The sequence below is a fragment of the Schistocerca gregaria genome, chromosome 2 (assembly GCF_023897955.1).
Source record: "Schistocerca gregaria isolate iqSchGreg1 chromosome 2, iqSchGreg1.2, whole genome shotgun sequence".
NCBI classification, from domain to species: Eukaryota; Metazoa; Arthropoda; class Insecta; order Orthoptera; family Acrididae; genus Schistocerca; species Schistocerca gregaria.
Window position 1 is genome coordinate 1,004,329,296 of NC_064921.1, and position 288,358 is coordinate 1,004,617,653.

The window sequence follows — 288,358 nt, forward strand, 5'->3', positions numbered from 1 at the left end:
GTGTGTGTGTGTGTGTGTGTGTGTGTGTGTGTGTGTGGCGCGCGTGTGTGTGGCGCGCCTCTTCATTAGTTACTCGTTTTCCCCACCTAATTTCAGCATTTTTCTGTAGCACCACTTCAAGCCCTTCTATTCCCATCTTGTTTGAACTGCTTCTCATCCTCATATCACTTCCACAGTAGACGAAATCTTTCAGAAAAGACTTCCTAATAATTACACTTACATTAGATTTGTGCATTAATATATTTCTCTTTCTTGAGAAAAGGCCTCTTGGTACTGCCAGTTTGCATTTTTATCCTCTATACCTTATTTTCCTCCCCAAATAGCTGAAAATTACGGTCTACCATTTTCAAGATTTCATTTCTGAACTAATTCCCTTGGCGTCAAGGGATTTAAATCCACTATTATTGTTATACCCACAAGCTACCGTACGTGCTTGACGAAGGCTACCTTGTACAATTGCTGGAAATTTCCTTTCGTGTTACACTCGCAAATCGACTAAGGGAAAATCGACTGTCTACATACTGCCGTACAAGCCCTGGTTTCTCTGTCTCGCATCCGCGTCTTTGAGCGAGATGTATGTGGGTGCAGTAGAGTCGTCCCGCAGTTTCTGTTGGAACTAGGATCTGAATACTAATAATGCAGTAATAAGGCAAGCTACTATATTTTAGCATTCATAATTACGTAGAACAGCGCGTTACAGTCCGCCGTCAAGGTAATGTCACAGAATATACTAAGCACAGCCATAGAGGTCTATTCCACTCCGTGCAGTACACTTTGCCGCACACACCTTCACCTTTAAACATATATTTCGCATGTGACTTTCACAAGTCGAACCATATTGTCTCACTATCTTCTGAAATTTCTCCTTTTCAAAGGTTTGGTTTGCAGAGGAGCCAACATCTCGTCTTTGCATAAATAGTCTACTTCAGTATTCCCTTGCTCTACGTGATCCCTTATAGAATGGTGCTTTCTATCGATAGGTTTCGTGCTGGCACTAGTAACATTATTTTTGGCTAAGTTTATTTCTCCCTTGTTGTTACAGACCATCTTGGTGGGCCCCATACTGACATTAGGCTCCATATCACTTATTAGTCCTGATAAACAATACTTTTTGAATCGTCTGCGGGAGAACGTCTTCCCTACTTAAGGATATTGTCTTCTGTCTTCTTATTTTTTAAAATCCTCGTACCCAAGTATTGTTTTACCTCTTCCAAGTCAAGCATGTTAAACTTAGTTTTTAATTGTCGTTTAAAATTGTTCATCTGTTCTTTCTCTTTAGCTAGAATTAAGAAATCATCCACCTATGTAGCCACTATTGTGACATCTTCTTTACTTTTATAATAGAGACCAGGATCTGCCTTAGATTGTTTCGTATCCATCCATAGCAAGGTTTCGTGCAGACATTTGTTTCAGCAAGGGACACTAAATACTTCGCTTCAATCGACGAAGCTTCCCTTTTTCTAGACGAGTTTTTTCTAACTGCTTCTGGTGGGATCACATGTATTTCTTCACCTAATTTCTTACTTAAGTAAGCTATAGACAAATGAATTTGGTGAATTAGTAAACTTTCTTTTATATCCAGGGCCAGGGGATATTAAGTGGTTCTTATTTAACCATCGATGAAAATGTCTCTTTGTAGTCTATCCCTTCTTTTTGTGAGCATCCCTTGACTAAAAGTAGTGCTTTCTGTTTGCTGTTGTATTCTCATGATTTTTTTTACATTAAACACACATCGTGATTGGAACGGTTATTGCCCTTCTGACATTTCAACCGATTCGAAAGTTTCATTTTGATAAAATGACTTTAATTCTCTTTCCATTGATTAGAATTCGATCCACTTGTAGCCTCTTCAGCCGTTGTAGGTTAAAGATTGGGCTACATACATATCGCGATCCCAGGGTATTATTCAGGTTTAGGTACACGAGAAGAATGTCTCAATATTTTCCTCTTCTTCTTCCTCTTCTTTTTCCTCTTCTTCTTCCTCTTCTTTTTCCTCTTCTTTTTCCTCTTCTTTTTCCTCTTCTTTTTCCTCTTCTTTTTCCTCTTCTTTTTCCTCTTCTTTTTCCTCTTCTTTTTCCTCTTCTTTTTCCTCTTCTTTTTCCTCTTCTTTTTCCTCTTCTTTTTCCTCTTCTTTTTCCTCTTCTTTTTCCTCTTCTTTTTCCTCTTCTTTTTCCTCTTCTTTTTCCTCTTCTTTTTCCTCTTCTTTTTCCTCTTCTTTTTCCTCTTCTTTTTCCTCTTCTTTTTCCTCTTCTTTTTCCTCTTCTTTTTCCTCTTCTTTTTCCTCTTCCTCTTCCTCTTCCTCTTCCTCTTCCTCTTCCTCTTCCTCCTCTTCCTCTTCTTCTTTTTCCACTTCTTCTTTTTCCACTTCTTCTTCTTCATTTCTGTTTCTTTTCCAGAATTATTATTTCTTGAATTTGATGACGTTAATGAAGTGGTTGTACTCTCTTGATGATGCTCTTTTATTTCGATTTTATTATGCCCAAGGAATACATAATCTCTAATGGTCAGTAACTTCCTAATCGTAGGATTGAGGAGTCGCTAACCCTTAGAGTGTTCAGTTACCTACAGGAACACACTCCTTAGACTTTGGGTGCCAATTTCACCTCAGCTGTTCAGAGATCTGTAGCTTAGCCTCGCACCCGAAAACTTTTAAGTTGCTTATACTTACTTAGCTTCTGCCTGTCCACGCTTCGTAGGTAGTTCTTTTACCACTTTGCTAGGCAGTCGGTGATCAGACACACAGCTCTCGACACAGTCTCTGTCAAAAATATTTAGGTAACGCAGCATCGGTTATCATCCTTCTTGTTTGTCAACTATAGTCATGTTTGCTTTCTGAGCGACTCCATTCTGGGCTGGACTGTATCTGATGTTTCTTGAATTTTTTTATTGGTATGTACTATCCCATTATCAGACCTTTCCCGCTCTTCTTTCTACTATACCATACGAGACCTTTTGCAGAGTACAAGGAATGGTTTACAACTTCACCTGTATCCTCAGCAGCATCTAACTTGAAAATTCCTCTTTCGTTTGTCGCCGTAGCTGTACTGCCCAGTATTGGTTAACTATTTCTGCTCCATATATGCCGAAGGTTACTCTTTCCCTTCTTGGCTATTTCACTTACAGATAAAGAGTTAATTGTAACTTAGTTTACATAGTAAACATCATGTGCCGTAATATTTTCTTGTTCTCCATTTACAGTTATCTTAAGATAAGCTTTCCAGCCGTCCGCAGTGGCCGAGCGGTTCTAGACGCTTCAGTCTAGAACCGCGCGACCGCTACGGTCGCAAGTTTAAATCCTGCCTCGGGAATGGATGTGTGAGATGACCTTAGGTTGGTTAGGTTTAAGTAGCTTTCCCAGCAAGCTCACACTGTAACTTGGAACCATCCATTTCGGATATAACCTTATACGTTTTATTATTAACATCATAAAGAGCTGTTTTGTCTCTTATAATATGCACTGATGCTCCTGACTCTAAAGCCATTCTCGTTCTCTATTACTCGTTGCTCCAAAAGAGTAAGAAACGGAGATTGCCTTACGTTGATCAGCAGTTCTCCTCCCTGGACTATTTGCATCATAGCATTTTTTCCTTTGTACGTGGCCTTTGGCACCATTTTCATTAGATTGACTCATCTTCTGGAAATTGTAGCGATTGCTGGTTTCCTCTTTTTTTCTTAAAGTGCTGTAGCTGCTTCCTTTTTCGAATTATGGTACAACGACGTACTTTTCACGTCATGCAGAATCTTTCTTTTTCAAGCAGTCTCCCTTAATCGGTATGCCTAAGCTTTCCAACCCCACAATCATTGTGGTCCATATTTTTCCCGCAGTCCTGCTAGCAACAATGTGCCTACCCTTTCCTCGGCAATCTCGAACCCAATATTCCTTTGTTGAATCGATTTGTATATTATCTTATGGACATATTCGTCCATGTTATTGCAGTTATCTAGTCTAATGGTTAAAAGTTCACGGAGTAATCCGACTTTTCTTGTAAGGCCTCCGTCTTCAAATGCGCTCCGTATCTGTGTGTACATAATTCACTGGATCAATCAATAATATCAGTTTTGATCTTGCCTTCCGGTCCTTACGTGCGTTAATTTTGCTCAGTGTGCTTCAGTGTACCATTCAGAGCTTCCCTTAAAGCGTCAAAGTGTAAGTAAGTATGCTTCCACGGCAAATGCCGATGTAGCGTAGTTCTCGCGAACTACACGTGTGTTTGAGGTATATGTGCGCCACTCATCTTCACAATTACTTTTACTGGTAGTAAAGGCGGTATTAAACTACACCACAATCGGCTCTTCCCGATAGCTTTCACTATACACTTACATGACTATTCAGATGGTATTTACTTCGATATGCCAGAATGCTTATTGCCAAGGTGTTCACTGGTGCCTGGGCCCATAACCTGTTCGAACCAGCTCAGCGAAATGAGTAATTCTAAATTAGAAAAAAGCAGGAATAATGCAAGCTATGTTTTAACATCCATAATTATATACACCCCTGGAAATTGAAATAAGAACACCGTGAATTCATTGTCCCAGGAAGGGGAAACTTAATTGACACATTCCTGGGGTCAGATACATCACATGATCACACTGACAGAACCACAGGCACATAGACACAGGCAACAGAGCATGCACAATGTCGGCACTAGTACAGTGTATATCCACCTTTCGCAGCAATGCAGGCTGTTATTCTCCCATGGAGACGATCGTAGAGATGCTGGATGTAGTCCTGTGGAACGGCTTGCAATGCCATTTCCACCTGGCGCCTCAGTTGGACCAGCGTCCGTGCTGGACGTGCAGACCGCGTGAGACGACGCTTCATCCAGTCCCAAACATGCTCAATGGGGGACAGATCCGGAGATCTTGCTGGCCAGGGTAGTTGACTTACACCTTCTAGAGCACGTTGGATGGCACGGGATACATGCGGACGTGCATTGTCCTGTTGGAACAGCAAGTTCCCTTGCCGGTCTAGGAATGGTAGAACGACGGGTTCCATGACGGTTTGGATGTACCGTGCACTATTCAGTGTCCCCTCGACGATCACCAGAGGTGTACGGCCAGTGTAGGAGATCGCTCCCCACACCATGATGCCGGGTGTTGGCCCTGTATGCCTCGGTCGTATGCAGTCCTGATTGTGGCGCTCACCTGCACGGCGCCAAACACGCAGACGACCATCATTGGCACCAAGGCAGAAGCGACTCTCATCGCTGAAGACGACAAGTCTCCATTCGTCCCTCCATTCACGCCTGTCGCGACACCACTGGAGGCGGGCTGCACGTTGTTGGGGCTTGAGCGGAAGACGGCCTAACGGTGTGCGGGACCGTAGCCCAGCTTCATGGAGACGGTTGCGAATAGTCCTCGCCGATACCCCAGGAGCAACAGTGTCCCTAATTTGCTGGGAAGTGGCGGTGCGGTCCCCTACGGCACTGCGTAGGATCCTACGGTCTTGGCGTGCATCCGTGCGTCGCTGCGGTCCGGTCCCAGGTCGACGGGCACGTGCACCTTCCGCCGACCACTGGCGACAACATCGATGTACTGTGGAGACCTCACGCCCCCACGTGTTGAGCAATTCGGCGGTACGTCCACCCGGCCTCCCGCGTGCCCACTATACGCCCTCGCTCAAAGTCCGTCAACTGCACATACGGTTCACGTCCACGCTGTCGCGGCATGCTACCAGTGTTAAAGACTGCGATGGAGCTCCGTATGCCAGGGCAAACTGGCTGACACTGACGGCGGCGGTGCACAAATGCTGCGAAGCTAGCGCCATTCGACGGCCAACACTGCGGTTCCTGGTGTGTCCGCTATGCCGTGCGTGTGATCATTGCTTGTACAGCCCTCTCGCAGTGTCCGGAGCAAGTATGGTGGGTCTGACACACCGGTGTCAATGTGTTCTTTTTTCCATTTCCAGGAGTGTAGATCAGCGCATTACAGTCCGTAGTTAATGCCACAGAGTACACAAAGCACAGTCCTAGATGTTGGTTACACTGTGCAGAACACTTTGCCGCAAACACATTCACATACGAAATATATTGTTAATATATCCCCAACAGTTTCTGTAAATTTACTCAGTAGTGTTTCGTGTAAAGAAAGTAGTGTTCCCTCCAGGGTTTCCCATTTGAGTTCACGGAGCAGTTCCTTAATACTCGTGTGTTGATAGAACCTATTCATAACAAATCTTGCAGCAAGTCTCAAAATTCCTTTGATGTCTTCCTTTAATCTGACATTGTCGGGACCCTATACACTCGAGCACTAATCAAGAATGGGTCGCACAAGTGTTCTGTAAGCGGTCTGCTTTGCAGATGAACCGCACTTCCCTGGAATTCTCCCATTTGCTTTGCCTACTACCGACCCGTTGTGCTCGTTCCAAATGGTTCAAATGGCTCTGAGCACTATGGAACTCAACTGCTGTGGTCATCAGTCCCCTAGAACTTAGAACTACTTAAACCTAACTAACCTAAGGACATCACATACATCCATGCCCAAGGCAGGATTCGAACCTACGACCGTAGCAGTCGCACGGTTCCGGACTGCGCGCCTAGAACCGCGAGACCACCGCGGCCGACATGTGCTCGTTCCATTTCACATCGTTTTGCAGTGTTGTGCCTAGATATTTGATCAACGGGACTTTGTCAAATAGCACTCTACTAATACTTTAAGAATTGTTTTCCCTACTCATCTGCATTAACTTAAATTTTTATACTTGTAAAGCTAGCTGCCATTCATTGCCCCGAACAGAAATCTGCCAAAGTCGTCCTGTATCCTTCTACAGTCACCCAACGACGTCACTTTCCCAGACACTACAGCGTCGTCAACAAACAGTTGCAGACTACCACCCCCCCCTCCCCCCTCCCCCTCCGCCTCCCAGTCAGTCAGATTGTTTTTGTATGTAGAGAACTGGAGGGGGCCTTGCACACTTTTCTGGCGCACTCATGGTGGTACCCTTCTCGAGCCACTCAGATGTCTGAGAACCTACATCGTATACTCGTCCATTCTTTAAGGGTAGGTCTGCTATATTTTGGTTCAAAAAAATCAATTTTTTAAATTGCATTTTTGGATCCATAAAAGTGTTTAGAATCCACCCCTGAAACGGTTTCTCCGAATACGGGACGTAAATATTTGTTATTCGCGGTTGAACAAAAACATGCACCTGCCTGAAATTGGCCTTTTTCAGTACCAGTTTTTTTCTTCCGGGGGACGAGTTATTGTACCGGTGCTTGGGAGGAAACACACAAAATTCGAATGAAAGTCTGAACATGTGTGTTTGGAAGTTAGCCCCCAAGCATTTGCATTCTGGTGCGAAGACTGTGGAGATTGTGACTTTCCTGGCAGTGAGCATCTTCAAAGAAGGGTATTCAGCAATTCTGAAAACCATGGAAATGATGGACGTCACCCTGGGACTCTATTCGACGCAGTTCGCCAAGCATTCGGACGACCACTGGTTCAAGCGGCCGAAAACCGCTTGTTACCGACCGTACGAGCGGCTCTGGAGCAGCACAGGATGGCCCAGATCGAGCAGAACGCCTTCTGTGGAGAAGAAGAAGAATGACTAGTTTATGGGCCCGGAATAGTAGATTGAACGTAAGTTGCGTAATATTCCATTTATATGTAGTCAAAACTTCAAACGGTTTTTTTCTCGAAATGACTTTTTTATCGCGCGGTATGGTAACATCAAATCTATAGAACCGATTGGCACGATTCTTTGTTTCCGACGAAGCTAACTAAATTGTCTAGGAGCTGTACCACTTTTATTCCTATCCATCAACTATAAATATTTTTACTTGGCCGACGAAATCGGGAAATTGATGAAGAAACTCTATTTTTTTCAAATGACCGCCATTTTGTTTCCTATGGTCCAAAGAACTTTAGCGAGGTACAACTCCTAAAGAATCTTACATACTTCGCTAAAATAAACTCAATTTTGATTTCAGACGAGCCGGCTGACCTGTGCCATACAGCGCGTGGAAGTCTACATCGAAATTTTGTTTCGATCCGACGGCATTTCCGCCTTTGCTCTTCGACATTTCCGGTCGAAAGAAATGCAGTTTGCTGAGGGAATATGAATATACATTTTGACCAAATTATACATTCATATCTATAACATATCCCGAGAAAAAATTGTCAAAAGACATCCTTTTTCGGGCCAACGATAGTAAACCTCCACTTTGGGGCATAGTGTAAAACTTACCGGAAATCTAGGAATGTGGACTCTGCCTCTTTTTGTTCTTCTGTGGTTCGCAAGATATTGTGCGATAAAAGACAAGTTGAGTTTTGCACTATCGATTCTTTCTAAATCCGTGCTAATTTGTGGACAGGAGCTTTTGTGTCTCAAGGAAATTTATTTCATATTCGTACTTATAAACTGCAGGCTGCGATGGCTTCGGTTACACAGCTTGAGGCTGTAGTGGATGAGCACCACTGTTGTGGGCCGGCCTTGGGAATCCAACGGACGTCCAGCACGTCCGAGTCCTCCGATCAGTCCTTACCGGTGGCCACCCCAGTTACTGCTCGCGCTGAGGTTGACCCGTCACCTGTAGTCGAGTGGGAGATCGCCCTTAGGCGGAGCGTAGCAGGTGGCGAAAGACTTCCCAGGCGGCCGCACGTGAGGCCTCCCTGGTTTGTCCGACAACAGGTTTCAGGTGCAGTCTGTGGCTCACACTGTCGCAGAGCCACATGCCGTCGCCTGCCCTGTTTGAGGAAACCTCTCAGCCTGCAAGATGCGGAAAATCACAGAGGGTGGGATTACTGATCAGAGCTTCAACTTTTGGCGCGTTATGGGGCCCCTTAGGAACATGGCTGCCAAGAAGGGAAAGAAAACTAATGTGGACTCCGTGTGCATACTTGGTGGAGTCATTCCAGATCTGTAACGGGTCCTCCTGGATGCCATGAAGAGCACAGGGTGCAGCCACCTGTACGTGGTTGCTCACGTCGGTACCAATGATGTGTGTCTCTTTGGATCAGAAGAGATTCTCTCTGGTTTCGAGCGGCTAACAGAAGTGGTAAAGGCTGCCAGTCTTGCTTGCAAGATGAAAGCAGAGCTGACCATTTGTAGCATAGTCGACAGGACCGTTTGCGGACCTCTGGTACAGAGCCGAGTGGAGGGTCTGAATCAGAGGCTCAGACGGTTCTGCGACCGTGTAGGCTGCAGATTTCTCGACTTGCGCCAAAGGTGGTTGGGTTTCGGGGACTGGGCGGTTTTTTACGTTAGAGGGTTTCGGGAAAACACAAGCAGGGATTCAGTCACAAAGGGTGCAGGCTGAACACAGGAAGAACGTAGATACAGGAACCATCGGTATAACAGTTGTAAAATGTTGTAGCTGTGTTGGGAAAGTATCAGAGGAGCTCCTAAGCGCTAATAGAAAGCACTGAAGCTCAAATCGTTATAGACTAAAGCCGGAGATAAGCTCAACCGAAATTTTTGCGAAAAACCTAACGGTGTTCCGAAAGGACAGGCGTGGCGTGTTTGTCACTGTTACAAGTAGTTTATCTTGTCGCGAAACTGAAGTAGATAGTTCGTGTCAGTTAGTATAGGCAGAGGTCGTTGTTGGCAACCGGAATAAAATATAATTGGATCCTTTTACCGACGTCCCAATTCAGATGATACAATTGCTGAAAGGTTCGAAGGAAACGTGAGTTTGATTTCAAACACGTACCCGACTCATATGATTATAGTTAGTGGTGACTTTAATTAATTTAATTTTTTTAATTTATTTTATTTATTTAATTTTTTTTGTATTTGGCGAAAATACATTTTTAATTCCGGAGGTACGCATAAAACATCCGAAATTGTGCTGAACGCAATCTCTGAAAATTATTTCCAGCAGTTAGTTCATGAGCCCACGCGAATAGTGAGTTGTGAAAACACACTTGACCTCTTAGCAACAAATAAACCTGAGGTAATAACGACCATCAAAAGGATACAGGGATTAGTGAACACAGGGTTGTCGTAGCGAGACTGAATATTATAACCCGCAAATCCTCCAAAAATAAACGAAAAATATACCTTTTCCTAAAAGCAGATAAAAATTCACTTGACGCCTACCTCAGAGACGATCTCCACTCCTTCCTAATTAATAATATGTGTAGACAAGATGTGGCTTGACTTTAAAGCAGTAGTATCGGCAGCAATTGTGAGATTTATATTAAATAAATTAACAAATGACGGAGCTGATCTTCCTTGGTACAAAAAACGGGCCAGAACACTGTTGAAGAAACAACGAAACAAACACGTCAAATTTAAACAGACACAAAATCCCCAAGATTGGCAATCTTTCACAGAAGCTCGAAATTTAGCGTGGACTTCAATGCGAGGTGGTTATTATAGTTTCCACAATGAAACTCTGTCTCAAAACCTGGGAGAAAATCCAAACAGATTGTGGTCGTATGTGAAGTATGTTAGCGGCAAGAAACAATCAATGCCTTCTCTGTGCGATAGAAATGGAGATACTATCGAAGACAGTGGTGCCAAAGCAGATTTACTAAACACAGCCTTCCGAAATGCCTTCACGAAAGAAGACGAAGTAAATATGTCAGAATTCGAATCAAGAACAGATGCCAACATGAGTAACGTAGAAGTAAATGTCCTCGGAATAGTGAATCAACTTAAATTACTTAATAAAAGCAAGTCTTCTGGTCCAGGCCGGGTACCATTTAGGTTCCTTTCAGAGTATTAGCTCCATACTTAACAATCATATACAACCGTTCGTTCGACGAAAGATCCATACCCAAAGACTGGAAAGTTGCACAGGTCACACCAGTTTACAAGAAAGGTAGTAGGAGTAATCCACTAAATTACAGGGCCATATCATTAACGTCGATATGCATCAGGATTCTGGAACATACATTATGTTTGAACATCATGAATTACCTCTAAGAAAATGATCTGTTGATACCCAGTCAAGATGGATTTAGAAAACACCGTTTTTGTGAAACACAACTAGCTCTTCAATCGCATGAAGTGTTGAGTGCTATTGACAAGGGATTTCAGATTGATTCCGTATTTATGGATTTCTGGAAGGCCTTTGACACTGTACCACACAAGCGGATTGTAGTGAAATTGCTTGCTTATGGAATATCGTCACAGGTATGTGACTGGATTTCTGATTCCCTGTCAGAGAGGTCACAGTTCGTAGTAATTGACGGAATGTCATCGAGTAAAACAGATGTAATTTCTGCGGCTCGCCAAGGTAGTGTTATAGGCCCCTTGCTGTTCCTTATCTATATAAACCATTTGGGAGATAATCTGAGCAGCCGTCTTCGGTTATTTGCAGATGACGCTGTCGTTTATCGACTAATAAAGTCCTCAGAGGATCAAAACAAACTGCAAAACGAGTTAGAAAATTTATCTGACTGTTACGAAAAGTGGCAGTTGACCCTAAATGACGAAAAGTGTGAAGTCCTCCACATGAGTGTTAAAAGGAATCCGTTAACCTTCGGTTACATGATAAATCAGTCAAACCTAAAGGCCCTAAATTTAACTAAATACCTAGTAATTACAATTACGAACAACTTAAATTGGAAGGAACGCATAGAAAATGTTGTGTGCAAGGCTAATCAAAGACTGCGTCTTATTGGCAGGACACTAAGAAAACGTAACAGGTCGACTAAGGAGACTGCCTACACTGCGCTTGTCCGTCCTCTTTTTACAGTACTGCTGCTCGGTGTGGGATCCTTACCAGATAGGATTGACTGTGTACGTCGAAAAAGTTCAAAGATGGGCAGCACATTTTTTATTATTGAGAAATCTGGGAGAGGATTTGGGCTGGACATCATTAAAAGAAAGATGTTTTCCGTTGCAACGGAATCTTCTCATAAAATTCCAATCACCAACTTTCTCCTCCGGATGAGAAGATATTTTGTTGAGATCGACCTACATATGGAGAAACGATCACCACGATAAAATAAGGGAAATCAGAGCCCTTACGGAAAGATATAGTTGTTCGTTGTTTCCGCGCGCTGTACGAGATTGGAATAAATAGAGAATTGTGAAGGTGATTCGATGAAACCTCTGTCAGGTATTTAAATGTGATTTGCAGTGTATCGATGTAGATGTTTGTATACAGACAGTTCATTCATTCCGGGAATCGATGATCTCGACGATTTTTGCTTGTTATCGAAATTGATACTGACAAGTTATCGGTCCCAGGGATCCCAAGTCTTTCGAGGTGTCTTGCTTTCAAGTTTGAAGTCGTATAGCAAAAGACAAAAGTAATGTTGTTTGGTGTGATGTCTTTACTAAAAAATTTCTGATCCCTTCTCCCCCCCTTCACTTCTACTGTGAAATCTTTCCTCTTGCCTGATTTGATGCTTCTAGACCAGCAGGAAGTACGATGTCGATTTTGATGAATAAAATTGTATCAAAATAGGTGACATAAACGGCCGTATCTTTTGATTGCGCTGACTTCGAAGCTTCGATTTGTACATCGCCAAGGGAACGTAGACTTCGATATGCGACATAAATTTCAACTTGATATGTCTCCCCGTTCCTTAGAAAAAGGGCTTTGAACAGAGGGACGGGCAAACAACAACAAAGTGATCCTAGTGTTCCCCTTTTACAGACAAAGATACGGAACCCCCAAAAAATAGCGTTCAGTATGGAAAATTCATCATTTTACCTTGTTCTGTACTTTTATTTCCGTCAGTTTATTTCCTGTTGAGCCCTGAACGGAAAGAGAAAATTTGTTGCTGGAACTATTCGTATTCAATGAAAATATCTCGGATTTCCAGCCTGGTGGCAATGTTTTATATTTACTAAAAAGGGTGTCTTAGTAGAGAAATGGAAACTTCAGAACGTTAAAAGTACATAAACGAATAAATTAATTTGAAAAAGTCCTTGCTGTCCATGAGCGTAGTGATAGCACCAGATAGCTGTAGGGCGTATTTCACTGGTACATCAATGGTGAGACTCTTAACTTTGTGTCGTGGGTCAGAGAGAGGCTAGCGGCCTTTGCTAACAACGTTTTGAAAGAGGAGCAGTACCAAGAAATGCCTACAAAGGTGTGACTGTTAATCAACGTTGTAACACGTCGCATTTGACTCGTCCGTCGCCCATCAATAGCAGTGTGTGTGGCACTTCAAATCGAGCAACATTTTCCACATTCCCGAAGGTCTCAAATCCGCTGTTGTGGAGATATACCGCCATATAAGACGGCCAATCAGCTGACGCGTACGGTACTGTGTACATTTAAACTAACTGCCTGCCTAATACCTTTTATGCCACAGAGCGCAGTCACTAATGAAATTAATGAAGATCGTGGTTTCAACTGAACAAAGCTAAGCGAATCTTCAATTCCTGTCCATACTGGTTAAGTTAGACACAGAATTTCCTTTGATTTTTACTAAGTACGCTGAAAGCACTTTGCTGAAAGCACCGAAATACATTAATTTAACATGATAATATATGCTGCAGAAACAACAGTAAGATACTCTGCATGTGGTACAGAAAGGCGCAGCGTTGTTAATAATGGATCCTCAAAGCCTCATGTTATAAGTTTTGCTAATATACAGAGAACATGAAGTTTTTTTATACTAACAAGTGCGGTAAATCACTAAAAGCGAATAAAGACAAGAGGGAAAAATAACACAGAAATTAAATTTTAAACACTCTTCGTTTCTCAAATCAAATTATTTACGATGAATGTTCGAAATTACTGCTTTCACCAGATCTACAAAATTAGCAAGTGCCTGGAAAACAGTCATCACAGCATAACACAGCAACAGATTAGCCTAACAAAATCACACCGCAAGACACAGCCAAACTCGTTCGCTTACTGGACAGACATGGGCGCTATGGTCGCTGTTTGGTTGTCGTACTGTGGCCGTAACTCCATATCGCTGCATTTGCGATCTGTGTGTAGCTGCTCGATCCGCCGTCCTCTACCCTGCTCTCATAGTATCAGATTCTTTTTCTTCACCTAATATATCAGCGAGATTGATTTTATTTGGCACCTTTAGAATACATGTGATGATTTACCACACTCCTGAATTGATTTTTTAGGAAGAGTTTAGAGTTTCATGATGTTTTAAACTAATACCTTCATTCACAGGGTTGTTAATTAATATGCTGAAAAGTTCTGGGGATTAGATGGAGGAATTAATGGAAGCAACCAAGTTCATGTATACATAGGTCTTTTTTTTATTTTCTTAGTTACAGAAACTTCTTTGATGTCACAAGGTTGCTCTGTTTCTCTTCTTTTGTTTTCAGATTTCCAGCTTGCTTCTACCGTTATTTTCGCTTCTCAAATGTAACCGGTTTTGAGATCACCTAAAACTAAATAAATTAAGTGATTAATTTTGTGAAATAAATTGTTGACGGTGTACAGCAACCAGCCACAAATTGGCTTTAGGTTAATTTATTCAAAAAGTACCGTTACCAGTTTAGATTTTATAAAATTCATCATCAGATTTCTTTCATGCTTTCGTCAAAACATATTATGACAACTGGTTTACTGGTAGGATCCCATGACTTGTCCATCTGGAGCATTTGGTTTTGCAGTTTTCATCCAACGAATTATATTTGCAAAAATGTATTTTCACATCACATGAGTCAGTTTGCGTTATAAAACACTTCAGTTTGTTAGTTCAGATTAGTAGCATGCCTCTCATGTTCTCACTCACAGCAGAAGTTGGAAACTCGTATTGTGACTGTAACAAAGTGTTTCATAATGCAAACATCTTTGTGAATATAATTCGTCAGAAGAAAACTGCGAAAACAACTGCCCCGGATGGATGTTTCACGGCAACGCACCAGTAAGCTAACGTATTACATATTTTGATAAAAGCATGAAAGCAATCAGATAATAAATTGTATAAATCCGAAACCGGTAAAAGTACTTTTTGAGCAAATTAACCGAAAACCAATTTTAGTCCGTTTGCTGTACACCATCAACAGTTTATTTCGCATAACAGACATAATCTCCAACCATGTCTCTATCTGACAAAAAGGCATGTCATAATTTTAGTGTTGAGAATGCAACTGGACTAGCGTATAGTTTGTACTGAACATTCTTCCCCCACCAGGAATAGAATGCATTAGCGACTTGAGCTGGAGCGTGGTGTGTCGTGGCTGCATTCCAGTCAAGGCGTTACCTGCTCGGCCGTATTCATATTGGACTTGTGTGTACTGTACAGTTATGGCTAAAATGTAGTCTGATTAGCAAATAGCAAACTGCAATGCATCTAAAGCCAGAAATATGTACCCTGAGAGATTCCCCAATACACATTTACCAAGGAATGAGACCGTTCAAAGAATATGTGAACGTCTTGCGGAGACAGGCTCTTTTGAGAAAAGGTGATTTCGTTGTGGATGACCAAATAGTGCTGGAACACCTGATTTAGAAGGTGGAGTACTTCATCGTATTGATGACAATAATGGCAGCAGTACCATAGAAACAGCAGAAAATGAGAATGTGTGTCATGTGACAGTGTTACAGAGAGTAACGCCTTTGAAAGTCCGGAGTGTTGTTGAAACACAGTCCAATCCAGGAGAGCTTTTTGTACTTTTTACTGCAGAGGTGTGTTCAGGACCAACACTTCTTACCAATTCACTGATGAAGCAAAATTTCTCAGGAACGTTGTGTAGAATTTTCACAATACTCTTCTAAACATTCATGGTGGTGTCTGTCTTATATCGTGTCTCCCTACCACTTTCACGCAACGACGCTCTGAGCGCGTTTTTTAGGGAATTGTCTAGTTTGAAGCTGGGACCTGTTGCTGGTAAGGAGACGCCAGACCACACATGACATGTAGAATTCAGAAGAGTTCATTGAGACTAGCGATGATATAACCAAATACTTAATGATTTCAGCGTCAGCTCCACTGCACTCCCTGTAAAAGAATCTTAATACTAACTAAATTCAGTGGAAGGGGTTCAAGGCTTTCCTATTTTTAGTTAGCTGGTAAAATAACGTCGAAAAAGCAGTAAAGTTTACCATTGGAAATTTTATTCCACTCACAAAAACATCGTTTATAAATTGCACTATTGATATAAGGAAGTGTTTTAATACAGGATGGTAAAACCAACTGCGTTCAACAAAAATGTGAACGAATATTTCCTGAATGGGTTTCCAAGTTCTACAATGGATCGAAGGATGACCTATGCCATATCACATCTATAATCTAGGTTTAATTTAAGTTTCACAAAAGAGAAAATGGTCTACAGAGACCCTCAATTATCTTTAATTACTTATTTAACTTGTCGTAAATTACAGTGGCTGATGTGGCTTTTCAATAACTATATAAATGAAAAATCATCGCGTTTCAGATTTTTACTTCAAGTGGCAAATGTGAACACCATGAGTTTTAATTAACGATCGACACTAGTATTACGCAAAAAGGGGGTGTAACAGATGAGACTTCTGCAGGTCTTAGCGGTAGGCTGGTGACGTGGGTGTCCAGCCCGCCCCTTATCGTAGGGCCTTCTAGCTTAACACGGTTCTGCTCTCGGCTTCTGTTCTCGTTTCTCCCCTCGGAACTGCGTCTGTCTCACGGTGGGAAGGTATGGCATGCATTTAGGCCTCCTTGTGTTAGTCTGTGGTATTCCATTTGCTCACTCGTTACTCGTATTACTTTGGTTAATTTAATGTCACGATTTATTTGGAGCTATGTGACATACTACTGGATTTGCTTATCATGTCAGGGTTTTCATGGAAGGTGTTGGATTTGCCTGACACCTTACACTCTTGTATGGGAGAATGAGTATGCTTTTGTAGCTTTGGGAACAGGACATTAACAGCAGTTTAGCATTAACATATGGGACAGCATTATTGGAGAAGGTTTAACTGGGTCTTTCACTTTCCATGGAAAACTGACTGGAGCATTTTGCTGAAAGACGGTCAACTAGACTTATTTGAGAAAATGTGGTTCATACGTTGTGGGACACCACCTCATTTGCTCTGTAAGCAAGAAGAGTTTTAAATCAGTGTTTCTCAAATAAATTGTTAGGCAGTAACATCTTGGTCTGCTCGATATCCTGATTTCAGTCCATACATAATGTATTCACGGTCTATTGCACATACTGACATTCTTTGCAAGCGTATTCAAGGAGGATTTTAGCAGACATCTTAACTATGGGAACGAATAACACGATCCATAATGCGGCGCTTAGAAGCTTATGTTAGAGCTAATGGTAGTGTTTTTTTAGCACTCCATTTAGCTATCAGTAGACAACATTTGAAAAAAAAACTGTAGAATCAACCTAAAAATTTGAAAACAAAAAGACAAAAACGAAGCAGTCAGCAAACAAAAAGTGTGTGTAACAAACAAAAGCCATATGAATGTCAGAACTTCTTTTCTTCTTTTTAAATCCTCTCTTGATTTCCTAGAAGCTTCCCACACATTAGTTAACACCCTGTACTACGCTTTCACGCACAAACAGATTTTAACAGTGGAATAGGCTATTTGTTAAATTATATTTGATGTACATGTCTTCTGAATCCGTCTTCATAATTCAGGCAAGTTGACACTCGCACACAGCAAATAAATTAACCCACAATACTAATTCTGATTGTCTGTCGTTGCTCTGTTTACATTGGACTTTGCTGGACTGATTCCATTAATAAAGGGGCGCCCAGTTCCTTCCCCCAGTACGCGTAGAACGGAACCATTTGCAACGTCGTCGTTGCAAGAAAACAAGGCAATGGGTATACGAACAAAAAAAAATTTAGCCAATAAAATGGTGAATTTGGTTTTTGCTTCCGAATTGCTTTTTTCTTGTCAACCAGCATAGGGTCCGATAGTCGCAATGTTAAACACAAGTTGAGCTCATTGACAGTGTGTCATTGGTCACAGCTATTCTTTCCTCTGCTTTACGAAAGCACTAAATTTAATAACAGGACGACGCCCATAAAGATGGATGTTTTCCTATGGATTGATTGCCGAGCCTATAATTGAACTGATAGTTTCATAAATGGCAGCACATTCTTCTGAACGTTGACATACTTACAGGAAGTTTAAAGTGTACCCAGGACCACTAGTTTGCATCTTCTGTTATAATGACTATGCAGCCTGCGTTAGTTATAAAACTTTAGTTCTGCTGCTCAAAGTACGTGTCTTCACAACAGTGTATCGCCTTTTCTTCCGCGTAAATGTACCACCCACAAAATAATGTTATACGCTATGACGGTTGAGTGATAAAATATGAAGACAATTACACATTTATACTCACCATTTTCACTACTGGCATACGCTATGCTGCTTATTTGCATTCTTCGAAAATAATATGATTTGGTAGTCCTCATTTGCAGTGTGCTTATCTTGTATGACGTCTGCATCAACATGGATACTCTGCAAATCATATTAAGTGCCTGCCAGAACCACCTTCACAATTCTTTATTATTCCGATCCCGTATAGCGCGCGGAAAGAATAAACACTTAAATCTTTACGTACTAGCTCTGATTTGCTTTATTTTATCATGGTGATCGTTCCTCCCTATGTAGGTCGGTGTCAACAAAATATTTTCGCATTCGGAGGAGAAAGTTGGTGATTGGAATTTCGTGAGAATATTCCGTCACAACGAAAAACTCCAATCTTTCTATGATTTCCAGCCCAAATCATGTATCATATCTGTGACACTCTCTCCCATAGCCGGCTGGGGTGGCCGAGCGGTTCTAGGCGCTACTGTCTGGAAACGCGTGACCGCTACGGCCGCATGTTCGAATCCTGATGATGACCTCAGAAGTCCCATAGTGCTCAGAGCCATTTGAACCATTTTTCTCTCTCCCATATTTCGCGATAATACAAAACGTGCTGCCTTTCTTTGAACTTTTTCGATGAACCTCGTCAGTCCTATGTGGTAAGGATGCCACATAGGCCATCTCCTTAGTAGGTCAGTTATATTTTCTAAATGTCGTGCCAATAAGGTGCGCTCTTTGGTTAGCCTTCCCCACAACATTTACTATGTTTTCCTTCCAATTTAAGTTGTTCGTAATTCTAATACCTAGGTATTTAGTTGAATTTACGGCTTATAGATAAGACCGATTTATCGTGTAACCGAAGTTTAACGGATTCCTTTCAGCACTCGCGTGGATGACCTCACACTTTTCGTTATTTACGGTCAACTGCCACTTTCCGCACCATTACGATATTTCTTCTAAATAGTTTTGCAGTTGTTTTGATCTTCTGATAACTGTATTAGTCGATAAACGACAGCATCATCTGCAAACAACCAAAGATGGCTGCTCAGATTGTCTCCCAAATCGTTTATATAGATAAGGAACAGCGAAGGGCCTATAACACTACCTTGCTGAACGCCAGAAATCACTTTTGTTTTACTCGATGGCTTTCCGTCAGTTACTACTAGATGACTAGATGAAACGCTAACCACACGGACAGGTAGCACGGACTGTCAAAGATTCATGAGGCCGACAACAGCACCACCAGAATTCTGAATAATATGAAGGGGGAGATACCTATTAAAGACAGAGTATCTAGCCAGTAATTAGTTAAAAGTTCTCATCTGTCCACCCGGCCGTTCACTCTCGTGTTCAGCGTTCCCCATCACATGAAGGGGAACTTTCAGGTATGCGAAACGAATCAAGAGAAACCCTTTTCAGTAACAATGCTTCTCTCAAATATAGTTGTCGTAGGTATCGTAAAGATAACAGAGGATTAGAGGCGTAGAGCAGTTATTCCTCCAAAGCTCTGTGCGTCAGTGTCATCTGGTCGTGTAGCACGATGTATTCATGTGCAAATGGATGTTGTTAGACGGAACACGTCCGTCACAGCGGCAAATGGAGTGTTGAGACAAATGACACGGATGTCATCCGTTCGTGGACTGGTCGCCGGGGTGATGCGCCGGCCGCAAGACGGGCAGTCTGAGAAATAGCGGCACACGTCTGACGGCGCAGCGGCCCGATAGCGGATACCTGACGCGTGAGGCACTCCGCCTTTGATGTCACGCCGTCACGGGAGTTCTCACGTACCACCTTGTAAAGAGTGTTCCGTGACTACCTCACATCGGCGAAAACTGCGGCCTCCAGAGCCGAATACTGTGGGCAACAGCATGACATGCTCGGCATAAACTATCGTTGTTGTAATCTACATCTACATCCATACTCCGCAAGCCACCCGGCGGTGTGTGGCGGAGGTAGATGGTCGAGTCATAGTGCAACTAATGTAGATCGGTGTCGTGGGATTTCCTACCGTGTGGTTTCCTACGAGCAGTGGCGCACTAAACCTGTCAGAGGCCTGGGCCGGCAAAACAAATCGAGGCTCCCCTTGCTGCCCCCTCCCACCCTCCTCACCACACAGCATTTCTCTGAGAGTTTCAAACGCAAACGGAAGGAAGTTCCACATTGCTTATCATCTTCATTTTGTGTCATGCTAATTTAAAGCTATAACGTTATTTTACGTAACGCTGAAAGTGACTGCTCTCGTAATCTCGTTACTATTATTTAATAGCTATGTTGTCCCATATATGACAGAAATCATTATACGATTTCTGTTGTTCGAATATATTATTTATGTTTCACAACTAAGTCGGCATAGAGCGAGCGGGGTGTATAAAAATGAATTCCTATTTCCCCAACCAAGAGGAAGGTCACTGTCTACGTAAAACTTCTTTTATTGCATGGTGGAGGTACTTTACTTACGGATTTCAGCAAAATCCGCAGTGTTGCTTCGATCTCGATCAAATTTTGTACATTTGATCTTCAAAACAAGGGGAACCTCACCGTCTACGTGAAATTTCATACGGTGTATGGCAGAGGGTGCCTTACAACAGAATTACACCCCATGTGACTGATCAGCTTGGGAGCTGACTCATGTATGTATGTTTTCGTGGTGAAGGCATTTATACAAGCCAACGTATGCTGGATGGCAGATGGTTGGCCTACCTTTAAATAAGTTCAACATCGTCTCGTCAATCAGCATTGAAGTTGGCAGATATACGTATTTTTTCATAGATGGGGAAAGAGGCGATGGCATGACGGAGGCGCATCTAGAGAAGTAAAAGAGAGGTAGCAGCAGGTAAACAGAGAAAGGGGGAAGGTGATGAATGACTAGTGGAACACTGTAATAAATACATAAATCAGGGGTGTTATTGTGAATTTGATGTACTATTAGAAAAACCGGAGGAGGAGGAGGAGGAGGAGGAGGTGGACAGAGACGGGAAGATCGGTGGAGAAGGAGAGGTGGATGGAAAGGAGGAGGAAGTGCTGTGAGAGGGGGGGGGCAGATGAAGGAGATGGAGAGACGGATGGGCGGAAGGAGGAGGTGGATAGAGAGACGGATGGGCGGAAGGAGGAGGTGGATAGAGAGACGGATGGGCGGAAGGAGGAGGTGGAGAGAGAGACGGATGGGCGGAAGGAGGAGGTGGAGAGAGAGACGGATGGGCGGAAGGAGGAGGTGGAGAGAGAGACGGATGGGCGGAAGGAGGAGGTGGATAGAGAGACGGATGGGCGGAAGGAGGAGGTGGATAGAGAGACGGATGGGCGGAAGGAGGAGGTGGATAGAGAGACGGATGGGCAGAAGGAGGAGGTGGATAGAGAGACGGATGGGCGGAAGGAGGAGGTGGATAGAGAGACGGATGGGCGGAAGGAGGAGGTGGATAGAGAGACGGATGGGCGGAAGGAGGAGGTGGATAGAGAGACGGATGGGCGGAAGGAGGAGGTGGATAGAGAGACGGATGGGCGGAAGGAGGAGGTGGATAGAGAGACGGATGGGCGGAAGGAGGAGGTGGATAGAGAGACGGATGGGCGGAAGGAGGAGGTGGATAGAGAGACGGATGGGCGGAAGGAGGAGGTGGATAGAGAGACGAAATAGCACTAAATGGACAAGAGAGATGAGGGAAGAGGGGATGAAATGACATAAAACTGGGATGAATAAATATCCGGGCAACGCCGGGTTTACAGTTATTAGATAAAGATTTACGCGACAATGGGCGTGTTCATCTGAAAGAAATTACAGAACATTTCCTAATGGTTAGATGCGGTGTATAAAGTTCGATAACTAGAGTGTTGTTCCTGATGTCTACAGATGATAAAATTCGTTGCTTCATATAGATGACTCCACCAAAGTTCATCTAGTTGAAATTTTATCTTTGTAAAATGAACTACATAATAATCAGTTGAAAAATGCTCCTCTTGGAGCACAATAATGGCAAATATGATCGTGTTTAAAAGTCTCTAACAGAAAAGTGGGCAACCAGCTGTCTGAGTCCTCATTCCACCTTCCTCACATAAATTCTGGAAGCTTCACAGGACGATTGACCTTGTTATGTAAGAAATTTACCAAGTAAATTTTCAGTTTTGTTGAGATAAAAATTCAGTAAATAGCAGATTGTGTATTGGAACTTTAGAAATACCGTTAAAAGCGTACTCTTGCGAATGAGGTCCGTGAAATACAAATAGTTAGTTTCGTATGACATATATGACGAAACTCCAGAATCGGCAAGTTAACACTGCGAAATTATTGATGCTGATCGACGACGACACTGTCTGAGAAACGGTGACAACAGCTGCGCTTAGGGTGAGGGACTGGGGTAGACAAGCAGTGGGGGAGGAGCAGTTCGCAAACACGTCCTTAGGGAACCGGTTCCTCTGGACAGCTTCGCTACCTGCTGCACCCTTGCAGGAAACCCCACGTAGCCTGTAGATCTACATCTTCATTAAGGCCAGGTTCCCATTTAAACAAGCAAAAAATAGGCAGAGTTTGGAATTTTCTGAGACAATTACAAGATATACAAAGGATCTGTTTGGGGATTATGATTTATCATGTTTTGAAACTTATTTCAGATTTTCAATTAAAAAAAGTGGCTCATGTAATTATGGTTTGATCAAGGGTCTGCGAGTTTGAAGTACGCAAACTGCATGCAGTGTAGCCCCTCAGGAATAACGTGAGATCAAAAGTGGATAATATTAGTCGACACTGCATTCAATATACGGGATTGTGTATCCAACCACAATGAAATAATCTTAAATGTAACAGTATGGTGTCAACTTGAACTTTTGTGTTCTTTTTTTTTTTTTTTTTTTTTTAGTCTTATGGCTTTACGAAACATAGTTTAATATTAACAAAATTTGATATACGCTGAAGTGCCAAAAAAACAGGTATGGCCATGCGTATTGAAATACAGATATACGTAAACAGGCAGAATACAGCACTGCGGTTGGCAACGCCAATATAAAATAACAAGCAGGTTATCAAGATTTAAGTGATTTTGGACGTTACGTTATAGGCGGCGCACGAGCGAAGGGGTACAGCATCTCCGATGCACCGATGAAGTGGGGGTTTTCCCGTACGACCGTTTCACGAGTGTACCGTGAATATCAGGAACAGTGTAAAACATGAAAACCCCGACGTCGCTGCGGCCGGAAAAAGATACTCCAAGAACGGAACCAAAGACGACCGAAGAGAATGGTTCATCGTAACAGAAGTGCAACCTTTCCGCAGCTTGCTGCAGATTTCAATGCTGGGTCTCTAACATTCATGGTGGTGTCTGTCTGTTCTATATCGTGTCCCCCTACCACTTTCGCGCAACGACGCTCTGAGCGTGTTTTTTAGGGAACTGACTAGTTTGAACCTGGGACCTGTTGCTGGTAAGGAGACGCCAGACTACACATGAAATGTAGAATTCAGAAGAGTTCAGTGAGACTAGCGATGATATAACCAAATACTTAATGATTTCAGCGTCAGCTCCACTGCACTCCCTGAAAAAGAATCTTAATACTAACTAAATTTAGTGGAAGGGGTTCAAGGCTTTCCTATTTTTAGTTAGCTGGTAAAATAACGTCGAAAAAGCAGTTAAGTTTACCATTGGAAATTTTATTCTACTCACAAAACATTGTTTATAAATTGCACTATTGATAAAAGGAAATGTATTAATACAGGATGGTAAAAACAAATTGCGTTCAACAAAAATGTGAACGAATATTCCCTGAATGGGTTTCCAAGTTCTACAATGGATCAGAGGATGACCTATGCCATATCACATCTATAATCTAGGTTTAAATTAAGTTTCACAAGAGAGAAAAACTATGAAAATGGTCTACAGTGACCCTCAATTATATTTAATTACTTATCTAACTTGTCGAAAATTACTGGCTGGCTGATGTGGCTTCTCAATAACTATATAACAGAAAAATCATCGCGTTTCAGATTTTCACTTCACGTAGCAAATGTGAACACCATGAGCTTTAATTTACGATCGATACTATTATTACGCATAAAGGGGGTGTAACAGATGAGACTTCTGCAGTTCTGAGTGAAGCCTTATGCGCTCAAAAATGCGGCATCGCGTGTGTTCATTACCTTGTCGCTGTTTAGCCAGCGTCAGGGCGGCAGCCATCCAGCTCGCCGTCTCGGAACTAACTCTCCTCACTTCTCCTTACTCCCATTTACCGAAGTTGGTTTAAAAAAAAAAAAATTATCTGACTGTGTTTTCATCTGACCAATCAGGGTCTCAATGTTAACCTTAAGCTCCGGCTGCAAAAATTCTGTCTATCCAATGAGAAACGTTATACTTTTCGTGGTGGAGCAATGTTTTTAAAGTTTGCAACGTAACAGAGACGCTAAAAAGTCTCACGCTAAAACGTGCGAGTGGTGTGGACTTAGCGGTAGGCTGGTGACGTGGGTGTCCAGTCCGTCCCTTATCGTAGGGCCTTCTAGCTTAACACGGTTCTGCTCTCGGCTTCTGTTCTCGTTTCTCCCCTCGGAACTGCGTCGGTCTGACGGTGGGAAGGTACGGCATGCATTTAGGTATTCTTGTGTTAGTCTGTGGTATTCCATTTGCTCACTCGTTACTCGTATTACTTTGGTTAATTTAATGTCACGATTTATTTGGATCTATGTGACATACTACTGGATTTGCTTAACACGTCAGAGTTTTCATGGAAGGTGTTGGATTTGCCCGACACCTTACAGGTCAGTAGAACGTGTCAGCGTCGAACCATTCAACGAAACATCAACGCTATGGACTTCCGCAGCCAAAGGCTCACTCGTGTGTACGACACAAAGCTTTACACATCGCCTGGGCGCGACAACGACGACATTGGATTGTTGATGAGTGGAGACATGTTGCTTCGTCGGACGAGTCTCGTTCCAAATTATATCGAGCGAATGGGCTTGTAAGGGTATGGAGACAACCTCATGAATCCATGGACCCCGCATGTCAGTAGCGGACTGTTCAAGCTAATGGAGGCTTTGTAATGGTGTGGGGCATGTGCAGTTGGAGTGATACGTCTAGATACGATTCTGACAGGTGACACGTAAGAATCCTGTCTGATCACCTGGATCCATCCATGTACATTGTGCATTGCAACGGACTTGGCCAATTACAGCAGGACAATGCGAACGCCATACGTTCAGAATTGCTACAAAGTTGCTTCAGGAACACTCTTCTGCGTTTAAACACTTCCGCTAGCCACCAAACTACTCAGACATGAAAATTGAGCCTATGAGGGATGCGTTGCAACGTGCTGTTTAGAAGAGGTCTCGACACCCCCATACTCCTACGGATTTATGGACAGCCCTGCAAGATTCATAGTGTCTGTTCCCTCCAGCACTACTTCCGACATCAGTCGAGTACATGCGACGTCGTGCTGCGGCACTTGTGTGTGTTCGTGGGGGCAGGTGTACCAGTTTCCTTGGCTCTTCAGTGTATTATAGGTATAAGTTTACTGTTCGGAGGTCAAAGGTAGAAGTTAATAAGTTGAATCCTTTTTTTATGCTGCACGCAGTTCCTCGAGGAAAAGCTGTTAAGGGTTTAGAGGAAACTTTTTGTATGTATTATTACCTCAATCTGCATAAAAAGTACTTGTTATTATATATTTTTGATGTTGCTGAACACAAATTCGGAGCTAGATTTTCAAACTTCAAAATGGATAAGCCAATTAGGCGGACCAAAAATTATGCTTTAATCAATTGTGACTAAAATTTGACAAAAAACTGTTTTCGTTACTTACGTTTAGTCTTTAATTCCAGTATCGTATGTCAACCCTTCCTCTAACTCGCATTGTTCCTGGAGAACAATTCCCTCGTTCTTCTAGGCGAGAAAAGCCGAACTGGCAAAGATGCTGCATTCGGCAGCCTGCACACGTTGTTCGTCAGCTTTGTCGGCGAATATGTTTGCGTGCACACTGCAATACAAATTATTTTGTGAACGTGCGCCCCGGCACGACGAGTTTTCAATCTAGTTGGGCGTCTCCGGGTGAGAACGTCCCACGGTGGCGCAGCACCGGTTCGAGCAATGGGCTGTAGCAACTTTTGGAAACGTACACATTAAAAAAACCTTTTCGTGCCAACATTCCACATACGTATCTTTCAAAAATGCTATAAAAATCGCATTCTCGACCATTTTGAGTGAGGACCGGCCTTAATACTCAGCAAGCCACCTTATGGTGTGTCGCAGAGGGTACTTTTTGCAGCACTGTCACTCTCACCCGCCTTTCTTGTTCCAGTCGCGAATGCTGCGCGCAAAGAACAACCGTTGCTGGGACCATGTCTCTCTACGCTCACTTCCATTGTCTCTTCGTATCGCATGACCGCCCCTTTTTTCCAGTTCTTAGGTTTGGTCTCACCTTTTACGTCGTTTACTTTGTGTGTTTAATGTTCCTTATTTTATGATCCGACTCCCCTGACTGGATCCGTCCACTTTTAGCGGACCCTCTTTCTTCTGTGACTAACTTCGGAATCGCGAGACTGATGAAATGGTTCAAATGGTTCTGAGCACTATGGGACTTAACATCTATGGTCATCAGTCCCCTAGAACCTAGAACTACTTAAACCTAACTAACCTAAGGATATCACACAACACCCAGCCATCACGAGGCAGAGAAAATCCCTGACCCCGCCGGGAATCGAACCCGGAAACCCGGGCGTGGGAAGCGAGAACGCTACCGCACGACCACGAGATGCAGGCACGAGACTGATGACCTCGCCGTTTGGTCCCATAACTCCTCTCAATCCATCAATCAATTGTCTGTTAGTAAAGTATAGGTGGGAGGAAGCAATATGTTGGCTGACTCTTCTGGGGACGTTCACCCTAAGAACTTTAACGGTAAGCCAAATTGTGATGGACAGTGCCTACATTTAGCAGTGGCGTACATCGTTCCAGTCTCTCACACACGGGAAGATTTTAAGGCGACTGAGAATAGGGTATCGTCGTCTGAATGTTCAGATGTGTGTGAATTCCTAAGGGACCAAACTGCTGAGGTCATCGGTCCCTAGACTTACACATTACTTAAACTAACTTGTGCTAAAACAATACTCACACCCATGCCCGAGGGAGCACTCGAACCTACGGCGGGAGGGGCCACGCCATCCGCGACAGGGCTCCTCGAACCCCCCCGGCCACAGTCGTCTGACACACAGGCATGCCGTCCATAGGGAGGACGCGCCAGTGTGCTGCGCTTGTGGCTCACCAGTCACTTCAGCCACATCTTATACATTTCGTTTTCTGAAAAGAGGACCGGTATTTTCTTCACAATGATTTCCCAGCTGTTTTAAATCCCAATGACATGGGTATGGGAGAGATTTTAATATCTTGAATGACATTTTCACTCTTCAGCGGAGTGTGTGCTGATATGAAACTTCCTGACCGATTAAAACTGTGTGCTGGACCGAGACTCGAACTCGGGACCTTTGCCTTTCGCGGGCAATTGCTCTACCAGCTGAGCTACCCAAGTACGACTCACGCCCCGACCTCACAGCTTTACTTCTACCAGTACTTCGTCTCCTACCTTCCAAACTTTACAGAAGCTCTCCAAGAGCGCCGGCCAGAGTGGCCGAGATGGTTCAAGGCGCTTCAGTCTGGAACCGCGCGACCGCTACGGTCGCAGGTTCGAACACTGCCTCGTGCATGGATGTATGTGGTGTCCTTAGGTTACTTAGATTTAAGTAGTTATAGGTTCTAGGGGACTGATGACCTCAGATGTTAAGGCCCATAGTCCTCAGAGCCTCTCCAAGAGCACTTGCCCGCAAAAGGCAAAGGTCCAGAGTTCGAGTCTCGGTCCAGCACACAGTTTTAATATGCCAGGAAGTTTTTAATATCTTGTCTGTTGCGAGGGATCCTGCCCAAATTATATGCTGGATGTACCCTCAAATGACGAGAGGGGGAACTTGTAACGCACTCACGAACATTGTTTAACATGGTAGTTTTGGTGGTCCTTGTGTTACAGTGCGGGGAGACGTAATGTTTCATGGGTGTAAATTTTTGAACGCCGTACATATGTCGGTCAAAGCTATTCTGACACTGTAATACTTCTGTAAAAGCGGTGGCGCATTCAGCCTTGACTTCATTTTTATGGATGACAGCGTGCGACCACATCGAACATCGCATGTGGATCAGCTCAGAGGATATTTGGCGAAAAGAGGAAGACTGACCCGTCCGTTCCCACATCGAGCATCAGTGGGGTGAGTTGGGGAGGCGCACTCCAACACGCGCGCATGCATCGATGACCACTCAGCGGCTGTCAGTTCCGATGGTGGAGGAACGGATAGCCCTACCACAACCACCCCTTACCTACCAGCCTTCTGCACAGCATGCAAGCACGTTGCAGATCATGTACTGCCGCCCATGGCGATCACATACCCCACTGAGAACATTATCCCACCTTCGGTAATGCCCACGGTAGCATAATGAATCGCGATGACTTCAGTGTCTTTGAATAAAAGTGTCATTTCTTTTCTTCTCATTGCGCATTTCTTTCAATTACCTTCTGCACTAGACCGTAGCGGTTCTTTCTGCGTGTGGTCCAAGTTTATCGAGCTATGACAGTTGGCCGTACAGAACTGTTGTTCAACATTTATTTGTTCTCGCAGTGGCTGGTACTTCCCTTTTTTCTAGTTTTTTTTTTTACCGTTCCTTGAGATGGTTGTGTTTTGTTTAGCATTTAAGTCACAAATTCAAATAACCGTCAGTAACAGATATGAACGTGATTTTACTATCCGTTTTAATATGTTGATAAGCATTTATGGTGTCTGGTCATTGACAGATACTCCTTCAAGTGCTTAATATACATATGACAATGAGTCTCACTTACAAGAATACTACTTATGAGGAAATATTTTATTTTCAGTAAGAATTTAATTTGTATTCTGGAAGAGCGCTTGCAGCCATGCTGTTGAGCGTCCTGAAACCAACGTCGTCGTCGTCGTCATCCTGCGTGGGTGGATTATACATACTTAGGGTTCTTCCAATAAATCGCACACTCAGTCTGCCATCTGCCTTGCCTACCACTACTTACTGCCTCCACTAGCTGTCCGACAGTCCTATAATGATACAATAGGTTTTTCCGGCTATTTATAAGAATTGCGTCACGTTTGTTTATCTTGAAGGTCAACTGCCAATCCCTACACGAAGAATCCACCTCCTAAAGGCCTGTCTTCATTTGGCTACCATTTTCTAGCGTTGTGACTTCTCTACATAGAACAGCATCATCCGCAAACACCGCCGTCTGTCTTCCGATATTACGCGCAAGATTATTTATGTATACCTATGTATGGTCCTATAAACATCCTTGGGGTACGTCCTAAGTTACTTCTGCATCTGAAGTTTTCACTCCGATAAGAATGACATGCTGTGTTCTGTTTGCAAGGAACTTGTCACTCCGGTCGCTCAACAATGAAGTAATGTTCAGTAATAACCAGTGAGGAACCATACCGTAGGTTAGCACATGGGCAGGAGTACAGTCATTGGCTATTTCGAGCATTGAAAATGTCACATCGACTGATGAATGAAAGTGCATAAGGTATACAGAATGAGATTTTCACTCTGCAGCGGAGTGTGCGCTGATATGAAACTTCCTGGCAGATTAAAACTGTGTGCCGGACCGAGACTCGAGCTCGGGACATTTGCCTTTCGCGGGAAAGTGCTCTACCAACTGAGCTACCCAAGCACGACTCACGCCCCCATCCTCACAGCTTTACTTCTGCCAGTACCTCGTCTCCTACCTTCCAATACCTTTTACATAAGGTATACTTTAGTACACGCCGATGATAAATGTATGATTTCATTAAAAACAACGTGAGGCAATACATCTCGATTGTTAATGAAACGAGCCGGTAGGGGCGTGAAGAAATGTTTTACTTGTGACATATGGGACGTCCTGATATGTATGGCATCGTTTCTCGCCGGGATACAGAAGCTGCATGTCTCATTCCCTGCATCCTTTTGTTCCCCGTAGCACTTGCAACTGGAAAAAGTGTATGCGGTTTTCGTTGATGGTGAATGTCACCAAGTGTTAGAGTAGCTTGTTGTAAAGTATCCTTATCCCTGATCGTGCCAAGCACTTATGAACTGTCTTTGCAAAAAAATGCCAACAGACTGAAAGTGTGAAGAAAGAAAAATGCCAATGAAAAGGAACCGTAACTGATGATAGAAATGCAACGAACATGCTAGCAGCGTTAACATACAATCCACAGATCACTAAAAAGCAGCTGAAACGTGCGTTTGGGGTCAGCCAAAGGAGTGCTCTGCGAATATTACATCCCAACACATTGCGTTCTTAACATGTTTCGATCCATCATCCGCTTTATGTCAGTACTACTCGCTAAAGAATGTGTTTCTATATGGACAGGCCACGTTTCTGGCACAACTAGAATTCGCAGATATCGCTGTGGGCTTCGACAAATTCAGGAAGTGGAATGAAATGATTAGAAGCTTGTACTTCTGACGATCCAGTAGAAAGACACCATCAGTTAATCGCAGTACTGATAAGAACCAAATTACTTCGGAAACTGATACGGAGCTTCTTCTAATCACAATGTTTCTCCTGCAAGTAAGCTGGCCAAGAAATAGAAACTTTCATAAAGTATTAATTACTGTACACAAGACTGTTAATTGTTGATATATCGAGTATGTCAGGCTGGTGAAAGCTACAGCTGTAAGCAAACATGCTGTTCCTGCATATTTTCTGTCGATGAAATACGGAACCTACAACATACGCGATTCAAACGAAGTCTAACACCTGAACGCAACGGAGAATACGGAAAACAAAACGTGCGCAACGCCAGAGTCTGATATTATCAGCTATCAGATAGCATTTTCGATACGTATTCGTTTACCTTAAAACGTGTTACTACGAAGCAAATACGGAAAGCCATAGCAGAATCTCTTCTGGGACGACAAGTCGTGATGCAGTATGGCTGTGATTAAGAACTTTGCCAAACTTATTATTTTGCGTCTTCCGGACAACTTTTCTCGCGTGAGCGGTAACGGAAACAAAGCGTAATTTGACCAGTACAGGAATGACAATCCAAAATCACCATTCCACTGCAGGCCGATCAGCACTCGTAGTATCTAAATCTTTGATTAAATTATTCATGAAAGGTTACGGTCCACTTCGCCTTCTAAACTTTACGATAAATAGCAACCAGGCTTTCGAAAACATGATAACATAGCAGCTGCAGAAATGATTTAGTAATGAAAATGTAACAGTTGAATTTCTCAAACAGTGCAATACTGTGGTTCGACAGACAGCTGAAAAAAAAGAAATAAATTAACTAGTCGTCCGTAGCTCAGAGAAGTCGTCCGGAAACTTGTTACTCAGAAGCTTCCATAGTTCATATCTTTTTTTTTTTTCTCCCTGCGCGTCAGTTACATTTTATCTCTGTTATTTTCTTGTAACTATCACTTATATGCCGTTGGATCCTACTGTATCCAAATACCAGCCCTATAAACGTTACTCCTGCCATAACAGGCGTCACTGATGATGATTTTCGTTCAGTATCAAGATGGGTACAAACCTAGTCTTTCAACTTAACTCCCAAGACGTCACAGGTGGTCCTCTTGCCGACAGTAACGTGATCAGCAAACATATTCATTGATAGGGCGCAGTTATCCTAACAGCAAAATATCTCGGCTTTACCATGCATAAAGATCCAAACTGGGAATAACTGTCAGAGCGTACAGAATACCTATCTTTTTTACATATATTTTTTTTAAAATCGTAAAACTCCACTTAAAATAAAACAACCATTAGTCCTTTGCTCTCTCTGACAGAATTAAAATGTCATCGACAAACCTCAAAGTTTTTATTTCTTCTCCCTGGACTTTAATTCCTACTCCAAATTTTTCTTTTCTTTCATTTACTGTTTGTTCATTGTACAGACTGATTAACGTCGGGGATAGGATGCAACCCTGTCTCGTTCCCTTCTAAACCACTGCTTCCCTTCATGCCCCTCGACTCTTATGACTGCCATCTGGTTTCACACAAATTGTCTAGCTGTTCTATCGTTCAAGAGGAGACAAAGAACAAAAGCTCCAGATGATTCCAGCTAGCCATTAATGCTTACATGAGTTGCACGTGTAACATTCGATTATTTGATCACCTCAGTCCTTTCAACACTTTCTTACGATGCATGGAACCGGATAGGTTAAGAGGTTTTCAAACACTATCGTCTATCCATCGGTTTCTCAATCGCACCTGTCCTTAATCCCTTTCCTCGCTAATCAAATACCAAATATAATTCCATAACGGCTATACAAGATATAATATACACAGCGTTTTTGATATACTTACGGGTAAAACTAATTTTTTTCCGTATCCTTCCTCGCTTCAGCCACCTCACTCTAGAATACATTATGTCGTAATTAGCGTCTGATACGAAACCACGATTAATTCAAGCGGAGATTACTAGTTTTCTTTCATCGTCTTCGTGGATTCTGTCTCAGCAAAGACTAGCGGTCTCCCTTTCTGTCCAGCATCGAACCATTATTTATGTCACCGTTTCCAGGATTTGGTTCATAACATTCCACTACTACGCATATCTGTTAATCTATTACTCCCTTACAGCTGGGAAGTTACGCTGAAAAACTTATTGAACACAGTGTTAATAAGAATGCTGTTATTTTATCACCAGCTGCGTTATTGTCACGAATAGAACAGTGATCCAGAAAATGAGAATAAATTTCTTAATTTCCGTCTACGATAACAAACTTGTTAGGTCCTCAACTACCGGTTTCGGCCCATTATGACCGTCTTCAGATGTGCAGCAAATCATGGGATGAACACAGATACAACTAGTGGATTGTTTACAGCTTAAAACGTTAAAATTGGCCATAATGAAAAGCATTACTGGTATACATGTGAAAATTATGCGCTTTAAATGTGGCGTGGCATATCTGTTTTAAAATAATATCCTAATCAGTGAAGCCATAGCGGTATCGTCAAAAGATTAACACAGAATCAGCTTAACATCGCCAAACACACATGAAGTGTGGTATACACTAGTCACCTTGTTAACAGCGCTAATGACAATGTCCTGTACAGCAGCCACAAAATGTTAAGTTCGCAAACTCGATAGACGTCGCTACTGTATGCGTACACACATTCTTCAATCAGATAATTTTACGGTATGGATAAAAAGATGAATACAATCGGTGAAACTTGTATTGGGCTTACTAGCCGTAAGACATCACAGTAATAAAATGCAACAACCAAAAAAACACTACCAAAGTATGATTGTAAGAATAGAAATAGTTAAGCGACAATGATTCTGATACGCTCTTTTGGCGAATTTTAGATAAAAATTTAATGACATACATAAGAACAGGCTTATGGAGTCCACAGAATAATATAAAATGAGAAAATAAATAGGAAAAGAAGCCAAATGAATAAAAGCCGACTGTGGTAAGTAATAAGCGCCTCTATTGACGTGGCCTCCAGAATGCCTCATATCCAAAAAGTGGTCAGCGTTAACAGCCAGAGGGCCCGGTACACCGTTCCCAGAAAATAATTATAAAAGACCGTACCCTTCGACTGGCAATATTATCTACCAAATGAGATATATGAACAGAGAAGGAACAAGGAAACGCGAGAGTAATACGCTCAGTGTGTGCTTATCTTTGTTGGTGCCACTACAGCTCCATTATCTTACATTTTTTTTAACGTATATGCCTCGCCATATTTGAAGCGGTTATTTTTGACGTTTATGTTGGTAATACTTTTCATTAAGGCGTATTTTATTGTTTTAAGCTGTAGACAATCCACTAGTTGGATTTGTTTCTCCCACGTTGTATTGCATGTCTGAAGACGATAGTTGCTGACAGAAACCGGTAGTCTGAGTACCTGAGTATGTGATCATAAACGGAAATAAAGAAATTTAATGCTGTATCACCTACGAAATGAAATGCTCGTGAGTCATTACTGGGCGGCAGATCCCATTTGGAGCGCCTGATGCGTTTCTCTTTGACGCCACTTCGGCGACTTGCGTGTCGTTGAAGAACAGATGAAACGACAACAGCAACACAGACATCCAGTCCGCGAGCGAAGAAAATCTCCCACCAGGTCGTGAATCGAATCCAGAACGTCGCGATATAGAGGCTGCGACGTTCATTATACAACGACCTACGGCTCTATTATTATTATTCTTTCCTGTCTCAGACGTTATTATTATTATTATTATTATTATTATTATTATTATTATTATTATGCTCGTTTCGACCATTTAGGATCACGGATGACTTGCTTAGTATGTCATCTTTCTTACCAATGAAAATTCTCTTACTACTTCTGGTTCTCTCTGCTTCCGTGACTTTAACTTTGATTCTGGTATCAGTCAATATATGACCTTCCACTTCACTCCTATTGCTGCACCTACGCTGCACTGCTACTTGCGGATTGTTTTCGCTTATTCTAATTGATTACCAATTCCCCCGACTTCTTTCATCCAGTTGGCCCCTGTGAAGCATGCTGCGTTCCATGTCAACTTCGTCAACGTCTTGTTCTCTATCCTCATGATGGGCCAGGCAAATTTCTGCCATGCTTGAAATTGGTTCATTATTTTTCATACAGTTCTTGCCTTGATATATGTATCCAGATTTCACCTTCTTTTTTCGCGCCCTCGATGTCTGTCAAACTCTTTCGTTCCTCCTGCACCAGCTGTATGCAGGCTCTCTTGCCGGAGGTGGTCGTCTGTGCTGCAGTCCTCTACATCTACACTGGTGTCCAGAATTAAAGCAACAATCGGAAATTTTGTAAGTTTACGCTTGTTTTGCCACAAAACAGTATAAGCATATGATAGTAAAGTAGAAACAATGAAAAGAATACAGAATTTAAGCAACTGCAACGTGCATAACTGTAGACAAAAACGTTCTTCGCTTTTCTCCAACTTAACGGATTTGTACACACATTCTGACAACCGGTTAATATGCTCAGTAAGATCTGTGACCGTCTCTGGTAGCAATACAAACTTGACAACGACGGGGCATATTGTGAATGATACCATCAATCTTATGTCGAGGCAATAATGGCCATTCTTCCTGCGGAGCTGCTCGCAAGTCTTGGAGAGTGGTTGGTGAATGGTGGCGTGATGAAAGCAGTCTCTCTAGTGTGTCCCAGACATGCTCTATGGGATTCTATGGGATTCCAACGCCATGCGTGCAACTTCTTCCGTTTCAAGACGTGCCCTTAGCGCTAGGATTTCACCCGGAACAAGTCCCGCCCATTCACGCACTCCATGCCTATCCATAATGTAATGCCCTCCCCTAAACATCCGCCAGTTCCGCAAACTGGAAGCTACATCAAAATTGTTATCCACCTTGTGACCTTGTCGACATTCATCATGACCAACTTTTTGCGAAAGCGCCAAACGGTAGCCGTGTTCTTCGATTTGGAGAAGGCTTATGATACCTGTTGGAGAGGAGGTATCCTCCGCACTACGCACAGGTGGGGTCTACGCGGTCGCCTGCCCCTTTTTATTGATTCCTTTTTAACAGATAGAAAGTTTAGGGTACATGTGGGTTCCGTATTGTCCGACGTCTTCCTCCAGGAGAACGGAGTGCCTTAGGGCTCCGTCTTGAGCGTAGCCCCTTTTCGCATAGCGATCAATCCAATTATGGATTGCATTCTACCTAATGTCTCAGGCTTTGTTTTTGTCGATGACTTCGCGATCTACTGCAGTGCCCAGAGAACATGCCTCCTGGAGCGCTGCCTTCAGCGTTCTCTTGACAGCCTATACTCATGGAGTGTGGCTAATGGCTTCCGGCTCTCTGAAGAGAAGACGGTTTGCATCAACTTTTGGTGATATAAAGCGTTCCTTCCGCCATCCTTACATCTCGGTCCCGTTGTTTTCCCATTCGTGGAAACAACTAAGTTTCTAGGGCTCACACTGGACAGGGAACTTTGTTGGTCTCCGCACGTCTCATATGTGGCTGCCCGTTGTACACGTTCCCTTAATGTCCTCAGAGTTCTTAGTGGTTCGTCTTGGGGAGCGGATCGCACCGTCCTGCTTCGCTTGTATCGGTCCATAGTCCGATCAAAGCTGGATTATGGGAGCCTCGTCTACTCGTCTGCTCGGCCATCCTTCTTACGCCATCTCAACTCCATCCACCATCGAGGGTTACGTCTTGCGACCGGAGCATTCTACACTAGTCCCGTCCGGAGTCTTTATGCTGAGGCTGCCGAATTACCATTGACCTACCGGCGCGGCGTACTGCTTTGTCGGTATGCCTGCCGGCGGTTGTCAATGCCCGACCACCCCTCTTATCAGTCCTTCTTCGCCGATTCTCTCGACCGTCAGTATGGGTTGTGCGTGTCTGCCCTGCTGTTCCCTGGAGTCCGCTTTCGTCGCCTGCTTCGACAATTGGATTTTTCCCTCCCTCCCTACCACCTTCAGAGAGGGTGAGAGCCCGACACCACCTTGGCTCCAGGCTCCGGTTCATATTCATCTCGACCTCAGCTCGCTCCCGAAGGAAGGTACTCCGGCTGCAGTGTATTGCTCACGGTTTGTCGAACTTCGTGCGCGGCTTGCCGGTCACACCTTTATTTACACTGATGGCTCCGAAACTGACGATGGTGTCGGCTGTGCCTTTGTCGTCGGGGCCGTCACTTTTAAATACCGCCTCCTCGACCAGTATTCCAGCTTTACGGCCGAGCTTTTTGTTCTCCATCAGGCCGTTCACTACGCCCGCCGCCACCGCCATTCATCGTATGTACTCTGCTCTGATTCACTCAGTGCTCTTCAGAGCCTTGGAGCTCCATATCCGGTCCATCCCTTGGTGCAACGGATCCAGCAGTCCCTCCATTCTTTTGGTGATGATGGCTCTCCTGTCAGCTTTCTGTGGGTTCCTGGCCATGTACGAGTGCCTGGGAATGAGGCTGCTGACGCTGCAGCCAAGGCTGCAGTCCTCCTGCCTCGGCCGGCCTCCCATTGTGTCCCGTCATCTGACATTAGTGGGGATGTTTGTAAGAGGCTTGTGTCATTGTGGTGGGATACTTGGTCATCACTTCAAGGAAACAAGCTCCGAGCCGTAAAACCGTTCCCAACTGCAAGGACGACCTCCTCCCGACCATCTCGGGGAGAGGAGGTCCTTCTGACCAGGTTGCGGATTGGGCATTGCCGGTTTAGCCACCGCTACCTGCTCTCCGGTGACCCAGCCCCGCAGTGCCCTTGTGGTCGTGCATTGACAGTGCGCCATGTTTTATTGTCGTGTCTCCGTTTTAGTCAATCTCGTGTTGTCCTGTCTCTACCATCTACTTTACAGGATATTTTAGCTGACGACGCTCGAGCAGCTGCTCGTGTTCTTCGTTTTATTACTTTGACTGGCTTGTCCAAAGACATCTAACTCTTTCACTTATTTTATCTGCATCCTTGTAAGAACTTTCTGATGCCCCCCCCCCCCCCACCCCCCTTGAGTTTCACTAGATTCTCTGTGCTCTTACAATTGTGACTGGGCGCTAATGATCTCAGTAGTGGAGCGCCCTTAAACCCTAAACAAAAAAAAAAAAAACCAATGTATCTGTCTGGCATGTGCTTTATTCGCGATTAGTTTTATGTGCTCGTTGTATTTCACGTCGCTCCGTACGCATACCCCTGGATATTTTATGGAAGTAACTGCGCCCAATAGCTTCTCTGCAGGTGTATGATCATACAATAAAGGGCTTTCCGTCTATGAAGTCGCAATACGTCATACCTGTTTAAGTTGCGGGTCAACTGCCACTCCCTGCATCAAAATTCGCTCATCTGCAGCTCTTCCTGCACCTCTAAAATCGTAGCGAAATTCAGAAAGACGTGCAGGGGACCGACGTTTAATGCAGCGAGTGACAGTTGACCATCAGCAAAAATACGTATCACGTATTGCCAATACATAAACAGAAAGACCCTTCATTGTATGATTAAGAAGCTGTTACTTTCATGAAATACCTTGGAGTCGGCGTACAGAGCGACTGAAATGGAACGCATACACAAAATTAATCAGACTACGACGCGATATTTCTGATTGTTATCATAAAGGGTGTTTCACAGTTCATATTACACACTTCTATTGGTTGTAGAGGGGACTTAGTAGAACAACTTTCACATAAAAACGCGTGTCCGGAAACGGCATCCAATGACCGCCAAAGTAACAGGCGCCGTTGCCTGTGGGAGTGTCTAATTGTTATTGTGGTCTTCAGTCCACAGACCGGGCACCTCTCCATGGTACTCTATCCCGTGGCAGCCTCTTAATCTCAGAGTACCTTCTGAATCTCCATACTGTATTCATCTCTTGGTCTCCCTCTACGATTTTACTCTGCCTCCCTCTCTCCCTCCCCTCACCCCCCCCCTCCCCACACACACACACACACACACACACACACACACACACACACACACACACACACACACACACACTCTCTCTCTCTCTCTCTCTCTCTCTCTCTCTCTCTCTCTCTCTCTCTCTCTCTCTCTCTCTTCTCTCCAGTGTCCCTTGACGCCTCAGAATGTGTCCTACCAACCGATCCCTTCTTCTAATCATGTTGCATCACAAATTCCTTTTCTCCCTAACTCTATTCAGTACCTTCTCTTTAGTTACGTTTTATTTATTTTATTTACACGTCTAGTTCCGTAGGCCCAAACTGAGGAGCGAATCTCCAAGGTCATGAAACGTGTCGGTACATCGAATTACAACATAAGTAATAACAGATAAAATAAAATGTTTATGAACCAAAAAAAGTTAAGCCATACGTTTTGGCAAACGCAATCAACATAAGAACCAGTTTAATTTTTCAAGGAACTTCTCAACAGAATAGGAGTGACCCATGAGGAAACTCTTTAGTTTCGATTTGAAAGCGCGTGGACTGCTCATATTTTTTTAAATTCTTGTGGTAGCTTACTGGAAACGGATGCATCAGTACACTGCACACCTTTCTGCATAAGAGTTAAGGAAGTACGATCCAAATGCAGGTTTGATTTCTGCCGAGTATTAACTGAGTGAAGCTGCTTATTCTTGGGAATAAGCTAACATTGTTAACAAGAAATGAAAGTAATATATACCCAGACTCGTGAACAGGGGTTGACAAGAGGTTCGTGAACTTACACCACTAACCGCCTGTTTGAGCCAAAAATATCCTTTTAGAATGGGAAACGTTACCCCAAAATATAATACCATACGACATAAGTCAATGAAAATAAGCAAAGTAGATTCATTTTCATGGCGAACGATCACTCACTTCAGATACCGTTCGAATAGTAAAAATGGGAGCATTAACTCTTAGAACAAGATCCTGAACGTGGGCTTTCCACAACAGTTTACTATCTACCGAAACACCTACAAATTTGCACGGTTCTGTTTCACTAATCATATGACCATACTGTGAAATTAAAAAGTCGGGTTTTCTTGAATTGTGGGTTAGAAACTGTAAAAACTGAGTCTTACTGTGATGTAATTTTCTACAAGCCATGAACTTAAGTCATGGGCTGCATTATTTGAAACCGAGCCAATGTTTCACACATCTTTTACTACCAAGCTAGTGTCATCAGCAAACAGTAACATTTTGGAATTACCTGTAAGACTAAAGGGCACATCATTTATAAAAATGACGAACAGGAGTAGCCCCAACACTGATCCCTGGGGCACCTACCATTTGACCTTACCCACTCAGACCCCACATCCCATCGATTCTCAACATTGTGAATAATGACCTTTTGCTGTCTGTTGATAATGTAAGATGTGAACCGATTGTGAGCTACTCCCCGTATTCCATAAGGGTCCAAATTCTGGAGCAGTATTTTGTGATCAACACAAACACCTTAGTTAAATAAAAAAAAAATGCCTAGCGTTCGAAAGCTTTTGTTGAATCCATCTAGTACCCTACAGAGAAAAGAGAATATAGCATTTTCAATTACTAAATGACTTCTAAAGCTGAGCCGTGTATTTGACAGTAAATTATGTGATATAAAATGATCAATTTTCCTTACATACATAGCGTTTTCAGTAACTTGAGCAAACACTGATGGGATGGAAATAGGTCTAAAATTGTTTACATTGTCACTTCCTCCCTTTTTATAAAGCGGCTTTACCACTGAGTACTTCAATCGTTCAGGAAACTGACCATTCCTAAAGAAAAAATTACAAATATGGCTAAATACAGGGCTAACATGTGCAGCACAGTACTTTAATATTCTGATAGGCATTCCATCATATCCATGAGAGTCCTTAGTCTTCAGTTATTTAATTATTGACTGAATCTCCCCCTTGTCTGTATCACAGAAAAGTGTTTCAGACATCAGTCTCGGAAAGGCATTTTCCAAGAGAAATATATGATTCCCTGAAGAAACTACGTTTTTATTTAATTCACCAGCAATGCTCAGAAAGTGATAGTTACAAACTGACTTATCAGTAACAGAAATATTTTTACTATGATCTGACTTTACATCGTAGACCTTGTGCTGCTGACCAGACACTTCCTTCATAACTGACCACATGGTTCTAATTTTATCCTGTGAATCAGCTATTCCATTTGCATACCACATGCTCTTTGCCTTCCTAATAATATTTTTGAGCATCTTATAATACTGTTTGTAATGGACAACGGCAGCTTGGTTGTGACTACTTCTAACATTTTGATATAATTCCCGCATTGTTTTACAAGATATCCTTATCCTACTAGTCACCCACCCAGGCTGCCTTTTACAGCTAGTATTCCGTTTAGAACTTTCTAATGGAAAGCAACTCTCAAAGAGCATGAGAAATGTGTCAAGGAAAGCATTATATTTTTCATCTACTCGTATTTTATCGGCACTATAAACATCCTGCTACTCTTGTTCCTTAATGAGGTTTACAAAACTCTCTAATGCTGTTGGATTAACTTTCCTACCTAGTTTGTAATTAAATGTGACATTTGTTTGAATACAAAAGCCTTTTAGCGTTAAAATTTGTGCATCATGGTCTGAAAGGCCATTCACCCTTTTACTAACCTAATGCCCATCTAGTAATGAAGAATGATTAAAAATATTGTCTATGGCTGTGCTATTGTTCTCCTGCACTCTAGTTGGAAAAAAACACTGTCTGCATCAGATCATATGAATTTAGGAGATCAACCAACATCTTTTTCCTTGCACAGTCATATATATAATTTATATTGAAGTCATCACATATAACTAACTATAATGTGAATCAAGAAACCTCTCTAGCTTGAGCAGAAATGCTCTGAAGTCGGAGTTAGGTGACCTGCAAACAACAACAATTAGAAGTTTAGTTTCACTAAATTCAACTGCCCCTGCACAACACTCAAGTACCTGTTCAGAGCAGTGCCGTGATACGTCTAAGGACTCAAATGGAATACTGTTTTTTTTTTACGTACGTAGCCACTACTCCACTCTGCAAAGAACGCGTTGAAAAACAGCCAGCTAATCTGTATCCTGGTAAAGGAAACTTCGGAATTGTCAAATTATTTTGTGGTGCTCTCATACACCAATAATTTCAGTTCACTAACTTTACCTCTAATACCTCTTATGTCTTGATGAAATATGCAAATTCCTTCTCAACTTGGATGCCTGACCTCCTTTGAAGGTAATTCCTTGGTTAGAGGGACTTTCTTCAGGCAGGAATACCTAGCAGCTGACTTTAGTTTAAAATAGGTGCATCTCTGACACCAACTACTGCAGGAATTTTTCCACGTGTGATCCCAACACCACCCACTACACTGTTACCTATAAGCTTTCCCCCCCCCCCCCCCCCCCCCCGCCCATTCCCTTCCCATACCTATAGAGGTGCAGGCCACGGCTGGCGAAGCCGCATTTATTGATAGGCTCAGCTGGCACCACTGAAATGTGATCCACGCCCTCTCCAGGCCCATGTTAATACACCTAACAGCCGCATTAAGGTGGGGCCGATCATGACACTGAAACAGTTGCACAAAATGCGCATTCATGCCACCGGTTTGAGTAGCTATCATTACCAGGTCACCACCTACGTCATATTCTCCGTCCCTATCAAGACTCTTCCCTGCTCCACCCGCAATCACTACCTGATCCTCTTTCGTAAAGTTCCTACTTAACTTCCCTATGCTGTCAGTCACCTGAGCGAACTCTGCAGTACGTTTCACAATGCTGATGACCTGGTACTCACTACCCAACACTTCTTGCAACTGCTCGCCCAAACCTCTGCTGTGCAAACTACCTAGCAGCAGAACCTTCTTCTTTCTGTTAAACTTTGCAAATGACCTAGACCTCCTAACTGCTGAGGACTGCTGCATGTTTTCTACACTTACAGCTACAACAGGCTCCTCTCAACTCGTATCTGACAGCTGGTCAAATCTATTGCATATACGCAAAGTAAAACTGTCTGGATACCACCTCCTCCTAGCTGCCTTGTTGCCAACTTCTAGTTTCCATTCCCCACCATCTTTCAGCCTCCTCAACCTATCTAGTTTCTCCTTTACGTATTGTAACTGCATCTCAAGGGCACAGATTTTACGTTTCTGCACATCTATCGAGTTACTTCTACTACAGATTCTGCATTCCCAGGAGAGGATCTCGCTAGAATGCTCATTGGCTTTCCCACAGCATTCCCCTCGGTGAAAATACGTTGAACAAGTCCCACACCGTAACCCAATACTCACAAACCAACGACGAAGCCCACACTTCTCACTCGTGGTAAAATTTTACGATTACTGAAAAAATCTAAACGTCTACATTATCTAAGTTCACTTACACCAGTAGAACTATTTATAGAACTGACAACAGTAGTCCCGAAATTCTGTCTCTACTAAGAATGCAACAACTTTTATTAATACTACTAAACCACAACTAATACCAATATCAACAAAACTTCACAAAATTTGTTAGTTGAAGTCAAAAATTCAAGCGGCACCTGGAACACTCAACGAATTTAAGAAAATTTTACCGAAATATTTCGTTAGAAACAATAAGAAACGTCAGCTGAAAACTACAACACGAAATTTACTAAACGACTTCAACGCACAGAAAACTAAAAAAAAAAAAAAAAAAAATAGTGACCAAACGTTTCTAAAAGTTGTTAAGCCGTTATTTCGTCACAAACAGCACGAGACAACGTTGAAAACTACTTAATTTAATAATTGTATAACAGTGCACAAACAACTTTGTCAGAACGTAAAAACTACTACAGCTGTAACTGCACGCCGCGAAATGTGAACACAGTGTTAATATTTGCATGAACGATTGAAAAGGACTAAATTTAATATTCGAATACAGTGCACAAACGATTTTGACAGTACTTAGCTTTATCACGGCTACAGCTGGAACCGCACGCTGCGACATGTAAACACAGTGCTGCCCATCCTTCGGCATTCTTCTGTATCACCACATATCAAATGCTTCTATTCTCTGCTTGTCTAAACTATTTATCGTCCATGTTTCACTTCCATACGTGACTACGCTCCTCTCAAATACTTTCAGAAAGGACTTCCTGACACTCAAATCCATACACGATGTTAAAAAGTTTCCCTTCTTCAGAAACGCTTTTCTTGCCGTTGCCAGACTGCATTTTATATCCTCCCTTCTTCGACCATCAGTTATTTTGCTTCCCAAATAGCAACACTCATCTACTACTTCAACTGTCTCATTTCCTAAATTTCCTCGGCATCACCTGATTTAACCTGACTACATCCCATTATCCTCGTTTTGCTTTTGTTGATGTTCATCTTATAGCCTCCCTTCCACACACTGTCCACTCCGTTCAACTGCTCTTCCAAGTCCTTTGCTCTCTGACAGAATTAAAATGTCATCGGCAAACCTCAAAGTTTTTATTTCTTCTCCCTGGACTTTAATTCCTACTCCAAATTTTTCTTTTGTTTCATTTACTGCTTGCTCATTGTACAGACAGAATAACGTCGGGGATAGGATGCAACCCTGTCTCGCTCCCTTCTAAACCACTGCTTCCCTTCATGCCCCTCGACTCTTATGACTGCCATCTGGTTTCATACAAATTGGAAGTAGCCTTTCGCTCCTTGTATTTTGCCTTTCCTTAATCTATCTTCTACGAGAAGTCGTAGGGTCAGTACAGCCTGGCGTCTTCCTATATTTCTCCGGAATCGAAACTGATCTTGACTGAGGACGGCTTCTAGCATGTTTTTCCATTCTTCTGTAAAGGAATCGTGTGAGTGTTTTGCATCCGTGACTTATTAAACTGATAGTTCGGTAATTTTCGGACCTGTCAGCGCCTGCTTTTCTTGGAATTGGTGTTGTTATTCTCTAAGTCAGGGTATTTTCCCTGTTTCATACGTCTTGCTCACCTGATGGAAGAGCTTTGTCATGGCTGGCTCTCCCAAGGCTATCCGTAGCTATAACGGAATGTTGTCTACTCCCGGTATACAGGGTGACTCCTTTATGATGCAAACATTCAAAGATGATGGAGAAGAATAAATGTATCAGTCTGAGATAAGGCTCCCTTTACCGGAAACGAACGAGACGAAAGTTGCAAACGAAAACGGTTCTGATACTTTCGGCGGTGGAGTATTTGTAACAGTGCTGTTATTGCTGATGATGTAGGGTATACAACTTTCAGAGTTGGTAGTGTGGACCAAGACAAGCAAAAGTGTCGAATAAACATGAGCATTAAAAGCACGCCTGAGGAACTGTGAGTACTTGTTCAACAGAGATGTGTTTCACACTAGCGAAGATGAGCAAGTACTCACAGCTGTTAAGGTATTCATTTTAGAGCACATGCTTACTGGATATTTTTTCTTGTTTTGGTCCATACTATCAGCTCTGAAAGTATCCTACCTACAGTCTTAGCAACAACAGTACCGGTACATGTATTCCACTGTCAAACGTTTACCCCAAACTGACACATTAATCCTTCTCCATCATCCCTGAATGTATCATCACCACCGTGTCGCTTTGTAAATACATACATTTACAGGTGCCGGCGCCTAGAACTTGGACGCTCGTTGTAAGCCGCTTGCGAACATCAGCATTTATATAAAACTTGATCTTCTAAGTACCCTCTACAACTTCTAGATATGTTAAAATCAATTGTGAAACACCCTGTGTAACGGTTCAATTTGGCATTCCTGGACTGGTTTTCCTTTCCTTATGTTGTCTTTCCGATATACCGTAGTTTCCGGGACCCGCCTCTTGTGCTCTTGTTGGTCTGTAACTTACCTGTTCCGTTTTTCCCAGGGAACGGAAACTGTACACATTCCCCACTACATGATCATCACATTCCAGTTGGCCTCTCCATTCAAAGCCTTCGTTCTAAAGCACACGCTGCTGCTGCTGCTGCTGCTGCTGCTACTACTACGGCCTCAGCTCCTGTAGACATTGCAGTGCTAACTCTCTAAGGAAGGTCCTGTAGGCACAGATCTTACCAGGTACAACAAATGAATAACATTCATCATTAGGTCTTCGTCTTGGTCTTTATCTCTCGTCTCGAAGTACCTTGGGCTATATACCAGCCATTAGAATGGCTGCAGGGACTGATGACATCAGATGTTAAGTCACAGAGTGCTCAGCCATTTGAACCATACAATGGCTGCATGTCCCATCCGCCTGCATTTTTTTCTCTGTCTCTACTAGTAATTTCCAAAGTGCGTCATTATTCATTACATTCAGTTGCCCTAAATGGAAAAACTCAGCTGGTTCTATGACTTCACTGATAATTTGCACTTTTTTTATATGCTTTAGTCTTCATTTAATTGGTTTTCACCCATACTCCCAAACTTTCTCTAGTACTTACTCAATTAGTCGCCCGAGAGGTCTTCGGCAAAATGTCGTAGCAAAACGAACGTAGCACAGTTAACAGACGAGTTATTTCTTCGTTTTTTCAGTTTCAGGATCTGAAATTTTCTACAGGATTGCTGAGGACTGTTTCCATTACCTATACAATAGGAACTTGAAATTATTGCATCACGAAGGCCTAGAAAACAAACCACCTAGTTTTACAATTGAGTGTACATTATGAATTCAAGAAATGCTTACCTGAAACAGATCCACTGATCAGTGACAAGAACCACTGTGCGCAAAATAAATGCAGACCTGGTCCCAGTTGTCCACCATGACATTCTGGCTTGCAAATGAAGTGTCAGTAAATAAAATATTGAAATGCAAAGTCAAAGCGTTCAGAGTACTCGATAATAATGTCTCACTCTTGATCAATCTGGTCAGCACTGTGTTGTGAGTGGCACTGTCAGAAAGCCATGGGTGACAATATTAAGAGGATAACACTTTCCCATGAATGGAGGATGCAGTATCACCGTTCTAAAATAATTATACGCATGGAGTGCATACACCCATCAATAGTAAGTAACCATATGCAGATGGCGAAACGTTGCCTGCAAATATAGGCTTAGCAGACATTTCTGTTGGAAAGTGGAGATTTAAATCAAGTGTTAGAGTATCCATCGATGTAAAAAGACGACAGACCCCAGAGTAGACAGTGAACCTTTGCATGATTTATCCGGAGGATTTATGATATAGGACACAACACGAAAAATACCTTAGCTATTACGTGATGCGCTACTTCAGTGTTCCTTTGTGCCTTTTTGTTTATGTATGTGAAGCAACAAATGAATAATGTGACATAGCCTGAACAGAGCTCACACTATAAATATCCATATACGGAACTATAACCTCTCCAATTTTGACTTCTGTTGGGCTCCCAAGTGTTTTCTGCCACTTAAGTTTAATAAGATTTACGAGAACGATGCTCTTCAATGATCTAGTCTGAAGGATACAATAAGAGAGAAGCCTGCATTAAAAAAGGGTACTCAACGCGATACGAACTATGTGAAGGCGTGATTAACATATATCTGCCCAAGGCATCACGTACATATTCTCTTTATTACAAGGGCTTGTCTTACTGGAGTTGGGAAAAACCGCTAAGCCATAGGCACTCAGTAACCTAAGCAACGACAAACTTAGGAAAGTGGTTGGTGATTCACTGGGTGTAATTTTTACTGTATTTTTGCACCATCCATTTGGCGGAATTTGGAAACGAATAATTCCGCTGTTTTTTTTTTTTTTAGTTCTTTTCCCGAGCGCCAAACCGTAACGACCCCATACTCCGGGATATTTAAAATACCAGACGAGATTATAATGGGAGAAAGGCAGTCCTATTAGAGGAAAAATTAGTTCATTTTTTTATGAGCTTCTTTCCGTAAGCAACATGCTTGGGTTTCTTACGCAATTTTGACACCATGGTATAAACATTCCACTTCCGTTGCAGCAGAAACTCTATCGAGATCGAAGTTCAACGATATAAATTACTTCGAGGGGTAAAACTATCTTCAAAATTTTTAATTAGAGCCTAAATATCTTTCCCAGCCGAGCTGTTTTTTTTTCTCTGTTAACCGGACCACGTGCGTAAATGAAAAAATTAACAAACTGGATTTAATTGACAGTACTATGAATAGCTTTAAAACAATAATTGATGCACAGTACGTGTCGACCCCACTACATGTAGTACAACAAATTTTAGATATTTATTAGTTTCATGAACTATCGGAATATCGTATTTTAATGAAACTATCCCTTTGTCTGATGATGAGATTTACCACTGTTGTACATATTATTGTAATTACGTAAAAAAACAAAACAACGCCTGGCTTACGGTCTTTTATCTGTACCAACTGTTCAACCTATTGAGTTCTAAAAATGAAATCCACTTTGTTTTTCTGAAAATCACTTGCTTTAAAATATTGCCTGATTTATAGAAACAACTGAAGAGTCTGGGTGTTTTTCCGACAAGAACACTTTTTACTGCGAAAAAAATCCTCGCCCATTGTTTCTTCTGGGATCAATACATCGAAAGAAAATATTTCAGTGATGCGACGTTTTTGAGTGCAGTCGAAAACAGGTTGGCTATTGTGAACAATGCTACAACAATACCAACATACAATTATAATCCCCCTCTGCGCTGCGCTTCTGCTCCTGCCGCGACTGCGCAGGCGCAGCGAGTTTTAGATGTAACCGTTGGCTACTTGCTGACATGGCGTCTTGAAGTGTAGTGTGGGATTTCGATCCTGGCAAGGATTTCATCCCTCTTCAATGCCAACGCTACTGAAATGCCCAGGTAGTGTTATTAGAATCTCGAACGTAGTTATTATCGTTCTGTGTACGTTCTGATGTGAGGATGTGAAATGTCATTGTGTACTTGTCGATTTTGTGAGAAATATCGGCGCAGTGAAAATACGCAGTAGGGTCGACGACATCGCTTTACCCTAAGCGAAATCAATATTATACACAATAATTTGGAGATAAATCATGGAAGTTATCGTTCTATAAAGTGACAGCGAAATTATGCATTGTGAAGTGTCTTGTAATGCAATTCAAATCCTTTTCTCGTATTGTGTGGAAAGAGTGGAGAAGGGTTGCGTAAAAGTTCTCCGTCGGGTGGAGGGGTGGGGTAAAGCGCTTATGATAAGAACAACATGGCGGCAGGGCTGGGTCCGCCGTGACGGAAAAGGGTTGGGTAATACTAAATGTCTTTATAAAATACTAGTTATTTACATTTGAACTCAAGTGTTTTGTTTTTTAATTTTGTTTGAAATATTTTAAAGTGAGTTGAGTATCTGTGTCGTTATTGTAAATGTGTAAAGCCACCTGTATGATTCGATGTTGTTTGTACTGTCTGTAGTGTGTACCATACAATTGTTACAATGGTTTTTTAATTGTATGTCCTTCAAATAATAGGTGTTCGGGTGATGTACGGAATTCCACCACCTGCTAGCAACCACCATCGGTAGCCATGACGTCAGCACTGCAATCGCAGCGATTCTGCCTTCGTTGGAACAACCACCAGTCAAATCTTCTCTCCGTGTTTGATCAACTATTACATGATGAATCGTTTGTGGATGTTACGCTCGCAGTCGAAGGGCGTTTACTTCGCGCCCACAAAATGGTGCTATCAGCTTGCAGCCCCTATTTTCAAGCCCTGTTTGTAGGACATCCTGACAAGCACCCCATAGTCATACTGAAAGATGTACCCTATTGTGACATGAGGAGTTTATTAGACTTTATGTATAGGGGTGAAGTTAGTGTTGATCAGGACCGCCTGACTGCATTTCTAAAAGTTGCTGAATCATTACGGATAAAGGGATTAACGGAAGTGAATGAAGAAAGATGTGATATACCCTCCATAACCTCTTCTCTGCTTTCATCTGTTCCCCCACCTGTTGTGACTACACATACACCACCACCGCCGCCACCACCACCGCCTCCTCCACCACCTCCACATCTTCACCGAATACATCCTCCAACACCAACAGCACAGAAGCGTTCTGCATCAGCAGCGACTGTAGCAAACCCGTTGTTAGGATCAGCTCTTACAGCCCCTAAGAGAAAACGTGGCCGTCCAAGAAAACTGTCTGGCAGTAGTGGTGGCACACCGGCAAATTTACCTGGTGACACTCCTCCTGTTGCTGTTAGAAATCAAAGCCAGCCATTGTTAGATGGTAATGGTGAATTGGACCCACCTATAAAGATAGCTCAAGCTCCAGATTCGATAGTGCAGGGATCTCCAGAACTGTTGGAAGTGAATTTTCAACATTCACCTGCAACAACATCTGCTTCATCAGTGCAAAGGCCAACCGAAGGAGAAAATGGGCATGGGCCTTCAAGTGCACCGTCTCCAGAGGATGAGAAATTATCATCAAAGGTGAGTAGTATATTTTGTCACCTAAGAGATAATAAGCTTGGTTTTGCTGACTGTGTTGTGACAAGATATTCTGTGTGTACAGCAACATTGTGCAGTTTGTTTTAAATATGTTGTCTAAGGACGTCATTTCAGTTACACTTTCAATTCCACACAATACTCATAATGTCTGAGTATTTTTACTACTGAATGTCTAAGAATGTAATTCTGAACTTAATTTATATTCAAATGTCATGCCAGTAGTAATCATTTTGAGTAAAAGTATTTCAAGAAAAGAGCTCACATATTTTGGTTTCTGGGGCTACATTAAATTTTTCAGTTTTTGCTTGTGTGATGTATGTGTGTTACAAATTAAACTCAATGTCTACTTGATAAAATTATTCCAAATTTACAAAATTATGGCCATGTAAAATGTATATCGGAGACAGATGGAGAAGATAAAAGGCTAGAGCAGTTGTGTTAGGTGTTATTGACTTAAGATGTTCAGCAGGTGCCTGGGTATCAATTTTTAGACACACTGTGACATCTTCTGAGGGATTAATTCTGTCATCAAATACCTTACACCACAAGCTGTTTACATGTAGCAATGACACGCAGCAGTAGAAATGCAAACTTGATTGCCTTTGAATAATTAGATTACCTGAACACTGAGCAATTGAAGGGAGCATATTTATTTGTGTTGTATTTTATGTAGCAGAATACTTTTCACTTGTGCAAATTATTTTATTTGAGTAGTTCTTAAGCAAAGATAAATGCTGAGTTCATTACATTAATCTACTGCTGCCATCCTCATCTTAAATTTGTTGCAGTATTGTAAAGTAATGTTTAACTGCTGTGCTTGAAATTTTAGGCCAAATGTAGTACTATTCACTTATTATAACTGCAAACATATGCAGGAAGACTGGGGGGGGGGGGGGGGGGGGGGAAGGGTGAATGTGAGGGACTGCATCTACTCCTCCACTCCCAACTTTCCCTTTGAGAAATGCTAAAATGTATGTGTTTTATCACCTGTCTAATCTGTCGTAAAGTAGTGCAGTCGGAAAACGTTAGCCAATGCACTTATGTATTGCTTTTATTGCGAATTACCAATGTAATGGCTTTGGTATGATTGTGACAAGGAATAGATTATGTATGTTTAGGCTGTAATTATCTTTGGGGTTAGACTGAGGCTGAAATATGAGCAACATATTGAGTGGGAGATAATGCCTGTCCCCTTAATGGGGTATATGCTCACCGAGCTTACAGTTTACATTATACAGGATATTGTCCTTGTTTTGTGTTGTTCACTGATCACATTGATGCAGAGGGCGTACTCAGAAATGGGTATTGGTTTCCCATCTACCTCAATATAATTTACACAGAACCAAACAACACGGTGAAAGTATAATTCTAACTACATAATTACAAAATATGCTGTTCAGGTATGTTATGAGTAGGTCACTGAAGGCTGCAGACAATGCTGTTTCTTCGTAGGAAATCATTCTCTTCTTTTCGAATTACCTTTATGTTACAGGGAAGATTCTCTTCCCTGTCAAGGAAATACTCAACAGTTAGAATTTCATTGTTAAGGGTACCCTCACAAATGTGAATATTTAGTCTTTCTCCACGAGTGGCAAGTTAGCAAGTCCATGTCACACATGCACTGTGGCCTGTATCCGTTACTATACTCCTATCTGTGATTACAGCTACTAGGTTATACTAATTAACTGGAAATAACTCGTTCCCTTTCACTGCCATAATAACACTTCGTCGCCAATATAAGAAATAAAAGCAGCTGCTTCTTTATTGAGAAAGGGGGGGGGGGGGGAAGTATTTGCATGAAGTGAAATTATCAACTAGTCCTCCAGTACCATGAAATGAACAACGCAGAACATTAGTTCACTGTCATATAAATATATCTGAGGGATCCTAGGCACAGCAAACACCAGTGAAGTAAAGCACTGGAACATTAAGTAGTCAGCAATAGAATAAATAATCATTTGCAAAAGAGACATCTAAAATATTGTGTTTGGTCGATTATCTATGTAGTCAGTAGCAGGCTAAAATGAATGGAAATGAGGTTTTTTTGCAAAGAACGTTTTTGCTTGGCACTTCAAATTATTAAATGTAAATTTGATGGACTACTACTCAAATTAATTAGATGTGTGACTACAGCTGTCTTGTGGCCCTGAAACATTACACAACTTGATTCTACTATTGGATGGGGAGTAGCCAGTTGAGTACATAAAAACAAAAAAAGAACTGACTTATACAGATGAATTTCTATTACGAAATACGTAGCTCGACCAAGAAATTTTTGTGCCTAGTGACAGAGAAATACTTCATAATCTTCATAAACACTAGTTATTATTATGTAGAAAACTAATTAAAACTGAGGCAAGAAGTATTACACATTAAGTCTGGTAACTTGTTTATTTGGAGAACACAAAATATAAGTAGAAAACTTGCACTTCCAGCAAGTTACAAAATTTATTACTATCCTTCCACTTGGTTGATCTCTTAAACATATAATTGGAGCTAGTTTGTGTTTATAGCCATGTATCACTGAGGGAGCTGGCACAGCAACAGCACGGCTTTTTCTTTGTTTGATCAGGGGTAAAAATTGTTGTGAGAGACTGAGGCTTGAATATAGTAAACAGGTTCAGACCGATGCAACCACCAGAGACACCTTTTCACTATTCCTCAAGATGGGTTATACCTACCAGGTATCCAGTCTTCAAAGTCAGTTTCTTAGAAGTTTTTGTGAGGTAAATCTCACTCTTTAACAGTATTGATAACCGAGCTCTGTTATTAAAATCCTAGTCCGCAAGGTCCCGTCGTTAGATTTGATAATAGCTATAACTGAAGTATAGCATAAGTAATGGTTGAGACAAATTCTTCTTGTAAAGGACTGTTGTGTAAGTGTGTCAAACAATGATTTCAAATGTGGTGATACTGATTGTATGTTGTTGGTTTTATTTCTCAAACATGAGATTACATTGATGCATGTATAATAAGGTGTTTCATTTTGCAAGACAAAAAATAAAATGTAAATTTTTTTTGCGTACTTGGCTTAAATTACGCCACGAGTCTCAGTGATGTAAAAGATATACATGTCAAATTTGAATAACATCTAGAGGTTGCACACTTGGATCATTTTTGTAAAGGTGGCAAAAAATACACTTTTTAATGTTAATTAGTGTCATTGAGAAAACTAGAAATAGCAAGCTTAATATTAAAAATAGAAACTAAGATTACTAGGCAGTACTAAAGGCAAAATGTTTTTCATTAATCAGATTTGAACGATCCTGCCCCTTCTTTTGTTCGCTTGGTGATGAGTTTTCTGTGATGGTCGACTACCCTGAACAGGAATTGTTTTTATTGTTTATCCCCGACCAATTCATTAAACTTTTTAATCAGAGCAATTCCTCTTTCTGTGGTACACTGACCTTAAGAGCATTCAATGACTTCATAGAGAATCATTGCAGATTCTGTCAAATCAGGGCTCCCAGAAAATTCCAAAAAGGCATTTTTATTACTAGTTATGATATGGTTGAGATCCATCCCTTCAAAAACTGGGTTTTTACCCTGTAATTCTTTCATTTCCTTTTTCTTTTCTGGTTTGGTTTCTAAATTTTTGGACAAATTTTCCTTAACAGCCTGAGTAAAAAGTTTGTCCATAAAACCCAATCTAACCTCTGTTTCGTACTGATACCACACCAGTGTCTCTTAGCAACTGTGAGAGCACTTCCTCGGTGTCTGCATCTGGGAAGTGCTCAGAAACTGTAGCATATCTAAATCAGCCTGTAGAGGCCATTGATATAAAATTTCCACATGCCAACAGCAGATGTATTTGAGGCTGATAAAATCTGCAACCTGTTTCATTCCTTTAAATCCTTGTTGATGAGTGTTCAACTATTTAGTGAAGAGGAAAATTTTTAGTGCATCCACCTTACATGATGCAGAGCCTCTGGGATCCTGAAACTTAAGTTGTTTTTAGACCAGTCTCATAGGCACAGGAGTGATTGCAGCAATAATTCTTTGTGGTTTTCTTTTGAGTGATTTCCATCTTTAAGGACATTTTGTATGTAGTTAACAGTTTTCACTCATTGCTCTTCATGGAAACCTTGAACAAGACTTCTTTCATCCAGCATTATCATATGTAACTTCTTATCAAGTGAAGCCCACATACAGTGTAAGTTCCAAAAAATCTGGCTGTCAAGGCCACTGAGTGTACGCCACAGCACTCCCTCAAACAGTCCTTGTCAATATTAGTTCATGGCTGTGATGATGCAAGCCACACACAACATTAGTCCAAACTCCCTTTCAGCTGCACCACATGGCACATGCCCCTTGGATCGGTCCTGTATTGGATTCTGTATTATCGAAACACATACTAGTGATGTTGTGACTACTTCAACTATCTGCTCACCAGTGCCATTTATTTCAAAGGTGGTATGCCAAGCAAGTACCCAAAATTTTTACCAGTCACTAGAACTGCATCTCTGTCTTCCAGGGCAATAATTCACTCTCCCTGTGAAAGATCAAATGAGGAGGATGTTCAAAGAGTGACTCCAAGTTTTCCTTTGGTATTTTACTTATATTAATTACCCAACCTTGGTTAGTGGTGGCTGTTTGAAACATCATGTTCAAGGCACTTTGCAGTAGTTATAAATAATAGAGAGCTGTTCTCGATCCCAAGCAGCCTTGTCCCTGATCAAAAGGTTTTAATCTAGGGCTTGAACATATTTTCATTGCTGGAAATGTACACTCTGCCTCTTTGTCACCATGTGCTGATGGCTTCCAGTATAACTATCTTATTGTTTGAGCGATAGTTTTGTAAGGTTTATTCTTATATGAACTTTTTTCCCTTCATCTGTAAACTAAGTTTTTTATTTTTGAGGCAAAAACCATGTCTACTACACGCATTGATTAACTCAGTATGATCTTCTCTATGTGCCTAAGAAATTCTTTATCTTCTTGAGATAAGCTAGTAATGTCCATCACATTTTGCCAAGAGATGTCAAAAAACTTGACAAGATCACCTTTCCAAATCTGGTGTTAAACATTTCCTTTGTCCTTATTTCTCGATTTATCTTCTCCCAGCTTTTGGTATTCTGCGTACAGTTTCTGTATTGTGGCACAGGTACTCTCCTGTCTCAATAGGGATAGTTGCTTTTCTCTACACATCCTGTTGTTTGGTACTTTTAGATTTAGCAGCAGCCAAAAGTGTATCTTGCATTTCCTTGTCATGGCAAAAGAAAACTAAAAATACTTGTTTCTTTTAAGGGAGCTGAGCTCCTAAAAACTTTCTACCAGGCAACTTTTCTTTTTTCCTGTTTCTGTTGAAGTCCTTATTAGAAATTTCACTAATTAGAGGTAAAAGTTATCAGTGTGTGAAACTCCCAACTATCATGTAATCTTCTTGAAATTTGCCATATATATCTCGTACATCACTGAGATGTAGTGCGTATGCACAAAATTGTATGAGAATTAAATCTTCGAAAGTTTTGGTTATTATGAAAGAAAAGACCGAAATTCCGAATAGTATCAAACTCGGATCACAATTGTGAATTATCTATCCTCCGTCACGGTATGATGCAAGGTACACGAACTGAATATCCCTACCTTCATAACAATTTCAGATCTTCCAAAATTGGCTCAGATTGTGCACCATACACCATTGATGATGAAAAGAGTAATACTGTTTCATGGGTTACATTCCACATTTTTCCAAGTAGTCAGAAATGTGAATGATGGATACTTCAAACTTTTGCCAATTTTCTAAAATGACGTGGTAAAAGTGAAGTGTGGTAGTGTGGTTATTTTTTTATTTTATTTTTGAAGTTTTTCATGCACATATATTCATAGCTGCTGCTGGTGTAATTTCTGTTGGTGGTGGTGGTGGTGGTGGTGGTGGTGGTGGTGGTGGTGGTGGTGGTGCTGGTGCTGATCATCATCGCGGTGCTTCAAAGACTGGTTGTTTGAAGCTCTTCATGGTAGTTTTTATCATATGGAAACCTCTTTGCGTAACAGCTGAAAACCAACTTCGTGTTGTCAAGCCTTGGTATTGCTCTTCAACTTTTACTGCCCATATTTCCCCTCTATTACCAAATTGGCTATTCCTTGATACTTCAGGATGTGTATTGATAACTGATAACTGCCTTTAGCCAAGTTGTACTGTAAATTTGTTTTCTTCCCAGTTTGATTTAGCTCATCGTTATCAGTCATCCAATTTACTCATGTGGTCTTCAGCATTCTACTGTAGCACCGCATTTCAAAAGCTTGTATTATTTTCTTCTTGTCTGAAATGTTAATCGTCTATTTTTCTCTTCAATACAAGGCTACACTCCAGATACTTCAGAATGCTTTCCTAGCAGTTACATTTATTTTTGGTGTTTTTCCACTTCTTTCTTCTTTCTTTTTTTCTGAAACACTTGTCTTGCTGTTCCTGCCTGTCTTTTATATCCTTCCTACGTCTGTTGTCAGTTGTTTTGCCACCCAAATAGAAACTCCTTTACTGCTTTTAGTGTCTAATTTCCTAATCTAATTTGATGCACATCATCTAATTTAATTCAGCTACACTCTTATTACCTTTGTTGTATTTTTGTTGATATTTGTCTCATAACTGTCTCTCGAGGCACTATACACCAATCTACTCTGTGTAGCTGCTCCTGAAAGCATTTTGTGGTCTCTGAGCTATGTATGGTGTTGTTGGTAAACATGAAAGTCTTTGTTTCTTTTCCCTGAACTTTAATTATCTTTCCACATTTCTCCTTGGTTTAATCTGTAGCTTGCCCAGCATACTGATTGAATAATGTCAGGCTTAGGCCACAACACTGTCTCACCCTCTTCTCAGCTACTGAGCTTCAACTTCTTGTTCGTTGTCTTTTATATTTACAGTCTGGTTTCTCCACAAGTTATATTTAATATTTCACTCCCAGCATTTTGTTACTGCTGTCTTCAGAATGTCAAAAGAGTATATTCCAATTAACACTGTGTAAAGCTTTACGCCTACTTAGACTCCAGTAAATGTTCGTAGTTTAAAGAAAAACTTCTATTCTTCTTCACTTGGAGTGGTGCCAAGACCAGGAAGTGTGCTCAGCTTGTAGAATGTTGTCACACTTTGTTCAGCAATGAATTGTAGTTCTCACTACCCCGAATGGCTAATGTCGGCAATTATGGTGGAGAGCAAGATGGAGTTCCCATTCTTCCAATGTTTTAGGCTCAGCATTGGACACTTAGTGTCATGCTGTGGGAAGCCATTGGGTATGGCCACACGTCACAGTTGCTGCTGAATGAGGGAACTGTGAAGGCACGACACAGTGGTATGTCACAGACATCTTGCGCCATCACGTGTTGCCTCTCGTGCGTTAGTATTGTGATGATGTTTTTCAACAGTCTAATGCTTGCCCACATGTGGCCCATGTCTTTATGAACTGTCTAGATGATGTTGAGGTACTCCTGTGGTCAGCTAGGTCCTTATATCTGTCCCCGACAGAACATTGTGAGGCCAGTTAGACATAAACTTTCTCCGTGCCAGTATCCAGCATATCAAGGACCACATTTGTGGGCCACCTTGCCTCAATAGAGGATGAAACTGTTTTATGACACACCTACCCATCAAATCAGTACATGCAGCAAGGCCTGAGGAAGTGCAGTGTCATACTGATAAGTGGGATCATACTACCATGTTCGCTGTAAATTCGACTCAGTTTTGTAAACACTGAAATAACATCACATACTCTAGCAACTCCATGAACTTTTCATTTTGTTTGCTCCTCTCCTCCTGGGTGTTTAACTTTTCTGTAAGGCATGATAGTATGCTCACGGCTCCAATAGAGAGACCAAATTTCGTTTTAGTATGAGAGGTGTTCAATAAGCAATTTTTTTTCGCAGCCAATTTCAGTTGAAAAAATGCAGAATTTGTTGTGGCACTTTTTGAAAACCCACTCCAGCCCCCTACACTTTGATGAAGTGGCAGTACTATACATAGCCTTCAGAATGACTTCTGTAACAGTGGTCCATTCCAAGCAGAGATGTGTTATCGAGTTCCTTTTGGCAGAAAACCAGACCATCACAGAAATTCATAGGCACTTACCAAAGGCATGTGGGAACCTGGCAGTGAACAAAAGCATTGTGCGTCATTGGGTGAGGCGTCTTTGTCATCATCACAAGTTCACACAAACCTCTCCAATCACCTGTGTGCCAGCCAACTGCACACAGCTGTGACTCGTGCAGTGTTAGAGAGTGCAGATGTAGACACACACTCGAGGTGATCAACATGTCACAAACAAACAGTTCGCTTCTCAGGTGGAGGTATCTGTTGGTAGTGTTGACACACCTGTCCACCAGTTGAGATACCCAGAGGTTTGTACACACTGGGATTCTCGCTGCCTAAAAGAAGATCATAAAGAGCAAAGGATCTTCTGTGTGGAATTTTTTGCCTCCCATCTGTTTGGCCCAATGAAGGATACAGTTCACAGGAAACAATATGTAGGTTATGGGCACATAATTGATGCATCAAGACATTGGCTCTAGCGTTGACCAGTAGTGTGGTACTGTACAGGCACACAGGCCCTCCCATTTAGGAGGCGTAAGGCTGTCGCATTGGACAAAGATTATATTGAAAAATAGAGTTTTCCAGCCAAAATAGTGGAGAAGAGCATGATGATGTATTGGAATCCTGAACAAAACCAACCTGCTTTTAGAAGAAGTCTTGCACTACTTAATGTATGTTGATACTAAAGTCTGTGCTAAATGAATTTATTATAAAACCTGTATTTTCCAATTTTTAGCCCAGTCATAAAAAAGAACCTTCAATAAAATATGGTATTGCAACTGAAATCAGAAATAATTTTGATCCAGACCTGTATTTCCTCTCGCCCAGGGGGCACATTAATCACTTCTCTTGAGGACTTTTGTTTGTTTATTATGCTACCCTATTCACTGTATTTCAGTATTGCGACACATTGTATTAAGTTATTGTGACACGTTGTATTAAGTATTGCTCTAGATTTTATTGGAAATTTACAGTTTATTTCTTAACAGAACTATTTCAGAAGTTGAAATTTGCCTGATGGTGTAACATGCCTACATTATGGAATATTTGTGAGGGTGACAAGATTTAAGATGATAAAGTTTAAAAAATTATTGTAATAACTGGACCCTTATTTTTTAACTGAAATATAGTGTGTCATCTGTTCTTTGTCTCTGGATGTTGAACTACTCCTCCCCCCCCCCCCCCTCCCCCCAAATGATTCCCAACTGAACTCTTTAAACAGGCCTATTTCAAATTACGCTTTTTGTTTACCTCGTCCCATACCCCACTTGATGATTTCTTGTAATAAATGAATATATCTTCTAGTTAAGCAAGAACTGCAGTTATTTTAGATGGAGTCTTATTTCAGAACTCCAGATACAATTAATAGGTCTTCACAAAGCTTGTGCTCATTTGGATCACAATGAAGGTTACCAAAAAACCCCAGTTCTTTAAAGACTCGAGCTCCCATGTTAAAACAGCTTCAAATGTCATAGTAATGTACAAATGAGGTAATTTGTTAAATGTTTGATGTTAACATGTAAGCAAGAAAAAGTTTTGAAAAAGGTTTGAAATATGGTGAAGTTCGTTGGAATTCACTAAGTGCTCTCATTTTCAAATAGCAGTTGAATAAAGTCTGGGTACTTGTGCATTGTTAGTTACAGTGCCTCAAAATGCACGTAGCTTCTAATTGTAATACTAGTCTTATTTTGTTAAACTTTTAACATGAGATTATAGCTCCTAATGGGTAGATTATGACAGCATTTTAAATTTGGTCGATGAGAACTATTGAAAATAAAGTTTTACTGTGCCTGGAAGCCATTAGATCAGCATCCTGCAAACGGGCTAGTGGGATAGTTGCTTCATAATGCATATATTTAATTAGGACAGGCAGTTTTTCTTAATTTCGTTTCATCTTCTCTGATATTAAGTGTCACTTAGGAGTTAAAATGCAAATTGTTTAGTCTCTCCTCACTACTTTCTTTTTTTTTATTTTTTAAAGTAGGCCTATTTATTTCAGTAAATATTGATAGAATTACAAATTTTCCATAGTTTTATCACCAACTATGAAATTTTTTAACTTAAGGCCCAGTTGCTTGGAATGAGCGTTCACAATTTTCTTGGGCCTTTTATTTTTCCATCCACTTTAGTCCCTATACCTCAGATAGCCACTTCAGGGCCATTTGCTATATTGTCCTCTATCCTGGGTTGAATGTAAGATTTTGAGAGGGGTCTGCTTGTCTTTCGGTTTTGGGAGTTTGTGTCCCACTCGCTCAATGATTATTGTCATTGTCTTCTCTTGTTTATTCTTGTGGTTCATCTCCTGGGCTGCATATGGTTTTAAATTTGTAATCCTGAAAGACTGGCACCTTGATGAAAGTTACAAACTTCTGAGTTAGTAGCAACCACGAGCTGCGGCAAAATTTGTGGACAATAATCCTGTACCATGGCACTATCACTGTCTATTTGATGTCTCGTTTGTCATCACAACACACACACAAAGTTAATGTTAAATACATCTTATTCAAATATCTTATTCAAATTCAAAATTGTCCCAAAGTTTGGTGAGGCAGTAATAGTTGGCCGCCACTCGAACATTTGTTTGAAATGATAAATTACTAAAACACACCAGCAGATAAGGACCTAGACAAGAATTTTTTATGTTAAATGCGACAGACTTCTCACCGCACAACAAATATTTGGCACCAGTAAAGCATGAACCCGGAGATCAATTCTTGAACAAATGTTATTTACCAGAAAAAATTTACATTCCAGGACATCATTACCTCTACATCTAATGATTTCAACTGAAAATCTTCCAGGTTGTTAATGTGATTCGTTGATTTGGCAGTGGCTGAATGGATTTCAGTTGAAATATCAAGTGATAAGATAGTGATGTTCACATTCAACCCTATTTACTTCTATCTACATCCATACTCCACAAGCCACCTGACGGTGTGTGGCGGAGGGTACCCTGAGTACCTCTAACGGTTCTCCCTTCTATTCCAGTCTCGTACTGTACGCGGAAAGGAGGATTGTCGGTATGCTTCTGTGTGGGCTCTAATCTCTCTGATTTTATCCTCATGGTCTCTTCGCGAGATATACGTAGGAGGGAGCAATATACTGCTTCACTTCTCGGTGAAGGTATGTTTTCGAAATTTCAACAAAAGCCCGTACCGAGCTACTGAGCGTCTCTCCTGCAGAGTCTTCCACTGGAGTTTATCTATCATCTCCGTAACGCTTTCGCAATTACTAAATGATCCTGTAACGAAGCGCGCTGCTCTCCGTTGGATCTTCTCTATCTCTTCTATCAACCCTACCTAGTGCGGACCCCACACTGCTGAGCAGTATTCAAGCATTGGGCGAACAAGCGTACTATAACCTACTTCCTTTGTTGTCGGATTGCATTTCCTTAGGATTCTTCCAATGAATCTCAGTCTGGCATCTGCTTTACCGACGATCAACTTTATATGATCATTCCATTTTAAATCACTCCTAATGAGTACTCCCAGATAATTTATGGAATTAACTGCTTCCAGTTGCTGACCTGCTATTTTGTAGCTAAATGATAAGGACCTATCTTTCTATGTATTCGCATCACATTACACTTTTCTACATTGAGATTCAATTGCCATTCTGTGCACCATGCGTCAATTCGCTGCAGATCCTCCTGCATTTCAGTACAATTTTCCATTGTTGCAACCTCTCGATACACCACAGCATCATCTGCAAAAAGCCTCAGTGAACTTCCGATGTCATCCACCAGGTCATTTATGTATATTGTGAACAGCAACGGTCCTATGACACTCCCCTGCGGCACACCTGAAATCACTCTTACTTCGGAAGACTTCTCTCCATTGAGAATGACATGCTGCGTTCTGTTATCTAGGAACTCCTCAATCCAATCACACAATTGATCTGGTAGTCCGTATGCTCTTACTTTGTTCATTAAACGACTATTGCTGGAAAAAGAGCTAGTGTTTGAAAGCTAATGCAAGTGCTGTTTTCTGTTGTGTGTTACTATGCTCCACTCATCAGTCCACTGTAGGTGAGGGGCTGCCTTTCCCCTTACTTAATGCTTTGCTCCATTCAGAAAATTCTGTGTTTATCAAAGATATTAATTCGTTGGTACATGACATCTGAGACTACTCACAGACAACACTACTATACACAGAGAGATCGTGTGGATAGAAAATTGTTTTAAAAGAATCGGGGTATATGCAAACTATCTGCAATTGGTGCAGCTATTCTCAGCACCAACAAATATAATGTAATGCAAGTGAATAGGCTGAAACATTGCTTTGTTGTACTACATGGTGTAGCTAGTAAATGGGTTGTCTTATCACATTAAGTTGTATTATTGAGATGTTAATGTCAGCAGCAATGTGGCAGCTTTATGAAGGAATAGTGACCTAAATCTGTCAGTCATTAAAGCAAATCCTAGGTAAGATTAATTAGGAAATTATCGAATTGTTAACTTCTGTACAATAGATGAGTTTAAGTATTGTTCCTATGTACAGAAATTGTACTAACTATAGTTGTGGGAAGTGCAAAGAAAACTACACAGTTATCAGGTTTGTTCAGTCGGTGCAAGTGTGTCATTATTGTGGTTTGCAACTGAGAGAGATGATGAAATAGTTGTTCTTGTTGCAGGTTTTTTAAGAGGAGTAAAATATTTCAGTCTCTATTACTCTATTATCTCGATTAGTTCAGGCTTGCATAAAAGTGCACATGCTTTCATCCTTGCATCCCCTCGCAAATAAAAGAGAGATTCCTGAAGCTGGAGCACTGTGTGCTGTTCATTGTGGCTTGAAGAGTATAAATTTAGATACAGGAAGTAGTCAGTCTGGCTCTTGAACTTCATTGGCCATTTAAATACTTACATCTACGTTTCCAGTATGGAGCTTGAGAAGAATGATTACTTAAATGCCTCTGTACATGCTTTAATTATTCTGAGCTTTTCCTCATGAACCTTCTGAGAGTGGTATGTTGGGTTTGGTAGTACACCCCTCAAGTCATTACTCAGAATCATTCCCTGAAATGGTGTGTCCATTCATGCTGCTCTTCTCAGTATACATTTGACAGCCCTGTAAATCCTATCTGGTATAGGTCCCTTTCATTCTTTAATTTCACAATTTTCCATTTCTGAATATTTCAAAGTAAGTTGCTTTTCTCTACACCACTTTAAAATTTTATCAAGATCTGACTGAATATTTGTGCTGTTTCTTTCAGATTGTGTTTCATTATAGATAGCAAAATCGTCTGCAAAAAAAGTCTGAAGTTACATTTAATATTGTCTGCTAGATCATTAATATATAATGTGAAGTAGAAGTGGATAGTTCCTGTGAATTATTATGGGTGGAGGTTACACTCAACAACATTTCACATAAATTTTCTCAGCATGTTGTAGTCTTAGGTGGAGATTTCAATTTACCAGATATAGACTGGGACACTCAGATGTTTAGGACGGATGGTAGGGACAGAGCATCGAGTGACATTATACTGAGTGCACTATCCGAAAATTATCTCGAGCAATTAAACAGAGAATCGACTTGTGGAGATAACATCTTGAACCTACTGATAACAAACGGACCTGAACTTTTAGACTCTGTAAGTGCAGAACAGGGAATCAGTGATCATAAGGCCATTGCAGCATCCCTGAATATGGAAGTTAATAGGAATATAAAAAAAGAAAGGAAGGTTTATCTGTTTAGCAAGAGTAATAGAAGGCAGATTTCAGACTACCTAACAGATCAAAACGAAAATTTCTATTATGGCACTGACAATGTTGAGTGTTCATAGAAAAAGTTTAAGGCAATTGTAAAATGCGTTTTAGACAGGTACGTGCTGAGTAAAACTGTGAGGGACAGGAAAAACCCACTGTGGTTCAACAACAAAGTTAGGAAACTACTGCGAAAGCAAAGAGAGCTTCACTCCAAGTGTAAACACAGCCAAAACCTCTGACAAACAGAAGCTAAAAGATGTCAAAGTTAGCGTAAGGAGGGCTAGGCGTGAAGCATTCAGTGAATTCGAAAGTAAAATTCTATATACCGACTTGACAGAAAATCCTAAGATGTTCTGATCTTACATCAGATCTGTAAGTGGCTCGAAACAGCATATCCAGACGCTCCGGGATGATGATGGCATTGAAAAAGAGGATGACACGCGTAAAGCTTTACAGACAAAGAATGCACTGCAGCTCCTTCTACAAATCCTCGCACAAATGAAAAAATGACTGACATCGAAATAAGTGTCCAAGGAATAGAAAAGCAACTGGAATCACTCAAGAGGGAAGTCCACTGGACCTGCCGGGATACCAATTCTATTCTACACAGAGTACGCGAAAGAACTCGCTCCCCTTCTAACAGCCGTGTACCGCAAGTCTCCAGAGGAACGGAAGGTTTCAAACGATTGGAAAAGAGCACAGATAGTCCCAGTCTTCAAGAAGGGTCGTCGAGCAGATGCGCAAAACTGTAGACCTATATCTGTGACGTCAATCTGTTGTAGAATTTTAGAACATGTTTTTTGCTCGCGTATCATGTCGTTTTTGGAAACCCAGAATCTACTCTGTAGGCATCAACATGGATTCCGGAAACTGCGATCGTGTGGGACCCAACTCGCTTTATTTGTTCATGAGACCCAGAAAATATTAGTTACAGGCTCCTAGGTAGATGCTGTTTTCCTTGACTTCCGGAAGGCGCTCGATACAGTTCCGCACTGTCGCCTGATAAACAAAGTAAGAGCCTACGGGATATCAGACCAGTGTGGCTGGATTGAAGAGTTTCTAGCAAACAGAACAAAGCATGTTTGGTATCAATGGAGAGACGTCTACAGACATTAAAGTAGCCTCTGGCGTGCCACAGGGGAGTGTTACGGGACCATTGCTTTTCACAATATATATAAATGACCTAGTAGATGGTGTCGGAAGTTCCATGCGGCTTTTCGCGGATGATGCTGTAGTATACAGAGAAGTTGCAGCATTAGAAAATTGTAGCAAAATGAAGGAAGATCTGCAGCGGATAGGCACTTGGTGCAGGGAGTTTCAACTGACCCTTAACATAGACAAATGTAATGTATTGCGAATACATAGAAAGAAGGATCCTTTATTGTATGATTATATGATAGCGGAACAAACACTGGTAGCAGTTACTTCTGTAAAATATCTGGGAGTATGCGTAAGGAATGATTTGAAGTGGAATGAACATATAAAATTAATTGTTGGTAAGGCGGGGTACCAGGTTGAGATACATTGGGAGAGTCCTTAGAAAATGTAGTCCATCAACAAAGGAGGAGGCTTACAAAACACCCGTTCGACTTACACTTGAGTATTGCTCATCAGTGTGGGATCCGTACCAGATCGAGTTGACGGAGGAGATAGAGAAGATCCAAAGAAGAGCGGCGCGTTTCGTCACAGGGTTATTTGGTAACCGTGATAGTGTTACGGAGATGTTTAGCAAACTCAAGTGGCAGACTCCGCTAGAGAGGCGCTCTGCATCGCGGTGTAGCTTGCTCGCCAGGTTTCGAGAGGGTGCATTTCTGGATGAGGCATCGAATATATTGCTTCCCCCTACTTATACCTCCCGAGGAGATCACAAATGTAAAATTAGAGAGATTCGAGCGCGCACGGAGGCTTTCAGACAGTTGTTCTTCCCGCAAACCATACGCGACTGGAACAGAAAAGGGAGGTAATGACAATGTCACGTAAAGTGCCCTCCGCCACACACCGTTGGGTGGCTTGCGAAGTATAAATGTAGATATAGATATGTAAATAGCAAGGAACTCAGTACACTTCCCAGGGGTACTCCTGATGTTATCTCTACAATCTTTGGATGAGTCTGCATCCAAAAGAACTTGCTGCATCCTCCCTAGCAAGAAACCCTTAATCCAGTAACAAATTTCATTTGAGGCTCCCTTCATCTCATCAGGTTGTGCCACAAATTTCTTTTCTCCCCAGTTCTGTTCACAACCTCCTCATTAGTTACCTGATCTACCCTCCTAATCTTCAGCAGCCTCCTGTAGCACCACATTTCAAAAACTTCTGTTCTGTTTTTGTCTAAACTGTTTATCATTGTTTTACTTCTGTACAGGGCTACACTCCGGACAAATATCTTCAGAGAAGATTACCAAACAATTAAATCTAAATTCAATCTTAACAATCTTCTCCTATTCGGAAACATTTTCCTTGCCTATGCCAGTCCTTATTTTATATCATCTCTATATTTTATATCTTCTCTACTTCAGCCATCATCAGTTACTCTGCTGACCAAAAAGCAAGCAGAGTAACCATGTAGATGTAGATGTACTTCAGGTGTCCCATTATCCTTGGTCTGTACATACTCCTCTCAAGACATTCTGTTCATCTGCTGTGCATAACTCCTTGCTGTCTCTGACAATTAAAATGTCATTGGTAAACCTCAAAGTTTTTATTTTTATCCTGAAACTTTAATTCTTACTGCATATCAATATCAATGTGCAGATTGAATAACATCGGCAGTAGGCTACAACCGTATCTCACTCCCTTCTTAACCACTGCTTCCCTCTCATGCTCCTCAACACTTCATAAGTGTCGTCTAGTTTCATTACAAATTGTAAATAGCCTTTCGCTCTCTGTACTTTACCCCTGCTACCTTCAGAAGAGTTGTAGAGTCAATATTGCCTCATGTGTTCCTACATTTCTTTGGAATCCAAACTAAACTTCCCTGACGATGGCTTCTACCAGTTTTTCCATTCTTCTTCTGTAAAGAATTCATGTTAGTATCTTGCAACCACGACTTATTAAACTAATAAATCAGTAACAATACGAGAGAAGAAAAGTTGCTACTCACCATATAGTGGACATGCTAAGCCGCAATAGGCACAATAAAAATATTCACACAATCATAGCTTTTGGCCATTAAGGCCTTTGTCATTAGCAGTACAAAAACACACACACACACACAGACAGACAGACAGACAGACACACAGACACGCGCGTGCAAGCGCAACTTGCACACACATCTGCAGTCTGAGAGAGTTGAAACAACACTGCGAGCAGCAGCACCAGTGAATGATCGGAGTGGCAACTGGGTGGGGGTGAGGAGGAGGCTGGTGCGGGGAGGGGAAGGGATAGTATGGTGGGAGTGGCAGACAGTGAAGTGTCGCAGTTTAGATGGAGGGCAGGAGAGAAGGTGCGGAGGGGGGAAGGGGGTAAGTAGCGGAAAGCAGAGAAATAAATAGAAATTAAAAGACTGGGTGTGACATTGGAATGATGGCTGTGCAGTGCTGGAATGGGAACAGGGAAGGGGCTGGATGGGTGAGGATAGTGACTAATGAAGGTTGAGGCCAGGAGGGTTATGGGAAAGTAGGATGTATTGCAGGGAAAGTTCCAACCTGCACAATTCAGAAAAGCTGGTGTTGGTGGGAAGGATCCATATGGCACAGGCTTTGAAGCAGTCATTGAGATGAGGTGTATCATATTCGGCAGCGTGTTCAGCTACAGGGTGGTCCACTTGTTTTTTGTCCACAGTTTGTCGGTTTCTGTTCATGTGGACAGACAGCTTATTGGTTGTCATGCCTACATGACATCTTTGCTATCTGGATTGAAGTGAGGACACCTTATTCACATTCCTCCAGAAAATCAATGTCTCCCCCATTTGCTTCACCTGATCCTACTCAACCCAGCACCACCTTCGTAGATGTTGACCTCCGCCTCAGAGATGGCTACATCAGTACCTCTGTCTATATCAAACCTACTAACCACCAGCAATACCTCCACTTCGACAGCTGCCACCTGTTTCGTACCAAGAAGTCCCTTCTGTACAGCCTAGCCAACTGTGGCCGTCACATCTGCAGTGACAAGCAGTACCTCTCTAAATATACCGAGGGCCTCACTGAAGCCTTCACTGACAATAATTTCCTCCCATCTTTGTACAAAAACAAATCTCCCGTGCCTTATCTTTCCAGTTTCCCACCACCTCGCAAATTCCCACAGTCCGGCCACAGAGGAGCATTCCCCCTCGTAACTTGGTACCATCTGGGACTGGAGCAACTGAATTACATTCTCCGCCAGGGTTTCGATTACGTCTCATCATGTCCTGAAATGAGAAATGCCCTACCCACTATCCTTCCCACTCTCCTACCGTGGTATTCTGCCATCCACCGAACCTACACAGTATATTTGTTAATTATTATACAACCCCTTTTCCCAGTCCCTTACCTCATGCCTCATACCCCTGATGCAAGACCTGTCCCACCCCCTACTCCAGTCCGGTCACTTACTTTACTTATCTCATCAAACCAGTCATGTGATCTACAAGCTAAGCTGCAACCACTGTGCTGCATTCTATGTAGGCATGACAACCAACAAGCTGTCTGTCACATGAACGGCCACCGACAAACTGGCCAAAAACCAAGTGGACCACCCTGTAGTTGAACACACTGCCTAACATGATACCCCTCATCCCAATGACTGCTTCACAGCCTGTGCCATACAGATCCTTCCCACCAGCACCAGCTTTTCTGAATTGCGCAGGTGGGAACTTTTCCTGCAATACATCCTACGTTCCCGTTGCCCTCTGGCCTCAACCTTCGTTAGTCACTGTCCTCACCCATCCAGCCCCTTCTCTGTTCCCATTCCAGCACCGTACAGCCGTCATTCCACTGCCACACCCAGTCTTTTAATTTCTATTTATTTCTCTCCTTTCCGCTACTTACCCCTTCCCCCCCTCCACACCTTCCCTCCTGCCCTCCATCTAAATTGCGACACTTCACTGTCCGCCACTCCCACCATACTATCCCTTCCCCTCCCTGCCCCAGCCTCCTCGTGTGTGTGTGTGTGTGTGTGTGTGTGTGTGTGTGTGTGTGTGTGTGTTTCTAATGGCTGAAAGCTATGATTGTGTGAATCTTTTTATTGTGCCTACCGCGGCTCAGCGTCTCCGCTATATGGTGAGTAGCAACTTTCCTTCTCTCGTATTGTTACATTCCATCCTGGATTTTTCATATTTTAATAATTCAGTATCATTCACACCTGTCAGCAACTGCTGTTTTTTGGAATTGGAATTATTACATTCTTTTTTAAGTCTGAGTGTGTTTTGCCTGTCTCATACATCGTACGCACCAGATGATAGAGTTTTGTCATGGCTGGCTCTCCCAAAGCTGTCAGTGGTTCTGATGGAATGTCGTCTACTCCGGGGGCCTTGTTTCAACTTAGGTCTTTTCAGTGCCCTGTCAAATTCTTCTGTCAGTATCGCACCTCTCATCTCATCTTCACCTGTGTCTGTGTCCTCTCCAGTTCTATAGTTAGTTCTGTGATATTGCCTTCAGGTTCACCTCCCTTGTGTAGACCATGTATATATCTCTTCCACCTTTCAGCTTTCCCATCTTTGCTTATGACTGGGTTTCCCATACGACCTCTTGATATAGATACAGCTGCTTTTCTTGGTCCAAAGGCCTCAACAGTTTTCCTGTATTCGGTATCTATTGTTCCACAAGTGAAATACGCTTGTAGGTGTGGTACCGAGTAAAATACTCTTCGGAAATAAAGGAATACTGTATCTACCTGACTGCCTGGATCCATGGCTTTAGAATAGTGCAAGTTGGTTTTCACATGATCGAAGTTTTTGAAATCCATGCTGCTGGGCTTGGAGGTCAGCCTGTGTAGAGATACTTCATAGTATTTGAGTTCTGAATATGTCCTAAGATTCTACAACAAATTGGTGTCAAAGATACTGGATGGGAGTTCTGTGAGTCACTTCAGCTATTCTTTTTACGTATGTAGGTGTAGTCTGTGCTTTTTTCCATCTGCTGGGCACACATTTTCTTTCATCGATCTGTGGTGGATTGTAGTTAACAGAGGGGGCTAACTCAGCTGCAAATAGGGGTATGGAATCTGATAGGAATTCTACTGGGTGTAAGGGCTTTATTCTGTTTTAATGATTTTAGCTGTTCCTCAATGCTAGTGACAGTAATACGTACTTCACTCATCTTTTCAATGGTATGAGGATTAAAATGGGCACCACTCCTGGATTGTTGATTGTAATCAAACATTTGAAAACAGAGTTAAGCATTTCGTAGTCCTATGCTTTGTTTAATGTCTATTATGCAGTACCCTCTGTTTCTTTAGAAGTTTCTTTGCAGTGATTGCATACTGTGGGGGATCCCTCTCATTGTGAACTGTTCTGCTGGGTACAAGTGCATCATCAACCATTCTTTTAAGCTTGAGCTCCTCTTGTGACCTAAAAATTTCTGGTTACTCATTGAGATATGTATGTTCGGTAAACTGAACACAGAAACAGGAGTCTCATATCTTTCGACGTATTTTAGTTGTTCTTGGTACTTAGGTATTCATTGTTGCTCTAACTGCCTCATGGTCACAGATCAAGTTTTGATATGCTTACCATAAAAGAGGTCAGGTCACAGGTCGTCTTGTGTGGAAGGATATTGAATGATGATTTAAAGGTTCATATTGCTCTTCACATTTCATTGCCTCAAGTTACATGGTCTCGGAACTTTGTTCTTGGTGAATATCAAAGCAAAAGATTCCCAACGGAAAGAATATGAATGGTCGTTATTGTAAGGAGCTCAGTTTAGGTAAACTCTCTGAGAATCAAAAAATCCTCATTTAATTTCTAATAGTAGTCTCCATTCAAGGCTACACATTTGCTCCAGTTACTTTTCATTCTTTTTGTTCTGTCAGGAAAATAAACTTTGCCAAGCCATGAAAAATATTCACTGGTGACAGTGATTATGTCCCCCCCTCCTCTCTCTCTCTCTCTCTCTCTCTCTCTCTCTCTCTCTCTCTCTCTCTCTCTCTCTCTCTCTCTCTTTTTCCCCCTCCCAGTGGAAGTAAAATTTTAATCTGAGAAATAGAAATGAGTCATTTACAGCTAAACAAGGTGAACAGAGTGCGTAAGGTACTAATTCAATAACCCATTAATGCACTTTCCACTTTTTCTGCTGTCTGCTGCATTGTGTGATTGCGCATTATCCTGGTGAAATGACTAAGTTTGTTAGCTGTTTGCATGCTGCCGTGGTTGAAGTATACCATGCATGGCAAAATGGCACCATTCAGAACTGGTGTCGCTCCCAAAGGAGGTTACCCCCGGTTCAGTATACCACTCCCGTTTTGTCGAACTTCGTTCGAATTTCGTTAATATGACCTTCATTTATACAGATGGCTCTAAGACCAATGACGGGGTCGGGTGTTATTTTATTGTCGGGGCACAAAGTTTCAAATACCGGCTACATGGCCATTGTTCGGTCTTCACAGCTGAGCTCTTTGCCCTCAACCAGGCTGTTCTTTACGTCTGCCGCCACCGACATTCTGCTTATGTCATCTGCTCCGATTCTCTGAGCGCCATCCAGAGCCTCAGTGATTCGTATCCGGTTCACCCTTTCGTGCACCGGATCCAACGCTCTCTTCAGCAGCTGGTGGACGACAGGTCTCCAGTTAGCTTTATGTGGGTTCCTGGCCATGTCAGTATCCCTGGGAACGAAGCTGCAGATGCCGCGGCCAAGGCTGCGGTCCTCCAGCCTCAGACGGCTTCTTGTTGTGTCCCTTCATCAGATTGTAGCACGGTCATTTGTCGGCGCATTTTATCGCTGTGGCATGTCGATTGGGCTGCGCTTAGGGACAACAAGCTTCGGGCCTTGAAACCTCTTCCTGCAGCTTGGACGTCCTTCTCGGCGGGAGGAGGTCGTTTTGGCCCGGCTACGAATTGGACGCTGCCAGTTCAGCCATCGCCATCTGCTGACGGCAGCGCCGGCGCCGTTCTGTCCATGTGGGCAATTGCTGACGGTCCGCCACATTTTAACGTCCTGTCCGGATTTTACTACGCTGCGTCTTGATCTTGGCCTGCCATGTACTCTGGATGCCATTTTAGCGGATGACCCAGGAGCTGCTGCTCACATTCTTCGTTTTATCAACTTGACACACCTGTCTAAGGATGTTTGATTATGCTGTAGTTTTTCAATCCTATGCCTGTTAATACGTCTTTTATAGTGTTGTCCCTGTTAGTTGCTGTTTTAACCTTGTGCCTCGTGGTACATTCCTAAATTAGTCAGGGCGCTAATGACCATTGTAGTTGTGCGCCCTAAAACCACAAAAAAAGGGCAAATTTGGTGCACAGTGGGCCATAGATGGCAGGGGTAAACGGATGGCTTTGGGGATGGCTGCTGGTGAATAGGTGTGCAACTGTTGAGAAACTGGCTGCCAAGATGAACCAACGGGCTACCAACAGCCTTCAGTGAATGTTGCAGTGTATGAGCTTCTGCAGCAGGAACCTGTATAATGTACCCTTGCTGACTGCTGTTCATCGGCAACAAAGGTTGGTTGGTTGGTCAGTCAGTCGCAGGCAAGGCAGGAATTTCTCATGCCAATACCACAACTGGATTCAGAGTTGTGCAGGTAGTCTTTTCGTATAAATCACATTGGACAAATGGCAGGTGGCATTTACAGTGGAATATGTCAGAAAGCAAACACCCTGCAACAATCAAGGGAGCGTTGTTGCCTGGAGAACGCTTTTGTGGCATTTCCTTCGTGATCCTGTCATTCTGGAAGGCACAGTGCAGCAACACAAGTATGCGTCTACATCTACATCCATACTCCGCAAGCACCTGGCGGTGTGTGGCGGAGGTTACCTAGAGTACCTCTATCGGTTCTCCCTTCTGTTCCAGTCTCGTATTGTTCTGGCAAAGGAGGATTGTTGGTATGCTTCTGTGTGGGCTCTAATCTCTCTGATTTTATCCTCACGGTCTCTTCGCGAGATATACGTAGGAGGGACCAATATACTGCTTGACACTTTGGTGAAGGTATGTTCACGAAACTTCAACAAAAGCCCGTACCGAGCTACTGAGCGTCTCTCCTGCAGAGTCTTCCACTGGAGTTTGTCTATCATCTCCGTAATGCTTTTGCGATTACTAAATGATCATGTAACGAAGCGCGCTGCTCTCCGTTGGATCTTCTCTATCTCCTGTATCAACCCTATCTGGTACGGATCCCACACTGCTGAGCAGTATTCAAGCAGTGGACGAACAAGCATACTGTAACCTACTTCCTTTGTTTTCGGATTGTATTTCCTTAGGATTCTTCCAATGAATCTCTGTCTGGCATCTGCTTTACCAACGATCAACTTCATATGATTATTCCATTTTAAATCACTCCTAATGCATACTCTCAGATAATTTATGGAATTAACTGCTTCCAGTTGCTGACCTGTTATTTTGTAGCTAAATGAGAAGGGATGTATCTTTGTATGCATTCACAGCACATTACACTTGTCTACATTGAGATTCAATTGCCATTCCCTGCATCAAGCGTCAATTCACTGCAGATCCTCCTGCATTTCAGCACGATTTTCCATTGTTACAACCTCTACCCTTGGGGACCACATAAATCCTACAAGCAGCTTGTTTTTCCTCGGCATGGTGGCATCTATCAACAAGAGAATGCTACAAGTGACACAGCTCGCAGTGTACATGCGTGGTTCAAGGAGCACAAGGATGAGTTTACCTTACTCCCCTGGCCAACAAACTCCCCCCCCCCCCCCCCCCAACCAAACCCCCTGAATTTAAACCCAATCGAGGATCTGTGGGACCATCCTGATCGGGCTGTCCATTCCGTGGATCCTCAAGCATAAAACCTAGCACAGCTGGCCACCAACTGTAGTCAGCATGGCTCTGCATCCCTGTCTGTATGTTCGAGAACCTCATTGACACTCTTCCTGCAAGTCCGCACTGAAAGAAGTGGCATTTGACTAGTGGTCACATTAATGTGACTGGATTGTATAATATGCCCAAAAAGTATGAGAATAACACTTCTGGGAATCCAAAACATTGGTCATCACTTTTTCAGCAGAATAAATGGCATTACCTTCTGTAGTAATCTTACATCAGTCTTTGTAAATTGATTTGACAGTTTCATCTCTGGTTGATGTTGATGAATCTGTTTCATCCATGATTACAACACACACATAATCTGTAGAGTGCAACTAAGCATTACCGAACACCGAGTGGAAACGTTCTTCTGGCAACATTTTCGGTCAACACTCAGCCGGTGCAACTCTTTATCACATGTGAAGATGTTTTAATTTCAGAATGTTTTGCGTAGGACATTGAGTACTCATTCAGTTTAAGTCCTTAAAATTTCAGCTATCTCATTCACTATCAATTAGTGGAATCCCATCAACAGTATCATGAATGTTTTCAGTGACTACTGTTGTCAGCTACTGACCAGCCAGAGAACTTTTCAAAATATTTTCTCTCTGCACAAAACTTGCTCATCCCCCACCCTCCCTCTCTCCCTTCCAGAGAGAGAGAGAGAGAGAGAGAGAGAGTTCTGCTGCTAACATCTCTTCGTCTGTTACATCTTATTCAAATATTATTTAAGCTCGTTGCTAGAATCACATTTGGCAACAATGATATAGTTTCATGAGTCTTCAGAAAATTACCAGGCTTCTCAAATAATCTCGTACTCCAAAAAATCCTTTGTCACAAATAATCATTGATATTGATCATCATGCTTTATGCAATACAGTGTAATATTGTGTGTGGTTTGACATTTGAAGAAGATTCCACATGAGTATTTAACATTTTGTAAACCAGTAAGAAAATAATGCAAACTTTACTGAGTTGAGGTTTGACATGTTGTTGAGAGAAATATAATGAAGTTTAGTACTGAATTCGTTTAACAAAGTAGAATTAGTATGCTCTTGACCTTACTTTAATACTAGTTGATTCATTTAGACAGTAATCTTACTACTATATGTTATTAAATGTCTCCTTTTGTCTCCAGGATGGTCCTGTCCAGCAAGTTAAAGAAGAGCCTGAACCAACTCCAGGACCTTCATCACAAGGTAATTTGTTGCGAACTACTGTGCAGATACTTTCACAGCATTTTTCAAATAATGCATCTGAACCTGCTTGTCCAACGAAGGCAGAACTGTTATATTTTACATATATTTCACTCATATTTGTACACACATTTCACTGTCTAGCGAATTCCACTTTGTTGTAAGTCGTCCCCGCCGCCACCACCACCACCACCACCACCACCACCACCGCGTGCGCGCACACACACACACACACACACACACACACACACACACACACACACACACACACACACACCTCTCAATGTTTATGATCTCGTATCTCTGGAACTGCATGTGATACTATGGTATAATTTTCCATTGGCATTTGTGGACACTGCCTGCAAAATGTGCTGCTAATAGAGTTAGTAGTAATAAATTGAAATGTCATGCACAATACAGCTTCACGCATCTCAGAATTTATGACGTCATATCCCCTGAACTGTGTGTTGTACGATTGTATGATCTTGCTAGTACATTCAGTGAATGCTGTCTGATAATGGAAATTGGAATTTGGAATATCCACAGTGCTACAAAAGGGTAAATTGCTACTCGGCATAAAGATGACATGACGAGTTGCAGACAAGCGCAGTGAAAATGCTACTACACATTTAGCTTTTGGCTAAAGCTTCTTCAGAAGGGAATCCAGCTGTCATGGTGAATGAAAGCAGCAGTCTGAAGTGGGGCGGGGAAATGGAAGGTTTGGCAGGGTAAGGGTGCTATCCTTCCCCCTTCCCTAGAACTCTCCAGATTGCTAGTTTCGTTCACCATGACAGTTCCATACTGGTCTGAGCTACTGGAGATGGTAGTCGTGTGTGTATGAAGTGTGTGTTTCCTTTACTGAAGAAGGCTTGGGCAAAAGCAAAATCTGTAATACTGTTTTTGCTTGTGCCAGTCTAAAGCTCAATGTGCCATCTTTACGGTGAGTAACAATCTATCTTTGTCCTAATATTGTTGAATATTACTTGAGAAATGTGTTATTAGTAAAGAAATAATAAGTAAAAAGTCATGCTTAAAGCAGCAGTTTTACTGCACGAACAACAAAAATTTTTTAAGTGATAAACATTTTTGTCTTCAACATTATGTGGAGGATTGTTAGTGAGGAATTTTCTTTGTAACAGTTTGAAATTATGTGTAAAGTTTGTTGCAAGTTACTAAGTCCCCTCATTCTTGCAGCATGACTAAAGTACAGCTATTCTTGCATCATGAGCTACACAGCTTTCTCACCCTCACCCCACCCCTTTGATAGGTAGGTGGTTCTTACTCCTACAGTGATGATTTCCAGACAGTAAGTGATACGTGTACCAAGTTCAGTTAAAAAAGGTCCTGTGGTTTAAGTGGTGGTGTGTTACATATGTACAGTCATGGACAAAACAAGCGATACCACTCACCTTTTCATTATGCTGATCCGCATAGCTTTAAAGTCTGCTACACAGCATAACAGGCAAAAGGCAACGAAGTGTTACTATGCAAAGCCATGAAATTGGAAAAACTGTCCTAATTTTGTCAGATTTTTTTTCAATCATCTGTAAGACTATATTAATGCTGATTAGTGTGTTAAAAACAACACGTAAATATAAAATACACTCCTGGAAATGGAAAAAAGAACACATTGACACCGGTGTGTCAGACCCACCATACTTGCTCTGGACACTGCGAGAGGGCTGTACAAGCAATGATCACACGCACGGCACAGCGGACACACCAGGAACCGCGGTGTTGGCCGTTGAATGGCGCTAGCTGCGCAGCATTTGTGCACCGCCGCCGTCAGTGTCAGCCAGTTTGCCGTGGCATACGGAGCTCCATCGCAGTCTTTAACACTGGTAGCATGCCGCGACAGCGTGGACATGAACCGTATGTGCAGTTGACGGACTTTGAGCGAGGGCGTATAGTGGGCATGCGGGAGGCCGGTTGGATGTACCGCCGAATTGCTCAACACGTGGGGCGTGAGGTCTCCACAGTACATCGATGTTGTCACCAGTGGTCGGCGGAAGGTGCACGGGCCCGTCTATCTGGGACCGGACCGCAGCGACGCACAGATGCACGCCAAGACCGTAGGATCCTACGCAGTGCTGTAGGGGACCGCACCGCCACTTCCCAGCAAATTAGGGACACTGTTGCTCCTGGGGTATCGGCGAGGACCATTCGCAACCGTCTCCATGAAGCTGGGCTACGGTCCCGCACACCATTAGGCCGTCTTCCGCTCACGCCCCAACATCGTGCAGCCCACCTCCAGGTGTGTTGCGACAGGCGTGAATGGAGGGACGAAAGGAGACGTGTCGTCTTCAGCGATGAGAGTCGCTTCTGCCTTGGTGCCAATGATGGTCGTATGCGTGTTTGGCGCCGTGCAGGTGAGCGCCACAATCAGGACTGCATACGACCGAGGCACACAGAGCCAACACCCGGCATCATGGTGTGGGGAGCGATGTCCTACACTGGCGGTAACACCTCTGGTGATCGTCGAGGGTACACTGAATAGTGCACAGTATATCCAAACCGTCATCGAACCCATCGTTCTACCATTCCTAGACCGGCAAGGGAACTTGCTGTTCCAACAGGACAATGCACGTCCGCATGTATCCCGTGCCACCCAACGTGCTCTAGAAGGTGTAAGTCAACTACCCTGGCCAGCAAGATCTCCGGATCTGTCCCCCATTGAGCATGTTTGGGACTGGATGAAGCGTCGTCTCACGCGGTCTGCACGTCCAGCACTAACGCTGGTCCAACTGAGGCGCCAGGTGGAAATGGCATGGCAAGCCGTTCCACAGGACTACATCCAGCATCTCTACGATCGTCTCCATGGGAGAAAGCAGCCTGCATTGCTGCGAAAGGTGGATATACACTGTACTAGTGCCACATTGTGCATGCTCTGTTGCCTGTGTCTATGTGCCTGTGGTTCTGTCAGTGTGATCATGTGATGTATCTGACCCCAGGAATGTGTCAATAAAGTTTCCCCTTCCTGGGACAATGAATTCACGGTGTTCTTATTTCAATTTCCAGGAGTGTATAAATGAAAGAAGAAATGCTAATTAGTATGAACTATACTAATACTAATGAATTTCACCTTATCGAGATAACATAACTGTTTTAGCAAAACAAAGTACACCAGATCGTTACGAATTAGCAAAATATTATGCGCAATCGGCAGCCAAATGGTCTGTGTCAATGTTCAGACCAGTCGTACTGGATTACCATTGCTGACCTACCATGAAAGTATGCAAATTTAGATATGCATGAAGATTCATAACGAAATTCAGTTAAAAATAATTTAGTGCCCACTTAAGTCAATTCAATTACTGACAAATGCGATAAAGTAGGCAGTAACAACTGTGAAATTCTACAAGAGTTTCATATTGGCATCCACAGGTCACTGGTACAGAATAAAGGTAGCAATAAAACATATTGGGGCACGAGAATTTCTTAAAATAGCTTTACTGATAGTCTGTATGCCTCCACCGTGATTAGAACCAAAAACAAACCAGACCTCCCTTGCAGTAGCAAGTCTCACTTTCTTGACCGTCTATCTGCCTACGCATCACTTAAAACCCATTTACCTCAAGTACGGATAGACATAATAAGCAGAAATACATCACACTTCCTGCGGTATACGGTCCCTTGGTGGTGTAAAAAAGTGAGCTTTATGTCAACGCAGTCTAAAGATATGGCCATTTATGTAAAGAAAATTTTCACAAAAGGTCAAAAATGACTCTTAAGAACTATGCGACAAAACTGCTTAGGTCATCAGTCCCCTAGACCTAGAACTACTTAAACCTACCTAACCTAACACACATCCATGCCCAGGGAAGGATTTGAACTGAAGGCACAAGCAGCTGCCATATCCGCGATATGACACCATTGAACGCATGGCCAACCCACGCCAGCAGGCTGTTCACTTCTGATGAATGATTTTCTGCGCAGATCATTTAAGATAGAATAACTAAAATATATTTGATGTTACAGAAGAGGAAGGACACTTAATTCATTTTCCCTTGTCTTTATTTATGATGTTAGATTCACAATCGGAGCATACGTACTATCCATAACAACACTTTAGTGCCAAGTCATAGCCACAGATATGCTAATACAACACATTGGCTTATACTTTAGGTATTTTGTTTCCCACAAAGTGGTGGCAGACGATGCTGTGACGTCTTCGAAGCGCATCTCAGCACACCAGCTGAGCAAACGTTTTCTTCCTGCTGCTAATGTTACGGACAATGGCAAGAATACATTTGACAACCATGTGACCGTCGATTTACGTTCTCGAGTGGTTCATAATTATGTTAGTAAATCCACTTGATATTTTTATGTCGTTTAAATTACATTTGCTACACGATTTGCACTGAAGACGTAGGAAATATATGTTATTTGGTCCAGGAAGCACATTCCAACAGAAATTGCTGCTAACATTGACATTTATGTTGCGAATTAGTCCTCTTATCCATCACATGGACATCGCAGATGCTCTGTTTTGCTGCAGTTATTTCATAGCTTAGTGGTATTGTGTGTTGGTGGTGTTGCCAGTTTACATACTGCGCATGTAACACACAATAAAAGAGTTGGATGCCTACAGTGATCAGTATACTTGAAAAACTCTTGTTGTCATCATAATTTATGTACCTTGCTCTTCGACTTCCAGTTCAATGATTTGTGGAAAAATGTTTTACCTTGCTAGTCCTAGTTTCAAACATTGTCTGACTGAGAAAACATAGGCACAAAGGAGTCTGTGAAAGCAATTATTCGCTATTATAGCAAACTTTTGAATCCACTGGACACTTGAATTCTCTATGTTGATTCTGAGAGTTTTCTTATTCCTCTTGTTATTTACTGTCTCAGTGTTATCTGTGAGAATAAAATTAAAGGCATTGGGATTATGTTCATGATCTATATTTCGAGCGAGGTGGCACAGTTGTTAGCACACTGGACTCGCATTCGGGAGGACGGCGGTTCAATCCCGTCTCCGGCCATCCTGATTTAGGTTTTCCGTGATTTCCCTAAATCGTTTCAGACAAATGCCGGGATGGTTCCTTTGAAAGGGTACGGCCGATTTCCTTCCCAATCCTTCCCTAACCCAAGCTTGCGCACCGTCTCTAATGACCTTGTTGTCGACGGGACGTTAAACACTAACCAACACCACCACTGATCTATATACTGTGTATTAATATTCCACGGTGCTACGTAAATTTTAAAGGTTACATTCTTTACGTAAAACAAAATATCGGTTTCAGTCCTAAGATCAGCTATAAACTTCAGAAATACAATTTCAGAATAGTGGCATATCGGTTACGGCTCCCCACTATCAACAACTGTTGTTACACATAATTTTGTATTTTCTATTTGACCATCGTCACCCTTTAGAGACCAACCTGATCTTTCCACAATGGCATTTTGGACTTGCTTCTTAATATGTCCTATAACTGCAGATTTGTTGAATGTATTGACTGTTAAATACGCTATTCCGCAAATTAAAAACTTCCAGTTATTCTTCATATTTTGAAACTTACTTGCCGTTCACTTTCAGTGAAGAAAAGATACATAATAATAAATTGAAATCATATATTAGAATCTCAAAGCATACTGTGAATGGTTAAAATGAAATGAAATAAAGATCATCTTCTTGTCTAAAACACGTTACTGTTCCAGAGAACTTCGGCAACTCTCAAAATTTTTTACGTCTCTGATGTTTAGCCACATGTGGGCAAATAGTGAGTCTCATGAAGTAGCACTGTTTAGCCATCACAAAATAAAGCCTCAAAAATTAGTAAATAAAAGTATTCTTCTACTGTTGCTCCAAATCGCATATGCCAACCTCCCTCTGCTGCGACGACGACTCAAAGTCTGTTGGGTATTTGATTTTTCTCTTTGTTTTCAGGCCCCCTTACCTTCTTTTCTAGCCAAACCTTCGCTCTCCAATTACGCCTTCATCGGCGAGCTTCTCCTCAATATTTTTCATTTGTGCTGAACTGCTTTTTACCCTTCTTACATGTTTGTCATTTATTTATTATTATTATTATTATTTTATTTTTTTATTTTTTATTATTATTATTATTATTATTTTTTTTTTTTTTTTGAGACTGCATTCTTGAATATGTAACATGAGTATTTCTTCTCTTACCAAATTAAATATTACGTATCTTGTTGTGCAGTAATTTGTTTGTCCAGATTCCACTTACTGCGTTTCCTTAAAATTATATAAAATATGCGTCTGGGGGGGAAAAAAAAACTGTTGAAGCCGATTGGTTATGGACCGGGGGGGGGGGGTAAGGGAACCACCTCTGCTGATGCTGCTTAGTATCACATATAGCCTCCTTCGGCTTCGACAATGGCTCGAATTCTGTTGGGCATTGAGCCCACAACTCTAGCCTCATAACTGGGAGATTCAAGTAGCTCATTCCAAGCCCATGAATCACATCAGAAAGCTGTGAGCGAGTCGATGGTGACTGTCCCTTTTCCAGTATTACTCTGACCATTTCTGCCCAAATATTCTCAGTGGGATTCATGCCAGCTCCTTTAGGTGGCCATTCCATTACAGTAATTCTACTATGGTCGTTGAACTACCTCTTAACCACACGTGCCATATGAATAGGCGAGTATCTTGTTGGAACACGATCTGATCATCGCCAAATCGTTCTGTCACAGAAGGCATCATCACATCCTCCAGAATTGATATGTAATTTACGTGCATCAAGTCTCCCTTCCACGTCCTACAGGAGCCTACACCCTTTGAACGATATCCATGCCTATACCATTACTGACTCCCTGCCACTCCTTAAGCAACTGTAAATATATTTTGGATTATACCTAGCACCTTTTGCCCGGTAGACAAGTACTTTTCCGGTTGATGCTGTAGAGAAAACCTTTTCGTCCATGAAAATCACTTCCCTCCAAAACTGGAGAGGTTAGTCAACATTTTCAGCAGCAAAAGAAAGGCATGCTTCTCTGTGGGAAACAGTCTCTTTCACAGCAGCGCTTCTTGCTCTCAGTCCACCTTCCCTTAGACAATGAGTGACGGTCTTACTGTTAACATTGAGACCCAAAGTCTGCTGAATTTGTCGTGCGTTGACAAATGGGTGATTCTCACTGAAACGGCGTACCTGCCGATCCTGAGCTGCTGCTGCTTTGCGGCAATGGTTGGGAAGACCCATAGTTCTTGCTATATAGCCATTCGAAAATCCCTCTGCATGGAGTGCTGTTATAGTGCCCTTGTCTGCCTCAGCCAGACAGGCCATTTAGCGTTGTCCCAGTTAATATCTGCTGCGAAAAAAACGGTAGTAGAAAGCAGACTGCCTCCTCCACGACTGCAGCCACAACACAGTGGCCAAGTATGTGTAATACAGAAATCTATGGCATAAACAATAGATCGCAAGCCCGTACTTGTGTCATTACATAGTGGAGCAACTTAGAACCTGTAATGTTTCTCAGAAGAGACTGGTCCGCTCTTGTCATGTCTTATCCTGATAAATATTACATGAAATGAAATGTTTACGTTTTGCATATATGGCAGGCCTAACGCAAGAAACATTTCTGAAATATCTGAGGCAACCTGAAGAATACTCTTGTGAATTTTAGCTGTAGAAGGTTGCCTTATACGAAAGAAAACGTGTTTATGCTCACTTGCCATGTTTCCAAGTGGCACGGTTTACTCTGAGGGATACATAGTTCTTGCCCGGCGTAAGAAGCGACTTGACTAACAAGAGGAACTCGCCAGGCTCCACATGCTGATCGTCTGGAAACTTTGCTCAGTGAAGGAGAGGAGAAAATAAGCAAACATGTGTTTCGGCTTATCTACAGACACTCAACCTTTTTGAAAAAGTGACGGTCGAAGTTATCAACATACCGTTGCTATATTGTAGATACCTTTTACGCCCGAGAATGCAATTGAAGCGGTGGCTCTTTGGCTACCGTCATTACTTTTTAACTTTGTTCCCGAGTTAAATACCATATTTGTTTTATTTTCCCCTCTCTATCAGAATTATCTACGAATTATTTATATTTTCCCCTCTCTATCAGAATTATCTACGAATTATTTATGTTTTTTTTTATTTTATTTATTATTATTTTTTTTCCTTTCCAATTTAAGTTGAAAAAATGTTGTCGTTATTTGTCAGTTAACTTTCTGTGTAATTAATGAATTTAAAAAAGGAAGAAACCTGCTAGGATATTCACAAATAATCCACATCATTTTCTCATTTGTTTAAAAAAAATAAACCTCTTTTATTACACAGTAAATGAATTGACAAATAATGACAACATTGTTTCAACATAAATTGGAATAAACATTCGTAGATAATTCAGAGGTGTGTGTAGTATTCTGTCGTGGGTTAAGCCTCTTCCGCTTTTGTCTGTTTATAGCCAGTCTTTTCATTTCTGAGTATTTGCCTCCTTTGATATTGTCCAGCATTCGATATCTTCTTTTCCCTCTTCCCCTCTTTCCCTCCACCATTCCTTCTATTACTGCCTTCAATAAACAGTCCCTCCTCAACCTTTGTTTAGTGGTCCACAAAGTAATTTCTGTTTCCTCTTGAATCCTTTTGCCATTACAATTCTTTTCCTAATTTTTGTTGAGCCATACATATCATCCATTATTACACTTCCCAAGTAATTGAAATTATTCACTTGCTTTATTTCCTCTTCCCCTATTTTCATACGGCATTTTCTCCCCTTTGCTCCAGTTACCATGCTTTTCATTTTCATCTTGTTAATCTTTATTCCATATTCTTCTAATTTTGTGTTTAGATCCATCTGACATTTCTTCCATCTTTCTTGCACTCTCTGCCATCACAAACATGTCGTCTGCAAATCTTACACATCCATTCTCCAACCCCCTATACAAACTCCTCTCCTTCCATCAAAACTTGTGAAGGGGACAAAAAAAAAAAAGGAACAACTGGGTTTTGAACTCGCAGCGCAATGTTCTGAAGTCGAGACGGTAGCCGCTGAGCCACAGCTTCAATTGTATCCTTACACGCTAAAAGGTATCTACACCATAGCAACGGCGCATTAAAAACTTTGACTGTTGTTTTCTCAGAAGCAATAGAGTGTATGCAGATAAGGCGAGACACGTGTTTGCTTATTTTGTCCCCTCTTTCACTGAGCGAAGTTTCAGCAAGATCGGGGTAGGACACTTGGTGGGTCCCCTCGTCATAAGTGGCGTGCATTGAGATTCAGTAGACAGAATGTGTCCGCTTTCCTCAACTACTCATTGACACGTTTGGAAACTTTTGTTCTTGTAGTGGCAGTTTGCATTATGAAGGCTGGTTTTCCTGATAATGATCTACTAATGGGACTTTTCTCTTAATTTACATTATTGTGTAGTAGACCTACTGCAATGACTTGAACCAGAAATGTTTGTTTATTTGGATAGTCCGCTTCTTAGGTGCCATATTTCGCTATAATACTTTCATTTGTTTCAAAATGGCAAGTTTAGATGACCACTGCAACTTGGTAACATCAGTAACAATTTAATACTTTGAAACAGTTATGTGTGGTGTACGAGGAGTGTACTCTCTTGAATGAGAAATACATTAAAGACAAAAGCCGCGTCCAGTAACAATAATTAAGTTTCAGCTTCATGACAAAACACAAGTTGAAATACTGTCAATTCATCTCGATACCCAGTAAAACTTAAACTGGAATGATTGCAAACATACTTTCGTGGGGAAGGCAAACGAAAGAGTGCATTTTATTGGCCGCACACTAAGAATACGCAACAGGGCTACTGGAAACACTGCCTACACTACATTTGCCTGGCCACTGCTATAGTATTTCTGCACAGTATGGGCCAAAAACGTCCAAGGATCAGTAGCATGATTTGTAATGTCACGAAATAGGGGAGAGTCCCAGATTTGATAAGCGAGTTGAGGGCAAAAACAAAAGCATTTTTCATTGCCGCGAGATCTTTTTACGAAATTTCAGTTTCCAACATCTGTTCTGAATGCCAAAACATTATTTCCTTGGGAATGTACACATGAAGAAATGACCATAGTAATAATGTAATTCAGGGCTCTTAAGAAAAGATTTAAGTGGTCCTTTTTTCCACACGCTGTTTAAGAGTGGGACAGTAGAGAAATAGTCTGAAAGTGTTTCGATGAACCTTCTGCCAGGCACGTAAGTCGGATTGCAAATAAATCCTGTAGGTGTAGTCATGTAGATGTAACAACGAAATTGTGTTGTAATTGCGACATGAGAGTTACATTTGATTTGAACATCGAAGTTACTTGCTGTTTGTTTATTTTTTATTCATTATTTTCAGCCATAGACAAACACTTAGATGTGTTAAATTGATACTGAAATAAAGTGTCATGCATGGACCAATAATAATAAATTCTTAAGTACTTGTTACCCCATTCCTCCGTTGCACCTGTCTCCCCCTCCTCTCTGCCGTCTGCCTCCCTACTCCTCTCTGCCGCCCGCCTCCCCACTCCTCTCTCCCGCCCATCTTTTACTGTCCCCTCCTCTTTTGTGCTCGTCTCCTCCTACACTCCCCCTCCTTTCTCACAGCCATCTCCTCCTCCCCTCGCGCCCATCTCCCCTTCCTTCTCTCTTGTGCAGCTCTCCCCCTCTTCTGCCCTCTCCCACCTCCTCCTCCTCCCCCTCCTCCTCCTCCTCCTCCTCCTCTCTCGTGCCCCTATTCTCCTCCTCAACCCTCTCACCCTCCCTCGTGCCTCTTGCCCTCCCCCACATGGATTGTTGCATGTTTGTGACTCTTCAAATGCTAAAAATGAATTGCTTCGCCACACTCCACTTTATCAGTTGAGCTGTGGCATTTTGCTATGCCTCCTCTAGTGGTGTGGGGATTACCTTATGAACCAGGACTGTTCCATTTACGAGATTTGGTTTTGACTGTATGCAAAGAGAAATGTCAAACAACAGTGCCAAGCCACATTTCATTGTTGTGAACACACAGTTTCATTTCACATCTACATACTTACTCTGCAAGAAACCACATGGTGCATGGAGGAGTGTACCTTGTGCCAGTACTAGTCACTTAGTCTCCTATTCCACTTACAACTAGTGCAAGGGGGAAAATGGCTGTCTATATGCCTCTGTACAGACACAATTTGTCTTAAATTCATGATCCTCATGTAAAATGTCCATATCCTACAGCAGAGCTGTTCTGCAGTCAACATGCCGGTTCTAAATAGTCTTTTTGTGTGAAGAATCTCTCCAGTAATTCCCACCTGAGTTAAAGAAGCAACTCTGTAATAATCATGTGTTGATCAAACATACCAGTAACAAACTTAGCAGCATGCCTTAAAATTACTTCTATATCTTTCTTTAATTTGGCGTAGTGGTGATTCTAAACACTACAGCAGTACTTCAGAATTGGTTATGCAATCACAAAGAGAACCTGTTCAGTGTTTTGAATTAAGTTTAAATATCTTAAAAAGTTATTGATTTGGATTAATTGCAATTAACAATTCTGTGCCTGATTAATTAAAGCGTAATAAATTATTTGCGCAAATGTAAGGAAACTGATAACTTGAAACTATAAGTTCACAGAATCAAAAACTTCCCGGCAAGATTTATTTCAGTGAAAGTGATAGGAAAAGTAACAGTATGACTGTAGCTTTAATACAGCAGGAGAGTTAGTAGATTTGATATTCTGCATGCTGGCCAATCTGGTGGAATTGCTTCCATTGAAGTGGCATATCTCAATGTCATTGAATTCAGAACCTTCATTCTTCTCACATTAGATCCACCAGAATCTGTTCTTGTGCAGAGATGATATCTTAATAAGAAATGGTTGATAGTCCTATACATTCAAGAAGAGAGAATAATTGGGCTCTTGTAATAGTCGTGAATGCAAGCAGCTCATCGACCAAATCAGTTCATATTCATTCCAAAGGACCTAAAAACATCATAATGCTGCCAGTGTGAATTGAGGAATCATTGAAAATCAATAAATAAATGTACCTAATTCTCTGGTCAATATTATGGCTTGAACTTTCCCAAGATGAGAATTTATATGTCTGCCTTTAACAGTATACTGCAATGCAAAGACTTAAGCTGTTGGAAAACTTGACAGTTTTGTACACCGGTTCAGTTACAAGCGAATGCTGATTAGCAGCTAAAGATTATCATAGGTAAAAAACAAAGAGTAATTATGAAGGTCTCACTGTGCTGAAGGTGCTCACTTGCAAATATTGGTGCTTGTTGCTTTAAGAATCTAATGATTTTCTGAATATTTTCGCACACAGCTCAGTGTAAATGATATAGTTTATAAGCCTTACTTTCTGTAAGTCCTTAGTTTCACTTTCATACTATGTTCACTTTTCGGTATAATCTTATTATACCAGTCAACTATTATTATGTAACTTGAAAATGACTGGAGTATCTCACAGTTCATGTAGAGTCACGAAAGACATTTAAGACACTTCAAATTACATGTTTAAAATGTCACCTCCACATTTGGTTATGGTGTAAGAGTTTCTCAGGAATTTTACTGCTGATTACCATTCAAGTGTCAAATCACATTACTTCAAGCAATGATTCTTATGAAGTTCATGCTTTGTTATTTATTTACATAATTATTTGTAGAATATTAGGATTAAAATACCTCCGAATCTTAATGAATTCGTGTCAATATTTCAATGAATTTGAGTGCTTTACACCAGTTGCCAATTAGTTTAGAACTTACAATTGATCCTGCCAAAAGGGCTGTTTATACTTACTGTGGAACGCATTTGATAACAACAAAGCCTATCCCACCTCTACTGGCTTGACAGGTAAGCTACTTCTTAAGATGGACATGTGAGTTACTGGCTGATCCCAGTATTTTGGTTTATTAATATACTTTTCAAGTATGGCTTAGGCTATAATTCTTGAATGAAAAGGGCACTGGATTAAAGGCTTGTTTTTGCTGTCTTTCCCATAGCGCATAGATCAATATTATGCTAGAAATGCTTTTTCAAATTCATCATACGTCAGACAGGAATCCATCACTCATTGACCCAGACTGATCTAGTTCCTTGTGTATATCCTGAGATATAACTTACTTTTTGTAAATCTGTCCAGGCCTTTGGCTAGATTCCACAACAATCTCTTATGAATACCAGTAGAATAATTGAATTTTTACCAGTCAAAAACAGTTGGAATTGCCTGTGTTCAAGGAGATTCTCCTCCATTAACATTGTGACATTGTGGCTTGTAAGTTGTTATGTAACAATAAACTGTGGGTGAACTCGGGATTGCCTTCACAATATGCACTGAGTGCTAGTTTATTGCCAAGGGCTGTCTGGTGCTCAAGGTCTGCAGTATATCTGTCCCACACAGTGTACTCGGCTGTCCATTATCACACCCCAGTCTTCCTCTATGTCATGTCTCGTCATCTTTATTCATCTCTGACAGAAAGCAGCACCTAGATGATTCTGTATGTCATAAATTTCTCACTGGACTAGTTCAGTGGAGAGTAATTATCTAATGATGTACTGTCTATAGCTTCATTCATTGCTTTATCTATGCAATGAATGACTTTTTAAAATTTATTTACACGTCAAGATCCATAGGACCAAATTGAGGAGCAAATCTCCAAGGTCATGGAACGTGTCAGTACATGAAATTGCAACATAAAAGTAATAACAGATAAAAATAAAAGGTTTATGAACACACAAAAGTCAATCCATAAGTTTTAAGTAAATGCAATCAACAATACAAGAAGAATCAGCTTAATTTTTCAAGAAAATCCTCGACAGGATAGAAGGAGTGACCCATGAGGAAACTCTTCAGTTTAGATTTGAAAGTGCGAAACTGAAGTGTTTCCTCACAAGTCATTCCTTGTATTTCTTTACTTTAAAGTCAGTACCACCATTAGACTGTTGTTTATTTACAGTGTTACATTACACTTACACAATCATGATATTTCGGCTTCAAAAATTTGTATTATTGAGAAAAAAGACATTGTTTCAGAAAGCGTCCAGCATCCAGTGCACATTAGTCTACCGATTACTCATACAATTTTGAACGCAACACTGTTGGTTTTTGAACATTTTTGATCAAAGTCTAAATTGATTCCTGAATGAATTGTAAGTTAAGTTTTGAATACGCGCATAGTGTACGAGATGTCTCTGCGAGCGGAATCCCCGTTGCATCTAGAAATAAACTTTCCTGCAGACAAAACGGGACGGAGCTATACGAGCTGAGCGAATAAAGCAGAACGTGTGAATGCCAATAAGCATTTAAGTAGTTGACTGGGTTTGCAAATGATCAGTGTTTTTATAATTACTAGTAAGTTCCACAGACTCGGACTACCTGAGTGGAAATAAATGACTAACAGGAATAATAGGCAACAAAGATTATGTATTGTCTTCTCCGTGTATCCAGAAAATAAAATTTTGACAGGTGATTTTTGACCACACCGCTACACTACTAAGGGCCAGTTATACAGTCCTCTGCTAGCAGCCGCGAAAATTTTGTTCTGGGACTCGTGCGGAAATCACGTTGTACAAACTCGTAGTAATGCCTAACCGGAGAATAAATACGGGATAACTAAACCGGTGATTGTGGCAGGGTTACTGAAGTTAACCAGAGAATAAGTTTTGACACTTTCAGGAATAGTTAGAGAATTAGTGATGACAAGATTGTTTGTTAGAATAAGGAAGGGGAAAAAATGGGGTCTCTCACGAATTACAGAAGAATGACGATTCCAAATTTATATAAAAATTTCATACTACTTCTTTCCGATCTCATGCTTCAGAAGCTAGAGAGTATGAATGATGTGTATTTCCTAACATAAAGCTTTTTGCTTTTAGTGGGCCTAATAGGCATTTGATATTGGTAATTCGTGAATTATATTCTGTTGTGTTGTAAAAATGACCATTTATGCCAAAACAGTCTCGTTTATTTGGTGTGTGTAACAATTGCTGCAATATTACCCCGGCCTATCTTGTTTTATCTAGCAGACAGTGACAAAATTCACGTAATCGGATCGAGAAACCACATCTGTTTTGGATGCTATTTGTATTAACAGATTATCTAGTATTAGACAACAATATTTCGTTTTTTCATGTAGCAAAATGTTGACGAACTTTGATGAGGCAATAGATTCTTTCCCAGATAGGAAAGTACTCCATATAAAGCTGTGACCAGATTAGATAGAAACATTTTCTGAAGAGCTCTTGTTCTACTGGTTACAAATAATCTCACCCAGTATTAAGTGCAAGATATTGTTAAAGAGGGGCAGGATCTCAAACCGTCCGACTGGGAGCAGGAGAGGCACCACATGACATTTTAATTTCCACTGGCCTGAATATAGTTTAATGGCACCCATTACAAAATATTACACGTTTGAATTCCACAGAGTGAAATACAGATAGTTGCGATGGAAGAATGCTGTGTGAAGAGGCGTGGCACTACACTTCGTCACGCTTAAGACCGAATAACATGTCTTATGTTCTGTTAAACATTTATGTTTTATGTATCAGACTCTTCAGAAAGATGTGCACTAAAAAAGGAAGATATCTTTGAAAAGTGTCCCCCCCCCCCCCTGTCCTACGTCAAACGCTTGAGGGGGTGGAAGGCCACTATCTAATATTGCCACGTTTCGGAAATACTGTAGATCCAGACCTGATGCACAGAGGTAGTCTCCACATGACCCTTGTTTACAGTAAGTGATTTTGCTGTTTCCTCTTCGTTTATTGCCCTCACATCAAAGGAAAACGAAACGGAATTCTGTGGCCGGGAGCTGTCAAGTGAATTAAAATGCATTCACATAATTACGGAAGGCTAAAATGTGTTGTTAGTTTCAGATTTTATTTTGTTTCCACCTTTCTGACAGTCAAGCGTTAATCGCCTTGCAGAACAATGAAGTTATTTTGTTGGGTAATTAAAGAAATTTGACTTTTGTTAATCTTTTCTGCTGAGACAGTCAATTTATTTGAAACGAAGTGTTACTTCAACACTATTGGCTAGTTTCAACTGTTCTCTGCATTTAAAGTTCGCGTTTTCATCTTCTAGCATGTATGGCGTTATGCCATAATAAAGAACCAAACATGAGATAATACAGTATTGGTACTCCAAGAAAATTTACATCTGACTCTGGACATACAAATGTGCACTTTAAGCCGAATTGTGCATTTTAGTATGGTTCACAAAATTCCCATGCTCTTGGAGTATCCTCTAATGTCTTGTTTCTTTTGTGACATAATATAAGATCTTTTAATGTTTTACACATACGGGCTTCCTGCATCATCGTAGCTGCACAAGCGCAGCGGCGCCTGTTATTTGGCGCTCTCTGGCAACTGCTGAAATGAATCTATTTCTAACAGGTCACGGGAAAATATTTCAAATGGTTTTTTAAAAAGCATTACTTTCAAAGCAAATTTCCTTTTTCGCAAGATGAACTGTGCACGAATGTCTGACGAATTTCTTAAATCACAGAGGGTTTGACTCATTCAAAAACCAAATATTTGAGGATGACCATTTAAAATATTTTCGAGCCCAGAAGACCAGACATTTATGTCTTCATTAAAAATTTTACGGACACATTTGTGTGATGTTACTTAAAGTGTAACATGCGCAAAAAACATCAACTTTATGTGTGACAACTTAGCTTTTCATGCACTTATTATCTTAGAGACCATTATTATATGTGAAAGCTTTTCTTTTCTTGTATCAACAGTATGTTTATTAATTTAAACCATTTCCTTTTTCTATTTGTGTGTTCACACTTCTTGAAAGTGATGTTGCTATTGGCTGACTACATCACGTGTCCTATGCTCTGAATATCCGCTGTTATCGGCTGGCAAGATGGCTTGACATGACCTACGAGAAGCTAACAAAAGCGCATCGCAATATAGATTTCAATCATTCAGAAAGTAACATGCAATGTTTGGTAGAATTCAAATTTATACTTTCCTAATACGAAAATATGCAGTGTACATGTTGCTGCACATCAGGCAACTTTCCAAAACGTGTTTTTTCCCCAGAGTTTTGTTTTCTAAAGTGCCGGGAAATTCTACCCCGGTGTATAAAACCACAACCATTGAAAGGATTGATATGTTTTACAGTTCCAAGGAAAAGTATACTGTTACTTAACATGGAAAATGTGTATTTTCATCCAGGAGAAAGTGTGTTTTTATCCGGGGGAAACCCGGGATTTTTTGTTTCCTCATCCACACGTACACCATGTTGACTGAATGAAAGTTGGCTAAGTGTCAGATTGTCTTGGTCAAAGAAATTCCTCTGTTACAAGCAGGTGACTCCCCCTCCCCCAGTGTCCGGTAGGATAGGGAAGGTTATGAGCAAGTTATTTTCTTTGGTAGTTGTAAATCTTTGCAGTACCTGTTTATCTTAGTATACAATGAAGTTGCCTGCTCATAAACATAAACAGTAACAAACCTGTGGATAATATTTGCTGCATCCTTCTATTCTCTTGAGGAGTTCCTTGAAAAATTTAGCTGATTCTTGTTGTATTTTCACAGTAGTCTCTGCATTTGCCAGTCTCTTACTAATATCTCAAATACCTTGCTCTGTCTGCTGAAATTGAGTGGGAAATAGTGCCTGTGCTTGCGAAAGTTGGGTAATCCCATCGGAGATCTCCAATTTGTAGTTGTTGTGGAGATTTTAATAGATATATCGGGCTGGGCTCTTGACATTTCGTTTGCTGAGATAAAACATTCTCTTGCTGAATTGCAGTATTCTCTGTACCTTATTAGATGTATTCTACTTCAGTAGTCATATTAGACTGCTCGGATGCTAAAAGTCTTAATTGTTTCAAAATTTCCAACAAGGGATCAACTACAACCTGGATTGAAACTGTTGCATCTTCCATTTTGGCCAACTCATTGATAGGTCGAATGTTAGCCTGTTATTAACCATAAAATAGAAAAATTCCAGAACTAATTAATGATATCCTCAACTTTGTCAGAATTCTTAACATGTACACACTTACACTTCACTTTCTACAAGTGTAATTCCTGGAAAAAACAAGTAAATAACAGTAGTGTCTTTAATCTACAACTGAAGATATTATTGAACTACTATTTGTATTTCACTGTAAGTGGCAGGAGTGTGTAAAGACACTAGTTGTGAGGTGTGCGTGCCTGTGGGAAGCTCTTGTTTGTTAGATTCATGTATGGTGTACTGTTATTTCAAAACTGCAGATGCCCAAACTCCATCAGATCAGAAAACAAACTTTTTAAATATTAATTAGTACAGTACATTAAAGGGTCCTGTGGATTATATAGTCAATTTTATACTGTCACAAAAAGAATCTGTTTAAGTTTCAAATTAGGTTTAAATCTCATCGCAAGTTATTGGGTTTAGTTAATTGCAATATAACTATTCTGTCTTTGAGTAATTAAAGCTTAATCTATTCTTTGTACAGGTATAAGAAAACTGGTAACTTGAATCAATTAGTTCGCAGAATTAAGAATGCCTTGTCAAGATTTATTTCAGTGGAAGTGGTAGTACGGCTAATGGCATGACTATAGTTCCAATAGAGTAGAAAATTTCGTAGATTCGATGTGCTGTGCACTGGGGAATCTGGTGGAGGCCTTTCCGTTGAAGCAGCAGATCTCAATGACACTGAAACATTAAATAGTATTGATTCTTCTTGCATTAGATCCACCAAAGTCTGTCTTTATGCAATGACGATCTATTAATGAGGAATGGGTAGACCTATAGGGTTCCGTAATTCAAGATGAGAGAATAACTGAGTAGACCAGGTGCAAACACAGCAAAGTTAATGTCAAAAGATTTTAAGGAAAAGAGGGAGATGTATGCATGCTCTCATGGCTGTGTTACAAAGATGGTTATTTTCTCAGTTAAAAGGAAAAACCCGTAAGACCTAATAATAAAAGTCTTTACAGTCCTACATTAACTGCTGAATCATTACTTTTATATCAAAATTTATTTTTAGCTCATTTGGCAACTCAGTGATAGAGTTAGCCACTTGTACAACCGCATCGGTTACCATGATGGAAATTCACTTGGTTGCAGAACGGTTCGCAAAAGTAATTTGGGTGCATGTTGGCTATGTCGGGAAATAGGGTAAACTGCAGTAGAATTTGAAAATAATGCGAAAGGGAGAAGCTAAAATGAACAAAATGCTGAAATGTCATTTATTTTAAATCATTAAAGAGGTTTAAATTTTTACACAGGAAAACGGAACTTGAACTATTACAAGGTGAAGTAATAGTCTGTCAGTCATAGTCTTATTTATTCAGTTCAGACTTAATAACACCTATCATGAAAATATTTCAAAGAAGGAATCACAAGGTAAAATGACTTAAATAACATTTGGAGGATCATCATCCAAAAGCTCAAAGTCAAACTCTTTAGCGTCGCCATTCTGATATTTGTCTCTGTCCAGGAGCTCATGCTGCTCAAGGACTTGGGTGACGGATTTTAACTTTTCCAGCTCTCTCCAGTGAAGTGCTAGGGCATGCTTGATGTCCATACTTTAGCTTTTTACAGTGGGATCCCATTTGGAATCTCCTTAGGAAGATGTTTTGCCATGAAATGTTTGTCTCTTTTAAAAAGAGACTTTGGCTTTTGGTTTTGAACACACACTAGGAATATGGAATCTGTCTGTCTACCCTTAATCCAGGGTTTACAGGATATCGTACGAGAAACAGGCAAGCTGAGGTTTGAACAAGTGATACTTTCTAAATTCATGTTGATTTTGGACCGAAGCTTTTCTGTCTTTAGGAAATTTATTGTATTCAAACTGAAAATATGCTCAAGAATCTGCAGCAAACTGATGTAAAGGATACTGGCCTGTAATTTTGCAAGTCTTTTCTCTGGCCACTTACATAAGACTCACCTGAGCTGCTTTCCAGTCCCTTGGAACTTTGCGCTGGGCCAGAAATTTGCAATAACCACTGGTTAAGTAAGAAACTGGGGCTGATGCCATAGAGTACTCCTTGTAAAACTTAACAAGTATTCCATTTGGACCTGGTGACTTATTTGCCTTCAACTCTTTCAGTAGCTTCTCCTCTCCAGGGATGCCTATTTCTGCCCTCCATATGGGAACCTGTCCGCCAATCAAATGACAGTATGTTCATACAATCCTCCTGCATGAATGAGTTTTTAAACATGGAATTCAAAACTTGAGCTTTCTTGTTGCTGTCCTCTACTGCCACACAAGACTGGTCAATGATTGAGTGGATAGAATCCTTCAACCCGTCTAGCAATTTTACATAGGTTCAGAATTTTCTGATTCTCGTCAAGACTTTTGTGCTACGGTGACAGTGGTAGTAGTTGTGCACTTCACACATCAATCTTTTTACAGGTCGACAAGTCTACTTGCTTTTGCCTATTGTTTTGAACTAAGAGTTCAAAAATCTTTGCTTCCCCGGCATTTTCTGGAGTCTGCTATTGTTCCATAGTTGGTCTTTTCCATTCTTAGTCCACTTATTCAGCACATACTTCTCCTGAGCACGATTTGAAATCTGTTTCAACTTTGCCAGTAATTCCTCACCTCCCATCATATTGGAACTAAATGTCCACACATTGTGTAAGTAGGATGCTAATAACTACTTAACTGTTTTTTTATAGCAAAATACTCTCCTAGCCTTCATGGTGGATTTATTAACTTCAGTAACCATCGTCACTACGCTGACATCATGATCACTAATTCCTTTCTGTATGTGGACACAATCGATTAGGTCAGCAGGGTGTATACTACCCGGGAAAAACCCGGGATTTGCTTAGAATTCCGGGAATTTTTCATTGTTTTATTTTTCAGTTAAATTTTTGTGATTTTGAATGGTAAGAACCAATAACAAAGGGTATTACTGTATTCCGCTACTGCAGAATAATATTGCAGCAACAAACGGGGAAAAAAATAATAATAAATAAAACTAAGTTGCAAAGGAAATGTGCCGTATACAAGAACAAAACACTGTGCTTATACAAGCATCTGCCATCAGCAAAGTGTGTCAATGGCTTTAGGAAGAGTATGCAATGCTTCATAATAACAAATTGCCTCCGATGAGCGTGATGTGACAACTGTTTAATTTAGATTTGTTGGAGCAGTTGCGGGTGGGCCCTTGTGCATGCGCAGTTGGGTCGCGTATGAGTAGTAACGTCTCCTGCTTCTGGTTACAGAAGTGTGGCTGGACGCCACTACCAAATATTGCCCCGGTTCGGAAATGTAGTATATCTGGGGCTGATGCACAGAACAGTCTTGACTTGTGGTGGGGAGGTGGGTCATCTTCAAGTGACCTGTGTTTACATTCAGTGATTTTGTTGTTTGCTCTTCGTTTATTGCTCTCAAGTTAAACGATAAGAAAACGGATTTTTGTGGCCAGGAGATACCAATGAATTAAAATACGTTTGCATAATTACGGAAGGTAAAATATGTTATTAGTTTCAGATTTTATTTCCACCTTCCTGGTAGTCAAGCATTAATATCCTTGCAGAACTATGAAGTTATTTTTGTCGGTTTGCTAAAGAGATTTGGCTTTTATTAATCTTTTCTGCTGAGGCAGTCAATTTATTTGAAACGAAGTGTTTAATTTCACACTATTGGCCAGTTTCAACTGTTTGCTGCATTTCAAATACATGTAGTGCATTGTGCCATAATAAGGAACCAAACATGAGATAATACCATACTGGTACTCCAAGAAAATTTGCATCCAAATCTGGACATACGAATGTGCACTTTAAGCTGAATTACACATTTTAGTATGGTTCACGAAATTCCGATGCTCTTGAAGTATCCTCTGATGTCTTGTTTCTTTTATTACATAATGTAAGATCTTTTAATGTTTTACACATACGAACTTATGGGCTTCCTGCATCATCGTAGCTGCGCAAGCACGGTAATGCCTGTTATCTGGCACTCACTTGCAACTGCTGAAACGAACCTATTTCTAACAGGCCACAGGAAAATATTGCGAATGGTGGTTTGAAAAGCGTTACATTCAAAGCAAATTTCTTTTAACGCAAAATGAACTATGTGCGAGAATGTATGATGAATTTCTTAAATCACAAAGCATTTGACTCTCATCTGAAAATCAACTCTTTGAGGACGACCATTTAGAAGAATTTTGAGCCCAGAAGGTCAGACATTTACGTCGTTATTAAAAATTTTGCCAGCACATTTGTGTGATGTATCTTAAAGTGTAACACATGCAAAAAAGATCAACATTATATGTGGAATCTCAGCTTGTCATCCAGCTTATTAATCTTAAGAGACCAAAATTATATGTGAATGCTATGTATACTAACTTAAACCATTAACTTTTCTTTTTTGTGTGTTCGCGCTACTTAAGGGTGATCTTCCTATTGACTGACTACATCATGTGTCCTAAGCTGTCATCAGCTGGCGATATCCCATGACATGAGCTATGACTGGCTTACAAAAGCGCATCGCAAACTCGATTTCAGTGCTTCGGAAAGTGACATGCGGTGTTCGGTGGAATTCAAGTTTATATCCTAGTAACACGAAAATATGCAGCGTACATGTTGTTGCACATCAAAAAACGTGTGTCCCCCTCCCCAAGTTTCGTTTTTTAAAGTGGCAGAAAATGCTGTGTCAGTACATAAAACTATAAACATTCAAAGGTTTGAAGAGTTTTACAGTGCCAAGAAAGAGCATACTGTCAATTAACACTGAAAAAGTGTATTTTCACACGAGAGAAAGTGCATTTTTAACCGTAAAATGTTTTTTCTTGTGCACGTATACAGGCTGGTTTGTAGCAACGAGATCTAAAGTACTTCATTGTACCCTTGTACTTGTTCCAAAGCTAAACGTGGTATTAAAGATCATAGCACAGTGTAGAGTAGTGTGTGTGTGTGTGTGTGTGTGTGTGTGTGTGTGTGTTTAGGGGGGGGGGGGGGCACGCCATGCAACTAAACAGGATGATTCTCAGTCGATAAGCACGTTATTTTTTTTTTATTATTATTATTATTTTTGTCATCAGTGTACTGACTGGTTTGATGCGGCCCGCTACGAATTCCTTTCCTGTGCTAAACTCTTCATCTCAGAGTAGCACTTGCAACCTACGTCCTCAATTATTTGCTTGACGTATTCCAATCTCTGTCTTCCTCTACAGTTTTTGCCCTCTACAGCTCCCTCTAGTACCATGGAAGTCATACCCTCATGTCTTAGCAGATGTCCTATCATCCTTCTCCTTATCAGTGTTTTCCACATATTCCTTTCCTCTCCGATTCTGCATAGAACCTCCTCATTCCTTACCTTATCAGTCCACCTAATTTTCAACATTTGTCCATAGCACCACATCTCAAATGCTTCGATTCTCTTCTGTTCCGGCATTCCCACAGTCCATGTTTCACTACCATACAAAACTGTACTCCAGACGTACACCCTCAGAAATTTCTTCCTCAAATTAAGGCCGGTATTTGATATTAGTAGACTTCTCTTGGCCAGAAATGCCTTTTTTGCCATAGCGAGTCTGCTTTTGATGTCCTCCTTGCTCCATCCGTCATTGGTTATTTTACTGCCTAGGTAGCAGAATTCCTTAACTTCACTGACTTGGTGACCATCAATCCTGATGTTAAGTTTCTCGCTGTTCTCATTTCTACTACTTCTCATTACCTTTGTCTTTCTCCAATTTACCCTTAAACCATATTGTGTACTCATTAGACTGTTCATTCCGTTCAGCAGATAATTTAATTCTTCTTCACTTTCAATCAGGATAGCAATGTCATCAGCGAATCGTATCGTTGATGTCCTTTCACCTTGTATTTTAATTCCACTCCTGAACCTTTCTTTTATTTCCATCATTGCTTCCTCGATGTACAGATTGAAGAGTAGGGGCGAAAGGCTACAGCCTTGTCTTACACCCTTCTTAATACGAGCACTTCGTTCTTGATCGTCCACTCTTATTATTCCCTCTTGGTTGTTGTACGTATTGTATATCACTCGTCTCTCCCTATAGCTTACCCCTACTTTTTTCACAATCTTGAACAGCTTGCACCATTTTTGTCGAACACTTTTTCCATGTCGACAAATCCTATGAACGTGTCTTGATTTTTCTTTAGCCTTGTTTCCATTATTAGCCGTAACGTAAGAATTGCCTCTCTCGTGCTTTTACTTTTCCTAAAGCCAAACTGATTGTCACCTATCACATTCTCAATTTTCTTTTCCATTTTTCTGTATATTATTCTTGTAAGCAGCTTTGATGCATGAGCTGTTAAGCTGATTGTGCGATAATTCTCGCACTTGTCAGCTCTTGCCGTCTTCGGAATTATGTAGATGATGCTTTTCCGAAAGTCAGATGGTATGTCGCCAGACTCATATATTCTACACACCAACGTGAATAGTCTATTTGTTGCCACTTCCCCTAATGATTTTAGAAATTCTGATGGAATGTTATCTATCCCTTCTGCCTTATTTGACCGTAAGTCCTCCAAAATTCCGATTCTAATACTGGATCCCCTATCTCTTCTAAATCGACTCCTGTTTCTTCTTCTATCACATCAGACTAATCTTCACCCTCATAGAGGCTTTCAATGTATTCTTTCCACCTATCTGCTCTCTCCTCTGCATTTAATAGTGGAATTCCCGTTGCACTCTTAATGTTACCACCATTGCTTTTAATGTCACCAAAGGTTGTTTTGACTTTCCTGTATGCTGAGTCTGTCCTTCCGACAATCATATCTTTTTCGATGTCTTCACATTTTTCCTGCAGCCATTTCGTCTTAGCTTCCCTGCACTTCCTATTTATTTCATTCCTCAGCGACTTGTATTTCTGTATTCCTGATTTTCCCGGAACATGTTTGTACTTCCTCCTTTCGTCAATCAACTGAAGTATTTCTCCTGTTATCCATGGTTTTTTCGCAGCTACTTTCTTTGTACCTATGTTTTCCTTCCCAACTTCTGTGGTGGCCCTTTTTAGAGACGTCCATTCCTCTTCAACTGTACTGCCTACTGCGCTATTCCTTATTGCTGTATCTATAGAGTTAGAGAACTTCAAACGTATCTCGTCATTCCTTAGAACTTCCGTATCCCACTTCTTAGCGTATTGATTCTTCCTGACTAATGTCTTGAACTTCAGCCTACTCTTCATCACTACTGTATTGTGATCTGAGTCTATATCTGCTCCTGGGTATGCCTTACAATCCAATATCTGATTTCGGAATCTCTGTCTGACCATGATGTAATCTAATTGAAATCTTCCCGTATCTCCCGGCCTTTTCCAAGTATACCTCCTTCTCTTGTGATTCTTGAGCAGGATATTCGCTATTACTAGCTGAAACTTGTTACAGAACTCAATTAGTCTTTCTCCTCTGTCATTCCTTGCCCCAAGCCCATATTCTTCTGTAACCTTTTCTTCTACTCCTTCCCCTACAACTGCTATCCAGTCGCCCATGACTATTAGATTTTCATCCCCCTTTACATACTGCATTACCCTTTCAATATCTTCATACACTTGCTCTATCTGTTCATCTTCAGCTTGCGACGTCGGCATGTATACCTGAACTATTGTTGCCGTTGTTGGTCTGCTGTTGATTCTGATTAGAACAACCCGGCCACTGAACTGTTCACAGTAACACACCCTCTGCCCTACCTTCCTATTCATAACTAATTCTACACCTGTAATACCATTTTCTGCTGCTGTTGATGTTACCCGATACTCATCTGACAAGAAATCCTTGTCTTCCTTCCACTTCACTTCACTGACCCCTACTATATCTAGATTGAGCCTTTGCATTTCCCTTTTCAGATTTTCTAGTTTCCCTACCACGTTCAAGCTTCTGACATTCCACGCCCCGACTCGTAGAACATTATCCTTTCGTTGATTATTCAATCTTTTTCTCATGGTAACCTCCCCCTTGGCCGTCCCCTCCCGGAGATCCGAATGGGGGACTATTCCGGAATCTTTTGCCAATGGAGAGATCATCATGACACTTCTTCAACTACAGGCCACATGTCCTGTGGATACATGTTACGTGTCTTTAATGCAGTGGTTTCCATTGCCTTCTGGATCCTCATGTCGTTGATCATTGCTGATTCTTCCGCCTTTAGGGGCAATTTCCCACCCCTAGGACAAGAGAGTGCCCTGAACCTCTACCCGCTCCTCCGCCCTCTTTGACAAGGCCGTTGGCAGAATGAGGCTGACTTCTTATGCCGGAAGACTTTGGCCGCCAATGCTGGTTATTTATCAAAATTTAGGCAGTGGCGGGGATCGAACCTGGGACCGAAGGCGTTTTGATTAACAATCAAAGAGGCTACCCCGAGACCACGGGTCTATCTTATTGTATACAGTGTGTATGAAGTTAATTTGTACACTATTTCCAACTCTTTTTTTCCCCCCCACAAACATTTGCTAATCTGTGTGTCATTTACCTTCTCCTCCAGCTTCAATGTTGTGTTGGCAATACAAGCATCCATTATGTTCAGTCTGTTTCGTTACATCCCAAAACGTTGATCTGCATATTGAATCCGGAAAGAGGCTCTTTTTGATTACTTCACACTGTTCAGTAAACAGTTAAACTGTTTTACTTCTTTTATAGTCTTCAGATATGCGATAGATGCTCTTGGAGCCCTGCAGAATTTTAAGGCTCACAAACATTGTAAGCTACACATGGATTTTTCCACATTGATTTTTCCGGAAGCATCTGTAGAATGAGTGTTTTGCGAATATCATTTTTATTCCTGAGTTCCTTGTGCATTTCTATGACAGTATCTTACTGATTGAATCAGTAATCTACAAATGTAGCAGTATGCTGTAATCTGAACTGATGAGTACCTTGGACAATCAAACTAAGGGATAATGCAAGAATAAGTTGCATAGGAGGCTTCTGAGCAACCTCCTATGCAGTTGGATTGCATTTTTCAGAATTTTCCAGTAATCTACTTTTTCCCATTTAATCTCTCTGATTTTTCGTGTGTTCACCTCACTTCTGTAATGTTATTTAATGTATGTAATTATGTAATGTATGTAATTATGTGTAATTGCATACCATTACACTGTACTCAAAACGTGCTGCTTTGTGTCTTCCATTCATGCACATCTTTTGCAATTTTTTTCTTTTTTTTCTTTTTTCCCACTCCTGAGGCATGTTGCTATTGATTGCCACAAATTAAACTCAGAATTTCCCTGCAATTGCTCAACAAAGATACTTTTCTGTGCACAACTGCACCGTGAGCATTCTTCATTGTGTTGCTCTAGGTGCCCTTTCAGATAGTACTTGGGCTTATGGAACTATACAGATTCCTAGGTTTTACAGAAGCAAGTAATCTGTACCTTACCATTTGGCAGCAGCTGCTGATAGTGAATTATTTATAGAGATCAGTTACTACCAGCCAGCATGGAGACATTGGAAGAATTGCTGTAAGCCACAGAGCTTGTTGGTGTCGAAGTGAATTAGCCCCTGAGGGTCTCTAATAAGTAGATGAAATGATACGTGGAAAAATAAAATGTGGGCTCTTTGTGGATGATCTTGAGTCTAATGTTAATTTTGGCTAACTCGGGCACAGCCCACACTCTCAACGTGGCTTTTATTTTATGTTAAATCGGCACAGGGAACCCCTTGTGGGTCTGGGGATTGGAATAGGCCCAAGCTTTCCTGCCTGTTGTAAGAGGCGACTAAAAGGAGTCTCATGCATTTCGGCCTTTATGTAGGGTTTGACTTCCATTTTTCAAAATTTTCCTGAAGAGCGAGCCAATTGGGGGAGTTCACCTTATATGGTGCATCATGTCCATCGTGCCTTGACATCTGAAGCCCACTTTCTCGTCACCACACTGCAGTCCAGCTCATTCTCGATCTCTTGGGCAAGGAAGCCTTCCTGAGTGCGTTTTCCACCATGCACTATGCAGTATCGCTTTTTGCGCTGACAAGGACCATGGACTACTTAGCACCTCATATCCAGCACGATAGCCAGTCTATTGTGGTGGGCCGCCATGTACCCTGTTGGTTGTAGCTCCCTGACTACACAGGGATTGCTCTGCTGATGCCTGCATTGTTAATTCCCCTTGTATGCCAAGGAGTAGATGCCCATCACCCTAGGGCATCTTGACTCCCAGCAATGGCCATCATGCCAGGTGGCCTTTCCTGCGGCTGCGTGGCGTCTGTGGGGAGGGCCCCTGGTCGGAGTGGGTGGCATCAGGGACATGGGATGAAGTGCACCACATCATGACTTGCTAGTGATCAAATACCAGCAGTCTCTAAGTGTTCCAAGTCTCAGTACAATGCGAGGAAGTATGGTCCTAAATTGTTCCCCTCTCTGGCCACACCATGGGAGGAGCACCAGACGAAGGATGCCAACGAACCTTATTCACCCCGGTACCTCGTATGTACGAGAACTGCTGGGGACTCCGTTGTTTTGATGAAGCCACAGTTTTTTTGTAGATCATTTAGAGGACAAGTTTGGGGGGTGGAGGGCCTGTCCAAAATGTGATCTGGGTCAGTCTTGATAAAAACCGCTTTCTCTGCCCAGTCACAGACTTTACTTGCTTGTAACAAGTTGGGAGATGCTTCCGTTACCATCAAGCCTTATAAGAGCTTAAATATGGTCCAGGGTATTATCTTCCACAGAGCTGAGGGATAATCAGGTTGCCACCGGTACCTTCATCTTGGCCTTCGAGGGTGACACATCACCTGAGAAGATCAAGGTGATGGTCTACCGCTGTGATGTCAAGCCATATATCCCTCCCCCAATGCGATGCTTAAGTGCTGGAAGTTCGGTCATATGTCTCCCCGCTGTACTTTCAGCGTCACTTGTCAAGGTTCTGTATGTCGATCACATCCCAATAATCCGTGTGCCCCACCTCCCATCTGTGTCAACTGCAGAGACCGTCATGCACCTTGCTCGCCAGACTGCAGGATTTTACAGAAAGAGAGGAAAATCATGGAATAAAAGACCCTGGACTGACAGACCTACACTGAGGCAAAGAGAAAATATGGGCATCTACATCCTGTGGCTATGACTTCTTCATACACTGCCACTACGAGAACAGTTGTAGCCCCATCAGTTCCGCGACTTGCAGTCTCCTCTCAGAGCCAGAAGGCTACACCTGCCCCCTTGATGGTGAGGGCACTCCCTCCCCTGGTGCTCTCGCACCACCTACCTTGGGAGCACTGCCCCCCCCCCCCCCCCCCCCCCCCCCCCCATCGGGGACATCAGTCCCCACTTCTCAACCGGAGAAGCGTAAGACTTCTTCGGCTCCTCTCACTAGGAAGGGGTCCCTTGGGCACTCCCTTTCCACGTTTGTGCTAATGGGAAAGATGATGCTCACCAGTGGCTGAAGTGCCCAAAAGCAGCTGCTCATAGTGCTTCACGATCATCCTCCATCCCAGTGAAACCCTCCCAGCCAGAGAAACGCAAGGAGCAGTGAGAAAAGTCCAAAAACAAAACTGCTAAGACAAGGAAATTTGGTGGCACCCACCCCACCGCTACCTACAAACTCTGTGTCTGGGGATAAGGTGGAGATTCTAGCATCCATTGAGGACCTAGATTTCGCCTTACCGTCAGACGTAATGGTTATAGACTGCTCAAGCAATAATTTTGTGGCAGCAGGTGACCCTGAGGTATAAACTGCTTCATTGAATGTTCCATGCCTTCCCAGTCTCATGACGTCATCTTCCAGTTTTTTTCCACCACCTGGCTGAGCTATGGCAACTGTTAAGCTTTACACCTGCTTTCTGCATTGCCCTACAGGAAACCTGGTTCTCGGCAATGGGGACCCCTAGCCCCCGTGGCTATAAGGGATATTACAGGAACCGTAGCGACTATATAATCAAGTGCAGGTGGAGTTTGCATTTATGTCCTAAACTCAGTCTGCAGTGAAACTGTGCTGCTTAAAACCCCTCTTGAATCTATGGCTGTCAGAATAAGGACATATAAATGTGATATATGTATCTTCCTCCAGATGGTGCAGTACCCCTGAATGTATTAGCTGCACTGATTGATCAACTCCCTAAACCTTTCCTACTTTTGGGAGATTTTAATGCCCATAACCCCTTGTGGGGTGGCACTCTGCTTACTGGCCAAGGCAGAGACGTTGAAATTTCACTGTCTCAGTTCGACCTCTGCCTCTAAAATACTGGGGCTCCCAGACATTTCAGTGTGGCTCATGATAGTTACTTGGCCATTGATTTATCCATTTGCAGCCCAGGACTTCACCATCTTCCTGTCACTGCCCCGACATCACGTCCACGGATGCTTTTCCACATGGGCTTTAAACGAGGCAGACTGGGGAAACTTTAACCTCTGCGTTCACCATTGACTCTTCTCCACACGGTAACATCAATGTGATGGTTGACCAGGTAACTACAACAATCATTACTGCGATAGAAAACACGATCCCTCGCTCTTTAGGGTGCCTCCAGCGAAAGGCGGTCCCTTGATGGTCACCAGAAGTCGCTGAGGCAATTAAGAAGTGTCAGTGAGCTCTATTGTGGCATAAGTGGCACTGTTCCCTGGAGCACCTCACAGCCTTTCAGCAGCTCCGTGCCTGCGTTCACCAGCTTATCAAAAGACAGAAGCAGGAGTGTCGGGAGAGATACGTCTCGACCATTGGGCGCTATACGTCACCTTCCCAAGCTTGGACGAAGATCAGACGTCATTTTTGGGTACCAGACACCAACAGGTGTCATCCAGCAGGTGTCCCTGGCATTAACATAAATGGCGTGTTATCTACCGATGCAAACGTGATTGCTGAGCACTATGCTCGAGCCTCTGTGTCGGAGAAGTACCCCCCAGCCTTTCACGCATTCAAATGGCGGATGGAAAGGAAAGTCCTCTTGTTCGCTACATGCCACAGTGAACCCCATTTACAGAGCGGGAGCTCCTCAGTGCCCTTGCACATTGCCCTGACACAGCTCCTGGGCCAGATCAGATCCACAGTCAGATGATTAAATATATCTCGTCTGACCACAAGCGATGTCTCCTCGTGATCTTCAGCCGGACCTGTCGCAAAGGTGTCTTTCCATCGCAGTTGGGAGAGCACCATCATTCTGGTGCTTAAACCCAGTACAGACCCGCTTGATGTGGATAGTTATCAGCCTAACCAACATTCTTTGTAGGCTGCTGGAATGTGTGGTGTGTCAGCAGTTGGGTTGGGTCCTGGAGTCACGTGGCCTACTGGTTCCGTGTCAGGGCAGCTTCCGCCAAGATCGCTCAACTGCTGGTAATCTTGTGTCCCTTGAGTCTGCCATCCGAACATCCTTTTCTAGACACCAACACCTGGTTGTCGTCTTCATTGATTTACAAAAAGCGTATGACAAGATTTGGTGACATCATATCCTTGCCACATTATATCAGTGAAGTCTCCGAGGCCCGCTCCCAATTTTTATCCATAATTTCCTGTCGCTTAGTACTTTCTATGTCGAAGTTGGAGCCTTCCATAGTTACCTCCGTATCCAGAAGAATGGGATCCTGCAGGGCTCTGTATTGACACTCTATTTTTAGTGGCCATTAATGGTCTAGTAGCAGTTGTAGGGCCGTCCATCTCACCTTCTCTGTATACAGATGACTTCTGCATTTCGCACTGCTCCACCAGTACTGGTGTTGCTGAGCGGCACCTACAGGGAGCCATCCGCAAGGCACAGTCATGGGCTCTAGCTCATGGTTTCCAGTTTTCGGCCATAGTTGTTTGTTATGCATTTCTGTTGGCATCGTACTGTTCATCTGGAACAAGAACTTTACCTTAATCACAATCCACTCACTTTAATGGAGACATATCGATTCTTACGACTGGTTTTCGACGCCTGATTGACATATTTTCCCCACCTCCGTCAGCTTAAGCGGAAGTGCTGGCAGCACCTCAATGCCCTCCGCTGCTTGAGCAACACCAACTGTGGTGCAGATCGCTCTCCGCTGCTGCAGCACTACAGAGCCCTTATTGAATCCTGCGTTTACTACGAGAGTGTGGTTTATGGTTCGGTGGCACCCTCAGTGTTGCGTTTACTCGTCCCATTGCACCACTGTGGCATTCGCCTAGCGACAGGAGCTTTTAGGACGAGTCTGGTGACCAGTGTCCTGGTGGAGGCCGGAGTCCCTCCATTGCAGGTTAGGCATGCACAGTTTATCTCCAGTTACATTGCACACATTCATAGTTCTCCTGCGCATCCTAATTACTGTCTCCTTTTCCCGTCCACGGCAGTTCATCTCCCTCATCGTCGGCCCAGGTCAGGGCTTACAATTGCAGTTTATTTGCGATCCCTTCTCTCCGAACTGGAGTCATTGCCTTTACCACCTATACTTAGGTTCATTCATGAACAGCTCCATGGTGTACACCTAGGTTGTGGCTTCGCCTGACCTTTTACATGCCCCTAAGGTCTCAGTTAACCCTGTGACTCTCCGCTGTCAATTCCTCTCGATTCTCGACATGTACTGGGGCCATGAAGTGGTTTACACTGATGGCTCGATGGCTGATGGTCACATTGGCTTTGCCTATGTACATGGAGGACATATAGAACAGCATTCCTTGCCAGATGCAGTGCTTTAACTGCAGAGCTGACAACTATATCTCATGCTCTTGAGCACGTCTGCTCATGCCCAGGCGAGTTATTTCTCCTGTGTACTGACTCCTAGAGCAGCATAGAAGCTATCTACCAGTGCTACCCTTGTCATCCTTTGGTAGCGACCATCCAAGAGTCCATCTAGGCCCTGGAATGGTCCAGTCGTTCAGTGGTGTTTGTCTGGACCCCAGGCCACATCTGAATCCCAGGCAATGAACTTGCCAACATGCCGCAAGATTTTGCGGCTTTGTGATACGGAATGGCAAAACATCAGTACGCACAACAAGCTGCGTGCCGTTAAGGAAATTACGAATGTGTTGAAGACCTCCATGTGCACCTCTCGCAGGCACTCTGTGGTTGTCCGTTGGCTCCGCATTGGCCAAATGTGGCTGATGCAGGGTTACCTCCTCCATCGCAAGGACTCACCTCCGTCTCGCTGTGGCTCACGAATGACGGTCGTCCATCTCTTGCTGGACCGCCCACTCTTAGCCGCTCCGTGGCGGACTTTTAAGTTTCCCAGCACCCTACTTTCGGTGTTGGGCAACAATACCTCAACCGCAACTTTAGTTTTATGTTTTATTTTTTAAGGTGAGTTTTATCATTTACTATAAGTTTTAGCACTTGGTCTTTGTCCCTGTGAGTCTTCCACCCTAGTGCTTTCAGGGTGGAGGTTTTAATGTGTTGCAGAGTGGCTGGCTTTTCCTTTTTTTCCTCTTGGTCAGCCAGCCATGCTTTCTTGTTTTAACCTCTTCTACCCGCTTCTTGCATCTTTGTGGTTTTTTTGTCCCCTTTTGTCCATTTAACAGTTTGTTGCCCTTCAGGCTTTGTTGTGGGTTTTCCTTTCATTCTGTTTTGTGTTGTAGGTCTCATTGTCTTATTCCCATCCTTGTGGCATTGTTTCCTTCGGAACAGTGGACTTATGACCTCGTAGTTTGGACCCTTCCCCCCTCTTTTAAACCAACCAACCAATCAGCACAGTGAAGTTTTAGCAGTGTTCACTGATGGGTCTAAGGAAACGGATTGCTTAAGTTGCTCTGTTGGTTCCAGTATGGAGTACGAAGAGCATACCTTCAAAGGAGATTGTGTTTGTATCTTTGAAGTAATACAGTAAATAATATGTGATCACTATGTAGTTCTGCGTCTGTCCTGGTTCCATGCACAACCCACAGGTTGTTCACAGTGAATATCCTGTGGAAAAACTTTTCCTAATCATATGGGACTCTCTGAGCTGCGCTAAAAGACTTGAAAGATAAATAAACAGATATGGGGAAACAAAGACAACTTGTGTAAAACATAATGTTCAACAGTGCACGATCTTCCCACCCCTGCCCCTGCAGTGACTTTGCTGTTGAGTACAGGATTTTGAGGAAATGAAAGAACAAGCACTTATGAATGACTGGTAATAAACTATGATTATAAAATGAATGCCATGGCTTGGAGCCATTAAGGTGAGACAAAGAACAGGTATCCATTTATCTCCTGTGGACAATTTAATATGATGGTTGAATGAAAAATAATGCCTCCAGCTTTGTAAGTCTTCATTAATTGGCAGCATTGCTATGCGCCAGGTATTGGCTTGTTCCGTAGCCGCTTCTCTACAGCTCCAGTTGGCGGGAAGCTTTAGCATTGAACAGTTATGTTGTTACAGTGTAAAGTATGGAACTCTGTGCAGACGGTTGGTCAATGCAATTTAAGCAGCGTGCAGTCACTGAATTCTTGACAGCAGAAGGTGTCACCCCATAGGAGATTCATCAGAGAATGAAAGCAGCTTACGGTGATTGTGTTGATGTGAGTACTGTGCATCGTTGGGCGAGTAAGTTTAAAGATGTTGAAGCGAGACTGACCTGAGTGACAAACAAAGAGTTAGAGGTACTGTGACAGCAACCACAGAGTTTCACAAGTGAAATGTTGACAGATTGATTCACCATACCACGTGAACTCTGTAGCAAAGAGATGTCTGTTGTGAATGTTGACAACAACGCCCCTCATAAGGGTAGTCCCGTTTTTGAGCACGGTGTTTGACAGAAATTGCAGCACTGTGGTGCCTTGTTGAATAAACCAGTGTCAAAATTGTCGCCGAGGGCACAAGTCTGTAGGTAATAAGGCCTGCACGTGTTGCAAGTGAAACGTAGAGTGACAGTTGTTGTGAGGAATGTTCCACACGGTCGTCTGGTATAGCCCATGCCGGTGGCCACTTCCCTCTTGCTGATACCGGGGTCAGTGTCAAAGATCTTTTACCTCCACCATCAAATTGCTGTACCTCCCTCGGAACGTATTCCCTGCAACATTTCCATATGACGTATATGCTACTTACCCTCTCAGGGGACGTTTTCTCCACTTTTTCCTGAATTAGCGAACTCATCCTGTACAGGGTGATTTTTTCCACAATGTACAAACTCTAGGGATTGATCGATGAGAGGATACCGAACAAAAAAAGGACTAATGAACTCGTGTCCGGGAACGCATAATTTCCATGCTAGAGACCATTTATTCAGTCGTACTTTGTTACAGAGACTACGGTCTAATACGCGCTGAACCATGCAGCCACAGTTATAGTATGCATGGTTTCCTCCTAGAGGGTGGTACTGTTCCTCATACGTCATGCCCTAGCGCCCTCTCCTGACTCACCGTGTAGTGGATGTAATACAGCGTTGTACACAATGGTTCCGTATTCGAATCGAGAGCTTGCCGACATGGTGTTTACTTATAGAAAGGCAAACGGCAACGGGCGGCGGGTAGTGATGTTTTATCAGGAGGCCCATCCCCGCCAACAACCACCACAGCATTCAGTGTTTGCAACAGTATTTCGCCGTTTGTCTCAGACGGGGTCGTTTCAGGAGGCAGAAAATCATGAAGGACGTACCCCAAATGTTCGGACACCAGACATGGAAGAAAATATGATTAACACTGTGGAAGGCGACCGCCGTGTCAGTACCAGGCAGTTGGCTCGCCAGTACATGGTAAGCCAGACCACCATGTGCAACATCCTCCATGACAATTGTTACTACCCTTATCACTTACAGCGTTTGCAGGGCTTACTAGCGACAGATTTTCCACATCGGGAGCAGTTTTGTCACTGGTTTCTTCATCAGGCAACTAAGATTCTGGGATTTGTGTCATCCATTTCCAAATGAGGCCACGTTTACGCGGAGTGGTATCTTCAACTTTCAAAACAGTCACCTGTGGGATAGTATACAGAACCCCCATGGTACGGTGACAGCGAACCATCAGCATCGGTGCAACCGGAACGTGTGGGCTGAGACCGTTGCCTAACAGGCCGGATCTATCGACGTTTCTTGCTTGTGACTTGGCTTCCCATGCTGGAATAAGTGCTATTGATGATTCAAAGGGTTATGTGGGTGCTACGTGATGGTGCACCAGCCCACTTCGCCGTTAACGTCCGGACGCTTTTCAATCGTCTCTTCCCTGATCAACGAATCGGGGTCCAATAGTATGGCCTGCTAATTTACCGGATCTCAACACGTGCATGCAGAGCTATTCCAGATGTGGAGACACTGGAGCAACGTATTGATGCTGCCTTTGTCACTGTTTGGATGCAGCCTGACCGATGTGAACGTGTGAGACAGAATATGCTACGGCGTGTACACGCATACACTGATGCAATTGGAAACCAGTTTCAACATTTACTGTAACTGTGGCTGCATGGTACAGTGCATATTAGACCGCAGCCTCTGTAACAATGCACGATTGAATAAATGATCTCTATCACTCGGAGAGAAACTGCAAGCACATTCGGCATTTCACAAGAACATGTAGGTCACATTATTGCTTTGCTTGGCTATCAGAAGATCTGTGCATGATGGGTACCCCAGGTGCTGCCTCCTGAAATGAAAGCTCACAGACTTGAAATTTGCCCTCCTCTCACGTTACGAAAATGAAAGTGATGCCTTTCTCCATTCAATTGTGACAGTAGACGAAACGTGGGTACACCATTACAATGTGGAGACAAAACGTCAGTCAATGGAATATCGACTCAAAGACTCGGCCTAGAAAAAGAAATTCAAGATGCAGCCCTCACCTGGAAAAATCATTGCAACAATGTTCTGGGACGTAGATGGTGTTGTCCATGTTGATTTCCTTGATCGTATAACAACAATAAATTCAGAGTGTTATATCACAACGCTGTGAACTCTGAAATGACCCCTAACAAGGGTCAAAAAGGAAAAGGGAAATGTGTTCCTGCAGCATGACAGTGCCAAAACATACACTTCATGTGCCACCACAGCAGAACTTCAGAGACTGAACCTCACCACTGTACGGCATCTCCAATACAGTCCAGTTTTAGCACTGTCTGACTTCCATCTGTTCCCGATAATGAAAGGCGATCTGGGGGACATCATTATGCTTCTGATGAAGACGTTGAGAGAACTGTGAGACTGTGGTTCTGGAAACAGTGTGTCGAGAGGTTGCAGCAATGAAAAATTGTACTGAAATGCAGGAGGATCTGCAGCGAATTCACTCATGGTGCAGGGAATGGCAATTGAATCTAAATGTAGACAAGTGTAATGTGCTGTGAATACATAGAAAGATAGATCCCTTATCATTTAGCTACAAAATAGCAGGTCAGCAACTGGAAGCAGTTAATTCCATAAATTATCTGGGAGTACGCATTAGGTGTGATTTAAAATGGGATGATCATATAAAGTTGATCATTGGTAAAGCAGATGTCAGACTGAGATTCATTGGAAGAATCCTAAGGAAATGCAATCTGAAAACAAAGGAAGTAGGTTACAGTACGCTTGTTCGCCCACTGCTTGAATACTGCTCAGCAGTGTGGGATCCGTACCTGATAGGGTTGGTAGAAGAGAGAGAGAAGATCCAACGGAGAGCAGCGCGCTTCGTTACAGGATCATTTAGTAATCGCGAAAGCGTTACGAAGATGATAAACTCCAGTGGAAGACTCTGCAGGAGAGACGCTCAGTAGCTCGGTACGAGCTTTTGTTAAATTTTCGAGAACATACCTTCACCGAAGAGTCAAGCAGTATATTGCTCCCTCCTACGTATATCTCGCAAATCGACCATGAGGATAAAATCAGAGAGATTAGAGCCCACACAGAAGCATACCGACAAACCTTCTTTCTACAAACAATACGAAATTGGAATAGAAGGGAGAACCGATAGAGGTACTCAGGGTACCCTCCGCCACACACCGTCAGGTGGCTTGCGGAGTATGGATGTAGATGTAGATGTAGACATCTTCTGTGACGGCTTCAGAAAACTTGTTCATCGTTGGCAGAAATGTATCCAATTAGCTGGTGATTATGTGGGAAAGTGAACATTGGTAATTAAAGAGCATGTTTTAAGAATTGTTTCTGCATTTGATTCCTTAAAATATTGCCAACCAAACCCAATTAAAGAAGGTGGAGGCATCACTTTTCATTCAATCCTCGTAGGCTACACTCAGCTGCGAATGTGTTTAAGTACACCATCATGACCTTCCATCCATTCACAAGTACTAGCCTGGTCCCAAAGAACTGTAGACTCATTCAGAGGCACTACTGCTCAGACACTTGTGTGTTGTTAATCAGTGACACATACAGCTAAAATTCTGCTCTTTTCGAATTTTGGGTCTCTTAAGCAAAATGCATTGCTATGTGCACAAGGTACACGAATTTTGAGAGTAGAAGTCAGTGCTCAGCCCAAACTTATTTGCTTCAGCCAAAAGATGAACAAATAATGAAGTGCTATTTGGCACATTACATCTTTTCCTGGTAAGAGAACCAACCTGGGTGCGACATTTTTCTCCTGCGTAGTTTGGTCTTCAAAGCACATTTTCATATACGTGCCTAGAGTACGTATTAGTCTGTATCCCATTTAAAATATGAATCCACTGTTTGTACTGTCAAAAGCATTCGTAAAGGAGCACTTACTTAAGTACAACTCTCCAGAATGGCCTAACCAGCTGTTGGCCAGTACAAAGACGGTGTGAGGTTACAGATATGCGTAGTTGCTTTAAGTGTAATGTGTTACCTATGCTCTACATGTCTTTTCTATCTAAACAGGTTCAGTCTAACCCTTTGTCAGTTTATGTCTAAGACCATCTATTTACTACACATTTTTTCTAACAAGAAAGGATTCTCTGGGATATTGTGAAGTAAATTAATAACATTTTAATTTGTTTACTTACTTTTGTTCTCAACTACTCTCTGATGTACACGATGCATAGAGTTTTCCATCTCTTCATATCTTTCTGTATGTAGCCACGGAAGTTGCATCGCTCACTGGCAGCACCTTCTTCTGCAGTGCCTCTTTTACTTCACCTTCCTTAGTCTTCCTGACCCATTCTACATCTACATCTACATACATACTACGCCACGCACCATATGGTGGATTGCGGAGGGTACCTCATACCACAGCTAGCATCTTCTCTCCCTGTTCCACTCCCAAACAGAACAAGGGAGAAATGACTGCCTATATGCCTCTGTGCGAGCCCTAATCTCTCTTATCTTATCTTTGTGGTTTTTCCGCGAAATGTAAGTTGGCGGCAGTAAAATTGTACTGCAGTCAGCCTCAAATGCTGGTTCTCTAAATTTCCTCAGTAGCGATTCACGAAAAGAACGCCTCCTTTCCTCTAGAGACTTCCACCCGAGTTCCTGAAGCATTTCCGTAACAATCGCGTGATGATCAAACCTACCAGTAACAAATCTAGCAGCCCGCCTCTGAATTGCTTCTATGTCCTCCCTCAATCCGACCTGATAGGGATACCAAATGCTCGAGCAGTACTCAAGAATAGGTCGTATTAGTGTTTTATAAGCGGTCTCCTTTACAGATGAACCACATCTTCCCAAAATTCTACCAACGAATCGAAGACGACTATCCGCCTTCCCCACAACTGCCATTACATGCTTGTCCCATTTCATATCGCTGTGCAATGTTACGCCCAAATATTTAATCGACGTGACTGTGACAAGCGCTACACTACTAATGGAGTATTCAAACATTACGGGATTCTTTTTCCTATTCATCTGCATTAATTTACATTTATCTATATTTAAAGTTAGTTGCTATTCTTTACACCAAATACAAATCCTGTCCAAGTCATCCTGTATCCTCCTACAGTCACTCAACGACGACACCTTCCCGTACACCACAGAATCAGCAAACAGCCGCACATTGCTTTCCACCCTATCCAAAAGACCATTTATGTAGATAGAAAACAGCAGCGGACCTACCACACTTCCCCGGGGCACTCCAGATGATACCCTCACCTTCGATGAACACTCATCATTGAGGACAATGTACTGGGTTCTATTACTTAAGAAGTCTTCGAGCCACTCACATACTTGGGAACCAACCCAATATGCTCATACCTTAGTTAGGAGTCTGCAGTGGGGCACAGAGTCAAATGCTTTCTGGAAGTCAAGGAATATGGCATCCGTTTGATACTCTTCATCCATGGTTCACAAGATATCATGTGAAAAAAGGGCGAGTTCGTTATGCAGGAGCAATGCTTTCTAAAGCCGTGCTGATGCATTGACAGCAACTTCTCTGTCTCAAGGAAATTCATTATATTAGAACTGAGAATATGTTCGAGAATCCTGCAACAAACCGATGTTAAGTACATCGGTCTGTAATTTTGAGGATCCGCCTTTCTACCCTTCTTATATACAGGCATCACCTGCGCTTTTTTCCAGTCGTTCGGGACTTTAGATTGGGCAAGAGATTTGCGATAAATGCAAACTTAAGTAAGGAGCCAGTGCAGTAGATTACTCTCTGTAAAACCAAATTGGAATCCCATCAGGACCTGGCGATTAATTTATTTTCAACCCATTCAGCTGCTTCACAGCCCCAGGGATGTCTATCTCTATGTCCTCCATACAGGAATCTGTACGAGACTCAAATGGCGGTATGTTTGTACGATCCTCCTATGTGAAAGATTTCTCAAATGCTAAATTTAAAATTTCAGCTTTTGTTTTGCTGTCTTCCATTGCCAGGCCAGACTGATAAGTGAGTGACTGGATGGAAGCCTTCGACCCACTTACCGATTTTACGTAAGACCAGAATTTCCTTGGGTTTTCAGCAAGATCTTTTGCTAAGGTATGACGGTGGTAGTGGTTGAATGCTTCACGCATCGCTCTTTTTAGAGCAGCACGAATCTCTACTAACTTTTTCCTGTCCTCATTCTCCCGATCTTTCTTCCACCACGAGTGCAACTGCCTTTGCTTCTCCGAATTGCGCTGTTAAACCATGGTGGGTCTTTTCCATTTGTAACCCAATTTTTCGGCACATACTTGTCCAATGCCCGATTTACTATGTGTTTAAAATTTGCCCATAATTTTTCCACGTCCATCGTACCGAAAGTAAATGAAGTTACTAAGTGGGATGCTAACAACTGCGTATCTGCTCTTTCTAGTAAGAATACTCTCCTAGTCTTCTTGACTGACTTTTTAACTTTCGTAACCATAGTCGTAATGACAACATCATGATCAGTAATACCTGCCTCAACACTGACATTGTCGATGAGGTCTGGTCTGTTCGTGGCTACCAGTTCTAAGATATTTCCACAATGCGTTGGCTGTCGATTTAGCTGCTCAAGACAGTTTTTGGATAATGTGTTCATACGTAATTCAGACGACGGCTTGTCTGTACCACCTGTAATGAATCCATAGACATCCCTGTCTATACTAGGTAGGTTGAAGTTGCCTCCGACTAAGATAGCATGATCCGGGTACTTCTGCGATACAGAATGTAGACTCCCTTTGAGTGATTCTATAATTGCAACGGTGGAACCTGGTGGCCAGTAATAACACCCCACAATTAACTTTATTTCCCCTAGCCCTGTTAAACGTGTCCAGATAACTTCACAATCACACTCTACTTCGACCTCAGTAGATACAGTATTTTTGTTAATTGCTATGAAGACACCACCTCCTATGGTGTCTTAATCTGTCTTTCCAATACATGTTCCAACCATCACTAAATATTTCAGAACTTCCTATCTCAGGGTTCAGCCAGGTCTCAGACACGAGAATAATTTACGCACCACACTCTTCCTGGAGGGCAGCAAATTCGAGAACTTTATTTCGAACACGCTGAAAATTTACTGCTAATATCTTGATAGCTGAAGTGTCTTTACACTGAGCGTGTTCTGATTTCCCTGCCTGCATGTCGACTGGTGAGTGTTCATCAGGACACCTCGCACTACTGCATAGCCTAAAAAAAAAAACCCCATGTACATGCCACAAGTTCTGTGCTACCCGAGTAGCCACTTCCTTTGTGTAGTGCACCCCTGACCTATCTAGTGGTGTCCTACAATTCCCCACCCAACAGCTGCAAGCCTAGAAATCTGCAGCCAAGACCGTCACAGAGTTGACGAAGCGTCTGGTTGAGACCCTCCACTCGGCTCCAAACCAAAGGACCCCCCATCCAATCTGGGAACGATGCTGCAAATAGAGAGCTCTGCTTGCACCCCGCGTGCGAGGCCAGCGGTCATCACAAAATCCGCCAGCCGCCTGTACGAACTGAGGATCGCCTCAGAACCCAAGCGACAGGCATCAGTAGTGCCGATGTGGGCAACTACTTGCAGACTACTGCACCCCGTACGCTTGATAGCCGCAGACAAGGTCGCTTCCACATCTTGGATGAGGCCCCCCCCCCCCCCCCCCCCCCCCGGCAGACAAACCGAATGCACGTTGGAATTCTTTCCAGCCCTGTACGCTATTTCCCTAAGGGGCTCCATCTCCCGCCTGATGTTGGAACTCCCAATAACCAGCAAGCCTTTCCCCCCCATGTGCCTGCTCGGGCCCTTTTGAAGGAGCGGCCACCTGCCCACTGACAGGATGAATGAGCGAGGCCAGCCTCCACATTGACCCTCTGCCTCGAGCAACGTGAACGCGTTGCAGTCCGCCACTCAGCCTGAGGTGAGGGCGGCCCCAACGCGCCGGGTACAGTATAATGTGCTTTGGCGGCTGAGTCAGCGGACGCAGCGACACCTGGGATGTCTCAAGCGACGCGCCAAACCCTCCGCCGTTGCTGCACCTAGAGGCAGCAGCCTGAAGGCGGCTGACCGTAGCCAACAGCACGCTCAGCTGCTCGCGAACCGCGGCCAGTTCCTCCTGCGCCCGCACACAGCAAGCACACACCCTATCTATTCTACTGCTAATATCTGATGACTCCACGAATTTATACTCTACGGCTATCAATAAGTAATATTACTCCTCTCAAATACGAGAATACGCTAGGGTTTTATGTAATTAAATATGCAAGCGTACGCAGTCTCTTTCATTTTTACCAACTATTTTTATCTCATTGATTTACATTGCCTTCATATCTTCAAACATTTTGTGGACATAACCAGACTACTTCAGTTCCCATTCTTGGTCACTCTCTCACAGCTGACTTTACAGTAAGTGTTGTCTGTATGTTAGTGGTTGACAACCCAGCACACACATGTCAACAGTGTTCCAAAAATCACTCGCACTGTTCGGGACTGATATGGTGCCTTTGGAGTGTTGTTGGTGAACCAATGGACACATGTTGAGTAGACAGAAAGTTACTGTGTCACCCATCAGTGAAAAACACAGCAGCCATATCATGGGACCCGTTTTATTCCTAGTGTATATAGTCTACACAAAAATACTTCTTTCACCTGTCTGGAAGACACAGCATTGCCAAGCAGGATGCCTAGTGCCAGGTGGTTTTTGACTTAAGTAGATGTGTCATGGAGATTTTTACGGACAGTGTACAAGTGAGCAGCTGTAGGTGTGTAGGGCATTGACTTCTATATCCCATAGATGTTGGTTATTGTTATTGGTAAAGCTGCCAAGCAGTTTATGTTCAGTGTTGATTTTGGAAATGGCTAGATGCTGTGTGACCTACCTATCTGCTGTTGCAATTCACTGTAATTGACAGGAATCCTTATTATCAGCGCAGTTGCCTGTGGCGGTCTGTTAGCCACAATGTTCACAGGTTAGATGTACTTGTACGTTTCATTGCATTAAATAGCTGGTATGCTACACTGAAACTTCATTTTCTCAACCCTTCTCCCATGCTTTCATTTGAACTGATGATGGGGTCTTAAGAATGTCAGTTTTGCTACTTGTTAAGTTTCGTCGTGTAAGAGTATTATAAATGTTAACTGATATATCCAGGTGCTAAACTTACACTGATGAGCCAAAACATTATGACTAAATATGCTACGATTGTGAACATCTATGGAAAGTGGTTGAAGGATGGTGACTCAATGAGTAGGTGACAGCTAGAAGGTGTTGAATGTCCTCACCTAATCACAAAACATGGAGATTAGAGGCTTGATTGCTCTGTACAGAAGAATAGGTGGCAGTCTGTGATAGACCTAATAATAAACAACAATGATGGTTCAGGCAATTGTTTTGGAGCTCACCATTCAGCAGACATTGTTGAACATGGTGCTCCACAGCAGACAATACCTACAATGTCAGTTATTGCAGTGGGCCTAAAATCATTGGGATTTAAGTGCCAATCAGTAAAAATGTTTCATCTGGTCATATGACTTACATCTATTTTTACACCAGGTGAGTGGTCATGTCCGGATATGCCAGCATCTCGGTGAACAGTGCTTGAAATACACCATGCCATGGGCACAGACCATTAAGGGTAGTATTAAGTTACTGGGGCATGCAGCTTCTCGTCCATGCTTCCTGAGGTAGTGATCAAAGGCCCCATGCAGTGATGGACCGTGTGAACATTATTGTGGGCCAACTACACCCTACTTCATGCTTAATGTCTTCCCCAATGGCAGTCGCATTTTCCAGCAGGATAAAAGGATCACTGTCTGTGTTAAGCGGCTAAAACCATGCTACATTGATTTGAGTACCATTAGTGCGAACTCGCGTTGATGTCTTAGCTGCTAGACTTGTCTAATCTAAACCTGACGGAACATGACTCTGTGCCCACAAACTACCGACCCGTAATGTGCAGGAATTACATGAGGGCAGGTAGGCTCCAGCTCTTGCCTGTTACCCACCAGCAGACCATCAAATTATGTGTGTGACTTTTTCTTGTTTTCTTCCTAGTTTAATTCTTAAATTCCATGCATGTTTTTCAATTAAAGAGGTGAATATTGCATATTTGTAGCTGTGAAATGCAGATTCGTGCAGCCTATAGCACAGTTGTCATTTCTTTAGAATGACCAGCTGCACAGTTCAGTAGGAGGTAGCCTTCTTTGATGACTTTTCAGGAGCATAGCAAGTTGCATACCTAGCTTTCTCTCACTGCTTTTATAGTTTACTTCTTCAGTTAGTCGTGCCAGGATGGGTAAGATCTGTGCAATACTGTGTGTTGATGCAGGAGAAGGCCAAAGTTCACAAACAGCTGAATGCACTTTCGGCCACGGTGAGCCATCTTCAGGCTATTGCCCCAGGGTATAGCAGTGGTGTAGAATCTGATGCATTGCAAGGGGTACCTCAGGTGTCACATGTTTTGGCCACTGGCTCTGCTGCTGAGGTATTTTCCATTGTACTTGATGTAGCGGATCCAACCCACCCACAATGTGAGTCGTGGATGATAATGTGTTCAGTGCCACTTGAGGTGGAGGGGGAGTGTGAAGACTATCTGCCTGGCATCGCTCTGTGAGTGGATGGGTACAGTTTCAAGGGTCTGCTATTTATCACGATCTCCGACGTTAGGCGAATTATGGAGAGTCTTATGAAAATGTCATTCAGGGTCAGAAAGGAAGCCAGTGTGCAAGACGTATGTCTGGTGCTGTGCCTCATCTGTGATGTGGAGGAAACCTTGCCTCCAGCTATCAAATGTGCTCGGTGCATCGTCTGCAAATTGTAGTTGACATTGGCGCCAGTGATTCGTTTCGCTTGGGTTCTGATGTCACCCTCAATCATAAGAGTTACCAGTAAATTGTCGAAGCATTTGTAGGGAAGTTATCGTATTTACTGCCCTGCACAAAATTAGTCAACCTCAAATTATCCTCAGGGCTGAGAGCTAGTTGAAACCCGAAGTAGAAAGCCCTGAAATATTTAGTAAGTCATGGTCACATGAGTCTACGGTAATATCAACAGCAGCAGAAAATGGTGTAATGGGAGTAGGAAAGACAGATTACACACCATGGGAGGGGGTGCATTCATTGCAGTCAACAAAAATATCTCTCTCTTGAGGCTGAATTTGACTATGACTGTGAAGCTATTTGGACTCTACGAGCTATATGTAAAATCAAGCTGATTGTTGGATGCTTCAATTGGCCACCCAATTCCATTGTGACAGTTCTAGAGTCATTGAAAGAAAGTCTACATTCAGTGGTGTGGAAATACCCAGATCATGCTTTATTAGCAGCGGTGACTTCAACCTTTCTAATATAGACTGAGACGACTATGGATACATTGCAGGGCAGTCTTGTGAAGTACTTTTGGACAGAGTTTCCCAAAACTGCCTTGAACAGATAATCGGACAACATGCACACAGTGGAATTATACCTTTAGCTACAAACAGGCCAGACCTTATCGACTGTGTCCGTAAAGAGATGGGGATTAGTGATGACGATGTCAGCATAGTGAGGATAGTTACTGAAGGTAATAAATCCACTATGAAGACTAGGAGTGTATTGTTGGTATAAAGAGCAGATAAGTAGTTCTTATCATCTCACTTAGACAAAGAGTGGACATCATTTAGTTCCAGTAAGGGCAAAGTTCAAATGGATTGTAAATCATGCTCAGGAGAAGTGTGTGCAGATTAAGTGTATCAAGGACTGGAAAATAACCATCGTGGTTTAATAACTGAGTTCAGTAAGTGTTGGGGAAGCAAAGACTGTTGCAATCTCGGTTCAAAACAATAGGCAAAAGTTAGTAGACATTGGTGGGTCTGTAAAAAGATTGAAGTGTGAAGCACACAACTACTGCAACCATCATACTGTGGTAAAAAATCTCCCAAGAATCTGAGAAAATGTTGATCCCACGTAAAATTGCTAAGTAGGTCGAAGGGTTCTTTCTAGTCACTCGTTGACCAGTCTGGTGTGGCAGTAGAAGACAGCAAAAAGAGTGCGAAAATTTTGAATTCCATGTTTAAAAACTAGTTCATGCAAGAGGGTCATACAAACATGTTGTCATTTGATGGGCGGACAGTCTCCCATAGGGAGGACAGAAATAAGCATCCCTGGAATAAAGAAGCAACTGAAAGAGTTGAAAACAAGTAAGTCACCAGGTGCACATGGAATATCAGTTCAGTTTTGACAGAGAATACTATACGGCATTAGTCCTTACTTAACTTGAATTTATCGCAAATTTTTGGCCCAGCGTGAAGGGATTTGCTCTTCCCAGCTGAGTTAGTCATCAGTATGTGTTACTAAGTCTGTGGCACACTTATTATTTACATTCGGGGCAGTCCTAATAAAAGCTTTCAGCTTTTGTCTGGCTTACAAAAACGTTTATTGGCTGCAAACCAGTGTAATGCAGTGTCAAGAGTTTCTTGTGTAGTCTATAAAGGGCTGACATGTCCTAAGGTGAAGGAAGGAAGGTTGTTCAATCAGCAAAGCAGATTACAGACTGTATTAAGCAATGGGGCAAGTCATTGATAAGTGCATTGAAAAGGAGGGGGCAAGGGCAGAACCCTATTGAACACTTGTACCAGTTTCTGATACAGGGGAATGTCTATTTATAGTTAAGATAAACTGTCTCCTGTTATTCAGATAAGAGGAAATTATTGCTAATGTAGATTTGTTGACACCATAATAATCTGCTTTTGTTAGCAATATTTTAAAAGGAATGCAATTGAATGCATTACTTAGATCACATAATACAATCTTATTATTTTCGAAAGCTTTTAAGTCAGATGAAAAGTTTCCAGAACAGCTGCAGTGTTACTTTTACTTGGCCAAAATCCACACTGATGGTTGTAAAGGAGATCATGCTGTTCAAAATAATTGCTTTATTGAATACACATGAGTGATTGAAATATTTTTGAGAATATTGGCACAGTAGATTTGGTTGGTAGTTCAGGGGCAATTGTTTATCACCCTTTTAGAATGTGGGGATAACTTTTGAGATTTTGGGTGAATCTTAAAAAACTCCTTAGTTTATTAAAAATAAAACTTATGGCTTACTTATCATATGAAGCAAATTCCTCGCAGGGCTTTAATTTTGTCTCGGAATTCTCTGATTGATGTGACAAAGTAGTCATTCAATTCTCCTGGATCAGGCAGAGTTTTAATATACTTGTCTGGAAGAATTCTCTTATCTAATAATTTCCCATGCAGCCTTACACTTATTTGGAGCATCTTGTATGCACCTTTCACATGCTGGGTCTTTTGGCTTGTAGGAGCTTAGCTTTGTAATACTCTTTACTTCTGAGGTAAACATTTCTAAACCAAACCCCCTGCTCAGCCCTTTCAGTTATCCTCATTTTTATGTATTCAACAAAGTATGATGATGCTTTCTCTAATTTCTGCCACTTCTTTTGTATACCAGTTAATTTTTGCATTTTTACATTTACTTGAGGAGCCAATTTTTATTAATGGAGAACACGAAAGCTACAAATCCACACATTTTTTAAAGTAATCAAAATTTATTTCAATTCCAGTTTTCTTCAGTTTGACACTCTACCATCTAGTGAGCCAGATGTATGAGACAGGCGAAATACCCTCAGACTTCAAGAAGAATATAATAATCCCAATCCCAAGTGAAGCAGGTGTTGACAGGTGTGAAAATTACCAAACTATCCGTTTAATAAGCCATGGCTGCAAAATACTAACACGAATTCTTTACAGACGAATGGAAAAACTGGTAGAAGCCCATCTCAGGGAAGATCAGTTTGGATTCCGTAGAAATCTTGGAACACGTGAGGCAATACTCACCTTATGACTTATCTTAGAAAATAGATTAAGGAAAGGCAAACCTACATTTCTAGCATTTGTAGACTTAGAGAAAGCTTTTGACAATATTGACTGGAATACTCTCTTTCAATTTCTGAAGGTGGCAGGGGTAAAATACAGGGAGCGAAAGGCTATTTACAATTTGTACAGAGAGCAGATGGCAGTTATAAGAGTCGAGGGACATGAAAGGGAAGCAGTGGTTGGGAAGGGAGTGAGACAGGTTTGTAGCCTATCCCCAGTGTTATCAAATCTGTATATTGAGCAAGCAGTAAAGGAAACAAAAGAAAAATTCGGAGTAGAAATTAAAATCCATGGAGAAGAAATAAAAACTTTGAGGTTCACCAATGACATTGTACAGCAAAGGACCTCGAAGAGCAGCTGAACGAAATGGACCGTGTCTTGTAAGAAGGATAAAAGATGAACATCAACAAAAGCAAAATGAGACTAATGGAATGTAGTCTAATTAAATCAGGCAATGCTGCGGGAATTAGATTAGGAAATGAGACACTTAAAGTAGTAAAAGAGTTTTGCTGCTGGGGAGCAAAATAACTGATGGTTGAAGTAGAGAGAATATAAAATGTAGAATGACAATGGCAAGGAAAGCGTTTCTGAAGAAGAGAAATTTGTTAACATCGAGTATAGATTTAAGTGTCAGGAAACGAGTGTAGCCTTGTATGGAAGTGAAACGTGGACGATAAATAGTTTGGACAAGAAGAGAATAGAAGCTTTCGATATGTGTTGCTACAGAAGAATGCTGAAGATTAGATGGGCAGATCACATAACTAATGAGGAGGTATTTAATAGAATTCGGGAGAAGAGGAGTTTGTGGCACAACTTGACTAGAAGAAGGGATCACCAATTTAGTATTGGAGGGCAGCTTGTACGGTAAAAATCGTAGAGGAAGACCAAGAGAGGAATACACTAAGCAGATTCAGAAGGATGTAGGTTGCAGTAGGTACTGGGAGGTGAAGAACCTTGCACAGGATACAGAAGCAGGGAGAGCTGATCCAAACGAGTCTCTGGACTGAAGACCACAAAAACAACAACAACAACAACTACTACTACTACTACTACTACTACTGCTGCTGCTGCTGCTGCTGCTGCTGCTGCTGCTACTACTACTACTCATATGCAGAGTTCCAATTTTTGTTCTTAAACTTGTCAATCAATAACATAATGTGCTCCTTTCTCTGACCTCTTACCTATAGTGCATGAAATTCATTTGAATAAGTTGGTTGCTTACAATAAATTGTTAAAAACAATGGAACATGATCTGCAACTTTTCCATCACCCACCATCTTTGTGAATTGTCTAGACCGGCATCATTGAGTAGGACACTTGGCATGCAGAGTAAGTTTAAAGACCTCAAAATGTTAAAAACGTTCTGGAGTCTTGTATTGAATCTCGTATTTTAGTATTAAAGTCTCCATGGATAACAACCTTTGCTTTAAACTTAAAAAGTATGTTAAGCAAAAAATACATTTATATCATCATGTGGAGACCAGTACAGGCTAACAATTGTATTTTCTTCAGTCAGTCTTGTATTACTAAATACAGCATTTATTTATGAATAGTGTGGTGTAATCTCTAATTATTTAAATTTTAGACCATGCTTGATTTAAATTCCTGGACATTATGTCTGCTGCAGCATATCCTTGTGGAAGAAAACTGTCAACTTGATTTTCTGTTAGCCAGTGTTCTAATACAAACATAATGTTTACATCTTTAATGCTAAAAGTGTGTTCCAATTCTGTTTTTCTTATACAACAGAAATTGAGTTGCACCAGAGCAAATATTTTATCACGGTTTTCATCCGCACACTCGACTGCATGTAGTATATCCAAGGTACACACACACTGTAATTGTTTAAGTTGGAACTGCTGGAATATTTACTGGCTAAAGAAAAGTGTTCTCGTCATCACTCTTCATCTGGCAGATACCACTCCTGACAGTGTTTCATCATGTCGCAAGCTAAATTCTATACACACATCACTTTTGCCTTTGAAAGGTATAACTTGCTTAATACCTCGCTAAATGTTTGATTTCATGTGATCTGTGTATGAGATCTTACGACTCTCTAAGGCCTTTCGCAATCTGTTGATGTGTAAACCATGAGTAGTGTCACTGCAAGGCACCACACTTGCTAGGTTGTAGGCTTCAAATTTGCCGCAGTCTGTCAGTACACATTGGACCTGCAAGTCACCACTGTCGACGCTAGCAGACCGAGTGCCGTCTCTTGGCTGGTCTTACGAGACAAGCTAGTGCACTGCCCAGTTTTACAGCCGACTTTAATAGGAATGGTTCACTTATTATAGCTTCAGAGATCTCATTTGCAGAGACGCTAGTTAGCACAGCCTTGAGTTAAGTCAGTAACTACGACCTAGCCAGGAGCTACATACAGTTTATGCATTGACAATTGAACTATATGTGTGAAGCAATCAGAATTGTAAAGAAGTATTTGCAGTTCAGTCTATAACTGCACTTGTAAATATTATTGTACAAAGTCAAGATCGACGTTCACCGCTGATGCTGAATTGAAGCTAAGTATTTAATTGTATACCTGGCTGCTAACTTTCTAATCACCTAACATGTTCCAGATACATCCCATCAAGAATAGTTCATTGATCCTCACGTCAGCCTACGTGATCAATGCGTCCAATTAATGGCCACACCTCGTGACCATACTAAGAGTCAAATTGCATGACTCAGCTGGGTAACCCTTTTTCCACGAGGCCCATAGTTCCGACTCGTACATAACACCATGTGCTATACGAAATCGTTTCCCTAGTTTGCTCACATCAATATAAGTTGCATTTTTACATTCCCAGAATACATTTTGCACAGCTCTGTTTGTTTTTTGTACTTCCTTATTCACACAGGACCAGTTATGTAGGTCTGATGATGGGGTACAGAAAATATGATCAGTCATATTTCTGAATTCATGCAGCCTCCATTTAAGAGAAAGCATGAAATTTTTTGAATTGTTCTTTCCTGCATCATTTGTCTCCACAGGAAAGCAGAAAAATAGCTGCTGTTTAGTCCTGAAAATTATATATCTTACTGACTGCAGTTGCTGCCTTGAAATGTGCTCCTGGCTTTACCATGCTGTTGATCTCCTGTCTATATGCTTCACAGTTCAGAAGGTGTTCCTCACCCTTGGCTATTGCTGTAAATGTCAATTTTACATGTACTTGTTGCGGGGAGACAATTGTTTTTGGTCTGTAATCATGACAGTTATCTGTGGTTTCTTGAATCACATTTCCCACACAATTACTGTTGTCTACAACAGATGATGATGCCTTCAGAAAATTTGTAACTGCTAGTAAATAAATACGGTTCAGTGACATTACATTGTTTGTGATTCTTGAGTTTCTCCCGGTGTATTTGATAATCAAAATATACACGGGTGTACTGCCGGTCTACAGTGTCCAATGGTCACAATATTTCGGCGATCATACATGTCGCCATCATCAGGTGAACTGATGGACTGAGCTCCTGTGAACGTGCCGGCACTGAGATCCGTACGCTATGGCTGCTCAGAGGGAACTGGGTTTGGCCGCGGTGGCTCAGTCCGTCAGTTCACCTGATGATGGCGACATGTATGATTGCCGAAATATTGTGCCCGTTGGACACTGTAGACCGGCAGTACAACCGTGGATATTTTGGTTACATTGGTTATTTTTCTGCGGAGAAAAATCTTTGTCATGTCTTGTTTGGGCTGTATTTGAGCTTGCCATGCAGTTCAGTTTTTGCACAGTCCATATTAGAAAGTATTTTAAAACCATATCATTCATTAAATTTTCGTGTATTACATGTTTTCACCATGAGCCACTTTTTGGGACAGTGTGCGTATTGCACATAGAATTAAAGCACAGTTAAAGAGCTTTAGAATGGCACCACAGCCAACTCAAGAGCATCAATAATTTTGGAATTATATTACGTTTATTTCTCAATATGTTAGTTTGGCATTTTTTATGTTTTTGAGTCCTAAAACAGAAAAAGCTAGTACAACAAAAAGCTGTTTAAAAAAGATGAGACATCTAGAATACTGGAGTCCACAAATTGACTAAATTTGGTCGATTTGATATGGACTTACTTGGAATCTCGGCTGGTGAATATCTCTCCATTACTAAGAAGAATCTATTTTACCAAATAGAGGGAGGTTGAGAAAAATATGTTGAATATATACATAATTACTAGCTTCAGTGAGATGCATAGGCCATAATTTCCATTAATATTGGCAGGAAATGTACTGAAATATAAAGCTTGTGATACTCTTAGATTATTATGTAAATACAGAAAAAGTTTAGAAGTATCTGTAATGAAACATCTACAATTTAACATTCATGCTTCTTGAGTGCATAAGACAGTCAATGGAAAGAACTGGTTCAAAAACAAGAACTGACATTAATCTTGTATAGCTATCATACACTGTGTGATCAAAAGTATCTGGCCACACCAAAAAACGTACATTTATCATTATTATGCATTGTGTGACTACCTACTGCTAGATATTCCATATAAGCGACCACAGTAGTCATTAGACATCGTGAGAGAGCAGAATGGAGTGCTCTGCGGAACTGACGGACTTCAAAAGTGGTCATGTGGTTGGGGTCACTTTTGTCATACGTCTGTACGCGAGATTTCCACACTCCTAAACATCCCTAGGTCCACTGTTTCCTATATGATAATGAAGTGGAAATGTGAAGGGACACGTACAGCATAAAAGTGTACAGGTCGATCTAGTCTGTTGACTGTGAGGGACTGCAGACAGTTGAAGAGGGTCGTAATGTGTAATTGGCAGACATCTATCCAGACCATCACATAGGAATTCCAGACTGCATCAGGATCCACTGCAAGTACTATTATAGTTAAGTGGGAGGTGAGAAAACTTGGATTTCGTGGTTGAGCAGCTGCTCATAAGCCACACGTCACGTCGGTAAATGCCAAACGATGCCTCGCTTGGTGTAAGGAGCGTAAACATTGGACGATTGAACAGTGGAAAAACGTTGTGTGGAGTGATGAATCACAGTACACAATGTGGCAGTCCGAAGCCAACTGTGCCAACAGTAAAATTTGAGGTGGTGATGTTATGGTGTGGTCATGTTTTTCATGGAGGGGGCTTGCACCCCCTTGTTATTTTTCACAGCACTGTCGCAGCAGAGGCCTACATTGAGGTTTTAAGCACATTCCTGCTTCCCACTGTTGAAGAGCAATTCAGGGATGGTGAATCCATCTTTCAACACTATCGAGCACCTGTTCATAATACGCGGCCTGTGGCAGAGTATTGAATTCCAGCATTACCGATGAAGGGCGCTACAAACTTAAGTTATTTTCAGCCAGGTGTCCGGGTACTTTAGATCACATAGTCTATGTGGTTTGAACTGAGGATCCCTGTGTACCTGAAAAACATTTCCTTGGGCTAAATTGTAGCTGTTTCTTTGGAAACCATAATCTTCTTCCAGAATCTTGTTCGTGGAAACAGTGGACACATATTTAGGTTACTAAATTACTTCGGTGTCACCGTTCCCCGTATTGTGCGGTGCAACTCATGATCAAAACTGATTTTGTCTCTCAGGAACAGTATTGCATTGTGAAGATTGGTGTGGTATGGGAAAGGTCTTGACTAGTACTAAATATAAATGCAATAAAAATATCATTAAAGCTTATTTCACAGCCCCTCAAACATCAGATTAGGCTGCCTTGATGAGATGTGAATTATTTTGCAATGTTTTGGGGGTATTGTACTAAATTCATGCAAGAAAGCACAGGATTTTAGTCATTTTTTTTCTCCTTCCAGATCCAGGCCAAGCATTTACGCAGTCCAGTGAGGGAACAAGAGATCCAACTGAAAGTTTTGCACTTGGTAAGTCACATGCTGTATTATTTACTTAAAAATAATGGTTGGTAGAGTCTGCAGTTTACCTGTCCTAATTTCATTTTATGTTACAATAAATCATCTCCTACACTGTTCATTGTGCAATATTCTGCATTTAAATCGGCTGTGTTGTACGATATTTCTTTCCTCAACAAAATTAACTCAAAACAACAGTGAAGATAGTGGCTTGAAATTTTCATTTCACTTTTATATTTTGGATTGTCATAATGCACTTATTTTGGGAGAAATATGTAGTAATGTAACCAACATAGAACACTTTCGAAAACAGAAGGTCTGACATTTTTGGCTTCATTTTGTATATAAGAATACTGCATCAGCTAATGTATCCCCTTTGAAGGAGAAATTGTTTTTATTAACTTACAGATGTAAAACTTAAAATACAGCCTTGTTGCTTTTGCTTTGTTTGTAATACTGGTTTATCAGTTTATTTTACAGCAGCAGCTCATCATTGTGATATTTTATTGCAACTGTTGTATTTCACTTATTGATATAGTTTTATAATTTATTTCTGTATTCGGTAATTTTGTGTTTACGAGTAGTGAAACCTCTGCTTAACGAATCTGTTAAAATGCTATGTACTGATATATATATATTATATTTTATCATCATAAAATGTCTACTGTTTGTCGTGAAAAATTACAAGATTTATATATTAAAACACTGGTGGCAGGTTGTGTGTGTTTTATGTTGCTGTGTCATAGCTAAGTGTGTTTTTATTTCATAACATTGTGTTATGATCAATAGACATTTGCCACAGTTTTATCTATTTTTGTTCTGTGGATGTCTGGGTTGAGAGCTGCTTGCCTCTATTTTGGGAATAAAAACGACTGTCTGCCTGGAATCTTCAGAATATCTTCTGCCAGGGAATAGATGTTGATGCTTTATTCTGTGAAACTTCTTTTAAAGTAGAGTTTATTCATCATAAGTGTATTTTGTGATTGTCTACTTGACAGATATGGTATTCTGTAGGATAATTTTATTTTTTATTCACTTATTTATTTCCATTTTTTGTATGTGTAGTGAAAAATATGTTGTTCTCCACATGTAAAATACATTAAATGAAATCGTGTCATTAATAACGTACCCTATTTCCCTCCACAGTCGAAGTAATCAGTTTTATACTTAACAGATCAAATGAAAAATTGAAGTACGTGTGATAAATAGATTTCATTTCTGCTAATTGCCACATGTCTAATTGCAGTATGTGTTTGAGCTATAATGTAGTGATTACTTTGCTGACACCAAGCTTACTGCCAGCTTATGTAGTGGTCCTCATGCCCTGTCAGCTGGTTTTAAAGATATCTTAATACCAGACTGATGAAGGTAAACCAATAATAATTAGATGTATAGAGTTGGGATAGGAAACCACATACATTAAATTGAACATATACATTATTAATTTGTATTTTCAGTGAAACAAGGAAATTAAACAACTGCAAAGTCCAAAGTCATCGTAATGTACTTGATCTGAGTGGAAGATTTCCTTTGTCAGTCAGTCATGCATGTCCCTGAATGCTGTTGTGAGATACATTAAAAATGCCCATCAGACGGTTGAGTGAAGTGTTGTTGCCTGCAATGAAAGGTGAAGTTTCCTGTTTGTAATACCAGTGGTGTTCATTGTCACTCAAAACTGCGAGGCTTTCTTGTCATTATCTTGGTGAGAAGCATGTCCGAAAAGTATGGCTGTACGTCAGTCATTAGTCATTGAACAACTACCAGTTAACAGTGATGCATGTGACAATCTTCGATAAATGCACAGATCCACAATGACAGACAGATCCACAATGACAGACAGAGACCAATAATATTCTTCTTTTACATGCAGCCTTGTTTTAATTTGGTCTCCTCTTTACTATACATAATGGGACATCAGCTTTTGTCAATTTTGTGCTTTAGTCAGTAATAATGTTTCCTACCAGTGAAGACAAACTTATACTGTTAGTTCAAACCTACAGCCAGTAAAATGTTGCCTGGGTGTTCACTGTACCTCACATCATCTGGTATCCTGATAACTGCTGACACTAAAAGCAGCTGTAAAAGGCTGAAGAGTGCAGCACATGGTGACTGCAAGTTAATCCAAAAGGTTGTTTGGTTCATCAGGTACCAAGGAAAGAGTGCTAGTGGGCAAGTGATGACTTTTAATCACTTTTTGATGGATTGATGAAGAGCGATTTAATGCCTGTCTTGCTGAAAGCAGACCTCACACGTCAAAGTGGACATCACAGTATCTGCTAATTATGTGTATTTGGAGCTCCTGTTGAATTTGTCTACAATATTGGTAACAGTTTTTTTTTTAATCTTTTAGTGGAAAAGTTTTATATTCCAAAAGGTGAGTTACTAGTACCTTTTAGCATGTCATCGCCTGTCTGTTGGAAAGAACAGATAACAGTAACTTACATGAATTAAACAATAGCATACTTCTCATTGAACATCTTTATTGGACTCAGCTCTTTTGATTTCAGCACAAAAAGTATTTTGCAACTTGTAGTACATCTCCCTTGATAGGAGAAATGAATTGCGTGCTTGGGATAATCTTAATGTGACACAAATTAACTGTACCGGAAACTTAATCTTAATTGTTTAAAATTTAGAAATGTAGTATTCTGTCCTTTGTGATGGTAGGCTGAAAGTGTTTATTTCAAAATGGTTAAAAAATACTACCTTTAACAAGTAGATTATTAATTTTAATCTGCGATTGATTTTCTGCATGTATATACAGAAAATAGCTTTTTTGTCTTTTCTATTTCATTTTTATATTTATGTCAAGACTATTTTACATGATACTTAGTCTTCAGTTCAAACAGTAAAGGAGAAAATATTCCAGGTTATTTTTAGCAAATTATAAATGAAGATAACTTTTGTTGATGTTGTCTGGCCACTTCAATAGTTAATTTCCACCTCTACCTCAAAATGGAGAGGTTAGGAGGTCGCTAGCTTTTTCACCCTGGTCATCATTTGGAATAGAGAAAGAATATAAATAGATTGTTACAACAGAAGTTAAAAGAGGAGGGAAGATTTTCACGGTTACGGACAGGGTGTTTCAGAAACTCACAAACTTCTTACACCAGAACAAGGAGAAAAAAAAAAAAAATCATATAAACATATGCCCAAACTCTTGGAAGAGGCAATGTTTGGAAGAAATGGAATAACAAATTTCCGTGCCCAACATAAATGGACTAATAGCAGTTTTCATGCTGCAGTACAGTTCTTCCTGCACATCTTACAGGTGCTGTTTACAAGGATTTTTTTTCCAGAACACTCTCCAAGGCATACTATGTAGAAAACGTGCTCCTGCAAATAAGTAGTAGTGTTGTTTACGCATGATTGAGTCCCAGTACATTTAAGTCTCAGTGTTAGATATGTACTGGCTGGTATTTACCATTGATGTATGGGTAAGTAGAGGAGGACCAGTTCCATGGCTTGCACATTTCCCCAGTCTAAGTATTTTGGATTATTACCTATGGGAGCACCTTAAAGTACCGTATTTACTCTAATCTAATCCACACTTTTTTTCTGGTTTTTGTAATCCAAAAAACCATGTGCAGCTTAGAATCGAGTGCAAAGTAAGCGTAAGTTTTGAAAAACGTTCGTAGGTGCTGCCACAACTAACTTCTGCCGTTGAATATATTGTAGCGCTACATAGGGATGCTTTGCAGCCACAAAGATAAATACTGGCAACAAAACCTACGCGTTAGCAAATGAATTAAAAGAGAAGGTAGAAGAATGTACACATTATGCCATGTATTCTTTCATGTTTGCTGCCATCGCATTTAAATCCTGTCTGCTTACTAAACTACGAAATTAGAGTGAGACAACAGCAAACGCGGAAGAATATACATATCATGTAATGTTTATATTGGTATTATTCTTATGCTGAATAGTGATATACTCAGAAATGAAGCACGGCAACTGACTAGATTTTTAAATCTAAAATGTCTCTTTAATTTCTGTGCAGATTGTAATGTACTAAAGAGGCGTCTGCAAAGATTTTGAAACGGAGGAAAATGTTCGCTAAACTCTCGTTCAGAACATCTTCTATCATACGCATTCTATCATTTGGTTCTTGTTGATCACTATCAAAGAAAGCAGCAGTGTAAGTAACAACAAATAGCAGTCTATTGCTTTTGTTTCGCTTATGAGAACATTCCTCTCTTTTTTTATTGTAAGCGGCGGTAGAGCGCACAAAAGTGAGCCATGCCGCGAGCGGCGACAGGTCGTAAATACGCATTATCAGAATGCGACAAACAATGACGTAAACACCTATAACAAAGAGAACGGCACTTATTAGATCAAAGCAAAATAAGCAATCGATTCAAACCAGATAAAGCACGCGAAAAAGGAAGGGTAACTGTATAAATACGGACGGAGTGCCTGACACATAGCAATGGCTACTTGGTAAATCTTAACTGTTAAGCTTAAGACTCGAACCAAACTACTGTAGCTGTATCTTCATCCTTTAGACCTAAATTCTGTCTCATGCTACAATGGACCAACTTTGCTTCGATTTCGAGGTGCAGTCTGCAACTTTTCCCTACCCTCGAATCTAGAGTCTCAAATTTCAGGTGTGGCTTAGATTCGGGAACCTTTTTTTTTTTTTTTTTTCCCTCCCCTCCCCTCCCTTGATTTCGGGTCTCATTTTTCAGGTGCAGCTTAGATTCGAGTGTGGCTTAGATTCGAGTAAAGACGGTATTGATCTATAAAGCAGACTAGACAAACGCAGAAAATCGTCATCAATGTGTTGTGGAAGCATGTGAAACCAGTTGAAACCGACAGGCCATTTTTGAAAGGGTGCGACAGTCCACGATTCAACAGGTTCATGCAAGTTTAGAAGCAAGAAGAGGACTTTTTGAGAATTTATTATGAGTTTCTGTTCATGAGCTCCAATCATTTCTATTGTAAACTTTATGACCTCCAGTCACCAGTATTGCAAACTTTTGTTAATTACTTGAAAATGAAGGATTTTCAGACATTTCTGTGTTGAACTTTTTCCTTGTTTTGATGTAGGGAGCCTGACCCCAAACTTTCAAATGGTATTTTTGAAATACCATGTATGTAAGGCATGTTGATGAAGATGTTTTCTGATAATTCTCTCAGAATGCTGTGGTGGAATTTACAGAGATCCAATATCTACATCCACATGGATACTCTGCCATGCACTTTAATGTGATTTGCAGAGGGGTCATCGAACCACCTTCACAATTCTGCATTATTCCAATCTCGTGTAGCTCGCGGAACGAGCTTTGATTTCCCTTATTTTATTGTGGTGATTGTTCCTCCCTATGTAGGTCGGTGTCCACAAAATATTTTCGCATTTGGAGGAGAAAGTTGGTGATTGGAATTTTGTGAGAAGATTCCGTTGCAATGAAAGCCTCCTTTATTTTCATGATTTCCAGACCAAATCCTGTATCATTTCTGTGACACTCTCCCATATTTCACGATAATACAAAACGTTCTTCCTTTCTTTGAATTTTTTCGATGTACTCCATCAGTCCTATCTGGTAAGGATCCCACACTGCGCAGCAGTATTCTATAAAAGGACAGTCATGCGTAGTGTAGGCAGCCTCCTTAGTAGGTCTGTTACCTTTCCTAAGTGTTTTGCCAATGAAACACAGTCTTTGGTTAGCCTTCCCCACAATATTTTCTGTGTGTTTCTTCCAATTTAAGTTGTTCATAATTGTAATACCTAGGCACTTAGTTGGATTTACGGCTTTCAGATTAGGCTGATTTATAGTGTAACCGAAGTTTGAGTTCCTTTTAGCATTCATGTGGATGACCTCACACTTTTCATTATTTAGGGTCAACTGCCACTTTTTGCACCATTCAGATAATTTTTTATATTGTTTTGCAATTTGTTTTTATCTTCTGATGACTTTAGTAGTCGATAAACGACAGCGTCGTGTGCAAACAGCCTAAGACGGCTGCTCAGACTTTCTCCAAAATCGTATATATAGATAAGGAACAGCAAAGAAATCGTTTCTGTTTTATTCGAAGACTTTTCGTCAATTACTACGAACTGTGACCTCTGACTGGAAATCACTAAAGTCACATAACTGAGACGATATTCCACAAGCACGCAATTTCACTACGGGCCACTTGTGTGGCACAGTATCAAAAGCCTTACAGAAATCCAGAATCGATTTGAAATCCCTTATCAATAGCACTCAGCACTTCATGTGAATAAAGAGGTAGTTGTGTTTCACAGGAACAATGTTTTCTAAACCCATGTTGACTGTGTCAATAGAACGTTCTTTTCGAGCTAATTCATAATTTTTGAAGACAATGTGTGTTCCAAAATCCTGCTGCATATCGATGTTAATGATATGGGCCAGTAATTTAGTGGATTACTCCTACTACCTTTCTTGAATATTGGTGTGATCTGTGCAACTTTCCAGTCCTTGGGTACGGATCTATCGACGAGCCAACGGTTGTATATGATTGTTAAGTATGGAGCTAAAGTGTCAGCATACTCCGAAAGGAACCTGATTGGTATACAGTCTGGACCAGAAGACTTGCTTTTACTAAGTGATTTGAGTTGCTTCACTACACCGAGAATATTTACTTCTACATTACTCATGTTGGCAGCTGTTCTCGATTCGAATTCTGGAATATTTACTTTGTCTTCTTTTGTGAAGGCATTTCGGAAGGCTGTGTTTAGTAACTCTGCTTTGGCAGCACTATCTTTGATAGTATCTCCATTGCTATCGTGCAGAGAAGGCATAGATTGTTTCTTGCCACTAACATACTTCACGTGCGACCAGAATCTCTTTGGATTTTCTGCTAGGTTTCGAGGCAAAGTTTCGTTGTGGAAACTGTTACAGGCATCTCGCATTGAAGTCTACTCTCAATTTCGAGCTTCTGTAAAAGATCGCCAATCTTGGGGATTTTGCGTCTGTTTAAATTCGGCATGTTTGTTTCATTGTTTAATTGTTTCCACCCCTCGCTCGCGGGGTGGAACCAGAGCTAACTATTTGTAGTATCGTTCCCAGATCCGATCGCGGTCCTCTGGTTTGGAGCAGAGTGGAAGGCTTAAACCAGAGGCTCAGACGATTCTGCGGAGAGCTGGGGTGCAAATTTCTTGACATCCGCTGTCGGATGGAGAAATGTAGGGTCCCCCGAATAGGTCAGGCGTGCACTACACGCCGGAAGCGGCTACAAGGGTATCGGAGTACGTCTGGAGTGCACATGGTTTTTTTTTTTTTTTTTTTTTTTTTTTTTTTTTTTTTTTTTTTTTTTTTTTTTTTAAAGGTTAGAGAATTCCCTTCCTAGGCCCAATAAGACGCCCCCTGAGACGCGGCAAAGCAGGAGTAGGCAAAATGCAACAGGGAATAACAATATTAATGTGCTAATAGTAAACTGCAGGAGCGTCTATATAAAGGTCCCAGAACTGCTCTCATTAATAAACGGTCACAACGCCCATATAGTACTAGGGACAGTAAGTTGGCTGAAACCACATGTAAACAGTAATGGAAATCCTAAACTCAGATTGGAATGTATACCGCAGAGACAGGCTGGACTGTGAAGGGGGAGGCGTGTTTATAGCGATAAGAAGTGCAATAGTATCGAAGGAAATTGACGGAGATTCGAATTGTGAAATGATTTGGGTGAAGGTCATGGTTAAAGCAGGCTCAGACATGGTAATTGGATGTCTCTATAGGCCCCCGGGCTCAGCAGCTGTTGTGGCTCAGCACCTGAAGAATAATTTGGAAAATATTTAGAGTAGATTTCCCCACCATGTTATAGTTCTGGGTGGAGATTTTAATTTGCCTGATACAGACTGGGAGACTCAAACGTTCATAACGGGTGGCAGCGACAAAGAATCCAGTGAAATATTTTTAAGTGCTTTATCTGAAAACTACCTTGAGCAGTTAAACAGAGAACCGACTCGTGGTGATAACATATTAGACCAGAACTATTTGAATCGGTTAATGCAGAACAGGGAATCAGCGATCATAAAGCGGCTACTGCATCGATAATTTCAGCCGTAAATAGAAATATTAAAAAAGTTAGGAAGATTTTTCTGTTTAGCAAAAGTGATAAAAAGCAGATTACAGAGTACCTGACGGCTCAACACAAAAGTTTTGTCTCAAGTACAGATAGTGTTGAGGATCAGTGGCCAAAGTTCAAAACCATCATACAATATGCGTTAGATGAGTATGTGCCAAGCAAGATCGTAAGAGATGGAAAAGAGCCACCGTGGTACAACAACCGAGTTAGAAAACTGCTGCGGAAGCAAAGGGAACTTCACAGCAAACATAAACATAGCCAAAGCCTTGCAGACAAACAAAGATTACAAGAAGCGAAATGTAGTGTGAGGAGGGCTATGCGAGAGGCTTTCAATGAATTCGAAAGTAAAGTTCTATGTACTGACTTGGCAGAAAATCCTAAGAAATTTTGGTCCTATGTCAAAGCGGTAGGTGGATCAAAACAAAATGTCCAGACACTCTGTGACCAAAATGGTACTGAAACAGAGGATGACAGACTGAAGGCCGAAATACTAAATGTCTTCTTCCAAAGCTGTTTCACAGAGGAAGACTGCACTGTGTCGTCTATTTCGATATCTACCATTTTGTCAACTGTTCGACAATCTAGAGAAGGAAGCAGAGGGATAGACAAACAATTAAAATCGCTCAAAAGAGGAAAGGCCGCTCGTCCTGATGGGATACCAGTTCGATTTTACACAGAGTACGCGAAGGAACTTGCCCCCCTTCTTGCAGTGGTGTACCGTAGGTCTCTAGAAGAGCGAAGTGTTCCAAAGGATTGGAAAAGGGCACAGGTCATCCCCGTTTTCAAGAAGGGACGTCGAACAGATGTGCAGAACTATATCTCGTAACATCGATCAGTTATAGAATTTTGGAACACGTATTATGTTCGAGTATAATGTCTTTTCTGGAGACTAGAAATCTACTCTGTAGGAATCAGCATGGGTTTCGAAAAAGATGGTCGTGTGAAACCCAGCTCGCGCTATTCGTCCACGAGACTCGGAGGGCCTTAGACACGGGTTCACAGGTAGATGCCATGTTTCTTGACTTCCGCAAGGCGTTTGACACGGTTCCCCACAGTCGTTTAATGAACAAAGTAAGAGCATACGGACTATCAGATCAATTGTGTGATTGGATTGAGGAGTTCCTAGATAACAGAACGCAGCATGTCATTCTCAATGGAGGGAAGTCTTCCGAAGTAAGAGTGATTTCAGGTGTGCCGCAGGGGAGTGTCATAGGACCGTTGCTATTCACAGTATACATAAATGACCTGGTGGATGACATCGGAAGTTCACTGAGGCTTTTTGCAGATGATGCTGTGGTGTATCGAGAGGTTGCAACAATGGAAAATTGTACTGAAATGCAGGAGGATCTGCAGCGAATTGACGCATGGTGCACGGAATGGCAATTGAATCTCAATGTAGACAAGTGTAATGTGATGCGAATACATAGAAAGGTAGGTCCCTTATCATTTATTTACAAAATAGCAGGTCAGCAACTGGAAGCAGTTAATTCCATAAATCCTCTGGGAGTACTCATTAGGAGTGATTTAAAATGGAATGATCACATAAAGTTGATCGTCGGTAAAGCAGATGCCAGACTGAGATTCATTGGAAGAATCCTAAGGAATTGCAATCCGACAACAAAGGAAGTAGGTTACAGTACGCTTGTTCGCCCACTGCTTGAATACTATTCTGCAGTATGGGATCCGCACCAGATAGGGTTGATAGAAGAGATAGAGAAGATCCAACGGAGAGCACCGCGCTTCGTTACAGAATGATTTAGTAATCGCGAAAGCATTGCGGAGACGATAGATAAACTCCAGTGGAAGACTCTGCAGGAGAGATGCTCAGTAGCTCGGTACGGGCTTTTGTTGAAGTTTCGAGAACATACCTTCACCGAAGAGTCAAGCAGTATATTGCTCCCTCCTATGTATATCTCGCGAAGAGACCATGAGGATAAAATCAGAGAGATTAGAGCCCACACAGAAGCATACCGACAATCCTTCTTTCCACGTTCAATACGAGACTGGAATAGAAGGGAGAACCGATAGAGGTACTCAGGATACCCTCCGCCACACACCGTCGGGTGGCTTGCGGAGTATGGATGTAGATGTAGATGTAGATGTAGATGTAGATGTAGAACAGTGTTCTAACCCGTTTTGTGTACCAAGGAGGATCAGCTCCGTTGTTTTATTAATTTATTTGGCATAAATCTCTCAATTGCTGCCAATACTATTTCTTTGAATTTAAGCCACTTCTGGTCTACACTTAATAATTTGGAATGAGTGGAGATTGTCTCTTAGGAAGGCGTCAAGTGAAATTTTATCTGCGTTTTTGAGTAGGTATATTTTTCGCTTAATTTTCGAGGATTTGGGGATTACAATATTAAATTTCGCTACGACAACCCTGTGTTCACTAATCCCTGTATCCTTTTGATGCTTGTTATTAACTCAGGTTTATTTGTTGCTAAGAGGTGAAGTGTGTTTTCACAACCGTATACTATTCGCATTTGCTCACGAACTAACTGCTCGAAATAATTTGCAGAGAATGCATTTAGCACAATTTCGGATGATATTTTATGTATACCTCCGGAGTTAAACATGTATTTTTGCCATCATATCGAGGGTAAATTAAAGTCGCCACCAACTATTATCGTACGAGTCGGGTACGTGTTTGAAATAAACCTCAAGTTCTCTTTGAACCTTTCAGCAACTGTATCATCCGAATTGGGAGGTCAGTAAAAGGATCCAATTATTATTTTATTCTGGTTGCCAACAGTGACCCCTGCCCATACTAACTCACAGGAAGTATCTACTCCAATTTCACGACAAGATAAACTACTTCTGACAGCAACAAACACGCCATTGCCAACCGTGTTTAGCCTATCCTTTTGGAACACTGTTAGGTTCTTCACAAAAATTTCAGCTGAGCTTATATCCAGCTTTAGCCAGCTTTCAGTGCCTATAACGATATGAGCATAATTTGACGAAAAAGTGAGCCTTCTGTCTAGAGCAAAAATGGCGTGGGCATATCCAGACATGACAGATGTACCCTAACATCAAGAATGTAATCAGGGAAGAAAATCATTGTACATTTGAGTCAAATCTTGTTGCCCTTGTGACCATCACATTAACCTACAGAATCCTTCGTTAAATGCACTGGTAAACGATCTTTTTTACTTCGTATAACTGAAGATGTAGAGTGCTGACATAAATTAATATATAGGTACCTGCAAATGTAAATGAGGCAGTAAGGGTAAATCAGCACCAGTTGCCATTGGTTGAAGGGACAAATGTGTTTCATCGTAGCAGACACTTAGTCCCTATCTAAAGGCTCCATGATATCTTCAGTTGAAAGAAAGGTTTAATCAGGGCAGTTTTGGGATGCCCTTCCAAAGATTGAATTTAGCCTGAGAGACCAAATTTTTTTCTCTCTCTTCTCTAACCACCATTGGAGAGAAAAGACAAACACACCATCACTGATGTAGCTAAAAACTTGTTTTTGCAATAAATATGAATTCTGCCGCAAAATGTAAAAATGTGAAATTATGTAATAGATGCTGTTTCATAGCACATTGTATCCATATGAAGTATTTTATCAGAGACCGTTTGAAATAGCTTTATTTTCTGCCTATAAATATTGAAAATGTAAGCAATTTTTTATTACTGGTATTCCATATCATCTCTCAAAGTCAATTTGCAAAGCTAATGTGCATAAGAATGCATTTGCAAAATAAAAAGTACATAATCACAACAATGTATCAATGCACTCATTGCTGTGGTGCCATGGTAATTGTGAGCAGTTGAATGGTCCGGTTTGTGTAACATTCCATGCAGAGCAACCTAAACAGGGTGACACAGAAAGACGGGAACATTTCCACAATCCAATAAAACTAGAAGTGATGAAGGAAAGAAATTGCATTCATAGTAATCGAAACCTTACAACTTTGGCGTTTATGAAACATTGATGGCATTTATCATTTTTTTTTAAATTATGTCCCTTAGATGGCATCCTCCTGTACGAATACATTCGTGAAATCTGCTGTTGAGATTCCTCATTGACCGCTGCAGTATCTCAGCTGGGATACTGTGAATTGCATCCCGAATTCTCTGTTTTATCACATCCAGAGTTCTTGGTCAAGTCGTGTAGACTTTGCTCTCGAAAAAATCACAAACGGATAAATCTGACGATCTAGGGCACCAGGGAATGTTACCGAATCTTGATATCACACGGTTGCCAAACAATTCTCGCACCTATACTATTGATTGCCATGCAGTGTGTGATGTCGCTCTGTCCTGTTGAATCCACGCTTCCCGAACGTTTGGAAAGTTGTTCAATGCAGGTGTAATGAAAGTTTGTAACATCTCCACATAACAATCGGCATTGACAGTTGTTGTGTTTCCCTGTTCATTTGCGAAAAAATATGGTCCGTGTGATGAAACACCATATCATACTGTCTCTTTACGATAGCGTGAAAAGGGCACTCGTGAACATCATTAGGATTTGTGTTTTCCCAGTTATGGTAGTTCTCTTTATTTACATAACCTGTGAGATGAAATGAAAATGTGCCTCATCTGACACCCGTAACTTGTTTAGAAATTCATCATTGTTTATTTTTGTTATCATTTGTTGACAGAATCCTGTTCGAGGGTGTCTGACCTGGAATAACCAGGAGATCTGGGAAAAAGCCGGGAATTTTTTCATCTGTGAGAAAACTGGGAAAAATGTGGGAATTTTTTTTTAATTCCGGGAATTTTTCATTGTTTTTGTTCTCAGTTGGTAAGAACCAATACTCTAACAAAGGATATTACTGTATCCTGCTACTGCAGAATAATACGGCAGCCATAAAACATGAACGAGAGAAAAGACTGAAATAAAACTTAAATTGCAAAGGAAATGGGACATAGACAGCAACAAAACGCAGTGCTCATACAAGTGTCTGCTAACAGCAAAATGTGTCAAAGGCTTTAGGAAGACTATACAATGCTTCATAACAACAAACTGCCTCCGATGGGCATGACGTCACAACTGTTAACATTAGATTTGTTTTAGCAGTTACGAGTGGGATCATGGACATGCGCAGTTGAGTAGTATCTTCTTCCGCTTCTGGCTACAGAAACGTGGCTGTTAGCTGTGTAAGCAGTTGCAGTAATAAAGGGGGGGGGGGGGGGCAAGGTGCCACCGGGAAAAATTTTAGTGGCGTGCCCAAGCTGCCAAATTGCGCAGCAGCCCTGGAACTAGGAGTGCGGGGGAAGGGGAGGGGGGGGGGGGCAGATTACTATAAAACTTGTTTCACAAAGCACCTAGCAGTTGGTCTATTGATTATTCGTATGGCTTTGAAACGTGTCCCCTGTCGGTTTTTGAACATTGTTGAACACATTCTAAGTTGATTTCTGAGTGTGTGCATAGTGTGCATGATGTCCCTGTCAGTGGAATCCTCATCATATCTAGAAATAGTGTTTCCTGCAGACAAAAGGGACTATATGAGCTGAGCAGAGTATAGCCGAACTAAAGGAAGCCAACCACTGTCTGATAATGTGGTTGTTAGGGTTTGCGAATGATGAGCGTTGTTACGATTACCAGGGTTCAGACTACCAGAGTGCGAATAAATGACTAACAGGAATAACAGGGAAAAAAGATTACGCATTATCTTCTCAGTGTATCCAAGAACATGAAATTTTGTCAGAAACTTTTTGGCCAGTTCGCTATAGTAGCAAGGGCCAGTTGCACAGTCTCCGGCCAGCAGCCGCTGTAAGGTCTGTTCTGGAAGTAGCGCGGAAAATGCATTGTACGAACACGTAACAATGCCTAACCAGAGAATAATCGCGGGATAACTAAACTGGTGATTCTGGCAGAGTTAGTGAAGTTAACAGGCGAATAAGTTTTGACATTGACAGGAATAGATACAGAATTAGTGATGACAAGATTGTTTGTTAGCACGAGGAAGGAGAAGAAAGGGACATCACACAAATTATGGAAGAATAAGACGATTCCAAATTTCTATAAAAATTACGCACTACTACTTTTCGATCCCATGCTTGAGAAACTGGAGCGTATGAATGAAGTGTAAAACTATTTCCTAACATAAAGCTTTTTGCTTGTAGTAGGCCTAATAAGCATTTGATATTGGTACTTTGTGAATTATTATCTGCCGTGTTACAGAAATGACCATTTCCGACAAAACAGTTGCGTTACAATTCTTGCAGTATTATAAAGGCCTATTTTGTTTTATCTCGCAGACAGTGACAAAATATAGGTAATCAGGTCGAGAAACCACAAGAGTCTTGGGCCTATTTGTAATTACAGATTTTTCATTATTAGACGACATTTCAATTTTTCATGTAGCAAAATGCCTGACGAACTGTCTTACAATTCCTCGGACACCTATGTTTTTTGTATCAGTCTTCAGAAAAATGTGCACTACAAAATGAACATATTTTAGAAAATTTGATTTTTTTCAAGTTTTTGACGTCCTATCTGAAACGCTCAAGGGACACCACTATCTACTATTGCCATGGTTCGGAAATATCGTAGATACAGGTCTGATGCGCAGAGCAGTCTGAGTTATAATAGGGAAGCAGATAGTCTCCATGTGACCCGTGTTAGTGAATTTGCTGTTTCATCTTTGTCTACTGCACTCACGTCAAATGAAAACAAATTTGATTTCTTTTGCCGGGAGCTATTACGTGAATTAAAATACATTCACATAATTACGGAAAGCTAAAATACGTTTTTAGTTTCAGATTTTATTTTATTTCCATCTTTCTGACAGTCAAGCATTAATTGCCATGTAGAACAATAACGTTATTTTTATCGGATTGCTGAAAAAATTTTCTTCTATTAATTTTTTCCTCTGAGGCAGTCAATACATTTGAAACAGAGGGTTTTGTTTCAAGCTTTTGGCTAGTTTCAACTGTTCGGAGCATTTCAAGGGTATGATTTCATCTTCTAGCATGTATGGCAGTATGCCATAACAAAGAACAAGACATGAGATAGTAAAGTATTGGTACCTAAGGAAATTTGCATCCCTAAATGACATAGAAAATCCTAATATCAGGTTGATGATTGCTTCACTAGGAATCTGGTACACATTTAAAAATCGCCTCTTTGATGACGAGCCACTTAGAAGAATTTATAGCCCAAAGGTCACACTTTTATGTCATTATTAAAAAATTTACTGGCACATTTGTGTGATATATCTTAAAATGTAATACGTGCATAAAAGACCAACATTGTATTTGAAAGCTTAGCCTCTCCTGCACTACTTAACAGTGATGTTGCTATTGGCTGACTACACCACGTGTCCGAAGCTCTGTGTATCCGCTGTCATTGGCTGGCGAGATCACGTGACATGAGCTATGACTGGCTTACAACTATGCATTGCAATCTCGATTTCAATGCTTCGCAAAGTAACATGTGGTGTTTGTTGGAATTCGAATTTATACTTCTGTAATACGAAAATATGCAGCGTACATGTTACTGCACTTCAAACATCTTTCCAAAAGGTGTTTCGTTTTCTAAACCGCCAGGAAATTCTACGCCCATGTATAAAACCATAACCATTCAAAGGATTGATAAGTTATACAGTTCCGAGAGAAAATATACTGTCAATTAGCAGGGAAAAACTATGTTTCCACCCTGGAGAAAGTGTACTTTTAACTGGGAAATCCGGGCATTTTTTTTTCCTTGTCCGCTTATACACCCTGTAATCGTAACCGGTAATCGTTTTCTGTCAGTTATTGCACCATCTGTAGTTTGTACAGATGAAATTTTAAATCAAGATGAATTCCGTGAACACTCTCCTGGGACGTTCCAACCACTGCTACTTGCTTAAGAATTGAACGCTGTGGATCCCATGAGACAGACTCGTGTACAACATCAATGTTCGCTGGAGAATGCACACTTCTTGGTCGTCCTTTTGGTTTCTTTGTGAGGGCAGATCCAGTCTCTTCAAAGTTATTAATCCAAAATTTAATCGCGTGTTTTGATGGAACGGCATCATGACATTCTAAATTATAAAAACTATGAATGTTTTAAAAAACATTTTTATGGCTATCACATGCTGTTGTCAGTTCCACTGATCCGGGATTACTGAAATGGCAGACTGTTTTCTTGCTAACTGTCACGAACTCGCAGTACTGCCACCTGCCCATGGCTACCACTAATCATTTCAAGCATTCTCGTTATTCTGTGTCACCCTGTGTTACTCAGCAATGGGAGCTAGCACCTTAGAGCCAAGAAACACAAACCTTACTCTCCTTGCTAAAGTTAAAAAGTTTGTTTATTGCGGACACATTTAACATGGCAGTTTATAAGTGGTGGGTGTTTAGAACTGTGGTTGTGTCTAATGCCGGTGAAGATCAGGCTATAACTACTTCATTTATAACACTGCTACCATCGACAAGCAGTTTCATGGTAGCCGTTACCCAATGATTTGTGTTGTGTGTTGCTTACGGTTTTCTTCCTGCTCCATCGTGGAGTTCAGTTGTGACCCTCAAAACACCGGAAAGGATCAGCAATCCCTGTGACAATGTCACTTGTGCTTTTGCAGAAATGCAGAAGGTTGTAGGCTGCTGACCTGCTAAAGCGTGCAGGGCCTATTTCCCCACACCAGTTCTCATCTCTGTTGGTTGTAGTCTCTGGGTGGTCATAGTCTCTTCACTATAGTGACCAGAAAATGAAACCTGTCAATGTATTTCGATGTCTGTGCACTGTTGCGGTCGGTAAATGAAACCTGTTTGTGTATTTCAACAGAGCAGACTTTCTTTCCCTAGCGTGCAAATAGAATTATTTTTGATTCTACTGCTGCGCCAAGTAGCTTTCCGGTTCTGTCTGGCACATTGTCAGGTACGGTCACATAACTATGAATCCCCACAGAATGTCGAAATTGATATTTTACAGGTTTTATAATTACCAGATTGGGTGGAAAAATGAAAATAATATTAGGAAACACCTTAAATCAGAGCAGCACTCCATACGTTGGCGGGAAAATGTTGCTTCTCAACAGAAACAGTCCTGTGTTGAAAGCTTACCTTTGCATTTTCCGTGTTTCTGGAACTTTTCCTCGATAACGGTAAACATTAAAGAAATTGGTAAGTCTTATCATTGAGTTGTATCTTGCCGTATTTTTATTAATTATGCATAAATATTTTTGTATCCATGGGACCTTTTTGTTCTTATATTCTTGAGGGAGACTTTTAGTTCTGACTTTGCCAGAGGGTCTACTCCCTCAGATTCCATAATAAACTCTTCCTCAACTTTGACCGATTCGTTAAATTAGTTTTATTTAAATGCAAAATATTATATGGAAGTGAATTTTGGACTGTGAGGAAACTGAAAAAGAATTGAATTGTTTGTGATGTGGTACTACAGAAAGATGTTGTATTGGATGAAAACTTTCTACAGAGATTTGAGAGTATTATGATCAAAATTCTGTACAGCATAGTGATGGCTTGTTAGTTCATCTGGTAAGGTGCCAGTTGTTGTTGTGGTCTTCAGTCCTGAGACTGGTTTGATGCAGCTCTCCATGCTACTCTATCCTGTGCAAGCTTCTTCATCTCCCAGTACCTACTGCAACCTACATCCCTCTGAATCTGCTTGGTGTAGTCATCTCTTGGTCTCCCTCTACGATTTTTACCCTCCACGCTGCCTTCCAATATGAAATTGGTGATCCCTTGATGCCTCAGAACACGTCCTGCCAACCGATCCCTTCTTTTGGTCAAGTTGTGCCACAAACTTCTCTTCTCCCCAATTCTATTCAATACTTCCTCATTACTTATGTGATCTACCCATCTAATCTTCAGCATTCTTCTGTAGCACCACATTTCGAAAGCTTCTATTCTCTTCTTGTCCAAACTATTTATCGTCCATGATTCACTTCCATACATGGCTACACTCCATTCAAATACTTTCAGAAATGACTTCCTGACACTTAAATCTATACCCGATGTTAACAAATTTCTCTTCTTCAGAAACGCTTTCCTTGCCATTGCCAGTCTACATTTTATATCCTCTCTACTTCGACCATCATCAGTTATTTTGCTCCTCAAATAGCAAAACTCCTTTACTACTTTAAGTGTCTCATTTCCTAATCTAATTCCCTCAGCAGCACCCGACTTAATTCGACTGCATTCCATTATCCTCGTTTTGCTTTTGTTGATGATCATCTTATACCCTCCTTTCAAGATACTATCCATTCCGTTCAACTGCTCTTCCAAGTCCTTTGCTGTCTCTGACAGAATTACAATGTCATCGGCGAACCTCAACGTTTTTACTTCTTCTCCATGAATTTTAATACCTACTCCAAATTTTTCTTTTGTTTCCTTCACTGCTTGCTTAATATACAGATTGAATAACATCGGGGAGAGGCTACAACCCTCTCTCACTCCCTTCCCAACCGCAGCTTCCCTTTCGTGCCCTTCGATTCTTATAACTACCATCTGGTTTCTGTACAAATTGTAAATAGCCTTTAGCTCCCTGTGTTTTACCCCTGCCACCTTCAGAATTTGAAAGAGTATTCCAGTCAACATTGTCAAAAGCTTTCTGTAAGTCTACAAATGCTAGAAACGTAGGTTTGCCTTTCCTTAATCTTCCTTCTAAGATAAGCTGTAAGTTCAGTATTGCCTCACGTGTTCCAGTATTTCTACGGAATCCAAACTGATCTTCCCCGAGGTCGGCTTCTACTAGTTTTTCCATTCGTCTATAAAGAATTCACGTTAGTATTTTGCAGCTGTGACTTATTAAACTGATAGTTTGGTAATTTTTACATTTGTCAACACCTGCTTTCTTTGGGATTGGAATTATTATATTCTTCTTGAGGTCTGAGGGTATTTCGCCTGTCTCATACATCTTGCTCACCAGATGGTAGAGTTTTGCCAGGACTGGCTCTCCCAAGGCTGTCAGTAGTTCCAATGGAATGTTGTCTACTCCGGGGGCCATGTTTCGACTCAATTCTTTCCGTGCTCTGTCAAACTCTTCACGCAGTATTGTATCTCCCATTTCATCTTCATCTACATCCTCTTTCATTTCCATAATATTGTCCTCAAGTACATCGCCTTTGTATAGACCCTCTATATACTCCTTCCACCTTTCTGCTTTCCCTTCTTTGCTTAGAACTGGGTTGCCATCTGAGCTCTTGATATGCATACAAGTGGCTCTCCTTTCTCCAATGGTCTCTTTAATTTTCCTGTAGGCAGTATCTATCTTTCCCCTAGTGAGATAAGCCTCTACATCCTTACATTTGTCCTCTAGCCATCCCTGCTTAGCCATGTAGCACTTCCTGCCGATCTCATTTTTGAAACGTTTGTATTCCTTTTGGCCTGCTTCATTTAGGGCATTTTTATATTTTCTCCTTTCATCAATTAAATTCAATATTTCTTCTGTTACCCAAGGATTTCTACTAGCCCTCGTCTTTTCACCTACTTGATCCTCTGCTGCCTTCACTACTTCATCCCTCAAAGCTACCCATTCATCTTCTATTGTATTTCTTTCCTCCATTCCTGTCAATTGCTCCCTTATGCTCTCCTTGAAACTCTGTACAACCTCTGGTTCTTTTAGTTTATCCAGGTCCCATCTCCTTAAATTCCCACCTTTTTGCAGTTTCTTCAGTTTTAATCTACAGTTCATAACCAATAGATTGCGGTCAGAGTCCACATCTGCCCCTGGAAATGTCTTACAATTTAAAACCTGGTTCCTAAATCTCTGTCGTACCATTATATAATCTATCTGAAACCTGTCAGTATCTCCAGGCTTCTTCCATGTATACAGCCTTCTTTTATGATTCTTGAACCAAGTGTTAGCTATGATTAAGTTATGCTCTGTGCAAAATTCTACCAGGCGGCTTCCTCTTTCATTTCTTTGCCCCAGTCCGTATTCACCTACTACATTTCCTTCTCTCCCTTTTCCTACTACCAAATTCCAGTCACCCATGACTATTAAATTTTCGTCACCCTTCACTATCTGAATAATTTCTTTTATTTGATCATACATTTCTTCGTCATCTGCAGAGCTAGTTGGCATATAAACTTGTACTACTGTAGTAGGTGTGGGCTTCGTATCTATCTTGGCCACAATAATGCGTTCACTATGTTGTTTGTAGTAGCTTACCCGCATTCCCATTTTCCTATTCATTATTAGACCTACTCCTGCATTACCCCTATTGGATTTTGTGTTTATAACCCTGTAGTCACCTGACCAGAAGTCTTGTTCCTCCTGCCACCGAACTTCACTAATTCCCACTATATCTAACTTTAACCTATGCATTTCCCTTTTCAAATTTTATAACCTACCTGCCCGATTAAGGGATCTGACATTCCACGCTCCGATCCGTAGAACACCAGTTTTCTTTCTCCTGATAACGAGATCCTCTTGAGTAGTCCCCGCCCGGAGATCCGAATGGGGGACTATTTTACCTCCGGAATATTTTACTCAAGAGGACGCCATCATCATTTAATCATACAGTAAAGCTACATGCCCTCGGGAAAAATTACGGCTGTAGTTTCCCCCTTGCTTTCAGCCATTCGCAGTACCAGCACAGCAAGGCTGTTTTGGTTATTGTTACAAGGCCAGATCAGTCAATCGTCCAGACTGTTGCTCCTGCAACTACTGGAAAGGCTGCTGCCCCTCTTCAGGAACCACACGTTTGTCTGGCCTCTCAACAGATACCCCTCCATTGTGGTTGCACCTACGGTATGGCTATCTGTATCGCTGAGGCATGCAAGCCTCCCCATCAACGGCAAGGTCCATGGTTCATTGGGGGGGGGGGGGGCGGGGGGGGGGGTGTAACAAACGAAAAAAGTTCAGGTTTGATGGCGTCAGTATGTTGGGTGTAAACAATAATTGTTTACAATTTAACACAGTAGTGAATGGAAGTAGAGAGGCCAGTTTGGTGTGGGACACTTTGGGTCCTTCAAGTCAGGAAACTACCACAAATGGACGTACAAAAAAGTTAGAGCACATGCATGGAGTATATGATTTTCAGTATTCTCCTACTATGTGCTTGCAAAAAAACTATTGGTTCTAGAGAAGAAATGAATAGAACCTTTTCTGTAGAAAATTTAATCTAATTTAATTTTTGTACTGGGATACGTTTTGGCTAGAGGCTGCAATTTTTGAGTTATTCCAGAAAAACTTACAAAAGTGGCCTACAAACACATTTCCACCTTCCTCTCTTAATCTCCCCCCTCCCCATTTATTTATTTATTTTTTCCCCGGCAGCTGACAGCCAAATTGTCAACCTTCCAATGTAACCTAAACCTTGTGCTACACTACAGATTAATCTGTCACCTCAACCAAGATTTGACGGGCGTTACAGTATCACACTTTACAAAACATTAATTATGTGTCATTTATATATGACGTTTCATCTGGATGGTCTTACATAAATGTGACTTGTTGTTTCCATCATTGTTGCTATGATATTCAATCTGAAGACTACTTACTGTATTCATCTCTTGGTCACCCTCTATAATTTTTACTACCTACACTTCCCTCCAGTACTTAATTGGCAATTCCTTGATGTCCCAGATGTGTCCTATGAACCGATCCTTTCTTCTAGTCAGGGTGTGCCACAAATTTCTTGGCTCCCCAATTCTATTCAGTACTTCCTGATTATTTACAAGATCTACCCATCTAATCTTCAGCATTGTTCTGTAGCACCATATTCCAAAAGCTTCGATTTTCTTTTCGTCAAACCGTTTATTTTCCATATTTCATTTTCATACCTGCCTGCAATCCACTATCTATATTCAATGTTAATAATTTCTCCTCTTCAGAAACTCTTTTCTTGCCATCACCAGTGTAAAATGCTACATAATGAACAAATGGGTATAGTAGATCATACTTTTAGTAGGTACTACTAAAAAATCCAAAATTGTGATTTCGATTTTTCATGAATTTTCCAATATGGTTTTCAAGTTCATAAACACAATGGAAAGCTTCAACTTGTACATCTACAGGAGAAATAACAATATTATGAGAAGGAAAGTTGCTACTCACCATGTAGCGGAGGTCGCAGATAGGCACAACAAAAAGACTTCCATAATTAAAGCTTTCGGCCATTGGCCTTTGTCAACTAGAGACTTCCGTGCATGCATTCGCATATATAAGTGTGTGTTGTTGACAAAGGCCGATGGCTGAAAGCTTTAATTGTGAAAGTCTGGGAACACTTTCAATTATTTATTGTACAAGAACTAAACATTGTACAGATGTCATACATATTGCATTTTGAAGAGAAACTCTGAAAGTGGTGGTTTATATAAACAAAGATGCTGTAACTTACCGAATGAGAAAGCACTGGTGCATGGCATTGTCGTCCGCAGCTTATGGTCGTGCGGTAGAATTCTCGCTTCCCGCGCCCGGGTTCGATTCCCGGCGGGGTCCGGGATTTTCTCTGCCTCGTGATGACTGGTTGTTGTGTGATGTCCTTAGGTTAGTTAGGTTTAAGTAGTTCTAAGTTCTAGGGGACTGATGACCATAGATGTTAAGTCCCATAGTGCTCAGAGCCATGGCATTGTCGACTGTGGCAGTTGATTTCCATATTTTCTGTGCTATGTCATGTGGTAGAGGTGGTACATACACCATGTGTCCCCACAGAAAAGTCGCACGGAGTAAGATCTGGTGTTTGGGGAGGCCATTTCATGAAACAGCTACCACCTTCTGTAGCATGGCCGATCCATTGATGCGGCAGTTCCGTGTTCAGGTACCCACGAACTTCACGATGAAAATGGGGTGGAGCCCCATCCTGCTGAAAGATGAACAGAGAGTCTGATTGCATTTGAGGCATCAGCCATTGTTTCAACATGTCCAAGTAGCAATATCCAGTGACAGTGCTCTCAGTGAAGTGCTCACACACCTGAACTCACCATGTTTGCAACTAGCACTCCTTGCTGTTTCTCTTCAAAATGATGTATGTATGATATCTGTACAGTATTTGGTTCTTGTGTAATAAATAATTGAAATTGTTCCCGGACTTTATGCCCACCCTGTCCATCCTGGATTTTCCATTGTTTGATACAATAGAAATAATTTTTTTATTGTCGTCACTGTCACTTCCTGTACTGTCACATTTTTCCTGTATGGATCAGTCAATCATATCTTCAACAGATAAATTTTCCTAAATTGACAACATTATTGTCAACATGTAGAAAATCTTGCGCTGGATGCTGCAGGTTTTCTCACACTGAAGCAAGTATAATTTCAGTGTCGTCATCATTACTCAGATCTGGTATATCATATTCATTTCCTTTGTCTGCTTGAATGAATTTCACTTTTCGAAAGCAGTTGGTGATGGTAGAGTTCTTAAACTCTGTCCATGCCTTGGCAGTGTACTGCGAAGCATCTAAACCAGTTCTTTAAAGGGGACTGTCTTTTTTCCAGCTTCCGTCAAACTTAATGCTTCATTTACAGTGATTTTTCTGTAAAAAGTGTTGAAGGCATGGGTAAGCCCCAAAGCCAAGTGCTGAAATTTGCTTGTGCAGTTTGGTGGAAGTAACACTTAACTACTCACTGTTCGAATTTTTTTTAAGTGCTGCGTAAAAGGAGTATTTTCCTTTCATAGGTTCCCGTTCTTGCATCAAGGCTATGGAGTTACTTCTTGGATCGCTTCTCACTTCATTATTACTACTGCAGTTCAATTTGTGGACAACATTTTTATATTTTTAAAGCTGTATACAGATATAATTTTATTTGCCAATCATGAATGGTTTGGTTTTTCTCAGAAATCAGCAGCATTTTTGCTTGGAAATATTGTAAAGCTATATTTACAGTGTTTTCTTTTCCTTCTGTGACAATTTTTGTGGTTTTTTTTTTTTTTTTTTTTTAAGGATGCTGGAAGAGAGATCAGTCATCCTTGTGGAAAATGTCCTTGGTTTATAATGCTTCATGAGTTTTTGTTATGTATCACTCTATCATTCACTAACAGTTTTTATTTTCACACAGTTTGCTTTAGCCACGAAAGTTTTGCACACCATATTATACCACTCCTTGAACCTATCAATCCACCCATTTTGCACTTTCCATAGTAGTCTTTGTTTTTGATGATGGTTTTCAGTATAGGCACAGGTGTTTCTAAACCCTCAGCTAATTCAGCACGTGTTCCATGGTGGATTTCAACTCTCCCAAAAATTTTTACTCTCTCTTCCATGGAAAAAGTTTTCTCATCTCTTCTTATAACACTTTCCATGGTAAAACTGACACAGAAAACACTAAACTTTTACTTGAAAGAAGCAGCTAACAAAACACAACACATAGTCCACTTATGCAAGGCTGCGAACAATGCTACATGGTACACTTAACTCTTAGCACAGTGGTTGGCGGGAGTCACCTTGTCCATTGAAATTAACTCACCTCAGTTGGTGATGATAACTTTGTCAGTGCAGACAACATAGTGAACCTTAGCTGGCAGGTGAGACTGTGTTCAATGTGTTCACTAACTAAACAAAACTGTATTATGAATTACAAATAGTGAGAACTGGATGTCACCTGCACGTGATCGTAGTGCGAGAGTGAAGTTAACACTGAAGTAATATGGTTACAATAATGTCCGCATACTAAGTTTTGTATGGCATACAGTGTTGAAAGTTAAGGTTAGTAATGACAAGAAACAATTGAATGTTTGTGTAAAGTCTCATCTTCTTCCGAATTCTACTGAAATAAAAGATTCGGAGAAGAGCTTCTGTAAGGTTTGGAAGGTATGAGACGAGGTACTGTCAGAATGGAAGCTGTGAGGACGGGTCATGAGTCATGCTTGGGTGGCTCAGTTGGTAGAGCACTTGCCCGCGAAAGGCAAAGGTCTCAAGTTCGAGTCTCGGTCTGGTACACAGTTTTAATCTGCCAGGAAGTTTCATATCAGCGCACACTCCGCTGCAACGTGAAAATCTCATTCTGGTTCTATTGAAATAGTTAATCTCATCAGCTTCCAAGCCAAGTAGATCTTGACCACAGCAAGAGAAAAAAAACCTACTGTCCTGAAGTGTTCCAGCTTTCACCGGTTCAGCTATGCTGAGTAGAGTACCCAGCCAATGCCATGCCAGCATCATGTCATATCAATTACAACATTTTTTTTATCACGAACTTTGCATAATAAAGTGTAAATTGCAATATAATTATATATATGTTGACACAATGTAGGAAATTTAACAGAAACAACAACAAAAAAAACATTGTAAATGGGGAAAATTTTAATTCTGGGAATGTAAACGTGGAGTTACACTGTAAAAGTGACTTGTAACATAACTTCATGAGACTTCCCAATACTGATGAAATATTCCGCAAAAATTTTCAGTAAATCCAGTTCAGTAATTATGACAGAAGGTTGCTACTTAAGAGGTATATCAAGAATGTTCAGTCATAATTGAGCATCTATGTTCGTAGTCTATGGAATGAAAATGTTGATGTCGGACTTAAGCAAATTAAAATTGAAACCAGGTGCAGACCACCCATTAGAACCTCCAACATACTGAACAAGTTTAAAATATTTTGATATCTCCATATGCGGATGAACTTGGGAATCCAGGTAACACATTTGGGGTTGTGGATAGTACTCCTCTTATCCACTCAGACGTTACCCGTATTTAGTTAAAACAGTGTAAAAGTGTATCGGATACTCATTTATCCATATATATTGTGTTGCAGTAGTGTAAGAAGTAGTGTTACAATAATTTTCCAAAAATGGTAAAGATAAATATTTTATGGTAATTATTTTTGTTGCAATATTTTACTAAACAAATTAGTTGTAACGCGTTTCTCAAACTTACTCCAAGATTATTTTCAATTATAAACACATTTTGGTTTTTAAAAATGAGTTAATTATGCATATATTCTTCTGGCACTGACACTTCTAATTTTAATTTTTATGTGATGGTAATGTATAGAGTATTTTAAGTAATGATTGATTTCATACAAGACTACACCAAACCAAATCGCAACTGGACAATTTTGCTGTGTAGGAAGAAATTTTGCCAATTTTTCTCTGGAATGGTACTTGATTTTAATCTCACTGTGTTTTGACTTGTTTGAATGGAGCACGTCTCATTCTCATCTGATACAGTACTATAAAGCCCAGACCTATAATTCATTGCATTAACATCTTAACTATTCAGGAGTTGGCAAGCAACTGGTAGTTGATGGCCGATTGTTGGAAGCATAGCTTTACGTAAATAGCTCTTTCAGAATTGACTAAATAATTTAGTTTCAAGACCATTTATACATGATGTCTATATAGTTAACGTAGGTTGAAGAGTGCTTAATGCAATAGAAATGTTTCCACATTTGCGATCACAGACTCATATTTCCACAAAGAAAAGAAAGAGAAGCTCAAGACACCAAGAAGATAATTTGTACTTGACTAGTTGGAAGTTCTTATCTAAAAAGAGAGAATGAAAAATCATTTCTAAAGGTAAGTGTCTGAACCTTTACAAACTTGTTAAGTGCTCAATATCATTGCTAGCACTGTCCTCACCTATTTAGTGTATTGCATATATAATGATGCATTTTGTAGATGTTACACACACCAATTATAGGGTAAGGTAATGAGTTTAACTATCAGATTTTTAACTTTTCACTGTTGTAATTTGTATGTTTTAGTTAAAATTAATGTGCCCTTCCTGTAATGCAATATCAGTATTTAAAAAAACCTCAGATTTGATGCATAAACGTACATTCTCTTTGAAATTGCAGATATTTTATTGCACGAAGAATACACTATAATGGAACAAAACATATTGATTATACATTCCATTCATCAGAATGACAGTGAAACACATCATGCCAACTTACATTCTGTTCCTGTTTTCACGTGCATCTGTATATTTATGCCTGCCCCCCCCCCCCCCCCCCCCCCCCACTCTCTCTCTCTCTCTCTCTCTCTCTCTCTCTCTCTCTCTCTCTCTCTCACACACACACACACACACACACACACACACACACACACACACACACACACACACACACAACCTTTTTCAGTACTGTTTCCAGTTATGGGGATAAAATTGTGCCATTCCTCCACCCCCTTTCAACTTAGCATTTCTTCATAATATACAAACAATTACGAAGAGTAAATTGCTACTAACCGCATAATTTACCATTTGCTGAAATATGATGCACAAATTATACTGGTTATAATAGTAAATTTGGTTTTCAATTTACTAAATCCACATAACTGAAGTTTTTGTAACCATTCCATCACAGCAACATATAGTGAACCAAGGGATAAATAGTTGTCCTTTGTGATTGTCGTGTGGTTTGTTCTTGAATGTGTAGACTAATTTGCTTTGTGCTTGTAGGGGGGACAGTGCTGCACTATTTGAGTTTTTGTGTTAAAAGTAATGCATAGAGTAAAACTTCTGCTGTGTTGTGTTTTTTGATTTTTATAGGACCTTGCTCCAGCCTGTGAGTCTTGTGTGCTATAAGAAAAAGTATAATTACATGCCTGCTACATACTTGCTGCATTAATTATGACATCACGTAAATTCATTAAGCAGAGGTTTTACTCTATCTTAGCTGTTTATTAATTGATGACAAGTATATTCATCCGAATTATTTTTCAGTTAAAATGGAGAACGATGCTGACAGACAGGAATATGAATCATCCCTTCCTGATGATGAAAATGACTTGATCACATTGTCTCCATCATCGAGTACAGCTGAAAACTGCTCACTATGAAGAAAATAATTCAGAAATTAACAGTAGAAACCCTAACTATGAGAATGGAATGTTACTTAGAGATGAAAATACAGATGAAGTGTTAGGAGCTGGTAGTAAATACCACCCATACTCTAAATTTCATTCAGTACCTATTTTTGCATTTGATAGCTATGATGTTTCAGGAACAGATAACATTGAGTTTTCAGGTAATGTTAGACGAAATGTACAAGACTCCTTGGAAGAGGATGGGGATAATTCAGGAATGGGCTCAACGCGGCAGTATTGTATACGGGAAGCAGAAAATGTGTACCGCTGCAAAATTTGTAATAAAACATATACACACATCAGCAACTTTTGTAGACACTACCTGACTACCCATAAAACAAACAAAAGCAGTATTTTGTATGTCCACTATGCAGTAAAGAATTCACTCGCAGAGATAACATGATGACACATCTTAAAGGTGTACATAGGCTTTCATGAAGGCTTGTAACGTCTCGCTCCTTAGCTCAATGGTGAAGGTTGTACATTTGGTAGTAATCTATGTTCTTGCCCACTTATAATGTTCTGTAATATGTTTCTAGTTGAATTATCTTTGCTCTAGTATTTTGTTGGAAGCAGTTCACTGTATCCTGTGTAACAATTTCTGTGCATAGTAAAGCAATGAAAGAGGGGATGTTTTGCTGGTGAGTCCTTCTGAGCTGTTATTTTTGTAAGGCTTAGCAAAGTTCTCAAAACGTACTCTCTCAGTGAGAGAGTTAGGGGGGGGGGGGGGGGGGGAGATCATTTTCTGAATTATTGTATGGGAGCAGCCATATCATTAGAATATCATTGTAATATATTAAAAACAAAGATTCCAAGTGGAAAAGCGCCGGTAGACAGGCACAATAAATACCAAAAACACACACAAACACAGAATTTCTAGCTTTCGCAAACCGATGGTTGCTTCTTCCCTCTTTCCTGAAGAAGCAACCTTCGGTTGTGAAAGCTAGAAATTCTGTGTGTGTGTTTTATTTATTGTGCCTGTCTACCGGCACTTTCCCGCTTGGTAAGTCTTGGAATCTTTGTTTTTAATATATTTTTCCCATGTGGAAGTTTTCTTTCTATTTTATTTACATCGAATATCATTGTAATGTTTATTGTGGTAGCATAAATTCCAGGATGGAAACAAAAAGCAGAAATGAGAAATGGCAAACCATTCACCTATAGCCGATTGATGGAAATCTATTGACCTGTCAGATACACGGTGTAAACTATATCCGTCTCAGATGTCTTCGGTTTCAACAGGTCATTAATCAGAAATATACTTCCTTTTGAAAATTTTACACAGAACAACAAAATTTAAAAATATTACAAGCTCGAATACGACTTTTAGAGATTTCATGCATGTATAGTATGTGTGTTATTTATGGAAAAGGTTTCAAAGAAGGAGAAAAATTTTGGAAAATCTGACATTCAATTAGTCATCAATCATGTCCAATGTTGAATTTAGACACTAATATCACTGCTGTCTGATCTAGTGTCATTATTATTATTATATTATTATTATTATTATTATTATTATTATTATTATTATTTCTACCTTCAGATTGTTAACATCACAGCTGATACCAGTCTCCAATGAGATTGCTTTGAATCACTCACTTGTTGCAGAAACTATCACAACTATCCTCAGTAGTCATTACCTGTTCAAATAAGATTTTCCCAATATGTTGCACAATCCCTACTACACAACAATTTATTCTTCACTTTCTTGTCTCTCATATTGACAACAATTACTAACTTCAGTAAGATAACTACTTTACTTGTCGTAATTCGCATTTTGGCATGATGCCTGAATTTACAGCTTCCTGTTGGTGTCCACCACCTGGCATAGTGACCAGATTTCTGGAATGTTAGTAACTTCCATATTAATCATGTGATAGCATTCCAGTCCACACAATTCTTCTTCTGCTCCTTGTTCTTGCCCATATTTTTGACTACATTTCAATCGGTCTTTATTCATAGTCCTTTTTTTAATAATTTGCAGCTTGCATTATTTCAGCACCTTATTTCCTCAGCCCAAACAAACAAAATGTAAATTACTGAGCTGTCAAGTGGGTACCTCATAATTTTTCTTCTTCTTCTTCCAAAGTCTATTTTTATGATTACTAGTTGCTTTGAGTAACTCCACAAAACAGCATTGAAGTAGGCTTCATTTTCTCTTTCCAGACATGATAATCAGCTTTTAAATTCATAGTAATACACCATGCAACAGTACATAACTGGGTGAAGTTTAAATTAAATGAACAAGTTGCAGTAGGACATAGTTCATACTCAACAAATGTTCATTTGGAAATTCACTCAAGTGACTTATAAGACGCTATCATGCAAGTTTACTTGAAACTTGATACTGATTGTATAACGTTTGTATTCTGTGTTACCTTGAAACAGTGATGATACTTCTATTTTATGTGGTGGAATTTTGTGTGTGCACTTTTCACCTCCAGCAGTTAGCAAAGCCCACAAAGAACTCTCTGGGAATTTAAAATTTGTGATAAAAATATTTCATAAACTACAGCAACATGTTATTTTAGTAAAAGTATACATTTTTGGAAACAGAATATCTGGACTATAAAGCAATATCACTGAATTTTTGAAAAGATTATATTTTAAGATTCAGACCACCTAAAATTCTTGCAATGACAATAATTTTGAATGGTTATAACTTTGTAATTACACTGTTTTCAGGAAAGACAAAACGCCTGTAAATGTAAATTTTAGAAGATTGCAAATTGAGTAAGTGTTTTGGAGATTTCATATATGCATAGTATGTATATTGAGGGTAGCAACTCACTTAATAGTAGAGGTGTCGAGTCATCAACAGGGATATAAAAGAGACTGAGAACTTTGCTAACTTTCAGACTCTTCTAGCTAGAGTATGTCACCTCCCCCCCCCCCCCCCCCCCCCCCACCCCCACCCTCACCTTTTACTGTATGATTATATTTTGTGACAGCTGGTTGTGTGTGTGTTGTGTTTTCATTTTCAGCTTTATTTATGCATTTGGTAACAATTAAACACCTCCACTGTTCGGTGAGTTGTTACATTCACTACAAATTATTTGCATTCTACCAGAATTTTCAGTTAGTATAAAAAATGTATTAAGCATGGAAAATAGGTCAGAAAAGCAAAAAGTAATAGCCACATTAGAAATGGTAATATAGCAAGTGGAGGTGTTCCATCTTACTATGTTTCTCGTGTGGTTAATAACACCTGCACCTTTCATGTGTATGCACCACACATCATCCAATCATAGGTTGAGGGATTAATTGCCTCATTTTTGTTTGTTATGTTCATTTTGGTTTCCAGTGTTGCAGTCTGCTAATATTGTATTAAGAGTATTTCCTCAACACGCGATCTAGTGTTTTGAGTTACGCCCAAATAAAAAAAAAAAGTAGCACTGCATAAGATGTGAGCTGATGACACTTCTTATAAGATGGATCAGTTTTTTTACCTGGTCTATTATAGTGAAAGTCTGTAGCTCATACATAATTCCAGATACACTGTTAGGTATTAGGTGCGTATCTGAAAATTAGCTTCAGTTTTATCCTTCGTTGTGGACGTGGATATGGCAGTAATGAAAAGTAATAAAAATTTCGAAGATTATTTTGATCTCATGTGATTAGCTATGGACAGGTTACACACATTCCCAATAATTTGTTTTGCTGTAACTTTTCATTGGGAGAAATTATCAATGAACATCATTTCAATGCTACCCTGTGCATTCTCTTCTTTTCTTCAAAATGTTCAGTATTCTTCTACTTGAATGGGTAGTAATTTGGACTATTTAAAAATACTACCAATTTTTGACAGTCAGTTGTGTAACTGTTAGACTTTCCTATTCAGCTATAAATTGAGTTGTTATTTAGTCCTTCCATGTTTTATATTCCTCCCCAGGCTTTCCATTACGATCTCTCTTTTTATTTTGCTTTGCTTTGCATTAGAAGTCCATATACTTCAAAAAATATAAATCATTGCAGTCCAAAGATTCAAATACCATATTTGTCTCACTTGAAACATGTAATTTACTCTAACCATGACATTTCGGCTTATAAAAAATGAAATATGTTACTTCTCTGCATATTCTTGGCACGCCATGACTAGAACAACAAAAAGAAACCCAGTAGCTGCATAATGACAAGGAAATATTATTTGTAATTTTTTTTATTTTTTAAATTGTGAAAAATGTTAGGTTGTGATATTAGAACCAAAGGTTATATATTAACAAACACTATGGCACCACATTATTTGTGTACTTAACTATTGATTGAAAGCTGACTGCAAATGCTATGCCAATCCAAACATTGTTTATTTTTTGTCTTCAATCTGTGACACTCAGTGAGTCATAATTTTTTGTCGTTTTTGAATATAATTCATTACTGTATTTGTTTAGGTTGTGAATGCTTTTATGTATTGTTTACTTTGTTTCACATGTTTGATTTGGGGCAATTTAAACATTTATTCGTGTCGCTTAATACATATCTTTTGTCTGTGATAGCTATATTCATTATTATTAGGAAGATGTTGGAATTTTATCTTTAGTTAGGTGGTTACATTTTTGGTTGTACTTGTTACATTTTTATTTATTTATTTATTTATTTATTGCTAATAGAACATGATTCTGCCAATATTAATTAGGCAGAAATGTGAGATGCACAATGACCTGTTCCATTATTGAAAGCACTGTATAATGTTATAATATTTCTACATTCATGTGTGTGATAAATAATTGTTATGAGCAGGTTAAAAGAATCTGCACATCATTTACAGTGCAGTACTCTTTTGAACAGAAGCCATATAAATTTCTAGTGGTCACTTATATCTGTGACATGTTTGTAAAACTTAGGGCTGTGAATTGTGATTGTTAGTCTTATTACCCTCTTTTCATGGGTAAATTAATGACAGCTTTATTGTAAGAGTTAGATGAATGTAAAAAATAGTTAGCAACTTTTTTGTTGTTGGCACTTATTTTTAAACTGATATTTTGCTCTCTACAAGGTTATAGAAATTCTCAAAGTGCCTTAATTATAATGAACATTAAAGTGTCATTTAAAAGCTGTAATTGAAATTATGTTTTAAGTTAGATACGGTCACTGTCTTTCATGTGCCACATATTAGAAATCAGTGATTTTTGAGATATTTTTCTTTGTTTTTGTAAATTTTAGTGAGTGGTGATAGATTACTTTTAAACACTTTAAAAGTATAAAATTATAATTTAAAACACACGTATTGTAATTTGTCATTTTGGGTGTATTATCCTTAAATCATACGGAATGTTCCTGTTTTGATTGTTATTGTTGATTTCAAATAATAACTGTGCCAAATATGTACCTGTCGGACTTTCATTTGGTTGAAAATAAAGAGTTTATGAATTTTACCAAGTTTTATTATTACTTTTATCATCAGTGACCATTGAAAATGTAGCAGAGAACTTTCAGAAATAGGTCACATATGCAGTGAATAATATGTTCATATAGGCAAGAACTTCATCTGTCTGTTGGCCAATAAAGTTGAATAAATGTTTTTATTCATTTGTTACTAGTGGGAAAGTGTAATGGTGGTGTTTAATCACATCACATCACAAGCACTAGTTCTTACACCCTTGCTTGCTCTCACGTGTGTGTGTGGGGGGGGGGGGGGGGGGTGTGCAACATTTTAATTTTAGGTAGTTTTATGCATATACATATTCAGTCCTCCTTTCACGTGTTACTGTGTGCTGTGTTTTGTGGTGATGTGTATAATCACTTTATTTTATTAAGATACAGAGCAGCAACCTGCACCTGATGTTATTCTCTTGTTTATTTTACTTGCGCTTTTTCTCTTGTGTAAAATATGTTTCATACTAAGGTGGGATTAAGGACTTCATGTTTGCGAATAAGAGAGAGATGATTAATGGTAGCTTTTAGTAAGTGAATTTTTGTTAACATGTTACCGGTTAGTTCATCAGGCTTAACTGTGTCTTACATTGTAATGACAGGGAACATTGTGTTAACTGATAGGGGGCATAGGCATAATGTTGAAGAGAGGGAACACACACCCACTATGTGATCAAAAGTATCCTGACACCTAGTTGAAAATCGGTAGTGCTAGAATTCAGTATGATGTCAGCCTTGATGACAGCTTTCACTCTCACAGGCATATGTTCAGTCAGTCATTCTTGATGGAGTGCTGCACTGAGGAGAGGTATCAATGTTGGTCAGTGAAGCCTGGCATGAAGTCGGTGTTCCAAAACATCCCAAAGGCGTTGTATAGGATTCAGGTCAGGACTCTGTGCAGGCCTCTCCATTACAGAGATGTCATTGTTTTGTAACCACTCCTCCACAGGCTGTGCATTATGAACGGGTGCTCAATCGTGTTGAAAGATGCTGTCGCCATCCACAATTTGCACTTAAATAGTGGGAAGCAAACACATTGTTTTTCCACTGTCCAATTGTCTAATGTGTACGTTCCTTACACCAAACGAGGCATCGTTTGGCATTTTCCAGCATGTTGTGTGGCATATGACCAGCCACTTGACCATGAAATAAAAGTTTTCTCACCTCCCACCTAACTGTAATAGTTCTTGCAGTGGATCGTGATGCACTCTGGAATTCCTGTGTGATGGTCTGGATAGATGTCTGCCTATTATGCGTTATGACTCTCTTCAACTGTTGGCCAACTCTGTCAGTCAACAGACAAGGTCAGCCTGTTCGATTTTGTGCTGTATGTGTCTTTTCACATTTGCACTTGAGTATCACATAGGAAACAGTGGACCTAGGGATGTTGAGGAGTGTGGAAATCTCGTGTACAGATGTATGACACAAATGACACCTAATCACCTGACCACTTTCGAAGTCCATGAGTTCCGCAGAGTGCCCCATTCTGCTCCCTCACGATGTCTGATGACTACTGAGGTCACTAATATGGAGTATCTGGCAGTAGGTAGCAGCACAATGCACCTAATATGAAAAATGTAAGTTTTTGGGGGTGTCCAGATACGTTTGATCACATAGTACAGTTCTTCAGTGATCATCCAAAGTTACTGTGACCTTCTGTTTGTCATGTATGCATATGTAGATCATCGCCCAGAATTCCTAGCCATAGTGAAATGATTGATTCCTCAATGAAGTGAACATAAAGTATCACTCAGTCAGTCTCCTGTGTCTGTAAACTGAATTGAAATACAACTGGGAGATAATCGATTCAGACTTCTCACTGGGAACAAGTATACAAAATCATTAAGTATAATACTCTCTAATTCTCCCTCTCTCTCTTTTCTACTCCCTACAACTCTCTTTTCTGTTTATCATTAATATTGTGCCACAATCTGAATAGTAGAGTGAGATCTACAAATACAGTTCAGGGCATTTCAAAATGAACATTCTGGTTTTAAGGCGTTGTAGCATTTATTATGTTCAACTTACAGTTGTAAATAATACTCCAAATGAAAGAGCAACTCAAACAGTTTTGTGTGTATACCTGGGTGCAATGGAGACCGTTTGGAATGACAAAGAGTGACTGAAAAACATGTTAAACGATTGCAAGTTTTTCGCTCTTAGCTCCAAGAAATACCCCCTCCGAAAGTTTATGGGCCTTTCTTTTTCAGTGAATCAACTGTAACTGATGTTTCTTATCTTGATGTGCTACAGCTATGGCCCATCCCTGAATGGGTAGAAGCTGAACAACATATCTTTATTTGGGAGCAAGATGGTGCGCTGCCTCACTGGCATAACTCAGTACACGACTGAATAAACGGCATTGTATCCGACCAGTGGATTGGGCACAAGCGGCCGGTTGACACAGCGTTTTGTGCGTGACCTCCATGTTCACACATAATCTGACGTGATCATGTGTATGAGCCTCCGATATCAGCTGATTTATCTGACTTTAGAAACTGTTATTAACACTGTTACTCTTGTCACATTGATCAAAGTTTCGGAACAACTCACCTATCGACCCGATGTGTGATCAGTGTTTACATTGAATAATTGTGAGAGAAACTGTTTGTGGTTCTCTTTCATTTGATGTGTTATTTATAGTAGTAAGGTAATGCAATATGTACTACAAAGCCTTAAAACCCCTATATTCATTTTGAAACACCCTATATTTGGACGAAAAGTGCTTTCATTGCCCTCTTCATAACATATGGGACAGCAGCAAGTGAATTACACTTCTGAAAACTCTTTGAGCAGACTAATACAGTCAAACAACTTTAATAGTTACTGCATCATTGATAATTTAATAGGCTGTAGTGATTGTGTGTAATTTAAAGACACACACAGCTGTAATAGTCAGTATATTAAGAGATCTTAACTGTGTATTATTCATTTGACTGGTTTTATTGAAGCCAATGCGGTTTCCTTAGCATAGTTTGTTGCTGTTGCTGTTATGGTCTCCAGCCCGAAGACAATTCTCCATGCTACTCTATCCTGTGCAGGCCCCTTCATCTCCAAGTAACTAGTGCAACCTACATCCTTCTGAAACAGCGTACTGTATTCATCTCTTGTTCTCCTGCTGTGATTTTTACCCCCCACACTCTTCTCTCCAGTACTAAATTGGTAGTCCCTTGACTCCCGAGTAATGTCCTGTCAACTAACCCCTTCTTGTAGTCAGGTTTTGCTACAAATTTCATGGCTCCCCAATTTTATTCAGTACTTCCTCGTTAATTACTTGATCTACCCATGTAATCTTCCACATTCTTCTGTAGCATCGCATTTCAAATGCTTCAGTTCAATTGTTTAAATTGTTTATCATCCATGTTTCATTTCCATACCTGGCTACACTCCATACAAATACTTTCAGAAAAGACTTCCTAGCACTTAAAACTATGCTGGATGTTAACAAATTTCAGTTCTTGGTATTGCCAGTATACATTTTATATCCTCTCTACTTCAGCCATCATCAATTATTTTGCTGCCCAAATATCAAAACTCATCCACTTCTTTTAGTGTCTCATTTCCTAATCTAATTCCTTCAGCATCACCTGACTTAATTCAACTATGTTGCATTATCTTTGTTTTGCTTTTGTTGATGTTCGTCTTATATCCACCTTTTAAGACCTTATCCATTATGTTCAACTGCTCTTCAAAGTCCTTTGCTGTCGTTGAAAGAAATACAGTGTCATCAACAAATCTCAGAGGTTTTATTTCTTCTCCCTGGACTTAAATAATTCTTACTCCAGATTTTTCTTTCGTTTTCCTTACTACTGCCCTTTCATGCCCCCCAACACTTTATTACTGCAGTCTGGTTACTGTACAAGTTGTAAGTAGCCTTTTGCTCCCTTACTTTACACTACTACCCTCAGAATTTCAAAGAGAGTATTCTGATCAACACTGTCAAAAATTTTCTGAATCTACAAGTGCTCTAAATGTAGGTTTGCCTTTTCTTAATCTGTCTTCTATGGAAAGTTGTAGGGTCAGTATTATCTCGTGTGTTCCTACAATTCTCTCGAATCCAAACTGATATTCCTTGAGGTCAGCGTTTTTCCATTCTTTTGTAAAGAATTCCTGTTCGTACTTTGCAACGATGACATATTAAACTAATAGTGCGGTAATGTTCATGCCTGTCAGCAGCATCTTTCTTTGGAATTATTTTATTATTATTGAAATCTGAGGGTATTTTGCCTGTTTCATACATGCTCACCAGTTGGAAGAGCTTTATTGATGCTGGGTCTCCCATTGCTATCATTAGCTCTAAGGGACTGTTGTCTACTCCCAGGGCCGTGTTTCGATGTAGGTGTTTATTAAGTGCTCTGTAAGATTCTTCTCACAGTATCATCTCCTTCTGCATCCTTTTCTATAATACTGCTCTCAAGTACATCTCCCTTTTATAGACCCTCTATATACTCCTTCCTCCTTTCAGTTTTCCCTTCTTTGCTTAGAACTGATTTTTCCATCTGAGCTCTTGATATTCATACAGCTGCTTCTCTTCCCCCAAAGACTTATTTAATTTTTCTGTAAGCTATATCTATCCTCCTCTGATGACATATGCTTCTCAATCCTTACATTGATCCTCTAGGCATTCGTGCTTAACGATTTTGCACTTCCTGTCATTCTCACTTTTTAAATGTTCATATTCCCTTTCACCTGCTTCATTTACAGCATTTCTATGTTTTCTCCTTTCATCTATTAAATTCAGTATCTCTTGTGTTACCCAACAATTTCTACTAGCCCTCGTCTTTTTACCTACTAGATCCTCTGCTGCCTTCACTATGTCATGTATCAAAGCTACCCATTTTTCCTCTAATGTATCCCTTTCCCCTATTCTTGTCAAACATTCCCTAATGCTAATTTTATCACACTTTTGTGGGGATACACTGCTGATAATCTTGGCACTAATGAGGCCCTCTTCATAAAAAGGTATTGGATATATTTGAAAACTCATTCTGTATGCTTGGGCATTTGTTAAGTCTTCAGTGGGACATTATGTTAAATGCTTTTTGAAAATGTAGAAATATGGAATCTGCCTGTAGCCCTTCATCAATAGTTCAAGGGGTATTGTGTAAGAAAAAAGCAAGCTGAGTTTTGCATGAGCAGTGTTTTCTAAATCTTGCTGTTTTGTGAGAAGAAGCTTTCCTGCCTGAAGGATATTTGTTATATTCAAACTTACAGTATGTTCAATAATTGTACAGCAAGACCACTCTTTTATCCCTGTTATATACAGGGATCACAGACCCCCTTTCTTTGCTCTTTCTCAGGACTTTGCATTGGGTGAAAGGTTTGTGATAAATGCTAGCTAAGTAAGTGGTCAATACTGAAGAGTACTCTTTGTAAAACAGTTGCTTTTCACTGCCAGCCACCATATTTTGATGGTCATTTCGATCAGTGATGACATAGACAGGGTGTTTGCATTCATCCGTTCCTTCTTTTATTAGTTAAGTTTTCTATATGCAATGTGTTCCTTCAGAAATGTTACAAATGTGTAAGGGACAGTGAAGGAGGAAAGGAGCATCTCTTGAGAGCTACACCTTTGTACTGTTACTGTTAAGCCATTGTTTTTAAAAAGACAACTGAAGTAGGCAAAGAATCTTTATTCATAAATACAACCATAATATGTCAGCATTGCAGTTCGTTAGTGTCATCTGCTCAAACGTATTTTGAATAAAACTGTGTGCTGGTCAGGGACTGGAACCAGGAATCTTGTTAGCCAGGTGATGATTCTATCCAAGCACGATTCACAGCCTCTGCTGACCAGTACCTCTGTGTTACATGCAAGATTCTGGGTAGGAGTCCCAGTCCAACACACTGTCTTTATATGCTGGGTGCTTCAAAACAGCGCACGTTTTGCTGCATAATGAGATATTTATTGTACGTAATTTAGCTGTGTACATTTCCCATTACTTTGATGTACACACACACACACACACACACACACACACACACACACACACACACACACACACACACACACACACGGAGAGAGAGGGGGGGGGGGGTAGTTTTTTAGTGCAGACCCTTAATTTATATACTCATGACCACCATTTGTAAAATGGGCTGAGAAATACTTTGAATCTCACATTCTAAACATGTAACAGTATAGGAGTTTGACACAAGAGAGTGAGAAAAGGGAAAATAAATATTTAGTATAGTAACACTTTAAATGGGAAGTGTACATTGCGAATGGTGTAGTTCTGGTCTCATAATAGGAGACATAAGATTCAAAAAGAATGAATGGACAACAAAACTTTTAAGTTAATCTCCTGGTAGTAAAATATTGTAATGTTGGCCTTTATTATGAAAAACCACTGTGAACTAGACCAACTTTGCTAAGGAAAAGAATGATTTAGGGACCTAATTGAAGAATTGTGATTAGATTAGATTAATACTTGTTCCATAGATCATGAATACGACACTTTGTAATGATGTGTGATGTGGAACGTGTCAGGTTAATAAAAGATGTCTGTACAAGAAATTACATTACACAAAATATTGCATGACACTAATGATTAAGTTTGAGTTTTTTTTTTTTTTTACTTAGTTTATATCTAAAAATTCAGCCAATGAGTAGAAGGAGTTGTCATCTAGAAATTCTTTTAATTTATTTTTAAATGTTAGTTGGCTATCTGTCAGGCTTTTGATGCTGTTTGGTAGGTGCCCAAAGACTTTTGTGGCAGCATAATTTACCCCTTTCTGTGCCAAAGTCAGATTTAACCCTGCATAGTGAAGATCATCCTTTCTCCTGGTGTTATAGGTATGCACACTGCTATTACTTTTGAATTGGGTTGGATTATTATCAACAAATTTCATAAGGGAATATATATACTGTGAGGATCCCTAGATCCTTAAATAGATGTCTGCAGGATGACCGTGGGTGGGCTCCAGCAATTATTCTGATTACACGTTTTTGTGCAATGAATACTTTTCTACTCAACGATGAATTACCCCAGAATATGATGCCATACGAAAGCAGTGAATGAAAGTAGGCATAGTAAGCTAATTTACTGAGATTCTTATCACCAAAATTTGCAATAACCCTAATAGCATACGTAGCTGAACTCAGACGTTTCAGCAGACCGTCAATGTGTTGCTTCCAGTTTAACCTCTCATCAATGGACACACCTAAAAATTTTGAAAATTCTACCTTAGCTACAGACTTCTGTTCAAATTCTATATTTATTACTGGAGCTGTGCCATTTACTGTACGGAACTGTATATACTGTGTTTTATCAAAATTTAAAGAGAGTCCGTTTGCTGAGAACCACTTAATAATTTTGTGAAAAACATCATTTACAATTACATCACTTAGTTCTTGGTTTTTGGATGTTATTACTATACTTGTATCATCAGCAAAAAGAACTAACTTTGCATCTTCATCAATGTGGAATGGTAAGTCATTAATGTGTATCAAGAACAGTAAAGGACCTAAGACCGAACCCTGTGGGACCCCGTGCTTGATAGCACCCCAGTTTGAGGAATCAGCTGTTGTTTTAACATTACACGAACCACTTATTTCAACTTTCTGCATTCTTCCAGTTAAGTATGAATTAAACCATTTGTGCACTGCCCCACTCAAACCATAATGATTTAGCCTATCTAAAAGAATTCCATGATTTACACAATCAAAGGCCTTTGAGAGATCACAAAAAATACCAATGGGTGATGTCCGGTTATTCAGAGCATTTAATATTTGATCAGTGAAAGCGTATATAGCATTTTCTGTTGAAAAGCCTTTCTGAAAACCAAACTGACATTTTGTTAGTACTTTATTTTTACAAATATGGGAGGCTACTCTTGAATACATTACTTTCTCAAAAATTTTTGATAGAGCTGTCAGAAGAGAGATTGGGCGGTAGTTGTTGACATCCGACGTATCCCCCTTTTTATGCAATGGCATATTTCAGTCTATCAGGGAAAACACCCTGCTCCAAAGAGCTATTACATACGTGGCTGAGAATCTAATCTAATCTAATCTGATAATGCACCATTACAGCAAAGCCGTATGTATGCAGTATTATACACTGTTTTGTTGCCCTCCATGAAAAGCCATTCTGAGCTTTCATTTCAGCAAGATAATGCCCACATGCACACAGTGAGAGTTTTTTACTGCTTGTCTTCGTGCTTGCCAAACCCTACCTTGGCCAGAAAGGTCACCGGGTCTGTCTCCAGCTGAGAAAGTTTGGAATGTTGTGGGCATGGCTGTCCAACTATCTCTGGATTTGACAAGCCAGCATACCAGTTGGGCAGAATTTGGCACGATATCCCTCTGAAGAAGATCCAACAACTCTTATGACTCAATGCCAAACTGAATAACTGCTTACACAAGGACCAAAGTGGAACCAACATGTTGTTGACTTCTCAATTTGTGAAACTCTTACTATTGAATAAGGCATCCAATTTCTCTGATATTGGAGTCATTTATTTGTCTGTACATTTACGTAACATTTACAAATTTCGGTTTCATTTGAATAATTCCTTCCTGGCACTTCTTTTGCATCTTAAAATCGGATATCTCCCTTATTTTCAAAAGTGTTATTTTCAAAATATTTGAACAAAGTCACAAGTGCAAACAATTCTTTCATAGTGCCAAAAAGTGCAACCAACTACGAAGATGGGTAACGTATGGGCAATCCCACAAAACAGTGGAATACACAAAGGCTCCAAATGTAGTGCCAGTCTATTCAAACTGTAAAGGCAGTCATACTATTAACTACAGAAAATTTCCACTTTTCCTAGAAGTACTCGGTGACTACAACAAGCAGAAAGTCAAGGTGAAAATAAAAAAAAACACTGGCGCAGGACAGATTACAAAAGCAAGCACCACCTTCCGATCTGTAACAGTTTTCAGCCCTGCGACCTAAAGGCGTAATGCGAGACATCCTACTTGTCCTTGGCATCGTCTCTAAAGTAAGTTTACCAAAACTTATTGGCACCATAGAAATCACAGCTCAGCAACTCTGGACAAACTACAGACACCTTCACTCAGCGAAGAATCACCTGCAATGTAGCTTTCAGTTTCTTCAGTGGAACAGTTAAATAAGGCAGGCAGTGTCATGAACTGGAATGCCAACAGCATTGCACCCCAACATCTTCAGCTTGAGGACTTCGTTGACACTAACCGCATCGCTAATGCACTTATCGAGGAAATCTCCTGTTTCAAAATTAGAAAGTATGTTGCACACAGATGTGATTGTATTGATCGTTCAGACGGAGGAGCATCATGAAATAACCTTACCCAACCTTAAAAGAACCTAAACAGCAGCAGTATAAACATGCATCAATGGATGACAAACAACCCATTTGCAGTACATCTTCCACTTAGGAGCAACCTTGAAGAATTAACTAACATAAGCCATAGCATCATCATAGGCAGAGATATCAATTCAAAACACGCTTCCTGGCATTGCAGGACCACCAAAAGGAATGGCAAAATCCATCATTCCTTCATCAAAAATTTAGAAACAGTACAGTTATAGTGCCAAACACCACAACATATTTTCCTCACAGTCACCTACTGGGGCCTGATGTTCTCGACTTTTTCATCTCTAAAAACATTCCTTGGCAATCTGAAGTGCAACAGTAATATCTGATCTCTATTCACATCATAACCCTGTTCCCCTTCATGAAAATTAAATGCATCCCCAATTGGATGGAGTTATTCGCACCTCCCACACAAATTGGAGGATTTTCAACACACTTTCTATCAAGAAAACTCCACAATCTGAACTCATAGTGCGAGGCAGCATAGAGTAAGTCATTCAGACTATCACTGATATCGTAATTGAGAGTAGCAACAAAGCAATATCTGTTATTGTCCACCATCTGCTAGTCATCTTCTGCCACAACATATACAAGATCTCATCTCTCAAAAGAAGTGAATCAGACATCAATGGCAAACATTTTGTGACCCTGAAGACAGATAATGCTTGGGTCGTCTAAGTCCACATATTTGTCATTTACTCCAACCACAGAGTCAATTGTAGGCTAAAACACTACATGAAGATGAACAGAAACAGGAAAAATTCTGAAGGATCATGAGATACAGAAAACAAACTCTAGTCAGCCAAGAAACATCTCCATATGTCTAATTGTTTTATCTACAACCCTTATGATAAAACTAAGGCAGTGGCAGATTCACTTGAACGTCAAGTCACCACACCCAATAGGAATGACAAGGAAACTGATGATCATGAAAAAATGATCAGTAGGGCTGTCAGAAGAAGTCTATGAGCAAACATTACTACTTTATTCCTTTAATTATTTCCGTTGTAGTGTGCATGCATATCAGTTCCCTTGGTAACAAAAAGGAACCAGGACCAGACACTGTAACTCTGCTTGTCTCAAACAATTTTACTTTCCCAATTCGTGGAAACTTGCAAAAGTCATAAATCTCCCAGATCCAAGTAAAGATCATCTTTTCCCATAAAATTATCAGCAATTTTGTTATTAAACTGTCTAGGAAAAATTTTGGAAAACATATTCCTCATTTACTTTGTACCTTTCTTGCAACAAGAAACATTATCGTCGAACAACAGAACATCCATCAGGCTAAAAGACTAGCTGAATACGCATGCTCAGCCACACATTACACACAGCACAGAAGTTGTGTTTTAAGATGTTTTGGCGTTGTGGGCTCATTTACAAGTTACTAGAGATTGGTTGTCCTTGGCAACTCAAATTCTTGGTTGTTCTTCACCACGCGAAAAACTAACAGTCAGCCAAGACGAATTGAAGCTGGGTTCCTCAGGGCTCCGTCATGTGATGAATCTTGTATTCAATCCACACCAGTGGCATCCCACAATGGCCTGGTGCTCAACTCTCCTTTACTTGCTGATGATACAACAATTTATAGCAACAGCTCAAACTTTAAATTCATCACTTGTAATCGATGTCTTTCTACCAGAAAGGCCACAGGTTGTGGCTAAGCCATGTCTCCACAATATCCTTTCTTCCACGACTGCAAGTTTATCAGTAGAGCTTCTGTGAGGTTTGGAAGGTAGGAGACATGAGATATTGGTGGAATCAAAGCTGTGAGGATGGTTCGTGAGTCATGCTTGGGTAGTTCAGTCGGTAGAGCACTTGCCCACAAAAGGCAAAGGTCCAGAGTTCAAGTCTTGGTTTGGCACACAGTTGTAATCTGCCAGAAAGTTTTGAACTCTTTCTACTTCCCACAGTCACTTATGACTCTGAAATCTGGTCCTTAGCAGCTAACACAAATTTCAAGAACATTCAAATTGTACAGAATAAATTTCTTCATATTGCAGTAGTTGCTCCCTGTTACTTACGAAATTCAGTCATTCACACTAACTTCCAAATTCCAAAAAGTCATACAGTCATTCAGCAAGAAGCACAAAAATGTTATGAAAAAGCTCAGATCTCTCCCCACCGTCATATTAGTTTGCTAGGTCACATTCCACTCAACCCCCCACAAAATCCCCAGGTTGATCATGCACCACCATTTGGACTTCTGACTCTCACTGATATTCAACCTCATACTTCATTCATTTCAACAAATATTCTGTGATTTCATAACAGGAGGGATATCAGCGAAGTGTGGTAAACAATGGCCTGCAGTGAAAACATTTCTTTCGTGTGTACACATTTGATGCATTCATTATTTCATTTCCATAATATTTTGATCTTTGCATTTTTGTGCTATCTTGTTTAGAGATATTGTAGAAGTAGGACATGGTCACATAATTTATTAGTTTTTCTGCTATAATCAAACTGTTTCCTTAGCAGTTGAGTCCCATAGGATTTCACATACATTTGAACTTTTTTCTTTTTTTTTTCTTTTTTTCCCTTCAATGAAAAAGTAATATTAAAACTACTACAGTAATGAACAATCAAATGCAATCAGTTAGAGTGGAGTGTCGAGTCTGATGAGGCAGTGGAAACTAGTAGCAGGCGAGCTGCAGTATGCTCACCCAGCCCCTGCCCCTCATTGTGGCAGCTCTATGCCTCTCATTCTGTAAACAAAGACTTAGACAAAATGAATGGAACCCTGCTATTCCGGCCTTCGGCACATTGGGTGTAGGACCTCTCACGTCACTATTGGTCAGTCGGACTTTCACCCTCTGAGTTAATTGTATCCAGTGATGTTTCGTTCATTTTCATATTTACAACACATTAAAATTTATTCATGGTTTTAGTAATGAGTACCACTGGGCTTGATATGACTTCAGAGTAAGTTTCATTTTGTTTCTTGAACGTAATATTTATGAAAATAGAACAATTACTATTATGTTGAACAACTGTAATGTATGTTTTTATGTTAGTTTGTTAAAATATTGCCAATATACTCAGTGTGTCTTACTTGGGGTATACATGACCCCAGTTGGGAGTGGTCAAATCCAACATATTGAAACCTACCCTGAAATTATTCATAGAGGAAGAATACACCGAACAAAATTCAGTGTCAAAATTTTTGCTGCACAAAGAAACACTGCTAATGGCATTTTATAGAACGTTTCCTGCCTAGCATGCGATCGATGAATAAAGCAGATGGAGCCATGATGAGAACATAATGCCAAGTAAAGCACAGTTCGAAGTGCACACGTGCAAATTTTAAGCATTTAATCTGTATTGTACAAAAGCATTAATTTTTTGATGAATTGTAGTTCATTGCAGCAGCTAAATTGCAGCAGATTTATTTCGTACACAATTCTCAGGGAATTCCACGAATTTCGTAAAATCTCGGGGAATTCTGTGTTTTTAACCTAGCATTGGAATTTAATTTTATTTAATTGTAAAGTATTTAATATTTCAAAGTGTGTTAATAATTTGAAGATTATTCCGTATAAAGTAGCAATGTTTAAATTGCTGTCAAACTACTGCTTATGGCCAGTGTACCTCAGCCGAGAGGAAACAAAAGTCATTATTGTGCATTGCACATCTGAAAGTGCACTCCATCTCTCGTGACCTTGTCACTGATTGGGCATTAACACTAGAATGGCAGAATTTCTGACATTCCTAAAATGGCCAAAGTGTGTCATTTTGACCCCCGCATAAAATACTCCCATGATCATTACAGCAATGGTATTTTTCATAAAATCTATTCAAAATGTTGCTAACATTAGCATACTAGATTCTGTCACAACTTTTATAATATACCCAGCATTTGCCAAGAATATCACAAGTGGCTAAAATCTTGCCAACTAATTTTATAGCTCTATCCTCTGGTAATCTCCTCTAATCCAGCACTGACGAATTGTTGCACTGAGATGGTCACAAGCTTCCCCATTGATAGGAGGTGGTGCCTTGTCATACTGGTTACACTTTCTCTCGTGGAAATCTAACAGTTGAGGTGAAACATATTGCAGAAATCCGTTCTTGAGGTATCTATCAAAGCAGTGGAGTACGAGATATGGTCCAATTAGATGGTCATTTACAATGCCAATCCAGACATTTACATGAAATTGTACTTATCAATGTGACATAACTGTGGCAGTAGGATTCTTTTTAATTTGGCTGACTGTTCTTTCTGTTCATAATACCATTGCGAGTGAAAGAGGCCTGTCTATAAACAGCACAAAGTGGAGGAAATCTTGTGAATCTTAAACTTATTGAAGTTATCACGGGCAGCACTAGACATGTGGAGTTAAGTATGCCCTGTCTCAAACCATTGACCTGTTATGGGTACTCAGGAATAGCTAGTACGTCATAAAACTTGGGTTTCAAGGTCCATCTTTACTTAGATACAATGAACCATTCTTTCTCAGTCATAGGTCTACAGATGTAAGCACTTGCACGGATAGGTAACGTCTGTTGGTAATGTCTTACTTATAATGCCTTTCAGCAACATGGGCATTGTTGGAACTTCTCTATAACCAAGATTAATGCCAGTGAGATCTGCAAAACTGTAACCGAAAGTTCTGTTATTTGATCAACAAAACAGAATGCAGTCTGGATGAAATGTCAACACAAAACATATCGGGAGGGATTGATAACATGTAAAGACAATTAAACAGCCAGTACTTGATGATCCTGAACTGTAGGCAATAAGCCACACATAAAGAAAGTAAGAAGGGTAGGTGGATCCAAAAATTTGAACAAAGCAACACCTGTGTGCTCTGTTGAGGAGAGCGATGTTTGCCAAAGCATCCCCTTTATCCCATTCATGTGTTCCATCTCTAATGATCTTGTCAAATAGAAATCAAACCCTTCCTTCTTTTCATACTGTTTAATTTTTGTACAGCTTACTAAATTGCCTATTTTATAAACATATTGATAACCAATTGATGGAAAGTATTCACACGTTGAATTTATTTTTAATTACTGCAAAGAGACCACATCCTACAGACTCACCTTTAGTACTCTGCAATTTAAGGCCATCTAAAATGATGATTTAAGAAACTAGCTTACCTTGGTGGTAGTGTGTATTTTTGTTTCCACATGTGAAATTTTCTCCTTTTTGAACTTGGAATATTTTTTTGTGCTGCGCTATTTACTTGCATCCACCAAGTAACATTCTTTCTCAAACTTCGGGCATACTATGTAATCAGTATGTTACTTATCCAGAGAAATCTACTTAATTATGTAGTTTTTAGCTATTCCCTACCTTCCGTACTATGGATTTTCTGCTTCTGTGTCCATAATTTATACTGCATCTGCAACTTACCTGTTAAATGATATCCAAATCACATGTGCATCTTATTCATTAGAGATATGGACTGAAATTTTATGCACAGAGAAAATAATTGGGTTACAATACATAAATCTACATCAAAACTAAGCAAGAAATATTGCATTGATATCTGAGCCTGTTTCTAGTGACCATTGATCCGGTCGATTAAAAGGTTAGTATCATACACAATGGTGATCCTACTATGGACTTGCTGTTTGTAAAGATAGTAAAGACTATAGTGCTGAATATGCAGTTTAGTAAAAATATGAATGCTGGTTAGTAAAGGATATCAATACACCCATAAAAAGATATTGTGTATGTAGTTATAGTAACAAGGATATCTTTTAATCACCAGTGATATAGAGAATACTAAAAAGATAACATGAGCCCAAAAAGAGATGTAATGAAAGTAAGTATAAAACCTTTCCAGGAAAAAAGAATTTGTAGTTTGATAACAAGACATGAGAACAACTATGATGATAGTCATATCTCTCTCTCTCTCTCTCTCTCTCTCTCTCTCTAGGAAAACATAGACTACTACTTACCATAAATATGACATGTTAAGTAGCAGACAAGCACAGTTAAAATTGTCATTTTTACTGTAAGTAGCAATCTATCTTTTCCTACATTGTTGATAATCCTACATGGAGTTTCCATTGTTTAATACTAAACATTCTTAGCAAAAGAGGTGAAAATGTTCATTGACTGTTATACATTTTAAATGTGTCCTTAAATAATACTCAATTGCACGAAGGACATCAGATCTTGTAACTAATTTCAAAAAGATTTGCATAACATTGCATCCTATAAGTATGATCAAAACATAAACAGATAAGCAAGTGGGAGGTAGTCTACAAACGGGTTGCGTGAGAAAGTATGATCATAGTGATTTCCTCTATAATAATTGAGAAAGATAATTATTCGAAAGAATGAGAAAGACATAAAAGCTATAAATATATTATTTTATCATACCATCATAGACTACACAACCTCTGGACATGTAGTTATTCATACAGCACAAAATTTATGCAAGGAGAAAAATAAACAATATTAATCTCCCAGTATACTCCTACAAAAATTAATGAAATTTGCTTCATCCTCAAGTTACATTATAATGCAAGTGGACAGATAAAAAAATCTACTCACCAAGCAGCGGCAGGGGTACACTCTTCTACCAGAAGAAGGAGCCACTGGTTTTGAAAGCTTGTAAACATTAAATCCTTCTGTGTGTGTGTTCCCCTGCCACCGCTTGGTGAGTAGATTTTTTATCTATCCATTTACATTATATGATCTGAGTATTATAAATTACTTTCCTCGTTTGTTGAATAACCAAGGCGTAAGTCTACTTGTCTGTTGTCTACATTACTGTCCCTCTTTTTATATACAATATTCCAAGTTGCTTTTCATGTTCAGTTTTTAATAAAAAGTTTTACATAGTAGTTAGAATTAGTATTCTTCTCTAGTGTACATTTTTATTACATTCCTTACCGTGCTAGATGAAGTGCTTTATGATGATACCATTTTCTTTTTACAAGTGTTGCAATGTCTGCCTCAGAATTGTGCCAGTAGTGAAAAACTTCATTGACTTGAATATGTCGATTTATACATTATTTTCATGAGATAATTAAATTGAATATACTTAGTTCTGGGGGCAAAGACAGGTGTGTTTAAATGTGCACATGCATACATACACTTTTATTTATTTATTTAAGAAATTGATGCAAAACTCTTTTCTTTCCAGTACAGACATCTGTGTTAGAATATGTAAAATTTCTGTAGGTCATAATAATAAACAGATATTATTTAGTTTGCAGGGAACTGTTTTTGCTTTGAAGTCAGATTGCAGTTGTGTCCTACACTGAATCTGTATTGCGTATTTTGAATTCAAGACGTGTTTAATCATAAAGAGTTTGACACTGATTCAATAAGTGCTTCACTTTTCTAAGTTTAACATTGTGAAATTACTGTTCTGGGAGTTTGAATGGAATTCTGTCTCACTGCAGAGTTCTAGCTTCCTTTTGTTGTTCTTACTAGAAACATTTGTATCACATACTAACAGCATTTTAACTTGCAATAAGCCCTTCCAATTACGCAGATATTGGAATGGAATTTGATCATGAAATTTTGTACTTCAATTCGAAGAATGTTAAAATGCTCAAGATCTCATAAGAGATAGACAGCACTTCGAAAACTGAAGATACCTCCGGATCCATTCAACCGAAGGTAATATCAATGAAACCATCTTTTAAATAGAAATGTATTGCATATTCTGTTCATACGTAGTTCAGCTTCTTTCATTTCGCTGGCAAATATTTTTTAAGTACATTGTGGCTAATTGTGGAATGAACTTATTTTGAGATGCATTAAAATGATAGCTACAGTCAAGTAATGGAGCAGTTTTCATAGTTTTTCTAGTTTGTGCATTTCAGCTGTTGTATGTAGATTAGTAATGTAGCGATTTAATTATCAGTTATTGTATGGATCTCGGTGAGTTTTTGCTTCACTATATTAAAAATTGCTTTCATTGACAGTGTTAAATTTGGTCCACTGCACAACTTTAATTATATTCAGATTATTGAATGAGGGCTTACAGTGCATTGTGAACCATCCTTCGTGGTTTCATTATACCAGTTTGAGATTTTTGAAATTGTTTTATGTTTGCATAATAGTTCTTAACAGTTGGAATGATTCATACTATCTTCTTTTTTTTCTAAAATTTTGAGTCATCCCATTGACAATAAATTACCAAAATAGGATAATGGTTGGTTTTTGAGTATCCAGTCCATTTTGTGCACATAATATTTTAATGACTGCTAATTTTGGCTTTCATGATGCTCTGAGCGGTGGTGTCACGTGTGCTTCCTGTCTGGTGTCCAACCATATTGTCAGACAATATTGTTAGTGTGACACCCCCATTTATGGCTTAGTTTGGCTTATGATAGCTACTACACTCGGAGGAAAGGGAAGCATCTCTATAAATATCAAGAGCTCATATGAAAAACCAGTGCTAAGCAAAGAATGGAAAGCAGAAAGGTAGAATGACTATACTGTCAGAAGGATTTGACAGAACACTGAAACACCTAAGTCGAAACAAGGCCCCATGGGAGTAGATTACATTTTGTCAGATCTACTGACAGCCTTTGGAGAGCCAGCTATGACAAAACTCTTCCATCTGGTGTGCAAGATGTATGAGAAAGGGAAGTACCCTAAGATTTCAAAAAGAATGTGATTATTCCAATTCCAAAGAAAGCTGTTGCTGACGGGTGTGAATGTTACCGAACTATCAGTTTTATAAGTCATGGTTGCAAGATTCTAAAGTGAATTCCTTACAGAAGAATGGGAAAACTGATAGAAGCCGACCTCTGGGAGATCAGTTTGAGTCTGGAGAAATGTAAGAATACACGAGATGGTACTGACCCTATGACTTCTCTTAAAAGATAGTTTAAGTACAGGCAAATCTATGTTTATAATGTTTGCAGACATAAAGAAAGATTTTAACAGTGTTGAGTGAAATTCTTTGGAATTCTGAAGATAGTAGGAATAAAGTACAGGAAGCAAAAGGCTATTTACAACTTTTAAGGGAACCAGATGGCACTTTTTGATTTGAGGGGCATGGGAGGGAAGCAGTGGTTGAGAAAGGAGTGAGACACGATTGTAGCCTATTGTCAATGTCGTCTGTACATTGAGCAAGCAGTAAAGGCAACAAAAGAAAAATTTGGAGTAGTGGTCAAAGTTCAGGGAGAGGAAATAAGAACTTTGAGGTTTGCTGGCGACATAGTAGTTCTTTCAGAGACAGCAAAGGACATGGAAGAGAAGTTAAATGAAATAGACAAAGTCTTGAAAGGAGGATATAAGATGAACATCAACAAAAGGTGAATGTAGTCAAATTAAATCAGGTGATGCTGAGGGAATTAGATTAGGAAATTAGGCCCTTAAATTAGTAGATGAGTTTTGCTATTCGGGCAGCAAAATAACTATTGATGGCCAAAATAGCGAGGATAAAAAGTGTAGACCGGCAATGGCAAGAAAATCATATCTGAAGAAGAGAAAATTGTTAACACATAGATTGAAGTGTTAGAAAGTCTTTTCTGCAAGTATTTGTATGGAGTTTAACCAGTTACGGAAGCGAAATATGGATAATAAACTGTTTGGGCAAGAAAACAATAGAAGCTTTTGAAATGTTGTTGTACTGAAGAGTGGTAAAGATTAGGTGGGTACATCACTTAACTAATGAGGAGGTACTAAATAGGATAGGGAAGAAAAGAAATTTGTGGCACAACCAGACTAGAAGAAGGGAATGGTTGATAGGACACATTCTGAGATATCAAGGGATCACCATTTGGTATTGGAGGGGAAGGGGAGGACAAAGATGGCAGAGGAAGGCCACAGATGAATACAGTAAGCATATCCAGAAGGATGTACATTGCAGTAATTATTTGGAGATCAAGAGGCTTGCACAGGATAGAGTAGCAAGGAGAGCTGCATCAAAGTGGTCTTCAGACTAAAGACAACAAAAACAACAGCCAGGATGCCCCATTACACACATTGCTGTTTCCCAACAGCCACATCCTTATTCTGTGAAATGTATGTTTCCTTGGTGTTATCTGACTCTGTTGTATGACACTGCCTGTGAGATCATAAGAGTGTCAGATCTGAAGTCTTACTCAAATTGCAACATTTATCCATGTATATAAAGCTCTCTTACATCCTTATTTTGATGTACTTAGTTATTATATTGCAAGCAGATTTCAATGACAGCTGATTCTCTTAGCTGTTTCAGTCAGATGTCTCACAGATGATTCTTTCATATAGTGGGCACAGGGAATCGAAATTGCTTTAAATAGGGATGTGGTGGCAACAGCACTTCTGTTAGGAGTACAGGCAGTGATTTCCAATAAGATTTTGCCAGTAGTACATCTTGCAGAATGTAGATGAAGACGAAATGGGAGATACAATACTGTGTGAAGAGTTTGACAGAGCACTGAAAGACCTGAGTCAAAACAAGGCCGCAGGAGTAGACAGCATTCTATTAGAACTACTGACAGCCTTGGGAGAGCCAGTCCTGACAAAACTCTATCATCTGGTGAGCAAGATGTATGAGACAGGCGAAATACCCTCAGACCTCAAGAAGAATATAATAATTCCAATCCCAAAGAAAGCAGCTGTTGACAGATGTGAAAATTACTGAACAATCAGTTTAATAAGCCACAGCTGCGAAATACTAACGTGAAGTTTTTACAGACGAATGGAAAAACTAGCAGAAGCCAACCTTGGGGAAGATCAGTTTGGATTCCGTAGAAATTTTGGAACACGTGAGGCAATTACTGACTTTATGACTTATCTTAGAAGAAAGATTAAGGAAAGGCAAACCTACGTTTCTAGAATTTGTAGACTTAGAGAAAGCTTTTGACAATGTTGACCGGAATACTCTCTTTCAAATTCTAAAGGTGGCAGGGGTAAAATACAGGGAGCGAAAGGCTATTTACAATTTGTACAGAAACCAGATGGCAGTTATAAGAGTCGAGGGACATGAAAGGGAAGCAGGGGTTGGGAAGGGAGTGAGACAGGGTTGTAGCCTCTCCCCGATGTTATTCAATCTGTATATTGAGCAAGCAGTAAAGGAAACAAAAGAAAAATTCGGAGTAGGTGTTAAAATCCATGAAGAAGAAATAAAAACTTTGAGGTTCGCCGATGACATTGTAATTCTGTCAGAGACAGCAAAGGACTTGGAAGAGCAGTTGAACGGAATGGACAGTGCCTTGAAAGGAGGATATAAGATGAAAAAAAGCAAAACTAGGATAATGGAATGTAGTCGAATTAAGTCGGGTGATGCTGAGGGAATTAGATTAGGAAATGAGACACTTAAAGTAGTAAAGGAGTTTTGTTATTTGGGGAGCAAAATAACTGATGATCTTCGAAGTAGAGAGGATATAAAATGTAGACTGGCAATGGCAAGAAAAGCGTTTCTGAAGAAGAGAAATTTGTTAACATCGAGTATAGATTTAAGTGTCAGGAAGTCGTTTCTGAAAATATTTGTATGGAGTGTAGCCATGTATGGAAGTGAAACATGGACGATAAATAGTTTGGACAAGAAGAGAATAGAAGCGTTCGAAATGTGGTGCTACAGAAGAATGCTGAAGATTAGATGGGTAGATGACATAACTAATGAGGAGGTATTGAATAGAATTGGGGAGAAGAGGAGTTTGTGGCACAACTTGACAATAAGGGACCGGTTGGTAGGACATGTTCTGAGGCATCAAGGGATCACAAATTTAGCATTGGAGGGCAGTGTGGAGGGTAAAAATCATAGAGGGAGACCAAGAGATAAATATACTAAGCAGATTCAGAAGGACGTATGTTGCAGTAAGTACTGGGAGATGAGGAAGCTTGCACAGGATAGAGTAGAATGGAGAGCTGCATCAAACCAGTCTCAGGACTAAAGACCACAACAACAACAGCATCTTGCACAACAACACAATAAGTGCAAGGATAGAATTCCTTTATCAGACGTGTGATATTATATTAGATGCCAGTGACTTTTTCAGAACAGGCAAATAAGGAAGCAAAAATTTCATTAAAAGCTACCCTTGAGAGGGTTGCAGGAACCACTAGCTATTCCTGTCACAAAATGAAGAAAATAAAGGAGGAAGAGCTATAGCTCTAAGTACAGTGTTCAAGAGAATTAAAGGAGCACTTTGTCAAAACCCCATAATTGTCTCCCATTCTAAAGTTTGAAATTTGGTTCAAAGGTGCCTACTACCTTCCACTGCAATGGTGAAAATCATGGCAACCTGCAGTGTCACCCTCAGGCTTGATGGCACTAAATTTAACCACAATTCTGCCCAACGCTACCCTGGACATGTCGTATGATGTGAAGATTGTCACAGGTCCTCATGCCTACATTTCATGATGGAGGTCAGAATTGCATCACGTAGAGCAGTTTTCTGCAGACACACTAGCACTCAGAACAGAAGTGAAAAGGCCTGAGGGTGGCATAAAATGCATCAATGACAGCACCCATTTCCTTGAGATGTTGATTCCCACACATAGTTGACAGTGGTGTGAGTACCAGGAAGATGTTCTTGATAACCTTTGTCACTGCTGACACCCCGTTTCAGCCATTTTCTATGGACATTGTGAGGTTGCATGCCTATTTGTCGTGATCATACCCCTTTGGAGTGAAGCACAACTTCAATTTTTGCTCTCGTGATCACTTTGGAACCACTTGGAACCATTCAAAACCATTTGATAAAATTTGAATGTGATCTGAAGCAGCGAACGGTCCTTACGCTTTCTCAGTGCAGTTTCGTGGCCTCTTACACATGGAGGGATGTGACATTGACACATGCAAGAATAAAACTTCAAAGGATTCCTGTAAGGCCCCATAATTCCATTAAACTCTCAGTTGCAGGTGCCCACGTTGGGTTGACTATTTTTAAAGTGTACCTTTACAGAGAGAACCAACAAATGGCACCCACAGGTAGGCAACCACCTCATACACCTTCAAAGCCAATTGCCTGCCTGCAAGCATCTAGGAGTATTTCCCAGGTCTTCGCATTAAAGCCACATTTTTAAAATACTCAGTAGTGGACACGTGCCACCAAGGGTTTAGCCATACTGGAGTGTCTTGGAGGGACATCTTCTCATTTTATTCACACTTGTGTCAATGGTCCATCACTCTGTGATTGCTCCACAAGAGGGCATGAAGCAGGAGCACCAAAAAAGTGTAAGGACCCTTTACTGCTTTGGATCGTGTTGAGATTTCGTCAAACAATTTTGAATAGTTCCTAGTAGTTCCACTCGGCACACACAGCTAAATTTGCTCTTGTTCTGCATTCCAAAGGGGTGAGATCATGTTCAATGGAACTGAAGCCCTGTTGTCTGTCAAGAAGGGCCAAATTGCCCAGGATGTGTCAACAGTACCTAAGTTTGTCAATAATGTTGTCCTTTTTGCTCTTCACTCTGAGAACTGTCGTTTTCAACTGCGAAATATGTGGAAATCAGCATCCCAAGGGTATGGGTGGTTTCATTGATGCATTTTATGCCACCCTCTGGTGCCTTTTCATTTTGATTGTGAGTGGCAGTTAGTTTGAAATATTTTCTTTGGCCATCCATAAGAAAACCACATCATTTCAGCACTGGGCATCACGGTTCTGACCTCCATCTCAGAGGCATCTAAACAAGGGGTGAAATATGAGTAAGAGAGGTTGTGACAGCGTTACCGTCAAGTTACATTTCCACGGTGGCATTGGGCAGAATAGTGTTGAAATTTGGTGCCAGTATGACATCATTAACCCGCTTTATACGTCACATCAAATTCTGAGCCATGGCTCTTTTTGCATGGGCTGACAATTTTTTGTTTGAAGTGTCATCGAACCTGAGGGTTAGATTGCATGCTTTTGCACCTTTGCAAAGGTACTTTTGAGCCAAATTTCAAACTCTTGCATTGAGACAATTATACCGTTTCGAAGAAGTGATCATTTAAGTCTGTTGCATAGTGTACTTCTAAAGGCTTAACTACTTCCAAAAGACATGGAAGAACAAGTAAATTTTAATTTTAGGTAATATTTCTGAAAGTGTCATAAGGGTAGTGACACACAATTTTCATATGACCCCTGTTCTTTATTTTACTCTGTCAGTATCGCAGAAAGCAACATTGTCTCCTATGCTACATTTTTTAACTTTCTTTGTTTATGACATTTCATTTTGACAGTTGATGTTCAGTCTTGTTACGCCTTGGTTAATCCTTTGTTTATGTGAGTTCTTTTTTTATTAATATAATGAGAAATTATTGACTTTGATTGCCTGTATTTGTCAAATCAGTGGATGTGCTAACTTGACCCGTTAACACAATAATATGCAGACATGCTAACTGTAGTGTACAAGGTACACAAGATAAGTGCTTGTGCATAGGCTTCAACTGTCGATCTGCACCTCCACCACTGTGTCGTGGTCGTTGATGCCACTTGCACCCCTCCCCTGTTATGACATGTGTGCAGAAGCATACTAACTTATTTTGTGTGCACTCTGCCAGGAGATGATAACTAAATCAGTCATTGAAATATTTTGTGCAAAAGTGGTATCTACAACTAGGCTGGAAACCCAAAAGCATCAACTGGTTACGTCAAACATACTTCAGAAATAACACCAAATAAATGTATAACAAAAATAAAACATTGATGTGGAACAGGAAAACCTTGCTACTATTTTTTTTATCCATTTGGCTTAGCAAAATGTTGGTCAGGGTACCAATTTTCATTTGTTTTGGTTAGAGAAAGGGAAGGATGCGGGTATAATTTTTGTTTATTTATGTATTTGTTTATATGATTTAAGGCAACACATAAATTGAAATAACTGTAGTGTTTGGTCTGTTTGTTCATATACTTGAACACACAAAACTTTCTAGAATGCATGTAATGTATTTGTGCTTAAAAATTTCATGTTAGCAGGAAGTTTTAGGTCAGTTATACCAAAAAGTGGAATCCTTCGTGTAATAACTTGTATTAATGAAAAATTAAATACTTCTGTGTCTGTGGACATATGAGAAGGGTGATCATGGCTAACATTGTCACCATTTGAAATATGTAATTAATTTACTGAGTACTGCTGGAAATACCTTCATTAAAGAATTGGTATGCAGATTTATCTAAGCTAAGCAATGTGAGAGTTTTTATTTTGTTCTGTTTTTGTTTTGGCTAGTGTGGCGCAAGTTAACAGTTGTTAAGCAGAGGTTTTGCATTTAATGCAGGTGCCGCGGAAAACTTTCTGTTTTTAGTTGTTGTTTGTTTTTTGTAGCTGTTATAATTTTATCATTTTTACATCATATTCAGCTTCACTTTATTTAAATTCTGCAAGATCTGCATGAATTATTTATATATGTTATGGTTAAAACTTCATTTATAATTTTTCTGATGATTATAAAAATAAACTACCTTTTATTATGAAGTGTTCCACTCTGCACGGCATTTATTTTGTTTTAAATTATTGTGTTTGTTAACTGTTACATTGTTATTATCTTGGGAAAAACTGCTAAATTGAGACAAGACTTATTAACTGTTACCATATTTGGAAAAGAATATTCTTGAAGAAACATTTAATTAACTCACTGTTTAATCTTATTTTGTTCATGAGAAAATTAATTTTTGCTTCATTGTTTTCAACTTTCCTTTGTTGGTAAAGTAATATCTAGTTCACTCTTGGAACAAATCAAAGTTGTCATCATTTGTTTGGACATGGAGGTCATATTTCAAAAAAGGGATTATTTCTATGCTCAAGTGTTTTGTGAGGCATGATAATGCAACAAGAATTCAACTGCCATTTCATTGATGCATAATGGTGTGACTTAGCTGTATATGATGGCATTTATAGTCAGTGAAGCAAGTGGGCTGCTTCACTACAGCACCTATCAGCTATTACTATTGACTATATGCCTACACAACCACAAAACTACAAGTGATGCAGCAGCTGTGAATTGTGCTGATAATGGTTCAATATAATGTTTTGTGTATGTATACATTGTATCATTTTCTGATTATATTTTATGCAGTTTTCTTTCATCAACAGAATACAAATTAGGATTAATAGTGCACACTGAGCCCTTATTCACTCCAAGTAACTCATTAATTAGACACAACAGACCACATGCTAGTGACAAACCCCTGAGTCATATTCTTTTTGTGTTGCTGTGGGATGTCCATTTGAAAGGACTTGTGACTAGCTCACCATTCTTCCATCTGTTAATGTCAGCTTTCCTACTGGAATTGATACTTACTCTTCAGGTTGAATGAGTGCCCCTCTTTCTAGTCTTCCTTACAAACCAGATCTCAACATGTAGCTGGATATCCTCCATGTGAGAGAGAGTTGGATGCACAAACAGCTCACTGACGGAGATAGAGATGACTTAATACGCTGCAAAAAATTTAATAACTTGCACACCATGTCATACATACTACATTGTATTTATTGTCTACAGGGTGTCTGGGCTTAGAGATTTTCACGAACAAACATTTACAATGAAAGAGCTCAGTATGTTATGTTGTTGAGTAAATAAGCAATCAATAGACACACTCTCCAAGGTTTAAAGAACAGTGCTGAGTTGTATGACACATGCACACAAATATTTATTCAGCACCAAGCATACATACTCCTGACAGTCAACATATGCATGCCACAGCAAAAGGTGCAGTATGTGCTATGGTTAGCAGAGTTAAAATCTGCAACATATGTTCAGTGGCGTGCAAGAAGAGAATGTAACATGGATCCTCCCATACAAGATCAATTTATTAGTGGGACATAACTCTTTGAGAAATTGGAAAATTGATTTCAAATGCTGGAAACATCCCAAAACCCACGCAGCTTACAAACTCCAACTTTTGCACATTAAGCCTGAGGATCTCCACAGATGATGTGATTTTGCTATTGACATGTTGTATCGTACAGGTGAAAACCATAACTGCCTCAGTGCAGTGCTGTTCAGTGATGAAGCTTTCCTTCCACATCATTGGCAAAGTTAACTGACATAACTGTCGAATATGGGGAAGTGAGACAATAGGAGAAGCGACTGAGTGTGAAAGGGACACACAAAAAGTTAAAGTGTGGTGGAGATTACAAAACATAGTGAGATGGTGGCTACAGTGGCAGAGCACACCTATGTCGACAAGTTGGTAAACTATGCAATTCCGCAGATGTCTCCTGAAGTCATTTTCTGTAGTATGAGGCCCCACCCCACTTTCATGGGGAAGTTAGTGAGAGAACAGATACATAAGAGGCTGTAAAACTTATGCATATGAACATGTGGCGAGAAGTGGAGTACTGTTCTGATATATGTCGAGCTACAAACGGTGCCCACATTGAACTATACCAACATGCATAAAAATGTTTGACCTCCTTTGTACAATCCTGGACAAATAAGTTATATGCCTTAATAAGTACTGAAATATAAACAAATGTTTTTTAAATCTATAGCCCAGACTCCCTGTATTAAGAATTTATTGGCGAGATTGTACATTCATGGGGAATGATTATGTATTTGAAAGTGACAGTGACATCAAAGGTGGTCATTATTAAATATAAATTTTTGTTCAGAAAAATAAAACCTTGCTAGAGAAATTTCATTCAATAAATCATGAGGCTGTGGGACTAAGCCCAAAGGAAGAAAACTTACTTAAAGAGCTTTAATATCAATAAAACTTTACTATGGAGTGCAGCAGAGAACAACTCTGTTACTCATGAGACGAGATTCTAATTTAAAATATGACAACCAATTACTCAGATTTGTCCAGTTACTGGACAAGATGGAAAATTGATAGACAAAGAAACTAAAATAACTCTTGTTTCTCACAAGTATGGAAAAGAGGGAGAACAGAACTGTGGTGTGTAGGTGCACTACATGTAATTGAAGCAGAGATAGCTCTTACAATTTTATCATGTTTGAATTAACTTCAGAAAGTACCCCCTCATAAGTAGCAATACCAAATTGAAAAATATTTTAGTTATGCTTCCTTTGCAGAATATCAATACTCATGCTGAAATTTACTTTTTTGAGTAGGCACTTTCAGATTTTTGACTAGTCATATTAGAACTCCTGTTACTGTTTTAACCATTTTTCCAAGTACAAATAGTTCCTGTTGATCCTTGCATCCATATATCTGAATACTTTTCTTGGGAGCCAATTAAATATTTGAGCTATCACCTTAATTTTGTGCATTTTTGTTGTAGATTTCCATCACTTTCTAACATATTTGTTCGTGTATTGTCTTAGTAACATGAGTGCTAATCAGAAAGTGGGGAAAGTTTTGGCATTAAAAAAAGGAAACTAAGTACAACAAATACATTTTATTATATACATCTGCAAGAGCGACTGACATATTACTTTTCCACAGTCACCAAACACATTGAGGCACTTATCATAGCGGTGGACAAGCTTTGAAAGTCCTTCATCGTAAAATTCTGCCACCTGAGACTTCAGCCAGTGAGTCACGCCCGCCTAGAGTTCCATATCGTCATCAAAGTGCCGCGATGCAAGCCAGTTCTTCATCTTGAGAAACAAATGGAAGTTGCTTAGTGCCAGGTCGGGGCTGTAGGGTGATGAAGGAAAATTTCCCATTTGAATGAATCAAGGAGTTCTTTAGTGTGGTTTGCTGTGTGAGGTCGGGCATTGTCGTGCAAAGGCAAAATTTATGCTAGCCTAGCTTTTGAGTGACAATTTCTAGCAACAAAGTCTGTGGAACTTGTGGAAAAGAAAACGAAAGCTCCGTTGTTGTGAAGCAACAGTTTCCACGAATTGTTTCATCAACTTTAGCGACAAGATCGTTAGCCACAATGCTCGGGCATCCACTCATCTCTTCATCATGAACGTTGGTTCGGCCATTTTTAAACTGAATACACCATTTCCAGCGGAACATTCACTCATTACGTTGTTTCCGTGCACTTTGCACAGTTCGCTTTAAATATCTATAGGTTTTAGGTTTTATGCCAACAAAAACTGAATCACAGACCGCACCTCACAACAGGCGCACATTTCAGATTTGAATATTGAAAAAACCAGAAACGCAGAGACATTCCCGCTGTCACAGGTGGGTGCCGACTGAACAGCTGTGCATGCTTATACCAAACAATATGCGATTGGCGCGCGCATAGCGGTGTCAGACGGAACTGTTCCCTACTTTCTGAACAGCCCTCATAGCTAATTAATACCTTAATGCAATAATGGATAATGCCCACGGGAAAAGTCAAATTAATGCTTGTATGTCACTACATATACTATGAAACAAAACAATGAAAAGAAAAAAAGTTGGGTAGGGATGGAGTCTCTGAAGAATATTAATTTGGTACTTATGAAACAGTTTCAATTTTTAAAATATACCAAGGCTTAGATTAATGTACATTTATTGCAGTTAATGATTGTCCTTCCTTATAACAGTTACTAAATTGTTCAGTACCTTTTACGTCATTTGTTTCAAATCGCTATTGAAACTGAAATTGCATATGAAAACATTTGAAATTTATGGCATTTGCAATTAATGATGATAGAAATAAGTCATTAGGTTTCAGACAATATAATTGCATCAAAGACATAAAACCACGTATGTGCTAAGCCATCTCAAATTTCAGTGAGATTTTTTTACATACTTTTGTGCAGAATTACTGCAGCAACATGCCACTACTTCAATTTACATTGACATGCAGTTGCTAGGAAGTTAAAGTTCAGCAGATCACTTTCCTGAAATTACTGTTGATAAAGAATTGGCAGATTTTTCTGCAACCTAACTGGAAAGATGACATGGGTAAAATAATGAATGTTCAGTTGGCAACATACCTGGGAGCTTGGAGAATGGGTGAATGGACGAGAAGCAATATAAAGTTTGCTAAGTGGGGTATGATATTGTGGGAGACACCTGTGTGGCTGCACCATTTTTGAAGTAGAGTTTGCACCTTTGATAACGTGCCTGGCAAAAGACATTGTGAGTCTGCTCCAAACAGGAAAGTCACTGATGTGCCTGTAAAACCAAGCGCTTACAGTAAGGGTGGAAAGAGAAGTAGGTGATGTTAAACAATTTTTTTGTGGTGATCAACACCACACAAGATGACTGAAGAAAAGAGATGTAAAGAATAAACTGGTACAGACAAAGAAAATGTTCAACAATCCTGCAGATGACCAATATGTATTTAAAATTGGAACTGAGCACAAATACGGAAAATGTAAATGAAAAGAGCTGTGCCATCTTGAGCTAATTAATTTGAGAATTGCAGGGAAAATCTGCGAAGAAAAGAAAAATATTGAAATATGTAAAAGAGGTTATTAAGTATATTTGATGTATGAAATATGGAGACTAGTAAAGGAACGGAAGAATGTGGGATGAAACCCACCAAAAGATTGATAACTGGAAAGTTTGTTGTTAATCTTCCTTGATGACCTGTATCGCAATTTATTTTTTCAGTCTAAAATAACTTGTAAAGAAAAGAACAATCCAAGTTATGTAGTAAAACTATGACAAAATAAAAGTTCATTCCACTTACCAGATGCTTGGAAAGGAACTATGTGAGATTTGATAGCTTTCATATATATATATATTTTGTTTTATTATGAAGGCAAATTGTAGTGTGTGCATCATCACTCTCTCATACTAATCAATCGTTTTACCTTTTCATGTTTTTTCTCTGGTACCCCCCTCCCCCCGCCCCTCACCCCACACTCTTCCCCTCCAAACACATATTTTGCAATTTTTTTTTCATCCTGCCCCCCCCCCCCCCCCCCCCGAGTCTGTTTTCATTCTTTCCCACTGTTCTGTCTTCTTCTCTGTTTTGTTCCCTGTTTTTCCTACCCTTACAATCAGAAGTCAGTCTGCCGTTTTCTCCTGCTCTGTCTTAAGATTTTTAAAAAAAACCTTGTGTAGTTAGGATTTTATTGTTGAATTCTTTCTTGTCCTGCCCTGTAGTTTCTCTTTTGACCTGATAGCTATTGTAACTTCACACTTTATCATTCAAAGCTCACTTTTCTTGCGAGCCTTTCTAATTTCTCTTTTCTTGTGAAGACTGCTACAGATCTGAAACAAGTAGATACATCAGCTTTTGTATGTATTTACCAATCTGCCAGTAGTTGAGTAGTTGGTGTGTGTGTGGGGAGGGGGGGGGGGGCAGATAAAAATACACAATTGCACACATTAATCTTAGTCACTCTTCCAGTAGTGTGCAGTGTGTTTAAAGTTAAATTTCACTTTGGCATCATCGTTCCCTAAGAAGCATGGAATTACATAATGTTTTGGCTAACAGTGTATGTGTGCAAGTATACACTAAGTGATCAAAAGTATCCGGACACGTGGCTGAAAATGATTTACAAGTTCGTGATGCCCTCCATCAGTAATGCTGGATTTCAGTGTGGTCTTTGCCCACCCTTAGTCATGATGACAACTTCCCCTCTCGCAGGCATACATTCAGTCAAATGCTGGAAGGTTTATTGGAAATGGCAGCCCATTCCTCTTGGAATCTTGCACTTAGGAGAGGTATTGATGTCAGTTGGTGAGGCCTGGTTCGAAATCGGCATTCCAAAACATCCAAAAGGTGTTCTACAGGATTCAGGTCAGGACTCTGTGCAGGCAAGTCCATTACAGGGATGTTATTGTCATGTAACCACTCCGCCACAGGCTGTGCATTGTAAACTGGTTCTCAGTCGTATTGAAAGATGCAGTCGCCATCCTTGAATTGCTCTTCAACAGTGGGAAGCAAGAAGGTGCTTAAAGCATCATTGTAGGCCTGTGCTGTGATAGTGCCACACAAAACAATAAGGGGTGCAAGCCCCCTCTATGAATACCATGACCACACCATAACACCACTGCCTCCGGATTTTACTGTTGCCTCTACACATGCTGGCAGATGATGTTCACAGGGCATTCACCATACCCACACCGTGCCATCGGATCACTACATTGTTTACCATGATTCATCACTCCACACAACGTTTTTCCACTGTTCAATTGTCCAATGTTTACACTCCTTACACCAAGCAAGGCGTCATTTGGCATCTACCGGCATGATGTGTGGCTTATGAGCAGCCGCTTGACAATGAAATCCAAGTTTTCTCACCTCTCACCTAACTGTCAGCAGCACTTGCAGTGGATCCTGATTCAGTTTGGAATTCCTGTGACGGTCTGGACAGATGAGGCCGACATGTACGCTTTTCTGCTGTACGTGTCCCTTCATGTTTCCACTTCACTATCACATCATAAACAGTGGACCTAGGGATGTTCAGGAGTGTGGAAATCTCGCATACTGATGTGTGACACAAATGACACTCAATCACCTGACCACGTTTGAAGTCTGTGAGTTTCATGTTACGCCTTACATTGCTCTCTCATGATGTCTAATGACTACTGAGGTTGCTGATATGGAGTATTTGGGAGTAGGTGGAAGCACAATGCACCTAATATGAAACACGTATGTTTTTGCGGGTGTTCGGATACTTTTGATCCCTTAGTGTACCTCAGAAGCACAATACCCTATTTACCCAACTGTAAGATAAGGTTTTTACCCAGATTTAGTTTTAAGAATTTGTAAACGTTGAGGTCTAATAGTTACACGAAAGTGGCCAAGCACTGGTATGAATGTGGGGAGGAAAGTGGTGAGCGGGCAGCGGATTTCATTGTGCTGCTAACCAAGGGAATACGGAGTGTGGATCTTGGCTTTTTATGAACATATACCACATTTGACTAACAGATCACCTTAATCCATTTTTATATAATAGAGGGAAACAATCCACGTGGGAAAAATATATCTAAAAACAAAGATGATGTGACTTATCAAACAGAAGCAATGGCATGTCGATAGACACACAAACATACACACAAAATTCAAGCTTTCACAACCAACGGTTGCTTCTTCAGGAAAGAGGGAAGGAGAGGGAAAGGCAAAAGGATGTGGATTTTAAGGGAGAGGGTAAGGAGTCATTCCAATCCCGGGAGTGGAAAGACTTATCTTAGGGGGGAAAAAGGGCACGAATACACTCGCACACACACACACACACACATATCCATCCGCACATACACAGACACAAGCAGACATTTTATGCTTGTCTGCTTGTGTGTCCGCTTATGTCTGTGTATGTGCGGATGGATATGTGTGTGTGTGCGAGTGTATTCGTGCCCTTTTTTCCCCCGAAGGTAAGTCTTTCCGCTCCCGGGGTTGGAATGCTTCCTTACCCTCTCCCTTAAAACCCACATCCTTTCGTCTTTCCCTCTCCTTCCCTCTTTCATGAAGAAGCAACTGTTGGTTGCAAAAGCTTGAATTTTGTGTGTATGCTTGTGTTTGTTTGTGTGTCTATCAACCTGCCAACACTTCTGTATGGTAAGTCACATCATCTTTGTTTTTAGATGTATTTATCCATTTTTAGTCAGAATTGAATTGACTTGACTTTAAAATTAAACAAATACTTAGCAGTAGTATACATTTCTATAAGAGGCAAGCTAATACTAACAAACACTTTGAACACGACACAGAATATGAAACATAAGTGTCAACAATGCTGGTAAAGCTGCTACTGTTCTGCAGCACTGTTGATTTCAAGGTTGGCAATAATGTTAATCTGAAATGGTAAGGTTTCTGCCGATTCAGCTGTAAGGGGTCAAGAAAAATTGTATTGTTTTTGGGCCATTGTATATTATTGTCATTCAGTTTTTAATATTGTCAGCACAGCATGAACTGTAAATTGCAGCAATCGACAATGGATACAAATTACAGCCATGTCTCTGTTAAGAAACATGGATCTAAGAGTTCATGGTTCACAATAGGTTCAGACAGACAATCGTGATTCTTGAAGTGGAGACCACAAATAACTGCAACAGGAAGAAAATTTGGTGTAGCAGAAGTTAATGTTCATAGGTGGTGTCAGATAAAAAATAAATTAAAGAACATTAGGTCTATACACCAGATATTCAGGGGACTAGAGCAGGAAATGTTTCTGAAAGTGGGACCAGCAAGTTGTTTTGTACGTCCAGGAGAAACACAGTGAAGGCTTCCTGATTACTTGAAATAGCCAAATGAAGGCACTCGAGGTAAAAAGAAACTTTCCAGCTGCGTGCATCATGGAATTCAAAACATACTGTGTAGTGTGTGAGGATATTGATGAGAGTGGGGCTTCTGTTAACAAGCAGAGCACCACTTTCTCAACCTCTTCCTGTAGTACTTGATGAAAAAAACTGGCATATCAGCATCATACCAGTAACCCACCAATTTTTTAAGGAATAGAACTCCCTTTTTTATGGTGTCATATCTATGAACTATGCATTATATAATGATATAATTTTTTAAATACATTCCGTGGTATATGTGGATACTGTCTGGAAAATGTAAAGACGTACATTAAAACATCATGTCTGATGCTGAATTCCTGCTACATTAACAGTGAAAATGTAGTAAGTGTTAAACTTTTTACCTTTTGTTATTTTATCGGTGGTATTAGTGAGAAAAAGTTTTGAAATGCTTGAAATTATGTGTAAACTTTGTTCGAAGTCACTAAGTGTTCTCATTCTCAAATACTGGATGAATATAGTCTGGTTATATAGCGCTGCTTCAGGACGTAACATTGTTTCTAACTTTAATATGTGCCTTATTAACCTTTAATGTGAGGTTACACCTCTTAAGAAGGAGATTGACAGTGCTTTAGATTTTTATATTCAGTCAGCAATTATATGAAATACTGAATATCAAATTTATGTTGTCGCTGGAAACTGTTGGTTAGGCAACCTGTATTTGGGTTTGGATAACAGTAGCTGTTTAGTAGTAAACATAATCAAAGGAAGTGCCGCAACTGTTTAGTAAGCCATTACAGCAACACTGATCCAGATGAATGTTTAGTTTGATATGTCATCAAATATTACTGTCAACATGAAGGGTGTTAAAGAGTCCCTATAAGAAATTCTAAATAACAGTAATGCTAAGTACGCTAGCAGATGTAAGGAAGCACCCCCTCCCCCCAATTTGCGTTTCTTCATTGGAAAACGATATCAAAAGAAAAACTGCCTCCAATACTTACCTTAAGATGCCAAGAAAAGTGATAGACAGGAGATTGGTTAAAAGTTGTTTGGGACAGAATACTATGCTCTTTGTTTGACAGAAAGAAAGATGTTGGTGCTGGATTCTTTCAGGGGCACCTCGTCGAGGTAGTTACGCCTTTGACTGTAGAGAACAGCACAGATCTGCGTATAATTCCTGGTGGCATAACCTCACAACTTTAAGTAATGAAAGTTAGTGTGAACAGACTTTTAAAGCAGGAAAGTTACAGAAACCCTCAGCATCCATGCTGGGCCAGTGGATACTTACTGCCTGAAGCAGAACGTCATGTGATTCTGTAAAAAGAGGGGTTGTCTTATAATTCAATAAATACTTTAGTCGTGAAGATGAATCTTCTTCTCTGCAGCAGTGTGTATACTGAAACTTCCTAATGAATTAAATCTATGTCAAATTGGAAAAGTAGGGTAGAGTATCTGTCAGATCGAAGCTGTTTACAGGGATAGTGAGGTTTCAGCTGGGTAGATCATTCAATAACAGCATAACCTGCAAGTCCCTGTACAGTACACATTTTTAATTCGTCATGTAGTTTCAGTGTTGACTTTCTCTCTCAAGTTCCTCATCTGTTAAATGATCATCCCCCAATGCTTCACATTTTTCACTGGCATGACCCTGACTTTGGTCAGGTTTGCTATTATACTTTGTTATCAGTGGTAGAAACAGTTTGAGTTTTACCCTTGATGTCTGCGGTACACCAAGCACTCTCTCCTCCTCCCTCTCTCCCAACCCCTCTCCCCGTAACTGCTCATCCTTTTCCTCCAAGTTAGCTACGAAACATTTTATTTTCCATGTGTTCCAAGAAAGACCGCAAGATGGTAACTAGTAGCCCTTCATGACAGTGAAGTAGTAGGTGGCACTATAAAGGTGATAATCTGCTGTAACTTTGCCTCCACAGTGGTCATGATTAAGTGAGACAGCAGACATATTTCAAGAAGTTTTTTGATTTTAATATTGCTTTGCCACAAGCTTCAAAATATTTTTTACACTTGACTTAGTAAGTGTGTAATGGGAAAGTTTCTGTACTAGACTGCATAGAAGCTCTAATTCTATACAGACACAAGTAATCTGAGCTCATAAAGACCTGTATTAAAGGAAAAATCCACTCAAGAAAACCATAACATTATGAAAAAGTATTGCTGCCCAGTACTGAAGCTCCAGGAGATGAAATATTTAGTTCTGCTGATAGGCAAATATAAAAGTACACATCACCATTAAAGCTTTTAGGCTTATTAGTTCCTACAATGGAAAAGAGAGAGGGATTGGTTGGAAAGGTAAGAAAGAGAGGGCTGCCTGTTTGTAAAAATGGTAGCAGAAGCAGAGATTGTAGAATAAAAAATAATTAAATAACAGGAGAAATTAGTGCATACTGATGTTCAAGGAAAAAGCAAGTACTTAGAGAGAGAATTCAAATTGCTCTGCAGTGAAGCAAGATTCATTATGCCTCTCATGTTTTTTTCTAGTGTTCGTTCTTCATGGCAGTGGAGTGGCTTCTTAAATGATTTTTGTCAATGTTCTTGGGCTCTATTGATTGCTAGTGTATTAATTTACCTATATGCTACAGGGTGTACATAAAGTCCGGGAACACTTTCAATTATTTATTGCATAAGAACTCAACATTGTACAGATGTCATACATATTGCATTTTGAAGAGAAAATCTGAAAGTTCTTTTACAAATATTCAATATGCGAACCATGAGTGACCTGGCAGACGTCAGTATGGTAATCAAATTCTTGCCATACCCGTCTCTGCATGGCATCATAGACTGTGGCAGTTGCTTCCCTTATTCTCTTCCGGAGCTCTGCTGCATCACATGGTAGAGGTGGTACATACAACAGGTCTTAAATGTGTCCCCACAGAAAAAAAGTCACATGGAGTGAGATCTGGTGATTGGGAAGGCTGTGTCATAAAGCAGCTGTCCCTTTCTGTAGCACAGCCGATCCATCGATGCTGCAGCTCCGTGTTCAGGTACCCACAGTGAAAATGGGGTGGAGCCCCATCCTGCTGAAAGATGAACAGAGAGTCTCATTGCATCTGAGACGTCAGTCATTGTTGCAACATGTCCAAGTAGGAATATCCAGTTCTCAGTGAAGAAGAATGGCCTGTACAGTTTTCGACATGAAAAGGCACAAAAAACATTTACCTTTGGGGAATCACGCTCAAATTCGGTGCATTTATGTAGATGCTTTGTTCCCCTGATTCGACAATTATGCCTGTTCACTTTCCCATTAGTGTGAAAAGTGGCTTCGTCACTAAAAATTAAGCGATCAACAATGCCATCTCCATCCTCATTCAATTGTTGCAACTGCAAACAAAACACACTTGTCTTTGCCGTCGTCATTGAGCATCTGCACTAGCTCCAATTTGAATGGTTTTATGGCGAGCTTCTGTCGCAGCATGTTCCACACTGTCATTGGAGCCATTTCAAGTTCATGGGATGCACAATGCACTAATTTCCTTAGACTCCTTATGAATGTCTCTCACACATGCTCCGTATTCACTTCACTCACACTGGGCCATCCGCTTCTCTTCGATGGGCACAAGCAACCCGTCGTAACAAATTTGTTGTACCAGTGGTAAATGATCTGTCTTGTTTGTGGCTTCTTTTCTGTACTTGGTGGCTTCTTATCGTACTTGGTTCTAAACATCTGTTGAACAGCTGTAGCACACTTGTTTTTGTTGAACTCCTACACAGCTCGCTCAGCACCTGCACTCACCATGTTTGTGACTAGCGCAGATTATCAGCAAATTACCAAACTACGCTGTGGCAGTACACATGAAGAAAAAGAAAAAGAAAAAAAAGACTTTCAGGGTTTCTCTTCATAATGACATATGTACGACATCTGTACAGTGTTTGGTTCTTGTGCAATAAATAATTGAAAGTGTTCCTGGACTTTATGTACACCCTGTACTTCTGTTCTTGGATTTGACACAATTCATTCCTGAGCATTTTTAAATGGTATCAGCAGTAATGCAATTAGAATATATGATACTGTAGTACTAATACAGGCAATGGCTGAACATAGGCGATCCCACAGGACCAAATAAGTACATGTTAGTATTGCTACGTAATCCTTTGTTTATTTCTCTAATAAATGGTGCAGCCGTTTTTCTCCAAGCCACAACAAAATTAAGGAACTATTGCCATTTTAACATTATGGTGTTTTTATACTTCAGTTTTCAGGCATGATTAAAGATCAGATATTTAAGAGAATTCTATTCTTTTGAACCCATGCTGTTATGAGTATTTCAAAGTCAACCATTCTTGTTGTAGCAAATTGTGTTATTTTTCAAAATTTAGAATTTTGCTGTGCACAACAGGTATTACATGCAGAATTTAGTGTTATTGAGCATCAGTTTGAGGGATTAATTCTTTGTGCATAGTGGTTACATTTTTTTGCAAAATTAATTACTTAAGAATAAAGCTGCATTGTAACATCACATTTGTATTTCATGTTAAGGATTTGAAGAGAACAGAATACTTGCATGAAACGTAACTAAATGTTACATTTTGTTTTACTGATGTGATTATGTATATAAATTGCTGGCATGCTGTTCAATATCATTTAATTTTCAGATGTATTATGCATTGTCTGTTGCTTAGAATATGCTACTCAGTGATGTAAAGAATGCATAATTAAGTAATACGTAGATTAAGCTTGAATATCATCTGCATGAAATTTATTTTCCTTTTTGTTTTGTCTCCAAACTTTTAGGCTTGCCAGAATATTTATTAACATGGTGTGTTGCTCACAGATCCACTGCTGACACCAAAGCTTGAGCGGCCACAGAGCAGGGAAGATGGATGGAGTGAGGGACCAGAAGACAGTGCAAGCTCTCCCTCTGTACCACCAGCACCTGCGTCTGCTCCACCAGCAGCTCGGCCTCCTGTCAAACGACGAGCGCGACGTCGAGCCACTTCTGCCAGCCAAGATCCTGCAGAACAGCTTACAGAGATGAGTGTGCGAGGACTTAATTTGTTTCGATATGCATCCATCTCAGAGGGTGTTTACCAGTGTACAGAATGTGCCAAGGCTGATGTCCAGAAAACATTCAAGAACAAATATAGCTTCCAGCGACATGCCTTCTTGTATCATGAAGGCCATCAGAGAAAAGTCTTTCCATGTCCAGTATGCTCAAAAGAGTTTTCAAGGCCAGACAAAATGAAAAATCACATGAAAACTGTACATGACTGTTTCATGCCTAAAGATTGTGTATTTCCACTCGGATTCTTCTTGCCACCATAACAGATAGCATTCATAATGAGCAGATGTTAATTGTTTATTAAGACTTCAAAGTTTTGTATGTGACAGATCTTTCTAGATGTTATTACACAGTAGTGTATGTTGATTTTTTATTTGGATGTGTCATGGTATTTGTGGGAACAATTGTTTTTTCATAAGAAATTGGCAGCCTGTGTGATACACAATTCAAGAACTCTCAGTACTCAGTGCCTTGATGAAAGTGATAATTCCCAAGCCCAAATTACACGTATGCTTGAGGTTAGGTAGGGCATTTAGTTCTGCAAACAAAAAATAGCTTTTTTTTCATTTCTTGTGGTTGGATGTGTCCTACATATAAACGACTTTTTAATCTGTTGTAGAGAGCATTTCATTTTCCTGCCTCGAATTTATAGTCTTCGAGGACTTTCTCTCTCTTTTCATTTTTAACTAGTAAGAGTCCCAGGTTTATACATGTTGCATTAGCTGAATCTTGTAAGTAATAACTGTCAGTTTCATACTTCAAGAAAGTACCACATGTACATCGCCTTTATCTCACAGCTTCTAACCTTCTGTACCGGTTTAAGAAAAATTTGATTGAAAACACCAAAACCTAAATAATAATAATAATTACTATTATTATTATTTCTTTTAAAAAAATGAATCCTTATGAACATTTGGTTGTTCAGCTACTGACAAATGTATTGACTTACAAGGCCTTTTTTCATCGTAACAGTTTCTTTCAGTCTGTCTTTCGTACTTGGAAACATTAATCATTATGTCTTTATTCAAATTTGTCAATAAAACTTTTTAGTACACTCAAAGTACTGTATATCTTCTGCTGCTCTTTTGTTTCTGTTTTGTTTGCTAATAGTACTTTGAATATGTGATTCACTGATCATGCTGGTGATTTTGTCTTTGGTAAATTTTCTGCAGTAGTCAGACACACTTGAAGTTACATGTGTGAAAAATGGGGAAATTGTCTTTATAAATTAGTATTATTCTTTCTCCTTTCCATACATTTGCCAAAGGACTTTCCAGTAGCTGTGAAGTAATCTAATGACAAGTACAAATTGTGATGTAAGAATAGTGTACTTAATAGCGTAATGAAATCACATATTACAAACTTTGATATTCATTTGTTCTACGCAGTCTGATCACCTGTATCTGAACTGTTTGAAAGTGTAAAGTCAGGCTCTCTCTCTCTCTCTGTCTTTTCTATTGTCTTGTCTGTTTATCTACATACCTATTCCCCACCCCCTGTTCCAAAATAAGTATTTTTGTACCAAATAACCATTTTTCACTTTGTATTGGGTGTGGCTGTTAAGATTGACAAATACCAAATTTGTCACTATTATTTGTGGCCAATTCTTCTCCTTTAACTGTTGTCTTTTCATGGTGCTTTTGCCTTTATCACTGCCTATAAATATTTATATACATTATATATATATATATATACACTTATATAAAATATAACTTTCATATAACATGATTTATCTACAAATTAGAGTTAAAAATTATTATTTGTTCGTACGCTGTATTTACAGTGTTGTGAAAATATAAAGAATATATTGTTGCATGTACATATCTCTAGAGATGGTTTGGAAACATAGTGGCTAAATGGTTGCAACTGCGTCATCTCTAATCTTTGGAGAGAAGTAGTTGCTGAATATCTGAAGACATTTCATAACTGACAATCTTGTAGAACAAATATTCAACTTTTATATTATGGATTAATGGGCAAATGATTCAGTGGTGCTGAACATATTTTGTTAGTCAGAATTATTATTGCACTCATTAGATATGCTAGTATAATTCAAAAGAACAGAAACTGAATTGAAACGTACATTTGAATATTGCTTGTGTTCTCTTTTTTAAAACTCTTTGAAATCATTTGTGCCCCATGAACTAATGCAGAGTTTGTCTTCAAACATCAGTTTGTCTTGCAATGGCAGATTTGTTGTAGTAAAAGTTTTTGCTGCTTTGTGATATGCTTTCAGTTTTTGTATCTCTGCTGTATGGTGACTGTTTCCATATTCATCATTTACTTCCCCATCATTGCTAAGAGGAGCACCTTTTCCCAGTAAGAATTTGTTAATGTATTTTTAAGTAACAATTTAAATTTTTATGTAGAATGTTGTAAGTTCAGGCGAAAAAATATTTGTTTTTAACACACATTAAATTTTACTAATGTGACAAAATCAGTTTGATATTAATGAAATCTAGACAACATAAATATATTCATTTCAAAAACTTATGTTTTGAATTTTGGATAGGAAGTGACATAAATCTTTCGCTTTTGAACTTGTCACTGCTTTTTTATCAATTGAGGAAGATGGTTTCTCACTATTGTGGATGGTTAAGTTTGTCATATTGTTGTTAGCACTGGGTGAGGAAATGGATGGAAAGTTGATAAGGAAGATTTCCTGTAAATAGAAAAGCATGATCTGTTTTCAGTGCAGGGAAAATGATTATTCAGACAGTCAAATGTTACACACGTTTTATTATCAAAGGTACTGTGATTCAAACTTGTGAGGAGCAATGAGAAATCCACAAACATTAACCACATTTATGAAAGTATGATGACAATTATGAGAGCAAAGGGTTTTAGTGAGAAATAATTTAAAAGTGAGCCATTTCTATTGAAAACACTGAAGTGCCTTTCTGAATAGACTAACTGTCAAGACTACATTTCCTGCTTTTTAGTTGTAAGAGCATTCAGAATTTCACGTTATTAAAATCTGTTGGAGACACATTTGTACTCGATAGATGTGTATTAATAATTACTGTAGACTTTCTTCCATTCAATTCAGCTTTACTATTACCCTTTGGAAGCTTTCTTCTGAATTTTATGAACTTAGTGTTTCAGTCTTCAGTCACTATTGAGTCATGCTTTCCATTTTATTGCTTTGCTACTCTAATTCATATTTCCTTTAATTTCATCACTATTATATGTGCTTTCTTACTTCATGTTTATACTTCCTATATTATTATATTCACATGCAAACTTCGCCCTCCGTATAACTTAGATTTTTTGTTGTTTTGAAGAAAGTATCATCATATAGTTTCAACAGCATTGAAAGTCTCTTTTTGTACTTCATTCACTAGTGGATATCCAAGTTTTAAAACCAAAAGAAACAATGATTCTGTTCAGGGAAGGGCTCACCCTTACCTCACTGTTCTTTCAAATCTTGTTGCTGTTCACTTTCGTCTCACTAGTTGTGTTGCAGAATAAAGCAGATAATCTCTATGAAGCAAAAAAATTATATCATATGTTGCCTATCCCTGTTTTTCTTAATCGTTTGACTAACTTCCTCACAAACTCGTTTTGTGCAATGTGATAAAGCTGACTTCATTTATTTTGTACAAGCACATCTGCTGCGGTATAGTTTATTAATTGTTGGTAGAAATGTCCAAGTGTGTTAAAAACAGATGCAAATTAATGTTGTTCAAAACTTCATCATGATTTACCAAGTGCATAAGGGGACAAAACACACACACACACACACACACACACACACACACACACACACACACACACACACACAGACACCCTTGAAGACGGTTGCCATTGAATCATGTTCATCGTATAGGAAATATTTGTAAAAATTCCGGTGAATATACAGCAGTTAATGACTTAATTTTAAAATAAGAGAGTTTTAAAGTAAGAATATATAAAAGTTTATCACAGTGAACTGTAATATTGTATACTTGTGAACATGTAGTTTTGTACATAGTATTGTCTCCTTCAGAAGGTGTTTAATATCTTTGTTATTTAATCAGTGTTAATTATTTCTGCATAGCAGAATTTTTCTAAATAGATATTCTATCACATTACAGCTGGGATTAATGTATGGATTTTTTTCTTTTCCCTACTTTCTTTGTTTTTGTTTCCCATGTTTTCAGTCTAAGGGAAGTTGTTTTATTTTTCAGAGGGAAAGTTTCGGTTTTATTTAGATCCCTTCAGAACACTTAATATTTTTATAGTGATATAATGTTGAAGTTTTTAGGAACTTGGAACTCTTCTTTGTTAGAAAAAATATTTATTGAAATTATCATTAAGCTTCAAGCATGCAGGAATGGAATGATGTTTCATTGGTGTTGGACTTCTGTTCTTGCTTTGTTTCAGTGTACTACTTGCATATTGTACACATGGTAGAGCTTTATTCAGATTTCTTTGTGATAATATTTCCTGAAGATGATTGGGCTGTCATTGGACAAATGAATATGTATGTATTCATACATGGCTGGCACAGATTTTGTAGTTCATGTTGAGTTTAGTGCATAGCACCTCAACAATTTATATGTTTAAAATAATGTTACCATAGAATTATTGTAAAAGATTTGAAACTACAATTGACACAGAGAACCATCACATTTGTATTTATGTGTTTACTTTATAGTTTAGTAGTTAGCATGCCTCTAAGTTTGCATGATGTAGCAGACAATTTCTATTACTATGTTATTGGAATGATCTAGGAACAGTGACCTGCAGTATCCTGTCAACATATTTTGAGTGTGGAAGCTGACAGGGTGGCATAGTGCCTATGACTTCTAAATAGCAAAATCTGTCATTGGTTGGAGTGACAGCAATTGTTTTTGTTTCTTTAGTTCCCATTCAGTACTCTACGCTAACACCAAAAAAATTAATTGTAACTTCATTCCAACACACTGTGGCCCACTGCAATCACCATTATTATTAGTTTTTAATATTTTGTACTGTATCAGTTCATTAGTTATTTGGTTGTTTCACATAGTTGCCCAAGAGTCATATGAAAGTCACAGTGAGGCTTTTGAAAGTTTAAATTAAAATTTTGAACAGTCTTATTATGCCCTAGTCATATTAGGTAATAGATGGAACATTCCTTGACAGTGATAAACTCAGTTCATGTCTTTAATTATACCAAAGTGAAACTTTGTTGTATGATATGGCATGAACAGCAATTAACCAGCTGTGCTTAAAGCAAAGTGTTATAAGATTTAAAATCTTGGATCTGTTAAAAGTATAAAAAAATTAAACACACATACTGTTGTGTGATTTTATTTCTAATTGTGATAGAGTATGTATATTGTTAAAAATCTGCAAGTTGTTTTTAGTGACTTCATTAAGTTTTGGGACAAGTTTTAGTAGCAAGTATTATGTTACTTGGGCATCATTAGATGATTATTTGTGATGTTTCTGTTAGGTGATGTGTATCATGTTCTAAAAGTGGTGCTTCCTTGCTTTACAGTATTTGTTTCTTTTATTGTTTTGGGTACTTTAATCTAGGAAATATTTTGGTAATTTTGGGAACCATGTTGCTCTAGCCCCTGAACTGTTACAGTTTCATCTGCTACAAGCTGTTGTCAGTTATATCATTCATTTTTCATCAGTGCCATCAGTCTTTTTAGCAAATTCTCTTTCAGTATCAAAATATTACAAAAATTTCTGGTTCTTGTAATTTGTATTTTTGATCAGAAATTGTTTTTCATAACTTTTACAAAATGTAAATCAAGTCAGCTTTTCACATACATATTTTCTGTGAAGTAACCGAGTTAGTTTCATCACTGATAGTAGGTCATAAAACAGGCCAGTTATGTGAAGATATTTTCCGCTATGAATTGCTGTTATTTGGCACCTTTTTTCTGTTTTGAATGTATATTTTTGCTTATACAGTTTGTTGTCTTTGTTTTCATTTAGAAACATATAATACTATGTGCAATCATTTATATTTTAGTGCTCATGAATAGGTAATAACTACTAACCGTAAGTTTTAAAGAGTTTGTATATTATATGTTGTATATAAAGTACATTATTATTATTATTATTATTATTGAAAGTGAATATTGTAATACTGGTGATCCGGAGTTTTCTTTTATTATATGAGAAAAAATTTATTGTAGTTACATTAAAAAACTTTGCAGTTATTTGAAAGAAAGAAATTGTTTATAATTGAAAATCTCTTTTGTAATAAATTTTCTGCAGATTTTATTGGAGGAGGACTAATTTTGATATAAAACTTTTTGTTGGGTGTGATTGTATATGTGTGATTTCATATGATCACATTTAGAAATTGTCATGATGTGCCTGAAGAAATCAGTAATAAACCTGTCTGACAAATTTTCTGAAAACATTGTACAAGTGGCATCATCTGTTACTGTAAAAACAAACTCTCCCCCCCCCCCCCTCTCTCTCTCTCTCTCTCTCTCTCTCTCTCTCTCTCTCTCTCTCTCTCTCCCCCTCTCCCTCTCCCTCCAAAAAAATATATATTCTCTAGTGTCAGGGTTTTCTTTAAATTACTTGCTAGTTCAGTTACATCATGAGAACCATTAATTGCACAATTCATAACACCTTGAACCATTTGCTTCACTTTGTTCATTACAATTATTACATCAGTTTATAAACTGTGTTGTAGGTACATATCTGTGTAGTGTTCCTCCAGTTAATTCACTTCTTCCACATATCACTTCTCTCTGTGCTTCATGGAACCCTAATTTTTTGAAATGCAGATAATTTTTACAGATTATTTGAATACTGCAATGTAATATTTTGTCTTCCCTTCCTACTTTATTTGTATCTTGAGTACTTATCGTTCTATGATATCTTGAATTAATCTAGTGGAATGTAAGAAGCTGTAACAACTTTTAAACGCATTTTTAATCAGTCTGTCAGGTAATGTTAGTGCAAAAAGCCTTGTAAATAAAACTTTTTAAAAATGGTTTTTAGACCGTGTAACATTTATTGGTCCTAACCAATATAAAGTGCCTGAGATCATCTTCTGTGATAGAAAGTGTAACTTTTGAGAGTCATCCCTCTTTTAAGGTTCTTGACACCGAGAAATATTTTGGTAATTACTGGAAGCAAACTCAGAACTGTTATGTGTGTTTACACTTACTGTTCTTTCATTGGTACATGTTTCAGTAGCAACAAATAAGTACCTGCGCGTTATGACAGAATCTTGCTTTATTGTGCACCACATAGAGAGGAAAGCATTAATTAGCTGTTCAGTACTGAAAGCAGCAACATGTTTCTATGCATATTGCTTTAAGCACTACGCAATCCACATCTAGATATAAGCTTAGCAAGCAAAAAAAATGTACATGTCTTAAGTGGAGGGCATTCGTGCCAGAATTAATCACTGCCTGTTCTATTCACTTCTTGATGATTGAAAAATGACTGCCTGTATGCTTCCATATGCTACCTAATCTGGTTACCTTACTCTCAAAATTCCTCCATGAATTATTTGAAGGCAGTAGAGTTGTTAAACACATTAATGCAAATATCAGTGTTGTAAATTTATCCAACAGTGTTGGGTTGGAACAGTATTGCATTTCTTAGTTCATTTCATGTAAATTACATTTAAATGTCAAGTGACTTCCTTACAAATTGCACACATGGATGAGAGATGCATTAAAGTTTTACCCTTCTTATTTACAGAATCCTCAACGCTTGTTTGAGTACTGATACTAATGAGAGAGAAGTCATTCCATGAATAATGATCAAAGCTGCTTTATAGATTTAAAGAACTGAATTACAGTCAGTTTGTGATATTACTTGCTGAAAGCTCCCCGAGCACAATGTGCTACATTTCCTCTCTAGCTCTGGTGGTACAGGATGAGTGATGGCATCATCTTCTTGCAGTTTATACCAGCATTACATGTATTTCCACTACACTCTTATATCCTGCTTGTCTATGCAGCATTTTATTTCACTGCACAGTGATTAAAATGATTTCTCAGGAGTGTCAGAGTCTTAAAACCAAACAAACTGGGAGTGACAGTGCTAGAGATCAGTTATCAAAACACAGTTAAACTTCAGTGCCTACAAATAAAAAAAAAATGTTTATACAGTTTTAACTGTTATTGAAATATGGTATTCATTAAGATTAATTTTAGCAGAGTTGTGTTCTTGTTATTACTGCTGTTGAGAAAATTTAATAAAACATTTCAGAATTTGTAATATTTTTGCTGCTTCATATAAATGTTTAACAGATTTGTTGTACTATGTAATTTTGTCTTTGTTACTCACTCATAGTGCTTTAGAAGTACAGCATGCAGTCCCATTTTGATTAGTGGATGACATTGTATTTATATATTTAGTGTATAAGAATCCACAGAAGCCATCTGATTTTGTAAATGGCTCAGAAGTAATGTGAATCATATTACAAAACAGTCAGTGCATATTGTTATTTACAACAATTACAATGGTTTTGTTAGAGAGTTTGCTTTATAATTATATTTGTAATACCAGAAACACTGTAATTTTTCAAATTAAAAATATTGAATAAATCTACCTCCAAGGACATAATATTTCATATTTACTTACTTACTTTTAAAAATTTGGTTACTCCATTTGTGACTCGTAACATAACTTCTTCCCTTTCCACATCCACCTATTTCCCACCCTTAAGAGAATTATTTCTGTATAGATGGCACTTAATAATCTTGTGTGGCTCATTTTTAAGTGGATATTGGATCTTCAGTGGTTGAGGCAACATCATTTAGCGATTATTGTTACTGGTGGGTTATTGATGGAGATGGGTACTGCTTAGTGTTGTGTGTTATTAATTTCTGTCTCTTATGTTTACTTCTTGAGTTGAAACTAATCGTGAGAAAAGTATGCCCTGTGCCTAAAACTCTCTCTCTCTCTCTCTCTCTCTCTCTCTCTCTCTCTCTCTCTCTCTCTCTGCTTATGGATGTGTGTGTGTGTGTGTGTGTGTGTGTGTGTGTGTGTGTGTGTGTGTGTGTGTGTGTGTGTACCTGTCCTTCTTTCCCCCTAAGGTAAGTCTTTCCGCTCCCGGGATTGGAATGACTCCCTAACCACTCCCTTAAAACCCACATCCTTTCATCTTTCCCTCTCCTTCCCTCTTTCCTGAAGAAGCAACCGTTGGTTGCAAAAGCTGGAAATTTTGTGTGTGTGTTTGTGTGTTATTTTATTGTGCCTGTCTACCAGCGCTTTCCCGCTTGGTAAGTCTTGGAATCTTTGTTTTTAATGTATTTTTCCCTTGTGGCAGTTTCTTTCTATTTTATCATTCCACATGGGAAAAATATATTAAAAACAAAGATTCCATGACTTACCAAGCAGGAAAACGGTGGTAGATAGGCACAATAAAAAAACACACACACAAAATTTCGAGTTTTCGCAACCCACGGTTGCTTCGTCAGGAAAGAGGGAAGGAGAGGGAGAGATGTAAGGATGTGGGTTTTAAGGGAGACGGTAAGGAGTCATTCCAATCCCGGGAGCAGAAAGACTTACCTTAGGGGGAAAAAAGGATACCCTCTCCCTTAAAACCCACATCCTTTCATCTTTCCCTCTCCTTCCCTCTTTCCTGACGAAGCAACCGTGGGTTGCGAAAGCTCGAAGTTTTGTGTGTGTGTGTTTGTGTGTTTTTTTATTGTGCCTATCTACCAGCTGTCTCCCGCTTGGTAAGTCATGGAATCTTTGTTTTTAATATATGTATATCTCGACATCTATTTCATAGATACTAAGCTCTGAATATCTGTGGATATCCATCAAGCATGATATGAGATATTAATCTTATATAATTCATTATCTGACAGGCTCACATATTTTTAAGAAAGAAAGCCACCTCCTTCAGTTTGGAATACAGGAAACATGCAAATGTAAATAACTAAAAATTTTTTTTACAAATTAAAATTTTGTGCCAGACTTGGAATTGAACCCTTGCCTCAAGTGGGAGTGTGTTGCCAGTAATGTGGTCATTCTGCAGTGTAGTGAGCACCGATATGAAACTTCTTGGCAGATTAAAACTGTGTGCTGGAACCAAGTTCGAACCCGGGTCCTTTGACTTTCACAGAAAATTGCTCTACCAATTGAGCTACCCAAGCATGACTCATAACTGGGCCTCACAGCTTTACTTCCATCAGTACCTCCTCTCTTAACTTCTAAACTCCACAGAAGTTTTATCTTGCCTGACTATCACTCATGGAGGAAAGAATATTGCTTGGGTAGCTCATTTGGTGTAGAACATTTGCCCTCGTAAGGCAAAGGTCTCAGGTTGGAGTCCTGGTCTGGCACACTGTTTTAATCTGCCAGGAAGCTTAACATTATCATTGCCTACCCACAGAATGGCCCATAGTTTTAATACATCACTTATTTCCTCCTACTCTTGCAAACAATGATGTTAGAACAGAGAATGAGATACCTGTAAAATAAAAAAATAAAGATTATAAGGGGTTAGATGCTTTGAATGAGATAATTCAGGTAGGTGATTTTTACTGCAGTAAGTCTAAAACAATGTCAGTTTAGTTAGCGTATACTAAATAAGGTTCACTATGTGACTTCTGAAATTTTCCCGGTGTATTTGTTCTTCTAATAATTTCCGGGTGTGCAGCCGGATCCCGTCGACATTCTGCCACGATATTTCGGCCCAGAGACGTCCGGCCATCATCAATTGAGTACACAACTACTGAAGAGCCCAGGTGCAGTCGCGGTATTTATGCCGATTCACCTGATGATGGCCGGACGTCTCTGGGCCGAAATATCGTGGCAGAATGTCGACGGGATCCGGCTGCATACCCGGAAATTATTAGAAGGTTCACTATTACTGGATTTTTTAAAATATTTCTAAAGTTCACACATTACATTGAATTTGCTAATTATGTTGAAGTAATGGTACAAGTTAGTTCATGGCAAGTATCTTTAACCTTAGTTCATTGCGATTTGAGTATCTTTAACCTTAGTTCATGGCAAGTGTCTTTAACCAGAGAGAAGATATGAATGTTGGACAGCAAGGAAGAGATTTCTTCTTGTTTTTAAGTTTTCGCAAAATTGTTGACTTGGTATAGTCAGGTCATGGACAATGTGTAGAAATTTGATTTGCTTGTACTTTACAAGTCTTATTTGTGATTGCAGTTGTGACAAGACTCGAGCTCTTGTGCACTGTTCATAATTTCCATATTATAGTATCTCTGTTGGATCCCATTGAATTTTATATAGCCATCAATAATATATTCTGCTTGACTATTTACAACAGTTCGCCAATAGTGCAGTAACTTTTCGATTTGGTGACTGCAGAAATCACATGTTTTTAAGGCAGAGAACTTGTTAAACCATGTTCAAAGTGCATTTTCATGTGGACAGGAAGCTCTTAGAAGATCATTTGATAGGGAGTGGGAGAGGTGAAAATCTGAGGGTGCAGGATCATGTGAAAAAGGTGGGTGCGGGATGATTTCCCAACCCAGCTACTCTGTAGTGTTTTTGTAAGTCAGGCAGAAGGTAGGCAGGTGTTATCCTGGAGTAGCATCACTTCATGCAGTCTTTATGGTCATTGTTCTTGTATGGTGTCAGCAAGACGTCTCAGTTGCTGACAGTGTTAGCAGTGATGATGCTCAGGGAAGCAGTTCATACTACACCACTGCTGTTCCATCAGTTGTGTTACGTTACCTTCTCTGGATGTGTGCAGGTCTTTGTACGGGGACTTGCTGCTCTGTTTGGACTTAGCCGTTCCTTTCTTTTCCTTATGTTGCCACAAAGACTTCATTTCTTGGCACCTGTGACAATACAGGATGGGAATGGTCGGTGTTGTTCACAACATACACCCAATTTTTGAGCTGTCCCCATTGTACACAAATTTTGCTCAATGTTGGAATGATCACAGTTCATCACATTTGTCAGTTCTTGAGTACACTGACATGTATCATTGTGGATTAATGCATTTAAATGATCTTCATCATGCCATTTAAGATCTTGAACATGGCACTAAAGTTGTCAAAATGATCCTACTTACAGTGAGAAAACCATTTTCTTGCACTGCTCTGTCCAGTGGCATTATCCCCATACACAGCACGAATGTTTCTGGCTGCCTCCACTGCCATCATCTCTCTGTTGACCTTAAACAGAAGAGTATGTCGGAAATATTCTGATTTCTCCACTTGACACTCCCATTTTGTATTGTCCATAGCTCCATTCACCATCTCCAGATAACAAATCGCAACACAGAACTACAAATAAAAATGATAATTGATTAATAAACTCATAGCAACTGGAATACCAACATGCAAAAAAAAAAAAAAAAAAAAAAAAAAAAAAAAAAAAAAAAAAAGAAGAAGAAGAAGAAGAAGAAGAAGAAGAAGAAGAAAAAGAGAGAGAGAGAGAAAGAAAAGAAACACTTATGCACCAACCTAACACAAATGTGCAATGTCATTATGGACAAGGTTATAGTAGGGGCAACTTACTGTTGCCACCTGCCAACCTTTTTCAGGCCCCTAACAGCATAATGTAAATGTTTATGTTAGTACAATCTGTACGTAGAGGAAAAGGGAACTGTGGTTGTTGTGGTAGGGGGGGCGGGGGGGGGGGGGGCGGGGGGGGGGGGGGGGGGGGTCAAAGTTGCACGTCTTTGATAGAGTACATGTATTTAGCTCACCTTGAAGCAATAAAAACTTTTTTGACGGTAGGATTTGGACAGTATAACAAATGGGGTGTTATTTTAAATTCATTCTTCACTAATACCAATTATCTTGTGTTGCTTACTGTTCACATCAGACACAAACTGTAGAGAATTCTGTAACCTACATTGTGGACCAGCTGCTAGTCATATTGATATATTTCTTTAATTGCATAATTATCTATAATTATATTAAAAACAAAGATTCCAAGACTTACCAAGCGGGAAAGCGCCGGCAGACAGGCACATGAACAAAACACACAAACACACACACAGAATTACGAGCTTTCGCAACTGGCAGTTGCTTCGTCAGGAAAGAGGGAAGGAGAGGGAAAAATGAAAGGATGTGGGTTTTAAGGGAGAGGGTAAGGAGTCATTCCAATCCTGGGAGCGGAAAGACTTCCCTTAGGGGAAAAAAAGGACAGGTGTACACTCGCACACACACACACACACATATCCATTCGCACATACACAGACATAAGCAGACATGTTTCTGGCTGCCTCCACTGCCATCATCTCTCTGTTGACCTTAAACAGAAGAGTATGTCGGAAATATTCTGATTTCTCCACTTGACACTCCCATTTTGTATTGTCAATAGCTCCATTCACCATCTCCAGATAACAATATGTAAACTCAAATCGCAACACAGAACTATGTCTGCTTGTGTCTGTGTATGTGCGAATGGATATGTGTGTGTGTGTGTGTGTGTGTGTGTGTGCGAGTGTACACCTGTCCTTTTTTTCCCCTAAGGGAAGTCTTTCCGCTCCCGGGATTGGAATGACTCCTTACCCTCTCCCTTAAAACCCACATCCTTTCATTTTTCCCTCTTTCCTGACGAAGCAACTGCCAGTTGCGAAAGCTCGTAATTCTGTGTGTGTGTTTGTGTGTTTTGTTCATGTGCCTGTCTGCCGGCGCTTTCCCGCTTGGTAAGTCTTGGAATCTTTGTTTTTAATATATTTTTCCCATGTGGAAGTTTCTTTCTATTTTATTTACATTATCTATAATTAGTTACTCAAAATTAAACTGAAAACACTTACATGGACAAAGAGCAATTTATTTTTTGTTTTGGCATTTGTGTCAGAAGAAACTAAATTTAATAGCATATTTGTGTTAGCATACACTTTAAACTGGTTTATATTGTCACATTCCACTCTGTCCAACGCTACCCAAATATATACCGAGCGAGGTGGCGCAGTGGTTAGCACACTGGACTCGCATTCGGGAGGACGACGGTCTCCAGCCATTCCTGATTTAGGTTTTCCGTGATTTCCCTAAATCGTTTCAGGCAAATGCTGGGATGGTTCCTTTGAAAGGGCACGGCCGATTTCCTTCCCAATCCTTCCCTAACCTGAGCTTGCGCTCCATCTCTAATGACCTCATTGTCAACGGGATGTTAAACACTAACAACCACCACCACCAGCTACCCAAATATTATACAGTAAACAATTTTTTTTGTTTTGTAGTGAGCAAGCTACTGTTCTACTGATTCAGCTGAAAAGTAGAAAACTGAGTTCATGGTCTAATGATTATAAGATTGTGCTTGTGGCCATGAGTAGGAAATTCAAATCATTCTCAAGTAGTCAGCCAGAGTTTTAGTGATTCTGTTCAAAAGAATGCTGAGATGGTTCTTACAGCAAGGTTTCTGCTGCTTTCGCATGTGATTGGTCCAACTGCTTTTATTTTTAATACTACTTTGTAATTGTTGGTTGATTTTCAGTTTTTATAGATATATATTGTTGTTTAAGTAATATCTGAAGTAAATACTGCACATGTCATGCTGTTGTTGTTGTTGTTGTTGTCTTCAGTCCTGAGACTGGTTTGATGTGGCTCTCCATGCTACTCTATCCTGTGCAAGCTTCTTCATCTCCCAGTACTTACTGCAACCTACATACTTCTGAATCTGCTTAGTGTATTCATCTCTTGGTCTCCCTCTATGATTTTTACCCTCCACGCTGCCCTCCAATGCTAAATTTGTGATCCCTTGATGCCTCAGAACATGTCCTATCAACCGGTACCTTCTTCTTGTCAAGTTGTGCCACAAACTCCTCCCCAATTGTATTCAATGCCTCCTCATTAGTTATGTGATCTACCCGTCTAATCTTCAGCATTCTTCTGTAGCACCACATTTCAAAAGCTTCTATTCTCTTCTTGTCCAAACTATTTATCGTCCATGTTTCCCTTGTTCACTTTCTTTGACAGTTGAGAGTACCATGATAAGAAATGAATAATCATGCTGTTAAACTTATCTGTTTAGCATTGTGTAAGAAAATTCCTACAAGAGATATTGTGCTAAAATAGTTTAACTAGAATGATTGGAAATCAGTTAATTTTTTATGAATTCTCCATACTTCAGGTTTGAAAAAATTCACCTCCAAGTTAATTTCCTATGTTTGTTTAACTACCTGTGTGCTACACGAATACATAAAATTTAATATTTCAATGGGAATAATCCCATTTTCGAAAATATAATATAACTGGATGGATAAAAAAACCTACTTGTCAAATGGCAGGAGGAGGACACACATATAAGGGTGTTAAAGTTTGCAAGCTTTCAGAACCAGTGGCTTCTTCTGGCAGAAGGGTTGAAGGGGAAGGAAGAGGGATGAAGAAAAAGGACTGGTGAGGTTTACAAAAAAGGGGTAGTTTTTGTAAAAGTTGTGCAGAATCTTACTGGGTGGGATGAGAAGGAAAGACTCGGAGAGTCTTTCCTTCTCACCCCATCCAGTAAGTCTTCTGTGACCCAGGGTTGTGGGCAACTAGCGAACTCTACCCTTTTACCTAGAACTCATCAGTCCTCTTCCTTCATCTCTCTTCCTTCTGCTTCAACCACCCTGTCAGAAAAAGGAGACACTAGAAGCTTGCGAACTTAAAGACCTTTATGGGTGTGTTTTCCTGCCGCCAGTTGGTAAGTAGATTTTTTATGTATCCAATTACATTAAAATTGAACACTTCAATAGTGGTCTGCCTTTGTTTAGTTCAAACTATTATTCTACTTAATCAGATGGACTGTTATATGCGAATATAATGTGTTGTATTTCAACTGAAAACATTATTCATGTTCTGCTATACACTATAGGATCAACTGTTTTGTGAGAATTTGTAGCTCGAGTCCTAATGTTAGCTGAGAATGTTTTAGAGGTTAATCCGCTTCACATTTAGGTGCATGATAATAACCAGTAATTTGGAAGTATTGTTTAACAGGACCATGAAAATGTATTAAATTGTCACATCACAGCGATTACAAAGACAAAGACTCATGAAATTTAAGAATTTGTTCTGTGATAAGATAGTTATCCTGCTTCGTAGGTTGAGTATTAGTCACTGTACATCGTAAAGCTCGAATCTTGTGTTTGATTTATACATTTCTATCCCAAAATTTATTTTATTGTTTGTATTAGTACCAGCAAAGGCTTCATCAGAATGTTTAATTCTTTAGTCTTGCTATTTAGCTATAAACTATTTTATATGATTGTGTAGGTACTGGGTCTATAATTTTTTGATTCACTTTTCATTACTGATAATTTATCTTTTAGATTCAGGAGTACAAATATTCAGGTATTGTCTTTGTTAATGCCCTTATTTCTTTCTTTTGTGCTAGATTCCAGCATTGGGAGCATTGATGAGCAGCCATCTGTTACCTTTGAACTCTGCAAAAATAATGCTGCCTTCCATCACAGTGGTGGTCATGTCTCAGTACGAGAAACCGAAGCCATATCCCAAGAATTACAAATAAGTTGTCTGGAAGATACATTACCTGAAGCAACAGCAGGAGTACATTTTCTGAGCAGTGAAGGTGCCGATGAAGAAAGCCAAGGATGTATTGTAGTTACAAGGTGTGACGAAACGGACACCGACGAACTGCTGTCCGAGGCAGCTGTTGCAGTAGCAGCTGGAGTGAGTTTTGGTATTGGTGCAGGAGGTGGAGCTATGCGTGGCAAACATGATCTGTTGGAGTATCAGCCACAAGATGATGGGACTGTTGTCTGCAAGTGGTGTGGAGAAGTTCTGCCTTCACGTACCCATTGGTATAGGCATAAGTATAAGATGCATGTCCCCACCACTGTCCCATCACCAGCGAATCTCTTGAAGTGCCACCGCTGCAATGTGTTCTTCAAGTCACGCAGGGGCTATGCAGGTCATTTGGCTGCTAGACATTCTGAAGAGGAGAATGCTTCAGGAGGAGGAACAGAAGGAGTTACAGAATGTAGTGATAGTGGTGATGGCAGTGGCAGTGGTGCTGGTGGCAGTGGCGGTGGCGGAGGCGGCGGCAGCGGCAGCACTGGCAATGCAGGGATGACAAGTCGCAGGAAAGGCAGTAAGTCTGAAATAGATGTGCCCTGGGCAGCTGACTACAAGAAACAAAGAGAACGTGAGGAGAAGCTGGTGGCTGATATCATAGATAGGGTGCGTAGGGAATGCGAAGCTCAGGGTGCAACTGTAACGAGGCGTGGTTATTCACGTCGCACTACTGTCATGAATTCCTGAGAAACAAGATTTGAGTTAATATTTGGTGAATAATTGCTATGTGATGAGCTGTAGATGACTCCCTTTCATTTTAGTTTTTTGTCGCTCCAGACATTGTATAATCCCCATTGAGCTGTACCAGTATAACATCTTTGACTTAACAAGTCAGTGGTTATAAAACTGAGCACTTACTTGTACTCCACATATTTTACTTGTTGGAACTTATGATAACTGTGAAGATTTGTTTTATTGTGTGTGTTTTTGTCATCTCGTGCAACTGTTTTTAATTTAAAGTTGTGTGAAGTTTATATAAAATGTGTTAATTACTACTTTTATGCAATGAAGAAGGAACTAGCTTTTCTTTGCTGCTGCATGGTGTCTATTCCATTGTTAATTTGTTTTATGTAGTGCAACAACTATTGCCTGTGGCAAAGAATGTTGTTTTTACATGTGTAGTTCAAAGTTTTTTGAATTTCAAGTACCTTTTTATGATTACTGAGTATATTGTAAGTTCTACCTACAAATATTTTTCTTGACTAAGGAACTTAAGTTATGTGTAGTGATATCATTGCTCATAACCATTCCCACAGTCACTTTCACCATCATCACCATGTTCATTATTTTATAGCTGTATAGTATGTCTGCATTAATAGTACCACCTAACGAAATATGCCTCAAGATACATATGTACTTTGTCAGAAATACTTCTCCTACCCCACTTACAAATTGTATGTGTGTACAGAGATTGCCCCTCCCTCCCTCCCTCCCTCTCCCTCCCTCCCTCCCTCCCCCTCCCCGAATTTTGTGTGTGTGTGTGTGTATGTGTGTGTGTGTGTGTGTGTGTGTGTGTGTGTGTGTGTCTGGACCGTGGGGGGCTGCCTATTACTGTTGTCCAAGGTCTACTACATGCTGTGTGGAAGGTAGTTGCTTTCCTGGTATTTCAAGAGCTGTTCTTTCATGAAGTGTTTGTTTTCTTGTCTCCCATTTTACTTTAGCACATATATAACAGAATGAGTGGTTCACTGTGCAACGAAGTGTGCAGAGGGTCTCAGTGTGTCAAATGATTTTAATAACTTGAGTTTTCCATAGTTTCATATCTCGCTGTGTGTGGAAAACAAAACTCGCAATCATTTTACAGCTGTTCCTTTAATCAGCTCAGTTTCATCTGTCAATCCCATCCAGACTGAAAAGCAGCAGTCCAGTTTAGATAAGATGAATATTTATTAAGCAGCCAGCTTCAAAAGTCAGTTACTCTCTTAAGAATTTGTCCCATTTTACTGCATTTCACCCATTCATTTTACTGCAGAGCATATTATTGATAGTGACAATCATGCACTTTAAGAATCCTTTTGAGGCCTGACAACTATCAGTATTCTTTCCCAGGTTTATGTGAACAAACCTAGTGGATTCCATTATGTTAACAGCAAATCGAAAAAAAAATTATTGGTATATCAACGGAAAAAATTATTGATATATCGACAGAAAAAAATATTGATTCACCGGCCAAAAAAAATATCTCATGCATATTGTAAATATACTCCCAGTTTTTGCTTATCCCCTTAGAGCAAGCACTGAAAGAAGAAGTGTGCATGTTCACGCTTCGCAATAACCATTTTGCTAACAATGGTAACTGCACACTAAAAGGTGTCTAATGGATCCATCATGCGATTTTGACACATATAGAATTAATCTAGAACACTTCACGTCAACTTCCCTGGTTTCTTTTTTGCTCCTTCTTCTTCATCTCCCCCCCCCCCCCCCCCCCCATTTCTGCAAATGCCAGTGACGTAGCAGTTGTAGCGTCAAAATTGTGTGTTCAAGTTAAATGTTGCAGTTTCTTTTGGTAGCACTGAATGCCAATTACATCCGCATTTCCCCTCACATGTCTCTGCAAACCACAAAGACCAATCTTGTTATTTAGATTTTTGTTCATCAGTTTCAGCAACTGTTTTTGAAGAATGCCAATGTGAAGAAATAGCACACTAGTTGCATTAAAAATTATTATTTTATTGCAGCTGGTGTGCTGTTTCTTCATATCAAATATCCTGTTATTCCATTCACACTAAAACCCAGTGCAATCAGACTACTACTTTGTGCCATGTATATGTGCTTCATGCATTCAAAGAGAGAGACTGAACACGATGAAAGGTAAAAAAGTAGTAAGACTCCTTCAGACAGTGAAAGTAAAATTATGTTCTACTACAATTGCAAAAAGTGCAAGATTCATGTTAGTACTGTAAATTCAATATGGAATAATATAATGCAACATTTGTGACTAGAGGTGTGAATTCAATCCTCCTTGTGTAAGTAGCATAACAAAGTGGATTGTGACATATAAGGACACACTCTGGATTAACATCAGTCAGTCTCTTTCAGGGGTTATCCAACCAGTCTTGCTGAAAAATTACTTCATTCTTCAATGAAAGACATGTTTACACTCACATCTGCAGCAGAAATGTGCTAAACTTGCTACAAATGTTGAGCACTGCCTTGCAAAAATCTTTCATGAACTGTACAAATTTTGAAAGGGATTCTAGTATTTCTGGGAGATAGGCTATTGTGGAGGGACTGATTTTCCTGTGACCACAGCAGAATCAATAAACAGAAATGACATATTTCTGGTGACTCTTAATTTTCAGTCAGTTCCACTGAATTCTGGTTTGTTTAGCAGTACAGGAGACAGGGCAGTAAGCATGAGGTTATTGAGTTATCTTCTATACCCATGTGACAGAACGCCATTGTATCTGTCTATCAAATTAAACACATTTCATAGCAACAGCAAAAGAATAATGTACATACATTGGCATGTTTAAGTTTTTTTTTTAACAAATTCAAAACTATATACTGTTTATGCAAGCTTAAACAGAGACTCATGAAGAAGCAATGAGGGAAATCTTCCATGTAGGCAGTAAATGTGAAATGATGGAAATAATTTTCGAAAATTATGCCAGAAAATACTGAAGAATGTAATGAAATAAAAGAACTTGTAAATTTCTCACAGAGAGCACATGCTTTTACCAGCATAAATGTTTCTCTGTGCTGTAAAAGTACAGTAAATAAGCAAGAGACAAAAAAGAATGTTGGTGACTATTTCATATGACAACATGTGGAGCTGAAACATGTCTACTCTTATCAGTAATTATTTCTATGGGCATGCCTGAGTGCAGGAAAAAAAGAACTAAACAAACGGAAATCTGACAAGAAATAAGAGGAAACTGTGGTAAAGACTATATTTTCACTATGAGTCTCCTCGTTTATACTCTAATAGTTTGAAGCTGTTGGCAGGGCTGTTGATAAAAGTTTCAGGCAGATTAAAACTGTTGACTCGGCTAGGACTCAAAGCCTAAGTGTTCAGTTATGCAGGTATCAATTATACTACCAACTGTGTGTACCAGGCACTACTTTTGATACACACTTACAGCTCGAATTTTGTTTTACCCCTATTCCACTTTCCAAACTTCACAGAAACTTAAGCATACATAACGGAGGTAGTATTCATGGAAAGAAGGATATTGCAGAGAAATAGCTTCGCTATATCGTAGAGGTCATTTTTACAATAATGCTTTCACTCCAAAGGGAAATGAAAGGCAAATTGTGTGAATAGTTCATTTGGGAAGAAAATTTCCCCTAAAAGACAAGAGTCAGGGTTAATGTCTGGGTTCAACATGATTTTAATCTTTTACAAAGTTTCAGTTTCCAGTTCAGTTGATGATAAGCTTGTTATGAAGCTTATGAGGTGACAAGTGTATTCTCAAGCTCAATACTGTTTTCCTTAAAAACACTTCCAATGAAATGAAATAATTGTATGACATTATTGGCCTGGATACCTCATCTAGTGTTGTTTGGCCACCTGGTACAAGTCCTTTGGTTTGATGCAACTTTGGTGGTTTACACATCTTTGTGATGAAGACAGAATGGAATGATTAGAACAACAACTACACCCAGCCCCATGTGACAAAAATCTCTGGACCTGCTGAGAATTGAATCTGGGATCCTGCGATGTATACACAGCAATGCTAACGCCTAAGCCATGAGCTTCAAACAGTACATCCAATATTGATAACCAATGGCATTTAGCTGGTACAGCTCGCATAGATTGATATTATTCTTGTGACAGAATTTTTCTATAGTACATTAATGACTACCATCAATAGGTTATTTCTACTCAATACAATTTGTTGTAGGTCAGATTATTGCATTTCAATTTAATGAACCTGTCAGCTGTATTGTTGTACTTGAGACTTCTGAACACATCTTTCCTAAGATTAGTGTTTTCCAGGGAGGTTAACCCATGGGGTAAAAGAAGGGATTGGTTGATACGGCATTTCCTGAGGCATTAAGAAATTATCAATTTGGTATTGGCAAGAAGTTTATGTGTGGGGGTGGGGGGACAGGGGTTTAAAAATTGTAGAGTGCCCAAGGCTTGACTTCAGTATGCAGCTTCAGGTGGATGTAGGGTGCAGTAGTTATGCAAAGATGAAGAGACTTGCCCAGAATAGACTAGTGTGGAGAGCTGCATAAACTAGTCTTCAGACCGACGACAACAACAACAACTTGTACCATGTCAAAAACTTTGTTTCTTAACTGGAGTCATCATTTCTTGTGATACTTGATCAGATTTTGCAGTTTTTGTTATTTTTGCAAAACTGATGTACTAAACATATCAGTTCTTTTACCTACTTTGTACAATAATTTTTACGTTTATGCCTGCTAATAATTTTTGTCAATGGGATTATAGTAGATAGTCATATACAATTAATGGAGTTTTTTTCTGAGAGATATTTACATGACAAAACTTGGGAAGTAGCTATTTATGATAAGAACTGTTTTGTTATAGGCAGAATGGAAGAGAGCTTCATGTAATCGTTACAGATACCTGAATGAGAAATAAAACATGTTCCGTAAAATATAGTGGTACTTGAATTTAAATGAACATGGGTTCGAATTAATGTTCAAACATCCAGACTTTTGTTCTGTTCTCTATCCGCTCGTCTCTTCCCCTCTTTTTTAATATACCTAAACCACTTAAAATGACTGGCGGCATGGTTTCTTTTGAGATCATTTGGTTGTTTTGACCTTTGTAAACCTTGAACAGGTGCTCCATCTCTATTGAGCATAGTGTTGATGACATTAAACACATCAAAGAAAGAAACAGTTAGAAAGAGAGGAGTAGAAGATAAAGAAGTGAATAAGGAAAAGATAAATGTAACAGGGGAGAAAATTTAAAGGGAAATGAGAAAATTGGAAACATCTATGAATCAGCTTATTTTAGTAATGAAAAAAATAGAATAATGGTAATTTTTGGCCCTTAATTTCCAATAGAACTATTACAGTATGAAGTTTGAAATCTTTAACCCTTCCTGCCCAATGGAACTTAAAAGCCCCTTCCTCTTTCTAGTCTCATAAAAATAGAACAAATTTGAATTCATACATCAGGAGATCTCTGTCCTTCTGGTGTAGCACAGGAAATTCTTTGGCTGTGATTGTTCAAGTCAGACTTTTGTACTCCTCCGTTATTCATTATGGCATGCACACACACACACACACACACACACACACACACACACAGAGAGAGAGAGAGAGAGAGAGAGAGAATTTATAAAAGAACTTAGGTCAGTAAATAACAGTTAACTAATGTTATTGTTGCAGCTTTTCATTTAGCAGCCGGATATTGTAGCTTACTGAAACTTATTTGCATGTAAATGTTCCATACATTATCATATGTACAGGTATTTGTAAATTTTTGATTGTTTATGAAGTACTGTTGTTATATATCAAAAATGGAAGGTAGTGCATAACGGGTAACTGTTGACACTAATTCTGTTTGCTAGAAAAATTATCACATACATTGATTTACCTTGGCTTTCAGGCAGATTTCCACACCTGTCACTGAGCAGTGTGGCACAGTGAACATACTGTAATCACATGTGGGAGAATGGTAGTTCAAATTCCCATGTATCCAGCTTTTAAGCTTTCTGTGGTTTCCGTAAATTTCTGAATGCAAGTCCTGGGATGGTTCTTTTGAATAGGACACAGCCGGCCTCCTTCCCCAATCTGAGCTCGTGCTCCATCTCTATTGACCTTGTTGCTGAATAGACGTTAAACCCAAATCTTCTTTCCATTCCCACATCCAAGGCGGCTACAAGCTGTTTACCAATTTCTGTATTAGGTACACAAGATGTAAACTGTTAAAATTTGGAACCACTAGGAACATAACGTGCAAAAGTTTCACAGATGTTAATTATGTCAAGTTTCCTGGATAGCTGACATAATATGTAGTTTGGCAGGAAAGGTCTTTCGCCACAGAAGAATCTGTCAAGCCCATACTCAGCAAATTCCTGTGTTACACAAACCCTCAGAACTGAGAACATTGGCAGAAAAGAGAGAATATGATTTTACTATCAGTTATTGTTTTTTTTTTTTTTTTCTATTTTTCTCCATATGTTTTGTGTAAATTAAGTGGTGCAGAGGGCAGCACATGAAGTGCAGAATTGTACAGTTCCTTAATGTAGAAGCTACTATTGATCACAACTCTGCCTTGCAGTAACCAAATATGATGAATCTGTTGACTTAAGAATATTCATCTTGGCTCTGTACTACTTGAACATTATGAAAATATAGGGCAAAAATCACCTTTTTAAAAAAAAAATCTTTTTCATCTCTCAAGAGATAATAATTTGTGGGAACAGTGACTGGTCATGCAGTAATTATGTAGCCACATAGTGCTCCTGCTTGAGGAAGACACAATAGGACCTAAAATTCTGAGTGAATTTCTGAATTACTTTATGACCAAGTCTTTTCCTACACCCGTTTGTCAGACAAAGGAATGATTGGTTCTGAAATAAAATAAATTTTTATCTATCTGTGTATGCATTGTAATGCTGCCCTTTTTATTGTTACATTTTGCAGATAATATTTCCTTTACATTGATCAGTGGTTTAACAAGTCATATTGAACTGCCTAACATGACCACCTTAACAGCAGCTGTTAATATATTTGAAGGGCCATATGAAAGTGAGTTGTAGTCCAAAATTTGCTAAAAGGAAATAAAGAATTATAGCAGATTGTGAAGGTTTCTGTCATGGAATCAGGAAGATGTCAAAGGCTGCGGCAAAGAGGGTGAGGAAATTGTTGTTACCAGTGTTGCAGTTACTTTTGTAAAATGTTACATTTTCCAAAACATTATTCTTAAAGTATTATATTTATCTCTGGAATGTAAGTAGTCATTTACAGCTCATTACAGAGAGATTCAGATTTTTAATGTGTTTGTTCATGTATTTGCTCACTTTTAAGAAATAGCTTACCAATTACTGTAATTTGTGAATGTCAATCTAATTACAATATGAAGTGACTTTCAAGTATGAGGTCCACAATTAGTAATTTAATTATGTATTTACAACTAAATTCTTGTGATAAATGTGAAACACTTTTTGAATATAATTATAATTTTTGAGCTTTCAAAAATAAGTGAAAAATATAAGAGTGAATAATTGAAATTCATTTTTCTGTGATTTTGAATTTCATATAATTTTGTGACTAAGAAATTTTTAAAATCTGAAACAACCTTTGTGTACATTTAACTTTAAATTATTTTCAGTGAATAGCTTCCAACTTTCTTGAGATATATATATATATATATATATGTGCCAATCAAAGGAATTTGCGGTTTAAAATAAAACATGTTTTGCAATGATTTAGGGGGAGGGGATAGTTTATTGTTTTGATCTGAGATATATCTTCCAAGAATTTATAGTTGAATAGATAGTTTGTCTACCTTCCATTCCAAAGGAAACAAGATAATTAAATTCATTTTGTGTTCTGAAATTGTTAATCAAAAGTGGAGCATGATTAGCTTTTGCTGCAAAAAGTCAATTTTCTTAGAATTTTACTAAAAACCCACACTTACATCAATGTAGAGGATAAATTACGTTTGAACTTAATTCGACTGCTACTTTCCTGCCATACAAAACATGTCACACCTATTGGTCATATTTTACTTATTTTTTTCTTGCTGCTTTATAAATATTTATTTAATCTTTCATTTGGATTTATGTTGTCTGGTGCTTGCTATGAAATTTTAAGTAGGCCGACTCACACACGCAGATCATTTGTGCTACTGTGATGCCCAAGTCATTTATAAACTATTTTAAGAATTTTTGATTATTTTAATGTTCAAGTAGTGCCTGAAAAGTGATATGACTTTTAGTAATTCAGCTGGAGAACAAAAGCATGGGCTATCAAGTAGAACAGCAAGAAAAGGGAAACATGAAAAAATCTTTCATCACATTTTAAAACATATTTACCTTTTCTTTGGTAACTAAAACACTTCTTATGAAGCTGACTTCATCTGTCCTTGCTTGCATACATTTGCATTGCTCACCATTTAACCAACTACATTTTGTGGATGTTTTTGTCACTAAACAGAAAGCAAAAATGAAATGTGTATGGAGATGGAAAGGAACTTAAGTTCTCCTTACACTGTCTATTTCCTTAAATAGTGTTGTTGATTACCACAGATGTTTTTCAACAAAGATGGCAGTTCAGCATATCTTTAAGGCAGTAAGTTATATCATGTTGCTTCTATTCTTGAGCTAACTCACTGTCTACTAGTAAACTGATTATCACTGCACATCGCTTTTGAACTGATAGTTATGTATTTTTTGTAACAATTTTTGTTAATGAACATTATAGTGTGTGTTTTCAGTAAATGAATTGTTTTAATTTTTTTCATAATTTATAAAATGTTAAGACTGATGCTGTGCTTTCATAAGTAATTCTGAAATCTGTATACTACAGTTCTGTTCATGTGGATTTGATTGTATCTTAGTCATAACCACTAAAAGTATTGCCAATCTGAGACTTACTTAATGATATGCATGGAATTTCAGGAATTATATAGAATTAGGATCATTATTACTAATGACAGTTATGGTCTCAGGAATAACAATTTACCATTCCAGAACATTACTAATTTTTCCAAGACGTCTGTTAGTTACAACATTGTTTTGTACTTTGTACGACTATATGGTTTATTGAGCCACAGAATTAGTTTGGTAAGGGATTTGGTAATTGATGTAGTAAGATTATTCTGTCTTTTTATAAATGAACTTTGCTTCAGATGTAATGTAAATGTTCTCTTTTCACACTGTAATGTTTCCTTCCAGAAATAAAATTATTTCATGTAAGTGCTGAATATATTGAGACATATAAAATTCTTATGTATGGTGAATATTGATATAAATGTTCTTTATTGCCTGAAATATGGTATTTTATGATTCCTAAAACTTATAAAGTATTAAATAAAAGAAAATATTGCCATTATAGTGGTATGTGTATTTCATTAAATGAATGCAATGCATAATTGACATTTCTACATACATGACTGTTAAATTTATTCCACTTACTATGTACAGTGTATTATAAGTCCTTTTACGTTTTGTCTGCCACTTGTACGGGTCAGAAGTGTGCTGGAATTGTTCCAGTGAATTATGAATTCACATCACTGACAGCATGAAAAAACCAGTGCATGTTATTTCAATGCATGTGCTATAAATAATAATAATAATTATTATTACTATTATTATTAAATACTACTATTATGACATATCTGTAAGATGATCTGTTATTAATAAAAATGTTATTGAGTATTAATATTTTAAGCATGCTTATTATTTTTCTCCTAATATTGAATGGTAAGGTTGTAAGAGAAAACACTGCCTGAGGCACTGAAATGTTGACAGTCAATGATTGAGTATAAATTATTTTGACTTTTTCATTATGACACTGGTGACTGTTTAACATGTATCTCAGCTTTTTCATACACGCAGATTGTTGCCAGAAATGAGACTCTCCGTAAGTGCAAAACAGACTGTGGACTGAGTATGCAGTCATTCATTGTCATTTATACACCATGTTTTGTAAGACAGCATAATGAAGGAAAATCTTTGGATGTGGAAAATTTAAACAACAAGTACTCAAGAGCTGCAGCCATGATGAAATACTTTTGTTGATTCCATTAATAACCATCTATCATGGAAAATAAATGAATTGTGAAATTTGTTTGCCTTATTCTACTGATAGACCAGTACTTACATCATTAGCAGAGAAACTTGTACTTAAAATAATCTGCTTCTCTAAATAAACTATTTTCTGCTGTTTGCATACTACAAACTAACTTAAAATTTATCTGCATATTCTGACTGATCTACCACATTAAAGAAAAAAATTGTGTTACGTAAAGGTAAAGAATTCATATAGTACCAATGAGCAGAATTTTACAAATAAAGATTTTATTTTAGCTGTAAAACAAGACAATGAAAGATATTTCTAAGTGCAAAACAGGCTTGCTGGATTTTTTTAATCAACTTATCAATGTGTTGACTCTGTTTTCACTTTAAGTCCTTGACTGCAAGGAATGTTTTGTATTAAGCTGCATCTAGTAAGTGGCATTGACATTCATGGAGTTACAACACCTACTCCATTCACAACTGCCTACCATCACAGTATGAGAGTCTGAGGATAGTCAAAATCAGACAAAAACCAATTACCATTAGAATAAATGTCTTGCAGTCGAGACTGTGTTTGCCCATTTTTAAAGTATTATTGTCCAGACCACAGTTTCTCCATGAGAAATGTTCTCAGAAATTACTTATTACAGCTACATTTTATCAAAAATCATGTTAATTGCATCAATGAAATATTATTGTTAGGCTATTTAAGAATTTTCTGACATAATAAATAATGCTGAGCCATGCACTTGTACCCTCCAGTCTAAGAATAATTTTCTGATGAAGGTGGAGAAAAATTTGTATTTACCTCCCCTAGATGTATTGACAATTATATTCAACTCAACTGGTCCATCTTTTCCAACTTGACTGCTTCAAGGGAAAACCACTTTGTCTGTCATAACCTAAGTTCTTTGTAATAAAAGTGGTTCTGATGTAACTTAAGATACATCTGGCCACAACACAAAATTGCTTGAAATTATCCACCTCTTTCCATATAGATGTTTTTACTTGTATTTACTTTATCAGATTTCTTCACTTTGTTGAAGTTTTTATATTTGTTTTCTCTTTGAGAAATTATCCCCAGCCTTACTATCACATTTTGCAAATCAGAACCCCTCTTATTTTCAGTGACATAGTAGATTTCATATGGGGTGGCTTCCATCAACTGGTCATGCATAACCTGATACTAGAACATTGCTTGTCGTACTTTCGTCACTTATTTAGAAAAGCATTTTGGAGCAGTTGAGGTACTACAGTTGAAGCTGGTGGTCAAAATACCTTGATCCACACAACTAGTTTAACTTTTGAAATGTGTTATTTTTTATTAGATGCTTAAGACATCAATAAAGATCTATCAGTAATTGTCATAATACTTTGCCTAAACAAAATCCAAATTCAGTTTGGTAATCTTCTGATCAAATGGAACCCTTTGATTTATACTGCAATGGTATTCTTTGATTTTTGTGTATTTCTGTTTTTTTTTTAGTAATTTTTGTTATTGTATGTTCTTAGTCCTTTCAGTCAGTTTATTATTAACACAGTTGACATGTCACCAGAACCAGGTAATCCCAGTGTCATTTGGATACAGTCAACTATCTTCATAATTAGCCGTCAATGTAACCTAGTTTACATGATACTTAACAATAAAGAAATTCTTAGAGGAAGCAGTACGCAAAATAAGGGAAAGGGAACCATTCACCTATAGCAGACTGATCTATGGAGCCCAGAAACAGTTAATGGAAAACAGCATCCACTCTAGTTTTCTAGCAGTACCTCTTTTTCTAGCAAAAGTACCCAAATTCACACAGACACCCAAACATTGGGCTATGACCATGGCTAGACTGATTATTGATACTCAGTTACTACAAGCAGGTACCTGAGATGATGGAGGCTGTAGGGAAGGGTGCATGGAGTGGGTAGCCGTAAACAGGCAGGTCTTTGGACAGATGGTTCTGCAGCTGTGCAACAAGACAAAAAGAGATGTAAGAAGAGAGAGGGATGGGGGGAGAGTATGGAAAAAGAAAGGAAGGTGGAGATGAAAATTGAGAAAGGAAGAGGTCGAAAAGGGGGGGTGGGGAGAAAGAGAGAGAGAGGAGGGGCACATGGTGTGAGGGGGGGGGGGGGGAGTAGTAAGAGTGGTAGGACAAGGCAGAGTGTGATCTGCACAGAGGAGAATTAGTGTGGACACAAGAGAGAAGGGAAAAGGCAAAGTGAGGCAGTGGGAACAGGTTAGCAGAGAGCCGGAGAGATTGTGAGAGCACAGGATACGCTGGAGAGAGGATTCCCCTCTGCCTATTTCAGAGAAAGTTGCACTGGAAAGCAGTATCCAAATGGCCGATGAAGTGAAGCATTTGTTTGAAGTCTTTGGTGTTGTGGTCTGCAGCATTTTCAGCAACCGGATGCTCAAGTTTGTGGTATGCCTCAGTTTGGCAGTGGCCATTTGCAAGTAGACAGTGGGTTACTTGTCAACACAGAATACTGCACAGTAATTACAGCATAGCTGATGCATAACATGGTTATTTTCACAGGTGGCAATGACATCTGATGGGTTGGATGTGCCTGTGACTGGATTGCAGCAGGAGGTAGGGGGTGCGACACACCTTGCACCTGGGTTGAACACAAGAATAACACATTGCAATGCAGAATTGGAAGTAGCATTGGACTAGGGGTAGACAATAATATTCTGTAGGTTCGGTGAGTGGTGGAATGCTACTCTGGGAGTAGGATATTCCTCATCTCAAGGCAAGTCCCGGTGGACGATGTGGTTGGGTTTTTCAAGGCTAGGATGGTGTATGTGATCAGAGGAGTACTGTATTTATTGGTGTCAGAGGAGATTTTTTGTGGGTGAGCTGGATGGGATATTGTTTCTCAGTAAAGTGTCCAGTAGGGTTATTGGTGTATTTTTAGAACTCCTTCATTCCACTGCAGATGTGGTGTACACGGATGGAAAGGCTGTATGGAACAGACTTTTTTATATGAAACAGGTGACAGCTATCAAAGTGGAGGTGCTGTTGGTGGTTGCTATTCCTGATGTGGATAGACATATTTATGGAGCCATCTGAGAAATGGAGATGGATATCTAAGAAGGTGGCTTAGAGAGCTGAGAATGACCAGGTGAAGCAGATGTTGACGTTATGGAGAATGCTTGCTGTGAGTCCAAATCATGAAAATGTCATTAGTAAATTTAAACAAGACAATAGGTTTCAAGTGTTGACTAAACTGAACGCATTACCATTCCTCTAATGACATGATTATTATGAATATCAGCCCACTACAGGTATGGATTTTAATATCATAGACCGATATGAGGAACTTTCTGAAATTTACGGAGCATCTGTTGATAAAAATATGTCAAAACAGTCTCATCATGAGTGATTTATAAAATAAAAACCATTTAAAGAGCAGTGTAGCTGGCTGAAATTCATAATAATCATGTCATTATAGGACATAGTTTACAATGTGGGTCCCAAAGAAAAATATTCAGGAGTAGCGTGTTTCACTGAATGTGGATAAAGTTTTTGGCTATATGGAAGACTGAGTAAGCCAGCAAGGCATGGTTAGGGAGCTATGAGGGGTTGACAGCGATATTATATCCGACTGGTGGGTTTTTTCATGGCTATAAATACTCCCTCATAGGCAGGAGACCAGGAATAGCTGGGAAAGCTGCCTCGGGTAGTGCTGGGAATGCTGTCCCAGCTGTTGTAGGGGAAGTGTTTCAATTGCAGTGGTGGCTTTCAGGAGGTTGGACTAACATAGTAAAAGGATTTTGCAAAAGGAATACAGGCTTTCAAGTATGATTTGAGCTCAGATTGTAGGATTATGAAGGACTAGATTGGTGAGGGTGAGGGACTGATGGAACTGTAAAAGGTGAGGGTTCTTTGTGGTAGGATGGATGATGGCCTGAGATGCCAAGCAAAGAAGTTTGATTTCAAATTGATAAGTCCAGCAGTAAGAAACACGTGCCATCATACAGTGAGATTGTAAATAATATGCATGTCAGCTAAAAGTCAAATTGAGCAGCATGAGCTGGGATAGGAGAGTATGTTAAATAACAACATTGGAATTAAATATTCTAAAAGATGGTGTCACCATGAAAGCAGGGAGTTGTAGCATGGCACTATTTATTGGGGTGGGCTGTTACAATGGTTGGTGTTCAAACTGTACACCAGAGGGTGGACAATGTGTGTTTTGAAGGCAAATACTGTAGGGGAGAAGGAAGTATAGGAATATTACAGAATAAAGAATGAAACGAGTTGTAAATGAGTACAGAGAGACAGTAACATAGGTGAAAGGGTAGGGGAAGGAAAATAGTGGAACAGGCAGCATATGACAGCAATGGATATTCCTGGATGGAGCAATCAGTAAAATAAGGGAAAGGCAACCACTCGCCAATCGTGGATCATTGCATGGAGCACGGAAACATGTAACAGAATACAGTATTCACGCCAGCTTTCAAGCACTGGCTCTTTCTCTAGCAAAAGTACACACAGTAATACACACATACACCCAAAGGCGCACTCACGTGGTAGCTGCAAGACTAATTATTGCTACTTAATTGTAGAACAGAAAGAGATGTGGGAAAACTGGGGGCGGGGGGCACTGTTGCACATGCATTTGGGTACCACTTTATGTTTCATTGTTCACTTTGGTGTGAGAATCGCTTTTAGTCCTTGAGGTTTTTCCCTTTTAAGATAGTTCTTCAAGTTCTCATTTACATATGACTCGATATACACAAAAATTCACATAAATATTTTTGACATAACAATGCATATTACAGTGGCTTACATCTATAACTGACATTCTACCCATTATTTGCATCAAACAGAAAATTCTTAAATACTAAAACATTACAATTTTCCTTCTTCAATTATCGTTACTGGTTAGTACAGTTTGTTAGTTAACCTAAATAAAATTCCTTTTTACATAAATACGAATTACTTATTTACATTTTATTAGACTCTGTTGCCACATACACATTTAATCAATCAATCTGTCAATCTCTCTTTATTCATCTCTTAACAATATACATTGTATAGATGTAGTCAATTACAATATAGTTTCTTATCTTTAATTTGTTTCAAAAATTTGGATAATAAATACAAATATTTTATATCAGTACATATAAATCATCATCATCATCATTTAAACTGATTACGTCTTTCAGTGTTCAGTCTGGAGGAAAGCCCCCTTATAAAATTCCTCCATGATCCCCTATTCAGTGCTAACACTGGTGCCTCTTCTCATGTTAAACCTATTACTTCAAAATCATTCTTAACCGAATCCAGGTACCTTCTCCTTGGTCTGCCCTGACTCCTCCTACCCTCTACTGCTGAACCCATGAGTCTTTTTTATTTATTTATTCATCCGTGGAACAATAAATATTATATGGATGGTGTCAGTTTACAACACATGAGCACACATTTACATTTACAATGAAACAGGTTTCTCATATTTTGTGTAGTTTTCATAACTAATCATACACACATTTATAATTACATAATATTTTGGTGATAATGTCATATGTTGCTAATAATCTACATCTATGTTAAATATTCTTTTACAGTATAACAATTTTTACTTACTAAAAAGGTTTTAAGCTTTTGTCTGAAAGTGAGGGGCTCATTTATTTCTTTAATTTCTTGTGGTAATTTGTTATACAGTTTTATCCCATTATAAAATATACTTTTTTGTGTATTTGCCTTGTTCTTTCTATCTAGATGGAGGTGGTGACAAGCTCTTGTTTCATGGTCATGTATTAGGCTGTTTGTGTTGTACATGTTGCGATTTTTCTTAATGAACATTATGTTCTGAAAGATATGCTCACAAGAAACAGTTAGAATGCCTAGCTTTCTAAATAATTCTAGACAGTGGACCCTGTTGTTGCTGTTTGTTGCTATCCTTATGGCTCTTTTTTGTACTTTGAACACAGTTTGTATGTTACTGGCACTTGTTCCCCAAAACATGATCCCACAGCTCAGGACTGAGTGTAGATATCCGTAATATGTTATTTTAAGACAAGTATTATTGCATACCAGTGCAAGGATTCTAAGAGCATAGCATGCTGTGGATAATTTCTTTGCCAAAATGTTGACATGGTTTGTCCTTTTCAGTTGGCTGTCTACATTCATCCCTAAGAATTTGGTACTTGTTACACATTTTAATTCATTATTATTAACTTTTATTCTAGTGGCATTATGTTTTTTGTTCAATTGGAAGTTAATATAATTAGTTTTCTTTACATTTAGGGTTACTTTATTTTTTTATGACCAGTTGTGGACATCATTGAGAGCCTCGTTTGCTCTTTCTGACAGTTGTGTTGGATTTTCACCTGTTATTACTATGTTGCTGTCATCAGCAAAAAGTATTTTTTCTCCATGTTTGATGCTTTGTGGGAAGTCGTTAATTTTTTTATTTATTTAATTATTTAAATGTCAAGTTCTGTAGGACCAAATAGAGGAGTAAATCTCCAAGGTCATGGAACGTGTCAGTACATGAACTTACAACATAAAAAGAAGTAAGAGATAAAAATAAATGTTCATGAACCTGAAATAAAATCAGTCCATAAGTTTAAGCAAACGCTATCAGCAATACAATGAGAATCATCTTAATTTTTCAAGGAACTCCTCGACAGAATAGAAGGAGTGACCCATGAGGAAACTCTTCAGTTTCAATTGGAAAGCACGTGGATTACTGCTAAGATTTTTGAATTCGAGTGGCGGCTTATTGAAAATGGATGCAGCAGTATACTGCACACCTTTTTGCACAAGAGTTAAGGAGGTCCGATCCAAATGGAGGTTTGATTTCTGCCGAGTATTAACCGAGTGAAAGTTGCTTAATGTTGGAAATAAACTAATATTGGTAACAAGAAATGACATTAAGGAATATACATATTGAGAGGCCAATGTCAAAATACCCAGACTCATGAAAAGAGGTCGACAAGAGGTTCGTGAACTCACATCACTTATTACCCGAACCGCCCGTTTCTGAGCCAAAAATATCCTTCTAGAATGGGAAGAGTTACCCCAAAACATAACACCATACGACATAAGTGAATGAAAATAAGCAAAGTGTCGAAATATCACTCACTTTCGATACCATTCGAATAGTGAAAATGGCAGTATTAAGTCTTTGAACAAGATCCTGAACGTGGGCTTTTCACAACAGCTTACTATCTATCTGAACACCTAGGAATTTGAACTGCTCAGTTTCACTAATCATATGCCCATTCTGTGAGATTAAAACGTCAGGTTTTGTTGAATGGTGGGTTAGGAACTGTAAAAACTTAGTCTTACTGTGATTTAACGTTAGTTTATTTTCTACAAGCCATGAACTGAGGTCATGTACTGCTCTACTTGAAACCGAGTCAAAGTTGCACACAACATCCTTTACTACCAAGCTAGTGTCATCAGCAAACAGAAATATTTTAGAGTTACCCATAATACTAGAGGGCATATCATTTATATAAATAAGGAACAGGAGCGGCCCCAACACTGATCCCTTGGGCACCCCCCACTTGACAGTACCTCACTCAGATCCCACATCACAGCCATTATCAACATTGTGAATAATGACCTTTTGCTGGCTGTTGCTAAAGTAAGAGATGAACCAATTGAGTGCTACTCCCCTTATTCCGTAATGGTCCAACTTCTGGAGCAATATTGTGTGATCAACACAGTCAAATGCCTTTGTTAAATCAAAAAAATACTCCAAGCATTCGAAACTTTTTGTTTGGCCCCTCCAGTACCTCATAGAGAAAAGAGAATATAGCGTTTTCAGTTGTCAAATGACTTCTAAAGTCGAACTGTACATTTGATAGCAAATCGTGTGATATAAAATGATCAATTAACCTTACATAAACAGCCTTTTCGATAACTTTTGCAAACACTGATGGCATAGAAGTAGGTCTAAAATTATCTGCATTATCCCTTTCTCCCTTTTTATAAAGCGGCTTTACTACTGAGTGCTTTAATCACTCAGGAAACTGACCATTCCTAAAGGAAAAATTACAAATATGGCTAAATACAGGGCTAACATGTGCAGCACAGTACTTTAATATTCTACTAGACACTCCATCATAACCATGAGAGTCCTTAGTCTTCAGTGATTTGATTATTGTCTCAATCTCCCTCTTGTCTGTATCACAGAGGAGTATTTGAGACGTCAATCTCAGAAAGGCATTTGCTAAGAAATTTATATGATTTGCTGTAGATACTAAATTTTTATTTAATTCACCAGCAATGCTCAGAAAATGGTTGTTAAATACTATACATACATCTGATTTATCAGTAACAGAAATATTATTACTGCAAACTGACTTTATATCATCAACCTTGTGCTGCTGACCAGACACTTCCTTCACAACTGACCATATGGCTTTAATTTTATCCTGTGAATTAGCTATTCTATTTGCATACCACATACTTTTTGCCTTGCTAATAACATTTTTAAGCACCTTACAATACTGTTTGTAATGGGCTACTGTAGCTTGATTGTGACTACTTCTAACATTTTGATATAATTCCCGCTTTGTTCTACATGATCCCACTAGTCAGCCAACCGGGCTGTCCATTACTGCTAGTACTCCGTTTAGAATGTCCTAATGGAAAGCAACTCTCAAAGAGCATGAGAAATGTGTTATGGAAAGCATTGTATTTATCATCTATATTATCGGCACTATAAACATCTTGCCACTCTTGTTCCTTGACAAGCTTTGAAAAACTCTCTATTGCTGTTGGATTAACTTTCCTACGTAGTTTGTAATTAAATACGTCATTGGTTTGAGTGCAAAAAGCTTTTAGTGTTAAAATTTGTGCATCATGGTCTGAAAGGCCATTCACCCTTTTACTAACAGAATGCCCATCTAGTAATGAAGAATGAATAAAAATATTGTCTATGACTGTGCTACTGTTCTCCTGCATCCTAGTTGTAAAAAACACAGTTTGCATCAGATCACATGAATTTAGGAGATCTACTAACATCCTCTTTCTTGCACAATCATGTACAAAATTAATATTGAAGTCACCACATAGAACTACTTTCTGGTACTTCCTACAAAGTGAATCAAGAACCCTCTCTAACTTAAGCAAAAATGCACTGAAGTCGGAGCGGAGTTAGGGGACCTATAAACAACAGCAATTAGAAGTTTAGTTTCACTAAATTCAACTAATGCTGCACAACTTTCAAATATCTGTTCAGTGCAGTTTCGTGATATGTCTATGGACTCAAATGAAATACTGTTTTTTACGTACAGAGCCACTCCCCCACCACACAAGGAACTCCTTGAGAAACAGCCAGCTAATCTGTAGCCTGGTAAAGGAAGCCTCTGCATTATCAAATTATTTAAGTGGTGCTCTGATATACCAATAATTTCAGAGTTAACATCTATTAGCAGTCACTAACTTTATCTCTAATACCTCTTATATTTTGATGAAATATGCTAATTCCTTCTCTACTTGGAAACATTACATCCTCTGGAGGTGAGCCCTTAGTTAGAGGCACTTCCTTTATGCAGGTATACCTATCAGCTGACTTCAGTCTAAAAAAAGGTGCAGCTCTAACACCCACTACTATAGGAATTTTTCCATGAGTGATACCACTACCACCACCACCCACTACACTGTCACCTATAAGATTAGCCAGCCTCCCCTTTATAACATTTCAACTCCTCAACACCAAATTATAACATTCCACTTCAATTTGTTTGCACTTATAGCGATCCCAGCTTCCTCAACCAAATTAAAACGTTGCATTAGGAGGTGTCTGCTTCGTGCAAAAGGTCTTGAGTTCATATTGACGACAACAAGTAATTCTTCATTACAGACGTTTATTTACAAACAGAACTGACAGACTTCACAGACTCAACAACTGACTCTCAGAGCTAACTGCACTGCATATCCCAACTGGCAACTGACAACTTCTAGGTGTATTAATATCTTTCCAAACAATGAGAGTCTTTGACAATGTTTTGTTTACAATACGATAGCAATTCACGACTTAAAACTAAATTAGACATTACAGAATTTTAGTACAGATTAAAGTAAGTAAAAGGATCAGTACATATAAATTCTTACAAGCATAATTTCCAAATAGATTTTATAACATTTTTCTACCAGCTTCTGGATAACCTTCACCAGATTTGCACCGATGTTTCCAGAAACATCTTGACATTTGATTCTGGATATTTCTTGAGTGATTCAGAACAACTACTTATATGTAAAATGATTTAAATCGTGTTTCAAAATGCAAATAAATCCCTCTAGCAATACTCCTTGATACAAATCGTCCCTCGAAATTAGGTTATGAAACAGTTTTCACAAGTTTTCGCATTTTTGCGATCATAATATAGAATTTCTCCACAGAAAGCTCCAGAAGTGCGCATCAAACATTCATTTACAGACTTTCTCTTTAGCTGGTGAGTTTTTAAAAGTATCTTGTCCATATTATATGAAATAATTTAGCTCAAAACTGATAATTTATACAATTAATCAGGGCTACAGCAAACAGTGAGTCTTTCTTTTACAAAATGAAATATAATTACAAAATTGAATGAAAATAGGTTACTAACACTAATATATATTTACATTAATTCTATTTTTGTTCTTTCTGTGCAAAATGTCCTAATATTGACACAGTACAATATTTAAACATCACCAAAGTTTCCCTTTACATTTTGCATATCTGTATCGACATCCCCTAAAAGTCTACAGTATCGAATACTTCAATATGTCCCAATATGTCCTGTAATGTTATACCTTCCAATACCTATTGAGGTGCAGGCCATGCCTAGTGAAACCCCATCTACTGATAGACCCAACTGGCACCACTGAGATGTGATCCATGCCCTCCGCCATCAGTGCCCTCCCCAGCCCCACATTAACGTGCCTAACAGCCGTATTAAGGTGAGGCCGATCATGACGCTGAAACAGCTGCACGAAATGCACATTAGTACCACCAGTTTGAGTAGCTATCTTAACCAAGTCACCACTGACATCATATTCCCCGTCCCTATCGAGACTGTTCCCTGCTCCACCCACTATCACTACCTGATCCTCTTTCGTAAAATTCTTACATAACTCCCCTATGCTTTCAGTCACCTGAGCCAACCCTGCACTAGGCTTCACAATGCTGGTGACCTGGTACTCACTCCCCAACACTTCCTGCAACTGCTGGCCCACACCTCTACTGTGCGAACTACCTAGCAGCAGAACTTTCTTTCTGCTAGACTTTGCAACTAACCTAGGCCTCCTAATTGCTGAGGACTGCTGGAAGTTACCTACATCTACGGCTACACGAGGCTCCTCTCCACTCAACTCTGACAGTTGGTCGTATCTATTGCATGTATGCAAAGTAAAACTGTCTGAGTACCTCCTCTTCCTAGCTACCTTCTTGCCAACTGCCAGTTCCCATTCCCCACCACCCTTCACCCTCCTCAACCTATCTAGTTCCTCCTTTGCGCATTGTAACTCCACCTGGAGGGCACAGATCTTATGCTCCTGCTCCTCTATTAACTTGTTACTACTACAGATTCTATATTCCCAAGAGAGGATCTCCCTAAAATGACCACTGGCTTCCCCACTGCATTCCCCCCAATGAAAATACTTTGAACAAATTCCACGCCATAATCCACTACTCACAAACCTACGGCAGAGCCCACACTTTTCACTCATGGTAAATGTTAGAGTTACTGAAAAAAAAAAAGCTATATGTCTACGTTATCAAAGTTCAGTTACACCAGTAGAACTATTTAAGAACTAACAATAATGGTCTCGAAATTCTCTGCCCACTAAGAAAGCAGCTACTTGTATTAATACTACTACAACACAGCCGATACCAATACCAGCAAAACTTCACAAAATTATTAGCTACAACCAAAAAATTAAAACTACCACTGTAACACTAAGCGAAGTTAAAACACTATATGAAAATTTTACTGAAATATTTCACTAGAAAGAATAATAAATGTCAGTTGAAAACTAAAGCACAAAAAATACTAACGACTTCAACACACTGAAAACTCTCTAAAACACAGCAAGCAAACGATTACAAAAGTTTATTAAGTCGTTATTTTGCCACAACGGCATGCAACACTGCTGAAAACTATTAAATTTAATAACTGTATTACAGAGCACAAATAAGTTTGTCAGTACTTAGCTTATAACCACTACAATCTGCAGTGCACGCCGCAAAATGTAAACACACTACTGAGGTGCGAGGCTTAGACGAGTGACGAAAGCAGACTCACAAATAACATACCACTCGAGTCAATAACACAGGAAGCAAGACGGAGATTAATGAAAATCCACTAATAAGTTACTTTAATGGCAAATATTAAAACAAATAAACTTTTAATGTATAAGAAACAATATTGGGCCTAATACGCTTCCCTGTGGGACGCCTATATTCACATTTTCTGGGTCAGACAGGTGTTTTATAAGGGAAGTGTTTGAAACTTGTGATATCTCAACTTGTTGAACTCTGTTTTCCAAGTATGATTTGAACCACTTCTTTGTCACACCTCTTATTCCTATTTGCCCTAATTTATGAAGTAAGATTTTGTGGTCAACTGTATCAAAGGCCTTGGACAAGTCTAAAAAGATACCACTTACATTTTCACCTTCGTCCAGTGCTTCTAAAATTACTTTAGTGAACTGTGCTATAGCAGATTGTGTGCCTTTTCCAGGCCTAAAACCAAATTGGTCATTGGAAAGAAAATTATATTTATTCAGGTAATTTAGCAGTCTCTTTTTGACTAGTATTTCTATTATTTTAGAAATGATAGACAGTATAGAGATCGGCATGTAGTTCTCTACATTTTCCACATCTCCGTTTTTTAAGGATAGGTATAACTTTTGCTTGTTTCAGGTACTCCAGAAAGTATCTAGATTCGAAAGATTCATTAATTATGTCTGTTAATGGGCCCTTTACGGAGTCTATACATTCTTTAATTATGCAGACTGGGATTTCATGAAGTCCTACTGAAGTTTTATTTTTTAGTTGGTGTACTACTACTGTCACTTCCCTTTCTGTAGTTGGCAACAGCACCATCGAGTTTGTTGGCTCGTTCTGAATAGGTAAGTCATACGTATGTGGAAATTTCTGCTGTAACTTTTTTGCAATGCTACTGAAATATGAGTTTACAAAATCAGCTAATTTTTTAGGGTTACCTACTGGTACATCTTTGTTTTTAATATGTGAATTGAGGTCCTTATTAGCAGAGTTAGATGTTTCCTGTTTGACGATGTTCCAGGCTGGTTTGCTCTTGTTTTCAGCTTCAAGTAATATTTTGTTGTTTGAAAGTTTTTTTGTGGCTAGCAACGCCTTTCTGTATATTTTCCTGTACTTTTTGTAGAATTGCAGAACTTCTGGGTTAGATTGATTATTTTTTATTGAGATAAGATATCTAAGAGTTTCTGAGGGTTTTTTGATACCTGTAGTCACCCATTGATTTCTCTTTGCAGTTTTAATTTGATAGAGAGTTTTGGGAAACATCTCTTCAAATCTGAGTTTAAAAATTGACATGAACTTGATAAATTTCTGATTTGCATTGGTTTCTGCATAGACTTCCCTCCAATCTTCATATTCTAGCTGGGATTTAAACTGATACTGAGCTGATTTGGAAAACATTCTTTTGTATGTACAAAGTTTAGGAGGGGTTTCTACATGAATGTTAGTTTTTAAGATCTGGCAGAGGTGGTCTGATAGGCCCAGGTTTTGGACAACAATATGACATTTTTTACTATCAATATCTGTAGCTACATGATCTATAGATGTGGAGGATTCTTTCGTTATTCTAGTTGGACAATTAACAAGGGAGGATATTCCATAACAGCTTAGAATATTCACATATATGTTGCTAGCCTTATCAGGCTTCATCATATTAATGTTTAAGTCACCACAGATAATTACATTTGCTTTTGGTCCAGAAACCTTGTCTAAGTTTTGATTCAGTTTTGAGAAGAATATATCAATGTCTCCACTGGGAGAGCGGTACACACAAAATATGACTAATTTTTTTGCTATGCCAGGTCCTATTATTTCAACAGCAGACAATTCGAAATGTTTGTCCTCACCTAGATCTAAAAGATCATATCTAACTTTAAATGACATACCTTTTTTTTTAGATAGATACAGATTCATTGAGATTCTGCTATAGTAACATGCAAGGTCAAATGCAGATAATGCAATGTGTTCAATTTCCTTCCCTTTGCACCAGTGTTCAGTGATGCTTTGTTCTTTATGGCTGGAATGTTTTGGTGAAACACTGTTAGGCATTTGTTTTCACTTACCTTGGTGGCACCTTTCCCTTTAGACCTGATGCTAAAAAATCCTTTAGATGAGCTGGTGGCATGGTTATTCTTCTGTTGATGACAGTAGAGGCGAGTCTGTTGCCACTTAGACTTGGAAGTTGGCGTATCTGAAGGTATCTGCCTTATGTTAGTCTTGTAACTGAGGCCGTGTACCAAAAATCCTTGTTGTAGATTCCTCTGCTTGCAAGCATTTATCTCTTTCCCTGTTATGTGCTGTTGTTCACTGCTTTGCCTCAGCAAAAATCCTGGCTTCTCAAGGGTGGCTGCCTTCTTCTGGTGTGATGACTGCTCCTATTACCACTGCTGCTGCTGTGTGCTGTTGCAGTGAAAGCCAGTGATTCTGGTTGCTTGGTTATTGATGTTGGAACTACTGCTTCTGATGTTGCTGTGACTGCTAATGATTCTAGTTGGTTGGTTTTTGATGCTGTAACTATTGCTTCTGTTGTTAGTTCTGCTGCTGCTAATGTTGGTTCAGTAGTAGGTTCCTCTGTTGCTACTGTTTTTTGGATGGTCCATTTGCGTGCTGCTCCTGTTTTTGCTGGTGTTTCTGCTATTGGAGATTTATACCATCCCAGTTCAGTGGCTGTCACTTTGTAATTGCATTTAATTGCTTCCCTTATTAAGTTTCCTAACCTGGCCTTCCCATTTCTGTTAAGGTGAAGCCCATGTTTCGTAAAACATTATCTGTCAAGTGTGCTTGAGTCAATTAATTTCACATTGCTGAATAGCCTACAACTACTTTTAAGTTTCGCATTAATTCTGTGAATTTCCTTATTCATACATGACCATTCAGGTAAATCATGCCTGTGGGTAAAGTTCACCAGTAAAATGTTTGTATCTGACAGTACTAGCAAGACTCAAGAGCTGTTTATACATTTTCATAGCATTGTTTTCGTAAATGTCTTTAGCTCCTGGGCAGATTACAACACTGTCCTGCTTGTCATAGTTACATTTTATGATGTTTTTTGTCACATCTATTCGACAGAACACTGTACCTGTTTTTATCTGCAATTATAATTTCATTTTCTGCCTCTGATGCCTGGCTATCGCTTCCTTTCCGCTTCTCGTAACTCACCAGGTTCCCGTTTTGTGGCTTTATTGTTTTATCATTTAGAATATGGCGCAACTTCTTCAGCTCACAGTTTTCATTAGTTATATGCGAAAGCTCACGTATTAGAACATCTACAACTTTTTGTAAACTTCAAATTCGTTCATTTAGTTTTTCGATTTCACTTTTACAGTTTTCACAGGATTCCTTTTTTACGACAGAACAGTAACTTTTATTCACTCGTTCACTATGCATCACTACACTCGTCTCATGGGTAACCTTGCTTCTCCTATGCGTGTAACATGACCCCACCATCTAACCCTGTTCGCCCTGACTGCTACATCTATAGAGTTCATTCCCAGTGTTTCTTTGATTTCCTCATTGTGGACACCCTCCTGCCATTGTTCCCATCTACTAGTACCTGCAATCATCCTAGCTACTTTCATATCCGTAACCTCAACCTTGTTGATAAGGTAACCTGAATCAACCCAGCGTTCGCTCCCATACAACAAAGTTGGTTGAAAGATTGAGCGGTGCACAGATAACTTAGTCTTGATACTGACTTCCTTCTTGCAGAAGAGAGTAGATCATAGCTGAGCACTCACTGCATTAGCTTTGCTAAACCTTGCTTCCAGTTCTTTCACTATGTTGCCATCCTGTGAGAATATGCATCCTAAGTACTTGAAACCTTCCACCTGTTATAACTTTGTTCCTCCTATTTGGCACTCAATCCATTTATATCTCTTTCCCACTGACATTACTTTCGTTTTGGAGATGCTAATCTTCATACCATAGTCCTTACATTTCTGATCCAGCTCTGAAATATTACTTTGCAAACTTTCAATCGAATCTGCCATCACAACTAAGTCATCCGCATATGCAAGACTGCTTATTTTGTGTTCAAATATCTTAATCTCACTCAGCCAGTCTATTGTTTTCAACATATGATCCATAAATAATATGAACAACAGTGGAGACAGGTTGCAGCCTTGTCTTACTCCTGAAACTACTCTGAACCACGAACTCAATTTACTGTCAACTCTAACTGCTGCCTGACTATCCATGTAAAGACCTTTAATTGCTTGCAAAAGTTTGCTTCCTATTCCATAATCTCGTAGAACAGACCATAACTTCCTCCTAGGAACCCGATCATATGCCTTTTCTGGATCTATAAAGCATAGATACAATTCCCTGTTCCACTCATAACACTTCTCCATTATTTGCCGTAAGCTAAATATCTGGTCCTGACAACCTCTAAGAGGCCTAAACCCACAATAATTTTATCCAATTGGTCCTCAACTAATACTCGCACTTTCCTTTCAACAATACCTGAGAAGATTTTACCCACAACGCTGATTAAAGAGATACCTCTGTAGTTGTTACAATCTTTTCTGTTTCTATGTTTAAAATTTGGTGTGTTTACTGCTTTTGTCCAGTCTGATGGAACCTGTCCTGACTCCCAGGCCATTTCAATTATCCTGTGTAGCCATTTAAGACCTGACATTCCACTGTATTTGATGAGCTCCGACTTAATTTCATCCACCCCAGCTGCTTTATTGCACTGCAATCTATTGACCATTTTCTCCACTTCCTCAAATGTGATCCTATTTCCATCATCATTCCTATCCCATTCTACCTCAAAATCTGAAACATTACTGATCGTATTTTCACCTACTTTGAGCAACTCTTCGAAATATTCCCTCCATCTGCCCAAGGCATCCACAGGATTCACCAGCAGTTTTCCTGAACTGTCCACAATACTTGTCATTTCCTTCTTACCTCCCTTTCGAAGACTGCTAATTACACACCAGAATGGTTTTCCAGCAGCTCGACCCATAGTCTCCAACCTGTTTCCAAAATCTTCCCAAGATTTCTTCTTGGATGCTGCAATTATCTGTTTGACTTTGCTTCTTTCTTCAACATAACTTTCTCTGTCTACCTGAGTTCTAGTTTGTAACCAGTATATATAAATAATATTACGTTTTCATATTCAGATATTCTTCAATGTTATAAATCTATGTGTTAGTAAAAATTGTTTAATGTATCCACATTTTATTTTCCTGTCATGCATACATCAGTCATGAGAGTTTAATATTTTCCTGGGGAAGAAACATGGAAAAGCATTTACATCATGATTCTACATTACGCGTCACCTTCTGTATTGGAGAAAGAATAAGGAATTCTACTCTACTGGTTTATGGATTACTAAGGAAGAAACTCCTGTTTCATGGAAATTAAATGCATTAACACCCCAGGTAATAGAAAGAAACTTCCACATATCCATCCATACATACACAGACACAGGCAGACATATTTAAAGGCATACTCTTTGCCTTTAAATATGTCTGCTTGTGTCTGTGTATGTGTGGATGGATATGCGTGTGTGTGTGTGTGTGTGTGTGTGTGTGCCCCCTAAGGTAAGTCTTTCCACTCCCGGGATTGGAATGACTCCTTACCCTCTCCCTTAAAACCCACATCCTTTCATCTTTCCTTTTCCTTCCCTCTTTCCTGACGAAGCAGCTGCCGGTTGTGAAAACTCAAATTCTGTGTGTGTGTTTGTGTTTTATTCATTGTGCCTATCTACTGGCGCTTTCCCGCTTGGTAAGTCTTGGAATCTTTGTTTTTAATATATTTTTCCCATGTGGAAGTTTCTTTCTATTCAAGAGGGAAAGCGCGGGTAGACAGGCACAATAAATAAAACACACACAGAATTTCTAGCTTTCGCAACCGACGGTTGCTTCTTCAGGAAAGAGGGAAGGAGAGGAAAAGACGAAAGGATGTGGGTTTTAAGGGAGAGGGTAAGGAGTCATTCCAATCCCAGGAGCGGAACGACTTACCTTAGGGGGAAAAAGGACAGGTGTACACTTGCACACACACACATATCCATCCGCACATACACAGACACAAGCAGACATTTGTAAAGGCAAAGAGTTCAGGCAGATATGTCAGTCGAGGCTGAAGTACAGAGGAAAAGAAGTTGTTGAAAGACAGGTGAGGTATGAGCGGCGGCAACTTGAAATTAGCGGAGGTTGAGGGCTGGCGGATATCGAGAAGAGAGGATATACTGAAGGGCAAGTTCCCATCTCTGGAGTTCGGATAGGTTGGTGTTGGTGGGAAGTATCCAGATAACCCAGATGGTGTAACACTGTGCCAAGATGTGCTGGCCATACACCAAGGCATGTTTAGCCACAGGGTGATCCTCATTACCAACAAACACTGTCTGCCTGTGTCCATTCATGCGAATGGACAGTTTGTTGCTGGTCATTACCACATAGAAAGCGTCACAGTGTAGGCAGGTCAGTTGGTAAATCACGTGGGTGCTTTCACACGTGGCTCTGCCTTTGATCGTGTACACCTTCCAGGTTACAGGACTGGAGTAGGTGGTGGTGGGAGGGTGCATAGGACAGGTTTTACACTGGGGGCGGTTACAAGGGTAGGATCCAGAGGATAGGGAAGGTGGTTTGGGGATTTCATAGGGATGAACCAAGAGATTACGAAGGTTAGGTGGACGGCGGAAAGACACTCTTGGTGGAGTGGGGAGGATTTCATGAAAGATGGATCTCATTTTGGGGCAGGATTTTAGGAAGTCGTATCCCTGCTGGAGTGCCACATTCAGAGTCTGATCCAGTCCCGGGAAGTATCCTGTCACAAGTGGGGCACTTTTAGGGTTCTTCTGTGAGAGGTTCTGGGTTTGAGGGGATGAGGAAGTGGCTCTGGTTATTTGCTTCTGTACCAGGTCGGGAGGATAGTTGGGGGATGCGAAAGCTGTTTTCAGGTTGTTGGTGTAATGGTCCAGGGATTCAGGACTGGAGCAGATTCGTTTGCCACGAAGGCCTAGACTGTAGGGAAGGGATCGTTTGATATGGATTAGGTGGCAGCTGTCATAATGGAGGTACTGTTTCTTGTTGGTGGGTTTGATGTGGATGGATGTGTGAAGCTGGCTATTGGACAGATGGAGGTCAACGTATATTTTTCCCATCACATGGGAAAAAATATATTAAAAACAAAGATTCCAAGACTTACCAAGCGGGAAAGTGCCGGTAGATAGGCACAATAAATAAAACACACAAACAGGCACACAGAATTTCTAGCTTTCGCAACCGACTGTTGCTTCTTCAGGAAAGAGGGAAGGAGAGGGAAAGACGAAAGGATGTGGGTTTGTGTGTTTTAAACTTCCACATGGGAAAAATATGTCTGCTTGTGTCTGTGTATGTATGGATGGATATGTGTGTGTGTGTGTGTGTGTGTGTGTGTGTGTGTGTGTGTGTGTGTGTGTGCGCGCGAGTATATACCTATCCTTTTTTCCCGCTAAGGTAAGTCTTCCTGCTCCCGGGATTGGAATGACTCCTTACCCTCTCCCTTAAAACCCACATCCTTTCATCTTTCCTTTTCCTTCCCTCTTTCCTGACGAAGCAACCGCCTGTTGCGAAAGCTCATAATTTTGTGTGTGTGTTTATGTGTTATTTTATTGTGCCTGTCTATCGGCGCTTTCCAGATTGGTAAGTCTTGGAATCTTTGTTTTTAATATATTTTTCCCATGTGGAAGTTTCTTTCTATTTTATATATATATATAGCTTTGAGTTTGTAATGGAAGTTTTTGCTTCACTTCATACTTATCTCTTACAATTATGGGGAAATGCTGTTGTTTATGTCCATATTTGATGCAATAACAGTTGATTACTTTTATCTGAGTTCATATGCCTCCGTGTTTACATGCGTTTTGTTGTCAGTATATACAGGAAAAATGTTTCGTGGTTGTACTGCAATGATGTATATTCTTTTCTTCATTTGCTCGATGACCAAAATACACACATAGACATAACTAAACCATTTCCGGGAGGTGCGGCCCGTTTTTTCATTTGGTACCTATAATACCCATCGTAAATGTCTTCTTTTCCACCCTGTCAATGCACTGGTCGCTGTCATATAAAAAACTTAAAACTAACTTAAAAACTAATTGTGTTTCGTAGGTCATAGGCTACTCATATACTGGGTCATCACATTCGTTCCCAGACGATTTTCATATTTCATATTTCATTCTTATGTGTTTATATATTTATTTACTTGCATTTGTATTCCTTTTATTCATTTACCCTGCAAAGAAAGTTACTTTGACGTCTCCTACGGTACTTATCCTTTTATTAACTAACACGTCCTGTATGTTTCGTCGTAATGATTTCTTTTACTATTACTTATACGGTATATATTTTAGTGTTGATGTAACTTTGCATATTGATATAACATTATATTCTTTCGTTCCCTGATAGTAAAATATGGTTGTTAGGTGTTAATATTTATTTTGAAATTGAGTTTGACACTTGTGTAGCTTCGTGTTCCTGGATGGTTGCGCCGCATGTCAGCCTGTTGCGCTTGTGCAAGGTCAATGTCTCTTCCCCACTATTGACGTAAACATTCATTGTTGAGCACGCACAGCTGATTTGTACCACAGTCTAATGTTAGACTGTGATTCGTACACAGCTTCCGTTTGCATTTCGCTTCACATGAAGTTGTGTTTTTACACTTCCCTCTTGTCCAATGTTTGTTTTTGCTTATAAAACAAGAAAATTGCATGAGTCTATACACATTTCATTCAAAATATACATATTAAATAAGACTATTTTATACATGTCTCTACAGGATGGAAAACTTCAAATGGCAAGGAAAACTCTCAATATTATAACAAAGGGTAAATGCGGCACAGAATGTCAGAGAGTGGTCCAGAGGGATCTGTAGAAGTTCGCTATTAAAATCACTATAAAAATCTCAAATACCAGAACCAGAACCAGAACCGGAACCAGATCGCAAACACGAAAATTAAAAGAAAAAAGTCGTTCTTGCCTGATAAAGTAACTGGATGGAAGAACATCAGAGGAACCACCCTGAGAGGATGAAAATTTTTTGTGAAGCAAAGAAGAAAAAACTCCCGGAAATGAAATTGTGAATTCAAGTTCAATCCCAATAAAATAGGGATAATCGTTATAATAATAATGAATACTATGACATTACTTCTACATAATTTTTCTCTGACAACAAAACTGCTGTGATAAGGTGTCAGTACTCATGAAAAGCATTTAAATCTTTGTGAGAGTTGAGACTTTTGTCTCACTCCGTTCTTACATATACCAACCTATAAATTCCAGGATAGGTATTTTTGTAATAATATAGGGTCCTGAGTATAGTAATTGCCATTTTTGTTTAACTTACCAATCTTTGTCGGTTTGGGATGTGTTCTCAAGATGACTCGTTGCCCTTCAAAAATATTTGTAACTCATTTTAGCTTTTTGTTGTATATTCTCTTTCTGTATTCTGCTCTATTCTCTAGTGTTATTACTGCTTGTTTGATTTTATCCTGCAAAGTTAACTTTATAGTAAGTAATTTTGGTACGGACAATTCCCATGCGCAATTTTGCTTTGTGTTAAACATAAGTTTATTAGGAGTGAAACCTGTGGAAGTGTGGGAGAGATTGTTTACTATTTGCATAAATGGAGTCACGTACTCAATCCATCGTGGATGCTTATTATGGGCGTATGTCCTTATAAATCTATTGAATTTCTTAAACATTCTTTCCGCGGGAGTTGCTTCTGGGTGGAAAAAACTCAACACGATGTGTTTAATGCCCTGTGTGTTCCTGAATTGTTTCCATTTTCTTCCCACAAAATAGGCTGTGTTGTCTGTTAATATGACTTTGGGTTCCCCTACTCTTCTTAAATAATCCTCTCCAATTCCCCTTATTATGCTACTGGCTGTAGCGGTTTTGATAGCACAAAGTTTGATGTATTTTGTGAAAATATCATAAAGAGCTACTATGTATTTGACACCACCTTTTGCTCTGGGATATGGTCCAATGATATCTAGAGAAACCATTTCCAATGGAGCTTTGGTTAGGATGGGGTGTAGTTCTGTAGACTTTGACATATTGGATGCTTTTGTTCTTTGGCAAATAGCACACTTTCTTAATATTTGTGAAACACATCGTTGTGAATTAGGAAAATAACAAGTTTGGAAATCTTACAAGTACACATTGTTACCTCGTAGTGTCCCCAAACTTTGTGTGTATGTTTGATAAATTCTTCGATATATTCCTCTGGAAGGCATACACACCAACTGTTAGAACTTTCCTGCTCCCGGTGAATCAAAATGCCTTTGTATAACTGTCAACATTTGCTTACCATGTGGTTAGCATTTTGGTTAATATTTAGTATTACCTTTTTCCACCTATTGTCTCGGTGTTGTATCATTTCCATCTGTTTACAAATTTTTTTGTAGTCTGATATTTATGTACTACTTTGCATCAATAATGTTCGGATTTATGAATTGTGTTCACACAGTTCACTGAATTCGTCTAGTCCCTGCGGCAACTTGGATAGTGCAACTGTGATAATATTCTTACCACCCTTTATTATTTAAAAATTAAATTCCTGCAGGCACAAACACCATCTCACTAGTCTTCGGTGTAACAGCTTACATGTTAGGAGAAAATATAATAATTGGTGACCACAATAGACTTCAGTGTTTGTACCCCAAAGAAAATACTCGAATTTCTTAAACGCCCAAATTACGGTACTGCTAAACTTTCCAGTTCTGATAAGGAATATGGTCTTTCTGCCTCTGATAAAGTTCTGCTGGCAAAGCTGATGACTTTGGGTACTGTTTTTCCTTCTAACTCTTGCATCTGGAACAAACATGCCTCTAGCCCCAGAGACAAAGCGTCTATGCTTAAACAGAAGTCCTTAGACATGTAAGGATAATTCAAAATATTTGCTGATATTAATGTATTTTTAATTTTGGTAAAGTCCTTCTGGCATCTTTCATCCCATATCCAAGGCTTATTCTCTCTCAACAGCTTCAGTAGGGCATTGCTGTTCATAAACTGCTGTGGTATAAATTTTCGGAAAAAGGAAGTTAGTCATAGATATGTTTTCAATTGTTTTCTGTTCCTTGGGGGTGGACAATTACGAATGTCATCTAGTTTCTTTGGGTCAGGTAATATACCTTGTTCAGATATGATATATCCTAAAAATTTTACTTGTTCTTTGTCAAAGGCAGATTTATTTAGATTTGCTGTTACTTTGTACTCTGTAAATCTCTTAAATACCTTTTCCATTATACTGATGTATTCCGCCCAAGTTGATGTGGCTATTAACATTTCGTCAACATAAATGGTAACTTTATTGAGCAATTCTGGTTCTAATACCCTGTCCAAAGATGATATAAATATGCCTGCACCAATGTTTAAGCCAGAGGGTGGAACTTGAAATTCATAACTCCTGCCATTGCAGACAAATGCTGTGTATTTTCTGCTCTCTTCATGTAACTTTCCCCCTCATGAACCATGATTAGATTAGTTTTTCGTTCCATAGATCCATGCTGAGGAGATCCTCATGGATGTGGCACATGTCAACTTTTTTTTTCTTTAGCTGAAATAACAATACTAATAGTATGAATATATACGATACATTATTTGTTTCTATTAAAAAATGCGTCTATGGAGTAGAAGGAGTTGGCCACTAGTAAGTCTTTCAGGCTCCTTTTAAATTGATCTTTATTTGTAACAAAATTTTTTGTTTGCTGGCAAATTATTGAAGATGAGTGTTCCTGAGTAGCGGACCCCTTTTTGAACTAAAGTAAGTGCTTTTAAGTCTTTGTGCAGATCATTTTTGGTCCTGGTATTGTATGTATGAACTGAGCTGTTTGTTGGAAAAAGAGATATATTATTTAGGACAAATTTCATTAAGGAGTAAATATACTGAGAGGCAGTGGTTAGTGTAACCAGTTCTTTGAAGAGGTTTCTGCATGACATCCGTGAGGGGGATTGAAGAATAAAATTGATGTGCTTCTGCTTTGTTTAGAAGATATAGAAACTGAGAATGTAATAGATCTACTATGCCTGTCTGAGCATCACATTGTCACTGATATGCAAAAGGTTAGCATCAATGGGTACAAATTAGCTGCACATGCAAGTAGAGATAATATAATGAGAGGAGGAGTTGCCATATATGTCAAAAGCTTCCACAGCGCAAAAAATTTAGAAACTAAAAAATTTTGTGTAGAGCAACATGTGGAAGCATGTGCCACTGAACTAAAACTAAATGATGGCACTTTCATAATTGTAACAGTGTATAGGTCCTCCTCAGGGAATTTCCAGCTATTTCTAGAAAACTTGGAAGCTTGGTTGTGCTATCTGTCAGAGAGGGGGAAGCAAATTATCATTTGTGGGGATTTCAATGTTGATTCCCTGAAAGAGTGTAATGGGAAGAATGACCTTGTAGTATTACTCAGTTCTTTCAATTTGAGCTCCGTCATTGATTTTCCTACTCGGATAACAAAGAACAGCAGGACATTGATAGATAACTTTTTTATAGACCAAGATAAGTTTAAGGACATAAAAGCTTATCCTGTTGAGAATGGTCTTTCAGATCATGGTGCACAGCTAGTTACAGTACATGACATAGCTCCATGCAGTATATCAAGTCAGAATTTCAAAACAGTGTGTTCAATTAACAATATAAATACTGCAAACTTTAGGGAAAGCCTAAAGCAGCTAGACTGGGATGAAGTGAATATGGAACCCGATGCAAACTTGAAATATAACTTATTTCACAATACATTTTTAAGGGTATTTGAAAATTGTTTTCCCAAGAAAATAGTTAAACATAATTCCAAGAAAACATATAAAAAAACCTTGGCTAACTAAAGGAATAAGAATATCTTGCAACCATGAAAGAGAACTGTATCTAACAGCAAGAGGGAGTACTGACCCCGAAATTGTTCAATACTATAAAAACTATTGTGCGGTACTAAGAAAAGTTGTTAAAAAGTCCAGAAGCATGTGTATCATGTCGGAGATCAATAACTCTGATAATAAAATTAAAGCAATTTGGAATATTATTGAAAGGGAAATAGGGCAACCAAGAGCACAGGAAGACATTAGTGCCATAAAACTGAATGACAAGTGTACTAACAAACAATCAGAAATTGGAAATATTTTCAATAATCATTTTTTAAATGTTGTGGAGAAAATAGGATCTAGATCTTCACTAGAAGAGGTAAGGCTTCTAATAGAAGAGGCCATACCTGTGCAGTTTGAAACAACTGTATTTCCACCAAACTCTCCCTGTGAAATCAGTAAAATAATAAACTCACTGAAAAGTAAAAGCTCCTTCGCAATTGATGGCATTTCCAGCAAGATACTTAAAGCTTGTTCCCCACAGATAAGTAGGATTCTCAACCACGTATGCAATAGCTCTTTGGAGCAGGGTGTTTTCTCCGATAGACTGAAATATGCCATTGTAAAACCATTGCATAAAAAGAGGGATACGTCGGATGTCAACAACTATCGCCCAATCTCTGTTCTGACAGCTCTATCAAAATTTTTTGAGAAAGTAATGTATTCAAGAGTAGCCTCCCATATTTGTAGAAATAAAGTACTAACAAAATGTCAGTTTGGTTTTCAGAAAGGCTTTTCAACAGAAAATGCTATATACGCTTTCACTGATCAAATATTAAATGCTCTGAATAACCGGACATATCCGATTGGTATTTTTTGTGATCTCTCAAAGGTCTTTGATTGTGTAAATCATGGAATTCTTTTAGATAAGCTAAATCATTATGGTTTGAGGGGGGCAATGCACAAATGGTTTAATTCATACTTAACTGGAAGAATGCAGAAAGTTGAAATAAGTGGTTCATGTAATGTTAAAACAGCAGCTGATTCCTCAAACTGGGGGCCTATCAAGTACGGGGTCCCACAGGGTTCGGTCTTAGGTCCTTTACTGTTCTTGTTATACATTAATGACTTACCATTCCATATTGATGAAGATGCAAAGTTAGTTCTTTTTTCTGATGAGACAAGTATAGTAATAACATCCAAAAACCAAGAACTAAGTGATGTAATTGTAAATGATGTTTTTCACAAAATTATTAAGTGGTTCTCAGCAAACGGACTCTCTTTAAATTTTGATAAAACACAGTATATACAGTTCTGTACAGTAAATGGCACAACTCCAGTAATAAATATAGACTTTGAACAGAAGTCAGAAGCTAAGGTAGAATTTTCAAAATTTTTAGGTGTGTCCATTGATGAGAGGTTAAACTGGAAGCAACACATTGATGGTCTGCTGAAACGTCTGAGTTCAGCTACATATGCTATTACGGTTATTGCAAATTTTGGTGATAAGGATCTCAGTGAATTAGCTTACTATGCCTACTTTCATTCACTGCTTTCGTATGGTATCATATTCTGGGGTAATTCATTGTTGAGTAGAAAAGTATTCATTGCTCAAGAACGTGTAATCAGAATAATTGCTGGAGCCCACCCACGGTCATCTTGCAGACGTCTATTTAAGGATCTAGGGATCCTCACAGTAACCTCACAGTATATATATTCACTTATGAAATTTGTTGATAATAATCTTACCCAGTTCAAAAGTAATAGCAGTGTGCATAGCTATAACACCAGGAGAAAGGATGATCTTCACCATGCAGGGTTAAATCTGACTTTGGCACAGAAAGGGGTAAATTATGCTGCCACAAAAGTCTTTGGTCACCTACCAAACAGCATCAAAAGCTTGACAGATAGTCAACCAACATTTAAAAATGAATTAAAAGAATTTCTAGATGACAACTCTTTCTACTCATTGGCTGAATTTTTTGATATAAATTAAGGGAGGGAAAAAAACTAACTTAAACATTAGTGTCATGCAATATTTTGTGTAATGTAATATCTTGTACAGACATCTTTCATTAACCTGACACGTTCCACATCATTACGAAGTGTCGTATTCATGATCTATGGAACAAGTATTAATCTAATCTACTCTAATCTAAAGAGACCTTTGGAGAAAAGAGAACAACTTGTATGAATATCAAGAGCTCAGATGGAAACCCAGTTCTAAGCAAAGAAGGGAAAGCAGAAAGGTGGAAGGAGTATATAGAGGGTCTATACAAGGGTGATGTACTTGAGGACAATATTATGGAAATGGAAGAAAATGTAGATGAAGTGGAAATGGGAAATATGATACTGCATAAAGAGTTAGACAGAACACTGAAAGACCTAAGTCATAATAAGGCCCTGGGAGTAGACAACATTACATTAGAACCATTGACAGCCTTGGGAAAGCCAGTCCTGACAAAGCTCTACCATCTGGTGAGACAGGCGAAATACCCTCGGACTTCAAGAAGAATATAATAATACCAATCCCAATGAAAGCAGGTGTTGAAATATGTGAAAATTACCGAACTAATGGTTTAATAAGTCACAGCTGCAAAATAATAATGCAAATTCTTTACAGACGAAGCGAAAAACTGGTAGAATCCGACCTCGGGGAAGATCAGTTTGGATTCCGCAGAAATGTTGGAACACGTGCGGCACTCCTGACCCTACGAAGTATCTTAAAAAATAGATTAAGGTAAGGCAAATCTACATCTTTAGAATTTGTAGACTTAGAGAAAACTTTTGACAGTGTTGACTGGAATACTCTCTTTCAAATTCTGAAGGTGGGAGGGGTTAAAATACAGTTAGCGAAAGGCTATTTACAATTTCTACAGAAAGCAGATGGCAGTTATAAGAGTCGAGGTGCATGAAAGGGAAGCAGAGGTTGGGAAGGGAGTGAGACAGGGTTGTAGCCTCTCGCCGATGTTATTCAATCTGTACATTGAGCAAGCAGTCAAGAAAATAAAAGAAAATTCGGAGTAGGTATTAAAATCCATGGAGAAGAAATAAAAACGTTGAGGTTCGCCGATGACATTGTAATTCTGTCAGAGACCACAAAGGACTTGGAAGAGCAGTTGAACGGAATGGACAGTGCCTTGAAAGGAGGGTATAAGCTGAACATCAACAAAAGCAAAACAGGGATAATGGAATGTAGTTGAATTAAGTCGGGTGATGCCGAGGGAATTAGATTAGGAAATGAGACACTTAAAGTGGTAAAGGAGTTTTGGTATTTGGGGAGCAAAATAACTGATGATGGACAAAGTAGAGAGGATATAAAATGTAGCCTCTCAATGGCAAGGAAAGCGTTTCTGAAGAAGAGAAATTTGTTAACATCGAGTATAGATTTAAGTGTCAGGAATTTGTTTCTGAAAGTATTGGTATGGAGTGTAGCCATGTATGGAAGTGAAACGCGGATGATAAATAGTTTAGACAAGATGAGAGTAGAAGCTTTCGAAATGTGGTGCTACAGAAGAATGCTGAAGATTAAATGGTAGATCACATAACTAATGAGGAGGTATTGAACAGAATTAGGGAGAAGAGGACTTTGTGGCACAACTTGACAAGAAGAAGGGACCGGTTGGTAGGATATGTTCTGAGGCATCAAGGAATCACAAATTTAGCATTGGAGGGCAGTGTGGAGGGTAAAAATCGCTGAGGGAGACCAAGAGATGAATATACTAAGCAGATTCAGAAGGATGTAGGTTGCAGTAGGTACTGGGAGATGAAGAAACTTGCACAGGACAGAGTAGCATGGAAAGCTGCATTAAAACCAGTCTCAGGACTGAAAACAACAACAACAACAATAACATGTTGAAAATGATGGGTGTATGATCCCTTATTTGCACATTCTATTGATTTCCTGCTTAATTGCATCACATTTTGTCCGCGGTATAGGGTAAGACATAACACAAAATGTCTTGTGAGGATAGACATTAAGTTTATGTTCATAATCTGTGATTACTCCTGGATTCTTTTTAAAACATTTGGGTATTTAAAAAGTAAGCCAGAAAACTCTTGTCGTAGTGTAGCATCTAGAATATTTGATTCATTCAATTTTTGTGCTACTAATTCCTTGTTAACTTCAGTGTCGGCCTCATGTTCGTTATCAGACTTGTTCAACAAATAGACAGTGGGATATGAATACTGTAGAGTAACATGGGATTCTGGGTTTACTTTGTCATACCTCTCCGATGTAGTAATCAGGCTGATAGAAAATCTTGGTCCTTCACCAAGAAATGGCACTTACCTATGTCTATTTGAGTTTTATAGTTTCTACATGTGTCCATACCTATCAAGCATTTGACTATAAGTTTGTATACCATTAAAAAATTGCACTGCACAGAAAATTGTTCAATGTGCACAGTGATAAGAGCTTGGTGTTTTACTAACTTGGTTTTGCCGCCGTTAGCGGTTTGTACTTTGCAGTTTTGTACTGGCAGAACAGGAAATTTATTCCGTCTTTTTAATTCAGTGAAAAATGCTTCAGACATTAAATTAGCCGTGGACACTGTATCAAGTACTAACTGCATGTCTGTACCAAAAATTTTCCCTCTGATTACTGCTTGCACTTGTTCTTCCAGTGTATTTTTCACCGATTTTAGTTCATGTTGGTATAGATCGTCCTTTATGTCCCCTTGTACATTGAATCGTACAAAACATGTTTGAAAATTTTATTTGCCCCTATCGGTTACAAGGTCTATAGTACGGGACTCAACTACGACCTTTTCGGGTTTTCCTGCAGTGTAGTGTGATCTACTTCGGTACACGGGACAATTTCTCTCAGTTGTACTGTGTGATTGTTTCTGCAGTGTGTATCATTTCCAATTTGCAACATGCTTTCTCGTGTGTTCATATGGCTGTTGCGAAATGCTGCCGTATTGCGATTTTGCTGCGCAGAGGTTGGCTGCGGTACAAAATAGGAAACAATGCACTGCAATCAGACACACTATTGGGGGGGGGGGGGGGGGGGAATATAACAAACTACAGATCAGAATTGCAAACAGTTAAACAAGGTGTGTCGCAAGGGTCGGTGCTTGGGCCAATACTATTTACACTCTATGTAAATGACTTCCCTAGCTATATAAATCAGAAAATTATAATGTATGCCGGTGACACAACAATAATTTGCACAGCAGACACAAAGGAAGAGCTTGAGAAGGAAGCACTCCTGAATATCAAAAATGCATAAAAAGATTTTACACAAAACAACCTGTTTATGAATCATTTTAAAACAATGAATGTAGTATTTCATACCAAGCATTGTGAAAATTATAATATAAATGTTATAAATGGAAAGACTATTAAAGAAGTAACCAGCACAAACTTTCTAGGAACTATAATAAACAAACATTTGGCATGGGGGAAGCACATAGATGCACTGTGTAAAACGATAAGCAAACAGATCTTCATCATGGATAAAACAGCTAAGACTGTGGATGATAAAGTCCTCAGATCAATGTATTATGGACCTGCCATCCCATATTTGTCTTATTCAGTTTATATTTGGGGAAGTGCACAAGTTGGCTACTTAAAAAGAATATTCACAATTCAGAAAAGGGTAGTGAGATGCATTGCAAAAATACCACCAAGGCAAGCTTTTGTACATTATAATATTATGACAGTATATTCACTGTACATATACCAAAGCGTAATGGCAGTAAGGTCAAGCAATAAACACCTCCTAAATAAAGATGTACACGAACACGGTACAAGAGGAAATGAAAATTACTACATGCTAAACAAAATCTAAAACTGTCTATGACTGCCCCTGAAGAAGCAGGCAAAAGGTTTTTTAATAAACTCCGCAAAATCATTAAAAAAGTAACAGACCTAACATGCTTTAAAAATCATTTGAAACTATATCTCAGAGATAAATTTGTATATAGTTTGAGTGATTATAGATGGTGTTTAAATATAGTATATCATTACTGATATGTACCTTTAAAAATTATCATTTCTGTATGTTGTTTGGATTTGTATGTATATATAATGTGAATAACTTTGTATGCTTATAGACTATTTCTGTTAAATTATTTGTTTCATTTATATATAACAAAATCATGTTTGATGTTAATAGCCTATTGCATGACACATCCAATACTCTTAGCTGGATTTTCAGCTGGAGTCCATGAGCAAAGAATAAATAAATAAAATATATAAAAAATTATCCAGATGTTCTTTTCTGTAATTGTACTCCATCTTGGCTCATTGCGTTTTCTCTATTGTTAACAATAACGGAAACTACTTTTTGTGCCATATTTGATTGAATATTAAAATTAAAATTTCTGGAAAACAGAAAATTGAAATATATTATTTTGTGAATTTAAACATATGATTTATGTGTCGTCAAGCGTTATTTGTCAACTTTAATAACGCACAAAATGTTGTATCACAAAAAATTTCAAACATTTCTCTCTTTACTCATTACCTAAAATTTCTGAAAAAATTCATTACAATGCATTTAAGCAGGGAAATTAAGGAAAGGTATATCTAATTATTACGCAACAGGCGCTACCAAGCATACATAGCTAAGAAAGCAGTTCTACCTTTACTGCGATGAAGCAAACAGCCTATTTCCAAACTTTTTCGCAAATTCCGGTTTCTTTTTGCTTTCTTTTTGAATTGGTTTTCTCCACAAGAATTTTTGGTTCTGGTTATTTTGCTCCAAAATGTTTTACATGAAAATTTAAAAAATTACTTGTACATGCAAAAAATTTTTCATACAATGTCGTAAATAATGTTGCATAATTTACACAACTGGTTTCATGGCCTTTTCAATGTGATGTCACCAGGTTGCCAGTTATGCAATTTTTTTAGTAATAATAAAAATACTTAAATAACAAAGTTAATTTTTTTTTAAACCTAAAGTCGATTATTTTGTTTTACAATTAATGGACAAATTCTGTAACTTTATACATTCTGCCGTTTGAGTCCGTATTAAGTTTAACTTAACTTCCACGTTGTCGAGATCTACACACTTCTTTTAGGTTCTTCTTCTCCCGACGCAGCAGAACTTCTTATTCTTGACCGTGTAGGTAATGTAATTTTCATTTATGGGGCTTCTTTCTCATATACAGGCAGCAGATGTGACATGACCTCTCCGTGGTGGGCGGTAGAAAATAAAAAGGCCTTATATTTTTGCACTGAGAGAAATTATTATTCAGATACCGTGAAAGCTACTACACCATCTCATATCTAAACAGGTCCTCTCCCCACGAGAACTCAAGACGTAAGGTGACAAAAAATTGAATGAGGTCTTTGTCATTTGTTCTCACCTTCTGGCATAGCAAAATACATCTTTCGCGTGCGCTTACAGCGGTTATCCTTGGATTTTCCTACGTAACAACACAACATTTACTAATCATTATATTACTCAGAACCTACATATTAAGCGGCAGTACATATTTAGTTTACTGTTCAAGAGATCAGGCCTTCATTCAACTTTCTTGCTCACAGTTCCATACGAAATATAGATATTACTGAAATAGCGAAGCTGCTGAGTCACAGATAGGCACAAGAAAAAGAGACAAAATAAGCTTTCAGTGAACAAGTCTATTGTCAAAAATATACTACAGAATAGACAGGCGACAGATAGTGTGGCTTCAGCTGCCACTGACTGTATGTTCCATGCTGGATTTTCCGTTGTTTGATATTACTCAGATGTTGTCTCAAATCATACATATTGCAAGAGCAGAACAGATTTGTCAGTACATAGATGTATTTTATCATAGTGTTCGGTCTGTTTACTAATTTAAATGTTCCTTTACAACAATGTTCACTATAGGAATGCATACACAAAATAAACTAGTGCCAAAGACAGCGTCCGTAACCATAACTGCATGTTCCTTGTAATACAGGGTGTTCCATATAAAACTGTTACGCCTCACGCCCAAGATTCAAGTGACAATGAACTAACTAAAATAGTGTAGATAGTGGTAACATTAAAAAACATTTAGTTACCTGTTTATAAGAGATGCTGGTAGTGGTGGCTATGACTTCGTGTGATGATGTTACCAGCCAAATGCTGTAATTCTGTAGGCAGGATGTTGTTAACTAAACCCAGTAATGTTCAGTTTAAGATTGTCCATTGTACAAGGATTGTCAGTATACACTTTCTTTTTAGTGTGCCCCATAAATAGAAGCCATACAATCTTAAATTCCAGGACCTTGGGGGTCAGAGGCATCTACAGACAAATCTGTCTTCAGGGAACACTTTGGTGATGTGGGCCATACTTAGGTTGGATGTGTGAGCAGTTGCTCCACATTGTTGGAATACTGCACACAGCTTCTCTGTAGTGTTAATTATACATAAAGAGCCAAAGATCTCTAGATATCTGGCACTGTTTAAGGTGTAATTGAAAAATGTGGGGCCAATAATGTGTATGCCAGAAGGCACACACCAAGCAACTATCTTCTGAGTGAAGAGGTTCTTCAGAATATGTGGATTGTCCTGTGACCAATATCTGAAATTCTGGGAACTATGTAAGCTGAGAAATGAAACAAGGCCTCATCTCATGTGAGTCCAAATAACCACTAGCAATTGATGTTAACAGAAAATTACGACAATGAACTGTTTTTTCCTGATCCTCAAATTTCAACTCTTGCCATAAACTCACATGATAGTCTTGTAATTTCATATATTTTAATATACGATGAGACAATATGTGAGATACACCATCCTGCTGTGGTAACTTCCTTACTAACTTACAGGGACTTTTTGTAACATCCTTGTAAATTCGGTGTATTATTTTCAGTTGCCTATGCCTCTGTACATTCTGAACAGATTCTACCTTCCATTTCTAGTACAGATCTAGAATAGTGATGGTCCTGAAGAGTTTCCTACTAGGATACTTGGCTTTACATTCTGTATATTCCTTGATGGAGCCTGTCTTTATGTAACACGCCATAGTATCAATTCCCTGTTCTAATACGAGCTGCCCCCTTTCTGTATGACTCAACAATACAAGCTTGTCATAACAGCTGACACACAAACACACAGCTGCACTCAAGTTTCTGATAAAATACAATGTAACCAACTTTTGAGACAGTTTGACTAGAGATGATTAACAGGCATGGAAGGTATGCCAGTTTTGTGTGGAATATCCTGTGTTTTGTCATACCATTTCATTATGCTTTGTCACTTCATTCATCATTTCAGTATTACCTCATTAATCCCCATCATTGATGTATCATATTCATTATTAAACATGAGTCTCCCTGCTTTGCTTCTTTTACAACAAAAAACTGTACTCCATGTAACACCACAGCAACAAACAAGCATAAAACTTCATCTTACTTACATATTATAGGCAAAACATTAATTCAATTCAAGCATAATCTTCATGGGAAGTTTAAGTTTCAGATGAGAATATTATTCTACTTGTAAACAATGTACTTGCTCTTGAGGTGTATGCTCGGGTGAGATACACCAAACAACATCTTATAATCAGGAATTCATTTATTCACCTCTTCACACAAATAAGGCTTACACAGAACTGGATGGCGGAACTACACAAAGATAATCTTTTGCTCAGTTCATAGTTGATGCTCAGATCGATACTGGTGTCGATCTCATCAGCGCCATATAGACCCCCCCCCCCAACCCCTCCCCCCCCCCCTGCAGTACAGAGTACTCCAGAGACGCCGGGGCACGGGGGGGGGGGGGGTGACTATGGTGTCGGCAGACAGGGGTGGTCTGCGGGAGCCAGCCACGGTCAGCTTGACAGTGTCGTCGGGGAGCTGTGTGGGTAGATGTCGTGAAGGTAGATCTGGCCACCAAACCTGGAAGTTGTTGAAGCACGCCGGGTGTCGTACTGGGCATGCTGGTCGTGCGGCGACAGGTATGCCAGCGGTTTGTGAGAGGAACAGAGCGATGACGATGATGTCTCCGGTGGGCGTGGCGAACACACGAAGCATGTACAGGTTGATGTCGGGCGAGAGGGGAACACATTTCACCAGGTGGCAGGGAATGGCGGAGGTTGTGTCATGAGCACTGGATGAAGGGAAACACACAACGAACAGTGTGTCATCGCGTAGTATTATAGAGATGTCGTGGATGTCCGGGGGGACAGGCACAAACACCTCGAGCGAGGGCACGTTCTAGATGGGGCGGCATGAGAAACCTCAACAGGGCGAGGCAGGCAACGGGGTAGATGTCGAAGGGACCGGAGAACGGCCCGGCAGCAAGGGTGTGATCGTAGGTAAGATTGACGTGGGGAGCATGTGATCACTCGACAGAGTGCGTGAGACCGGAGTAGAGGGTGAGGTCTGAGAAGAGCTTGACGATTGAAGCTGCAAGTCACTCGACTGAGTGAGTAAGTCCGATGTGGAGGGAGTGGTTGGAGCGTCGTGAGCCACGACAGTGAGTGGCGGGGGCGGGGCCTGAAGGGGGGTAGAAGCGGGCTCGGCATGAGCAGGCTTAACTCTGTTGAGAGAGACTGTAACAGCTGAATCTTTTATCTGGATGTCATAGGTGTTGGCTGAGCACCGGAGAACTCGGTATGGGCTAGTATATGGGGGTTGGAGGGGAGCACAGACAGTGTCATCTCGGAGCATGACGTACTCACAATTGTTTAGAGATTTCAGGACTTGAACCTTAGGAGGGGAGTGGCTGGCGGGCGGAGGGATGCTGAGGCTGATGAAATGGCGTCTGACGCTGTCCACGAAGGAAGGTAAGTCAGACTGAGGGAGAGAAGCGGAAGGGCTCACAAGTTCACCAGGGAGAACAATGTTCTGGCTGTATAAGAACTCGGCTATTGTACCTTTGAAGTCTTCCTTATAGATCGCATGAATACCGAGTAGCACAAGAGGAAGGGCCTCCATCCATAGAGAGTAGCGGCATCGAGCCACCTTGAAAGTGTGGTTTCAGAGCTCAACTAGCCTGTTACTTTGCGGGTGATATGCTGTTGTATGGATGTGCCGGATGCTTCAAATGTTACAAATCTCGTTGAACAGGGCCGACTCAAATTGTCTGCTCTGGTCAGTCGTGATGATAGCTGGACATCCGAAACGCAATACCCATGACTCGACGAAAGCTCGAGCAACAGTTTCTGCTGTCATATTGGGGACGGGGACAGCCTCGACCCAGCCAGTTGTTCGGTCGATAGACGAGAGAACATAACGAAAGCCGGTAGAGGGGGAGAGAGGGCCGACAATGTCAATGTGAATATGCTGGAAACGCCCAGGAGGGATCGAAAAGGCGTTGAGGGGGAGGGGGGGGTGTGAAGTGTGTTTGTGTACTTTGCAGCGTTGGCACGTGACGCAGGAGCATGCCCATTACTGGCAGTCTTTGTTGACATTTCTCCACACAAAGCACTCTGCTACGAGGTTGGGAGGAGGGGGTTTAATGTGCCCGTACTGTCGTCGCACCAGATCTCACCAGAAATGCCACGAAGGTGGTGCGGACGAAGTGTAGTGAAGAGGTAGAGTCTGAAATCAGGTTTTGTGTGTCGTCATCAGCGGGTTGGAGGTTAGGCAGTTCAGAGAGGTCTAACAGGGAATGAACGGTGTCGACTCTTGAAAGGAAACCAGCAACTATATTGTCAGCACCGTTTATGTGTCTGACATCGGTGGTGAAGTCCATGTATCTGAAATGTCGAGGTGGCGGGTCACTGAAATGTCGAGGAGGCGGGTCAGCTGGCGGACTTGAAATGGCCGCAGCCAGGGGTTTGTGATCTGTTAAAACATAGAAAGGGCGACCCTCAACGTCGGCCTTAAAATGCTTTATCGCTTCATAGACTGTGAGCAACTCCCTGTCAAACATGGGATATTTCCGTTGTGCATTGGAGAGCTTGCGTGAGAAGAACTGCAGAGGCGATGTTTGGCCACCGACTGTCTGGCTAAGGACAGCGCCGATGGCAGCATCGCTTGCGTCTGTGGTGATGAAAAGCTGCACATTGGGATGAGGATGCGCGATGATGCAGGCCTCGGTAAGAAGATTTTCGAGGGCAGTGAAAGAGTCAGTCATATCAGGGGTCCATGGAAAGGACCGAGATCCAGAAATGTTGGTGCGTGCCAAGGGATCCGTCAGTGGAGCCTGAATCTCCGCAGCCCGAGGTAGATGACAGCGATAATAATAATTAACTGTCCGCAGAAAGCGTCGGAGCTGTTCGAATGATGAAGGTCTGGGTAGGTTTAGTATTGTTTGTACTTTCTCATGCGGTGGTGAAATGTCGTCGGCAGAGACTCGAAAACCAAGAAAAGTGACAGTGGGTTGATGTAGCTGCAATTTATCCTGGTTGGTCTCGATGCCTGCTGCTGCGAAAGTGTCCATAACAGTTAAGACATGTCGAATGTTTTCCTCGACGGAGGAGCTGAACACAAGAATGTCATCAAGATATGCAAAGCAGAATTTTAGTCCGAATAGCACTTCGTTGATGAAGTGTTGCCAGGTCTGAGTTGCGTTTCTTAGACCAAAGGGCATGAATCGAAACTGAAATAACCCAACTGGGGTGGTGATTGCTGTCTTCTCGATGTCTTCAGGAGCCATGGGGATCTGGTGGTAGGCCCGTTTGCAATCAATGACAGAGAACGTGGTCGCATCTGCGAGAGAACTGGTAAAGTAGCCATGTTGGGTATTGGGTAGGTGTCCATAATTGTTCATGCGTTTAGTCGACGGTAATCTCTGCACATGCGCCTGGACCCGTCTTTCTTCGGCGTAGACCAGCTGCTGGCAGAGGGTTCGATGATGCCGGAGCTTAGAAATTCACAAATTTGCTTTTTAAGGTCGGAGTGGCGCTCAGGGCAAAGTCGACCTGGGGGACCTGGAGTGAGGCCAAGCTTGTGAACCATGCCATTGGTGATGATGGAAATGTTGCTGGCAGCACGGGATGCGGTTTGTTTACAATGTGAGGCTGGCGGGGCAGGTGAGGCGAGGTTGTGGTGCTCGGAGCCACTCGGCGGATCCAACGGGAGCCGAGGCGGTGAAGTGTCCCAGGAGTCAACGTGACAAGATGGCCACAGGCCCGAAGCAGTGGCACCGTGGTTGGCTGAGCTCGGTAGAGCTCATGAAGTGTTAGTGAATCCATTGTCCGAGGGCACGGCCTGTGGCAGCATGGTCACGGGCGAAACGCTAGGCATGACTGCACTGTTTGTGTTGTCAGTGGCGGTCGCACGGCGGTGCGCAGGAGCTGAAGTTGCATAGTTTGAGGTGCTGTCCACGAGGGGAGGAGTAGGAGCTGTCAGTTCGGGATCAAGTGACGCTCGTTGCGCATGCGCACTCGTGTCCAGCCGAGTGTCAAATGCTGCCATGTTAGAGGGGTGTGGTCCTGTGGAACTGTCAGTACACGTTATGATAGACTTGCTAGCACAGTTCCAAGGGTAGTGGGAGGTAAGCACACGGAGGCTCGGTTGCTGGGACTGCAAGCAGATTCAGCACACTTACTGACATTGCTTTGTCCTTGCTGCAGTGTCTGTAATTCCTTTGCTGCATTAGAGAGCTGGAGCTGAGTTTCGTGGAGCCGGAGGGAGAGCTCGAAGTTTTCCTTGCATAGGCGAGCAACGTTTTCGAGCTCTACAAGGCACTTATGCATGGTTTCTTGTAACGTCGTCGCAGGAGACGAGCACGTACGGATGAGATGAGAACGGATTAATTTATCACGGGTGGGTTTGCTTGACAGAGCACAGGGGAAGTAAGTTTTGGATGGGTGATGAAACTTGGTGTTTCACATTAGGTCTGGTGAAAGTTCGTGGTGTCGCAAGAAGTCAAAGCCGAGTATAGGTTCGTCAATTTCGCACACTAAAAGAGTCTACTCGAGTTTGCAGTTTGTGGAGAGTGAGACGACGTGTGAAGTTGAACCCGAGCATTGAAGTTTAGTTGAATTCACGGCTTACAGTGAAGTATGATGAGGGAGGATTTTCGACAACGCCAAGGACGTGGGCAGCAGTGAAACATTGGTGCCTGTGACCACTAGGAAAAGGTATCCCGACGAAATGTCTTTAATGTCGTACACAATTATCCGGTCATTCCCGGACAGAATGTAGCACTGGGGGGTACCTGTCATGTTGTGCGCAAAAGGCATTTGGGAAGTGTCAGGGTGGTCTGTGGTTCCGTGCCGCCTCACCAAATCATGTGTGGAAGTAACAGTATGGGTGGTGCGGTTGCATTTCCTGCGGAACATTCGTTGCCAGTGGTGGTGGGCGACGTTCGGTGGTCGCAGCAGGCTCAGTTGCAGGAGGGGGCGTGATCGTGGGCGGAACCAGTGACGTCCCAGTAGCTTGTTTACTGCTTTCTGGAGTGAGCAGAACGGTCGGCAGAGTGCAGCCCAGGCCACGTCCGAACACAGGACAATGAGCCTGAACCTGAGGCTTCTCAGGTAGGCAGTGGGTAGCGAAATAGAGCAGTGATGCATCGTGTAGCTTGTCAGCAATTGTCACTGTTTGCTCGACATGTTCGGGAGGCCTCTGAGCCAGAGGAAAGCGGATGTAAGGAGATAGTTTATCTGACCAGATGGCGAGAAGAGCTGTGTCAGAGAGTAAATCGGCGCTGATCAGTGCACGTAGTCATCTCCAGAGTTGTGAAGGTTTGTCATTGCCTAGTTGCTCGACATGGAGCACTTGCCATATTGCTGCCTCAGTTGAGCGTGCAAGCCGACGTAGAACCGTCTCTTTGGTTAGAGTGTACTGGGTAGATGAGTCCGAGGTGTCGACCATGTCAGCAATCAAGTCCTCCTGGTCGTTCAGGTAGGTGATGAGGCACAGAAACCTGGCTGACTGGTCGAGTTTTTAATGGTTGAACACTACGTCCACAATTCTGAACCAGGTTGTTGCCCTGTCGGGATTAAACAGCAGCTGCGTCGGAAAGCGTTGTAGAATGTTCGGAAGAACAGGTTGAGTTGAATTCGTCGGGGTACTGCCTGAAACAAGCTGTTGTTACTGTAGTGTTCCAGGAGAGTGTGCCTCCCAGGGATGTGGTGACAATGGCTGGTCGGGTGGCAGCGTGAAGGTGACACATTGTGGTTGACCGCGATCAGTCGCGACGCGGAAGGCCGACGCAGGTGAGACACCGTAATGTGTCAATTGCAGATGTGGAAGCTCAACACGTTGCAGTTGTGTTCAGATTGACTTGTCACGGAAGACAGGCACAGATGAGGCACTGGGATGTGCGGAGAATGGTAGCAGAAGCTCGACTGGTGCCGGCTGTCCAGAAGCACAGTGTGGAAAGTGATGTCGAACATCGGACGGAATGTGTGAATGTTCACTGTTGGTTGTCACTCCACTCAAAACAGTGTGCAGATCAGGTGAACATCATGGCACAAAACACTGAGGCGTAGCAGTGGGACGGAGGTGGAGATCAGGCACAAAGAACAATTTATTGTTCCTGTTGTAGACCAAGGTATTGAAGCAGGAAGGCATGTGCTGATGGTTAACTGAGGCAGGCATGGGCATGGTCGTATGCTGAGGAGGTTGACCTGTGAACAAAGCAGTTCCGGCCACGTGGCAGGAATCCGCATGGTGCTTCACGGATTGCCGCATGGCAAATCATCCTGATGGTGGTAGGTTGTCCGACAAAGCATTTGCAGAAATCGGCTGTGGTCCCGCACTGCACAGAGATCCGTATGAGGTAACAGCACCGTCGATGAGGGAGGGCACATGTGGTGGGAACAAAGGCGTCAGATAGCTGGAGTCATGCACACTCCTAACCTCACTTTTGGACTTTATGTTGCAGGCTCAAAAACGTCCGGCGAAATCGATGTAATCGTCGAGTGAGAGGGTGAGAGGCATCGTGCTGCAGCCCCGACAGGTGTACATCGCCCACAACATGATGCATGTCGATCACAAAATCCGGCATTAGCTGTTGGGCCAAAGTCATTGTTTGAATGTTGTATCAAAGTAATACACGCAAACATAACTGACGTGGAGGTCTCAGACACAGTAAAATGGCGAAAACGGAAGACGTTACAACTCGGGGTCACCAGTGAGGTGGATGCTCGGGTGAGATACACCGAACAACACCTTATAATCAGGAGTTCATTTATTCACCTCTTCACACAAGTAAGGCTTACACAGAACTGGATGGTGGAACTACCCAAAGATAATGTTTTGCTCAGTTCAAAGATGATGCTCAGATCGATACTGATGTCGATCTCATCCATGCCACACTCTCAAATCTTTCCTGAAGATCCATTCAACAACAAACACTTATCTCTGTTTGACTACAGGTAACTGATTTTACTTCAGTTTCCTTCATGGTGTCCTGAAGGGCTATAACATGGCACACTTATCTACAAAACACACTTTATGATTATAAATTGATTTTTGTTGTGTTCAAACAAGTGAGTTTAAATTTATTTCTACTGCTGCTAATTAATAGCTTATGCATTCTTAGCTTCATACATTAAGTTAAAATAGGTTCTGCAGTTATTTCTACAAATGTCATTGCTGTTAAACTCAAACACACTGTGTGTGTGTCTATATTACTTTATAATCTGGCAGCTTACTAATTATACCATAACTTCTGCCCATCTTTAAAACCCTTATGGATGCAATTTACCTCTTCACAGGTGAGTAGTGACCTAAGTCACTACAATATGGTTATCAGTATCATGTTTTGTTATTTGCTAATTAAATATATTTTCTGTTTTTACATTTTTCTGTCTTTTTGCTTATCTATCTGTAAATGTCCAAGAATATTTGTGCAACAAGAAAGTATATTCTTTCTCTTACAACAGCTAAATAGTGGATGAAACTTCTTTAAATTTGGTATGTTTAAAAGCTTTTGAAGCAGAAAACCAAAACTATTATATATTTCTGTATATAAGGAAAAAAGTATATCAATTACTGAAAACTGGAATAATTTTGAATTTCTGTGTATTGCTGTGTGATTTTGTATTTTGAAAATTTCTGTTTGTTATAAAGTGAAAATGATGACCAGTGGAAGTTCCAATAGTACGTGTGTTTGTAATATTTTAACAGCAAAATAACTGATATTTATTTAATTTGTCTGCCGTATGTAAAAATGATTTGTATCTACTTACCTGCCCTTGAATTATCCAGTCAGCTATATCTCAATACCTGCCTATATAATTCACTTGATAGGGTAGTTGGAAGGGGGGGAGGGAGGTGATGTAACATAGCAAGTTGGAACTATTCCACCTGGATTATTGCACTTTTTCTTTTCTCATTTTCACTGTCTGTCCAAGTATCTGTGCAAGGTATGTGTAGTATGTACCTGAATCTATCAACATATTAATCAGACTTTGCCTTACTTATATTTTCAATGTGCTGGTCCTATTAGCACATCTAGTATTACTGGAACCCAGGTGAACACAACAGTATTATGAATTGAACTTATTACTGCAGTGCACAATAGCAGATTTCATGTGAGCTAAATAGTGTTTTGATATACTGACACCACTTATTAAAAAGCCTGGTATCCAAACTTAATAGTCACTTATTTTGATTTTCCTGATATTAATTAACTTACCAGATCATTCATATCAAAGTCTGGAAACACTTAGATCCATTACAGATTTTGCCATTGTACTTGTTATATTCCAGATTTTGCCAATGTAGTTTTGAGCCCCAGTTTTTATAAACTGAATGAGGCCCTGCTCAACATACTTAAACCATTGATTATGAAACTCCACAATTCTTCGTCAATTTTAAGATGGTAGCTGTACTTTTAAAGGGGTTATTCCCAATGCAAACATACAAAATAGTTCCCTGAACTTTTACATTTTATTGTCTGACAATATACTTTGTATACAAAATTACAGTCATCACACAAAGCTCATCCAGATTAGTAGAAGCTAACCTATTGATTTTAGAAACCATTATGTCTTTTCAGAAACCACGATATGATCATAAACAAATCTTTATGTATCATCCACCACTCCAAAACTCTTCACTCTGCAGTTAGCTGTTACCATACACATATCTCCATAAGTGTTGATGCCAGATTAGCACAGGAATAAGAACTACATGAAATGTAGGGAGACCATCACTATTCTCTATCCGATAAAAACTGGTTCGGAGTCTACTCCCAATCGGTAAACACATAATACCATGTAGAGAAGTCTGTTGCTGTCACTCATACTCTCAGCATCCATGACACTCAATTAAAATGTGAACTGTCACCAGTGACTTATGGTATCTATTATATACTTCTCTTTCAAGTCTCTCTGTGAATCACTGCAACTTCAGGCATTTCCTATGTCTGTGCAATGAATATCTATTATTTGAGTCATTACATCAAGGACCGTAACATATGCATTGTTTTTCATAAAGTTAAGTCACTCTTGTGACATAAGTTTAGAGCTGTGGAGAGAGAATACACTGCAGTTTTGTTTTATATATCAATCTGGTGAAAAAGATGATGGAAGAACCTATTTGCAGGGCATATTTCTTGTAGGAATTGGAATTTGGCATTCCAGTTTTGACAGAGACAATAAATCTGGAAAAGTAACGGTTAAGAAAAGAGTGTGTAATGTACATTGTTATAGCAATTGCTGAAACCAGTTTGTAACAATCTGATGAACTTTCTTCAAGGAGACACCATTTGAAGTTTGAACACTGGACGTCCATCGATGTGGTGCCTTTCCAAAGGACGTCTTCCTGTTTTGGCATGGCAAAAAGAGCACATTCATTTAAGAACAGTTATATAGGCAGAACTTGTGGACAGTTATGTTTAGGTTAAAAGTGACTTAGAATGTAGGGACTATGAATTAAAAACAGCATGTCAGTGAACAGTGTACAAAGAAGAATTCAGATGATGTTATAATGCCAAAAAGTTTTAGAATAGTACACAAGATAATAATGGCAAAGACAAAATGAATCACACTAGTTCCAGACAGCATAGAAAGGTGCCATTTTGGGAACTGACCGACAGAAAATTTGGAGACTGCTGTCATTTTGAAGGTTGTGCCAGCTGTAAAAGATTAAGAGCAGATCAGCCACACTTCATACACAACAGTCAATCAGTATGAAGCCCAACAGTAATCAAGGGTGCAGATGGATGTGGGAATAAGGCAGGAGTAGCAAGCAGATGAAACTAGGTGAGACAGCAACAGCAACTGGGATTTATTTATTTGTTTTATTTATTTCAGAGAAAATTAAGGAGACAGAAATTAAATGAGAAAGAATACTGATTAAAAGTGGACCTTGTGAAGACAGTATAGTTTAAAGATAGGGGGCAAGAACTATGAGTAGATTGTGAGAATTTATGATGATAGCAGGGTAAAATTAGAAGAAGCAGCCTTTTGTAATAACAGAACTGTTAGTCAGATTATTGACAAAATCTCTAGGGCATCAACTATGGAACTTTGGAGTACCAAATATGATTAAAGTGATGTTAAAGTAAGGGATCAGGGTAGTGACATGAGGATGGTGAAAATTATGGAGGAAAGTATTAAGTTCAAGCTATCAAGTGAAAATGTAACTGAAAATGGAAGTAAAAAGGAGATGAAAGTAATTTTTGCTGATCCTTGTCAGACTGAATTAATAGAAGTAAGTCAAACATGTAATGATAGTAGGAAAGTAGTTCCTAATGCAAAGCAGAAAGATAATATTGATAGTCATGATCTGTGTGTAGTTCAGGAAAAGTGTTGGTGTAAATATTGACACCCTTAATGATGATAGAGTTTCTACTGGTAGTAAATGATATGTCCGATAAAGTTAATGATCTTATTGAAGGGAAGCGCAAAGGTTGTGTTTACTAGCAGTAAGGTAAATAAAATACATCCAGTAAAGGTTAATGCAAGCAAAGTTCTGATGAAGTGTGTTCATGTAAGGAAAATAAATGTTGGAAAAGGGTTACATTGTGTTAACAATGTAAATCATACTGATGATAAATGCTCAGTATTGAATGGGAACAAAAATTTTGAATTTGGCAGGCAGTATATATTATGCAACAATTAGTCATTAATATAAATGTGCACAGGGTAATTGTTACTTTGAATATGGTATTTATTAAAATACCTATTATTACAAAATTGTGGCATTTTCAAAGATTTTGTTGTGCATTACATTAGACTGGCTAATGGTCTGGAAAATAAATGTAAGATTTCAACAAGTATCACAAAATTAAATGGAGGAACAGGGGATCAGTGTCGCTGTTTATCCACGAATAGGTAGGGTGTTAACTGCACTTTCTTGGTGCCTTCCCCAGCCAAATGAATTTATATTTCCTTTCTTGATGCCCCTATTACTCTATTCTATCCATAGTTTGTAAGAGAAAAAAGTAATATCTCCTACTATATTCAAGTCAAGTGTATATAAATATGTGGCATATCAATAGTTGAAATTTACTATGTATCAATCAAATGGTTCAAATAGCTCTGAGCACTATGGGACTTAACTTCTGAGGTCATCAGTCCCCTATAACTTAGAACTACTTAAACCTAACTAACCTAAGTACATCACACTCATCCATGCCTGAGGCAGGATTCGAACCTGCGACCATATGTAAAGCATATTGGTAGAATACAAGAGGGTGGAATCATATACCTAAATGATAGACCAGATGCAATGTGATGAAAAATATTTTGTCTGTGTTTGAATTTAACAGCAATGACATTTGTAGAAATAACTGCAGAACCTATTTTAACTTAATGTATGAAGCTAAGAATGCATAAGCTATTAATAAGCAGCAGTAGAAATAAATTTAAACGCACTTGTTTAAAAACAACAAAAATCACTTTATAATCATAAAGTGTGTTTTGTAGATAAGTGTGCCATGTTATAGCCCTTCAGGACACCATGAAGGAAACTAAAGTAAAATCGATCTGAGCATCATCTTTGATCTGAGCGAAACATTATCTTTCTGTAGTTCCGCCATCCAGTTCTGTGTAAGTCTTACTTGTGTGAAGAGGTGAATAAATGAACTCCTGATTATAAGGTGTTGTTTGGTGTATCTCACCCGAGCATCCATCTCACTGGTGACCCCGAGTTGCAATGTCTTCCGTTTTCACAGTTTTACTGTGTCTGCGACCTCCGCGTCAGTTATGTTCGCGTGTGTTACTTCGACACAACATTCAAACAATGATTTTGGCCCAACACCTAATGCCGGATTTTGTGATTAAAGTCCAAAAGTGAGGTTAGGAGTGTGCATGACTCCAGCTATCTGACGCCTTTGTTCCCACCACATGTGCCCTCCCTCATCGACGGTGCTGTTACCTCATACGGATCTCTGTGCAGTGCGGGACCACTGCCAATTTCTGCAAATGCTTCGTCGGACAACCTACCACCATCAGGATGATTTGCCACGCGGCAATCCGTGCAGCACCATGTGGATTCCTGCCACGTGGCTGGAACTGCTTTGTTCACAGGTCAACCTCCTCAGCATATGACCATGCCCATGTCTGCCTCAGTTAACCATCAGCACATGCCTTCCTGCTTCAATACCTCGGTCTGCAACAGGAACAATAACTTGCTCTTTCTGCCTGATCTCCACCTCCGTCCCACTGCTACGCCTCAGTGTTTTGTGCCATGATGTTCACCTGATCTGCACACTGTTTTGAGTGTAGTGACAACCAACAGTGAACATTCACACATTCCGTCCGATGTTCGACATCATTTTCCACACTGTGCTTCTGGACAGCCGGCACCAGTCAAGCTTCTGCTACCGTTCTCGGCACATCCCAGTGCCTCATCTGTGCCGGTCTTCCGTGACACGTCAATCTGAACACAACTGCAACGTGTTGAGCTTCCGCAACCACAATCGACACATTACGGTGTCTCACCTGCGTCGGCCTTCCGCGTCGCGACTGATCGCGGTCAACCACAATGTGTCACTTTAACGCTGCCAGCCGACCAGCCATCGTCACCATATCCCCGGAAGGCCCACTCTCCTGGAATACTACAGTAACAACAGCTTGTTTCAGGCAGTACCCCGACAAATTCAACTCAACCTGTTCTTCCGAACATTCTACAATGCCTTCTGACGCTGCCGCCGTTTAATCCCGACAGAGCAACAACCTGGTTCAGAATTGTGGTCGTAGTGTTCAACCATTAAAAACTCGACCAGTCAGCGAGGTTTCTGTGCCTCATCACCCACCTGAACGACCAGGAGGACTTGATTGCTGACATGGTCGACGCCTCGGTCTCATCTACCCAGTACACTCTAGCCAAAGAAACGGTTCTACGTCGGCTTGCACGCTCAACTGTGTGCAGCAATATGGCAAGTGCTCCATGTCAAGCAACTAGGCAATGACAAACCTTCAGAACTCTGGAGACGGCTATGTGCCCTGGTCAGCGCCGATCTACTCTCTGACACAGCTCTCCTTGCCATCTGGTCAGATAAACTATCTCCTCATATTCGCTTTCGTCTGGCTCAGAGGCCTCCCGAACATGTCGAGCAAACAGTGACAATTGCTGACAAGCTACACGATGCATCACTGCTCTATTTCGCTACCCACTGCCTACCTGACAAGCCTCAGGTTCAGGCTCATTGTCCTGTGTTCGGACGTGGCCTGGGCTGCACTCTGCCGACCGTTCTGCTCACTCCAGAAAGCAGTAAACAAGCTACTGGGACGTCACTGGCTCCACCCATGATCACACCCCCTCCTGCAACTGAGCCTGCTGCGACCACCGAACGTCGCCCACCACCACTGACAACGAATGTTCCGCAGGAAATGCAACCGCACCACCCGTACTGTTAGTTCCACACATGATTTGGTGAGGCGGCACGGAATTGCAGACCACCCCGATACTTCCCAAATGCCTGCTGTGCACAACATGACAGGTACCCCCCAGTGCTACATCCCATATCACTTGAACTGCAACATGTTTCCAGTCATTAACAGTCCAATTCAGTGTTGACAGTATCTGAAAGCCCATATTGATGATGTTTCATTGAATGGTCTGCATGCTGACATTTGTTGATGGCGCAGCATTGAAATCGGGAGCAATTTCTGGAAGGGTTGCACTTCTGTCACACTGAATGATCCTCTTCAGGTATCATTGGTCCCATTCTTGCAGGATCTTTTTATGAGTGCAACGATGTTATGGATTAGATGTTTTGCCAGATTCCTGATATTCACAGTACACTCATGAACTGGTCATACTTCATTGCTACCTTGGAAATGCTATGTTCCCTCGCTTGTGTGCTGTCTATAACACCACATTCAAATTCACTTAAATCTTGATAACCTGCCATTGTAGCAGCAGTAACCAATCTAACAACTGCTCCAGACAGTTGTTGTCTTATATAGGTGTCGGTACTACTGTCTAGCTTGAAAATGTGCCTGTGTTGTGCTCTTTCAATGGGAAGTAAATTGTGCTAAATGAAGAAGGATTCATTAAAGTGCATACTGTGAACGCCTGTCATCAATAGTGGCAACCCTGAAGTGATCTGTTGTGGAATTTCTTTTTTATTCTGTGCCATAATTACACTCTGACATGATGACATCACCCACCACCATCAAGACAGAACACCTCACATATGTGGCAGTGTTTTAATGATGAGATTCCATATGGTTTAAACCACATTGTTTCCTATGTGGACGTTGTGCTGGTTTTTCCTGATAATATGAGTGACCATAGTTACCATTTGAATGCAGTTTTCTTTTATCTTGATGCACCCAGCATCAAAATTAACAAGGATATTTGTGTATTTGCTAAGGGCATAGCACAACTCTTGGGTTATGGTGTATCAAGAGACGGTATTTCTCCTATTCCTCAGAGGGTCTCTGATATTTCGCAGAGACCCCTCCCCATCACATTACAAAGAGTTACATGGGTTTGTAGGTATGGTCAATTGTTACTGGTGACACAAGCTGAAGTTTGCAGAAATTGTAGAACCTATCATTGACCTGATAAAGGGCAAGCATACTTCCAGTGTCAGAAAAGTCCCCAGGACAGCTCTGGCTAAGGAGGCTTTCAAGTCTGTGAAATTATCTTTACTGAAGGCTATCTTATTGGTCCACTCCGTTTATGGTGCAGAGGCAGATCTTTTTGTTGATGCCAGCCAGTCAGCTGCAGGAGCAGTACTCCAGTAATTAGTATCAGGAGTGTGGAAGCCACTGGCTTTCTTTTCAAAAGGTTCATCTGCACAGCAAAAAGAACTGGAATGCATTTAAAGGATAGCTCCTTGCTATATATATCTCTATCAAACATTTTTGACAGTACCTGGGTGTGGAATTCAAAATTTACGTGGACCACAAACCCATAACTTCACTTTGGTGGGTGCCTGAACTGAACTCCCAACACCAAATCTGTTACACAGGATTTATTGCCCAATGCTCTAGTCATGTCAACCACATCATTGGGTGTGACAATATTGTCACTGAGTGCTTATCACGCAAATGTGCATCTTTGTTGTATATCAATAGGATGACTATTGCAAAAGACCAAGATTCTGGTGCATTTTTACAACAGTGTCAGTTTGATCCTGCATCCACAACTCTGAAACTTGAATATGTACCAGTACAGGGCCCCCAATCTTGCCTATGGTGTGACTCTTATCAGAATATTTTGTGCCCATTTATTCCATTACATTGGCACTGCATCACCTTTGATGCTCTGCATGCCTTATCGCATCCTGTGGTCAACACTTCTGCTAAGTCTGTGGCCTCCAAAGTGATGTGACTGGGAATGTGGAAAGATTGCCGGCATTGGGCACATAATTGCATACCATTTCAGAGTAACAAAATTGGTCACCGCACGACCTCTTTCATGGATGCATTCCCCCATCCCTATAGGTGCCAACCATAGGACCTTAGCATGCTTGGAAGGGTTTTGTTGTATTGTCACATTATTCGACAGATCTACAAGGTGGCTGAAGGAATGCACAGTGTGTAACATTTCTGCTCACACTGTTGCCTGAGCTATCATCTCCACATGGTTTGCTCGGTTCAGTATTCCTACAGCAATTTGCATCTGACAGAGGCCATCAATTTGATTTACAATTATTTAATGAATTGCCCTGTGTGACAGGTTGCAAACACGTGCAAACTATGAACTACCATTCCTGCAGCAATGGGATGGTAGAGCATATGCACCACACTCTGAAGGATGCCCTAGCATGCCACGGTGAGGCATGCACAGTTGTTGTGCCTATGATTTTGTTGAGAGGAGGTTTTGTTAAAGGAGGATATCAGATGTTCTTCAGCACAGTTACTCTATGGCAAAGCATTCAAGGTGTCCAGTAAATTTTTTGCTCCATTCCCTTTGAGTGACTAGGGAGTGGGAGAGTATGACCAATTTCTGAATCAGCTCCAGGTTGCAATGGACTCACTACACCCCCTCCCCCACTGTAGCACAATTCTCTACCATTCTTCTTCCCCAAACCTCTTCAGTTGCCCTCAGGTATGGATTAAGGATGACACTGTCAGGCCCCCATCGGCTCCTGTTTATTTATGACGATTCACGGTGATTTTCCGTGACACCAAAATCTTCATGATTGATAAAAATGAAAAGCATGTCATAGTCTCAGCTAACTGCCTGAAACTGTCATTTATGAAGTTACCAAAGCCCCCCCCCCTCCCCCCACACCCCTGGGGTGTAGGTCCTCTGATCAATCATCCTCAGTCTCTTGTGATGGACATCCTTCCTCCTCCATCCCTTCGGATCCATTCTGGCAGATATATTAAATGCATCTACTCTGAGGTCTGGGGTGCTCCAGGTTTCCAGGGTGACAGTGTCCCATTTGTTCAAGCATAGCTCTCTAAATTGGACGGGAGGGGGGGGGGGGAGGGGGGGCTTATGTGGCAAGGGCAACAGTCAACAACCAAGAAGTTGAACAATAGGCAACATACTGTGTGTTATATCTTTTGTCTGATAATCTTTTATATCTTTCTGGTTCTAATGTCTAGCTGTGAAAATGTCCCTGCATTGTGCTCTTTCGTTGGGAAGTAAACTGTGGTAAATAAAGACTGATACATTAAAGTGCATACTGTGTACCATTGTCAACTATACACATAAAAAAAAGTTTTGCATCACCTCAGTTCCAAGAGTTCTGGAACCTGTACAGAAAATTGGAGTAGAGATCAACATAAACACCATATCCGCCCTTTTTATTGATCATGAAAACCACACATTGCATGTTGTCCACCATACAGTGAGACCTTCAGAGGTGGTGCTCCAGATTGCTGTACACGCCTGTACCTCTAATACCCATTAGCACATCCTTTTGCATTGATTCATGCCTGTATTCGTCATGGCATACTAGCCACAAATTCATCAAGGCACTGTTGCTCCAGATTGTCCCACTTCTCAACGGCGATTTTGCGTAGATCCCTCAGACTCGTTGGTGGGTCACTTCGTCCATTAACAGCACTTTTAAACTGATCCCGGGCATGTTCGATAGGTTTCATGTCTGGAGAGCGTGCTGGCCACTCTAGTAGAGCAATGTTGTTATCCTGAAGGAAGTCATTCACAAGATGTGCATGACAGGGATGCGAATTGTCATCCATAAAGATGAATACCTTGCCAATATGCTATGATATGGTTGCACTGACAGTTGGAGGATGGCATTCAGGTAGTGTATGGCTGTTATGGCACCTTCCATGACCACCAGCAGCATAATGCCACCCAAAAACAGCAGAGAACCTTCACCTTGCTGCACTCACTGGACAATGTGTCTAAGGTGTTCAGCCTGACCGGGTTGCCTCCAAACACGTCTCCAATGATTTTCTGGTTGATGGCATATGCAAATCTCATTGGTGAAGAGAACATGATGCCAACCCTGAGCAGTCCGTTTGGCATGTTTTTGGGCCCATCTGTACCACACTGCGTGGTGCTGCGGTTGCATAGATGGATGTCACCATGGATGCCGGGAGTGAAGTTGCACATCATGCAGGCTATTGTGCACAGTCTGAGTTGTAACATGACATCCTGTGGCTGAATGAAAAGCATTATTCAACATGGTGGCATTGCTGTCAGGGTTCCTCCAAACCATAATCTATAGATAGTGGTCATCCATGGTAGTAGTAGTTGCCCATGGGTGGCCTGAGCGAGGTGTGTCATCGACAGTTCCTGATTCTCTGAATCTCCTCCATGTCCAAACAACATCGTTTTGGTTCATTCCAAAATGCCTGGACACTTCCATTGTTGAGGGGCCTTCCTGGCACAAAGTAACAATGCAGATGTGATCAAACCATGGTATTGACTGTCTAGGCGTGGTTGAACTACAGACAACATGAGCTGTGTACCTCCTTCCTGGTGGAATGACTGGAACTGATCAGCTGTTGGACCCCCTCCATCTAATAGGCGCTGCTCATGCATGGTTGTTTACATCTTTGGGTGGGTTTAGTGATACCTCTGAACAGTCAAAGGGACTGTGTCTGTGATACCATATCTACAGTCAACGTCTATCTTCAGGAGTTCTTGGGACCAGGGTGATGCAAAACTTTTTTTGATGTGTGTATAAATGCACAAAATGGGTTCCCATCTCTCTAACCAGCTAGGTTGTAATGACTACATACATTTTATCTACATTCATCTTCTTGTATTAGATTAGCAACTAATACTGTTGCTCATTCAATACAAAACTTTTCAATTTTGACATATATACAACCGGCAGATTGACATAAAATTTACTGATTTTGGAGGAGACTGATTGCACTTTGGTGTAGGGGAACATGGTATACAATGAAACAAAACAGTCTTCCTGCAAAATATTTGAATCTGACCAGTGGCACTCCTAGTGATTAAACTGTGATTTAGTTACCTGCTATTGATTTAGTTTCAAAATGGCTGCCATCAAATAGAGCCACGCTAGATCAGAGTATTTGTTTTTCCTGGTAGAAAGTAAATTTTTGATGCTTCCTAATAATATGGATTGTGTAATTTTATTGGTTTTTACAGAGTATTATGTTACATATTTGAAAGTAACAATTTCTGTGATACGGAGATAGCCAACATTAGCATTCATCAGTTAGTTTTTATGTCAAAACGTTGTATTGGTTATTAAGGTATGTGGGGCACATTGAAACATGAATCATTGGGGCACAGCAAAACATTTCAGTCTGTCCTATATGATTTACAAAGCCATTATTGTTGTAAAACTTCTATTTCTTAAAAGTAATTTTAACATTTTATAGTATAACTATGTCCTTCCTATGACCTTTGATGCTAAAAATATCTTTTTTTAGATGTAAAAAATGATTCATAATTACAAAAGAACTAGAAACATTGCTTCATTTTCTGTAGCTGCAGTGAAAGAAGCTGCCAAACTTGTCCAGAGTGGAACAAGTAATCATGCAGCTTCTGAAGCGAAAGATGTGAAGTATCCAGGGTCATCCATTGATTGTGACCGGGCCAAAAATCTCACGAAATAAGCATCAAATGAAAAAACTACAAAGAATGAAACTTGTCTAGCTTGAAGGGGGAAACCACATGGCGCTATGGTTAGCCTGGTAGATGGCACTGCGATAGGTCAAATGGATATCAACGGCGTTTTTTAAAAATAGGAACCCCCATTTTTTATTACTTATTCATGCAGTACATAAAGAAATATGAATGTTTTAGTTGGACCAGGTTTTTCGCTTTGTAATAGATGGCACTGTAATAATCACAAACATATGGCTCACAATTTTAGATGAACAGTTGGTAACAGGTAGGTTTTTTAAATTAAAATACAGAATGTAGATACGTTTGAACATTTTATTTCAGTTGTTCCAACAAGATACATGTACCTTTGTGAACTTATCATTTCTGAGAATGCATGCTGTTACAGCATGATTACCTGTAAATATCACATTAATGCAATAAATGCTCAAAATGATGTCCGTCAACCTCAATCCATTTGGCAATATGTGTAACAACATTCCTCTCAACAGCGAGTAGTTCGCCTTCCGTAATGTTCACACATGCATTGACAATGCGCTGACGCATGTTGTCAGGCATTGTCAACGGATCACGATAGCAAATATCCTTCAACTTCCCTCACAGAAAGAAATCCGGGGACGTCAGATTCGGTGAACGTGCCGACCATGGTATGGTGCTTCAATGACCAATCCACCTGTCATGAAATATGCTATTCAATACTGCTTCAACCGTGTGCAACCTATAAGCCGGACATCTATCATGTTGGAAGTACATTGCCATTCCGTCACGCAGTGAAACATCTTGTAGTAACATCAGTAGAACATTATGTAGGAAATCAGCATACATTGCATCATTTAGATTGCCATCGATAAAATGGGGACCAATTATTCTTCCTCCCATAATGCTGCACCATACATTAACCCACCAAGGTCGCTGATGTTCCACTTGTCGCAGCCATCATGAATTTTCCGTTGCCCAATAGTGCATATTATGCCGGTTTACTTTACCGCTGTTGGTGAATGATGCTTCGTTGCTAAATAGAATGCGTGCAAAAAATTTGTCAACATCCCGTAATTTCTCTTGTGCCTGCCGAGTGACAGAAGTGTACATGACATTCAAAGTCATTGCCATGCAATTCCTGGTGCATAGAAATATGGTACGGGTGCAATCAATGTCGATGTTGTATTCTCAACCCCGACGTTTTTGAGATTCCCAATTCTTGCGCAATTTGTCTGCTACTGATGTCTGGATTAGCCACGACAGCTTGGAGGAGTTTTGGCAAGGAATCCAGAGGGATGTAGCCTGTATGGGGCCACTTTGTTTAACAAATCAAATGTTGAGACATTTTTCAGTAATCTACAGTCACTTTATAAAGGCTGCCCTCTGTTTGCAACTGAATTGAGGCTATTTAACTTAGATGAAACTTGCACTAGTATGGTTCAAAAACCTCCAAAAGTAGTTGCAGAAAAAGGTGTAAAACAAGCTAGCAATTGCAGAAGTGCAGAAAAAGGAACATTTGTGTCAACATGGTGCATTGTTTCTGCTAATGGCAACACAATTCTGTCACAACATGTTGCATTGTTTCTGTTAATGGTAACATAGTTCCAGTTGTGATGATTTTCCCTATGTTTGACTTCAAACCACATATGATTGATCATGCTCCTCCTGGAACTATAGGGCTAGTTAACAGTTGTGGCTGGATGACAGCCAGATTCTTCATGCAGATGATGAAGCACTTTATTAAACATTCCAAAAGTTAGAGATAGGAACCAACTTTACTTCTCTGTGATAACCACGAAAGTCACTTATCAATCGAAGTGTTAGAAATAGCAAAGAACAATGATGTCACTGTCCTAATGTTTCCACTTCATTTCACCGATAAGATGCAGCCTCTAGATGTTGGTATTTTTAAGCCATTTAAGACATTTTATAAGGCTGCTGTTGACAACTGGCTTATGGAACACCCTGGTCAAATATAGTGTTGTGAGCTGTGTAAATATAGCTCACCAGAAAGCAATGAAACCACCCACCACTATAGCAACATTTGCAAAACAGGAATTGTTCCTTTAAACAAAGATGAGTTTACAGCAGCAGACTTTCTTGGTAGTTAAGTCACTGACCACCATTTTGAAGCTTTGGTGTAACAAGAGTCATTGCTGATGAAATGCGATCTCAAACAAGAGGCTTCATGTGTGAATGAACCCACCTCATCTAAGGAAAATTCGCAAGAGTTCAGATATTCTCCTGAAAATGTCCATGGTTACTAGAAGCTAGTAAATGGAAAAATGAAGGATGTGGCCACAGAAAGGGCAAAAGTGTCATTGCTGCCAGCACACCAGAAATGATAGCATGACAAGAAAATTTAATGCACAAAACAGAAATATTGCAAATGAAGAGGTTGCTTTTTGCAAAGAAAAAATGGCATGGTTTATATTCTAGCAATGACAATACTGATGCTATTATACTAGATAATTCTGACTATGATGAAGAAGTGCATGAAGAATTAATGTCATCATTACAGTCAGATGAGTCTGAGGATGTGGAGAGTGATGGAAAAGCAGATGATTACGTTTTGGTGCAATTAGAAACCTCCGGTAGGAAGAAATTTTACATTGGTGTTAAAATCAAAGACAAAGACACTGAAGAAGATTATACAGGAAGTTTTTTCAGGACCAGCACAAAAAAGGAGACTTCATTTCTAAAATCACCAGTTTAAGACAGCCTCAGTGCACCATAGTCAAATTAAAATGATTCTCCCGAAACCCATTCAAATGGACAAACAAAAAGAGTCAAGAGCTACTTATCATTTGGAACTGATGTTCTTTCTATAAATGTGGGATAAATCTCAATGAATATTTCCTCAAAGTAATTGAAATGTTGTATTTGTATGATAGTTGTGGACATTCTTATCCTAGTATTGTAAAACATTCAAGCCTAAATAGCCTACACAGTTTCAGGGTTTAGAGTGTAGTTCTTATAAGTAATAATGTCCACTAATTATCATGCTAATGTGTTTCTGGTTAAAAACCAGATAAATGATACAAGCTGAAATGTTACAAATGTTTGTATCACTGTGCCCCACCACCTGTTTCAGTGTACCCTACAGATGGGGTGTAACACATGGGGCATAACACATGGGATGTAATGGAACAAATGTAAGGTTGATTTCTCAGCTGTGTAAGTAGTTTATTTGTTTATTTACTTTATTTGGCATGCATATTCCATGGATCCGTACATGCGAGTGATTCGCCTGGATGTGGAATGTGCCAATACAATTGTACAAATACAATTAAAGCTACAGAATAGTAATATAATTCAATGCTACAGATATTAATAATGTGGGGCGGCGAAGAAGTTGTCGAATGAGTTGTTTGAATGTTCATTTCACGTAACAGACTATCGCCGATGCAACATATGTGGGACGGCGAAGAAGTCGTTGTTTAATGTTGAATGAAAGTTGAACATTGCCACCTTAAATCACGTGAGCCTGGCAACTAATTTGGTGGCCAGTCAGAAAGCGAAGGGAAACTTACTGACCTTAGTTCCCAGTCTGCACGGCCACATTCCTGTACAGCCCAGCTAAACGAAAAATATCCATAGTTCTTCACGGGATTAGGGCTGCTTCAATAAAATTTAAAGTTCCAAACAAGATTTTATTATCTTAAAGGCTCACACAAATTACTCGAAACTTCTGAAAATGCTAAAGACATTAAATATTGTTAATTCAGCCAATCGTTTAATAGTTCAGAGGCGACTTCTACAGCAAGTTCCTCCCGAATAGTTCATTACTCTAACTAACGGTGCTCTATTAATAGTTCGCAATAATGTTAAAAAAAAAAGATTAATGCTCGCCTTAAAAGTGGAGTTAGTCACCACTTGCCACGCGGAATTATACTTCACACGGACGGCACAATAACAGTTTGTTACCGAAGTCTAAACGATCCAGGACGGTGTACAGTCCTCGCGATTTTCAATGTCCGTTTACATTGCTAAGTACGCGCATGTCACAGCCCGCTATGACGTCACCCGAGGCGAGGCGCGATCGGACGTTAAGCTCGCGTGGACTAGGCGTTGGTCTAATGCGGAGTGAGCTTACTACTGCCTCTGCCGCTCTTTTTATATAGCTCCGGCGCGTACCGCCAAGAGAGCATCTGTTCTTTCCGTTCCTATGCAGATGCCTGCAGCCTCCAAATGATCGCTATCTCAGGCACATAATCTTAAATATCACATTTAATAATAGCTTTACAAACTTCTCAATTTTTGTATACATACATCTGAGCAGTACAGAAGCACGTAGAAAATCTCAGCCCGCTAAAATTAAAACTTTACTCTCTAGAATTTTTACAATGGAACTAACGGTAGATTGTTACCTCTGAACCATAGCTTTATCAAGACTTGTATCAGCTGTTAATTATGCTACAAGACTAAAACTTGGTGTAGCTTTGTTAATTGTCCTATCTGATCATTGGTCTTAAAGAATTTGTTTTATCATTAAAATTTAAAGTACTTAATCTATAATGCTTATGTACATTTTACTCACAAAAGTAGTTTTTACTAAATTACTAAAAAACTAGAAGAGGTAACTGATTGTGGTATTTCCATTATTATTATTAGGGTGAACTGAAGCATCCTACCAATTTTCAATATTGTAGCTCTATTATTTCGCGCCTCTGATTTTTCCGAAAAACGCGGATTCTGGAGTCAATTTTAGTTTTATGGTTTTGGAAACCAGCACCACTCATTAATGACTTCTTACTGCACCTTCTCACCAAATTTTGGCTTCCTAGCGTCATTATTTAGCGCCTCCTATTTTTCTTTCAAAACGTGAATTTTACGTAAACTACTAATTTTATAACATTAAGATTTGTTACCTGAAACATTATTACATAGAACTATACTTTAACAAAGTTTTACACACAAATCTTAATTTTTACTTTTATGTTAAATGTGGTGCAATACTATATGCAGGCGCGTTACGATGACGTGACGCTACTAGCAGTGAACTAGGGTAAGTCCCGTGCACTCGCTCGCCTCTGTATCTTATACATGATACAGCGCTTGCTTTGCTTCATCACCCCCTTTTTAATTTTCGTGAAAATCTATTTTTGAACAAAATTAAATTTCTAAAAGAACAAACAAGCGATGGATTACTTTAGTATACCTCTTTCAACTTAAGTTGCTTCTTCTTAGGAAATTCCTTATTACTACATACACAAAATAACCATACTCATATACACATAGAAAACCTAGTACAGAAGACATTCACAAATTATTTACATACATTTACATGGAAATATAAATTTTTCAATGGTTACAAAATAGTTATTTTTTTTTCTTTAAAATCAGTCTCTTCCTGAAAAAGAAAATACACACGACTTTTATCACTGCAACGCACTCACATTTTTCTTTTACTATAATACTCGGCACTGTGGTGGGTGTCCTATTGTAACACTCATTTAATTTCACTGATTGACAAAATTGTGGGAGGAAATTGTATTCACTGTGGTTTGCGTCTCTACTTCCAATCTCCCTACCGCTTGTTGTCAGTCATTCATGCAACCTGCATGTCCCTGAGAAACAGACAATACAGTCTAAGTTTCTGTTTTCAACTTATATCTAAGGTAGGACAAAGTACATTTTATAGTTTATATTCTGGCACTATTTTACTAATTGTGAAGTTGTCAGAAAGACATTTAGCACTAAGTCGTATCTGATACAATAGCTCCTACTTTCTTCTTTCATAAATAATCTTTTAGGTTCCTAAATAGTGAAAATTCTTTTAGCAAATTAATATATTAAGATCTTGCTTCAACTTAGAAAATTGAGTAACCTTTTAGTTTTAATGTACTCTGGCTTAATTATCGTATGTATTAGTTCATCAAAGAAGTCATTTGCTGACCAGCACTTTGCTTTATTGTATGAATTACTAAAGAAATTAGTTATTTTCAGTATACCGATTCCAAATTTCTGCATTTTCCAATATTTGTGTGTTTCTGTTGTCTGTTTAACTATTTATTTGCCTCAAGCAAGATTTAGCGTTTTTCACCATTTCACGAGACGTGAGGGAATTATTCTTTAATCCTACATCATTTACTTCAATTTACTTACTTCACTTCTTCACCTTATTCATTTTCTCCCTTTTCTTCCAGATTCAAAATACTTCATTTCTCCACTTCTTTCTCCCTTTTCCTTTTGTCAGCCTATTGACGTCCTGTTTCTATATATTTGGTGCGATCCTCACACCACTTCCACACATCTCCATTTATTTAATTCTAAAACGCCATTGCTTGCCTCTATGAGCATTACCTTCTTACGCTGTTTTCCTTCAGACAACCTTATTTCTAGCAACATACTACCTTCTGCATAATCTCATGGATTATTCATATTCATACCGTACTTCGTATACTGCAAAGTGTCTCTCTTAGTTGTAGTTTCTAACCCTTTACAATTACATGAAATATTTTAATTTATTTATTTTAGCCATGTTTGCCTCTTATTGGTACTCAGACTTTTGTTTTGCCATTCACTAGGTAGATCCTTACTAAGAATACTTAAAACCTAATAGCATATATACAACATGAAGACATATGTGATTCTTACCTGTTATGATAGACCAGAAGAAGGGAATGAAACTTGAAAAGGAAATAAAGTTTCACCCAGCTGGGACTGCACGGTACGCCAAACCGTGTATCCGCCAAAGAGTGGCAGACTCCCTACAGTAATTAATTACTGTTAATTTTAAATTCCTTTAGATCCACAATATTTCTTAGACCTAGTTCTCTCTTACTCTTTGGATATTCCAAACGATAGGCATTTGCATGAGGTTTACTTACTATTCTAAATGGTCCATGATATACATGCATAAACTTTTTAGTTTCTGCAGAAATTTTCTTTGATTTTTCTTTTGTTTTGACCAGCACTAGCTCACCAATTTTAAAACTAGTGGGGGAAGCCCTTGCATCATGCCTCTTTTTCCTATCTAAAGCTCTTTTGCGTATATTTGCCCTGGCCTGTGCTTTCTTCTCATCCAATGTACTCTGACTTAGAACTGGAAAGTCAATCATACTCGGAATGATATTATGTGGTTCCTGATTGAACATCAGCTCACATGGAGCAAAACCTGTGGCATCGTGTTTCAGATTATTAATTATCTCTTCAAAATACTTAATATGATCAGCCCATGTTGAATGCTTCCTAGCACAGTAGGTTCTACATAGTCTATTCAGTTCTCGCATAACCCTTTCACTCATATTTCCTTGCGGAAAGTATGCTGAAATCCTTATATGCCGAGTTCCGCTCCTTTCAAGACACAACTTAAATTTTTCTGATACAAATTGAGGACCATTATCTGACAATAGGTTCTTTGGCTTGCCAATTTTCACAAAATAATCTTTCTCCAATTTATCTACAAGTGTTTTGGCATTGGCTCTCTTAATCGGATACAGTTTAACATATTTACTAAACCCATCAATCACCACAAAAACATGCGTACATCCTCCTTTAGATGTCGGGAGAGGTCCAAAAAGATCAACTGCACATAACTCTAAGGGTTCACTTGGGTCTACGTGATGCATATCCCCTTGCACTATTTTATTTACTGCTCTTACCTTTTGACAAATAACACAGGATGCTAACCTTTCTGCAACTCTACGATGCATGTTATCAAAGATGACTTTCTCATTTAGTTTAGCAATGCACTTTTTTGTATCATAATGACCATACCTTAGATGTACATAATCTATTAGCAGATCTACGTGCTGTGAAGGAAAACACACTTTCCATTCTGCTAAAGTTACCTTCCTCCTACGGAACAAAATTCCTTTGTGTAGACAGTAATATTGTGCTACCTTTGGATAATTAGGGTCCCCTAAATAGCTTTTAACTAGCTTCAATTGATCATCCTCATTCTGTTCTCGTCTTAAATTCTTAAATACTTTCTTTTAGGCACTCTCCTCTCTGAGCTCATGTACTGTCAACATACTTACCTCATTCCTTTCTGCCAAAGGAAGTTCTGATTCATT

At 39.8% G+C, this 288,358-nt stretch overlaps 1 protein-coding gene across 2 annotated transcripts; it reads left to right on the forward strand.

The window, feature by feature from the left end:
- The first annotated feature begins 48,065 nt into the window (after positions 1-48,065).
- On the forward strand, positions 48,066-226,383 carry LOC126335506 (uncharacterized). Of its 2 annotated transcripts, none has more exons than XM_049998860.1 (5): positions 48,066-48,188; positions 48,809-49,772; positions 74,558-74,618; positions 128,627-128,692; positions 216,195-226,383. In XM_049998860.1, exons 2-5 carry the CDS (start codon positions 48,864-48,866, stop codon positions 217,079-217,081), a joined length of 1,923 nt encoding a protein of 640 aa, XP_049854817.1. In that variant the 5' UTR covers positions 48,066-48,188; positions 48,809-48,863; the 3' UTR covers positions 217,082-226,383. The 2 variants fall into 2 exon arrangements, with proteins under 2 accessions (XP_049854817.1, XP_049854816.1); XM_049998859.1 differs by lacking the exon at positions 48,066-48,188 and adding an exon at positions 48,505-48,587.
- Positions 226,384-288,358: the final 61,975 nt, after the last annotated feature.

What these genes read in the sequence shown, in the direction of transcription:
- LOC126335506 (XM_049998860.1), top strand. Translation starts at nt 48,864, where the DNA reads ATGACGTCAGCACTGCAATCGCAGCGATTCTGCCTTCGTTGGAACAAC. An exon ending in ATGAGAAATTATCATCAAAG is followed by an intron (nt 49,773 to 74,557) that starts GTGAGTAGTATA and finishes TTTTGTCTCCAG; the next exon opens with GATGGTCCTGTCCAGCAAGT. An exon ending in AACTGAAAGTTTTGCACTTG is followed by an intron (nt 128,693 to 216,194) that starts GTAAGTCACATG and finishes CTTTTGTGCTAG; the next exon opens with ATTCCAGCATTGGGAGCATT.